The sequence below is a fragment of the Thermobia domestica genome, chromosome 7 (assembly GCF_964235325.1).
Source record: "Thermobia domestica chromosome 7, izTheDome1.hap1.1, whole genome shotgun sequence".
NCBI classification, from domain to species: Eukaryota; Metazoa; Arthropoda; class Insecta; order Zygentoma; family Lepismatidae; genus Thermobia; species Thermobia domestica.
In genome coordinates this window covers 157,591,045-157,879,402 of record NC_137460.1, presented here as the reverse complement: position 1 = coordinate 157,879,402, position 288,358 = coordinate 157,591,045, and the positions used below count along the sequence as shown (strand labels likewise).

At 36.6% G+C, this 288,358-nt stretch overlaps 1 protein-coding gene and 1 pseudogene across 3 annotated transcripts; one reads left to right on the top strand and one right to left on the bottom strand.

Moving 5' to 3' along the window:
- Positions 1 to 117,478: 117,478 nt before the first annotated feature.
- Nbr (exonuclease mut-7 homolog) lies at positions 117,479 to 252,453 on the top strand. 3 transcript variants are annotated; one of them, XM_081765485.1, is made up of 16 exons: positions 117,479 to 117,965; positions 137,890 to 138,044; positions 143,592 to 143,729; positions 148,370 to 148,596; positions 154,036 to 154,238; positions 158,128 to 158,309; positions 170,890 to 171,085; positions 181,085 to 181,189; positions 182,491 to 182,659; positions 185,634 to 185,829; positions 202,561 to 202,704; positions 205,301 to 205,432; positions 209,249 to 209,412; positions 218,919 to 219,152; positions 230,025 to 230,153; positions 251,850 to 252,453. In XM_081765485.1, exons 2-16 carry the CDS (start codon positions 137,948 to 137,950, stop codon positions 252,210 to 252,212), a joined length of 2,679 nt encoding a protein of 892 aa, XP_081621611.1. In that variant the 5' UTR covers positions 117,479 to 117,965; positions 137,890 to 137,947; the 3' UTR covers positions 252,213 to 252,453. The 3 variants fall into 3 exon arrangements, with proteins under 3 accessions (XP_081621611.1, XP_081621609.1, XP_081621610.1); XM_081765483.1 differs by having other exon boundaries at positions 181,082 to 181,189; XM_081765484.1 differs by lacking the exon at positions 117,479 to 117,965 and adding an exon at positions 118,118 to 118,135 and having other exon boundaries at positions 181,082 to 181,189.
- A 9,227-nt stretch (positions 252,454 to 261,680) lies between these two features.
- LOC145689380 (protein GVQW3-like) lies at positions 261,681 to 262,518 on the bottom strand (annotated as a pseudogene).
- Between the last annotated feature and the right edge of the window lie 25,840 nt (positions 262,519 to 288,358).

The following is a 288,358-nucleotide window of genomic DNA, read 5'->3' as shown; positions in this document are numbered from 1 at the left end:
AAAAAAAAAAAAAAGTAGTAGTACATCCGAAGGTATATTACATATAACTTCTAAATGATGATAAGGTTCATTACATAGGCTAATGTATATAAGTTAATACGATGTGCATTGTATTTTTTAATACAATTTGGTGTGTTTTTAGTGCTAATATAGACCAGAAAAAATTGTGATCTTCCCTTCATTTATTCTCTTAAAGAATTCCTTTAAAACAAAGGATCTTTGCAAAGTATTATGTTAAAACACTTCAGTTTTTATGTAAATGACTTCATTAACCTTTTTTCCCTATATAATGGGTATGCACTATGAGTATACTGTACATGTGGCTGTTTCATTTACGATATAAATTATTTTCTCACATTTTTCTGTTTCATTGTATACAATTAATGTATAAATCATATAGGAACGCATTAAATGAACAATTAGTTACCTACTTAATTGTTATTTTATCTTAATATGATTTCCACTTTTAAAGTGTATTTAAATAAATATTTAAGGCATAGAGTTAGAACTGACAGCTTAGTCGTTAGAACTTGTGTTTAGTACATTTCAGTGTTTGGTTTCTACGAATATAGTCATGGGTGTAAGCAGACAAGTGATCGCTCCGGCCACTTTTTTTTTTTTATATATATATATATATATATATACCAAAGTTACAACAAATGCAGAGACATTTTGGCTTGGCTGCTTGGATACACGTCTCTGTTTTCCATATATTGACAAACTAACATGGTTACTGTCCACCTTTTTCTTGTTTACTTTAACCTTTTTTTTTTTTTTTTTTTTTTTTTTGCTTATAGGCTCGGTTTGAATCTCTCCGCCACCACATACCTTTTATTACAGTATTTTTATTTATAATTTTTACTTCATTAATTTTTATTTAAATCTCATTTTCCATTGGGAGTGTGACCCCTGTACTTTAAAAAAATTTAGAAAATCATTGACGTTTAAAATCCTTTTCCAATAGTTGATGGGAAAACGACAACCTAAAAAGACCGTATTTCCGACGGATTGCTGCGGCTTTTTTTTTTTTTTTTTTTTTTTTTTCGAAGAAAGCGTTTGCAACTAGCAAATTTTGATTGCATAGAACAGTGTTGTTCCTAGTGGTCAGCGGCGTGCCGTCAAGGGGACTAGGGGACTAGGCTAGTCCCCTGGAATTTTAATTAAAGTATTTGTGATAAATATATACCAAAGAAAACGAAAACATTTCTCTATTTTTGGAAAATAACACTATTTCAATTGTTCTGACACAACTATAGTCAGCGCCCGTGTGCTGGGTGCGATAGCGAAGTGGAGATCGGAAACGCTCGGGTTTTAATCGGCTTTTCTCGGGGAAGGGAACAGGGTCCAGTCAGCTAGTCCTCATATTATGTTGTCTAAGCTCTAAGCACGGGCGTTCTGCCGTAAGCGAATTTAATGCTTGTTTTCTTTTTACAGTTAATAGTTTTAACGCTATTAAATTTACAGTATTAATCTTGACACTTTAAGAAATCTAGTGAAGTGTGAACTTTTAGATTATCAATATATTTTGAAAATGACTCGAAGAATAAACTATGGAAGGGGACTCGTTTGAGAAACCGAGTCCCTTGCAGCAAAGCGATGGCGCAAGCAGTGATATTACTTCAATTGGTATGGGGGACAGTAGGGGTGGGGATCGGCTGTTTCAGTCTTGTATTCTGGACCATTGGATTCCTTAATTTTCAAGAAATGCAACAAATAATAACCAGTGGTAGAACAACTCCAAGCATTTCCATTTAGACAAAAATGAAAGATTATATACATAATATCAATACGGATTATTTTGCTTCTTCAAAATAGCTAACTGCATGTAAGGCAAGAAACAAACTGTATTGCTGGCCTTGTATTCTGTTCCACATAGAAAAGGACGTGTGGAATAATGATGGCTTTTGTGACATGAACAATTTTCATAAACCCAAGTTCGCCAAGAAAAATGTTATTCACACCTGTCCACAATAACTAAATAGAAAAATTTCGGGAAAACCAGAATTGATTTTGAATTGACCAAGCAATGCAGAAGTTGATTCAAACCGAGAACTAATGAACCGATTGATTTATTCCTCTTGTTTTATGGCTAAACAAGAGCTATCATTTAGAAGTCATAACAAACAGGAAGATTCTGTCAATTAGGGAAATTATATTGAAGTAATTCAGTTACTTTCTAAGTACGACACTAAATGGACTTGCAGGGGCGCCTGAAGAAAATTTTCTAGGGAGGGGCCCATCTTCATGGTTGCTATGTTGCATCTGGTATTTCTTGTATTTAATATACGTGGTTTGCTATATTACGTATACATTTTCGTGAGCCAGAGGAAGGTCCGGGCCCCACCCTGCCCTCTCGTTCGGGCGCCCATGTTGATTTGTCATCTTCACAGCATGGGAGTGTTTAAAGGAACGTCAAACATAATTCAGGATTATATTATTAAATGTGTTGGTGAGTAATTCTGGGTAAAATTAAGTCAGAAATAAACAATACACTTCTTACAGCAATAATGTTGGACAAAACTACGGACATTGCAAAGATCTCTCAACATTCAATCGGTACGTGAAAGACGGTAATTCGTGAAAGATTTATTTGTTTTGCAGATGTTACTACTAAAAAAAAGCAGTGATTGCACTGCGACTGCTCTAAGTGAGCATGCTTTCCAAATTCTCTCTCATTTTAATTGTAAGCAAAAGCTTGTAGCACTAGGCTATGGATGGAGCTGCCACATTTTCTGGACATTTGAACGGTTTACAATCTTTTGTGAAAAGGTGTTTGAGTGCACTCACCATACACTGCTATCATCACAGACTCAATCTCGTTGTTCCACAGTCTGTCAATCACATCAAGGAATGTAAAATATATTTTAGAATAAGTGGCATTCCAAATTTCTTTTCATATTCATCGAAACGCTGTAACGCGCTTGCTGAATCAGAAGTAACTATGTGATTTCCAACGGTTGCCATTATAAGATGAAATTACAATTCCACAATTGTGAATGCAGTAAATGAAAATCAAATAGAACTCTTACGGTGTTCTGAGAACATTGTAGAAGATTCAGATAATTGCGACACCGAAGCTTTCATGACTACAAAAAAGAAAAAAAAAAAAGAAAAACATGTGAGAGTTATCATTGAAGGATTTCGATTTTGCATTTCTCCGCACGGATATACTATTCAACATTCTTTAAAGTAAAACCTTGGATGTGAAATATTGCATCCAAAAAGTACAAAAGATGGTATCTCAACTTAGAAATCCAAGAAACGATTTTGAAGACTTATAGAAAAGTAGAATTGGATGACAACGGGAACCTTCTAATAAAAGACGTAAAGTAGATGACTCAACAGATTCAGAAATTAAATATGTGCGTATCTCCAATGACATTATTGATACTGTGATTTCAAGATCTCAGTGAGTTACAATTTCTTGAGTTGTTAGATTTAAAGAATTTTCAGTGCTTGAAATCTCGATTTCCTGATTGCTTGTTTTTGACCCTTAAATCAATTTACGGGAGTTTTTATTTTTAATTTTAACAATTTGCGGAATGAATTAATATAGGTTTACAGACTCTTAGATTTTTCAAATAAAACTGTGACTGAAATTATCCATTTCTTGAAAGAAAGAGGCTTGGTAGAAGAAGCGTTTACAGAAACATATAAATTGTGTTATTTGGTGTCAACAATACTACTCAGGACCTCCACTCAACAGCACACATTCTCTTCGAACCTAGTCCCCTGTGAGAAAAGTCACGGCACGCCACTGCTAGTGGTCGTGATAGTGAAAGATGTGCTTTCAGGGGGAAAATGTACTGACTGTTATAAGTTTTTCACATTAGGCGCACAGACATGTTAATTGAATTATTCTTAACGTTCATTATTAGCTGCTCAGTTGTTATTTTTAGTTCGCTTTTAAGCATTTGTAAGTCATTCCCAGATACTTTTCCTCTATATAGCACTTAAATCGTACTGAGAATTGTAGAAATGTACTGCGTATGTACCGAGTGCAATATTACTGGTGGGGGGGGGGCGCGGTGGCTCAGTGGTAGAGCGTTCACCTCTGGTGTTAGGGGTCTTGGGTTCAAACCCTACTCCCGCCAAGTGAACCTTGTGGTGGACAAACACCGTATGCGTGGGTTTTCTCGGGGTTCTCCCGTTTCCTCCCACTTTCTTCATTCCACCATTTCATTCATTGTTCATCATCACCGTCTCCTTTAGCCTAACCGGCATAACCGTGGGACGTAAAATTAAAGATTTCATTTCATTTTTATTACTGGTGGGAATCCGCCATGATTTTCATTGCAGTGCTACGCATCTTTTCTGCTGTCTGTCGACTGGTCGGAAAGGCAACTTTCCACCGGCGGCGCTGGCGTATTTTATGCGCCTTTCCGGTTGTTTGCCGACTGCTCGAAAGGACCTCTTTTCGATGTCAGCTTCTCAATTCTCCCACAGGCGGCATTCGACCTCTTGCCGCAGTCGAAAAGTAGCCCTTTGCCGACTGGATATCAACCCTTCAGGAAGGCAAAATTTTCACCACTTTTTAGAGTAGCTTTGCCTAAGTTTGCCTCCGTGCTATGATTTCTCATGAAGGGCACAATTGCTAGTTCTGAAAGTATATAATACTTCCATGTCCCATTCAATTTCTTGTTTTTTGGCTGAAAGTGCTGCAAAAAAGCAAATAGAACAAATTTTGTACTGGGACACACAAAAAAATGCAAGTATTATACTTCAAGAACTTCCAAGGGTGCTCCTTGTCGAGAAATCATAGCATGGAGGAAGACTTAGGCAAGACTAATGTAAAAGCTGATGAAAATTTTGCCTTCCTGAAGCGTTGATTTCCAGTCGGCAAAGGGCCACTTTTCGACGGCGGCAAGAAGTCGGATGCCGCCAGTGGGAGAATCGGGAAGCCGACATCGAAAAGAGGTCCTTTCGAGCAGTCGGCAAACAGCCGGAAAGGCGCATAAAATGCGCCGGCGCCGCCGTCGAACAGTTGACTTGCCGAGCAGTCGGCAAACAGCCGGAAATGAGCATTAAATGCGCCGGCGCCGCCGTCGGAAAGTTGCCTTGCCGAGCAGTCGGCAAACAGCCGGTAATTAGCATTAAATGCGCCGGCGCCGCCGTCGAGAAGTTGACTTGTCGAGCAGTCGGCAAACAGCCGGAAATGAGCATTAAATGCGCCGGCGCCGCCGTCGGAAAGTTGCCTTGCCGAGCAGTCGGCAAACAGCCGGTAATTAGCATTAAATGCGCCGGCGCCGCCGTCGAGAAGTTGACTTGTCGAGCAGTCGGCAAACAGCCGGAAATGAGCATTAAATGCGCCGGCGCCGCCGTCGGAAAGTTGCCTTGCCGAGCAGTCGGCAAACAGCCGTAAAGGTGCAGTAAATGCGCCGGCGCCGCCGTCGAAAAGAGGCCGGCATAAGGAATCGGCAGAGGGTCGGAAAGAGGTCTTTCCGACTGTTTTGCCGACTCTGGCGGTCGGCAACAGTCGGCAAAGGGCATTATTTTTTACGATTTTCAACCGCTTGCCGCCTCGGCAAAAGGTCGGCAATTTTGAACAAGTAGATCGTACGGCGGCCTGCCACCGTCGACGGCGGCAATCCCTCTTGCCGACCGCGGCATCCTGATGGGGTATCCCGGGAGTCGGTCAGTCCCCACCTACGGTAGCCGCCAAAGACGTTGCCTGCTTTCTCCCGCGAGGAGATGTACGTTGGGGATGAGACCCAAAGGCTTTTCTCAAACCTCTCCAGTATTTTTAGAAAGCTTGTGCGATGGCCGGGAATCGAACCCGGATCAATTGCTTGGAAGAATACGCGAAGCGATTCGACATTGTGCCTAATGCAATGTACGCCAGTAGTTTACAAACGAACCTCCTTACCTTTTTGTCACTGCTTTTAGTTCAGAATTGCAAAAGTTTTGTTCGTAGAAGTCATTTGCTAATGGAGGACAGGATTCAAGGTCGTTCACTCCTGCAGAAGGGATGAACACTTCCAGGTTATTGAGGAGGAGAGACATACGAACCCTTTCTGATTGATTCTTTATAGCGAGAGGGAGTCTAGCGGAGTGGTATCAACGAACAAGGCTTTTCCTTTCCCACGCTCGCCTCTGGATAAGATAACAGAAAGCAAAAACCAGTTAAAATTGCATTGCTTTGTTTGCAATCTGTCGAACACTGCAAAATATTCTACTGTAAATACTTCGGATTATCCAAACAGGAGATTCAAAAGTTCCATTTACCCGCGATTTTTTACCATAGTTTACAAGGGGAATAAATTTTCGTTCGAATTAAAGAGTCCGCTGTATTTCATTCATTCTCAACAAATCATCTTTAGCTTAACCGACATAACCATTACATTGACTTCAGTAGCCCTACTTTCTACATGAAATTTGCCTGAAAACTTTTCGTTTAACATTTAGCTAGTTGTAGGAACGTATGCAGAGGGTATGTCCTGGAGATCCGGACACTTATCTCCAATCCCGACTATTTTGCAACTTTTGCCTAATGTTAAAAGCGATTTTACAGATTTTAATACAATCTGCCCTCATACGGAATTTGTCTTCTATATTATTATTATTACTGAAGATTTGAGACCAGTGCAAATAAGCATACTGAAGTTGATAGGAAAAAGGAAATTTATTTGGACTCTGTCTGGGGTGAATTGCCTTAGAAGAGACACTTTGGAAGAATTAGTGTCCGGAAGGAAAAGAGGGCGAAAAAAAAAATGTGTCAACTCCTGGACAATATGAAAATCGAAACATCAGATTCCATAAGGCTAGTTTTAGACGAAAGCATTTATAGTGGCATTTCTCGTAGCAGATGTGCTGCCAAAAATCTCGTATAATATTCTATGGCATCAAAAGTATATTGTGCTTTTACACGGTAGCATTTTGATAAGCATTTTGTCGTGACGTAGCAAACAAATCACTGGAGAAGAGCGCAATTATGGCTCCAAAACTAAAAACAGATATTTTAGTCATTATTTTTTCTAAAGCCCTTTTTCGCATATGCTTATTATGATACAAAGGACTTTTAACGGTGCAGTTATACTATACAGATCCATAGATTTTAAAATTTAGAGAAGAAATTTCTAATATGTTAATAGAGTAGTGTGTAAGTAATGGAAATATAGTGTGCACTTACATCTGAACAGTAGCGTATTTAGGGAGGGGGCTTCCGGGCTTAAGCCCCCCCCGAAATCTTACTTACTATAGTAAAGTATATGAAATATCTTGCAGAATTTTCACATTTTCAGGCAAAGCCCCCCCGAAAGTTAGCAAAGCCCCTCCCGAAACAAAATCGTAAATACGCCACTGCATCTGAAATGCGTATTTACGTGGAAATATAGAAAATAAAGTCGAACCTGAAATGCACGTAATCTTCAATAAGCTGCCATAAAATTTTGGCAAGTCTGTAATTTCTCCATTTTGTATCGAGAACAGAACTCAACCAACCCCTTTTGGGCTTCTAACCCGTTCCCACTACTGGTACTACTACTACTACCACTACTACTCTTACTCCTACTCCAACTACTACTACTACCCGTTCCTACTCCTACTACTATTATTACTACTCTTACTATTACCACACCTACTGCTGCTGTTACTATTACTCAGTACTCCTACTTCTACTCTTACTACTACTTACTCCTCCTATTCCTACTACTACTACTTACTTCTACTCAGTGTTGGGAAGTAACGTAACGCAAGTAACGCGTTACTTGTAACGCGTTACTTTTTAAGTAACATTTCCTAGTAACGCGTTACATTTTTTCCAAAGTAACTGTAACGGTAACGCGTTACAAATTTTTAAGTAACGTACCTAGTTTGCGTTACTTTTTTCGCGTTACATTTCGGATGAGTAACTATATATATATATATATATATTTTTTTTTTTTTCGGAAATAAATGTTTCTTTCCTGTAAGTGAATTTCTCAGAATGAAACAATCGAGCATGAACTATGTATGTCAGTGACCGACAGTCACAGACACACAGAGAAACAGATAAGTTCGTAGTGCCACTTGCTGTTTTTTGAAGATGAGGACAGCCTTAGGGAGATCATGTGTATTGATTGCAAGCATCTGGAAGATTTTGTCGTAGATTTTGATAGCTATATATTCAGTGAGTGAACTAGGAGTACAATGACGCCGGTAGTCTATTTTACTTTGATTGGTGTTGTTTTTATAAAGATGGAGAACGAAAATATTTTACCGTTCGAACATTTGAAAGAATACTTTTTTTCTTAAGAGCTGAGGATGATGGTGGGTAGAATTTAAAAGTAAAGTGTCTGATGTGCCCCGGAGGAAAATATTTATCAACAACTAGGGTGCAAATAATTAATGATTTACAGTAAGGTGTTAATATGAATAAACTGTGTTCTGATGAGCAGGCCTACTTTATTACTAGAAAATAGTTTGCTGATGGTATGCAATATTGGAGTTATTTCAGATCAGTTTGCTTATCCTAGAGTCCCGTTGATTATAGAGTAGTGTAATGTTTCTCTATATTCTTTATTTTTAATTTTACATAACAACATTGTTATTATTATATAATTAGTTTAACAGAATAATAATAAGAAACCATTTTTTCTAACGTATAGGGATGAGCACGAGTCAAGCTAAAACGCGACTCGACTCCAATTCAAGTCGAGGTTCGAGTCAAGTCAAGGGTAATATCCTCGAGTCGAGTTCCGAGCCGATTCAGTTTTTCGCGTTGAGTTTCGAGTCCAGTCGAGTTTGATAAATGGCTCGTTCGTTTTAAGACGTCTTGAAACCATGGCCTGATTACACTGGAAAACGAAAGTCATGAGAAATGTAAGCTAAACAGTAATATGGAATACTTTTAGTGTTGCTCACGAGAGGGGACACGGCTCGCAACTCGTCTCGCCTCGATAGCGAGACCACAAGAGATTTTTTGTAACAAGCTCATCTCGGCTCGGCTCAACTGAGAAGATGGCTCGAGCAGGCTCACTTGGGGTGAACCATCGGCTCGGGCTGGCTTGGTAGGGATGAGCCTTTTGCTCGGCTCGGCTCAACTGAGCCGAGGGTTCTAGCCGAGTCGCTTGGGTGAACTGTTGGCTCGGCTCACTTCTCAGTTCGGGTCGATAGTGAATGAGCTGTGAGCTGAGCTGCTCGTCGTCGTTGACAATTCTAAACCCGGGCCGAGCAGTTTTGAAGATATTTGGCCAGTGCCGTCTACCTTTTAACAGTGTTTGGCTCTAGCCCGAATACTCAACCTAGACCCTCAACCCAAATTCAGAAGCTCGTGAACAATGTCCTTGACTCCTAGACTTCACGACTACCGAGGTTGGCAATCAACTAGTTCTTTAGCATTCAAATACAAACTGCCTATCTTTCACGTTTACATACAGAGTTGTTACAATTAATAATAATAATAATAATAATAATAATAATAATAATAATAAAAGTTGTAGTAGTAGTAGTGTCATTGATAATAATTATACTGTCTATGCAATATACTTAAAGAATATACTCGAAACTACACATCGGATTTGGCTCGAGTCGACTCGAAACTCGACCCGAATTCGAGTCGAGTTGGAGGAAATTTTTCGAATCGAGTTCTCGGGTCGAACTCAAAGATGTCTGTTTCTAGTCGAATCGAGTTTCAAAGAAAACTCGCTCGAACTCGCTCGTGTCCATCCCTATGAGTAACGCACTATGGCATTTTATCAATGTTACATTATATGAAAATGTTCATATATCAAGTAAAAACTTGTCCTTGCATTTACATAAAGCGATTCAGAACGTGCAATAATAACAATAATAATAATAATAATAATAATAATAATAATAATAATAATAATAAAAATAATAATAATAATAATAATAATAATAATAATAATAATAATAATAGCGGTAGTAATAGTACGGAAAATTGAAGTCATATTTTTTTCTCAATTTTAAAGTTTCGGACCTAAAAGTAACGCGTTAGTAACGCGTTACTTTCGAAATAAAGTAACAGTTACTTTTTGGGGGCAAGTAACGCGTTACTAACGCGTTACATTTTAAGAGAAAGTAAAGTAACTTGTAACGCGTTACATTTTTACAAGTAACTTACCCAACACTGCTTCTACTACTATTACTCTTAATACTACTACTACTTCTACTGCTACTCCTACTACTACTACTTACTACTCCTCCTCCTGCTACTACTACTACTACTTATACTATGGATCCGTATAGTAAAACTACATGTTGCCACCTGTTAAAGTGAAACTGCACCGGAGAATGCAAGAGCACACCTCAGAAATGATTGCTGAAGGTACAATAAATGAAAGGAAAAAGTTCTTTTTTTTTAAATGAATTTCTGTGTGGATCCGTATAGTCAAACTGCACGCTTTTAACTTTGCACAAGCAAGGATGTTCCTCATATTTTTTAATCAACATAATAGTGTCCCTACTCCAACCCATTTTTCTTTATTACAATTCAATTTTCCACATAAAACAAAGAGCATGGACATTTGACATTTTAACACACTACAGCGCTGCAATCGGAGCAGAAATGCTGGGGAAAATGCTACGAAATAGAGCAGGTTCTATCGACAAGAAATGCCATAGGATATGCCATGGCATGGGAAATGCTATAGCATCTGCTACTTTACATGGTAGGATATCGATGATACGATTTTTGCTACGAGAAATGCTATGATAAATGCTTCCGTCTAAAACTAGCCTTACAGTACCAAGTACGATTTGTCTTCATCACGATTAACAGTAATGCCCTTTCTTTGGGTAAAAGTGTCCGGAAGGAAAAGAGGGCGACAAAAAGGTGTCAGCTCCTGGTGGTTACGTATGCTTTATGTTGATATTATAACAAAATATACATGCAAATATAAAACTAGTTCCTATTTACAAATTTTGTGTTTAACAGATATGTGGAACGTGTTGGAAATGGCGAACGAAAATATTTCTAGTAATAGTGGAAGAACTTAGAAACAATTTCACGATGAAACAACGTTTCAGACACATTTATGACTCATACTAGGCCCTAAGGATGACCCTTATGTATTCATGAATTATTTGTTAAACACGTTACGTTCTCAGACAGTACGAATCAAGGTTGTAGACTTGTGATGTCATGTTTTAGTATTTTCCTTGTGAAGAAAGTCGTTTTAATTCTAACTTGCAAGACCAAGAGAAATTAAATATTTTTCATGTTATACATCACAAGTATCAACATTGTAAATTATAAAAATTTCCTTAATTACATCAGCGAGAATCAAACCCAGGACCCCTAAATTACGAAACGAATGCTCAAGCCACTATCCTAAGACTCCTCTGTTAAGTAAGAATCAAAAGCACTCGTGTATTTAGCAAATTGCTCACGTTTACGATTCCAATGTTTTATTAACAATGAAACACTGATTTCGGTCATGGTAAATTACTATAGCCCAGAGAATTCAAATTTGAATTTAAAAGAAGACATACAAACACGCAAGAATATGAAGGAGAAAGTAGTCGCAAGAGTAATTCGAACCTAAGCTAGTGCTTCAAACCACTTTTTTCTGATTCACCAAAAGTATCTCCCTAACTTGTCTCTATTATACCCGGTTATACTCGTTTTAGCTATTCCAGTAATCTTGGACGACAGGGATACGAACACAGATACGTCGAGGATATTTAAAGTTTCAAAGGTTCTCCCACAGGGAATCGAACCCGGGAACCCGACCACTGAACTGTCTGACGGATGGGGTACCTGGTTCGTTCCCAAGGCAAGTAAACGAAACGTACAACATCATGCTTTTGGGTATTCTCGAGACACTCCCGTTTGCTCCCACTTTCTCATTCCACCAATTTGTCCATCATAATTCACTTGCTTTAATCATGGTCTTCCTCAAGCTAACAGGCATAATCGTGGGACATAAAACGCGAAGATTTCATTTTCAAGCGGTTATCCCAAACCAATCCGAATCGAAAAACTATTTATTGTATTGGTGGTCCCACAAAAATATATAGTTTTATATGTATCCCCAAACCAGTTAACCGGTTTTGAAACATGACTAGTGATGTGGCTAAAGAAGACATGACTAGTGATTAGATTGTAGTTGATATTTCTATTGTCTTGTAAAATCAACTCCCATTATGTAGTGTAAATTTGGAGATAAATCCTTATTTTCGCTCCCATATATCAGTGGCGACCGGTGGATTGTGGTTTCGGGTGTTGCAGTACGAACGATCGGAGACAGAAAATATAAAGTGGACTCATTGACTAAGCAGCATAACTTTAGATGCAAATGCTATGTTACATATTAAATTAAATAAAATTCTGTTTTTAAAAAATAAAAAAATGCAGAACATTTAATCCGATTAATCAACTTATTTAATTAGTAAATTCATTCTTCTCTCTTTGATTGGAACAAATATGCCTAATACATGCTGGTTGAACTCTAGTATTCTTATTGTCAGGTCTTTTTCGATGGAAAGCATAACCAATGGTGATAACCTTTCTTGGGACATTCAATTTCTTGAAAGTGTCAATTCTTTTTGATGTGAAAAAAAAAACTTTTATTCTTTTACTGACGCCCCATAGGTACAGTTAATATTAATTTCAGAAGCTTTGTAGATTCACTAAATATTTTTTTCTAGATTATTGTGAACAATTTATTCTAGCAAACTCAGTCCCTGACAGTGATCCGAATTCCTCTTCAGTGTAGACTGAAGAGAGTTCGTAGCAGAGATTAATGTTATACAAAAATGTATATTGAACACGCTTTGTTCACAATTTATCTTGGAAAATTTAAAATAAATTGTGGAAATATAGCTAGTGCATACAACATTACTGTCCTAAGATGTCCTGTAAATTTAAACAGTTTTTTTTTTTCGAACACCCTCCTGAATTGCACTCTGCTTGTTTTGTCTAAGCCTTAATTGTAAGTTTCTCCTCAGTTGAAAGCTGGGCATTTTTTTGTAAGTTATTTTACAGAAGTCATGGTATGCGATTCTTCAGAATTTGTAGGTTATGTACAGAATTAAAGCACACACAATAAAATTAAATCTAATAACTAATAACAAAACAGTTGATACAAAAGAGATACTGGTATATGAATTGCGAATATCACTTATTTATACGTAGGGCTGTCAAGTGGCCGGCTTTTCATTGGCCTGGCCGGAAAAATTGCTGTTATTTTGATTAAGGGCGGTGACGGGTACAAACTTCTCACCAGCCCCTTTATACCCCCCCCCTTTTTTTCCAAATTTGTATCAAGTTTGAAGTATAGATATTGAAAAGTAGCTGTCATTCTGTAAACTCAAAACGGTTACCTTTCACCATCTATCAACAATTAATATATTTTGTTCACCTGTTTAGAAAATTTTAGAGAGATGACAGGGACTGTATCAGGGAAAATTTGAAATTTACTTTCAAGGAATTTTATACATTTATTAAGAGTGGAAAAGGACTTCTTAAAGCAATTTCCTATAGTTGAAGTAGAGACTATAGGCCTTATGCAGAGTCGTTTTGACGTATGATTAGCGTCATACTAAAAACCTGACTACTGCAGGTAACATATGTTAGTCGAGCTCCTTACTACTAATCACGTGTCAGAACGACTCTGCATAAGGCCCTATGTGTTTTAAGAGTGAATTTCATTTTCCAAATCCAAAATTGTCACGTAAAGATTATTATACTTTTGTTCATCTGTTTCGATAATTTTAAAGAAATGGTAGTTACTGGTAAATACAATAAATTAGCACAATGTATCTATTAAGCTTATTAGTGAATGTTCTAAGCACATACAGAATATATGTGTTAATGCACTTTTGTTCACGATAGTACGTTTCCTTTCCATGGATAGGTCCGAATAGAGATACTTTACGATGAGACCTATATCATAGAGAATTTCGAGGAAGTGCCGTTTTTTTTTATTTTACAAAGTTGGCAACCCTATTCATACATCAACACACACAAACACACATGTGCGTAAAAGAAAGAAAAACTACATTCCAAATCATCCGTCTTGGTTGTTACGCAATGCACGATGAACACAATATACTTCCACATGAGGCGAAACAATGTTTATCAATGTCATACGTTCTGGAAAGCAACCTTGAAACCCGCCAGATATAGGAACAACATGTTAGCTGGGAGACGTTTGTCAAGTCAAAATCGCCACTTACTAATAATTAAATGAAAAATATACTAATCGTTAGTACTACGTTAGTACTGGTTAGTACTCCAAGCACAACGTTAGTACTCACACCCATATAAAGTTATTAACGAATTAAAGTGGCGATATTCACTTGACGTCAAGCCAGAATCGCCACTTTTGTAAATCTTCTCCAAATTATACAAAAGTAGTGTCAATCGTTAGTACTACGTTAGTACTGGTTAGTACTCCAAGCACAACGTTAGTACTCACACCCATATAAAGTTATTAAAAAAATTAAAGTGGCGATATTCACTTGACGTCAAGCCAGAATCGCCACTTTTGTAAATCTTCTCCAAATTATACAAAAGTAGTGTCAATCGTTAGTACTACGTTAGTACTGGTTAGTACTCCAAGCACAACGTTAGTACTCACACCCATATAAAGTTATTAACGAATTAAAGTGGCGATATTCACTTGACGTCAAGCCAGAATCGCCACTTTTGTAAATCTTCTCCAAATTATACAAAAGTAGTGTCAATCGTTAGTACTACGTTAGTACTGGTTAGTACTCCAAGCACAAAATTAGTACTTACACCCATATAAAGTTATTAACGAATTAAAGTGGCGATATTCACTTGACGTCAAGCCAGAATCGCCACCTTTGTAAATCTTCTCCGAATTATACAAAAGTAGTGTCAATCGTTAGTACTACGTTAGTACTGGTTAGTACTCCAAGCACAACGTTAGTACTCTCACCCATGTAAAGTTATTAACGAATTAAAGTGGCGATATTCACTTGACGTCAAGCCAGAATCGCCACTTTTGTAAATCTTCTCCGAATTATACAAAAGTAGTGTCAATCGTTAGTACTACGTTAGTACTGGTTAGTACTCCAAGCACAACGTTAGTACTCACAACCATATAAAGTTATTAAAAAAATTAAAGTGGCGATATTCACTTGACGTCAAGCCAGAATCGCCACTTTTGTAAATCTTCTCCGAATTATACAAAAGTAGTGTCAATCGTTAGTACTACGTTAGTACTGGTTAGTACTCCAAGCACAACGTTAGTACTCACACCCATATAAAGTTATTAACGAATTAAAGTGGCGATATTCACTTGACGTCAAGCCAGAATCGCCACTTTTGTAAATCTTCTCCGAATTATACAAAAGTAGTGTCAATCGTTAGTACTACGTTAGTACTGGTTAGTACTCCAAGCACAACGTTAGTACTCACACCCATGTAAAGTTATTAACTAATTAAAGTGGCGATATTCACTTGACGTCAAGCCAGAATTGCCATTTTTCTAAATATTGACCAAAGTATACAAAAGTAGTGTCAATCGTTAGTACTACGTTAGTACTGGTTAGTACTCCAAGCACAACGTTAGTACTCACACCCATATAAAGTTATTAACGAATTAAAGTGGCGATATTCACTTGACGTCAAGCCAGAATCGCCATTTTTGTAAATCTTTTCCAAACTATACAAAAGTAGTGTCAATCGTTAGTACTACGTTAGTACTGCTTAGTACTCCAAGCACAACGTTAGTACTGACACCCATATAAAGTTATTAACGAATTAAAGTGGCGATATTCACTTGACGTCAAGCCAGAATCGCCACTTTTGTAAATCTTCTCCAAATTATACAAAAGTAGTGTCAATCGTTAGTACTACGTTAGTACTGGTTAGTACTCCAAGCACAACGTTAGTACTCACACCCATATAAAGTTATTAACGAATTAAAGTGGCGATATTCACTTGACGTCAAGCCAGAATCGCCACCTTTGTAAATCTTCTCCAAATTATACAAAAGTAGTGTAAATCGTTAGTACTACGTTAGTACTGGTTAGTACTCCAAGCACAACGTTAGTACTCACACCCATGTAAAGTTATTAACTAATTAAAGTGGCGATATTCACTTGACGTCAAGCCAGAATTGCCATTTTTCTAAATATTGACCAAAGTATACAAAAGTAGTGTCAATCGTTAGTACTACGTTAGTACTGGTTAGTACTCCAAGCACAACGTTAGTACTCACACCCATATAAAGTTATTAACGAATTAAAGTGGTGATATTCACTTGACGTCAAGCCAGAATCGCCACTTTTGTAAATCTTTTCCAAATTATACAAAAGTAGTGTCAATCGTTAGTACTACGTTAGTACTGCTTAGTACTCCAAGCACAACGTTAGTACTGACACCCATATAAAGTTATTAACGAATTAAAGTGGCGATATTCACTTGACGTCAAGCCAGAATCGCCACTTTTGTAAATCTTCTCCAAATTATACAAAAGTAGTGTCAATCGTTAGTACTGCGTTAGTACTGGTTAGCACTGCAAGCACAGCGATAGTACTCTCATCCATGTAAAGTTATTAACTAATAAAAGTGGTGATATTTACTTGACGTCAAGGGAGAAACGCCATTTTTGTGAATATTGTCCAAATTATACAATGGTGCTGTCAATCGTTAGTGTTTCCTCAGTGCTTGTAAGTGCTACAAATAGACAATTAGGGCTTTCACGTACTTTAAATTGTTCAGGAATTAATGTGACGATATTTAAATAACAATGGCAGAATCGGCACTGGGGACAGTTTCGTAGTGGGATATGGAGATGGTTTTTGGGATATGCTTTAGCTATGTTGGTACAATCTGGAAATTGTTAAACACTTTTAGTCGATAATTTAAAATGTATATTTATTTAAAAAAATATTTATCTTTTTACATTCAATTTCTTTTGCCACTTAACCTTTTTGGTTTGTTTGATAATACTTATTTTCTATAATTTGATATTTTAAGTACGTATTTAGTGATCTGATGTAAACTCATTTATAAACACTACGCAACAATATATAGAATAACACTAACTCGTTCGATATTATTAAGGCATGTAGTATTGGCGAAAACTACCAAATAAGTGAGGACACACATGTGCAATTCACATTTATTTTCTTTCTTTTGGGGTGACTGAGGAAGATTCTTGTATTGGCTTTCAATATGAATGTCAACCATATTAATCAGTACTTGGTGTGGTGTAATTATCGATAATAAACTTCAATTTCATGGAAAACATAAAAAATGAACTCGAAAATTTATATAGAGTAAGAATGACTCATGAAAAAGAAATTTATCATACAAATGTAAATTTGTAGCATTTTTCCTTGTTACTAAATAGTGTTGAATTCTGCTATCTTGAACTTTTCTAACTGAAGTGCGTAAATAATAGACTACTAGACACTGACAAATACTAATTCTTCTAACTAAATGTGGGTGATGAAAGAAAAACACATAATGAATTCAAGAATTTTCTCAAACTTCCAAAATATAATTATAGAAAATCAATAGCACAAATCATGAAGAGAATTATACAAAATTCTACAAACAGTTAAGTAGCTGCAAAATGTACACTCATGTCCAAAATTATCGTTGCATGTCTATAAATATGTTGTTGTAGGAATATAATTTGATAATGAATTCGCCCGGTATTTCTTATAATATTAGTACGTGTTTAATCGGCAAAGACAGGTATGTGACAAATTTCACGTCAAAAGAACAGTAAATAAAAATAAAACGAAAATAAACTTTCTTGTCCATTTAGCAATATTTTGTTTTACTCATTCTAATTTTCATATTTATAATTCTTTTCCTATGAAATTTACCACAAATATACATTTCTCGATTATACACATAGCGTCAATATTAAAAGTACCCTGCAAAATCATTATCAAATTATATTCTTACAAGAAGACAATTATAGATATGCTTCAATCATTTTGGACATGAGTGTACATTTTAAATCTTTAACAGTTGAAGTAAACATTACCCTACCCCCATCAGATATAAATATGTATTCGAAACACCTTAAAGCTCCGTACTTTCTTTGTACGAGATAACAAGTGTAATATTGAAAACAGATGGTTTCAATGAGTGGTAAACTTCTCATTGTATAGGTACAGCGGGGGACACTTCTAAATGGTACAGCCATATGGAGATTTACGGCTAAGGTGTACCATTTAGAAGTGTCCCCCGCTGTACAAAGTATTACATTTTTTTTTTTTTTAGATAATCAGTCGAACCTGGTAAAAAAAAATTCAAATAGGAGAAAATGCTAAGAATTTTACCATTTTTTAAAACATTGATTGACTGTTTTCATACTAATGATGTTACATCAGCTTACTTTATACATTTTCAACGATTTTTCATTTACAAAGCAAAACGATCTCATTATTTGACTAAAACAAACACTAACATGATTCATGCATATATATATATATACATACAAAGTGCACACTACACTTCTATATATACGCAATATATAGTCAAAAATGTCATAATCACTTAAAAACTTTTGGAATTATCTAAAGACAGACACACACATATAAAACCTCGAGCGCATAAAAAAGGAGGGGTGAGAGAGAGAGGAGGGGAGTAGGAGGGCTATATACATCAGGAGTGGATTTTGTTTCGAGAGAGGCTTGAGGAACGGGTAAGAAAAACATCTGTGTTGTACATGCAATGCGAAAAAAAATATCATAAATTTATTTCGGAAGGGGTATGAGCCCGATAGCCAACACCTAAATACGCCACTGTACATTAGTCAATCGTTTCCATATTATCTAACACAGCAACGAAACAAATGTTGACTACACTGACCTAAGTCTCGTTTCGATTAATAGATGTCTATTTCGGTCTCGGTACCAAACCCTAATAATGATTTACCACCTGTTAGCATCCTCCCACAAACTATTGTTTGCTGACAATCTAAAAATCTATCGCAGTATCTCCACGGAATTAGACGCTTTTTTTTTCTTTTTTTGCAAAGCTAGATAAATTCTATTTTTCAATGATGTGAGTCAAACAAGTTGTTAAATATTCAAAAATGCAATGTAGTATCATACACCAGGAAAATGAACTATGTACGCAATGTGTACACTATTAACAAACACCAATTGAGATTATATAACCGACCTTGGAGTCACTCTACAGTCAAACATATCATTCGATATTCATTTCAACAGAGTAAGGAGACTAATTTTTCCGAAAATCATCAGCGTTTTACTGACTCTAAGAATGACGTGTAAATAACCTCAACAACAATTGATTTATGAGTGTGTTAACCCAGTATTTGAAAACTACGTAATTAATTAACATCCTTCGAGAAAATTACTTGAAAGAATTATGTAATAAAGAAAATGATAATCAAATGAAATATTTTAATTTAACGTCGCACTTGTGTACCGGCTAGGCTAAAGGAGACGGTTATAATTAGAAATGAAGGTAATGGTGAAATGTATCGTGGGAGGGAACGAAATAATCCCAAGAAAACCCACACGTACGGTATTTATCCACCTCAAAATCTACTTCACTAGATCTGGGATCGAACAAGTGAGCTAAAGTGCCAGTGGTGAACGCTCTACCACTGAGCCACCGCGGCCCCCTTCTTTAATAAATAAATATCACAGAACATCTTATAATATAGTTTTGAATGTTGAAATACCTGATTTGAGGAGAGAACACTACCTGAATTTTTAGCTCCGTAATAATATTTATAATGAACACAAAATTTGATGCTTTTATGCGATTCTCAGGTGCACTTTTATCATAAAAGAGATCGATGTTACAGAGGTCTTATACCTAGCTTCGGTATCGGTTTTCGATTACGGACACTGACTGCAAGCACCCACCAAAGATAATAATACAAATATAATAATAATAATAATTATTATTATTATTAATAGTATTATTATTATTAATAGTATTATTATTATTATTATTATTATTATTATTATTATTATTATTATTATTATTATTATTATTATTATTATTATTATGTTCACCATCTTTCTTCCTAGCACGATAAAGGACTAAATTAGACACCCTTGTGACACGAATGAGCTATTAAAAAAATAGAACTATGATAAGTGATAGGAGTAAATAGTATTCTTCTCTCTCTTCTTTATGTATATCGTATAGTGCTCTTAATATGTTTACTATTTTATTTTTGGATAGAAAGTACACCTCCGAAATATGTCATACGTATTCTCATGAGAATTTCGTGAAACCAGAATTGCTGAAAACTGAAGACCAGATGGTACAGGCTTGATCACATCTACGTGACATTATCGAAAGATTCGTTCTGCATAATGGTACGAAGCGGTAAACTTTGTGTACTGCAATTTTTGTCCTAATTTGTCCGTCGTTTTGTATTATATGTATAGGATCAGTATGATATTTATTTTTCTGATCATTGAAACAATAGAGTCGCCCGTGTGTGTGAATGTGGGTGTGCTAAAGCGCAAAAGTAACAGATTTGTTTAAGGAACATCAAATTCATGTCACGGTGCGAGCAAAATTGTAGCAAAGCGAAATTACCTGCTGTCTTCTCACCGTCAGTTCGCAGCAGGAATCCGTGGTACTAGACCTTTTGTTTTATTGTGTTTTTGCCGACTTTTATCTCTTCCTTTCCAGCTCAGATGTATGCAAAGTTCGTCAACCTTGAGATGAGTCAGTGAGAGAATTGTGCGTGAGGGAGCCTGATCAATAGGGAAAATGAATGAATTACAACGCATAATACAATATATGAGAATGTCAGAATTTCCTGTTTACAGCCGATTTGAAATAACAATTCCCGCCAACTGTCATCACTGATCTTGAATCAGGAAACCCAGTACATGTAAGTTGTTGGCGGGAGAAGGGTGGAATAAGGATCTATCCTTTCAATGTAATCTCTTGAAAATTACAGATGTTTATTCCTTTTTATGTGAACCGTATACATTGATGTCTATGCTGTCTATTCAAAATCATTTTCTACATTTGCACATTTGGTTGGTAGATTTTGCACATTTGGCTTTTTCCCCTTCTTTATAAAATATCTCTTTCGGAGAATGCTCGATGCTAATCACTTTTGACCACACCCCACTGCACTCAGTTTCTTTGCCGGTCAGTTTTTCCATATTTAAATCAGCAAGCTGTGGGAAAGAGTTGTTTTCTTTCTTCTTTTATTTTGCTTCTTGAGGATGGAACAACATGAGTTTTTGGTGAATTCTCAACACATACCTATATCTATTTTTATTACATGAATGAGAGAAAAGATGTATAAGCAATTCTGCACATTAAATAATAGTTTTGAATGAAACTTAATATTATTCTTCGTGCGTTATACTGTACTGACTGATAACCAGGCCCGCAGCCAGAGGGGGCTAGGGGGCCTGGTCCCCTAGACTTTTCATGGCCCCTCCAGACCTCAATACAAAAAACCCAATTTAGATATTTGTAAGAGAATTTTTAATGACTTGGCACCCCTAACATACTCATGGCCACCCCAGAGCTCTGTGGCTGGTTTCGGGGTTGCTGATAACTCTACCGTAAATTGAAATTATCATGAACGCATTTCATTCTACCATGGACACATGGTTTTACGATTCTATAGTTACCTCCTAGGATTGTTCCGATAATCGAGTAATCGATAACAATTTGATAAAATTTCTAAACCGTTTCGTGGTTAAAAATTTTAATTTTATCTCCTTATCGAACTTTCGAAATTCTCGAAATGTTAAACATTTGAAGTGTTCGAGATTTTAGAAATTTTCAAGTCACTCGGCTCGAGACTCTGGAAATGTTTGAGACACTCGAAGTGTTCGAGACTCTCTAAATATTCGAGACACTGGAAGTGTTCCAGATTCTAGACATTTTCAAGACACTCGAAGTGTTGGATATTCTGGAAATGCTTGAGACACTTGAAGTGTTCGAGACTCGAAATTTTCAATACACTCTAAGTATTCGAGGCTCGAAATGTTCGAGACACTTGAAGTGTTCGAGACTATGGAAATGTATTAAACACTTTAATGGTTCGAGACTCTCGAAATGTTCGAGACATTCTAAGTGTTCAATATTCTCTAAATTTTCAATACACTTCAAGTGTTCGAAACTCTCGAAATGTTCGAGACACTCGAAGTGTTCGAGATTCTCGAAATTTTCAATACACTTGAAGTGTTCGAGATTCGAAATGTTCGAGACACTTGAAGTGTTCGAGAATATGGAAATGTTTTAGACACTCTAAGTGTTCGATACTCTCGACATTTTCAATACACTTGAAGGTTCAAGACTCAAAATATTCGAGACACTTAAAGTGTTCGATACTGGAAATGTTTGAGACACTCTAAGTGTTCGAGACTCTCGAAATGTTTGAGACACTCGAAGTGTTCGAGATTTTCGAAATTTCAATATACTTGAAGTGTTCGAGATTTGAAATCTTCGAGACACTTGAAGTGTTCGAGACCATATAAATGTTTTAGACACTCTAAGAGTTCGAGACTTTCGATATTTTCGAGACAATCGAAGTGTAACAGCTTCTCGAAATTTTCAATACACTTGAAGTGTTCGAGACTCGAACTGTTCGAGGCACTGGAAGTGTTCGTGACTATATAAATGTTTGAGACACTCTAAGTGTGCGATACTCTCGAAATATTCTTGAGTGTCAGATTGTTCGAAACAGGCTCGTAGCCAGGGAGGCACTCGTAGCACTGCCCCACATAAATTACGTTTTTTTCCCTCTAAAAATAACGCAGAAGAGAATTTTCAAAGTGACTCAAAACCACTGAAATTCTTCTGATTATATTTACCAAATTAAATTCAACTTTACGAATTCTACTCATTTCTGTGTAAAATCAAGTGTTTCTTGCTTGATGCACCAAATATCTTTCATTGCCTTTACCAATTTAAAGAATTTCAAACAGTACCCTATTATTGCAACCAAGACAAGCATCCAAGGATACCAGGTGCACCTCCAAACAACAATATCATAGTCCATAATGTTAGTTGTGAATAGTAATAAACAGCAGTGTTCCGCTTATTTTGGAAGGTAGAAAATTGAGTGCAAACGTTGAATAAAACATATATTTCTATTTTGAATTTTTATAACCTAAAATTGATTTAATATAATTTTGTTCTAATGTTAAAAAAATAAATACTTCCATTTTCATTATTAATATGAAACAAAGTATCTCGCAAAGAGCTTGTATTATGCACACAAAAATGAAACAAAAATTTACGTTTGCGATAATTTAAAAATAGAAATAATAAATAAAAATAAACGCACGTTTCAGGTATTCCGGCTAGGTTGACGTCAAGTTGGCCGGGACATAATCTTGAAATTTTAAAATTGAATAATATGACTATGTCAATCGTTCCTGCTTCATTTCTGCTGTAAACTGCTCGAATTTGAACGTTATTGCTAAGTAAATAATGCTGCTATTTCTATAATTACGTATTAATGTTAGGGGAGTCGGGAAATTGAACAAAATTGCTAAATTTGAAAATCTGACTACGGAAATCGTTTCTGGTGTGTTGCTGATGGACACTACTCGTATTTATTTGTTACTGTTAGATAAATAACGCCGTTATTAAAGTTTCTATTATAACGTATTAACTTTAAGTGAGCTGGGACATAGAAGCACAATTACTAAAGCTGGGACATAGAAGCACTCGTATTTGTTTTGCTCTCCACAGAAACTGCTCGAATTTAGACGTTGCTGCTAGATAAACAACGCTGTTGTTGTAGTTTCTATTTTCAGTATTTGTGTTAAGTGAGCCGAAATGTAAGAGCAAATGTACTAAATTTGATAATCTGACTACGTGAAGATTTACTTCTATGTTCCTGTTAAAAAGTGCTCGAATTTGAACGTTACTGTAGGTAAATAACGCCGTTATTCATGTTTCAAATTACCTTGTCAACTTGATGTCAAGTTAACAGGAACATCATCTTAAAAATCATAAAATTGAATAATATAAGTTTGCCTACCGTTCTGCTGAAAACTACTCAAATTTGAATTCTATTGCCAGGTTAATAACGCCATTATTCGTATTTCTATTATCATGTGTAAACGTTAAGTGAGCCGAGATATAGGGGCAAAATTACTAAATTTGGCAATCTAAGCGAATCTTTGCAGTTACGTTCCTGCAGATAACTGCTTGAATGTGAACGTTATTGCTATGTAAATAACGATGTTATTAACATTCCAAATTTCCTGGCCACCAACTTTTGAGGAAACAAGAGGAAGCAAGAAGAAGTAAGAGGACCCAAGTAGCGAATCTCTGATGTTTTTTGGCCATATCGAGTTAGGGGGATAAAGATAGGTAACTTCAGATCCTCTATATTATAAGATCCTTGGATAGCACTAACGCTGGTGCGTAGTACATTTCGCAGTGTCCGTGGGGTGTATAGTACATTAATAATAAGTTTGGATATTTTGTGCTGATAGGAATAGCATTTTCCAGAAGAACAAAATTCTTGGTCACTGCAATAATAATAATAATAATAATAATAATAATAATAATAATAATAATAATAATAATAATAATAATAATAATAATAATAATAATAATAATAATAATATTTCCACTATGGATTTCTTTTCTTATAGGTTAATTCTCATTTTCTTCCTTTTTCTCAAAAATTTGAAATTGTGGGTTAACTTTGTCTTTCAACGCCCCTCAATTTCAAGTGTAGAAATGAAGCACTAACGTTAGGATTTGTAATACTAAGAAAAAGTAAAGAAGTACTGACCATGATATTACCTGTGTATGTGACTGTTAATCCTAATATGCGATGAATCTGATTCCTGGACGTGTTTAAGTAAATAGCTAAAATCTAATGTCTCAATTTTTCCATATTATAACTGTGTCCATACCCCAACTTTACCAGTCTCGATTGTCATTAATTTTTAGTTTCATTCGAGCGTTTTGTACATTTTTAATATTTTTAAAAGGTATAAAAAAAGCCTTTTATTTCTGCGGGTATCAGATAAACAAATAAAAATTCGATATAAAACAAATTGTTAAAGAGAACGCTTTTAATCTACATCCATCTTAGGAAGATTATTACATTGGACACATCTTGCGAAGAAACTGTATGTAAGAAACGCCATAGAGGGAAACATGGAAGGAATGAGAGGACTAGGAAGAAGAAGATTGCAACTGGTCGAAGATTTAAGAAACGGAAGAACGTATTGGGAGTTGAAAGAGGAAGTTGAAGATCAAGAAAGGTGGAGGAAACATTTCGAGACATATTTAGAAAAGTGGCAATTCTGGCTTGACGTCAAGTGAATATCGCCACTTTAATTCGTTAATAACTTTACATGGGTGTGAGTACTAACTTCGTGCTTGTAATACTAACCAGTACTAACGAAGTACTAACGATTGACACCACTTTTCTATATTTTGGACAATATTTAGAAAAGTGGCGATTCTGGCTTGACGTCAAGTGAATATCGCCACTTTAATTCGTTAATAACTTTATATGGATGTAAGTACTAATTTTGTGCTTGGAGTACTAACCAGTACTAACGTAGTACTAACGATTGACACTACTTTTGTATAATTCGGAGAAGATTTACAAAAGTGGCGATTCTGGCTTGACGTCAAGTGAATATCGCCACTTTAATTCGTTAATAACTTTATATGGGCGTGAGTACTAACGTTGTGCTTGGAGTACTAACCAGTACTAACGTAGTACTAACGATTGACACTACTTTTGTATAATTTGGAGAAGATTTACAAAAGTGGCGATTCTGGCTTGACGTCAAGTGAATATCGCCACTTTAATTCGTTAATAACTTTATATGGGTGTGAGTACTAACGTTGTGCTTGGAGTACTAACCAGTACTAACGTAGTACTAACGATTGACACTACTTTTGTATAATTTGGAGAAGATTTACAAAAGTGGCGATTCTGGCTTGACGTCAAGTGAATATCGCCACTTTAATTCGTTAATAACTTTATATGGGTGTGAGTACTAACGTTGTACTTGGAGTACTAACCAGTACTAACGTAGTACTAACGATTGATACTACTTTTGTGTAATTTGGAGAAGATTTACAAAAGTGGCGATTCTGGCTTGACGTCAAGTGAATATCGCCACTTTAATTCGTTAATAACTTTATATGGGTGTGAGTACTAACGTTGTGCTTGAAGTACTAACCAGTACTAACGTAGTACTAACGATTGACACTACTTTTGTATAATTTGGAGAAGGTTTACAAAAGTGGCGATTCTGGCTTGACGTCAAGTGAATATCGCCACTTTAATTCGTTAATAACTTTATATGGGTGTGAGTACTAACGTTGTGCTTGGAGTACTAACCAGTACTATCGTAGTACTAACGATTAGTATATTTTTCATTTAATTATTTGTAAGTGGCGATTTTGACTTGACAAACGTAGCTGGGAGGGGTCAAAAGTATTTGAGAAAGGTCCCTTACGTCTACGTAATAACGAACCTGTCTTATACTGTACCCGAAAAGACAAGTAATTCTTAATTACTGCCACCTATATTTTTAGAAAAACTGATAGAACGATTATTTCTATAAGAAAAGAAAGAGTACATGATGAGGCGTAAAATAAAATATTTAACGTACATCAATCATTTCTCTGTTAAACAAGTATAGTTCGTTAAGAAAGTCTACAAATGTTAGTCAAGTTTCGAAAGTTTTGGGAGGTCCGGACCCGGTGGACCCCCCTCGTGGCTACGCCTCTGAGCATTGCTAACTAGTCCCAAATTCAATATGGCGTTCCCCAATATACAGTTATCAAGAGTATAAAATAAACTTATTTTATAAAAGAAATTGTATATACTAAAATACTATCCACAGAAAGGGAAGGGGGGATTCTGCATATTGACTTATTAATATTTGGTTCACAAATTACTGTATAAGAAACCTTCATTATTTATATAAGCTAACGAGGAAACGGTCCCAAGTGTAAACAACCGATTTGGCTCGGGTCCCGATATGTGTTACGGGAGACCAAAGTAGGAGACACGTACCTTGGCGTTTGGGCCCATACGCAGAAATTTCCGAAATACGGGGCCCCAAAGTGGTCCTACATGCTATAACTAGGAACCGAATGACGTTACTTGTACACAACCGATTTGTCTGGGGTCCGGATATGTGTTACGGGAGTCCAAAGTAGGAGACACGTATCTTGGCGTTTGGGCCCATACGCAGAAATTTCCGAAATACGGGGCCCTAAAGTGACCCTACATGCTATAAGTAGGAAGCGAATGACGTTACTTGTACCGATTTGGCTAGGGTCCGGATATGTGTTAATATTTTTTCTGTTCTTTACTACTATTGCTAATAATATATTTTTTCTTGAAATACTTTGGTCGTTGCGCAACGCTGCAACACTGACATATATATATCTATATATCTATATATATATATATATATATATATATATATATATATATATATATATATATATATATATATATATAGAGAGAGAGAGAGAGAGAGAGAGAGACTATCCCATAATTCGTGTAATTTTCTACAGCACTGGAAGATAATGGACTTTTCACACTATTAATGAGAAATTTGTCATTCTTAATGAAAAATGTCTGAATTTTTCAAATTTTAACAGTAAATGAGAATAAGTCATTCTTTAGCCCCTCTTTTGGGTTCATATTCCTTGTGGGAGATTGAATGTTAAATTTTTGTAGCAGTTTTCTCTAATGATTATTGGAGGATTTCCGCTACATGAGTATTATTGCTACAAAATAAAATAACATTCATCCGCAATATTAGTATAGTCGTCCGGAACATTATTTTTGGTAAGGCTCCTCTTTTGGTTGGCAAGGAGCGTAGAAAGGTGGTGGGTGAAGTGTTACCAAAATACTAAATTGTGACTGCAGTAATCGTTAGCTTAACCACAAATGTCACAAAATTAATGCTCTGATGTTTCTTGCATGAGCGAGTGACTGATATAGGACTACATTCCCCACTCTAAAAATTACATAAAAATCACCATAAATATCCTTAGCAGAGACTACCAGAAAAAGGTATTTTTGGATCAATTAATGTGAAATTTGGTGCTATTGTAGTAGAAAGATATGTGTAGTTTGGTTAGGATGTTATTTTGGTAACGCACCACCTGAGAGAAGCACAGAGGGCGAACAATATGATGGTGAATTATATATGAATTCCAAATTTTATTCTGGAAATGACAGTGAGCGTCAGATTAATCATAAATTTCTCAGAAATAATATTCCGATGTTTATTGCATGTGTCCGTGACTGATATGGAGCTAAAGCTCCCATCCAAAATTCACATAAAACTTTGGCATAAATATCCTTAGTAGGAACATACGGGAAGGATGTTTTTGGTCAATTAATGTGAAAAGTGGCATTCTTGTAGGTATGCGTTTTTGAAATCTGGATTGCTATTTTGGTAAGGCAGCGCTTTAGGGGACGCAGCATGATGGTGAATGTTTATAAAAACCCCAAATTTTATTTTGGAAATGAGAGTGAGCGTGATATTAATCACAAATGTCACAGAATTAATACTCCGATGCTCCTTGCATGTGCTAGTTACTAATATTGGCAATTCGCTCCATCACATTTTGTAACATATCCACCAGACGACTTGAAAGAGAGAATTGTGCAGAGTGTAGAGATGATCACTCCAGATACGTTGGAGGTTTTCACAAATCACATTACTTTTTGTCTTGCTCGTTTACGAGAGCATGCTCAATAAAAGTAAGTTTATACAACTCAAACAATAAAGATTCATTTTAGACTGGATAAATGGCTATCCTTCGTTTTTCATTATTATTTGCCAACGAAACAAATGCCTGAGAGGTATACAATCCCTGTGTACAACTGTGTGGTATTAGAATGTATAACTCGTAGGGTATGATACTTTACTTTTTAAAAATTTCAACACTTCCACTGTACCCCTAAAAATGTAGTAAATAACGGCCAAGTATTTTAAATATTCAATTAAAATTAGACAATCTACACAAAATTTGGAATCGATCAGCGAAAACGGCACGTTTCTAGCACTTCTGGTTTTCGAGATCTCATTGTCGAAAGGGTTGGAGAGAAACATATAAACCTAGCATTTTAATATATAGATCTTACCTTCCAGTTATTTCTGCCCCCTCCCCACTCTCACTCAATGTTTTCATTCCATACCTTGAAGTGTCATTATACAAATATTAAAGGAAGGAAAATAACTTCATTAAAATTTGTCGGCACCTAAAAGGAAAAATATAAGTGCTTATTTACATGTTGTGAATAGCCTCCCGAAACAAAATCCTAAATACGCACTGATTGTAATGTTTTGTATTTTAATACATTCAGAATTTGTAGTACTTAAATATATCTAAGAAGGAAGTATTTTTTTTTTTAAAAAATACCTTATAATATTTTTTTCATCAAATCTTCAAATAAGTTTCTTTACAATCTTAACAGGAATTGCATATGGTTCAGCATAAAGACGGTCCCCTCAGGTAACTCCTGTATTTTTTAATAATAATGTTTAATCACTTTATTTTATCAAGTTTCTGGAAATTACGGTTTCATGTTATTCTTTGGGACCTGTGCTAGGTTCGACAATATGCATAATTATAAATACAAGGAAAAAAGTTTTGACAAAAATGTATAAAATAAAATTGTGCACGAAGTTTTGGTATTTTGTACTTCATGATTTTTTTCTTGAAGATGTTAATTTGGAATTCAATTCATTCGATTTGACTTGCAAGAAGATGTGCTCAAATATTCGCTTTCCTAATGCAAACACTGCAATGAATACGATGTATGGAAAAAGTTGTTTTGAAAAAGAGTGCCGTAATGGAATGCATCTTTTATACTACGTTAAAAGTTCTTAAAAGTTTAACATAACTGCCATATGGACAATACTGAAAATCAGTACTGAGATACAAAGCTACATTAAGAGTAGGGGAGAGGGGGAACATTGGTACACGGGGCACATAGGTACGAGGTAGATATTTTTCCACTGTGAAAAGGTAAATGGGCAACAGTTTGGTGGTGACAACATTGGTTATAGGAATTAATGTTCCTGAAATTCGGTTGGGGCACATTAGTACACATGCATGTGGGGTGGATTGGTACGGACCAATGTGCCCCCACTGCTCTGTACCAATCTACCCCTTCTATTTGTAATTATAAGGGTAGACTACTCCTTATGCATTTCCCATGTATCACAGTTTTCGTTGTGATTAACATCAAGTAGAAAGAGTTACTAATAATATAGGCTATCTCATGTGTGATTGCTTGATTTCCGTAATCAAAGCATAAAAATAAATTAGCCGAAATAATATGGAAAACTTTCCTATTATTATATTTCCGACATTCCGGAACTATAGGTATAGCCGATAGGTACACAAACTTTCGAATGGAAAATTGTTTATCCATTTAGGAGCCTTGATAGAAGAAATGTGAAGATTCTTTCCCCCAGGTCATAACATGCGAGTGATTTTAATAGACACATGTCTAACAAAATCAACCTCAAATATATATTTCTACATGGACGCTAAAAACCAACGTGTAGTAAGCGTCATATTTATTCGTCTTTCAGCAACCTCTTTGAAAGTTATTCGGCGAAGTTCTTGAAACTTTAATATTATAAAGGTAACCAAGAAAGTTCTGTCGCTTTTTGTGGAGGTCTGTGTTCATTTGTCTCTCCCACCGTGAGTTGAATGCGAATGGAGATAAAGCGAAGGTCAGTTGTTGGTGTGGATATACCCAACATATTATCTGATTGTGGTAGTTCAGTTATACAGTGAACTTTCGTAAGGACAGCGTAAACATGGGACCTCCACAGAGAGCACTAAGGACGAGTATATTGTACGAGTTCAAACTAGGGTCAAACGCCACTGTAGCAAGGGAGAAGATATGCCAGGCCTTTTGTGAGAATGTCGTGACTACGCGGACAGTGCGACGGCGGTTTAATAAGTTTAAAAACGGTGACGAAACACTGGAAGATGCACCACGTGCCAGAAGACCAACAAATGTACAAAATGAAGATCTTCAGGCAGCAATTAAGGCGAACAGTGGTCAGACATGTGAGGATCTGAGACTACAATTCAGTGTGAGTGAAGAAACCGTTCGGCAGCACCTCCATCAACTGGGGAAGGACTACAAGTTGGGTCAATGGCTTCCAGATGATTGAATCCGAGCCAGAATGCAACGCGAGCAGATACCTGTCTTTCTTTGCTGTCTTGCATGAGGAAGGAGAAATTTCTGGAAGGGTGTTGACATATGATGAGAAGTGGGTTGTGTACAAAGCTCCACGGCGCCATCATCATTAATTAGCATTCCATGAACCGGTTCAAAAACAGCCAAAACCAGCACTGCACCAAAAGAAGGTCCTCCTGTGTGTTTGGTGGAATGCTCGTGGCATCGTGCATCAGGAACTGCTTCCAGTTTGTCAGAGCATCAATGCAACTGTGTACTGTGAGCAGTTGGTTTGTATTCAAGAACAACTCAAAACTCTAGAGCCAGCACATCTGAATCGCTAAGGGATCCTCCTGTTGCAGGATAACACTAAGCCCCACGTGGCTAGGATAACCCGGGACACTATGCTATGCCCTTTATGGGAAACACTACTGCATCCGCCATACACCCCGGACATTGCACCATCCGATTACCACCTGTTCTACCGCAATGGAATTCATGGTCTTCCAGAGCGTTGGCAGAAGGTCGTCGATGCTGATGGGATTATTTTTTATCTTGCAGGTACGTTTCAGTTGACATATCGATGTTCGAAAGTTGTGGGTGAAAAGCGACAGAACTTTCTTGGTTACCTTTATAATAACAAAGCTCCGCCTCCTTTGGAGACAAGAGGACGCTCGAACCAAAATTATAACATCTTTTCCAGTTAGTAGTTGAGGTATGAAATTTTGTAAAAATTGTGTAAACTGTAGGTTGCACTTGGATTATTTACTTCTATTTTTCCTTATAGAAACAGAACCTTATTTATAGGGTGTTTTTATCTTTGTAAATAGCTTGAGGAACTTTTAAATTTTGATGGGAACACAAGCAAGCATTGGACTTTTATTTTTTATTTTTATATAACAGGTTGAACTAGATCTATTGAATTACTAAAGATTCTAACAACTCTTCACATTCTTTTTATGAAACGTTTTTATTTTGCATTTTTGCTGTTGTAGGTTGCTGTTGTTGCTTAAACCTATTGTTAAAATAGTTGAGTTTGTGGGAGTTTAATAGAATATTATATTTAAAAATATTTCATGGAAAAATGAAACAAAAAATTATGTTATCTCTAATATCAGAAAGTCTGTGTGATATTTCAATTTGCTCGTACCAATCTGCCCCAAGCCAGTACCAACCTGCCCCCACATAAGGAAGATTGGTACAGATTGCAGATCTTTCGTAAAACGTAATTTACTCCAGGTAGGACATTAGTAGAAACAATATTGTACATTGTGAATGTAGCTAAAGAATCACAGTTTAAGTAGGGAAAAAATCATGTTTCTCAAGCTGATGATATGTTCTAAAATCTCGGCTAAGTAAAAATCGTACAAATGTCCCCCCCCCCCTCTCCTATCTGGTAAATCTTTTACTGTCACTTTCAAAATCACAAACTTGCCATTAAGTACTTGCCAATTGTCCCCAATGAAGATTTTCATCCATATGATTTGATTTAGTATCCTTTCAGCTGCGAGGCTATATAAAACATGAACCTACAGCTTAACATGGGGTCTGTACCACAGGAGCTTTAGCCGAGAATTGAACTAGGTATATTCTATTATATTCCAGCACAAGAGAGCTTTATTATGTCTCGAAGGTGTAATATTGACACTTCAAGTAAATATGGGTTTACGTTACTATTGCTTAAACTTTCCAACTTTGTGGAAACAAAGACCGGTTTTCCTCTCTACCTGTTATGCAGAAGATGGATAGGATGAGTCACGTGTTGCCGCAAAACATCAGAATGTTTTCAAGCATTGTACCCTGTTAAGTTTGGTAAGATTTTAATTCGACACACCTTGTTTGGCTCCGAGAGAAGTCATCGAAGAAGGATTTGTCGTGGGAACAGATGAATCGGCAGTGAAACAATAAACAACAATATAAGACAGATTGCTAGAGCCTTTCGATTTCGGAGCCGAGGTGGCTCAGTGGTAGAGCGTTCACTTCTGGTGCGTGGGGCTCTTGGTTCGATCTCAGCTCGCCCAAGTGGACTTTTTGGTGGATAAACACCGTGTCTGTGAGTTTTCCTGGGTTTCTTCCGTTTCTCCCCACTTCCTTCATTTCATTCATTTCTCATTATCTCCGTCTCCTTTAGTCTCCTTTAGTCACACGGCATAACCGTGAGACGTAAAAATATCAGATTTCATTTCATTTTTCCTTTCTATTTCAAAGTGTGCCCCTGCTGGCGCTGCTATTGATATATGTTTTCCCGTATCTCCCTCGAAAGAGGAGGGAAAGTTTATTGTGGCCAAGATCTTTCAATAGTTGGATACGGACAGAGTGCTTTCCCCAAAGCAAAGAAAAGGTTTTCTCCCCAAAACGGCGGCAGGGATGCGGCCGAAGTATGTTTCACCTATTTTTCGAGGGCACACTTGAAATAGAAAGGTTCTAGTTATTGAAGTATGTTTCCAGTTACAATATTACTCTTCCATGTCTCATTTCATTCATTCATTCATTCATTCTTTTATTCATCCACGCCGTACATTATTGGTTAGAGACCAGTACATAGGACTTGTCAAATAATAAGAAGACATTTCAATATAATTGATATTACATTAATTTACAAACTACCACCCAAGTATTCATTAATACCGTAATACATTTTGTTACACAAAAAATTAAATAGTTCATTTTTGAAATTCAGTTTGTTTTTGATGTCCTTCAAATAACTTGGGAGCTTATTAAACAACTTAGCGGACATTGGAAGAACACTTCTTTTGGTGCACGCATAGTTTTGGTATGCTGTGAATATGTTATTCTTTTGTAGTGTGTTGTATGAATGTACATCGTCAACATGAAGAAAACTACTTTCATTTCTCTTTACATATATGATACTTTTGTATATGTACAGACAAAGCACAGTTAAAATTTTATTTGACTGAAAGACCCTTTTGCATGAGGACCTTGGTGATAGATTAAAAATAGATCTTATTGCCTTTTTCTGTAGACGAAAAGTAGTAACACTGAAATAGGAGGCTCCCCAGAAAATTATTCCATAATTTAACAAGGATTGAAACTTACCATAGTACAATAACAGCAAAGTTTCTTTTGACACTGAGCCACGTAGTCTATAAATGACAAAACAGATACGGCTTAATTTGCTGTATAGCTCAGTAATATGTGCATCCCATGTAACCCTATTGCTTATTGTTACACCTAAACATTTAGTGGATTTTGAATAGTCTACATCAGTTGAATTTATCACAATGGGAGGTACTGTTCGAGGTGTACATGAGTAATGAAAATTTAGTCCTTTGTTTACTTTACATTTATCAGAAGTTGATTCTGAGATGTCCATTTTATCAAACGCTCCACAGTTTGTTTTAATTTACTTTCTAGTTCAATTGTATTGTCCGCTGTTACAAGGACATTTCCATCATCAGCGTATAGTACAATATGTTGGGGATACATATATTGAACAAGATCATTTATGTAAAATAAAAAAAAGAATTGGCCCAAGAATTGAGCCTTGAGGAACACCAGCAGAGATAGTAGCAGTTTTGGATGAAAATGTGACTTGCTTATTGTTAATTATTTTTTGTATTTTTACTACTTGTTTTCTGTTTGTCAGGTACGAGCGAAACCATTCATGTACTATACCCCTAATACCATATTTCTGGAGTTTTGCCAGTAGAAGAGAATGTTGAACACTGTCGAATGCCTTGGAGAAATCAACAAATAAACCTACTTAATATTTTCCCTTATCAAGTACTGTAGAAACCTCTTTAATAAAGTTAAATAACGCTGTATCAATTATTATTATTATTATTATTATTATTATTATTATTATTATTATTATTATTATTATTATTATTATTATTATTATTATTATTATTATTATTATTATTTGGAATCCATGTTAAGACGAGATTAGGTTATGGCAGGATATAAAAATTCTCAAGCGCGATAACATTAGTGATTCAAAAATCTTCGAGAAAACAGACAAAATAGAAACAGGCCTATAGTTTTGAACATCATAAGTATTTCCTTTTTTGTGCAAAGATATAACTTTTGCAGTCTTCAATCTGTCGTGGAAAACGCCTGATTCAAATGATACATTTACAAGAAAGCATAGTTGTTTCACTATTAATGCGCACTCTTTTTTATAATTAGGGATGGGACTTCATCTATACCTGCAGAACGGGTCCAGTCCAACAATACTTCTTCAATTACCGGAGTTACATACATACTATGCTTGTTGCATGGAATATTTGGCTCTACAGCGAGATTCGACTTTCGAGGTGGTAAATTTGTATTAAGGAAATACTGATTAAAGACTTCAGTAATGACAGCAGGATCAGCGAAAGAATTACTTCTATAATTAACTTGTGATATTTCGCGCATTGGAACAGTCTTTGACGAATTGTTTATTACGTTCCACGCACCTTTCATTTTGTTTTTGTATCCGTGTATTATAGTGTCATTGTGGATTCTTTTGGCTGTTCGAATAACATTCTGATATATTCTTTTGTATGTTTTTGTATGGGAAATAACTTTAGCATTAACACACACACACACACACACACACACACACACACATATATATATATATATATATATATATATATATATATATATATATATATATATATATATATATATATATATATATATATATATATATAGAGAGAGAGAGAGAGAGAGAGAGAGAGATAGATAGATATAGATATAGATATATACGAGGCGTGTTTTTTTAAGTAAGGTCCGTTTTGTTGTAGACACTAGTAGTTCGCGCGCATATCGCAACGAGCGTGTGCGTCGTGTACCGGCATGCCTCGGGAACAACTGTGCTCAGTTTCAGCTCTGTAGCTGAGCTGTACGGTTGTGTTCTGTGCTTTCACAATGTTTAAGACTATCAAGTCGCCCGCCGCGTGTGAGGTTCGCTCAGTGATACGGTTTTTGTCAGCAAGAAACCTGTCTGCTGCAGAAATTCATCGACAGATTTGCGAAGTGTACGGTGATACTGTTATGAGTGCAAGCAAAGTGCGTAAGTGGGTACGAGAATTCAAAAATGGCCGTGACAACGTCCATGATGAGGACCGCTCCGGTCGCCCTTCTTCGATTACAGACGATTTGGTGGCTTCAGTTGAAGCGAGGGTTCGTGAGAACAGGTCTCTTCACAATAACAGGTCTCTCAAACGAATTTCGTGACGTGTCGAGATCAGTGCCTTACAAAATTGTTTCTGAACACCTAGAGTTTAGAAAACTGTTCCGTTGGGTCCCGAAACTCCTAACAGAGGACCACAAAAACCAAAGATTTGAGTCTGCGATGAAGTTCTTGACTCGTTATCACGAAGAAGGTGACGGCTTCTTGAGTCAGATCGTAACTGGAGACGAAACATGGGTTTCGCATATCACACCCGAATCAAAGCAACAGAGCATGGAATGGAGACACACACACTCCTGTAAAGGTGAAATCCAAACAGACTCTGTCCCAGCGCAAAATTAGGGCGTCGGTGTTTTGGGATAAGCATGGTGTTTTATTGGTCGACTTCATGCAACAAGGAACCACTAGCAATGCAGAAGCATACTGCCAAACCCTGAGAAAGCTACGCAGAGCGATTCAAAACAAAAGACGCGGCATGCTGCCAAAGGGCATTGTCCTTCTCCATGACAATGCAAGACCTCACACTGCAGGTCAGACCAGCGATTTGTTGGACAGTTTTGGCTGGGAAGTTTTAGACCACCCACCCTACAGTCCTGATCTTGCGCCGAGCGATTACCATCTGTTCCTCCACCTCAAACAACACCTCAGTGGCAACCGTTACAATGATGATGACGATGTGAAAACGGTAGTGAACTCTTGGTTATCGGAGCAAGCGACAAGTTTTTATGAAGAGAGTATTTTGAAATTGGTTGAGAGGTATGACAAGTGTTTGAAGAAACTTGGCAACTATGTCGAAAAATAGAGTAAAGTATGTACTTTCCGAAAATACATTTACTTTTTTGAAATAACCTTTCGTTGAGTACTTATGTTCACACGGACCTTACTTAAAAAACACGCCTCGTATATATATATCAGCGAGAGAGAGAGAGAGAGAGAGAGAGAGACTGCCTATACTTAAAATATAAATCACCTATCAAAATTATTGCATTTTCTCGTACGGTAACCGGTGGTGCTATTCAGCCGGTTCGCACCGGTTTGTTAGAACCGGTTGTTAAAATATTTCGAGTTCGCAGAATTGTTTGTTATACCCAGACATAAAAATTCCCACTCGTCTTTCACTCTTAGCACAAACTCACACGCATGACCTAGCCAAGAGTGAAAAAAGAAGCCGTATAAAGAGATGAAGTTTGTGAAAACACTTCTGCACTTTTTCTCGCTCGCTTATATTGTTGTGAAAACGAGTAACTTTGAATTGTTTCAATCCAATGGGCAGACAGAAATTTGAATGGGCATATGGAAATTTGAATTTTTTTTTAGTTTACGTCCCACGATTATGCCGGTTAGGCTAAAGGAGACGTTGATGATGAGAAATGAATGAAATGAAGAAGAAAGCGCTAGGAAATGGGAGAACCCCGAGGAAACCCACGCACACTGTGTTTGTCTACCACAAAGTTAACTTGGCGGGAGAAGGATTTGAACCCGGGATGCCATACACCAGAGGAGAACGCTCTACCACTGAGCCATCTCTTTTCATCAGCTTCTCAAGTGAGTGAAAAGGATCAGCTTCTAAGTGAAAACAATGAAAAGGATATTACTGTACTCAGCTACATGGTGCACACAAATGCCGAATTTAGTGGTGAGGCTTGAATTACCACCTAGGCTGATTAGGTTGGAGCCTAGAGACATATATTTGACTACCTCTCCTTCGCTTTGTATATTAAAAATAAATTGATCTATTGTACTAGAAATTGCCTATGTGGGCGTTTCTGTATTACATAGTATAATACATTGTTATCTTTTAGCAGGGGGCACCGTGGTTCAGTGGTAGAGCGCCACCTCTGGTGCGTGGAGCCCCTGGTTCGATACCCGGCCAAGTAAGTTTGTGGTGGACAATACCATGCGCGGATTTTTAGAGGTACTCCCATTTCCTCCCACTTTCTCGTTACACCAATTATTTAATCATCATTCACTTGCTTTAATCATCGTCTTCCTTAGTCTAAAAGAATATAATCGTGGGACATTAAACTCAAAGATTTTATTTCATTTTGTTACCTTTTAGCTTGATCCGACCTATAAACGTGCATTCAACATTGAGATTTTCTGTACTCGCGACTAAATGCAGAATCCAATGTGACAACACTTTGATCATTGCAATTGACAACACAAGAACTATATTTTCTTTGAGGGAAAAGGGACTGAAGTATAGCCTCGAATGTGAGAATGTGTTAATTTGGCCTTTTGGATGGTCTGTTTTTCGCTTCAAACGCCATATTTCTGACCTTTCAGGCCAATATATGTAATGACTTCTATATATTGCTTTGTTATATATCCTAAGCACGGCACGAAATCAAAAGTCTGAATGTAATAGCCAGATCATAGTTTTGTTGCAAGATCTCGTAAGAAACAATTTATGCACATGCCTATTGCCAAACTGAAATAACCTATTTATTGTCCAATGGCGACCTGGCAATCGAAAATTCCGGCCTGACGAGCAATTTGATAGAGGCGTACACGGTTTAATCTGAAATTAGCTAGGCGCCAGATTCGTATTTCTAGTTGCTATGGTGACCTGGCACACACAATTTTTCAAGCCACACACACACACACACACACACACACACACACACACGTATATATAGATATGATGCTTGTGTGTGTGACCTTCTTGATGAGTTTCTGGTTACGCCCCTGAATGAATATAATATGCATCTAATGCCTATTACGTGTGATACCTACCTGTTTTTGAATTATTCTGATGTCTTCATTAGTTCTGCCTTCGAAGCAACGTGTACGAAATAAAGTAGTCTTTCCATCGATATCTCAATCGATTGCTTGTCATCACCCATACTATTATTCCTCAAAATACTGCACATTCTTGGTGGGATACCTTATATATATAGTGGCGGATCCAGGATATGATCAAGGGAGGGGCTAAACCATAGTTTGCCGCTTTATCCAGTGTAAAGCAGGATTGAAGCCCATTTTATCCAGTGTATATCCTGAGCGTCAAGGGGGGGGGGACTATAGATCTTATATCCGCCCTTGGATCCGCCCCTGTATATATATATAATACAGGACCGATTGTTAAAAGATTACAATAGCATCACTGACAACCACATTTTAACCGAAAACCATACTGGCAACGAACATGAGCATATGAATACAGTAATTACCGTACAATTTCCATCCATTAAACCACAAGTTTTCTAATTTCGAGATTGTAGAGAATAAACTTGGCGATGATGACATATGTGGAGCAATACGTCTTTTAATTTTTGATGATATGGTTGCAGCTCCGGATACCTCTGTATTGAAGACCCTGTTGGAGAAACATCCTGCCCACCCTGGCAATTTCATTGCACCGGATCTTCCTGAAAATCAACACACTTTTCAAGGAGTTTCAACTATGGAGATTCAAAACGCAATTAGCTTCTTTCTGTCAGGCAGCGTGGGAGGCCTAGATGGGCTTCGTCCTTTAATTGTTAAAGACTTTCTTTCTTGTCAAATACTGGAATCGAAGGAAAAACTCCTAAAATCCTTTTGTGATCTATTAAATTTAATCATTTCTGGGAAAGTACCAATGGAAGTTCGCCCGCTGTTTTTCGGTGCCAAACTTACAATGCTGAGAAAAAAGGATGGTAGTATTTGGCCCATAGTGGCTGGGAATGTTTGGCGCAGAATATCGGCAAAATTCGTATGCTTTACCTAGGTAGAATAGGTGAGTCAGTTCAGAACTTTTTATCCCCCCATCAGTTTGATGTTTGTGTTCCTAATGGTGCCGAGGCAGCTGTTCACGCAACTCGAGTTTCTTTCTCTTCTACTCGAGTTATGAACTATAACATTCATACTTCTGATGTGTAATAAAATGAATAATACTCAATTTCTTTCGGTCTTACAAGTTAGAGGGGAGACGGCTTTCTTCACAGGGGAAATACTAGCAAACTGAAGTCACATGTCTGTCTACAACCTTGATTCGTACTGTGGTGAAACACGTAACGTGTTTAGCAAACAATTCATGAATACGACCCCTAAGGGTCATGCTTAGGGCCTGGTATGAGACATAAATGTGTCTGAAACGATATTGTTTCCGAGCAATTATTCCGAACGTCTTCCACTATTACTCATACCGCTAGAAATAATAATATTTTCGTTCGCCATTTCCAACACGTTCCATATGTCCGTTCAACCAAAATTTGTAAATAGAAACAATTCTTTCTTATATTGGTACGTATATTTTGTTAAAATATCAATATAACGCATACATAATCCAAAGTCTTTTAGCCAAAGAAAGCGTGTTACTATGTATCGTGGTGAAGACAAGTCCTACTTAATTTCTGTTTAGGCATCCGGAGTTTCGATATTAAAGTTGACCAGGAGCTGACACCTTCTTTCTCCCCTCTCATTTCCTTTCGGACATTAATAGCTCTTATCCTTTCTCTATCATTATCTCTTATCCTTTCTTTTTCTTTTCCTATCAACTTCAGTACACTTATTTACATCCCAATAGGACGTAATATTGAGGTCTTAAATTTTCACTAATAATAATAATAATAATAATAATAATAATGGTATTAAAATTTTTAAAGTTGCAATATAATTAGGCAAAACTTACAGATAAATCGGGATTTCGGGAGGGTGTCTTGACCTCCAGGACACACCTCTGCAACTACCAAAATTTTAAGCCAAAACGATCCACTGAAGTTTCATGTATAAGGTATTCTACTGTATGTTTTGAGGAAGATAACTGTAATAAAAATAACTTAACATCACTGAACAGTAAGGTATATAATAAACTAACTTTTAGGATATGCAAAAGTAATTATATAAGCTTTGCTACAAAAATACTTATACAGACCATAATAAATTCAATGAGCTCCGAAATACAAAGTAACAAAATAGCGTATAAGATTCAGTCTACAAAGCAATTTTTACTTAAAGAATGGACATACACTATTTCGAGAATCGAGATAAAACGAGATATGTTTACGATACTTTTCGTCTCGTCTCGATCTCCATCTCCAAAGCGAGACGATAATTTGAGTTAGCCTTGTCCCGTCTTAAATGTAAAATGTTAACTCTCGTCTCAATTTTGTTTGTTTTGCATCAGAAACGAGATGATTAATTCTTCTTCTCGTGAGCAACATTAAACAAAACCGAAATATTCTTGCCAAATGTTATATTTCTGGTTGTAATGTTATGTCCTGAGCAATAATAAGCTCCTAACTTTTAATCTTCTATGAGATAATAATTATTATTATTAGTTTATTATTATTCCTGAAGATTTGATAGTTCAAGTATTGAAACATCCGAGTATTCAAATATCGGAAGAAAATAAAACATGTATCATCGCCGATCAATCGCCACCAAAAATTCTAAAGTAAAAAAAATGTACTGGTCGTTCGTGGATCCGATTTGATTCGACTACCTTCATATTACTTTGGTCGAGCGCTTAAGGCTAGTTTTAGACGGAAGCATTTATCGTAGCATTTCTCGTAGCAAAAATCGTATCATCCATATTCTACCGTGTAAAGTAGCAAATGCTATAGCATTTCTCATGCCATGGCATATCCTATGGCATTTCTTGTCGATAGAACCTGCTCTATTTCGTAGCATTTTCCCCAGCATTTCTGGTCCGATTGCAGCGCCGTGATGTGTTAAAAAGAAGCGGAAGATTTTGTGCCAAATATCCATGCTCTTTGTTTTGTGTAGGAAACTGAATTATAGTAAAGAAAAATGAGTTGGAGTAGGGATGCTGTTTGCCCACATACTTCTTTGTGATTTTCGTTTTTTAATATGACCGGCGAGAACTGTTGTTACAATTACTATAGCTTTAGCTACCTCACGCTTAATTTCGGAGTCATAATTGCGCTCTTGTCCAGTGATTTGTTTGCTACGTCACGAAAGATGCTTATCAAAATGCTACCGTTTAAAAGCACCATACACTTTTGATGCCATAGAATATTATATGAAATTTTTGGCAGCACATCTGTTACGAGAAATGCTACGATAAATGCTTCCGTCTAAAACTAGCCTAACCAAGATTACTACGCAGCAATTGATTTGTCTTTAGTTTGTTTACGCACCGTATTTGATTCAAAATAAAGGAGTTTTGTGTTTCGTTTTTAAAAAATCTGTAATGTTGATAATTTAGTGAATACAGTGATGTAATGCCCTCCGAGTCAATTACATTTTCCTGTGTTTTGCCAATCAATCTGACTATTAACACGCTACTGTTTTGAGCGAACAGAAAAGGCTCTTTATTTAGAAAAGCCGAAAGAAGTAACGCTTTAGATGAGTGGTTAAAGTTGTGTTTTTTTAAATATCGCGATCCAGGTTCGATTCCCGCCTTCGCCGTTTACACTTTTTAAAATGTTTCATTTACAAGGCTGAGCTTCATTTGGATGCTGCTAAATGAAAGATAATCTCCAGTAGAGAAATTCAGTGATGATGTAATCCTTAAAATAAAGGAAAGGAAATGAATGGAGAAAACGAGTTACAGAGTTAATTCTGTTAATGGTTCTATTTGACATTATCCGTTAATTTTGCGCATTTTTTAAGTTGTTTATTGACACTATATTCTCCCCTTTTGTCTTTGTGTCTCAATGTGTAAAATTTCGCAAATATTATACAAATCATGAACCTTCAGTTATATTTGCAAGTTAACGGGAAATAGGCCTACTTTAATACGGATAAGTTCTCCAACTCGTTTACCGGTAATTGTTATCGAGGTTTGCATTTTTAATATTTACAAATAAATTACCAATAGTTAACATTTTCAAAAATTATTTAACGAATAATGAAATCAACAATTTCTTCTTTCGAAGTAGTATTACGTATGAGTCAGTAGCGTCGGAACCTAGGAGCTCACGCCCTGTTAAACCCCCAAAATTCTCATTGGGAGGTTTGTTTTTTCCCCCAAATGATCCATCCATACTTTTAATTGATTTGCAGGTAGGACCATAGTTAATAGTTTCAAAACTCAGCGCAAAGCTTTGAGTTAGTTAAAAAAAAAATAACCTACCATATGTACCGCATAATCTATCCGTATATTATTTGATACGCGGATATGTATAGTTATTTGAACTAAGTAAACTTGTTCATCTAATCCTAATTTGAGTTAATTATATTAGATTAACTAAGTCCCCCGACTGTTATCTTCTCATCAGCGCCTCTGATATCCGTGTGTTTTTTCAAGTGGCTGTGTATAGTTTTACGTGTGTATCATACAAACAAGTAGTACTGTTAGTACAAGTATATAAAGACTCTCTTTTTTCATTTCGTCAGCCAGCATTTCGCTCCACTTCTGCACAAAAACACTCTTTACGATTTGTGTTTTTAACAGTTGCGGGCAACTTCACGCTGCTGTGCTTGCTACTACCAGGCGTAATTAAACTTCGAGCAGGCGTTAGTTGGGTTGCCTAACTCACAGACTTTGCACATCAAGAATTTCTGTGGCCCACTGTACAAGAAGTCTTGAATTCATTAGGGAGGTAGGAAAACGCATTTTTTGTGTTTCCGGCGAAGTTCGCTCCACATCTTTCCTAATACAGCGCATATCTGTTTCTATCCAACGCGGTAACGTCTCGTCGGTTCTTGGCACTTTACCACCTGGAAAAGAACTGGATGAGGTGTTTGTACTCTGATAAAAATAGTTTACAGTGCTTAAAGTGACATCAGATGAGGTGACGATATGGAACAGATATGACCACTTAGAGCAGTAATTTTGACAGAAACCTAAATAGCATCTCTACTCCTTGCACCATTTTGACATGAAAAATATATACAAAGAAAGAAAGAAAGAGAAAGAGAGAGAGAGAGAGAGAGAGAGAGAGAGAGAGAGAGTGGACTAATATAGTAAATGTACTCGCCACTATCATCAGCCCAACAGAAATAAATATAAAATGATTTTGCTTTCCTAAGATTTTGCTTCAGCATATCGGTGATCTAAATGTGGAAGAACATGGATGGTACGTTTACTTAAATATTGTATTTACAATAACATAGTGATCCAACGCGACCATTAAATGGATTAAAAAAAGAAAACACATACATGCCTATATGCTTTTGCGTCTCGTTTCTAGGCTTTGTAACTACCATCGTCTCGTGTCTAGTATCTAGTATATTTAATGATTCTTTCCAATCTCATTTCCATTTTGAAAACTTCTTCTGGTCTCGTCTCTTCCCGTGGTCAGCACTAATTTTCTTATAATTGTAAACACAGAAGTCCAGATGATGTGAAAAGAATAATTTTGATTAAAAAAAAAAAAGAGTCCTGTCAATGCTAGGGGCGGATCCAGGTTAAACATTTTACGCGGGCGGTACGGTAATTAGAACTTTTCAGGGGGTAGAATTGCTAGCACAAATGTTAAAAAAATCGAACACAAATTCTGCCATTGAATATTGTGATAGGGAACTGTTATTTCTTTCGAAGCAACAGTAACGAAATCTTTGATAGTACAAACATATTTGTTGACTCAATGCTAACGTCGTACTTATTTCTATGTGTAAAATCTACACGCAAATTACAATTTAAATCAGTTATTTTTACCGGTATACCATACCAGCAGATCTTCTAACTTTCGGATGCATAACTGGCTCATACTGGCTCACTTTAAGCACTGATAGTTTATGTACTAGTCCCTGGACAATAGTTTTTTAACGTTATAAATATATATTTAAATTGTAATTTATATAAATGCAAACTCAGTGTAATTACAAAATGTAGTGTGTTTATATTTGCCCATCATAATGAAATGTAGAAGTATTTCGATTAATATGTATTGTTGAAGTATGTCTATAAAAATTGTAAATGTAAAATAAATCATATTATTTATTTGGTATTTGCAAATAATTTGATTTTTAATAATAATGCTGCTGTTGTGTGAAATGTATGAATTTATTTAATTTTAAAATTGTTGTTATGGAAACAACTGATATTCTCTTCGGTTTTATTTTCCAGCGCTACAGGTAATGCATACGAATTAAATATTTTGAGTATACAGTAAGACTAGAACTAGTAAAAATTCAATTTATAGGCTAAATGATATAATGTGAATAATTTATTCATATTTCTTTAATTTTTTTTTTATGTTACATTTTCGGTTTAGATGCTTTAAACATTATTGTTATTTATTCCATTAGATTTTAACGGCATATGTCGGCTTTTGGGGGTCGGTAAAAATTGTTACTGTTTTGTTAAATATAGGCTAATTTTGGTTAGCTTAGGTAAGTTTAGGTTAATTTATGTTACGTAAGGTTTGGTATTTCACGGTAACTTAAATTCGTATTTACTTTCACAGTTTGTGTAGATCGGCTACGGTCTTCAAAAACTTATGTACTGTACACTCTTACATATTCTTCCGCTAACTGCAAATAGTCCCTGTAACATTTCCCACTTCTCCGTTGCACACACTGCGTTTCCATTCTATTCACTTGACAGACTACTCACATATCAATTAACCTTCCGTAACATTAACTTATTCCTCCTGTAAACATTCTGTTTTTTATACGTAAGTTTTGGTCCCCCAAAAGCCGACACAATCCGATTTTAGCTTATCCTTTATATAAAGAATATGTATATTGTGTAGCTATACCGGAAATCCAAAGCAATATTAACATAGAGGTAAAATTGAAGTTTTTAAAATTCTTTAGTCGCTTTTTGAAAAAGAAAACCATTTCTAGACTTTAATTATCAAAGTATATCTTTATATTTTGAAACAAACTTATGTGAAAGCTCCAATGGTTTAATTGGATAGTTTAAGGTAAACGCGTTTTCTGATCAAGTTACGATTATAGGTTTATCGAGTTTTGAAAAAAAAAATTCTTTTTCCTTTAACATTAAAATTTCTTTTTTAATTTTTGTTAAATTCCTTTCCTGGAAAAAAGAAGCAAAATTAGTTGGATATTACAAGTGTAGTAAGGGCAGATCTGGTTCTTACAAGGCAGTGTACCCAGGTGTAACACACCGATTGTGATAAGATTGCACAGACATAAAGAACATTGAAAAAGAAGCGCCACATATTTTTTTATATCGGCTAACAAGCACATTGAAAGGGTCAAATAGGGGCATAAAATTGGGGTCAAAATGAGATTATGTGGAATATAGTGAGAACGAGAACGATAAGAGATATAGGAAAAGTTTAAATGTACGAAATACTACCCGTTGTCGACGCAATTCAATGAGGTAGAACGCACACATGAGAAGAGAGCAGAACATCCGGAAATGTACCAATCACGTGTACAACATTGTCAGAATGTGTTACGGAAATGAGCGAAAAGGGTGATAAGGAGCAGGAAGAAAGAAGAAACGAAAACAGAAAAAACGTGTTTTCGCTTTGGGTACATACATCACCTATATTAGAAAAAAAAACGCAGATTTATCTCAATGCATGAAGATGGGATAACACGCAGGAAGGATGCAAACGCCGTTCGTATAGGCAGCCAGCGAGACAGTATTGCACAGTGGGTTGCATATACCGGGTAATGGGAACAAAAATTCATAGCACAGTAGAATGTAATAGTAGGTGGTCCACATACGTAAGATAAACAGCAACATTAATATCAGTACCACACATGAGTATCAACATTATATCACTACGAAAATACGCGTACAACATAACAGTAATAGTAACAATGTTGTTTTTGTGTTACTACTGCCTACACACATTTTCGTTTCCAACATCCTTCTCATTGTTGTTCTCATTACGCGATATATGCAACCCACCGCGCAGTGCTGTCTCGCTGGCTGTCTATATGAACGGCGTTTGAATAATTCCTGCGTGTTATCCCATCTTCGGGCATTGAGATAAATCTGCGTCTCTTTCGCATACGGGCAACATATGCACCCAAAGCAAAAACACGTATTTTCTGTTTTCGTTTCTTCTTTCTTCCTGCTCCTTATCACCCTTTTCGCTCATTTCCGTAACATTGTGACAATGTTGTACACGTGATTGGTTCATTTTCGAACGTCCTGCTCTCTTCTCATGGGTGCGTTCTACCTTATTGAATTGCGTCGACTATGGGTAGTATTTCGTACATTTAAACTTTTCCTATATCTCTTATCGTTCTCGCTATATTCCACATAATCTCATTTGACCCCATTTTTATGTCCCTATTTGACCCTTTCAATGTGCTTGTTGGCCGATATAAAAAAATACGTGTTGCTTCTTTTTCAATGTTCTTTATGTCTGTGCAATCTTATCACAATCGGCGTGTTACACCTGGGTACTCTGCCTTGTTAGTATAGGTAAGTGCAGATCTGGTTTCTTAGTGTAGTAAGGGCAGATCTATGAACCTTCTGTTTTATATCGGAGAACTATTGAAGCATGCAAGGATAATATAGTTACTTAGTTCTTATATGGAGTTATTAACCTCAATTTTCACTCCAGCTTCGTATTTTCACTCATCCATATATTTCTCTCAAACATAGGGGATAGGAAACTCATTACTGGCTTAACCCATATATGCCCATAGTTGCGTTTTCGCAACATTTGTAGTGTTATTAAATATTGGCGTTTTATTTCCTTCCATAACGATCTGGTGCTACTAGAAGTCATCAAGCCACACGCGGATAGGTGCTGATCCTAGTGGAGAAGTTCGAAGCTCTTACTCGTACCGTAACGGATTTGTGTGTAGAGTATTCTTTTGAATGCGTGTTATTTTTCTTGCGAAATGGCAGTTCACCTTATGAAAGAATTTATGAATGCAATACACTTTTATTTTTATGTTATTTTTTGTTATAAGTTTAAAATGAAAATTAAATGAAATCTTTCAGTTTAACGTCCCACGTTTATGCCCCTTTTTAGGCTAAGGGAGAAGTTGGTTAAAACAAGTGAGTGATGAAAGAAGCAGTGAAATGAAAGTGTGGGAGAAAATGGAAGTACCCCGAGAAAACCCACGGATACATTGTTGTCCACCACAAACTTGCTTAGCCGAGGATCGAACCAGAGACCTCACAAAGCAAAGGTATGCACTCTTTGAGCCACTGTGGCGTCCTTGTGGCAACTTTATTATTATTATTATTATTATTATTATTATTATTATTATTATTATTATTATTATTATTATTATTATTATTATTATTATTATTATTATTATTATTATTATTTTGGCAAAGGCGAGGTACGAGCTATATAAATTCGCAAATGGGGTGAAATGCGTTTCTCTGTAAACAAGATAACTTTTTTCCTATAACAGCAAGGGGAATCAAATTTGGTATATACGTACCTTAGGTCAATACCGAGATCCAATAACCGAACCAGCCATCTAGGGTCACTCTCAAGGTTAAAAGGTCAAATTGAAGACTTTGGGGCAAAAACCCGTAAAGTGCAGAAAGTGAAAGTGTAAAGGAGATAGCTTCACAATGGTTTTTAGTCATTCGATTTTCTTCAAACTTGGCACATATATACTAGACCAAAAATAAATCGACTCGTATTTTTTTTTTGTTTCTTTCAGAAAATAGGTTAAGGGGGCAAAGGGCCTCTTTTTTAAAAAAAAGGGCCACTTTAAAGAAACGAAACTGCTGATGCAAAGATGACTTCAAAGTAGGAAATACGGGTTTTGTCGCTTTTGCGAGAAATGGGTTGCAGGGGCAATGGCCCGCTTCGAAATGACAAATTACTCCGCACAATCCTTACGGAAATTGGAAATGAAATCTTCCCACAGTTATGCCGGTTAGTCTAAAGGAGACGGTAATGATGAGAGATGAATGAAATGGTGGAATGAAGAAAGTGGGAGGAAACTGGAGAACCCCGGGAAAACCCACGAGCATGGTGTTTGTCCACCACAAAGTCCACACGGCGCGAGCTGGGATCGAACCAGGAACACCAAGCACCGAAGGTGAACTCTCTACCACTGAGCCACCGCGCCCCCAAGAAATTGGATTTCAATAGAATTGCTTCAAACCGTGATATGTCGTAGATATGGTGTTACTAAGAAAAAGTCTTAATGGGCACAATCACAAATTAGTGGCGTTTGGCCACTACAAGGCCAGTTTTTTGAAAGCAACCGAAGATACTGATGTTCTGTATTTCGGTGAAAATGATTGAAACTGTGATATGTTGTAGATATTGTGATCCTGAGAAAAAGTCTTAATGGACTGATCGTTTGGCCACTATGAGGCCACTTTTCTGAAAGCAGCCGAACAAGATAGTGATATTCTGGAACTCGATTAAAATGACTGAAACTGTGATATGTTGTGGATGTTGTGAGCCTAAGAAAAAGTATCAATAGGCATAACCACCAATCACTGACCGTTTGGCCACTACCATGTCGCTTTTCTGGAAAGAGTAGCTAACGATATTCTGGATTTCGGTGGATTTGCTTGAAACCGTGATATGTTGTAAATATTGTGACCTTGAGGAAAATTCTTAATGGGCACAACTACCACTCACTGACCGTTTGGCCACTACGATGCCACTTTTTTGAAAGCAACCGAAGATGGTGATGTTTTGTATTTCGGTGAAAATGACTGAAACTGTGATATTGTAGATATTGTTATCCTGAGAAAAAGTCTCAATGGACACAATCACAAATCATTAATCCTTTGGTCACTACAGGGCTACTTTCTTGAAAACAGCCGAATGTAACAGTGTTCTGGATTTCGGTAAGATTGAGTAAAACTGAGATATGTTGAAGATCTTATCATGAGAAAAGGTCTTAATGGACACAATCATCGAATTATGACCTTTTGGCAATAGGACTGCCAACTCTGGAAAATAATAATAGGGGTCTAATAATAAAAAAACAGCTCCCCTCAAAATTCCCTAGGTCTGAGTGTGAAATATCTCTGTTCGGACCCATTCATGGGAAGGAAATGTACTATCGTGAACAAAAGTCCACTAACATCTGTATTCTGCATATCCTTAGTACAATCACTAATAAGCTTAATAGATATATTATGCTATAAATGAGAAACTGAAATCGGCATTGATCATTTTATTGTATTTAACAGTAACTATCACTTCTTTAAAGTCATTGAAACAGATGAACAAAAGTATATTAATTTTTACGTGACAATTTTGAATTTGAAAAATGAAATTTGTTCTTTAAACTTATACTTCAACTGCAGGAAATTGCTTTAAGAAATTCTTTTTCACTCTCAATAAATATATAAAATTCAAGCAAATTTCAAAATTTCCATGATACAGTCCCTGTCTTCTTTAAAATTATCTAAACACATGAACAAAATATATTGATCGTTGATAGATGGTAGAAGGTGACAGTTTTGAAAGTTACTTTTTAAATCTATACTTCGAACTAGATACAAATTTGAAAAAAAAAAAAAAAGTTGTAAAGGGGTTGGTAAGAAGTTTGTACCAATCACCGGCTTTAATCAAAATCAGCAATATTTCTGGACAGGCCGGTCAAAAACCGGCCAGTTGGCAATCCTATTTGGCCACTACAGGACCATGGTGGAAAGGCTACAAGGTGGATGCAATGCAGCGCTACATTCTTGTCGCTCTGGCCCATGACGTCATCTTGGTCGCAGACATGGTCAACGATCTGCACTTTTCAACTTTCAAAAAGCGCTTGCTCGCTGGTATCTCACACGCAAAATTTTCTTGTATTTGTAGTGATCTTCAACGAAGTGAAAATTTTAGTGCAAACAGTAATTATATAAACGTAATGTAACCAATAATTAAGCTAGGTGAAATCAAAGGAAGATATTTACAATAGCAAAAGCATGGTGGAAAGACTACACCAGTCATTCTTAACTTTGTAATCATGACTACAAGTCATTCTTAACTTTGTAATTTTGGAGGGAACCCCTAAATATGTATATATAATTATCCAAAGTTATGATTAAAATTAACAAAAATTTCAAAATCTGAGTGTAAAAATGTCCTGACAACGTTGTCCTGACATGGTAGGTGGATACTTTATTCTCTTGATCTAATACATTGTTATATATCTTTGAAACCGTTAATCGTTATTACGAACCTTCCATTCGTTAGTTAATTCAAAGTACAAGGTCCCGTTTCAGCACCGAGGCTACAGGGAATGTATACCTCCAGAATGAAATGGGATCTGAACTACATTAACGCGTTCAATGCTCTCCATATGCGTAACTCGAGGAAGGTAATGCCCCCTAAAACATCGTACCTCCCATCTCGAGTTGCATGCCTGCCTCTGTGGGGAAAATTTTGTCTCAATATCTTATGGAAATGATAGAAATGATCACCTCTGCCGCTCGCCCTCCCTCATGATTTCGAATACGGGTCTTACCTGGAAGCTCGTCTTTTTAAATCGTATTATTGGATTTTTGTACGCAGAATCAACACAAGCCACTGTATATACTACTATTACATACTATTAATACTAAACAGAAATTACATTATGAAATCGTGTTTATGGAATTCCATTTAACATTGCATTTATTGATTATTTTCATGTAAAACTTACCATATTTTAGGTTTACTTTGTCCTGTCGACTGGAAGCTAAAATCCATTTCTGGAGACATTCCCCCTGTTCTTGAGGAAATCTAAAGTATTTTATATTAGTTCCTTTACTTTTTCTGTAGTAATTACTACAGCCGTACGCTGTACAGTTAGGCATTCTCCATATCACTTAACAGAATAAAGCAACAAAGAATTTCCAATTGTCACTTCAAGCCGTGACTTTTCCCGTTGTCCCTTGCGACCCAGATGACATCACAGCCACGACAGCGCTTCAGGCGACATGCGCATGCAACCACCTTGTAGTCTTTCCACCATGGCATATACCATATTCACATGCTAATCTTACGGGATAAAGGAAAGAGTATCCTTACCTTCTGCTGTTTAAAAAAAATGTGGCCCCGTAGTTGCCAAATGGTCACTGGTTGATGGTTCTGACCATTGAGACTTTTTCTCAAGATAACAATATCTACAACATACCACGATTTCAAGCAACTCCACCATAATAAGGAATACCGCTACCTTCTGTCCTTTCTTTTTTTAAGTGTCCCTGTAGTGGCAAAACGGTCATTGATTGCTGGCTGCGCCTGTTGAGATTCTTTTTCAGGATTACAATATCTACAGCATATCACGGTTTCAAGCAATTCCATCGAAATCCGGAATACCATTACCTTTAGCATTAAAAAAGAAAAAGAAAAAAGAGAGGTCTAATAGTGGCCAAACGGTCACTGATTGGTGGTTGTGACCATTGAGACTTTTTCTCAAGATCACAATATCTACAACATATCACGATTTCAAGCAATTCCTCCATAACAAAGAATACCGTTACCTTCTGTTCTTTTTTTAAGTGTCCCTGTAGTGGCAAAACGGTCATTGATTGCTGGCTGCGCCTGTTGAGATTTTTTTCAGGATTACAATATCTACAACATATCACGGTTTCAAGTAATTCCACCGAAATCCGGAATACCATTACCTTTAGCACTTAAAAAAAAAAAGTGGTTTAGTAGGGGCCAAACGGTCAGTGATGGATGGTTGTACAAATTAAGACTTTTTCTCAGAATCATAATATCTTCAACATATCACGGTTTCAAGCAATTCCACCGAAACCCAAAATAACGTTACCTTCTGCTGTTTAAAAAAATGGCCCTGCAGTGGCCACACGGTCAGTGATGGGTGGTTGTACAAATTGAGACTTTTTCTCAGGATCACAATTTCTACAACATATCATAGTTTCAAGCAATTCCGCCGAAATCCAGAATAATGTTACCCTCTGCTGTTTTCAAAACTGTGGCCCTGTAGCGGCCAAACGGTCAATGATTGATGGTTGTACTTATTGAAACATTTTCTCAGGTCTCCAGGTCTTGCTCTGTGATACAACTTGTGAATTAGTTGCTTGACTATCTATAATTTTTACGTGTTTCATTTTTGAAAATGTGATTTTTTAAAACTACATTCATACATGCTGCTATGATTTTAATGGGGTTCGAATCTATCATAGTGACCTCACCATCCTCGTTCCACGAATGCCTAGTATTAGTAGGCTTGTATTCGAGTATTTTAGGTCCTAAAAAGTTACTTCTCTCCCCACTCCCCCTTATTTGTGGTACATATGGTTCCGAGTAAGATTCCCGGTGGGAGAGCACAATAATAATAATAATAATAATAATAATAATAATAATAATAATAATAATAATCATTCACTTTCAATAATCATCTGTCTGCTTTAGCTTAAAGGGAATACCAGTGGGATCTTAAACTAAAATGTTATTTAAAGTATTTTTTAAAATTTATTTATTTACTGGAGTATAGTATACATCACTTAAAGAAAGTAATAAGTCTCATATGCACCACAGGAGCACATTGTATCAATGGTAGTTTTCCTTGATGGTTTAGAGGACTTTCATGATTTGAAACCACGAAATGTGAGTTACAACATTCCGCTTACGAGTTTTCTTAGAGATTTTCCATTTATTTCTTCTATTTCCTTCTATTAATTCTCCCATCATCCTTTACTTGCACTTACAAATAATTCCTTGTAGCTTACAGGGCATTCGTAGAAGTTATTACGTATTATTAAAAACCTCATCCTCCCACTCACTCACACATACACACACACACACACACACTCAAATCGCCCACACTCTGCGTTCATATTTAATATACTACTTTTTCAGGTGAGGGAAGGTGGCTAATTAAGCATTTCCAAAAGATGTCTAGTGTTTAGCTAAAAAAAAAATAATATACAACTTGTTCAGTGATTCTTGTGTAAAACGTTCTTTAACATTTTACCTGTGGATTCCCAGTAGATAACTACGTAATTCGTATTAAAAATATCATGGACTGGCAATAGAAGTTCCAAATGGATGTTAGCATAAAAATGTCTCAGTTGTCAGCGGTATCAGCGAACTACGAGCGAACGGCCAGTGGTTCTTTTACTTGTCATCCTTACAAATTTAAGAGCCTGACACTAAAAATAATACAAAATTTACCATTTTCCTTTTGCTTGTTTTTCCTAAGTGAAAGGAGATAATGGAATGCAACTTACCACTATCATAGATAATGTTATTCTACAACAGAAAATATGAACCTGAAGAATTTCAGTGTTGCAATCCATAGAAATTACAGTGTTGTCAGAATAACATTTCCCCAAAAACCTAAGTTAAGGCGACGACTAGAGGAACGAACTCAACCGCATTTGATTATGTATCATGTTGTCTTGGAATCTTGTGAACTACTTTTTAAATAATAGTTGTCTTTAGTTTGTAATAAACAAAATAATTTTAGCATACAGTTATTAAAATTAAATAATGATGTTATTTAAAAAGTAGTTCACAGGATACCAAAACAATATGATACGTAACCAAATGCAGTTGAGTTCGTTCCTCTAGTCGCTGCCTTAACTTAGATCTTTGGGGAAATGTTATTCTGGCAACACTGTAATTTCTATGTATGACAACACTGAAAATCTTTCAGGATCATATTTTCTATTGTAGAATAACGTTATCTATGATTGTGGCAAGTTGCATTTCACTATCTTCTTTCGCTTATGAAAACCCAGCAAAAAGAAAAATAGTAAATTTTGTATAATTTTTAGTTTGTCAGGCTCTTAACCACAAGGGACACGATGAAGTCTGACATATTCTTTCCTTTAAATCTTAAACCAGGGATGCAAATAACAACTCACCCGGGGCGAGTGGTTCATCGGTGCAAGCGAGTCGAGTCACTATTATTTATTTCAAATTGTAAAGACTGGGACGTAGGCTAGTAGTTTTTTTCTTGGGCGAGTAAAATTTTGTTACTTATTTGTATCCCTGTCTTAAACTGATTTAATTTCGTTTCAGGGTCCCTTTCAATACTGAGGCTATGAGACGTGGACCTACTTCTTAACGTGGAATCCGAACCACATGAGCTCTCGCCGGAAATCGATCTCGCGTCTCCCACGCCGAAGGTCAGTACATTGACCACTTAGACACGAGGGAGCTCAATTCTTAATCCGAAACATCTAAAAAACAAAGAAAAAACTACGTAATAAGAAACGTGTTTGACAGAACCCCGTCTGTCAAACCTTCTGTTATATTTCATTAACTAAATGTAAAAATACGTGTATGTAGTCTATCATATTTATGCTTTAAATACTCGTATCCTTATAGCATTAACATAAATACTCACTAGGGAAGTACATGAAGTGGTACGCAGGAATCTGCATGTGTTGTATATCGTTGGAAAGGTCAAACCGAGTATACTTCACATGTGAAATATCTCGCTTGAATGGGGCCTGTAGGGGAAGTGGCCATTTAAAGATCAGAACAAGGCTATTTCCGAAACACCAGAAAACGTGGATAAAATAAGAAGCTATCATGTAATTGTTTTGAGACGTGGTGTATATATTGGTTTGAAAGATAGCTGAATACGAATCTGACATCAAATGTTTACAAATCAAAATGGCGGATCCAACATGGCGGACAAAAATTACAAAGAAACATGCTATGAATCTCAAATCAGTTATATGGAGATATTCGACGTTAGAAATTTGTATTGTGATTCGTATTAGTAGTGACAGTAAAAGTGGATTTTTCTGTTTCTACTGTGCATCATTGGCATCATTATATCAGAAGTATTCCGCCATTACGAGCGGGTCACTTACCGCGGCTGAGAAACTGCCATGCTCCACGATCTTCTCTTAACCTTTCCATCTTCACATACGATTTTTCTGTTTTGATATCGCCAATAGCCTAATTCTGTTTCTATATAGTCTAATTAATCGCCTCTCTCCCTTTCCTGCCACCATGCCCTCTAGCACATCCTCATGATAGTTCCTTCTTAACCAATATCCCAACCAGTTTTTCTTCCTCTTCTTAATAATATTTTTCTCCTTCCATTTCTAACACCTTCTCATTCGTTTTCCTCTCGACCCAGATATTTCTCTCCATTCTTCTCCACGCACATATTTCGAAGGCCTTTAATTGTTTCTCATCATTTTTGCATAATGTCCATGATTCTGCCTTATAAATACAGTAAAATGCAGTACACGAAGCATTTTATGAGTCTTTTTTCAACTTTATTCAAGGTCCCAGAAAATAGTATTTTCTTCATCCTAAAGGCTTCTTTCGCCATTTCTATCCTTGCTTTTATTTCACGTTCGCATATCATATCATCACTAATAATACTACTCAGATATCGAAAACTAATCATTTGTTCTTTTCTCCCGCTCCTACTTCTTTAACACCGATCGCTTCGTTTCAATCACCATGGATTTTTCTTTCTAACATTTATTTTCATCCCATATTCTTCAGAAGCCTTTCTCAAGTTTTCTACATCTTATTAATTTTCTTTTTAGATTCTGCAACAACAACTATATCAACCCCAAACCGTATACCTACACCTCATCATTTCATTTCCTACCGAAATTCCATCTTCATTAGGTAGACTCGTTTTCGCTATCTCTTCTATATAGCTATTAAATAATGTTGGCGAAATACATAATCTCTGTTGAACTCACCTTCCAATTACACTGTCCGTCTCCTGTGCATGCACCATCGAATTTCCATGAAAGATCATGAATAATTCTGATAATTTATATAGTATTTATGGACGAATACGTAATAGAACCTATATAAATAACATATATCGTTCCTCAAAGTAACGAATACGGTAAACATAAAAACATCAATAGACATATTAGATCAGGGCGAAATAGGCATAAATTTTAGACACTTCAAAAGAGGTTTCATTCGTTCTTACCCCTGGTCTAGTGGCTAGCACGTGTGCCTTTGGTGTACGGGGTCCCCTGTTCGATTCCCGGTGGGGGAATTTTGATTGACCTAAATGTTTTAGCATTCGTGTTCCTGTCGTTCAAGCTTAAAGGAAATGATTGTAAAACGTGTATAACCGAGTAGAAAATAAAGACAACTTACTCAGATACGTTCAGTGAATCAGTTAACTTAAAGACAAGAAACAAAGTGTCTAAGGCATTTGTAACTTAAAAGGAACTCTTAAAGGTTAGTTCCAGTCCCACGAAAGTAACATTTTTCTTTTACCTGTTCTCGAAGTTTTTCTTTGTATTTCTATCGGATTCGAATAAATAGAACTTCGAATATAGACCACGTTGAATTTATTTATTGAGTAAGCCTGAAATTCTTATAAGATATGGTTATGATTATTTATTTATTTATTTATTATTATTATTATTATTATTATTATTATTATTATTATTATTATTATTATTATTATTATTATTATTATTATTATTATGTCCATGATTCTGCCTTATAAATACAGTAAAATGCAGTACACGAAGCATTTTATGAGTCTTTTTTCAACTCTATTCAAGGCCCCAGCAGTATTTACGTAAACTAAATGATAATTTATTTGAATATATTCACTAGCCCACTATACATTTGCGAGGTTTTGCTTTGGGAAATGAAGTGTATACGACATTGAATAGTAAAAATATTACAATAAAAATATATTATTAAAAATATTGATTAAGTAATTGGAGTTAAACATGCTTTCCAGTAAGAATTATATAGAGAGAGGATTTACTTTAAAGTGCGATGCAAACGAATATTCTAGTTTTAATCCGATTAGAAACCGATAACACACAATACTATTTACTTCATTAGTTCTATAAATCTTTATGCTTATCGTATTATAATTATCTTTAAAATTATGATTTTGTCATTTCAAAACGTAGAACGAGAAATAAATGTAATATTCTACCTAGGTATTTGTTAAGGAAATTTTTGAAACAGTGATGATTTCAGAGCACGACCTGTGGGAGAATTTGAGACCCTGTCGACATAAATTCGTGGCCATATCTTCGATCATGCTCAAAGTGGACTAATAATGTTCTATCAATTTTCTCTCATTCATATATTGACCATTACCCGGGGAGAATCTTCTGAAATCATCAATGCTTATAATTAGTTTTTCATTACAAATCGAAGGATAATAATGAAATATTGAACATACTTAATATTTTGTTTTCAGTTTTGGATTTTAGATTTGCAATTCATATAATGTTCCCTTATAATCGAATTTGAGAGAAACGTAGTTGCCAAAGATTTATTCAAAGAAATGTTTTCAGTCCTCTGATGAAAATAAGGAACACACTTTTAAGAAGAAAAAAAACGAATACTTCCTACAGGGTTTGAACACATAAACTTATGTTTGATAGATTATTGACCCAAACCGCTAGACCAGTTCGTACGTCTTCACTGAGCTTCTTTAGACTTTTGTGTAAAGTAGTTTCCTGCTAAACACTTTTTTTGTTTATGTCGATACCAGTATAAGTTTGTGGTGAATATTTGGGCGTTACAGGTCTTGCAATGTATAAAGGTCTTTTTCGTATAAACTACATTTAATTTTACGTCCTAATAATTTATATGCAACAGGTTGAATCTGTGAAATGATTGGAATTGGAGTGATCGTAAATGTTTTCATAGTTAGGAGCCTGGATATGCAAACCCGCTTAACATGGGGATTTACTATTGTGAAATTTGGTACATAGTTGCAAATATCAATTAGGTGTAACAAGTACCTAAAACTGTAGGTAGCTGAAGTATATACTTAGCAAATGAATATCATATGTGCCAAGTGCCGAGTACCTAAAAAGTAGGTGGAACACCTAAATGGCACATGCCTAGCACATTCTGTGCTGTTAGGGTTGTAAATGCACGTGTTGTACATCCAGCACTGTTAGGAGATACCAATTGTTGAATTACTGCTTTGAAGCAATGGCGTATTTACGATTTTGTTCCGGGGGGCTTTGCCAACTTTATTCCTGGAAATATGAAAATTCAGGAAATGTGAAAAAATGTGGATATTTCATGTACATTAATATAGAAAATACAATTTCGGGGGGGGCTTAAGCCCGGAAGCGTCCTTTACATACGCCATTAATTTGGTCTCCTCTGGGATTATAAATCTCCAGCTATCTTCTAAGACAGGGTATTATAAATTGTTGTGTCAAGATCTTGATTAACACGATCAGTTTAAATGATTAGATTATCCCCGTAACAGAAGTAGAGAACGAAACACAGCTTGCACAGCTGATTTTACGCCTTACTTAATGTTTTAGCAAACCTACTTGCTGAATGTTCGTCAATGTAGGTCAGTGGTTATCAACCTAATTCCTATCACGACCATTATTTTATCATATCCTCTCGCCAGCGACTCCCTTATAATTTCTGGTCTGTAAATCTTGTGTGGGATTTTTAATATACCTATTGCGGAAATCTCACGATATCCATCTATTTCTATAATAGTAGAATAATTTTCTTGTATGTGGTGGATACAGTAACTTCCCTAAAAGCGAATGGATTAAAACCAAATTTGGTCAGTTCATTCATATTACAAATATCAAATCCGATCCGTCATATACTGTTTAAAAATGGAGCCCGTTTGAAAATTTTAAAACTCCATTACTCCCTGAGTTTTGGGTCATATGATAAAAAAAAGTTATTTCTAATTTTGATTTTAAAAAACTTGGACAGTTGTTTAAAACGTTATCGAGTATTTTAAATTACAGACGAGACGAGACGAAACTTTGTACAGTCTCGATCTCGTTTCGGTTGATAAATAGCGATCTCGGTCTCGGTTGATAAATAATGGTCTTGGACTAGGTCTCGTCTCTCTGAACAGATGCTTGTCTCGATCTCGTCTCGAAAGTCTCTAAATAAATAATGTGAAATTATTATTATCAGTCTGTCGTTTCCGCTTGTTATTTTTGCTTTCATTTCTGACTTAAAATTATGGTATGGTGTACCTCTTTATAGCTAATTTGCTAGCACTAATATCTTTCATACTTGTATTCCAGGTTCAATTATCAGTAGGTATATCATACGTGGGATAAAACCCTAATAGTAAACCATATTTCACTTTCAACAATAGACTTTATCTCATATAGCCTTAGTGCTGCCTAAACAATTAAACTTTATTAAATTAACTCCAGTAATATACAGTAGTTTATTTCCTTCCTTTGAATCAGAATTGTTCAATACCTCCTAACGGATAATGCAACACATAGCAGCACGAGTGTATTTAATCGTACCGAAATTGAAATTTTACAATTTCTTATTTATTATCCAACACAATTTGCTTTGACTGTCATTCTAAAAACAGAATATAACGTTCATTATCTTAACAAATAGGATAAATTATTAGACCTACAATATATTTTGTTTCAAATTGATCAAACGCTTTATTACCGTTTTACATCTCCGTGTTTAATTGACATTTGATAACACGAACTTCCTGAACCTTGTGGTGGCAGCCACGACATTCATCTTTGCTATGTGTGGTCTCGGGTTGGATAACCAAATAAGTTAGATTCAAAGTCCGATGTTTCTCATAGTTCGCGTCTCATTTTAAGTAGGTCTACATTCTGTTCCTTATACAAGTTCATAAGGTCTTAATGCATTACATAAGCATATATCCAGTGTCGTAACATAGATTAAGCTTATTCCTGAGCTCTCAATGGTGCAAATGGATGGAGTTTGAGGTGGTTGGTGGATAAGAACTGTAATAAGAACTTTTAATTAAGCACGGTTTTAATCTAATGTGTACACCAGGCCTTAGGCTTCGGGGGAACAACTAGTGTTACTGAAAATTTATCAGTTACATTTAATTTCATTTTTGCATTTGCATATATTGCTGGAACGAAAACTTCAACAGTAATATTATAAGTAGCCCAAAGACTATCAAAAACGTCGTCTTTTGACAACATTCTTGCACCATAAAAAAATTACGAGCAATTTTAAAATATTTTGCAGTTTAGTTACGTTATTTGCACTAGCTATATTTAGAATAATATTTAGCAATTTATTTAAGTGGGCAACTCTGCTTAAAATAATGTAACTGCGACTTATAATTAAAACCACCAAAAACTATTGTTATTACAGAAGCAAAGGAAAGCAATAATCATTATAAAAATTGAACACAAATACGTCATTTTAAGCAGTATAATAATCACTACCCATGTGTTTGGTATCTCTGAAACGGTTTGAAACCAGGGACGTCATTTCAGACGTCGCTTGAGGGGAACAAGAGTATACCGACGTAGGACTTTCACGCTTTATACTGGTATATTCTGGACAATTAATTAAAGTATATGTGTTCCTCAAACTCTTGGGGGGGGAATTGCCCCATTCTGCCCCCCCCCTAAATGACGCATCTGTTTGAAACAACAATTGTGGTAAATGGCATTTATGATCATTTAAGTCTTTTGGAAGCATCTATGATGAGACGCGATATGTCAGCACGTTTTCGAAGTAAAGGCTTTACAAAAATTTAAATTTTCCATTTCTTGTTCCTTCTTTCATTCGAAATACATTATACCATGATCATAGTATTTGACGCTAAGATATAATTGATGTGCATTGCACCGTTCACATAATTTGAGTTATTGACGACCTCCAAAATGTTGTTGTTAGTGATTTTGTATTGTCATTTGTTACACTGAATAATGTATGTGGTATTGTGGTTTTATTTAACATCTAAATTACAAATATGTAATATTATACGTAGTGCAATTTAAGAAAATGCAATTTTGTTTTGCCATAGCAACACCGCTTGTTTATCTAGCGGTATCGCAGAGTATCTAGGAGAATTTCCCCCTTAATATTTCATACAACTTGGTACAAAATTTCAGGATTTTTAATATATATATTTATAGGGCGTATAGCCCCTCCTTGACGCTCAGGTATAAACTCGAGAAAATGGGCTTCAATCCTACTTTCTTTACACTAGATAGAACGGCAAACTATGGTTTAGCCTGGTTTAGCCCCTCCCTTGATCATATCCGTACGCGCCTTTGGCGTGGGAGACCCGGGTTCGATTCCCGGCGGGAGCTCATGTGGTTCGGATTCCACGTTAATCAGTAGGTCCACGTCTCATATAGCCTCGCTGCTGAAAGGATCGCTAAACTAAAATCAACTCAACTCCCTAACTCCCTTGATCATATCCTGGATCCGCGGATATATATATATATATATATATATATATATATATATATATATATATATATATATATATATATATATATATATATATACAAGGTTTGTCCGGGAAGTAATAGGACTGATTTTATTCCGCCATGACTGTACTTCGGAGCGTGCGCGCACCGACTGGATCCGGTAGAGGGCGTTCCTAGCTAACGAACGAGCGGATGGTCAGTTGTCTCCGAGCACACGGACAGTCAGGACAGGCTTTTTCGCGCGACGTGTTTCTGTGAGTGGTGCAAGCCGAAAATGCAGCGTTCGTTAGAGCAGAGGTACGCGATTAAATTCTGTGTTAAACTCGGTAAATCTGCGACAGAGACGTTTGATATGACCAAGCAGGCTTACCCAGATGATGCTTTAGCAAGAAGTGGTGTGTTTCGGTGGCACAAGGCCTTTTCGGAGGGCCGGGAAGAGGTCGCCGATGAAGACCGTGCTGGAAGACCTTCGACTTCGACAAACACCGACAAAGTGACTCGTGTGCGCGAAGTTTTGAACTCAGACCGTCCACTAAGTATTCGTTTAATTGCCCAGACGTTAAATTTACCAAAAACTGTGGTTCATGAAATTGTGACGGAGCATTTGAACATGCGCAAGGTGTGCGTGAAGATTGTCCCAAAAGTGCTCACTGACGACTAGAAATTGCGGCGAGTGGAATTGTGCCAAGAAAATTTGAACATGTCTGAAAGTGACCCCCAATTTTTGAATAACGTAATCACACGTGACGAATCATGGATCTTTGAGTATGATCCCGAGACAAAGAGGCAATCTTCCGAGTGGCACACGCCGGCGTCTCCTCGCCCAAAAAAGGGAAGAATGAGCGAATCCAAAGTGAAAACGATGCTCATTGTCTTTTTTTGACATCAAAGGCATCGTCCACCATGAATTTGTTCCTCCTGGACAAACCGTCAACGCCAAGTTTTACGTGGAAGTGCTCAAGAGACTCAAACGAAGGGTCAATCGGGTCCAACCAGACATCGGAGCCGACTGGAAGCTGCACCACGACAACGCCCCGGCTCACACCGACTTTCTTGTGAACAGCTACCTGACCAAGGCCGGCATCCCAACTCTTCCGCAGCCGCCCTACAGCCCAGATGTGGCCCCCCGGACTTCTTTTTGTTTCCTCGCCTGAAACGCCCGATGAAAGGCAAGCATTTTGAGACGACAGAGGGGATCCAAGCAGCTTGCACCGCGGCTCTCAAGGCTATTCCGGAGTATGACTTCCGTGACGCCTTCAATGCTTGGAAATCGCGCTGGCAGCGCTGCATCGACGCAGAAGGAGCCTATTTTGAAAGTTTTTAAAGAATTGTAACGATTGGCTCAATATTTTTTTTTTTTAAATCGACTCAGTCCTATTACTTTCCGGACAAAGAGAGCGAGAGAAGGTTATATACATCAGTAGTGGATTTTGCTTCGAAAGAGGCTTGAGGAACGAGTAAGAAACATTTGTGTTGTACGTGCAATGCAAAAAATGATCACAAATTTATTTCGGGAGAGGCTTCAGCCCGATAATCACCTAAATACGCCACTGTATATCAGTCAACCGTTCCCATATCATCTAACATAGCAATGAAACAAATTTTGAGAAAAGACAATTTTAATAGCTATCAATATCAATTTTCGAGACGAGACCGAGACTTTCGAGACTGATCTAAGTCTCGTCTCGATTTATAGAGGTCCCTCTCGGTCTCGATTTCGTCTCGGTATATAAAAGTCCGTCTCGGTCTCGGTACCATCCCTAATTCAAGATTGAAGCGGACATTGCCGCACTAGTGAAATCACACAATGCTTAGCTATCTCATTAGCTTTCAATTTCAATTGAATCGTTGAGTTCGAAAACCGGTCATCTCCATCGAAGCTAATTTGAGAGGAGTGACAAACAAAACTAAATTAATGAATATGGATCTGATATATAGGGTTCTTTTCATTTCTGGAAAGTAGAAAAAGGTCAGTTCTACGGTCTGAAAGTAAAAACAACCCTATATGCCAGATCCATATTAACTAATTTAGTTTTGTTTTCACTCCTCTCAAATTAGCTTCGATGGAGATGACCGGTTTTCGAACTCAACGGTTCAGTTGTATTTCAATATGCAGGTTTTGTTGCATTTATATTTTTCTGGTGTTTCAATATGAAGTTCTCATTAGTTTCATATCGTACACTCTTTCGTTTAAATTGATTTTTAAACAAATCTACACCTGTAGAAAATGTTAGTAGACTTATTTTTGTTGTTATTAATAGTATGTATAAAAATAAAAATATGACTATCAGAACAAAACTCAAAATAATATTTAAAAATATTTTCCGGTATTAGATTCCTATTATATTTATCTCTGGCACTTATCTTCGTGACCCTGATGATACCCTCTCGATATCCCCCTAGGGGTCGTGACCCCAAGTTGAGAAACCCTGATGTAGAATATGGAGTGCAACAACATAATTAATCCGTAATTTCTAACACACGATCTCCTAGACGCGAGGCAAAACTACGTAACTAACAAAACCCGATCCCATAGATTTATTATTTTTAACTTTATGTTTCTCTTAAAACAATCAATTACTGACTGATTAGCACAACACTCAAAATGAAGGGAAAAGTTTGGAACAAAAAAAAAGTGTTGGCACTTACCAAAAAAAAAAGAAAGAAAAGAAAAGAAAAAGAAAAGAAAGAAAGAAAGAAAAGAAAAGAAAACATGTAGTGTTCCCACAGATCAGTGTTTCACTCAAATTGTAAACACTGTTACCCATAGGTGTTAGCCATTGTAAACGGTGTTCGATGTTTAACAGGAAAAGTTGTTTCGTTTGAGTGCAAAATTTTTATACAAATTTCAGCAAATTTTTCTTCTATTCAACAATTAACATGAAAAAGATTTAACTCTCATCAATTACAAAAAGACACATTTTACACTTTTCCTTGTGTAACGATATGGTAATTTTTCAGGTAATGTTATGAAAATCACCAGATAGTACTACACCAAGATAGAAAACATTACTCACTGATTCAACTGATTTACGTAAGAACAGCACTGATGAAAACATGACAACAAAATATTTCATCCAGCACCATTATCATTGGAGAGGCGTGGTAACGGGGAGGGGATGCATGACGCCCCGTCCCCAACAATGAACATTACTTATATTTAAAACTATTTAGCTATAAATAGAAGAAGAGTACTGAAAAGGAGTTGAAATATAATAATAAACTACCACTATTCGACCGAGGACGGCGACAATTGGAGAGGTGTGGTTCCGGGGGAGGGGATGGAGGATGCCCCGGCCCCCCAGAAATGAACATTATTTATATTTAAAACTATTTAGCTATAAATAGAAGAAGAGTAGTGAAAAGGAGTTGAAATATAATAAACTACCACTATTCCACCGAGGACGACGACAATTGGAGAGGTGTGGTTCCGGGGGAGGGGATGGAGGACGCCCCGGGTCCAACAATGAACATTATTTATATTTAAAACTATTTAGCTATAAATAGAAGAAGAGTACTGAAAAGGAGTTGAAATATAATAATAAACTACCACTATTCGAGCGAGGACGGCGACAATTGGAGAGGTGTGGTTCCGGGGGAGGGGATGGAGGACGCCCCGGGTCCAACAATGAACATTATTTATATTTAAAACTATTTAGCTATAAATAGAAGAAGAGTACTGAAAAGGAGTTGAAATATAATAATAAACTACCACTATTCGAGCGAGGACGGCGACAATTGGACAGGTGTGGTTCCGGGGGAGGGGATGGAGGACGCCCCGGCCCCCCAGAAATGAACATTATTTACATTTAAAACTATTTAGCTATAAATAGAAGAAGAGTACTGAAAAGGAGTTGAAATATAATAAACTACCACTATTCGACCGAGGACGACGACAATTGGAGAGGTGTGGTTCCGGGGGAGGGGATGGAGGACGCCCCGGACCCCAGAAATGAACATTATTTATATTTAAAACTATTTAGCTATAAATAGAAGAAGAGTAGTGAAAAGGAGTTGAAATATAATATTTGACTACCACTATTCGACCGAGGACGACGACAATTGGAGAGGTGTGGTTCCGGGGGAGGGGATGGAGGACGCCCCGGGTCCAACAATGAACATTATTTATATTTAAAACTATTTAGCTATAAATAGAAGAAGAGTACTGAAAAGGAGTTGAAATATAATAATAAACTACCACTATTCGACCGAGGACGGCGACAATTGGACAGGTGTGGTTCCGGGGGAGGGGATGGAGGACGCCCCGGCCCCCCAGAAATGAACATTATTTATATTTAAAACTATTTAGCTATAAATAGAAGAAGAGTACTGAAAAGGAGTTGAAATATAATAATAAACTACCACTATTCTACCGAAGACGACGACAATTGGAGAGGTGTGGTTCCGGGGGAGGGGATGGAGGACGCCCCGGCCGCCCAGAAATGAACATTATTTATATTTAAAACTATTTAGCTATAAATAGAAGAAGAGTACTGAAAAGGAGTTGAAATATAAAAACTACCACTATTCGACAGAGGACGACGACAATTGGAGAGGTGTGGTTCCGGGGGAGGGGATGGAGGACGCCCCGGCCCCCCAGAAATGAACATTATTTATATTTAAAACTATTTAGCTATAAGTAGAAGAAGAGTACTGAAAAGGAGTTGAAATATAATAATAAACTACCACTATTCGACCGAGGACGACGACAATTGGAGAGGTGTGGTAACGAGGGAGGGGATGGAGGACGCCCCGGCCTCCCAGAAATGAACATTATTTATATTTAAAACTATTTAGCTATAAATAGAAGAAGAGTACTGAAAAGGAGTTGAAATATAATAATAAACTACCACTATTCGACCGAGGACGGCGACAATTGGAGAGGTGTGGTTCCGGGGGAGGGGATGAAGGACGCCCCGGCTCCCCAGAAATGAACATTATTTATATTTAAAACTATTTAGCTATAAATAGAAGAAGAGTACTGAAAAGGAGTTGAAATATAACAATAAACTACCACTATTCGACCGAGGACGACGACAATTGGAGAGGTGTGGTTCCGGGGGAGGGGATGGAGGACGCCCCGGCCCCCCAGCAATGAACATTATTTATATTTAAAACTATTTAGCTATAAATAGAAGATAAGTACTGAAAAGGAGTTGAAATATAATATTTGACTACCACTATTCGACCGAGGACGACGACAATTGGAGAGGTGTGGTTCCGGGGGAGGGGATAGAGGACGCCCCGGCCGCCCAGAAATGAACATTATTTATATTTAAAACTATTTAGCTATAAATAGAAGAAGAGTACTGAAAAGGAGTTGAAATATAAAAACTACCACTATTCGACAGAGGACGACGACAATTGGAGAGGTGTGGTTCCGGGGGAGGGGATGGAGGACGCCCCGGCCCCCCAGAAATGAACATTATTTATATTTAAAACTATTTAGCTATAAATAGAAGATAAGTACTGAAAAGGAGTTGAAATATAATAATAAACTACCACTATTCGACCGAGGACGGCGACAATTGGAGAGGTGTGTTTCCGGGGGAGGGGATGGAGGACGCCCCGGCCCCCCAGAAATGAACATTATTTATATTTAAAACTATTTAGCTATAAATAGAAGAAGAGTACTGAAAAAGAGTTGAAATATAAAAAACTACCACTATTCGACCGAGGACGACGACAATTGGAGAGGTGTGGTTCCGAGGGAGGGGATGGAGGACGCCCCCCGGCCCCCCAGAAATGAACATTATTTATATTTAAAACTATTTAGCTATAAATAGAAGAAGAGTACTAAAAAGGAGTTGAAATATAACAATAAATTACCACTATTCTACCGAGGACGACGACAATTGGAGAGGTGTGGTTCCGGGGGAGGGGATGGAGGACGCCCCGGCCCCCCAGAAATGAACATTATTTATATTTAAAACTATTTAGCTATAAGTAGAAGAAGAGTACTGAAAAGGAGTTGAAATATAATAATAAACTACCACTATTCGACCGAGGACGACGACAATTGGAGAGGTGTGGTTCTGAGGGAGGGGATGGAGGACGCCCCGGCCTCCCAGAAATGAACATTATTTATATTTAAAACTATTTAGCTATAAATAGAAGAAGAGTACTGAAAAGGAGTTGAAATATAATAATAAACTACCACTATTCGACCGAGGACGGCGACAATTGGAGAGGTGTTTTTCCGGGGGAGGGGATGGAGGACGCCCCGGCTCCCCAGAAATGAACATTATTTATATTTAAAACTATTTAGCTATAAATAGAAGAAGAGTACTGAAAAGGAGGTGAAATATAACAATAAACTACCACTATTCGACCGAGGACGACGACAATTGGAGAGGTGTGGTTCCGGGGGAGCGGATAAAGGACGCCCCGGGTCCAACAATGAACATTATTTACATTTAAAACTATTTAGCTATAAATAGAAGAAGAGTACTAAAAGGAGTTGAAATATAATATTTGACTACCACTATTCGACCGAGGACGACGACAATTGGAGAGGTGTGGTTCCGGGAGAGGGGATGGAGGACGCCCCGGTCCCCCAACAATGAACATTATTTATTAGTAAAACTATATAGCTATAAATAGAAGAAGAGAACTGAAAGGAGTTGAAATATAATAATTGACTACCACTATTCGACGAGGACGACGACATTTGGAAGGTGTGTTTCCGGGGGAGGGGATGGAGGACGCCCCGGCCCCTCAGAAATGAACATTATTTATATTTAAAACAATTTAGCTATAAATAAAAGAAGAGTACTGAAAAGGAGTTGAAATATAATAATAAACTTCCATTATTCGACCGAGGACGGCGACAATTGGAGAGGTGTGGTTCCGGGGAAGGGGATGGAGGACGCCCCGGCTCCCCAGAAATGAACATTATTTATATTTAAAACTATTTAGCTATAAATAGAAGAAGAGTACTGAAAAGGAGGTGAAATATAACAATAAACTACCACTATTCTACCGAAGACGACGACAATTGGAGAGGTGTGGTTCCGGGGGAGGGGATGGAGGACGCCCCGGCCCCCCAGAAATGAACATTATTTATATTTAAAACTATTTAGCTATAAATAGAAGAAGAGTACTGAAAAGGAGTTGAAATATAACAATAAACTACCACTATTCTACCGAAGACGACGACAATTGGAGAGGTGTGGTTCCGGGGGAGGGGATGGAGGACGCCCCGGCCCCCCAGAAATGAATATTATTTATATTTAAAACTTTTTAGCTCTAAATAGAAGAAGAGTACTGAAAAGGAGTTGAAATATAAAAAACTACCACTATTCGACAGAGGACGACGACAATTGGAGAGGTGTGGTTCCGGGGGAGGGGATGGAGGACGCCCCGGCCCCCCAGAAATGAACATTATTTATATTTAAAACTATTTAGCTATAAATAGAAGAGTACTGAAAAGGAGTTGAAATATAAAAAACTACCACTATTCGACCGAGGACGACGACAATTGGAGAGGTGTGGTTCCGGGGGAGGGGATGGAGGACGCCCCGGCCCCCCAGCAATGAACATTATTTATATTTAAAACTATTTAGCTATAAATAGAAGATAAGTACTGAAAAGGAGTTGAAATATAACAAACTACCACTATTCGACCGAGGACGACGACAATTTAAGAGGTGTGGATCTGGTGCAGGAAATTAATGCCCGGTCTTACTAACCCTGACAATGCCAACGTTTAAGAACGTTATAATCTTAAAGAATGATTATTATTAGTATAACCTTTGAAACAAATGGGAAGTGCATGTATTATCTGCATTGGAACTCTTTTTCGTTGGAACTTAACATTGGGTGCTCTGTAGATCTTGGAATATTTTTGTGACTACTTGGATCCCCAGCACTAAACAAAATGTAAAGTTATGATGAGACTCAGAAGCTTGAAAGTAGAACTACTGGAAGATTTTATAAGCATATCATTTAAACTATATATGTCGATGATATTGAAGATCACTTCTGCGTGAGAAAAGGTGGTGCCCTGCATAATCAGTAGAGAACAGTATATTGGGTTATCAGAAAACGTTCATCAGAAGCAACCGACTTAAATATATCTGGGAGTACTGAAGATTTCCAAACACTGTTGAACACTTGTGCACTCAAATTGAATTTTTTTTTTTTCTGTCGTTTCCACTACTGTACATACGTAAACAATATAAAATTTATATTTAACTTTGTGATGGATAATTTTCTTAATTTTATTCGTGATATTGTATTTGTAGTTATTTAAATAAACTTTATTTCTATTAGATGTAACTTTCATTGGTTTTGAAATTGCGAGCTAAAATCTTCAAATATACTTAGTGCTATCATAGAATGCTTTAACAAGAATTTTAGGAATGATCCAAAAAATGCATCAAAAGATTGCGAACTTTGCCAATAATTAGTTTTTGGATCAGGGGCACAAAATTTTTGAACGGCCCCTAAATGGAGTTTTGGATTTTTTTTTTTTTTACGAAATAAGCACGTCATACTGAGTTAAGCGATAGTTTGAGTTTGACTACACTATATGAGTTCTCCAGATATAAGGGGTACAAGAAAATTTTTCCTGAAGTATTTGGATCTTTTGATCCAAAAGTACAACTTGTTTATCGTTCATCCCTATGGCGAAATCATTTTCAGATAAGGAAAGGTGAGTCAACACGCAAGTGGTGAAGTCTTAAACAAGAGAATGTCATTTAATACTGTGATACTACGGTAAGCTTCAAAATTTTGCGAATTGAATGTTAAAACCGAAAGCTGTACACCCATAAGTTTTCTTTGTAATAGAGAGAGATGAGGTTAAAGACTTATTTCTTGGTACATTGAAGTCATACCGTAAGACTTGGTTACTTTGTATTTCAGGGGTAACTTTACACAAAATATGAAAAGAGTTCGCCAGTCCTCTGTCGATATAATCATGAACTTTAAAGAGAAAGTTTCAACTGCCACCGTAAGATAGAACATCTAACTATTTTGGCTATAATGTTGGTGGTTAACATCAATTCTAATTACCCAAAGGTTTTGTTGTTGTAGAGGTATGGAAAGCAGTCATTATAAAGGCCATCAAAATTTGAAAATGTCACCTACAAGAATTTCCGTAAAAGTTAAGTCAGTTTCATAGAATACTACTGTGTATAATAGGACTTTGAAGCAATAGTTGAAATTGAGGTGTGAAACGTTTTAAAGTCTAAAAATAAATAAATAAATAAATAAAACTGAGAGAATGCGGTTTCTACCTCTAATAGGGATTACTTTGCACTGGTCCAAAGTAATCTCTTAAATAGGAAATTACGAGGCACATCCAGAAAGTAAGTTCCCCACGCGTCCCATAGCTAGGAAACGGTTTGTTGCGCGAAGCGACTGCGTGTACGTGAGAGTAAGGTCCTAGTATGGTACATGCACTAGCGGAACTTCCCTAGTGCTCTCAGTAGCGTCGTGGCAGTGGTTGAAGATGGACATTTCTATACCAGCTCCCGCCGCGTGTGAAGTGCGAGCATTGATAAAGTTTTTGAATGCACAGGGCATAGCACCAATCGAAATCCATCGTTAGCTGTGCCAGGTCCATGGGCCTAACGGCATGAGAAAGCAGTTCTCGCAGATTTTCCGCTCCTTATTGCACACCACCGTCACGGAGTGCCTGTTAATCAAGAAGTTTTGTGTTTTAGCAACTGACCCTAGAGCACAAAGCAAGGCGCACAGGGTCAGCATTGACATTTTTGCAACGATATAGCTGACGCTGGATTTCAATCGGTGCTATGCCCTGAGCATTCAAAAACTTTATCACTGCTCGCACTTCGCACGCGGCGGGAGCTGGAATAGGAACGCCAATCTTCAATCACTGCCACGACGCTACTGAGAGAATTAAGGAAGTTCTGCTGGCGCATGCGCCATGTTAGGACCTAACTCTTTCACGTACATACAGTCAGTAGCCTACCCAGGAATTTATTTCGGGGGGGTCCAAACTAAAAATGAAGGTATTTTATATTAAAATTCCTAAAATTGCCCCTAAAATTAGGCTAAAATTTAAAAAAGTCGAAATTTCGGGGGGTACGGACCCCCAGGTCCCCCCTGCGTACGGCCCTGCATACAGTTGCTTCGCGCAACATACGGTTTCCTAGCTATGGGACGCGTGGGAATCTTACTTTCTGGATGCGCCTCGTACTACTGCTGATACCTCCTGCCTCTTAATTTTACTTAAATTTTCTATTTAGGTACATGCCGAAATCGATTTGTTGTTGGAAAATAAACTACGAACAGTGGTGGATCCAGAAAATTAGTTTGAGAGATCCTTCACTCAGAAAAGCTTAGTTTTTTTTAGTAATCTCTAGATTTATCGGGGAGTGGGCGGCTTGAAGCTTATATGCATAAGAATGACGAACATTAGATTTTTTAAAAAATAAATCATGCAATTTGATTGGGCTTTAGCCTGAAAGGTCCAAACCTCATAAATATTCCACTGAATACGTTTGGGATGATATTCCCTGGACATAAAGAGGAACCAAGGTAAATCAGATAACGGAGATTTTTTTCTGTTCCTGAGTTGGCATTTTTGTAGGACATGTGCGAAACTATCAGAGAGTGGTTCCTGTACCGATAACAGAAAATATTTTTTCCTTCTTTTACAAAATATCGATAATTCATACTAAGTACTGATACCGGTATCCTCATTCTAATATAAATATTTATAGACTTTATGCAGTTTTGTGTAGGAAATGAAATGAATAAACACTGAAGAGAACACATTGCACAGCAACATAATGTTCGTACATTGAACATACTTTCTTGTATGTTGTGGAAAGTATCCTCACCTATAAGGTAACTGCACCAAAGCTTATATTTCAATAACTCTGGTCATAATGAATGTTTACTAATGCACTTGCACGAATGTTTTCCTTATATATCTAGCTATTATGTGTTTAAAATTCAGTTCTAAATCATTACGTTTGTAAGTTACATGCGATTTTCTTTAAAATTCCCTCATGTGGTTCGGATTCCACGTTAATCAGTAGGTCCACGTCTCATATAGCCTTGCTGCTGAAAGGGACGCTAAACTAAAATCAACTCAACTCTTTAAAATTCCTTAAATCTTATTCCTTAAAATTCCTTAAATCTTCCGGAATGTCTTACGGTACCAAATAATTTCTAGCTACCTATCACCACAGATGGAGTGGGTCAAGATTTGTGACTGAGTCAGTGGGTCGTGGATCAACACAACATGACCTACTGCGACTCACCAACCACCGTTACCCACTCTGACATACCATGACCTACGACCCCCTCTGCTCACTGCGCTGTAGAATTGAATGGGTCAAGCATGACATTCTTCCTCCAATATTTCCGGAATTATTTGATTCCAGTGAATGCCACAGGAATTAATGTGCCAAGCATGACGTTCTTCCGCCAATACTTCCGGAATCATTTGTTTCCAGTGGGTGCCAAAGAAATGAATGTGTCCCCCCAATACTTCCGGAATAATTTGATTCCAGTGGGTGCCAAAGAAATGAATGTGTCAAGTATGACGTTCTTCCGCCAATACTTCCGGAATTATTTGATTTCAATGGGTGCCAAAGAAATGAATGTGTCAAGCATGACGTTCTTCTGCCACTACTTCCAGAATTATTTGATTTCAATGGGTGCCAATGAAATGAATGTGTCAAGCATAACGTTCTTCTGCCACTACTTCCGGAATTATTTGATTTCAATGGGTGCCAAACAAATGAATGGGTCAAGCATAACGGTCTTCCGCCAGTACTTCCGGAATCATTTGTTTTCAGTGAGTGAAAAAGAAATGAATGTGTCAAGCATGACGTTCTTCCGTCACTACTTCCGAAATCATTTGATTCCAATGGGTGCCAAAGAGATGAATGTGTTAACCATGACGTTCTTCCCTCAGTACTTCCGGTATCATTTATTTCAAGTGGGTGCCAAAGAAATAAATATGTCAAGCAAAACGGTCTTCCGCCACTACTTCCGGGAATCATTTGATTTCAATGGCTCCCAAAGAAATGAATGTGTCAAGCAAAACGGTCTTCCACCAATACTTCCGGAATCATTTGTTTCCAGTGAGTGAAAAAGAAACGAATGTGTGAAGCATAACGTTCTTCCGCCAATACTTCCGGAATCATTTGATTCCAGTGGGTGTCAAAGCGACAGTGTCAAGCATGACATTCTTCCGTCAGTACTTCTGGTATAATTTATTTCCAGTAGGTGTCAAAGAAATGAATGTATCAAGCATGACGTTCTTCCGCCAATACTTCCGGAATCATTTGATTTCAATGGCTCCCAAAGAAATGAATGTGTCAACCATGACGTTCTTCCGCTAGTACTTCCGATATCATTTATTTCCAGTGGGTACCAAAGAAATGAATGGGTCAAGCATAACGGTCTTCCGCCAGTACTTCCGGAATCATTTGTTTCCATTGAGTGAAAAAGAAATGAATGTGTCAAGCATGACGTTCTTCCGTCACTACTTCCGGAATCATTTGATTCCAATGGGCAGAGATGGAGTGGGTCAGTGGGTCGGTGGGTCAGTGGGTCAGTGGGTCATGGGTCAACGGCATGTGACCCACTGTGACCCACGACCCACCATGACCCACTGCGACCCACCACCCACCATGACCCACTGTGATCCACCACCCACCGTGACCCACTGCGACCCACCACCCACCATGACCCACTGTGATCCACCACCTACCGTGACCCACTGCGACCCACCACCCACCATGACCCACTGCGACCCACCGACTCAGTATGATCTACCGACCCTCTCTGCTCACTGCATTGTAGACAGTATCTTCTGAAGACTGGTAAAATTATCTTCGTTTTACTTCCAAGACCTTCATTTCCCTTCCTTTTCCACTTGTTTCTGTCTACTTACTTGAGGTGAGTATATCCAACCAAGTGAAAAAGAACTTCAGGTGCTTTTGGATATTGATATTTTTAATTGTAATAATAACAATAAGACTTATACTACTACTTGGCTTTCGAGATCTGTGAGTTTTTAGAGGAGCTAACTACTGGAAAAAATACATTTTTTAATCACTGTAATATATAAATTATTATATAAAAATTGAATGTAGCTATGTGTGCCTGATCATCACGGCCGAATTGCAAAGTCAAATGAAATTACTTTTGGTATGTAGTTAGGCCTTAATCCAAATTGGGATGTTGTATTGCTTTCATTATAAAAGCTACATATCCTAAGCAGGGTGAGGATCCGAATTTTTGCGAAAAAAAAATAGTATCTCGCAAGCCGTTATACTTACTGAGCTGAAATTCAGTGTATTAACTCTTTATTGCAAATAAACAAAATGTGTCCTAGTATATTTTTAAATTCTCCTTTTTGGAGGGGGGCACTTTCTATATGTGGAAAATTGGTAGTGAGTTGGTTTGTAAAAATGATCGAAAACGATCGATGTTATTTAAAAAAAAAAATCAGAAACAAAAAATTACAGTGCTTGGCTTCATATATCCATTGCTTTTTACTATAATAATTGCTGAAGCTTATGTTTATTATATGGAGCGCTTAAAGCACAGGGCAATGAACCCAAAAACTTGTGACTAAAATAGGCATAAAATTTGTACTGTAAGCTTAATTACACGGAAATTTTAAGTTTGCATTGTACGCATAATTATATGGAAAATTTCACACTTTTTTCCCTTTACGTTGTTCTGCTTACCTTGATTTGGAACTTTCAAATTTCATCCTTTTTTCCACTGAAAAGTATTGATAATTCAACAAGGAAATAATGATATTATGATAATTTACTTAAAATTCATCGTACCTAATTTGGCACATGGCAAACAGCAGTGTGGTAATTGAAGGGGAAGAAGGAGAGAAATTCCCATTCACCTCTGAACACTTTCCAGGAACCACGTTCTCTTTCGCTTTCTGGACGGGAGAGGGAACTTCGTAATGGCATAAAACCTTCATGTGTAATTACAAAAATTAAATTTAATAACAAATAAGAAATCTCCAGTTCATCAGGCTTTAATTGATAATTTATTCACAAGATTCCCTATCGAAGGCGTGGTAGATGAAGTTTCTGTTCTCCATGAGTCGACATTGCCAACTGACATGGTCGATATGTAAAAGATGTTGTATGGTGATAGAGAGATGATACTTCTTGCTGAGTATTTCAAAACTGACCAAGGAAAATCGTTATCAGACTTAAGTCTAACAAGCAGATTGTCGATGAGGAGTTGCAGAAATCGGGTAGAAGTATTATCAATTTCCACGACAGAGTTCGAACGGGGACTTCTCCTTATGAATTTACAGATGACTGATATTAGAAATATACTAAGTACTCAAACATCGTCTCACTTCTTCATCAATGTTAATGGCCCACCGCTAGACAAGCTCAAAGTAGACGAGCTAGTTATTTCTTGGCTGAAGGATGGACACCATTCCGCTGCGGATGATTTACCACGAAAATGTTACCAACAGGAAATAAACCCGATTTCAGGTTTGTTTTAAAGTGGAAAAGTACGAGCTATAGAAAATGTATAGGCCTACTTGTATTACTAATGGCTTATTTGTGCTATTCAACTTTGTACCTATTTTTTAGTAAGTGTCTTCTTTGCTTTAGGTAAACTACTTTGAATAAATATTCATAATAATTGCAATTATGCATATTTGTATCTTAAATTTAACGTGGTGTTCAGTGATTACAGAAATTACAATTATGAGCATACTTTATGGAGATGCTCTCACATAGGGTACCCGAGCACCTTTATACAGTATGAAAAACTGATTTTTCAAGTCTTTTGTGAGAAAATTACTGTGAACTGAGAAACCATAAACTTTTCCATATTGTACAGGAGTATTTTCCTGGGAATAGAAGTTTCTTTTGCAATGCGTTCAGAAATTAACACTTGCAAGAATACTCTCTTAGTGCAAGACGCACACATTAATTTCCCCTCACCTCGAACTGTTTCAATTTCCTCACTGACAAACACTTTACCATTTTATATCATAAAGATCAGATCCACCGTTATTCTGACAGAGTGGTGCTTGAGCGATTGACTAGAAATTCAAACTCCGATTAGTGACAATTTCACAGTCATGTTTTATTACAAGTGTAAACTCTTTAGTCAGAAGAGGCCGAGAATCGTGTTCAGAGTTGATGACGATGGATTTTGGTGAGTGAGAATAGGTCGCAGTGGATGAATGGTTCATGGTGGGTGGTGGGTCACGGTGGGTGGTGGGTCAGAGTGGGTCACTGTGGGTGGTGGGTCAGAGTGGGTCACGGTGGGTGGTGGGTCAGTGGGTCGTGGGTCAAGTTTTCATTGACACACGCCAACTCTGCCAATGGGTGCCAAAGAGATGAATGTGTTAACCATGACGTTCTTCCCTCGGTACTTCCGGTATCATTTATTTCAAGTGGGTGCCAAAGAAATAAATATGTCAAGCATGACGTTCGTCTGCCACTACTTCCGGAATCATTTGATTTCAATGGCTCCCAAAGAAATGAATGTGTCAAGCAAAACGGTCTTCCGCCACTATTTCCGGAATCATTTCATTCCAATGGGTGCCAAAGAAATGATGTGTCAACCATAACGTTCTCCCGTCAGTACTTTCGGTATCATTTATTTCCAGTGGGTGCTAAAGAAATGAATGTGTCAAGCATGACGTTCTTCCGCCAGTACTTCCGGAATAAGTTGATTCCGGTGGGTTTCGAAGAAGTAGATTGGTTAAACATGATGTTCTTCCGCTAGTACTTCCGGCATAACTTGTTTACCGTGGGTTCCAAAGAAATAGATGAGCCAAACGTAACATACTTCCAGCATACCTTATTTCTGCAGGGTTTTGTATAAATGGCCTAAAAATGGAACTTATCTGTACAATGTTTGTGTTTCGTGTTAACCTATAAATAATATGCTGAAGAGGAAATTGTATTTTTTTATTAATTACTTAACATGAAACGTTCAAGGATACATATAGATCAAGGAAATAAGGAAACTTATTACATGAACACAAATGTGAATCACGCACCAGCCTACGCTTGCTTTGACTAGTGGAATTTTCCGACTTGAACCGAAAATGCATCTTTCGTAGCTTTGTATACACAACTCCAAAAGTGCATTACCACCTGCAAATTCTCGTTTTCCTGCAATAGCAGGCAACCCAAAAAGCTCGGCGGTTGGGTTGGTTCCGAATTCGAAAGGCGTTGGACCAAACCTCAATTCTGTTATAAATATATCAGTGTGGCAAACTGAAAAATAAAGAAATAAAATAAATTGTTAAGAATGACAATTTTATTATTGTGACGGAGTTGGATGACATAAAAAGTTACAAAATGATCTTACTTAAGCACCTCAAAAAAGATGAATGGCAAAAGACACATATCAGAAAAAACATTTCTCTCCTTCTCCCCCAAAAAAAGAATTTTAAAAAAGAAAAAGTTACATAAAGTAAAGGTTTAATATAAAAGCCTCACCCAAAATTTTGAAAATTGACACTCGAAAGGCAAGAATAACTGAACCGAAGTGAATAAAATTGTGCACAGATATTGCAGACGTAAAATGTGGGAATTCAGGCTTCATATTTTCCTGAAAAAAAAAACGGTAGGGTGGGGCACGGACTCCTCCAAATCCTTGATCACGAGATATAAAAAATGCTAGTAACAGTATGTGAGATGTGTGTAAAGAACATGAAGAATTGCAACAAAACTTAGTGTATGGATAATATGCAAAAGACATACGAATACTGTTTTTTTATTTTCTGCGTAAAAATGGTTTTACGGGGAAAACCACCCACCCAAAATTTTGAAAGTTGACGAACGAAAAGCAAAGTCAAGTGAATCGAAATGAATGAACTTGTGCACACATATTGTAGGCGTAAAATGAGTGAATACGGGTTTCGTATTTTCCTGAAAAAAACTGTTGGAAAGGGCACGGACCCCTCCAAAGTTTTGATCACGAAATATCAAAAGTACTAATAACAGTATGTGAGGTGTGTGTGTGTAAAGGAAATGAAGAATTGCAACGAAACATTTTGTATGGAAAATAACCATAAAATAAATCAATAGGAGTTTCTTATTTCCTGCGGAAAAACTGTTTTAGGGGTCAAAAGCTCCCACCCAAAATTTTGAAAGTTGACACCCGAAAGACAAGAAGAAATGAGCCGAAGTGAATGAAATTTGCATAAGTACTGCAGACGTAAAATGAGGATAAGGGTTTCGTATTTTCCTAGAGAAAACAGTTGGGTGGGGCGCCTACCCCCCAAACGTTTGATAACGAAAAATCAAAAATACTATTAATAGTATGTGAGATGTGTGTAAAGGAAATGAAGACTTTAAACGAAATTTTTAATGGGAAATGCGCTGAAAACAAAAAATACGGGTTTTTCATTTTTACGGAAAAACGGTTTTATAGGGCAAAAGACCCCATCCCAAAATTTTGAAATTTGTCTCCAAAAGGGAAGAAAAAGTGAACAGAAGTTAATAAAATTTTGCGCAAATATTGTAGACATAAAATGAGGTTATACGGGTTTCGCATTTACCTAAAAAAAAACGGTTAAGTGTGGCACGGACTCCTCCGAATCTTTGATCACGAAATTTCATAAGCGCTAGTAACAGTATGTCAGATGTCTGTAAAGGACATGAAGAATTGCAATGAAACATTGTGTATGGAGAATACGCAAAAAGAAAATGAATACTTGTTTCTCATTTTATGCGGAAAAATTATTTTGCGGGCAAAAGAACCCACCCCAAAATTTTGAAATTTGGCGCCCAAAAGGTAAGAAGAATTGAGCCGAAGTGAACGAAATTGTGCACATATACTGTAGACATAAAATGAGGGAGTACGGGTTTCGTATTTTCCTTGAGAAAACGGAAGCATGAGGCGCCGACCCCTCCAAACGTTTGATCACCAAATATCAAAAGTGCAAGTAACAGTATCTGAGATGTGTGTAAAGGACATGAAGAATTGCAACATATCTTTTTGTATGGACAATACGCAAAAAATAAAGGAATACGGGTTTTTTGTTTCCTGCGGAAAAACTGTTTTATGGGGCAAAAGAACCCACCCCAAAAATTTAAATTTGAAGCTGGAAAGGACAGAACAAGTGAACCGAAGTGAGTGAAATATTGCACAGATATTGAAGGCTTAAAACGAGGGAATACGGGTTACGTATTTTCCTGGAAAAATGGCTTGGGTGAGGCACGGACTCCTTCAAACATTTTGATCACGAAATATCAAAAGTACTAGTAACAGTATTTGAGATGTATGTAAAGGACACGAAGAATTGCAACATAACTTTTTGTATAGACAATACGCAAAAAATAAAGGAATATGAGTTTCAAATGTTCTGCGAAAAAACGGTTTTAGGGGACAAAAGACCCTATCCAAAATTTTGAAAGTTGACGCCCGAAAGGTAAAAAGACATTAGCCGAAGTGAATGAAATTCTGCACAGATATTACAGACGTAAAATGAGGATATGAGTTTCGTATTTTTCTGAAGAAAAAGGTTGAGTGAGGCGCCGACCCCTCCAAACCTTTGATCACGAAATATCAAAAGCGCTAGTAACAGTATGTCAGATGTGTGTAAAGAACATGAAGAATTGCAACGAAACATTGTGTGTGGAAAATAACCAAAAAAATAAATGAATACTGGTTTCTTATTTTCTGCGGAAAACTGTTTTAGGGGTCAAAATCTCCCACCCAAAACTTTGAAGTTGACACCCGAAAGAAAAGAAGAAATGAGCCGAAGTGAATGAAATTTGCACAGATATTGCAGACGTAAAATGAGGATACGTGTTTCGTATTTTCCTAGAGAAAACAGTCGGGTGGGGTGCCGACCCCTCCAAACCTTTGATAACGAAAAATCAAAAGTGCTACTAACAGTATGTCAGATGTGTGTATAGGACATGAAGAACTGCATCGAAACTTTTGTATGGACAATGCGCTGAAAACAAAGGAATACGGTTTTTTTTATTTTTGCGAAAAAACGGTTTTATGGGGCAAAAGACCCCATCCCAAAATTTTGAAATTTGACGCCAAAAAGTAAGAAAAAGTAAACGGAACTGAATGAAATTTTGCACAAATATTGTAGACATAAAACGAGGGAATACGAGTTTCGTATTTACCTTAAAAAAACCGGTTAGTTGGGATCGGACTCTTCTGAACCTTTGATCACGAAATATCAAGAGTTCTATTAACAGATTGTCAGGTGTGTGTGAAGACCAACAAGAATTCCAAAGAAACTTTCTGTATGGACAATACGCAAAAAATAAAGGAATACTTTTTTTTATTTTCTGCGGAGAAACAGTTGTAGGGGGCAAAAGAGCCCACCCAAAGTTTTGAAAGTTGATGCCCGAAAGGCAAGAAGAAGTGAGCCGAAGTGAATTAAATTGTGCACAGATATTGTAGACATAAAATGAGGGAATACGAGTTTCGTATTTTCCTGGGGTAAACGGAAGCGTGGGGCGCCGACCCCTCCAAACCTTTGATCACGAAATATGAAAAGTGCTAGTATGTCAGATGTGTGTAAAGGACATGAAGAATTGCAACACAACTTTTTGTATGAACAATACGCAAAAACTAAAGGAATACGGGTTTTTTATGGTCTGCGGGAAAACGGTTTTAGGCGGCAAGAGACCCACCCAAAATTTTAAAAGTTGACGCCCGAAAGACGGCAAGAAGTGAACCAAATTGAATCAAATATTGCACAGATATTGTAGGTTTAAATTGAGGGCATACAGGTTTCGTATTTTCCTGAGAAAAACGGTTAGGGGGCAGGGACCCCTCCAAACCTTTGATCACGAAATATAAAAAATGCTGGTAACAGTATGTCATATGTGTATAAAGACCACGAAGAATTCCAATGAAACTTTTTGTATGGACAAATACGCAAAAAAAAATAAATAAATAAATAAAGGAATACTTTTTTTATTTTCTGCAGAAAACCAGTTTTAGGGGGCAAAAGAACCCACACCAAAGGTTTGAAAGTTGACGCCCGAAAGGTAAGAAGAAGTGAACCGAAGTGAATCAAATATTGCACAGATATTGTAGGTTTAAATTGAAGGCATACGGGTTTCGTATTTTCCTGAGAAAAACGGTTAGGGGGCAGGGACCCCTCCAAACCTTTGATCACGAAATATAAAAAATGCTGGTAACAGTATGTCATATGTGTGTAAAGGCCACGACGAATTCCAACGAAACTTTTTGTATGGACAAATACACAAAAAATAAAGGAATACTTTTTCTTCTTTTCTGCGGAAAGACGGTTTTATGGGGCAAAAGAACCCACCCCAAATTTTTGGAAGTTGACTCCCGAAAGGTACATGTTGTCTCAAAGGTCGAGGGCATTCTTTATTGCTAATTTGAGGCAAAAATTTTCAAAGTCCAGCTTCGGGTAGCTTCGGAGAAAAGTAAACCAGGTTCGAACCTCGAAGCCAATCTTTGTAATCGGGAGAAATTTTGCAGATGTGTTTTTCTTCTTTTAAATATAATAAGACTTGTTATTAATTGTATAAAAAAGCAACATTGATTAAAATACTTAATAATACAATATTTCGAAACTTTGTATTAATATCAGCACATGCTTGTTTGTCATTTATCTCTCCATACGTAATGAAACATTTAGATACGTAAACGAATATTTCCATATGTGAAAGAATGCAGAAAATTAAGACATAGAACACAATTGTCGCCTGAGTACTAAAATAAAAGTCAAAATAGAACAAAAACAGCGTTTGCAGTGGATATGAATCAGAGGCCTGCACGGGCTGGACGTGTCCTGTTCGGCCCGGACACAAATGCTATAGGGCCGAACCGGGTGCATGTATTTCCGGGCCGAGCCAAGCCGGCCCGGCTCGGCCCGGGCACACAAAGACGGGTTGGAAACTAATGTGGTCATTTTTTCCTTAAATGTCCTGCACTACCCCTGCCTTTGCCGTGTTCGTACGGTCTTACTGTCAGTCTATGTTAATCGTAGTGTGTTTGGGAAACTGACTCTTTATTCAAGACTGCAAAGTACTTTAATACTACTAATATCACTACTTCTATTACTACTACTTCTATTATTACTACTACGACCACAGTTAATACTACTATAACTGCTACGATTTCGCGTCAGAGTTGACATGTCTGGTGGTACAGAATTTACCTTCTAAGTTCAATATTTTATAACAAGACGTTTCAAACAGGGTGAAATATCCCTATTTTCATTTTCCAACCATTTTTGACCATACATCGACTTTTGCGAGGTGAAAAAGGAAGATACGACAGAAGGAAAACAACATTATTGTAAAAGCATTATCACCAATATTTTGCATTCCAAAATACGAAATGTTTCTTTAAAAAACAACTTTAAAAGAAATGTCTTCTAAAATGAAAGAACAAATCATGGCATTTTAGGCGTGTGCGTAACAGTAATATACAAAATAAATAAATAAATATTCCAATACTTTTGAGGGTCTAGATCATTTAGATTATATATTGGTATTCCAAAGGTAAAAAAATAAAATGTTTTTTTTTACTTTTGACTGAAAACGTGATTTGAATTATATATATATATATAGACTGTTCCATAATTCGTGTAATTTTCTACAGCACTGGGAGAAGATGAAGTTTTCACACCATTAATATAAAATTTGGCACTCTTATTGAGAAATATCTGAATTTTTCGAATTTTTAAAGGAAATAGGAGAAAATTGCTGTTTAGCCCTCCTTTTGGGAGTGTAAACACAAAAGTTCATTTTTCCTTATGGGAGATTCAATGTTAAATTTTGGAAGCAGTTTTCTCCAATAATTATTCGTAAAGATTTTGGGGCAAATGAGTTGTATTTGTTACGAAATGCAAAAACACTCATTCACAAAGCTAGTGAAGCCGTCTCAAACATATTTTGGGAAGCCCCCCTTTCGGGGGGCAAGGGGCGTAAAAAGATGGTGGGTGATGTGTTACCAAAATCCCAAAATGTATTTTCGGAGTGCCAGTAAACGTCAGGTTAATCACGAATGTCACAGAATCAATGCTCCAATGCTCCTTACATGTAAGAGTGACTGATAATGGGGCTACAGCCCCCTTTCAAAAGTAAGAAAATCACCATAAATATCCTTAGTAGGGACATACGAGAAGAAGTTATTTTTTGTTAATTAATGTAAAATTTGGCGTTATTGTAGCAAAAGAGTATGCATTTTTGAAATCTGGAATGCTATTTTGGTAACGCACCGCCTTAGGGGGCACAGGGGACGAAGCATTAGATGATGTATCTTTATAAAAATTCAAAATTTTGTTCCGGAAATGCCAGTGAGCGTCAGATTTTTCACAAATGTCACAGAATTAATATTCTAATGCTCATTGCATGTGCCAGTAACTTATGTGGGGCTATAGCCCCCTTTCAAAAATAAAAAAATCACCATTTATATCCCAAGTAGAGATACGAGAAGAAGGTATTTTTAGTCAATTAATGTAAAATTTGGCGTCGTTGTAGCAAAAAAGTATGCATTTTTCATATCTGGAATGTTATTTTAGTAACCACCACCTTATTGGGGCACAGGGGGCGAAGCATCTGATGATTGATCTTTATAAAAAATTCAAAATTTTGTTCCGGAAATGCCAATGAGCGTCAGATTATTCACAAATGTCACAGAATTAATATTCTAATGCTCCTTGCATGTGCCAGTGGCTTATATGGGGCTATAGCCCCTTTCAAAAATAAAAAAAATAATCATAAATATCCTTAGTATTGACATACGGGAAGAATGATTTTTTCTCAATTAATGTGCAACTCGGCGTCGAATTAGCAAAAAGTTATGCGTTTACCAAATCTGGAATATTATTTTGGTAATGTACCGGCTTAAGGGGCACATGGGGTAAAGCATAAGCTATTGGATCTTTTTAAAGTTTCAAATATTATTTTGGAAAATCCAGCGTGTGTCAGATTGATCGTAAATAATGCAAAATTAATATTCCGATGCTCTTTGCATGTGCCAGTGACTGATATTGAGCTACAGCCCCCTTTCAACAATTACATTAAAAATTTATAATAAATATCCTTAGCAGGAACATACGGATGAAGCTATATTTTGTCAATTAATGTGAAATTAGGCGTTGTGCTAGTAAAAATCTGGTATATTATTTTGGGAATAGGAGGCACAGGGCACGGAGGGTAATTTGGTACTTTTGGGGATCATAGGGAGGGGGCTGATAGAAATTCCAAATTTTATTTTGGGAGTGCTCATGAGTGTCAAATTAGTTGCAAGATGCGCAGAATTAATACTCCGTAGTGCTTTTATGTGCCAGTGACTAATATGTTACTACAGCTATCTTTGAAAAGCGTCATAAATTCAATATGATTATTATTACGCAAAGACCTACTGGCAGAAGCATTTTCTTTTTTTGCACTGTGAAATTTGGCATTATTTTTTAGAAAATAAACGTTTGTAACAATAAGATAATACCCATATGTGGATTTCTTTTAGGGGCGTGGACTCAGAATTTCTTTTGCCTAATGGGAGTGTGACATAGGTAAATTTGCATTTTTAGTTAGAAAATACAATACCACTCTTTCGCTTGTATCTATGATGGTGCATGTGTCTGGAATTTTATTACGTCCATTCCTCCTTATTGGGCAACATAAAACAAAGAATTGTCCAGAGCGTAGTCATCCAGATATGTTGGAGAAGGTGTTCACAGTGGTTCTAGTAAATCGCATTAACTCATTCATGTCTTGCTCGTTTACGAGAGCATGCCGAATAAAGTAAGTTCATTTTATCTGTCTTACACTTAGATTAATGAAATATTTAAGCAATTTAGTTAATGACAACGGAGCCAAAGAAAAGTGTTGTTTTTAGAAAGGGACAATATGTTTTCTTGGATTTATGGTATAGCCTGACTCAACCTAATCCTTATCAATCGCGAGACATTTGTTTTTACTATAACCATGTTTCCATAGTATACGATTTCCTGACGTGCTTACATGTGCAGTATACGAGTAGGCTAGTACGTGGAAAGTGGGATCATAAAATTATTGTAGAAGAAGTAAGGAAAAGATACGCTTTTTCTATGAATAAAGAAAACAATATTTTAATTTTTAAAATATTACTTCTCTTTTATTTCGTGGTACCTGCGGCATTTTCCATTGTCATTTTGTGTTCTATTTCGAGCTGGTTTGCTTAAGTGTGCAAAAAATGTGCTGGTAACTTTATGTATGATTTTATGCTATAAGAAGAGACCAATTTAGTTTTTAAAAACGCAAAATTCTTTGATTATATTCCAGTGATGCCAAAAAAACGAAGCTATATCCTCAATCTGTTACACTGAGAGACGATATTCATTAACACTAGATTCGAAATTTAAAAAGAAATTAAAACATTTTTCTACAATAATGACGAATTGCACATTAATTGTAAAGCATATTTACCTCCTTCCCGTACGTTCCTACTAAGGATATTTACCGTAAATTATGTGATTTTTGGAAGAGTGGCTGTAGTCCAATATCAGTCACTGGCACATGCAACGAGCATCGGAATATTAATTTTGTATTATTTGTGATCAATCTGACGCACATTGGATTTTCCAAAATAAAATTTGAAACTTTAAAAAGATCCAATAACTTATGCTTCACCTCCTGTGCCCCCTAAGGCGGTACATTACCAAAACAAATATTACAGATTTGATAAATGCATAACTCTTTGTTAACCCGACGCCGAGTTTCACATTAATTGAGAAAAATCATTCTTCTCGTATGTCTCTACTAGGGATATAAATGGTGATTTTTTTATTTTTGAAAGGGGGCCACATAAGTTACTGGCACATGCAAGGAGCATTAGAATATTAATTCTGTGACATTTGTGAAAAATCTGACGCTCACTGGCATTTCCGGAACAAAATTTTGAATTTTTATAAAGATACATCGTCTAATGCTTCGTCCCCTGTGCCCCCTAAGGCGGTGCGTTACCAAAATAGCATTCCAGATTTCAAAAACGCATACTCTTTTGCTACAATGACGCCAAATTTCACATTAATTAACAAAAAATAACTTCTTCCCTTATGTCTCTACTAAGGATTTTTATGTTGATTTTCTTACTTTTGAAAGGGGGCTGTAGCCCCATTATCAGTCACTCTTACATGTAAGGAGCATTGGAGCATTGATTCTGTGACATTCGTGATTAATCTGACGTTTACTGGCACTCCGAAAATACATTTTGGGATTTTGGTAACACATCACTCACCATCTTTTTACGCCCCTTGCCCCCCGAAAGGGGGGCTTCCCAAAATATGTTTGAGACGGCTTCACTAGCTTTGTGAATGAGTGTTTTTGCATTTCGTAACAAATACAACTCATTTGCCCCAAAATCTTTACGAATAATTATTGGAGAAAACTGCTTCCAAAATTTAACATTGCATCTCCCATAAGGAAAAATGAACTTTTGTGTTTACACCCCCAAAAGGAGGGGTAAACAGCAATTTTCTCCTATTTCCTTTAAAAATTCGAAAAATTCAGATATTTCTCAATAAGAGTGCCAAATTTTATATTAATGGTGTGAAAACTTCATCCTCTCCCAGTGCTGTAGAAAATTACACGAATTATGGAACAGTATGGACTGTATATATATATATATATATATATATATATATATATATATATATATATATGTGTGTGTGTGTGTGTGTGTGTGTGTGTGTTATAGTATTTTGACTCAGTTTTCTGATCAACGTTACGTTACTTCTTAGGAATCTACAATTGCGTCACTTTTGAACAAAGAGACGTTTATTCTTGTTTTCCCTATGTAGTTCATAACACTTCATAATTTTAGAGAAAAATACCTGTAATGTGTATCACTTCTACTCTGCTGATTTACATAAGGAACCAATTATCGGTTGGTCGCAAACTGGGATTATTATTTTCCGCTGAGGAATCTTATCAAACTCTCAATCACATTTGGCCGACACATGAAAAGTAATGGTCTTGTCGCAGAGGAATGATCACAAATTGCATGAAATCAATAAAAATATATCCACAGAAAGCTATATTGGTCCGTATATCCACCCAAATTTGTTGATGATTTGCGAATAAAACATCACAACCAAAATCTCACGGCCCAGAATCTTGCCTGGCGAAAATCTCACATAAAGAAAATCTTGCCAGACGAAATCTAGCCTGGCTAGATCCTCGAGGGATAAAACTTAGCCATGTAAACTCTCGCGGGATCAAACCTTGCAGTAGCGATTTCTTCTGTATAGAATGTTTAAAATATATATTTAAAATATTCACTGTACACTTTGAAAATAATAATAATTATTATAAATAAACTAGAAGACAGAACATAAGTGATTTTATTAATTTTTAAAAGAGGAAAAGAAAGATAGATAAGTAGTTACTTCCCGGTTTATTAACACTTGCGTCGAAAATAGATCTTTACATTTCACGCTCACCAAATAATTTAATTAAATAGAGAGACAGAACAAGAATTCGGTGGCCACTTGTATTGGAAAATTTACGGACAAAACCCGTCAACTCAAAAACGAAGAACTTATTTATGTAGGCGGATAACTTGTAACTCATGTAACTGAGATACAGCACTAGAAAGTTTGTTCCATCACCATGATATTGTTCTATATGAACAATGCAATGAACATACGTATTTAGTAAAATTATGAAATGTAACTTGTATTTATGGACTAAAAATTATGAAAAAATCTTTTGATCAGTGGCGTATTTAGGGGCTATCGGGCTAATACCCACAGAAATAATTTCATTATTACGTTTTCGCATCATACGTACAACACAAATGATGATATAAAAGCAATATGAAGAGCATTTACCTACGTTTAAAATATCCTAGTCATTACACAATTTGCTCCAATAATAAATGTGGTTTAAATGTTCTTATATCACACTATTCGTGGAACAATCGTGACGCGGAACGGTTGTGAAAACTCCTAATTGAAATTAAGAAAAATAAGACATAAATTTTTTAAACATAAATTAACAAAACTCAGCAATAAAATTTCGAGACAAAAGCGAAAAAAGTCTTCAATGATCGAGACTAGTCTAGGCCTATTAAACATAGGAGACGAGACGAGAAAACCTTCCTTCTCGTCTCGTCTCATGAGGAACATTATCTGAACGAAGCATATATCATTCTTGCTTGTAGTGACTAGCTGAGAGATGTTGGTGCATTTTTTTGCATGAATAGTCGATTTTATGGCATATCAATTTCCAAGCATATCATCAATCTGTACGCTATTATTGGTTATTAGCCAAGAATAGAACGCTGTAGAATGCATTAGGTTATTATTTAGAAATGAAATGAAGTCTTTTAGTTTTACATCCCACTCTTATACCGGATACACTAAAGGAGACTCTGATGATGAGAATGAACACGAAATGCTGTAATGAAGAAAGTGAGAGAAACGTGAGGACCCCAAGAAAACCCACACACATGGCGTTTGTCCACCACAAAGCTTACTTGGCGCGAGCTGAAATCGAACCTGGAGCCTCATACACCAGAGGTGAGCACTCTACCACTGAGCCACTATGGTCCCCATTATTATTCAGGGCATAATAACTGATGCAAAAAGAATTCTTGAAATTCCCATATCCTTAATCTGCACGAAAATAGATTTAATGAATAATATTTCTTCTTTCTGTGTTTATTATGCTTCCAAACGATGTTATGCATAAGTATTGGAAGTCTAATAGAACGGCTCTGCCTGTTGACAGGTATCAGACCAAAAGCGGTAAAAAAATATTGAGAAGGATTTTCCGGAATAGATTTAGCGTCATAAGAATAGGTTCTATCTCCTCCGTCAATTTTCTATATAAATCGGAAGTTATAGAGATCGACTACTTGCGGGTCATAATAGCTAGCGTCAAGCAAGTTTAGGGAATTGATTCAATGTCCCTCAAAAATGTGCCATTTCTACCCCTATCTTTCTATCAAAACCGGAACTGGTAGAAATTTACTACTACTTCCAGTTTCAATATTGATTTTCATAGAGCAAAGACGATAAGATATATCGAGAAGCAGTTTTCTGGAATCCATTTAGCACCCCAAGAATAGGTTCCGTGTCCGTCTCCTCCAACAACCTTATATTTAAACCGTAAGTGGTAAAAATCGAATACAACCAGTTTCAACATTAATGGCCATAAATCAAAGACGGAAATAACTAGGGACGAGAGGATTTCAGAAATCGATCAAACGTCAAGAAAATTTACCACCTATACCGTATCTCATTATTAAAACCGGAAGTGGTAGAAATGTACTACTATTTCCGGTCTCAATATTCAGTTTCATAGAGTAAAAACTGTCAGAGAGGCCGAGAAGTGTCCGGGAATTCAAACAACGTCTGAAGAATAAGCCTTCTTTCTTCCGTTAATCCTGCATTGAAATCAGAAGTGGTAGGAATAAACCGTTTTCGTTTTTAACATTGATCGCCATAAAAATAAATTGGTAGTAGATAGCGACAGTTTTCGAAAATCGATTGAGCATCTCAAGAAAAATACCATCTTCACCTATTTCTCTCTACTGAAACCGGAAATCGTAAAACAATTTTACTCTTCCAGTTTCAATATTGATCCCTATAGCTCCATTGAGCTCCCTCAGGCCTATGTGGGTAGCATACGCGTCTTTGGCGCGGGAAACCCGGGTTCGATTTCCGGTGAGTTCGTATTCCCTCGCTGGAGGTCCATGTCTTATATAACCTCCCTGCTGAACGGTACTCGAAGCTGAAATCAAACTAAAATCAAATCCATAGATCCATAGATCCATAAAGCAAAATCAATAAGTAATATCAAGAAGCAATTTTTTTATTATTATTAAAGTTCACCCACAATTTTCTTCTGTCCTACCAGGCGAATATCACCAGGATGATGTAAATGAAATCTTTGAGTTTTACGTCCCACGGATATGCCGATTAGGCTAAAGGAGACGGTGATGATGAGTAATGAATGAAATGGTGAAATGAAGATAGTGGGAGGAAACGGGAGAACCCCGAGAAAACCCACGCACACGGTGTTTGTCCACCACAAAGTTCACTTGGCGGGGGCTGGGATCGAACCCGGGACCCCAAGCACCACAGGTGAACGCTCTACCACTGAGCCACCGCGGCCCCCAGGATGATGTACTCCGCACATATGCTCTGCCTGATTTCTATATTTCTTTGCCTTTGTTATTAATGTTTCGGCATAAAATGGCCTTTCGGCTCCATTTGACATTTCGTTTTCTAAAATAAATATTAATTAATGCATTTAAATTTACTCCCCAGTTGTGTGTGTGTCTAACACAGTAGCGGTCTATTTCTCAAAACTACTCGTCTTGTAATGTTTTTTGAGAATCCATCAAATATCATGACGCAGAAATACTAGAATAATAGTAAAATTCATTTCTAAGTACTATTGCTGACAATTTTAATTTGCCGCTTTTTTACAGTATATACAAGTGTAAAATATTTGATTTTGAGAAGTTTCACTAGCATTACAAGACTAGTAGTTTTGAGGCGTAGGTTCCTGTAGTCTCAAGTTTGATTTTTAAAAAAGGAAAAGAATTGGGTTCTCGATGTCATTCAAAATGCAGATATGTAAATAAAATATATATAGTAAAAGAATCGTACGGACCGTTCTTTATTTTTACTCATTTCTAGATTTATTAGACAATTTTGATATAAATATACCTAACAGACAGTAAGTACCAGCATTTAGTATGTCGTCCGTTTTTCCTAAGACTTCTCTTTCATCTGTATGTAAACTTTTGTCAGTTGATGCAACAAATAAGCGAGTTTGCTCTACGCTCTACAGTTCGAAACTCATTTTATAAGATGAATAGACTTCCCTCACTTGAAAACAACATAGACAGATTTTCTGAAACTGTCGTACCTTGTTAGCTGCAATATTCTTGTACAGGTAATTATTCGCGGAGATGTTTACGTAGTTTTTATAAAATTTTGGAAAGAAATATGCTATGTTATTATATATATAATGTTCCCCTCGCGTTCCCCCTCAGTTTTACCCCTACCAGGCACGTAGCCAAGGGGGGGTCCGGGGGGTCCGGACCCCCCCCTTCGAGACCAGAAATGAAAAAATTAAGGAAGGATAAATGACAAAAAGAAGGATCAGCGTTAAAAATTAAAAAGAAAACTACAGGAATCTTTTGCTTACTCTTTCTTATGAGGACCTTTGTATTACTTGCAATATGGTGGCGAGGTAAGCGAGGTATTCTGGAGGAGTCAGGGAATTTGAAATTTCAAGAAAAGTTATAGAATTCTCAGAATTCCTGCTACTAGTCAGGGAGAGTTCAAGCTTTCGAAAGCATAAGTGCCGTTGTGTAACAGCGTGGACATTTTAAATCATAACTTTTCGTCATCGCATCCTTGCAGTATCAAACATGTTATTTCAAGGACAATTTTCTGTTGATCCTTTAACCTGTCATTTGGAACCGACAGTAGTTGACGGAATAATAAAAACAAAAAATATGTTGAAAGAAAGTTTTGTTAGCATTTGATTCAACAGAGAAAGGAACGCATATATTGTAAAACTAGTTGAATATACACATGCTTCGCACAGGGGCTGTATTTGGAAGTCAACGCCTGTGGGAGTATCACCATTGATCTCAGCGACCGGGAAATTTTTTTGTGATACTAATATCGGTCATTTTGGACTATTTCTTTACATGTGTCGGTATCCACCCCCGCTGACTCCCGGCCCGCACACTTGCAAGTCATTGCTAATGGAAGTGTCACCATTGATTTCAGCGACCGCGAAAACTATGGGTTTGACACTAATATCGGTCATTTTGGATTACTTTTACATGTCTTGGTATCTCACCCCCCTCCGGTGACCCCCGGCCCGGAGCCGCATAGCGTGAATTTAGAAGTTAATGCGACTGGAGTTTCACCATTGATTTCAGCGACCGCGAAAATATGAATTCGACACTAATAGCTCAAGTGGTAGAGCGTTGGCTTCGCATTCGGGAGGTCGTGGCTTCGAATCCCGCTGCCTACCATCCTGACAGGTTTTCCAGAGTTTCCCTCAGTCCTACCAGGCAAATGCCGGGATGGCACCTACTAAACAGGCCCTGGTCGATACCTTCCCAAATCCTTTCCATTGTGATTGTTGTTGGATATTCAATGTAAAATGGCCTCTGAGCTGTATCTGGTGATTGTTAAATAAATTAATAAATAAATATCGGTCATTTTCTACTACTTTTACATGTCCCGGTAAACGTCCCCCTGAGACCCCCTGGTTTGAATTTGGACAAAAACGTTTAACTCTGGTCTGGAGCCTGGACCAAGGTATTCGTGACTAAAATTTGGCAACTCTCGGACAATTTGTCTGGTTCCCAAGCCGGTTCCGGTAAACGCTCCCCCCGATACCCCACTGTTTCGAAATTTTAAAAAAACGCTTCGTCTTGATCTGGGGCCTGGGCCAAGGTACCCCTGACCAAAATTTGGTAACTCTCGGTCCACTCGCCTGGTCCCCAGGTCGAACACAGACAGACAGACAGACAAACACACAAACAAACTCTTTATTTTATTTATATTAGAAGATAGTTTACAAGACAGTATTCAGTGTGTACTTTTTATACTAATTGAGGTCATAACGAAAGGAAAATTGTTAAATTTGAATAAACAGGAGAAGGTCGTAAATATTGCAAAATCTTTTTCAATCCTTTTTTTTTATTATTATTTTGCTCGAAATTTCTTCATAGTTTGTTATTAAAATACTTGCCAACATATCCTCATTTTATTGTCCTAACAAAACAATATATGTTGATAGTAAAGTAGTTGAGATTGATCGAGCTCCTGGGCCTTCAGAATTTCATGCCACTCCCCCTCCCCCCCCGTTACGAAATCCTGGCTAAACGAACCAATATATGTTCCAGTAAAATAGTTTAGAGTGATCGAGCCCCTTTTGTGATGACCACAGTATTTCATATCACGGACCCCCCCGTTACGAAATCCTGGCTATGTGCCTGCCCCTACTATATATGAGAATTAACATTTCCCTTTATACTTATTATGGAAATAACAAAATGGATACTCAGAACAGTTTTGGTTTTCAAACACTTAATGCCAAGAAGCAAGCATATCTCCATGAAACAAGCATATCGATTTGTTTGTTTATTTCTTTCTTGACTCCTCTAGTCGATCGCCTGAAGGCAAAACATCGTACAGCAAACAAGCTGATTCGACACGTGCCAACGACAGAACAAAAGTCTTGATTTTAGTACTTTAGTACACTCAGGCAAAAAAAAGCAAAATGCCCGCAGGCTTCTGTGCCTTGTAACATTGTGCTAAAAAAAACAGACAGAAGGTCAGTTGTGAGTTCCTTACTTCTTTCTAAAACACCTAATAATACTTTTATACAAATCGTTGTTGTTTGAAGCCTCTTTATTCCTCATAAAACAATACATCCAGATTCGCGAAAGCCCACAGGGATTGTATTAGAAAGTTAAAAAAATATATTTATCATTCAGATCATTTATTATTATTATTATTATTATTATTATTATTATTATTATTATTATTATTATTATTATTATTATTAATAGTAGTAGTAGTAGTAGTAGTACCACATAATATTTTTCGTTAGTCCTTACAGCAATTAATACTTAGCAGCAGAGGTAAAAGTGCTTGGGAATGCAGGGGACGCTGTCCCCCACCTCCAAAAAAATGTGTACGGCGTCCCCCCAGTTCCTAAGAAATTACAATGGGCAAAGATAGGCATGGGGGACGGCGTGACGTCATGCCGCTACCTACCGTTAACCTACCTTTTCAGATTCATTTTATCTTTGCTTAGCAGGAAATCGATACAAGAGTTAGTAGGACAGCTACTCTTTATTGATAAAAATCGTAATTTGGAGGTTATTAAAAACAATATTTCTGTGTCTAGAGGTAGAAGAGAGGGGACCATGGAAGTTACTATTGCCACGTACAAAAATGAAACCTGTATTCAACACTGACTACGTATAATTCAAGGATTTTTTTTTAAAAAAAAGCAAAATGCTTACACCTTTTCAAAAGTAAAATTAAAATAATTACTAAGAAATACATTCATTGAAAAACTCAGAGGTGGCAAGTCCACCGTCTCAAATCCGCTTGAGGGGCCGCGGCGGCTCAGTGGTAGAGCGTTCACCTCTGGTGCTCGGGGTCCCGGGTTCGATCTCAGCCCCCGCCAAGTGAACTTTGTGGTGGGCAAACACCGTGTGCGTGGGTTTTCTCGGGGTTCTTCCGTTTCCTCCCACTTTCTTCATTCCAGGAGTCTTTTCTCCAGGAGTAGAGTTAAGCAAACATTAAGTTTAGTTATTTTTTTGTTTTTTGTTCGTTTTATCTTTATTTTTTGTCCAATCCCTTGTTTTGGTTTCACGTCCTTTTCCCCTTCCCTTTCCTTCTTCAAAATTATGAAATAAATAAACCCAAAAGAGAAATCATTCGCAATGATGATACTTCGCCGGTTTTGAATGCTCAAGGCACCGGCTGACAGTAACGCGGCTGAGCGAATGAAAAAAAAAAACTTTCTTCATTCCACCATTTCATTCATTACTCATCATCACCGTCTCCTTTAGCCTAACCGGCATAACCGTGGGACGTAAAACTCAAAGATTTCATTTCATTTTTTCATTTTTTTTCAAATCCGCTTGAGAGCGCTCGAGTCCAAATTCAATAAAGTTAACACATGGAAGACCTAGGTTCGATTCCCGGTGGGAGTTCATGTGATTCGGATTCGACGTTAATTAGTAGGTCCACGTTTCATATAGCTTCGCTGCTGAAAGGGACGTTAAGCTCAAAATCAACTCAAGAAAAGTTATAACAATGAGAATGTTTTCTACTGTTTTGGCGTATGCAATTCTATGTTAAATAAAACTACATACATTATTTGATAATGGAAGCATTGTCAGAAATACAGTATCCAATAAATCAAACTTTTCGAGGAGGGTTTATCTGAAGATACATACAAATATTGAAAATAGTTTAAGAAGGTGCATAATGCAGAAATACTATTTTATCGCGTATGAACTTGAGGCTTCTAGAACAGCAAGTTCTGACCAGATATTAACACCGCAGAACCAGGATATGATCAAGGGATGGACTAAACCATAGTTTCCAACTTTACCCAGTGTAAATAAAGTAGGATTGAAACCCACTCTATCCAGTGTATACCTGAGCGTCATGGGGGGGGGCTGTAGACCCTATAAAATTCCTCTTGGACCCGCGCCTGTTGAAACCAATTCATATTTCATAACTTCATACACGGCACAATCAAGCACTGAATCTATTGAAATCTTACTATGTAAAATAATTATCGAGTGTCTACACTTTTTCTATTAAAGCTCATAGTATATTCTATCATAACATAAATTGTCACTCATGTAGTGTGTGCTAATGTGACTAGGGATGCACACGAGACAAGATTTGTGGCTGTCTCGTCTCGAAAATGTGCTGTAAAAGTGATGTCTCGACTCGAAAAATGTATATTCTCTATTGGAAGTGCCGTGTCTCGACTCGAATTTTGTCAGGAAAATCCTGTCTCAATTCGTCTCGTGCGCATCCCTAAATGTAACTCATGACAAAAATGTTTCGTTTTAAAACAAAATGAAAAGGTTGAGGTGGACTCTGCCGAGTAGAAGACATCCAATTTATTAAATCGCCTCGCAACTCACTAGGCCGCACACTTAGGTTACAGTTTTCACCTTTTTCCCATGCTATCTAAAGTATTGGCTAATCTTAAATTCGCATTGCCGACTCGGGTTTTCTAACAAAAATTATTATGTTCCAACTTAATTTGGATGTGAAATCCTTACTAAATTAGCATTTAAAAACTTCGCAGTGTGCATTAAAATCATGACAGAAATATAGTTAAATCTCTGTTTTAATTTTCATGTCTACCTTGCATCCAAATACTTGTGCTGTCATTTCTTTCAATGTTGGTAAAAGGCGAAAGTTTAAATTGATCCCAATTTTTCGCTTTAATTCCCTCTATTTGTTCATACAATTTTAAAGAAATATTATTATTAACAAGCAACACTTCTGAAATGTAACACTCCGATTTTGGTAAAATTTGGAAGGTAGATACTACACATGAAATAAACGAATACTTGTTTCTTATTTTCTGCGAAAAAACGGTTTTAAAGCGCAAAAGACCCCACCCACAATTTTGAAAGTTGACGCCCCAAAGGCAAAAACCAAGGAAACCGAAGTAAATGAAATTTTACACACATATTGCAGACATAAAATGAGGGAACACGTGTTTCGTATTTTCCTGGAAAAAACGGTTAGGTGGGGATCGGACCCCTCCAAAACTTTCATCACGAAATATTGAAAGTGATAATAACAATATGACAAATGTGTGTAAAGGACACAAAGAAATGCAACGAAACTTTGTGTATGAAGAACATACCAAAAATAAAGGAACACGGGTTTTTTATTTTGTGCTGAAAAACGGTTTCAGGGGGCAAAAGCTATCACCCAAAATTTTGAAAGTTAAGGCCCGAAGGCCAGAGGAAGTGAACAGAAGTGAATGAAATTGTGCACAGATATTGTAGACATAAAATGAGGGAATACGTTTTTCTTATTTTCCAGAAAAAAAGAAAACCATTTAAGTGGGACAGACACACCTCCAGAACTTTGATCGTGAAAAATCAAAACTGCTAATAACAGAAGTGTTTGAAGGACATGACGAATTGGAACGACACATTGTGTACAATACGCAAAAAATAAACGAATACGGTTTTTTTTCTGCGGAAAAAACGGTTTTAGGGGGCAAAAGCCCCCACCCCAAATTTTGAAATTTAAGGCCCAAAATGCAAGAAGGAGTGCACGTAAATGAAATTGTGCGCAGATATTGTAGACGAAAAATGAGATAATTGGGTTTCGTATTTTCTTGGGAAAAGCGGTTGAGTGAGCACGGTCCTTCTAACCGTTGATTACGAAATATCAAAAGTGCAAATAAGCATACGCAAAAGTTCCTAAAGAATATGGAGAATTGCAACGAAACTTCGTAAAGGGACTATTTGCAAAACAGTATATGAAACATGTTTTAATTTTTGCGGAAAAACAGTGTTGGGGCCTAGGTCCCATCCGAAAAAAAGAAAATATTACCATAATAGCTCAGAAAGGAGTGGCCCAAGCAAATAAGGGCTCTCGTGTTTCTCAAGTGTTCCTATCCGTTTTGCTTCAAATTTGGCATATCAATAGCAAACTGAAAATAAATCGACACGTGTTTTTCTTTATGCTGAAAAAACATTGCAAGGATTAAAGGTGCTTCCTGAAATACTATAAAAGACGCTTTACTGTTTGTGTTTGCTGTTACTTGATCTGCCAAATTTGAAAAAATCGGATGGAGACACGACACTTGTGAAACACGGAAGGCCATATTTTACATATCCAATATCTACATACAATTGCTTTCGCTTCGGTCCACTTCTCCCGCAACTCAACGCCTCGGTTCACTCACATTTTTTTTTCTTTCAGGAAAATACGAAACACGTATTCCCTCACCTTACCTCTACAATATTAATGCACATTTCATTCACTTCGGTCCACTCCTTCTTGTCTTTTGGGGTCAAATTCCAAAATTGTAGACGGGGGCTTTTGCCAACCAAAACCGTTTTTAACCAAAATTTAAAAATGTATTCGTTTATTTTTTCCATATTGTCCAAACACGCAGTTTGATGCAATTCCTCATGTCCGTTACACACATCTAATATACTGTTACTAGATATTTTGATATTCAGTGATGAAGAGTTTGGAGGGGTCCGTGCCCCACCTAACCGTTTTTTCCAGGAAAATACGAAAACCATATTCCCTAATTTTGTGTCTACAATATCTGTATAAATTTCATTCACTTCAGTTCACTTCTTCTTACCTTTCGCGCGTCAACTTTCAAAATTTTGGTTTTGGGTTCTTTTGCCCCTAAAACCGTCTTTCCGCAAAAAAGAAAAAACATATTCCTTTATTTTTTGTCCATACAAAAAGTTTTGTTGCAATTCTTCATGTCTTTTACACACATCTGACATTGTTACTAGCATTTTTTATTTTTTGTGATCAGAGGTTTGGAGGGGTAGGTGCCCCACCCAACCGATTTCTCCAGGAAAATACGAAACCCGTATTCACTCACTTTATGTCTACAATATCTGTGCACAATTTCACTCCCTTCGGTTCGCTTCTTTTTGCCTTTCGAGAGTCAACATTCAAAATTTTGTTTGGAAGGTTTGTCCCCCAAAAACCGTTTTCCCGCAGAACATAAAAAAACCCGTATTCATTTACTTTCTGCGTATTGTCCATACACAAAGTTAGGTTGCAATTCTTCATTTCCTTTACACACATCTGACATACTGTTACTATTACTTTTGATTTTTCGTGATAAAAGGTCTGGAGGGGTCTGTGCACCATCTTACTTTTTCCCCCAGGAAAGTACAAAACTCGTATTCTCATTTCACGTCTGCAATATCTGTACACAATTTCATTTACTTCGGCTCACTTCTTCTTGCCTTTCGGACGTCAACTTTCAAAATTTCGGGTGGTGGCCTTTGCCCCTGAAGCCGTTTTTCCGCAGAACAAAAAAAAAGTATTCTTTTTTGTGTATTGTTAATACACAAAGTTATGTTAGAATTCTTCATGTTGTTTGCATACATCTGACACACTGTTGGTAGCACTTTTAATATTTCGTAATCACAGGTTTTGAGGTGTCCATGCAGCACCCAACCCTTTTTTCCAGGAAAATAGGAAACCGTATTCCCTCATTTTACGTAGAAATTCATTCACTTCGGTTCATTTCTTTTTGCTTTTCGGACGTCAATTTTCAAAATTTTGTGTGGGAGCATTTGCCCGCCTAATACCATTTTTCAGCAGAACATAAAAGAACCCGTATTGCTCTATTTCTGGCGTATTATCCATACATAAATTTCATTGCAATTCTTCATGTCCTTTATACACTTTCTACATACTGTTATTAGCATTTTAATTTTTTGTTATCAAAGGTTAGGAGGGTCCGTGCCCCACACGTCCATTTTCTCCAGGAAAATATAAAACTCGTATCCTCATTTTATGTCTACAATATATGTGCACATTTGCACTCACTTCGGTTCACTTCTTTTTGCCTTTCGAGCTCAACTTTCAAACTTTAGGGTGGGAGCTTTTGCCCCTAAAACCGTTTTCCCGCAGAACTTAGAAAAACCTGTATTCGTTTACTTTTTGCGTATTGTCCATACACAAAGTTATGTTGCAATTCTTCATGTCTTTGACACATCTGACATACTAGCACTTTTGATATTTTTTGATCAAACGTTAGGAAGGTTCCGTGCCCCACCCAGGGCCGGATTTCCCAATAGGCCCGGACCTATGGGCGCAAGCTCCCAGGGGGCGCACGGCCGAGAGAAAAAAATTAAAAAATATCTAGAAATAAAAATAAATAGCCATAACTTAACATATTTTTTGAATTGATTTAAAAAATCAGGCTAATAAACCATTCTGAATTTGAAGTTCATTGGAACAAATAATTGTTGGTAAAGTTAAAGATAAAATTGCATCGTGGAGTGGTGTTTAAGCAATTAACATATAGGCCTGATATATTTTTAAATGAAGGTTTTTAAGAAAGTAACTTTAACCAGACTAGGGGGCGGAAAAAATTATTGGGCCTAGGGGCGCCAAAATGCTAAATCCGGCCCTGGCCCCATCACCCCTTTTCTCCAGGAAAATAGCAAACTCATATTCCCTCATTTTATGTCTACAACGTCCGTGCACAATTTGATTCACTTCGGTTCACTTCTTTTTGCCTTTCCGGCGCCAACTTTCATAATTTTGTCAGAGCTTTTGCCCCTAAAACCGTTTTGCCGCAGAAAAAACCCTTCTACATTTTTTGCGTATTGCCCGTACATAAAGTTTCATTGGAATTCTTCATGTCCTTTACACAAATCTGATATACTGTTACTAGCACTTTTGATATTTCCTGTGCAAATGTTTGGAGGGGTCCGTGCCCCACCTAACAGTTTTTCTTTCAGGAAATACGGAACTAGTATTCCCACATTTTATTTTCACAATATGTGTGCAAAATTTCATTCACTTCGGTTCATTTCTTCTTGCTTTCCCGGCGTCAAATTTCAAACTTTTGGGGTGGGTTCTTTTGTCCCCTTAAACCGTTTTCCTGCAGAACATTAAAAAACGTATTCTTTTATTTTTTGCGTATTGTTCATACACAAAGTTTCGTTGCAATTCTTCATGTCCTTTACACACATTTGACATATTGTTACTGGAATTTTTTTTTCGTGGTCAAATGTTTGGAGGGGTCCGTGCCCCGCGCGGCCGTTTTTTCCAAGGAAATACGAAACTCGTATCCTCATTTTACGTATGCAATATCCGTGAAAATTTTTATTCACTTCGGTTTACTTCTGCCTTTCAGGGGCCGCGGTGGCTCAGTGGTAGAGTTCACCTCTGGTGCTTGGGGTCCCGGGTTCGATCCAAGCCCCCGCCAAGTGAACCTTGTGGTGAACAAATACCGTGTGCGTGGGTTTTCTCGGGGTTCTCCGTTTCCTCCCACTTTCTTTATTCCACCATTTCATTCATTACTCATCATCACCGTCTCCTTTATTCTAACCGGCATAACCGTGGGACGTAAAACTCAAAGATTTCATTTTTTTCTTCTGCCTTTCGGGCGTCAACTTCCAAAATTTTGGGTGGGAGCTTTTTCCCTCTAAAACCGTTTTTCCGCGGGAAATAAAAAAACAATATTCATTTATTTTTTTGCCCATACATAAAGTTTCGTTGAAATTCTTCATGTCCTTTACTAGCACTTTTGATATTTCGTGATCAAAGGTTTGGAGGGGTTAGTGCTCCACCTAATCGTTTCTTCCAGAAAAATACTAAACCCGTATTCCTACATTTTATATCTACAATACCTGAGAAAAATTTCTTTCACTTCTGTTCACTTCTTCTTACCTTTCGGGCGTCAAATTTCAAAATTTTGAGGTTGCCACCTAAAACCGTCTTTGCGAAGAACATAGAAAATCCTGTGTTCCTTTATTTTTTGTGTATTATTCATACAAGAAGTTTCGTTTCAATATTTCATGTTTTTTACACACATCTGACTGACATACTGTTACTAGCCTTTTCACTTTTCGTGATCAAATATTTGGAGGGATCGGCGCCCCACTCAACCGTTCTTTCCGGGAAAATACGAAACGCGGATTCCCCGTTTTGTCTACAATATCTGTGCACAATTTCATTCGCTTCGGTTCACTTCCTTTTGCATTTCGGGCGTCAACTTTCAAAATTTTGGGTTTGAGCTTTTTCCCCTTAAAACCGTTTTTTCACAGAAAATTTAAATAAATGTTTTCTTTTATTTTTTGCGTATTGTCCATACACGCAGTTTGATTAAATTCTTCATGTCCTTTACACACATCTGACATGCTGTTACCAGCACATTTGATTTTCCGTGATCAAAGGTTTGGAGGGGTCCGCGCCCCACCCAAGTGTTTTTTCGAGAAAAATACAAAACTCGTATCCTCATGTTACGTTTGCAATATCTGCCTTAATTTCGTTCGCTTCGGTTCACTTCTTGTTGCCTTTCGGACGTTAAGTTTCAAAATTTTGGGTGGGACCTTTTGCCCCTAAATCCGTTTTTCCGCAGAAAATTTAAAAAGCCCGTATTCCTTTAGTTTTTGCGTATTTTCAATACAAAAAGTTCCGTTGCAATTCTTCATGTCTTTTACACACTTCTGACATACTGTTACTAGCAGTTATGATATTTCGTGATCAAAGGTTTGGAGGGGTCCGTGCCCCACCCAGCCGTTTTTTCCAGGAAAATACGAAACTCGTATTCCCTCCTTTTACGTCTACAATATCTGTGCACAATTTCATTGACTTTGGTTCAGTTGTTCTCGCGTTTTGGATGTCAACTTTCACAATATAGAGTGGGGCTTTTATATTAAAACTTATGTAACTTTATGTAACTTTTTCTTTTTTATGAGATTCTTTTTTTGGGAGGTGAGGAGAGAAATGCTTTCCTCTTATATATGTTTCTTGCCATTCATCTTGTTTGAACTGCTTAAGTAAGAGCATTTTGTAACTTTTGATGTCATCCATCTCCGTCACGATAATATTATTGTCATTTTTAACAATTTGTTTTATTCCCTTATTTGCAGTTTGCCACACTGATATATTTATTACAGATTTGAGGTTTGGTCCAGCGCCTTTCGAATTCGGAACCAACCGAACCGCCGAGCTTTTTGGGTTGCCTGCTATTGCAGGAAAACGAGAATTGCAGGTGGTAATGCACTTTTGGAGTCGTGTATACATTTCGTTCTTGCTGGAAGTGACGAAATTTCTTGAATCATTTATTACCTTTCTTATATTCGATTGTTCCATACACCGTTCGGTGATGTGGTTCATCCGAGTTTCCTCGTCAATGGTTGCATCATGCTCATTCCATTGAACGCACTCGAACATATGCATTTCTTGAAATTTGTCAGAAAGAGCCAGTTACCTCTTTATATCTAGTCTATGTTAGATATAAAGTATCGTGGCGAACAGAAGTCTTTGTTCAAGTAATGGCGACTCCTTTGAAACAAATGCAGAATATGATAATTAAGTCTGTCATATCTGTAGTTTGGTGTGGAAAAGAAACAAATTTGTGAACCAAAGGTTTAAGAACAACTCAAGATATTAATAGAGACTATGCCAAAGATCATTGACTTATATCACGATACAAGAAATACGAAAGAAGTTTTGAAACGAAGAAATATAATGTAAAACTTTGTAAGCGGAGGCAAAGAAACCTAACGTAAACACACTAAAGACGAATCACTTACTAGCTAGTGATCATGTTTCAGCTGTCAAGGTGCTCGATCAGTAGTATGGAGGTAATTGGATCGAATCCACGTCGGGCAAGTATTTTTATTCTTTACTTTAGGATTTTTGGTGGTGATTGATCGGCGATGACACACGTTTTATTATTTTTAGATTTTGAATATAAATCTTCAGGAATAATAGTAGTAAGAATGATAAACTAATAATAGTAATAACCGCGTAGAAGATTAAAAGTTAGGAGCTTATTCTCGTTCACGTCATATCATTAGAACAAGAAACCTGACATTTGGCAAAAATATTTCGGTTTCGTTTAATGTTACCCACGAGAAAAGGAATTTCTCATCTAGTTTCTAAAACAAAACAAACAAAATCGGGACGAGAATTAACATTTTACATTCGAGACGAAACAATGTCACATTATCGTCTCGCTTTGGAGATGAGAATCGAGACGAGACGAAAGTATCGTAAACATTCTTCGTCTTATCTCGGTTCTCGAAATAGTGTATGTCCATTCTTTAAGTAGCAATTGCTCTGAAGACTGAATCTTATACGCAATTTTTTTTAGCTTTTATAATTACCTCTGCATATCCTAAAAGTTAGTTTATTATATGACTTACTGTTCAATAATATTCAGTTATTTTTATTACAGTTATTTTCCCTAAAACGTAGAGTAGAATATTTTCGAAATGCAACTTCAGTGGAACACTTTCGTTTAGAATTTGGTAGCTGTAGAGGTGTGTCTTGGAGATACGGACCCCTCCTTCCCGAAATCCCAAATTTTTTGTAACTTTTGCCTAATTTAAGAGCAGCTTTATTATCATTATTATTTTAATACGATTATTGTTATTATTATTATTACTGAAATGTGGTGAATTTATCGGTTCTACCCAGCTCCTGCCCAGTGGGCATTGTGCTGGACAAACGCCGTATGTATGGGTTTTCTCGGGGTTCTGCTTCCTCCCACTTTCTTTATTGCAGTATATTTTCATTCTCATCATCGACGTCTTCTTCAGTTTAGCCGGCATAACCATTAGTTAAGAACAAATTTTCTTAGGGCTCTTGTAAGTTCAATAACCCTACTTTCTACATGAAATTTGCCTGGAAATTTTTCGTTTAACATTTAACTTGTTGTAAGACTTGTTGTAAGGACGTATGTCATGGTCGTTGGGACACTTCTGTTCAATCCCGACTATTTTGTATCTTTTGCTTAATGTTAGGGGCGATTTTACAGATTTTAATTACATCTGTTCTCATACGAAATTTGTCTTCTATATTATTATTATTATTATTATTATTATTATTATTATTATTATTATTATTATTATTATTATTATTATTATTATTATTACTAAGGATTTGAGACGTCAATATTACGTCCTATTCCAATGAAAGTAACCATACTGATACTTTGGAAGAATTAGTGTCCGGAAAGAAAGAGGGGGAGAGGTGTCAGCACCTGGACAATATGAAAATTGAAATATCGAATGCCTTAACAGAAACAAAGTACGATGTTTCTTCATAGCGATGTAGTAACGCCTTTTCTTTCGGTAAATGACTTTGGATTATGTATGCGTTATATTGATATTTTAACAAAATATACGTACAAATATAAAAAAGAATAGTTCCTATTTACAAATTTTTTGTTGAACGGATATATAGAACGTGTTGGAAATTGCGAACGAAAATATTGTTATTACTTCTAGTAATAGTGGAAGAAGTAGAAACAATTCCACAATGAAAAAAAATAAGTTTGAGACACAATTATGACTCGTACTAGGCCGTAAGAATGACCCTTACGTATTCATGAATTATTTGCTAAACACGTTACGTTCTCACACAGTACGAATCAAGGTTGTAGATGTGTTACGTCACGTTCTTAGTATTTCCTTTGTGAAGAAAACCGTTTTAACTCTAACTTGTAAGACCGGGACAAATTGAATATTTTTCATATTATTATACATGAGAAATATCAACATTTTAATTGATAAAAAATCTTTAATTTCCTCAGTGGGAATCGAACCCAATACTCCTAATTTCCAAACGAATACTCAATCCATTACCCTAAGGCTGCTCTATTAAGTAAGAGATAAAAACACCCGTATATGTAGCAAATTGCACACGTTTACAATTACAATATTTTATTAACTAAGAAATACTCTGTTTTCTGTCATGTTAAAAATACTATAGCCCAGACAATTGAAATTTACATTTAAAAAAGACATACAAATACGCAAGAACACAAAGGAGAAAGTGTTCTTAAGAGTAATTTGAGCTCTTAACTCGAACCTGGTTCTTCAGACCACTTTAATTTCTTATTCACCGAAGGTATCTCCGTAACTTGTCTCTATTATACTTAGCAATACTCATTTTAAACTTATTTCTAGTAACCTTGAACGACAGTGACACGAACACAGATACATCAAGGACATATACAATTTCAATGGAACTCCCACCGGGAACCGAACACGGGACCGAGGGCACTGAACTATCTGAGGTTGGGATACCTGGTTCGTTCCCAAGGCAAGTAAGTTTGAGATGGACAACATCGTGCTCATGGGTTTTCTCGGGACACACCAATTTCCTCCCACTTTTTCATTCCACCAATTCGTCCATCATAATTCACTTGCTTTAATCTTGGTCTTCCTCAACCCAACAGGCATAATTGTGGGACATTAAGCGCAAAGATTTAATTTCATTTCATTTCAAACGGTTAACCCAAACCAATCCGAACCGAAAAACTTATGTATTTTATAGTGCTCATTAACGTGTTCTCAGAAAAATATATAAAGAAATAAACGTGGGGAACCGTAATTCCATTCAAAAGTGAAAGCAGATTCATAATATCTTAGCCTAAAACAAAACCATTACACATCTTTCGAAACTTTTCCAATATATGTATGCATATTCTGAAAATTTGCAATATAGTGGCTGTTGTCAAACAAAAGTGAGCCAAATTACGGTTCATTTTCTGAAATAAACGGATACATTTTGTTTCAACCTTAAACCAAACCCAAACTAGTTATTCGCCTTCTGGAACACATCTAGTGCCTAGATTGTATAGACCTGCAAGGGCCAGGCTTGGGAAGGCCGACTCTGTTATTTCTTTGGGCCGGGCCGGGCTTGGGCGGGCCGACACTTATTTCTTTGGGCCGGGCCGGGCTTGGGTTGGCCGACACTGATTTCTCTTCAGGTCGGTCCGGGCTGGGGCCGATCAATTGCAATTCTTTAATAATTATTGACTTTCGTTAAACGATAATTGGAATAAAGCCAAACGTTGAAGAAGTGTGTCCGTGAAAAATATTAAAAAGAATGCAATAGCTATTTACAGTTTGTGTTGCTTAGCGGCTCCACTTTCACTATAGAGGACTGCAGGCATATGCGGTAAATTGAGCTCTGACCTTGACCTTCACTGAACTCAAAATATAAAAAGACGGGGTGAAAATGTTTTGCCTGTCGCTAAACAACATTGCCATCTTCACTTTATGCTAAAAATCAATTAAGTTGGGTTTTTGTTACAGGAAATGGAGTTTTTGTTCTCTCGATGACAGGCAAAGTTCTAGGAGGCAATGGTACCATTCGGGAGGCAAGCGTCAGGTTGTGAACCAGAGTTTAGAAAATGTTTCTGAGGGTTAGGTCAAATTTAGTACTAAATTTTGAGAAAGATTCGGGCTCGAGCAAAAAATTATCGGGCCGAGGTCGGGACAAAAACTTTTAAAATTTATCGGGCCCGGGCCGGGCTTGGGCCAAGAATTTTGAAAAACTTATCTGGCCGGGCCGCATTCGGGCCGAAAATCTCCAAAATTTTCGGGCCCGGGCTGGGCCGGGCCTAGGTACGTTCGGGCTGGATTGGGCTCGGGACGAAAAATTCGGCCCGTGCAGGTCTCTACTAGATTGTAGTTGATGTTACTATTGTCTCGTGAAATCAGCTGCTAATATGTAGTTCAAATTTGGAGATAAAACCCCTATAGTCCCCTATTTCGGCCATATATATATATATATATATATATATATATATATATATATATATATATATATATATATATATATATATATATATATATATATATATATATATAAGTAGTAGAAAAATGATCGATCTGGGCCAACCTAGGCCATATGAGGACAACTCACAAGTCCCTGGGAAAATGACCATCGTACACCGTGAGCCCACGGTCTTTTATGACCTCAAATTTAGGGGTGAATTTAATCCCTTTTATGAGCACTTTTTAGGGGGTGTATTCGTTCTCTTTTATGACCACTTTTAAGGGGGTGAACTCGTTCCCTTTTACGAGCCCCCCCTGGGAATTGACCACCGTACAACGTGAGCCCATGGTCTTTTATGACCTCCATTTTAGGGATGAACTCGTTTCCTTTTATGACCTCCATTTTAGGGGGTGTACTCGTTCTCTTTTACGAGCACATTTTTAGGGTGTATTCATTCTCTTTTATGAGCATATTTTTCAACCCCTATTCTGAACATAGCAGATAACACATAGAAGAGCAGATAACACATAGCACTATTTTAACATAAAAGAGCAGAATACTACATAACATAGCAGGGTGAACTCATTCTCTTTTATGAGCACTTTTTAAAGGTTCTCTACTACTAGTTTAAAGGTACTAGTTCTCTTTTACGACCTCCATTTTAAGGGGTGAACTCGTTCCCTTTTATGAGCATATTTTTTAACCCATATTTTAACATAGCAGATAACACATAAGATTACGAACACATATAAGAGCAGCAGACTACATAACATAGCAGGGGTGAACTCGTTTCGAACCCTATTTTAACATAACAGAAATGACATAAGAATACGTAACATAGCAGATAACTCATTCCAACACTTATTTTAACATAACGAGCAAAGATTACAATCGAACACCCACGGTCTACAGATAATCATTTTAGAGGGTGTATTCATTCATTCTCTTTGATGACCATTTTTTCCACCCCTAATTGAAATTACATAGCAGAGCAGATAATACATAAGATTCGTTCCCTTTTATGAACACTTTTTAGGGGGTGTACTCGTTCCCTTTTATGATTACTTTTTCAACCCCTATTTGAACATTTTAACATAGCAGAAATTTATGAACACATTCTCCACCCTTATTTTAACGTAGCACTGATTTCATTCTCAACCCATAATTTAACATGGCAGAAATGACACAAGCATGTCCCCAAACTACTGACCATCGTGACAAAGGTCAAACTCAAAAAACAAAACAATATATCGAGGTGGTGTTTCCACATTTAGCAATTGGTCATCAACTAGTACATGTTAAGAAAGTACTGACCATCGAAGTCAAAGATCAAAACACGAAAACGGAGCCACATTTAGTAATTGGTCATCAGGTACTACATGTCCCAAAATTAGTGGCCATCGAGGTCAAAGGTCAACATACTTAAAACCTAATAACTCGACAACTGAGACACATATTGAGGTGCTATTTCCAAATCTAGTAACTGGTCATCAACTACTACAAGTTCCAAAATAATGATCATCGAGGTCAAAGGTCAACATACTTAAAACCTAATAACACGAAAACTGAGCCACATATTGAGGTGCTATTTCCACATTTAGTAATCGGCCACCAACTACTACAAGTTTCAAAAATAGTGGCCATCGAGGTCAAAGGTCAAAATACTTAAAACCTAATAACACGAAAACTGAGCCACATATTGAGGTGCTGTTTCCAAATCTAGTAACTGGTCATCAACTAGTACATGTTAAAAAGTACTGATCATCGAGGTCAAAGGTCAAAATACTTAAAACCTAATAACTCGAAAACGGAGCCACATATTGAGGTGCTGTTTCCACATTTAGTAATAGTTCATCAATCACTGCAAGTTTCAAAATAATGACCATCGAGGTCAAAGGTCAAAATACTTAAAACCAAATAACACGAAAACTGAGCCACATAATGAGGTGCTGTTTCCACATTTAGTAATCGACCACCAACTACTACAAGTTCCAAAATAATGATCATCGAGGTCAAAGGTCAACATACTTAAAACCAAATAACACGAAAACTGAGCCACATATTGAGGTGCTGTTTCCACATTTAGTAATCGGCCACCAACTACTACAAGTTCCAAAATAATGATCATCGAGGTCAAAGGTGAACATACTTAAAACCTAATAACTCGACAACTGAGACACATATTGAAGTGGTGTTTCCACATTTAGTAATTGGTCATCAAATACTACAAGTTTCAAAAATAGTGGCCATCGAGGTCAAAGGTCAAAATACTTAAAACCTAATAACTCGACAACTGAGACACATATTGAAGTGGTGTTTCCACATTTAGTAATTGGTCATCAAATAATACAAGTTTCAAAAATAGTGGCCATCGAGGTCAAAGGTCAAAATACTTAAAACCTAATAACTCGACAACTGAGACACATATTGAAGTGGTGTTTCCACATTTAGTAATTGGTCATCAAATACTACAAGTTTCAAAAATAGTGGCCATCGAGGTCAAAGGTCAAAACTCGAAAATGGATCCACATATTGAGGTGCTGTTTCCACATATAGTAATTGGTCATCAACTACTATAAGTTTCCAAAATAATGACCATCGTGGTCAAAGGTCAAAACTCGAAAACGGAGCCAAGTATCGAGGTGCTGTTTCCAAATCTAGTAATTGGTCATCAACTACTACAAGTTTCAAAAATAATGGTCATGGAGGTCAAAGGTCAATCTCGTAAATGAAACCACATATTGAGATAACGTTTCCTCATTTAGTAAATTTATGTGATCTATTCAATTTTGTACAAAGCAGAAAAAAGTGAAGGAGGAATAAATTTGAGTGGCCTATTCAATTTTGTACCAACGAGAAATGCCATTTTAACTAGATGAGAATTATGTCTTCTTGTACTAATTAAATAAACGAAGGAATATTGTACCAATGAGAAATGTCATTTTTTCTAGACCATGTTCTAATATTTAAACAAACGAAGGGGTGAATTTGAGTGACCTATTCAATTTTGCACCAACGAGAAATAATTGTGTATTTTAAACAAACAATCGGATAAATTTAACCGGCTCAAAGCTTGAGTGAGCTTTCCAATTTTGTAGCAAGAAGGACCATTTTTTTAAACTAACTCAGAATTTTGTTTCATTTTTGTAATACTCAAATTTGGATGAAGTGTTTAGCTTTGTATGAACCAGAAAAATTTGATTGGACTATTTTCTTTTGTACCAACTGGAATGTTCTACTTTTGTATCAATCAGAAAAAAAACGAAGAAGAGCCATTTTAACAAGTTCATAATTTCGATGTTCTACTTTTTATACCAACGAGAAAAAAATGAACTAGCTGAATATTTAAATATACGAAAGAATAAATTTAAGTGACCTATTCAATTTTGTACCAATGAGAAATGGCTCAGCAAAAGGCGAAGAAGGACTATTTTATATAATTTTACTACTCAAATAAACAATGGAGTATTTAGTTTTGTACCATTTTGGAGTATTCAAATAAACAAAGGACTTATAATTTGTGTCAACTCTAAAATCAATTAAACGAAGTAATGCATTTGAAAAACCGAAGTTGAGTATTTTATACCATTTTGTATTATTTGAACAAACAAAAGGAAAAAGCAAAAACAAAAAGGATCATTTTATATCATTTTAAACTAGTCTAATAAACGAAGGCATAAATATGAGTGAGCTATTTAATTTTGTAGCAACCAAAGGATTTTCACGAAAGAACAAAATTGTACTAATCAGAAAAAACCGAAGAAGGCCCATTTTAACTAACTGAGAATTTCTGTACCTTTTGTACTATTTAAACAAACGATGGGATAAATTTGAGTGACCTGTTTTTTGTACTAACCAGAAAAATCGAAGAAGGTTCCTTTGTACTAGCCCAATGAACGAAAGAGCAAATTTGGGTGTTCTACTTTTTTATAACAAACAAGGAAGAACCATTTTGTACTACTCAAATAAACGAAAGAAAAAGCGAAAAAAGACCTTTTTAACTAGCGCAGAATTTATATACGTTTTGTTTAGGTGTCCTACTTTTTGTACCAGCGTGAAATGCCATTTTAACCAGCTCAGTAGTATTCAAATAATCAATTTTCTAACTAACTCAGAATTTCATTTCATTTTGTAATACTCAAATTTGGATGGAGTGTTTAGTTTTGTTCGAACCAGAAAAATTTGATTGGATTATTTCCTTATGTACCAACTGGAAAAAGGAATAAATTTTGGTAGAATATTTAGTTTTGTACCTAGCAAAATAAGAAAAAGAAGTGAAGAACGAATAAAATTTGGATGGACTATTTTCTTATGTACCAACAAAAAAAATGGAGCACCAGCGACAAAAAAGAAACCGAAGGAGGAATAAATTTGAGTGACCTATTCAGTTTGCACTAAGCAGAATCAGCATTCTATACTTTTTTCTGCCATTTATTGTGGATGTCCTATTTCTTATTGTGCCAACGAGACCGTTTTTAACCGACTTAGAATTTGTACCAAACAGAAAAGAGCTACACAAATAAACAAAGCAATCAATTTTTAACTAGCTCAGAATTTCTAGACCATGTTGTACTATTTAAACAAACGAAGAGATAAATGTGTGTACCAAGCAAAATAAGAAAAAGAAGTGAAGAGCGAATAAAATTTGGATGGACTATTTTTTCATGTACCAACAAAAAAAAATGGAGCACCAACGACAAAAAAGAAACCGAAGGAGTACCTAATCAGTTTTGTACTAAGCAGAAAAAAAAGCGAAGAAGGTAAAATTTGAATAGCTCACTATTTATGTACATTTTTGTACTACTAAAATAAACTAAGGAATAAATTTGGGTGTTCTACAGAAGAAAACGGGGAAGGGCCATTTTATATAATTTTGTAGTACTCAAAATATACAAAGATATAAATTTGTGTGACCCATTCAGTTTTGTATTCAGATTTTCCGGCTACTTTTTGTGCTCTACAAATAAAAGCAAAGAGAGCATTAGAAACCCGCTAGTAGGGCGTCGATTCAGTAATCCATATTGGAGTATACCTTTTATACAACAAACAAGCTTCTTAGCCCTACTCCAGAAATTAGAAAACAAATTCTTTCTTCTACGGTCTTCTACGGTCTCCTTATCATCTGTTAAAATACTACATACTGAACAAATACGATTTGTAATGTGGTCAAAGTGTACAACAATTGTCGAGCTCTATTTATAGCAGCATCTGGCATATAGTGTCTCCGTCATAGTTAGTGTTTTTTCTGAAGTGATTGGTTCTATTGTGCGTTCTAAAATCTTTCTCGGCTTTATCTTTGATAATATCTCTTTAAAAATAAAGATCCCCATGTTACTAATTTTTTATGTATTATTTATTTATTTATTATATCTCTTCATGATACGAAATTTTACAAATATTCTCCGCCTTATGCAGAGTCGTTTTGATGTCTGATTAGCGTCATACTAAAGGTCTGACTACTGCAGGAAACAAATGTTAGTCGAACTCTTTAGTACTGCTCTAATCACGCCTCAGAACGACTCTGCATAAGGCCCTCTGTGTCCACAATATTTTTAGTCTAAGTTTAACAAAACAATAGGTAAATCTAGCAAATCCTAAAACTTTTACACTGATGAAAGCAGCAAAACAAAATGAAAAACAAACAAATGGAAAATATTTGAATGAACATAAAATGGTAACATTAAATTAAAACATAATGGAATAAATATATTCTTACAATAGGAATACTTCCAGTTCTCTGCCTTATTGGATTGTTCATTGTACATCCAACTGGAGGCATTTTCGCCGATCCCAAGAGGTTCATCCAATACATGCTAAAGTAGCACTCTTATTGACCACGTACCGATGACGTCACAAAGTTTCAAGTTCAACCTGCGAGTATGCTTGTTGCTTTCGTTTCTCTGTTTTGTGTGTGTGCGTATTTAAAAAGAGAGAGGAGATTACCAATATTATTATTTCTGAAATACATTGCATTATTATTCTTGATTTATGTACATTTTTTACACGGTAAAATATATTATCCTTAAATAAGTCTTCGTCCAAATAAAAGTTTTAAAAAAACGCACTACACATAAAAGTTTTTACTATCTTCAATTTTAACATTTTCATTAAATCACATATTAGCTGATGGTGCTCACAATGAATACAGTGGCTTTTGTAAAAAAAAAAAAAAAAAAAAAAAAAAAAAGTGCACTAGCAAAGATTATGTAATGCTACACCTTCTTTTGATTTCAAATCTATATGCAAAAATTGGGTTCCACTCACTTGATGATGCAAAATTAGAAACGTCTTGACCTTGTTACTTTTATCATGTACAAAAATGTTTCTCAAATTAACTTTACATCACATGCTCTAGTATGTCTTCATTTGCACCCAAGAGTAGGCCTGGTATAGAAGTATTTTAGCATTCTAGTGTCGTTATAGATAAGCCATGCTCGGTTCAATTCCACGACAAATGCCCACCAACTTGAGTTAGATGGCCATTGTTACTTAACATTGTTTATGAAGCACATAAGGATACCAACTGGAGCATAGAATGTAAATTGCAATAAATTTTGTTGGAGTTTATTGTACTTTAGAACACCAAGGTTATAATGAGACATGGATATACTGCTTCACGTAGAATCCGAACCACATGATATTATTCCGGGAATCGAATTCGGATCCCCTGGCCAAAGACGTGAACGTTAACGATATACAGTAGCTATGACATAGTTATGGACAATGTGAAGTTAACCCTGTTTTTCTTTAGAATGAATATACTAGGGTTAACTTTACATCGCCTTAAACTTTAAACCAGTAGTTCCCAAGGGACAGCTTCCTGGAAGGGACTTGAAGAAGAAGCGAGGGATCACAAGTTAACGACATAAATAAATTATAAGATTATCAGTAGACTTAACAGATGTTACGTGTTTGATATTTTGTCTTTTTTAGACTTCCATTCGAGATTTTTAAGTAATTAAGCATTTAATAAATATAATCAGATGAAAACATGGGGAGTGATTTCAGATTTGGAGTCCCGTTCAGCAGCAAAGCTACATGAGACGTGAAGCTACATCTTAACTTAAAATCCTAACTACATAAGTTCTCCCCGGGAATCATTTCAAGTCTCCCGCAACGAAGTCGTCTATGCTAATCATATAACCACAAGGGAACTAAAGATGAAAATGTGGTTATTATTGTATTATTATTATTATTATTATTATTATTATTATTATTATTATTATTATTATTATTATTATTATTATTATTATTATTATTATTATTATTATTATTATTGAAGATTTGATATTTTAATGCTGAATCTGAAATCATAGATGGATCAGACAATAAAGCACATATGACCAATGAGCGGAAGGGAGGTTAGCGAAAAGTATACATGGTTCAAGAAGGAGATACCAGGTAAACACGGTTGGGAACAATTGCTTCAAACATTATCACTTAAACTTTATAACCTCCCGCTTGTGCTTCGTACTTTGCCCTGCCCTGGTGTGGATTTGATGCAAAACTAGCTTGTACAGACCACCTATTACAGATTGGTGTGTATTTTACGCACTTGATTATATAATTGCATCGAGAAACTCTTATCAATAAAGACACGACAATCACATCTTTTACAAAATGCTTCTACACGTCGAATACACGTGCGAACTGCATGACTTAATTTTTTAAAAGTACCTTCATACGAAACTCGATAGGCCTTATGCAGAGTCATATTGACGTATAATTAGCGTCATACTAAAAGTATGACTACTGCAGGAAACATGTTAGTCGAACTCTTTAGTATGGCACTAATCACTCGTCAGAACGACTCTGCATAAGGCCCGTAATGTTTAAATGGGCCTATTCCATCAGCGGATTTTCATTCTGCTACGAATGTTTCAAGAAAGGATTGGTTTCATAATCCACTGAGAAGTGTAGGGGACCTAAGAAAACAGACACCTGAATAGCACTGAGAGTAGGATTAAGAAGAAGGATAATACACTAGCCTTAAAACTCCGCAGGCAATTGTACGTTGCATTTGCTGCAGATTTTGAAATCGGGTGCCAAGAGCTGAAAACGTACAGGAAAGATGTAGTAATTTAGATTTGATTTTTGGTTTGAATTCAGCGTGTCTTTCAACAGGAGTCAGTATGAGAGGTAACACTACACTCCCATGGTTCAGTGTATACATAAGCTAGTTCCTTAAAAATGCTCTTCATTTCTAAATGACTACATATAGCCTCTAATGGGTAGGTGGATAGCGTATGCATCTTTGGCGCAGGAGGATTGGGTTCGATTACCGGCAGAAGCTACTGCAGTTCGGTTCTCATGTTAAGTTGTAGCTCCACGTCTCATATAGGTTTGCTGCTGAACGGGACTCCGAACCTCAAATCACTCCCCATGTTTTCATCTGATTATAATTATTAAATGCTTAATTACTTAAAAATCTCGAATGGGAGTCTAAGAAAGACAAAATATCAAACACGTAACATCTGTGAAGTTTATTGAAAATTTTATAGTTTTTTTCTGTCGTCAGCTTGTGATCCTTCGCTTGTTCTTCAAGTGCTTTCCAGGAGGCTGGCTCTCGGGAATCACTGGTTTAAAGTTTAAGGCGATGTAAAGTTAACCCCAGTATATTCATTCTAAAGAAAAACAGGGTTAACTTCACATTGTCCATAACTATGTTGTGGCTATATCGTTAACGTATACGTCTTTGGCCCAGGAGATCTATATTCGATTCCCGGCGTAATCCCATGTGGTTCGGATTCCACGTGAAGCAGTAGGTTCATGTCCAATTATAATCTTGGTATTCAAATGGACAATAAACTTCAACGAAATTTATTGCAATTTACATTGAATACTCCAGTTGGTATTCTTATGAGGTTCATAAATAATGTTAAGTAACAATAGCCATGTAGCTTAAGTTGGTGAGCATTTCTCGTTCAATTGAACCGAACATGACTTATCTATAACGACACTAGAACGCTATTTGCCGTAAAATACTTCTAAACCAGACCTACTCTTAGATGAAATGAGGACGGACTGGGGCGTGTAATGTAAAATTGATTTTAGAAACATTTTTGTACATGGTAAACGCAACAACGTCAAGACATTTTTAATTTTGCATCATCAAGTGAGTGGAACCCAAGCTCTGCATGTAGATTTGAAATCAAAAGAAGGTGTTTCATTCCAAAGTGCACGATTTTTGCAAATGCCAGTGTATTCATTGTGAGCACCATCAGCTAATATCTGATCTAATAAAAATGTTAAAATTGAAGACAGTAATAACTTTTATGTGTAGTGCGTTTTTTCAAACTTTTATTTGGACGAATACTTAAGGGCAATATATTTATACCGCGTAAAAAGTGAAAATAAATCAAGAATTATAATGTAATGTATTTCAGAAGTAATAATATTGATAATCTTCTCCCTCTTTTTTATTTTTTATTTATTTATTTATTTATTTATTTATTTATTTATTTTTTTTGTTACGCACAGAGAAACGAAAGCAACAAGCATACTAGCAGGTTGAACTTGAAACTTCGTGACGTCATCAGCACGTGGCCAATAAGAGTGCTACTTCAGCCATGCATTGGATGAACCTCTTGGGATCGGCGAAAATGCCAACTGGAGCATCAAAACATTAACAGAGATTGCCGAAAGAAGAAGAAGAAGAAGATAAAAAATTCGATACAGTGATGTCAACCTGTGGGAAAAGTCCCATATCGTGGGAGTTTTTGACCTTATTTTCTCGGAAAGGGATAATAAGCCGCATATATGGCATTTTTCGAGATGATCGAAATTTACAGCTTATTCATTTAGATATGGTAAAAAGTGAATAACTCAGAGAAATTTAATTTTTAATATTATAGCATAGTTTTAATTAGTATAACCTGGGGAAATTCACACGTAAAATGGGATTTTTTGCGTCTCGACATGGGATTTCATATTGTTTCAGGTTGGCATCACTGATTCAATAGTGGTGCAAGGGTGCAAGTGGAAACTGGAAACTCGTGTGCAAATTGAGATAGTTGGAATGTAATAATCAAAAGTAAAATAATAATAATAATGAACTTATGCATATAGAATATACAATTTTGACGTGACTAGTATAATGCCATTCAACTCTGAGACAATTGCATTTAACGAATATTTAGTACGGTAAGTATGTTTATGAGCTCTACCGTACGTGACTATTAAATTATTTGTTAAAAAGTATGCTTCTTTTATAATAAACTAAGGATTTACCGCACAGAGAGCAGAGTTGCTCTCTAGTAGAGGGTTCACTTCTGGTGCAAGAGTTTATGTGTATTTCTGATGGACAACATTGTGTAAGTAGGTTTTCTCGTGATTCTTCCGCTTCCTTATTTTAATTCTATCTATCGTTTTGTAATAATTTACGTTCTTTAATCGTCTGTCTCCTTAGCCGTACAGAGTATGATATGGGATGTAACATTAACTATATTATCCATATTATTACGTATCATTTATTTATTTGCTAGTATTTATCATTTAGTTGTTTGTTGAAGTTTAGCGTTTCTTAGCACCGAGGCTATATGAATATGCGTGGGCGAAGGTTCTGCTCTTCCCCCTTCCCTCCTGATTGGAGGAACATAGACCTGTTTTCAAAGTTATTTTCCTTATAACTTATGTTAATATACTTGACCTTAGATGGCATTTAGGATTTCCCTCAACTCGTTTCATGGCTCCAGATCCGAGTGCCTTGTTTTTGTCTAAATTGTGAGGAGTATGTTTAGTACAAGGGGTCCAGAAGCACGTAAAAAACGCAAAATTTACAGGAGAAATGAGTGATGCAAGTACTTAGACGTAACATAACGTAACAAAATCTAACCTAACCTAACATGAACTAACGTAAGCTAACCTGAACTAACCTTAGTAGAAATAAGCGAAATTCTATCATTTTTTGGAAAATTATGCGGGACTCCTACACTAATATAACATAAACTAAACTAACCTAACGTAACCTAAACTAGCCTAACCTAACTTAAACTAACCAACTCTACCCTAAACTAACCGAATGTGAACAGAAATAACCAAAATAGTAACATTTTTTAGAGAAAAGAGCTGGACCCTTTCTGCTAAACATAGGCCGTTGTTTTCTTAACATGCTCTAATAAATAGCCTTCTGAATCTTTTTTTTTTTTTTTTTTTTTTTTTTAATACCATGAACATGATGTTTACATTTAAATGTGTGATTGTTCCCTCATTGCTTTATTTTCAATACCTTCCAAGCCTTTCTAATGCTCCTATATTTCCTACATTGTAACGAAACCTCCTATATTTTTGTGACATGGCTACTTTCACTTGTGAAAATAAGGATTTTCAGCTTCATATGCCGAAGTTGTCATACACAATATCGCATGGACTTGGCCCCTATTTACATGAAAAATTATTGTACGATGTTAAAACTTCTGCTAATTTGTTCAGTGTTCCTGTAGGTGAAACAACAAACGCTGCAACTGATAAACAGGTTGATATTCACATTCGATGTTTTTCTTCTTTAACCAGTTGTGTTGTTACTCATTACGTGAACAGTGCATTTTTGGGGCACGCCACATCTTCAGATCTTTTTCAAGCTATGGCGAAAACTATTAACACAAAATGCCTCATGACAAGTTCCTCATGCTTAGTGACGGACCTAATGTGAACGTGTCTATTCGGCAAATGTTAAATGATTGGTGCCAGGATCAAGAGTTACCAAAGCTTCTGGATATTGGTTCTTGTAGTTTGCACACAGTTTTTAATGCGTTTCATGATAAAGAAAATCATTTTCGTGGGCTTTTGAAGATTTTTTTGTGGATGTATTTCACTGGTTCAGAATGTCTGCGGCTCGATCGACGAGAGGACTATGCTCTTCTCCAATCAGTATTGGATTTAGAAAGCTATTTTTTTCTGCCTCATGTTCCGAGCCGATGGTTAACTTTGTCTCCTGTGTGCAAACGCATAGCAGAGCAACTTCCGGGGAGAATATACCAGCACAAGGTTAGGCATGTCGTGAAAATAATCGTTACAGAATGATTAAACAATTTCTGAGAGACGTATACTTACAGACACTGATTTTCTAATGCATATCCTTTTTACACTTTCCTTATGGTCGTTGCTTAGTATAGGTGTGCTCTGTACGAAAACACTAGGAAACTCGTATAAAATTTGCAACGAGATAATTACCCATTTAGTTATATTTAGAGTAGAATGTATGTTCAGGTAAGAATTAGAGTAAATTTCATGTGATTTTTTTCTTTTTATTTCTACCTATTGGATAATTGAAATGTTCCTTCTTCAGAGCTTCACGCATCATCCTATATTTTTTCGTCGTGATTTCCTATATTTTTTTCATTAGCATTGGAAAGCCTGAAATAATTATTTATTATTTCCCCTCTAGATCCCCTCAATAAAATAACATTGAATATGCTGAGAGAAAGCAGTTAAAGTCTCGACATTAACTTTGTGTTCTTCAACTTATAATACAAAACAGAATAATAATAAAAAATAATAGAGTGTACGAGGTGACTAGGAAAGTTTTGAGAGACACCCATACGGGATACTGCAGAAATAAAATTGTGCTTGCATGAAAGTCACTCCTTCTTTGTAATGGAACTCGCCCAATCTCGCAATAATATGCTATATGACGTGGTGGGCGCTGTTGGTAAGTGGCCAGTCACCATTATTTGCACCGCAGCCGTAGAGTTGGTAAGAAGGGATTTGCGAGCCATGATTCTGTACAACTATAAATGTAGTTTAAATGAATGAGAAGTGCTGGAAAGGGTGTCATGAGCCTTTAGGGAGGGTGTGCACCACCAGCGCGTGCAACAATGTGTCGCTGGTTTTCAAAATTTAAACGGGACCGGATCTCATTAGAAGACGAGGGGAGCAGTGGAAGGCCACCAACAGCGTGGATGGCATTTTGTATCTCCTCCAAGTCCATCGACGGCAGGGTTGGCTGGTTTAAACCAAGGTTTAAACCAGCTGGTTTTTTCAAAAAAACCAACTGGTTTAAACCAAAAAACAAAAAAATGTTCGTAAAAGTGTAAGTGTTTGTAAAATCTTGATGAACACACATTTGTGGGTTATCACGTTTCACTCCCGTATATTATTCGTATTATATTCAGACCTAAATTCCCCATTCATTACTCAAAAAGATTATACTACAAAAGCAACTTTTTTTTTTACAAGTTTATAAATGTTTATTTTGTGATTTTTTTGTAGTTGTTATTATTGATATGTAATTGCAATCGAAGAAAAATTCTAAATATTGTTTCGTTTCAATGTTTACTATTGATAAAATACATCGAAAATGCCGTACTTTTTGTGTGTGTGTGGGGGGGTCATACAGACCCCACGAGAGGCATTTAGTGAAATAAGTATCTTTGGTATCTATTGTGTGTATAAATGAGTCTGAGCCAAAGTGGACTCAAATAATTCGTATCTTTATTCCCTTTTCTTATTGATATGCAGATTAAGTCGGTGTATTTCTTTAATTTGGACGAATAAAAGTCGTTGTTAACTAACTTGAACTAGATTAGTTCTTCTGTACTCCGTCGTACTTTGAAATTGTTCATATGTAATTAATTCTGTGTAATGGTTTCACTTGTGCAACTGTTTATCTTTTTGTCCTTCTGAAATGACTCTTGACAGTTATATTAAGAAGCATGTAAAGATCAGTACAACGTATTTTTTTTATCAGGATTCCTTCGTGAGTGAGTCGGCAGACGTATCGCATTTGTGGCCAATTAGTCCTGGTTCCGAGTTCAAATGGAGGACAATTTCTCTCGGATGTAACTCGAGAAGCGGTTTTTATTCCGCTTTAAGCTTATGTGACCCCTTCCAGCATAACCCGGTTGTTGCATAATAACATCAAGGCGAAACAAACTTATTTCTGTCCATATATGATATGAATATATAGAGCAAATCATTTAAACCATAAAAACCTGGTTTAAACCAAAAAAACCGGTTTTTTTGGGTTTTTTAATAAAAACCATGGTTTTTGCCAACCCTGATCGACGGTACAGTGACTTATACGCTCGTGTGCACCAACGAAGTTGTAGTGTTTAATATTTTGTAAAGATCAGTTGAATTATTTTGTACGCATAAAAAAAGAAAAAAGAGAATTAAATTGGTGGTATTATATTGTAGTTGGATACACTGAGTGTGAAAAGTGAGTTCAATAAGTTAGTTGAAGAGGTACGATCCTAGTGTCAAGATGTCCGTGCGATATTGTAACAATTGTAATAGATAACGCCAAAATATACTTATTCAATATATTAATGAGCAATAATTTAACATACAAACATATTAACCCATCCATGTGAGCTTTTATTATAGTGTGTTATCGAAAGAGATTTATATAAAAGAAGTTTAGTGGAGTCAGATTAGAGAGGACATTATCCTTTCAATAAAGAAAAATAAAGGAACATTGCAAAGTTCGACTGTTGAACGAGGGTCATAACCAAGCTCGGTGAAAATGTCTGTTGCACCAACAATGTTCAAGATTAAGTCTCGGTCATATGGTGGATAAACTTGGTTTAAGCTTGACCGGCCGAATTTGGGGGTTTAAACTTCGTTGATGCAAGTCAGTCCGTTTACATTCAGTAATGTCTTTGTATTTTTCCGCTAATGAAATTACAATACTTTTCTCCTGTTCAGAAAAATTTTTTGCTCGTGGTTTCATTATTTTTTCCTAGATACAATATATGTCATATCAATACAATAAAATACATGTTCTGAAGAGAAAAATAAATGATGTAGATTAGGAATGCAGTTCTTTTTTAATTTTCAGGTAAAGTTTGTTAACTCACAAAAGGAAATGAGAATTTGTAGCTGGAAAACCTGCGAGGCTGTAGCTTTACAATAAAGAACCCACTAGAAATAAACTACATATCCTGTGGGTTTCTTCTAATTATTTATTCTCAGCTCAGCATTTTCGACTATGTACTTTCTAAACATTTTCCAGTAAAAGGGTTAACCTTAGGAGAGCATAAAAGTTATGTCTTAAATACAGTATTTTCTTGTCAAAATTCCAAGCAAACATATTATCCCGTTATTCATCGTAAAGCTTATCTAGTTATCCCTTGAGTGGTATCAACCAATTGCGTATAATTGTAGAAGACACATACAAACTTGGCTACACATAGAGAAAGCCACACGTCTCAAAACCAAGCATCAAACTTTGCAAGCTGCTCATTACAAGCTATTTTTGAACCTATAACGGTTTACGCCAAAGTGAAGCTGGAAGGTTATACTCGAGGTGCGTCCGTAGGAAACAGGCGAATTTGCGATGGTGGGTATATGTGTAAGCAAATTCAGGGTTCACTCGAGCAGGCGGTTCTACCAAATAGAAAATTTATAGGTTACGTACGACGTGAAATTCTTTTCATGAAGGAATCAAGGTGTGAATATAAGTAATTACTATCTATCACAGCATATTGAAATGAATTATTAGTGATAAAGAAATTATTGTATGTGGATGTGTGCTCTTCCGATGTCCTCGTTTATGCATACACCCCGTCGCCGACGCGCTTGCTCCCTATGGATGCAACCATTCGCTATCTCTCGGGCCTCCCTACTTCGCTCCTCCTCTAACTCGGTTAGATAGATAGCATTCATGTTTTTTAGTGGCCACGTAGTTTTTATGCTTTACGTCCACACTTTATTTATACGGTACTGATCCATCCTGAAGTATTAATGGAGCTCTTCATTTAGTGCATGCTCTGCTAAAAGAAAGCTCTAACCTAACCTGAAAATGTAAGATAGTGTCTAAATTTGATAGAACCGTCTGCTCGAGTAATGAACAAATTAGTACAAAAAATACATACCAATCTGTAGTAGGTAATCACTACAAGATAGTTTTGCATTATAATTGCATAATTATGAACCACACATTTTAACGCTGTTTCTATAATCACAGCTTACTTGTATGTGTAACGGATGTATTTTAAGAAATTGCACCACAAAACAGGAGGTTGATATTTTCCACAGTTGTCTTTCCTTATGCACACACCACCATCGCCAATGTGCCTGCTTTCGCGGACAAAATCATGAGCGATCCTTCAAATTGTGCTCTGCTTCGAATCGGAATAGATACAAACTTAGGTCGTGTTGGTCACTTAGCACAGATTCGTGCGAGGTTTGTGGACTTAAACTGTATTTATAAGTTTGCAAGGATATTATAAATGTATACGCAGCTGATGGACAGGTGAGAAAATAAGAATGCAGAAGTCCTTAGATCATAAGTGGAAGGAATGAATTGTAGTGCTCCTCAACTTTACGTATGCTAACTGGGAATTGTAGGCAAACCCCAACAGGGAAAAGGGTGTATAAGACATTAGAATAACATTTTCACGATGAAATATGTATAACTGTTAAATCAATTTTCCCAATCAGTGGATTCCAGATGTTTTTTTTTTTTTTAATTTATTTATTTATTTTCTAATGGTGGCGAATTTCAGTATACTAAGGATGAAATGTATTAGTAACGAAAATACTGGAAATCCACATTGAGCATGACAGGATATATGGTCCCGAGAGAATTTAATGGTTCTCGGGGAGAAGTTCCCATCGGGCAATTCCTGAAATCACCACTGGTGCACATAGATCCACATTAAATTTCATCTTTGTTATAAGTTTAGTGTAATCTTTATGCTTCAGATTGTAAAATATACGGAAAAAATTGCAGAAGTCTTTAATTTGCCCATTTTATGTCGAGAACAGCGTGCAGTTTTACAATACGTATTCATAGTGTAAGTAATAGTAGTAGTAGGAACAAGTTAGAAGGCCTGCAGGGGATTGTTGGGTTCTGTTCTCCACATAAAATGGGAAAATTAAAGACTTGCCCATATTTATCTATACATTTTACAATATGTGTATCCGTATAGTAAATCTGCACCGAGAACAGAACCCAACAAATTCCTGCGAGACTTCTAACGCTCTTTTACTACTACTTATACTATGGATCTGCATAGTAAAACTACACCATACAATCTAATCTAAAATCTACTATTAATATTGCAACACCAGGTATCAAAAACTCGCTTCTTTTATTTCAGGTAAAGTCCAGAAAGTACAACGTCGTTGGCTTCCCGCGCTTGGACCCGCTCGTCACTGGAGGTGTGTGTAAAGAGGATAGCCAATCACCACCCTTCAGATTTGCCTAACTTACTCATCGCAAGGTCACTCAAGCTTAGCCGTCTACTGCGCTCAGCGACCAACTAGTAACAAGCTGGCAAGTCCGTATAAATGTCACTACAACTTTTCGCGGGAAGCCAACGATGTTATACTTTCCGTACTTTAGAATTTATTAGTCCATTCTTTGATGTATTCAGTCGAGATGCACACAATCTCGAAAGTCGAAAACTCTGTCACGCGGTATGCTTTCTTCATTTGTTACTTTGTTAACCGAAGTTTACTTAAACGAGGTGTACTGAACTTCGAATTTCAATGGTGCAACGAAAGTACGGGAACCACGTTTAAACTTGAAAGTTTAATGTTGAACGCGTTTTAAGTGAACGCTCGTTTAAACTTCGTTGATGCACACGGCTAATAGTGTGTCGTTGTGAACGACCTTGTTTATGCGTATACTCACCGTTGCTTACGCGCCTGCTGCGTACTGACACACCTCCTCTCTATTGCTTGGGCTCTCCTGTTGTGCTCCTGCTCTGTTAGATAGCGTTCGTGGTTTTTATGCTATCCGTTCACACTGTATTTATACTCATGGCTACATCACAGTTACAAATAACCGTAATCACTACAAAGTTAGCCAGAGTCGCTACCATTTGATTTTGTGGAGATACTAAAGAATACCTAACATCAGTAGCGGAAGAAAACATCCATGCTGTGAAGCAAATGATTAGGGAGATCCGGGAGTTACATACAGTGACATCGAGTGTGCCAAGTTTTCGAACCATCCTGCATAAACTTGCATATGAGAAAGGTTTAATCTCGGTGGGTGCCACACAAGAACTGAAAATCAAAAGCAGACGAGAGTGGAGTGGAGTCTAGAAATGCTTTAGAAATTTATTAATGTACTGGTATTATAACTAATGAATAAGACTACTATTTCTTGGGAAATGTTGGATACTGCAGCAATCTGTTGCAGTTTGATTGGATAGTTACCGCGAACTATTTTGTCGACACGATTTTGATTCTGCTCATCTGATGCGATGAGGGCTTATCCATTACGAGGTTGATTAAGCACACTAGAAGTAGAGGGATTTGCGACACTATTTTGAACGCGAATTACTCATGACACACACACACATCCGAGCAGACTGCTGTTTTCACTATTTTGTACATTACGCCCTGTGTTATGCGATTACAGACAGTATCAGCTCAAGAGACAGTCAGCGGAAAACTTGCAGCCGTCGAAAGCGGGAATCAATCGAACTCGTGTTCGAGATTTCGTACTGAGGAATGCGGGACTCTCGGACGCTGAAGTCGTGAAGCACTTTCAAAGAGAAGGATTGAGTCATACAACTGTGTACAGAACATTAAAAAGGATCAAAGATGGGATTTCAATGAAAAGAGGAGAATAGGGAGGAAAGAAGAAAAATGATTATGACGAAAACAATCAAAGTCAAAAAGAAGATTGTGTCACTGATTGACGCTAGCGCAGATTTACCATTTCAAGTCCCGCACGTGCATTAAAAGTGAGTCGTGATGTTATGAGGAAGTGGCTAAAGGAACTGGGGAAGACAAAAAAGATGCTCCATGTCAGGTGAAAATGTCATTCTGAACAAAATTGCCAGGGAAGAGTTTCGTGCCTCTAATGATGATACTGACGTAATAGTGGATGATGAAACATATTGATAAGAATGGGTATGATTTTAGTGGAAACATGTCGTACTTTGAATCTGGTCACATTCCTGTTCCTGAATCCGTAAAATTTAAGTTCTAAATTCCAACAGAAACTACTCATCTGGATGGCAATAAGCAGAAAAGGTCATTCTCGGCCATATTTTCATAAGCAATGAATGGGTGCAATTAATCAAAATATATATATAAATGCCGTGTAACGTGGGTTCCTGTCACCACGGCATGGCGCGTCTCTAGATATAGAGGTTAGCTGCGAATATACTGAATAAGCTGTCGCGGACAGCCGACTAGCAGTGGTCCTCCAGCTTGGGAGTTTGGGTAAGGCTAACAACCTCATCCTGTAAAAAAAGGACTTGTTCATAAATATTCACAAAAGCCTCGGACAAGGACTGATAACTTGGCACGACATCAGCAAAAGAAAATGGACATAAGATTTAGAACATGGAATATTAGAAGTCTTTATAGGGCAGGCGCGTTAAAATCCGTAACGAGTGAGTTAGAGAAATACAGGATGGACCTAGTAGGAGTTCAGGAAGTTAGGTGGGAAGGAAATGGATCTGTGAATTCCGGAAATGTTACGTTCTTTTCGGGGAAGGAAATAAAAATCACCAATTAGGAACAGGATTTTTCGTTCACAAACGAGTATTACCAGCAATTAAACGGGTTGAATTTGTTACTGACAGACTTTCTTTTATTACTCTTAAGGGACGGTGGTGTGATATTATTGTTTTAAATGTACATGCCCCAACTGAAGATAAGGATGACGATATAAAAGACAGTTTTTACGAAGAAGTGGAACGGATATTTGACCAATTCCCGCGATACCATATGGAAATTCTATTAGGGGATTTCAGTGCGAAGATAGGACGAGAGGACATTTTCAAACCGATTATGGGGAACAAAAGTCTGCATAAGGAAGGTAATGACAACGGTGTTAGAATCGTGAACTTTGCAACATCCAAAAACTTAATCGTGAAGAGTACAAAATTCCCACATCGCTACTTTCATAAATACACTTGGACATCACCAGACGGAAAAACACATAATTAAATTGACCACGTTTTAGTAGATAGAAGGCGGCAATCTAGCATAATTAATGTCCGGTCGTTTAGAGGGGCTAATTGTGACACTGATCACTACCAGGTAGCAGCGATAATACGAGATAGATTATCGTTGAATAAAGCTAATATTCATTGTCGGAAAACGGAGAGATTCAATTCAAAGAAATTAGAAAAGAGCCAGTTAAGAGAGGAATACCAGATTGAAGTTTCGAATAGATTCTCGGCTTTAGAAGATTCGGAGTGCACTAGTGTTGAGGATTCCTGGATTGAAATTAGAGATAGCGTTAAAATTTTAGCAAAAGAAAAATTGGGACACGCGGAAATACGTAGGAACAAACCATGCTTCAACCAGGAATGCATTAAAATAACAGAGAAGAGAAAACAGGCAAAATTACACTGGCTACAAAATCCGAATGAAATAAGTACACAAAATTTCGCAGATATCACGCGCGAAACTTCTAAATCTTTTAGAACAAAGAAACGCGATTTTTTGAAAGCTAAAATTAAGGAACTTGAAGATTTGAAGATAATAGTAAAAATAAAAACATCCGGGACATGTATAAGGGGATCAGCGAATTTAAGAATGGCTATCAACCTCGTGCTTATATATTAAAGAAATCTGACGGTACAGTTCTCACTGATACGGATAGCATCTTAAATAGATGGAAAGATTTCTTCGACGATTTGCTGAACACGCAACCAAAAACTAGTGTGCGTGGAGAAGAGGAGATACACACCGCAGAACCGTATATTCCAGAACCCAACCGAATAGAAGTAGAAACCGCTATAAAGAAATTAAAGAAACACAAATCTCCGGGTATAGATGAAATTCCGGCTGAGTTAATTTTAGCTGGAGGCGAAAAATTGTGGAACAAGATACACAAACTCATTCTCCTTATCTGGAATAAGGAAGAATTGCCACAAGAGTGGAAAGAATCAATCATTGTTCTAATTCACAAGAAAGGCGACAAAACTGCTTGTAATAATTATCGAGGCATTTCTCTTCTGTCAACATCCTATAAAATCCTTTCAAATATTCTATTACCAAGATTGACCCCATACGCAGATGAAATTATTGGAGATTATCAGTGCGGATTTAGACGAAATCGATCAACTATCGACCAAATATTTACCATTCGCCAAATACTGGAAAAAAAGTGGGAATACAATACCCCGGTACATCAACTATTTATTGATTTTAGAAAGGTGTACGACTCGGTTAGGAGAGAAACATTATACAACGTTCTTACAGAACTTGGAATACCGAGAAAGCTAATTAGATTACTTAACATATGTTTAAATGAATCCCAAAGTAAAGCCTGGGTAGGAAAATTTTTGTCCGCGAGCTTTCACGTCGAAAATGGCCTGAAACAAGGAGATGCGTTATCGCCATTATTATTTAACTTTGTTCTGGAGTACGCTATAAGGAAAATCAAAGATAGCAACCAGGGCCTAGAGTTGAACGGTATTCAGCAGGCTATGGCATATGCTGATGATTTAAATTTAATAGGGGATGATAGGAGAACAATAGAAAGAAATGCAGAGATCTTATTAAACGCTTGCAGGGACATGAGTTCAGAAGTAAATGCAGAGAAAACTACATACATGTAAGTGTCGGGACCGTAATACGGCAAATTATGGATGCGTTAAAATATTTGGTCTAGGAATTAATTCGTGCGGGTAGACAAGAGATGGCGCAACGAACGGAGCGTCCCACAGTTCCGTGTATCCACACATGTGTTGCAAACCCCTGTCATCGCGTATCGTTCGTAGTATAGGGCAGTGGATTAAAGCGTCAACAACACCAGTTTGTAGTTAAGTGAACATGGCGCAATTTGTGCCTGATAAAGTGTTTTTGCGGGGTGTCCTGCTGCATTACTTTAACATGCAGAAAAGTGCGACTGAAAGTCATCGTATTTTGGTGGAAGTGTATGGTGACCATGCTCTAGCTGAGCGAACGTGTCAGAAGTGGTTTGCACGGTTTAGAAGTGGTGATTTCGGCTTGGCAGACCAAGAGTGAGCTGGACAGACAAAAAAAAAAAAAAAATCAAGACGAAGAATTGACAGCATTGCTCGAGCAGGATTCGTGTCAAACGCAGGAACAACTTGCAGCAGCATTAGGCGTTGATCAAACAACAGTCTCCAAACGCTTGAAAGCCATGGGAATGATTCAAAAGATGTCACATTGGGTTCCACATGAATTGAAAGACAGAGACGTTGAAAGACGAAAAACCATTTGCGAATTGCTGCTTCAACGACAGAGCAGAAAAGGGTTTCTGCATCGAATTATTACGGGTGATGAGAAGTGGATCCATTACGAGAACCCTAAACGAAAAAAGGCCTGGGTGAAACCAGGTGTACCAGGTCCATCACAACCAAAACGAGATATTCACTGTGCAAAGGTTATGCTGTGCATATGGTGGGATATGAAAGGTGTGGTGTACTATGAGCTGCTGCAACCGGGTGAAACTATGAATGGAGAACGTTATCGACGACAATTAATGCGTTTGAAGCAAGCTCTGGCCAGAACACGACCAGAATGGGAGAACAGACATGATAAACTTATTGTTCAACATGATAACGCTCGCCCACATGTCGCAAAACCGGTCAAAACCTATTTAGAAAATGTCGGATGGGAAGTTTTACCCCACCCGCCGTATTCACCAGACGTTGCTCCTTCGGACTACCACTTGTTCGATTGCATGAACAACGATTTGATTGGACAGCGGTTTACTTCTTCAGAAGATATCGAAACATGGGTCTCTGACTGGATCGCTTCCAAGGATGAGGACTTCTTTCGCCACGGAATCCGTACATTGCCTGACAGATGGGCGAAAGTGGTGGCTAGCGATGGACAATATTTTTCTTAAGGTGTTTATGCATTTTGCGTTTGTACTACAGCTTCAATGTGTGCGTACCAACCGCACGAATTAATTCCTACACCAAATATTAAATAATACTTTTGATAAAGTAGATACTTTCAAATATCTAGGATCAATATTAACAGGGGAAAATCATATTCTCGAAGAAATTAAATGTCGACTAAAAGCAGGGAATTCGTGTTACTATTCGGTTCAAAATCTCTTGTCGTCGCGAATTCTGTCGAGGAATCTGAAGCTTAAAATATACAAAACGATAATCTTGCCTGTTGTTCTGTATGGTTGCGAAACATGGTCGTTTACTCTGAGGGAAGAACATAGACTGAAAGTATTTGAAAAACAAGATCCTGAGACGAATATTCGGGCCCAAGAGGAACGGGAATGGTGAATGGCGGAAACTTTATAACGAGGAACTACATAATTTATACGGATTACCCAACATTGTTAGGGTCGTCAAGTCTAGGAGGCTTATGTGGGTGAGTCATGTAGCTAGAATGGAAGGAAGTAGAAACGCTTTCAAAGTCTTTACTGGAAGACTTATCGGAAAACGACCATTAGGAAGACCTAGGCGCAGATGGGAGGACAATATTAAGATGGATCTCGCAGAGATAGGATTACAAAGTAGAAACTGGATCCAATTGGCCAAGGATAGAAGTCAGTGGAGAAATTTGATGAACGCGGCATTGAACCTCCGGGTTCCATAGGCCATAGCGTTAGTTAGTTATATATAAAAATGAATGTGTTCGAGAGAGACTTACCCCATTTATCGAAGGAAAATATCCGAATGATAATTGCATGTTTTGGTCTGATTTAGCTTGTTCTCACTATGCAATAGGGACGCAGCAGCTACTGGACCGGGAGGGAATGCAGTTTTTGCACAAAGAGCGCAATCCATCAAATGTGCCACAAATCCGTCCCATTATTCCAGCCACCATATATACCAAAAGATATATAATGTTTGGAAAACCGAGCCCGAAAAATAGTGCGTCAATTCAGTGCAAAGTTCGAACAGCTGATGGGAATGTGGGTCCAAAAGTCAGAGCGGCTGCTAATCAAGGCGTTCTTTCTGTCATTAACTGATTTCATGATTGTGGAATGTCTATTGCGTCATCAATACACAACCTTTGACTTTTCGTGTGCAAATAAACAAAATACGGCAATTCAAAAATGTGTTTCATTTGAATCCACAGCAGGTTATCTACTGCCTAGGGCACTTTCTCACTTTACTGATGTCAACTGTTGGCGTTGATGTCAATAGCTGTCAATCGGCGATGAATTTGGATAGGCTCGCAATCCTCAGCTATCAGGAATTCAGTGACGTCTCGCTGCTTCACCTTCATCTTCTTCAGTTAGCACACCAATTTCGCCTGTGGAGAAGGGGTAGAATGTAACCTGTAGTGCGTGGGGTCCCTGGTTCGATCCCTGGCCAAGATTATGGGGGACAACATGGTGTACGGGAGTTTTCTGTGTCCTCCCACATTCTTATTTCACCAATTATTCCACTATCGTTCACTTGCCTTAATCATTTATCTCCCTTAGTCTAATCATGGGACGTTCAACTGAAAGATTTTATTTAATTTACCAACGATATCTGGAAAAAAATGAAACAAGTGCATTACATAGAGGGCAAATGTAGCTAACAAGTAAAAAAGCTAAGGATAGTTCTATTTTTAATATATATAAATGGTTTGTGTAACCGAGAAATAGAATAAACATATACAGCCTTTCACTGATGATACTTCCCTTACTGTTACTTGCAAGATATAGGATGAAACATTCTTAAAAGTCGAATTAGAACTGAGGATAATATGGTTGTGGCTCAGTAATAATCTGTTAGTACTAAATGCTGATGAAGTTAGGTAGTTGACATTGTTACCTACTTCTGTTGCACAACTAACGAATAAATCACTTAAGTTGCATAATTGTGAAAGTACTACAAGGTGTCAATGTAAAACTCTTGAATAAGAAAATATATACAATATTTAGGAATAAACATTGATGAACATTTAAAGTAGAATTACTATATTCAGTGCATTACTAAAGTTTTAAGAAAACTGTTACACAAATTTGTTCAATTGAGAAATTTTTAATTTGGAATATTGCGTATGGTGTACCATGCTCTTGTGCAGAGCATATTAAATTATAGTATATTAAGTTCAGATGCTCCACACGCTGAAAAGCAATAATTGTGCAACAAAATAAGAATATGAGAATATATTTAGAAGCGACTAGGTGAAAATGTAAATTTAGAAATTCTACATTAAGCAGTTTCAATTTTATCTATTAATAAATTGTATGTCAAGGCTCCATTAATTTACTTGAAAAAGTAATGTGAATGAATGGCAAGCAGTTGATCATGTATATAAAACTAGAAGTGTAACATAAAACCATTTTTTCACAATAAGAACAACTAAATCTATAACACAATATCAGACTCATTATATAGCAACAAAAGTTTACAATAAACTACTGATTTGCATAAGAGGCGAAACGTTTAATTTCACAGTGGGTAGAAAATATGACAGATGAACAAATTCATGCAATGTTACAGAAGTAACGTCCAGTTTAAATTTATGTATTTATCATCTGTTGCTCACACAAGCATCTGCTTGTGTGAGCATTTATCTCATACAGCAATACAAATATTCGAATTAATATTGCAAGTTACACTGCCCGGAACCGGAAGATAGGACCTCTGAAAATCCGAAGCATTCTTCGAGTACCAGGTACGCTAAACAGTATGGGAAATCTGTAACTTCAATTTGCTTTAGACAATCCGAGAAGAACATTGCAAATAAAGGGATTTGGATTTATCCAATTCCCATTGAGTAATTTCATTCTTTTTTCTCCTTCCTTTAATATTTTGTAAAAATATTTTCATATTATTATACTGTTATTTTATAATTTAGTTTCACTCTCTAAATGTGTATGTGTGTATATACTTCTGTGCATCTGGAATTTCCAGTGTACTTTGTAATTTGTAATAGGTTTATTGTAATTTTTCTTTAACTTTCTATAAACTTCCAATAAAAAAGTTTAAAAAGAACTTTGAAAAATCGGTTAACACAAAAAAATTACAGCCATGGAGACATTATTTTTCAATCAAGCGTTGTATTTGGTCACTAAATTGGACCTGATTGTTAGCATCCAGGTGCGATACATTACCATTTAAGGTAGCAACGATGCTTTTTTCTCCGAAACGCTTCTAATCACTATTTCTAGGCAGTTATTTTCTGGAAGAATTTCAAGAAAGAAATTCACTGCATAGTTTTTAGTTTCGAATAGATTCTCGGTTTTAGAAGATCCGGAATGCACTAGTGTTGAGAATATTTGGATTGAAATTAGAGATAGCATCAAAATTTCAGCAAAAGGAAAATTGGGACACGCGGAAATACGCAGAAACAAATCATGGTTCGACCAGGAATGCGTTAAACTAGCGGAGAAAACAGGCAAAATTACGTTGGCTACAAATTCCGAATGAAATAACTACACAAAATTTCGTAGACATCAGACGGGAAACTTCTAAAACTTTTAGAACAAAGAAACGTGATTTTTTGGAAGCTAAAATTAAAGAACTTGAAAATAATAGTAAAAATAAAAACATTCGGGATATGTAAAAGGGGATCAACGAATTTAAGAAAGGCTATCAACCTCGTGTTTATATATTAAAAAAAGCTGACGGAACAGTTCTCACTGATACAGATAGCATCTTTGACGATTTGCTTAACACTCAGCCGAAAACTAACGTGTGTCGAGAAGGGGAAATACACACCGCAGAATTGTATATTCCGGAACCTAACCGAATAGAAGTAGAACTCGCTATAAACAAATTAAAGAAACTCAAATGTCCGGGTGTAGACGAAATTCCGGCTGTTAGTTTTAGCTGGAGGCGAAAAATTGTGGAACAAGATACGCAAACTCATTCTCCTTATCTAGAACAAGGAAGAATTGCCACAAGAGTGGAAAGAATCAATCATTGTTCCAATTCACAAGGAAGGCGACAAAAATTACTGTAATAATTATCAAGGCATTTTTCTTCTGTCAACATCCTATAAAATCTTTTCAAGCATTCTATTACCAAGATTGACCCCATACGCAGATGAAATTATTGGAGGTTTTCAGTACAGATGTAGACGAAATTGATCAACTATCGCCCAAATATTTACCATTCAACAAATACTCATAAACAAGTGGGAATACAATACCCCGATACATCAACTATTTATTGATTTTAAAAAGATTTACGACCTGTTAGGAGAGAAACATTGTACAATATTCTTACAGAATTTGGAATACCGAAAAAGCTAATTAGATTAATTAAGGTATTTTTAAATGAATCCCAAAGTAAAGTCCGGGTGGAGACTTTTTCTCCACAAGCTTTCACGTCGAGAATGGCCTGAAACAAGGAGATATGTTGTCGCCATTATTATTCAACTTGTTCTGGAATACGCTATAAGCAAAATCAAAGATAGCAATCAGGGCCTAGAGTTGAATGGCGTTCACCAGGTAATGGCGTATGCAAATGATGTAAATTTAATAGGGGATGATAGGAGAACATAGAGAAAAATGCAGAGGATTTATTAAACGCTTGCAGGGACATGGGTTTAGAAGTAAATGCAGAGAAAACTAAATACGTGGAAGTTTGTCGGGATCGTAATACGGCAAATTGTGGATGTGTTAACATATCGAATAATACTTTCAAATATCTAGGATCAATATTAACAGACGAAACCCATATTCACGAAAAAATTAAATGTCGACTAAAAACAGAGAATTCGTGTTATTATTCGCTTCAAAATCTCTTGTCGCGAATTCTGTCAAGGAATGTGAAGCTTAAAATGTATAAAACGATAATCATGCCTGTTGTTCTGTATGGTTGCGAAACATAGTCGCTTACTTTGAGGGAAGAACATAGATTGAAAGTATTTGAGAACTAGATCCTCAGACGAATATTCTGACCCAAGAGGAACGAGAATGGGGAATGACGGAAACTTCATAACAAGAAACTACATAATTCATACAGTTTACCAAACATTGTTAGGGTCATCAAATCTAGGATGCTTAGGTGTGCAGGTCATGTAACCAGGATGGAAGAAACAGGGTTCCCACTCATCCTGGAAATATCCTGGAAATGTCCTTGAATTGATTTTGTCCTGGAAACATCCTGGAAATGTCCTTGAATTGATTTTGTCCTGGAAACATCCTGGAAATGTCCTTGAAAATGTATTTCTGTCCTTGAAATTTACAAAAATACTGAATGTCAGATTTTTCATTATTATAATGAAAATTTTAATTGATTGCTATTTCTGTTTGCTATTCCTGTTTTTGTGCTGAATGATAATTTGTCATGATCGTGCATGTGTGGGTGGTTGGTGGACTTTCTTTCTTCCAACAAGGTGGTTGGCTGGGAGAAATTTTCTCCTCTTCTTTCAACCACTACTCTATCGTGTATACATGAGTTAGTTAGTTAGTTTAGTAAGTGCATAATTTGGTTGAGAATCATCGACTTGACTATTAACAGAATAGAGTGAGTTTTCACTTGTTCAGTTAGGATTTTTACTTAATTTTACTTTTTTTAAAAAAATTAACACTGTGTGTAGACTATTACAGGTAGGAAGATAAAGATTATGTCGTGTGCATTTAATTAGTATTGGGTAGTGTATTTATTGGTATTGCGACGGATCTTGAAGTATAGATTGCTTTTTAATATCATTATCATTGTCTCTGATGTCGTCATAAATCCCTGATTACGGCATTTTGCATTCTGATTGTGTACTATGTAGCCTCCAAAGATTTTCTTCTTTCTACCTTCTTCATTCTGCCATCTGTTCGTTAGTCTACCTTGTGGCGCTTTTCCTCTTATTTTCGTGTGTAGGAACAGTAACGAAAGTATTTTTTCTTCCATTCTTTCCACATGTCCATACTTGCGTAACCTAGACAATTCTACTATTGAAGAATGTATTTCTGAGTAATTTATTCTTTATTGTATCTTTTTCTTTCCGAAGAAATTTCTTAAGAATCTTATTTCCGTTATTTATCTCTTTTTCGCTCTATTCTCTTTTCGTTATTCATGTATCGGGGTTTTAGTTTATTATGGGTATCAGGGCCGTTCCGTGGAAAATTAGCGCCCGGGGCGAGAGTATACGGCGGCGCCCCACACATATATTCTAAGCAATTTTTCCTTTTTTCTCCCGACTTTTTCGCCCCCCTCCGTCCCCACGGCCCAGCCCTGATGGGTATGAAGTAGTATGAAGTACATGTTTTAGAGTAGCATTTTAGCTTGTGTAGCTTATTCTTATTCCATATCAGATGCTTGACATTTTAGTGAGATCTTCCTCGTTGCTGTAGTTTCCTAGTAATTTGTCCTGTCGTTCCCCCATTTTCCATTACTGTTAAATCCAGGTACGTGAAAGTTTATGCTATCTTTAACCGCTTCCTTCGTAGGTTTGTTTTCTTGTTCTCTTGGTGTTCGGTTTTCTTGAAATGACCCAAGTTTCAATTTTCTCTTGGATTGTTCTGAGGTCATATATTCTATTTGCCCCAAGCATCCAATTATCGTAGGGCTTCTTCAATTTCTCCTTAAATCATTAAGGCGTCTTCGAATATAATGATAGGGAATAGCACACTACCTTGTTTCAAACCATACTAAATTTTCCATCCATTCGCTTTTTATATGGCTTGTCGAACTCTATTCTGCATTGGTAGTCATTGTAAGGTGGCTGAAGTTCTTTCTATATGTGCTTCCTAGGTACGTGGTAATATCCTGTCTCTAGATTTACGAGTGCTCTAACTAACAGTTTACCGTATTCCCGGTTCTTATCAATTACTGTCTCAAAGTAAAAAGGGGATCTGTTGTTATCTCTTCCTTGAGATAAGGGTTATGTTGTTCTATTGCATATAATAACCTGGAGTATATTTGAAATCTCTAAATCTGATTACAGTTGTCTTACGTTATACGAGTATTATGAAATTAAAATTTTCATTTTAAGAACACTTATTATGATATATTTACCATACGGGAGCAGCAATTCTCGAATTTCTCCAGCACAATATCTGAAATAACTATTCGTTCAAGTATCAGTGTTTTACTAAACTATTATATAGTATCATCCAACGCAAGAAAATTTGTACATGTTCGCGAAAAATATTATGCTGGCATTTTTATGTATCATTTTACAGAAATGCATGAAACTGCTGATTGGAGAGCTTTCGCTTATTAAAAACTTGTCTTAGAGAGTAATGATAAGTATCTTCACAATATCCAGTTATTATAATGATGTTTGTTCTGATCCTTTTGATTTTTGTTTTCTGATACAGGAAGTGAAATTGGGTCTTGTCTTGAAGAGCGCACTGGCTACCAAAGAGCGAAAGCAAGATGGCATATCAAGAAAGAGAAGGAAGTAGCTCATGGAGCGAGTACGGTCCCGTAGATGAAGGTTTTATGAAGACACTTCATCAAGTTTGGGCTTCATGTTAGTATGCTTTAATAATATTCATACCCACTTAGGATTAAATCAAACTATATGTTTTTTTCTACTACAAGGATTCAAAAGAATATAAAATACGTACGATCTTGTAAAATCGCTTAACTGGAGGAGAAAAAACTGTAAAATTAAAACATTTGGCGAATAAAATGCATTTTAACAAATTGTGCTTATGAAGAATGTAATGGTTACCATATTTTAGTATTTTGTGAAAATATATTTAGGGAGTGCAAATTTATCGTAACAGATTGCCGCGTGATTATACATGATTGCTCGTACAAAACTCTGTTCAAAGTAGTAATTTCCAGCTGGCCCTTGTACGACGTGGGAACGCGCTTTTACATCTGAGAAAAGGAGAGAAACACAATGGGCAAGGGATAAGGTAGGAGAATGAAATAAACAAGAACGAGTGGAGCAGTCATCTACTATGCTGTCGATGTTCGTGTTTACCTAACATTATTGGCTTTTATTAAAGTCAGGTTTCCTTCTGTTCTAACTTCTTTCCGCGTGGTTAGCTGACAGGGGAGAAGTAGACTGTAACGTCAAAGAGCATGCAGTTGAAAATAGTTGGTTTAAGGAACAGGAAAGTAGTCATGAATAAACCAATGTGCATATTATTGCAGTTCAATTTGTAGTGATAAAAATACCTGTTTCTAGAACTTAAATACGAACTCAGCAATAGATTTAGGATACCCAAATAAAGTGAAACCTCTGAATAACGAACACCGCTGGGACATGAATTTTTGTCCGTTACAGAGAGGTTACAGAAATTTAATTACCCCACAATGGTAATTGTATGCAGTAATAAACAGTAAATATTTTATGTATGAGCGTAAATACGTAAACTTCAATATGAAAATACTCTATTTAGTACGTATTTAAATTACTGAGAGGGATGCAGGAGAAATTCATTTCTGCAAAAGATAATGCGTGTATGGTAATTTTCTTAAGTACATGTCATCACCCTGGAAAAAAAAAGTAATCCATTAATTCACTTGTTATCTATGAAATTGTCGGGAAAGATGCAAGAGCCAGAGGAGAAAGGACTAAATTTGTTACGGAAGGGAAGATCTTTCGCATAGAATTCTTGGCCTTACGGCTGACCCTGCATGAGTGTTATTGCTTATTAAAGGTTTTCTAGGATTTTCACCAGAAAGCAGTTTATTGCGAGCAGGAAAGAAAACAAACAAACAAACAAACAAACAAAAAAAAAAAACTCAAGTTCATCTTGAAGCTGTTCTGTTTGATGATTCACCACGTCTAAACTCATGATAGATATACCTGTGGGAAAAACACTTTTCTGTCTACTGTAATATATCGCAGGTCCGAGAAAAATTCCTATCCGTTATGAAGAGGTTATTGAACGTTTGGGGGAAAAAAGGACTGTCCGCTTTCGTATCTGAGTGTGTCCGTAAAAGGGAGGGTTTTTCTTCCGTAAGAGAACATATATTTTTCCCGGGACAAAAAAATCTGTCCGTGTTATAGAGGTGTCCGTTAAGGGAGGTTTCACTGTTCATATTTTCGTGCGTAGTTCACGATTTCATTGTAGGTAGGAATTTGTAGTCTCAGTTTAACCTTAAATTAATAAAATAACGTTACACTTAATTTCTAATATGAATTCCTTCAACAGAGCAAAATTATCTTTAAACTTAAGAATGGTTAAACATGAGACTGACATGTACTCTAACAAAAGTGTATTAAAACACTATTGTTTGCTTTTCACGAAATCCTTTTATGCTTTGGAAAACACTGATCGTGTGTGCGAGAAGCACCACTCAAAGATCGTTCCTCTCTTATTATAGGAATATGAAGAAAGTAAATTTGTGGTAATCCTTACAAAATCACGGTACACTCTCACTTATCCGGCAGATATTAGACCAAATTATGCCACATTACTGAGTCGAAAGAGCCCAGTAATAAGCGTCGGATCGTAGAGTCTACTATATTTGGTTCTCAGAGGATTAAAAAAAAAAAAAAAAAATTACCGAAATCTTTATTTCATTTACAAACAAAACAGTAAAATGTATAATTAAATGTAATTAAATAGTAAACTAATCGCTGAGCAAAGTAAGCCGATTGTTATTATAACTAAAATCCTGTTACAGTTTCGGCTTACAGCGAACAAGTTTCGAACAAGTAGAAACGAAATTACATGGAATTGAAGATTTGACTTTCTTCAAAGGACTGTAGAAGGCATCAAGTTGCTGTAAACGGTATTATGATCTATACATCTATCGAAAACCATCTCTGTGATTGGGCGAGGTACTTATTTAAGCAGTTTTTCGAAATAAAGGTTTTTAAAAAAGTCAAATTTTCAATCCCGTGTAACTGTTCATATTCATTACAAATGCATCATTTCATGATCATAGAATTAGACGCCAAGGTACTTTAGATGTGCATTAACCCGTCCGTCTCATTGTGTTACAACTGCTGTAGAGGTCACAAAGAGAGTGTGGATGTTTGTAATGCTTTAGCGACCTTAGGCTAGTTTTAGACGGAAGCATTTCTCGTAGCAAAAATCGTATCATCGATATCCTACCGTGTAAAGTAGCAAATGCTATAGCATTTCCCATGTCATGGCATATCCTATGGCATTTCTTGTCAATAGAACCCTGCTCTATTTCGTAGCATTTTCCCCAGCATTTTTGCTCCGATTGCAGCGCCGTGGTGTGTTAAAAGGAAGCGAAAGATTTTGTGTCAAATATCCATGCTCTTTGTTTTGTGTGGAAAATTGAATTGTAGTAAAGAAAAATGAGTTGGAGTAGGGATACTATTATTATGTTGATTAAAATATATGAAGAACATCCTTGTTTGTACAAAGTTAAAAGCGTGCAGTTTCACTATACGGATCCACACAGAAATTCATTTAAAAAAAACTTTTCGTTTCATTTATTGTACCTTCAGTAATCATTTCTGAGGTGTGCTCTTGCATTCTCCGGTGCAGGTTCACTTTAACAGGTGGCAACGTGTAGTTTTACTATATGGATCCATAGTATAAGTAGTAGTAGTAGGAGAAGGAGTAAGTACTAGTAGATGTAGTAGTAGGAGGAGGAGGAGTAAGTAGTAGTAAGAGTAGAAGTAGGAGCACTTAGTAATAGTAACAGTAGCAGTAGGTGTAGTAGTAGTAGTAGCAGTAGTAGGAATAGGAGTAGAAGTAGGAATGGGTAGTAATAGTAGTTGGAATAGGAGTAGGAGTAGTAGTAGTAGCAGTAGTGGGAACGGGTTAGAAGCTCCGAAGGGGTTGGTTGGGTTCTGTTCTCGATACAAAATGGGGAAATTACAGACTTGCCAAAATTTTATGGCAGCTTATTGAAGATTACGTGCATTTCAGGTTCGACTTTAATTTCTATATTTCCACGTATATACGCATCTCAGATGTAAGTGCACACCATATTTCCATCACTTATACACTACTCTATTAAAATATTAGAAATTTCTTATGTAAATTTTAAAATCTATGGATCTGTATAGTATAACTGCACCGTTGAATGTCCTTTGTATCCAATAAGCATATGTGAAAAAGGGCTTTAGAAGAAATAGTGACTGAAATATCTGTTTTTAGGTTTGGAGCCATAATTGCGCTCTTCTCCAGTGATTTGTTTGCTACGTCACGTTAAAATGCTTATCAAAATGCTACCGTGTAAAAGCACAATATACGTTTGATGCCATAGAATATTATAGGAGATTTTTGGCAGCACATCTGCTACGAGAAATGCTACGATAAATGCTTTCGTCTAAAACTGGCCTTAGTTTGCTACACTCAATAGCAAATGTGATATTGTAAGTTTTCGTTTGACATGTAAATTCGAAATTTTCAATAATTTAACGTAGTGCCATTAATATATATATTGGGTTGGCAGCACTGTTAACCTGTAATATGGAATAGTATGTCCAGCAATATCCGTCTGCCAGTATTTGAATGATATCATTTATATATATATATATATATATATATATATATATATATATATATATATACAGGGTGTTTCAAAACAACACCGACAACGTTTGGGAGGTGATTCCTGACACCAAGATAAGACAAAAAGTATGGACCAACCTGGGTGTGCACAAATGCTTCCTTTCGCAGTTATAGGCTGCCGAAAACATGAAAAAATGATCTTTAAAGGTCCATAGCTCCAAAACTATGGGACCTACGTTATTCGGGTCAAGACTTCACTTAGAAACTAGTATGTGCTGTATCCAAATATCCAAGTTTCAGAATCTTGTAGTAATTCCGCAATAATTTTTATAGAGGTAGTTGGTGAGTACTTCAAATTACATGCCCGTAGCCAAACTCCCTCTATAAAAATTGTTGCGTTAGTATCTCAGGATTCTGAAACATTGATTTTTGGATAGCGCACATATTAGTTCCCAAGTGAAGTTTTGACCCGACTATGGTAGGTCGCATAGTTATGAAGCTATGGACCTTTAAAGTTCATTTTTTTTTTATGTTTTCGGCAGCCTATAACTCCGACAGTAAACATTTGTGCACCCAGGTTGGTCTATACTTTTTGTCTTATCTTGGTGTCACGAATCACCTCCCAAACGTTGTCGGTGTTGTTTTGAAACACCCTGTATATAAATAAAGGGGCCGAGTTGATAACCTCCACCTCCATCTTTTTTTAAGTCTGTTGAAAATAGGTGCCGTATTGATTTTGTGATAAGCTGAATGTATGCATTTGGTGTCTAAAGATAATATCCAAACGTTCTGATAGAAAATTAGCTCTTTATTGAATAGTTAACTTAGCTGTCTTTATCTTAAACGTACAGCATTTTCATTAATCAGATTTACAATTATTCTTCTGATTTAAAATGTGAAGGGACATTTTATGAAGATAAAATAATTTGTTCTTAGTATGTAAAATTAATTAAACAAATTTCTTTTCCTCCTTAGTACAGGGTTTGTCTGAAATATTGTTTTCGTTCATAGGACAACTCAGTGAATATTAGCTACCTCCATCAGATAACAGGGTGCACATCAAGGACGCATATTACATGTCATCCAGTGATAGGGTAATTTCAAAGGGGGTCCGGCGTCACTGGCAGATTTCTCCTTATGGCGGGCGGGAAAAGGCTTGGTTTCCAAGGACTGGCTCAGACACTGGCAGGACTACAATTGCTAACACACATTACATACAGTCTATCGATCAAGTAACTTTACAATGAGTGTTTGCAAATATGTATAAGAAAATAGGCCCGTGTCTTGCTGCACGTGGTCACAATTTTCAACATTCATTGTAGCCCAAGTGAATTTTACCATAAATAACTTTCTACCTGTTGGTGTACATGTGTGCCATATTGTGAGACTATTTGCCGTCCACTGCTGAGACTTTTCGAACACACTATATATATTTAATTTAACCATTTAATTTTTTTTTTCCTATTTTCCCCTTTTTATACACGAAAATTTATTAGTTTCAGTAAATTAGTTTCAAATGTCTGTCTGTTGTAAACAAACTATAGTTGACTTTCTGTCAAAGCATATTAAGCTGCTCTAAGATAACATTTTCATTTTATTTTTTAATTCTTCCTTAGACAAGAAATGTGATCAACTGCGAAGGATTCTCCGTGGATATATATTCTCTTGTAAAAATCCTTATGTCGCAGCACTTCATGTAATGGCTGCATGCAATGATTTCTATCATGGCAAGCAGAATTCTCTTGCATTTACAGGTAAGTGTCTTTTGACATCTTTAATAATTGTGTATCATATCGCATTATTTAACAGAGAAAAAAGATCAAAGAAGTAGAAGACCGTATTTTATGCCTATTTAATTTGGGTAACTAAAAATTAATGTTTCCTTTATGACCTTCGTATCTCCGTCTACAATTATAGCAGTATCTGGTATACACTGGTTATTTAGATATCAAATAGTTGTAAATTTATTGTAATACAGAAAATATGATGCATATCATATCGATTAGTTTCAAATTGCAATAAATCAACATTTCAGTGCTCTGCAATAGTGTTAAAATGTATATTTTATTTCGTCTGCTGATCCAATTAATTTCTGCGTACTTTAGTATCAGCGAAATGCCAGGTTCAATGTACTATTTCGATTGAGGAAACGTGACGTTTCGAAATTAAAATTTATGCAAAACGAAACGAACACATGAAGAAGTAGTTAATATTTTCGCTATACAACCGATTCCAGTGCATCCAAATTAAAAACTGAAAGTTAAGCTCACAATAACACGGAAATAGCGTAAACAAATGTTACTTAACACTGGAAAAAGCAAGATCCCACTTAGATAATCCGAAAACTGTAGTTCTGCTTCATGAATGTGCGATATCAAGGTGTCTATTAGCCACGAAATTAGAAAACGGTCATGAAAGTTAAGAAATGTAGCTTTTGGATCACGATTTTTTTATCTGTACAAATATATGTAGAGGCTGGAAAATTTTGTTCTATAAAACGTCAAAATTCACCGCCATAAATGTGTATGGTCGGCTTTACACACTACCAAATCGCAAGCAAAGCACGCTTCTATCGCATGTATGAAAATTCGGCCTAATTCGCACCCAAATTCGCTCCTGAGATTGTCCTTCAGATGACATCATTGAACAGTAGCGATTCAAATCGCATCGCATCGCCGAAACCTCGTACGCATCTAACCAATTTATTCAACTGCCGCGAAAAGTAGGGTAAAACAATATTAGCCAACTTAAAAGAGAGATAGAATCCATCTGTACAACTTTTTACAATCAGTGTGACATTTTTAAAGGATTGCTAAGGATTTGTCAACATGTACGTACCTATTTGTATTTAGATATGTAATTTTAAAATTAGTAGATTTATGAGTGTTTGCTGTTGGTTAATTACTAAACAAAACAGACTATACAGTGAATATACTGAAAGTGATGTGAGAAGACACTTAAGTTTTTATCCCTCCAGGGAACAGACTTTGCAAATAGAGATAAAGGTAAGTGTTAAAGAATATAGGTACTGTTATTAATTCTTGAATGTTACGAGATTTTATGGTTCAGTAAAGAAAAGGTCACGAAAAAGTCACGAAATTTCATTTTGGAATTTCAGTAGACACCCTGGATATTGAGAATCAAACCCGATATCAGTAATACTAGTGCGATATAGCCGAGGCATTTGACGAGTGTTCCTATTTCGAATACTTCATGTTTCAAGAACGAAACACTTTGTTTGAATGCGGTTTTGATTTCATTTTCTGTTACAAGAAGTAAGAGTTATAGTTACGAATACATTATATACAGAAACTTAACTTTCAAGTCTAGCAGAACCAAAGAGTGAAAAAATACTAGACAGAAGTTTGATCATGTGTCATTGTCAGAATCAATATGAATAAAGTTGCACGTGAGAGGTTTCTCTGTAATATTTATTTTTGTTTTTTGCTGTCATTTCTTTCTACTCTACACTCTAGTGACGAACAGCTGTGGCCTCGAATGTTAAGTTTCCTTATTTAGTCTGTTCAATGCCGTTTTGTTTTTTCTTTATTTTGTTATCTGTTGTAAATTTTAAATAACTTTAAGTACATTTTCTCTGTGTAAGAGTGCTTCTTCTTTTAACTTTAAACAGAGTTTTGCAAAATTCTCTGATTTAACACACGGAACACAAATTAGGATGAACAGTATAATCCATCCTTGCGCAGATTGGTGATTTGGCACAATATAACCTATATTCTTATTGCTTTTTTTTCTCTCTAAAAATTCTAGTTCGTAAAATGGACCCTAGACCTTCTCAAGTAACTCTGGAAGTCATGATTTTGCCAGATGTTATTGCCTCAGAATTTATTAAAACGTAGTATTTTCTCTGCTAGCTTGAGAAATATGCACGTGTACACTTCTCCAAAATATATTTGCACGTCTGAATTTTCGAAGTTCCTTAAACTAGGGACTTTGCAACAGCGCATTCGAAGGAGGGAGTCAGACTAGTGAACCATACTCAACACACTTCGCTGTTTATTTCAGATATTCATCTCTTATTGTGTTACTTCATGTAATGTTACTTTCAGAAGAAAATCGTACCTTAGCAGCAAATGTAGTTAAAAAACATACGCTTTCAAAAAAAAAAAAAAAAAAAAAAAAAAAAACCGTAAAAGACAAGGAGAGTTGCTAAGGAGTTCCTTCGCTATCAGGACAACTGCAAAGTATTTTAACAGTTGATTCAATAGCCGTGCATGTTAAGTTCCTCCTTTGTGTTCGGATTCAAATTTTTTGGAACATGGTTCATATTCCATTGAGTGCTATTGTGTATTTATTTATTTATTTTTAAATTTTGCACCGCTTATTTCCTTTCGATTTAGAAAGTCGTTCATCACTGTTTGTATCGGACGATTTTCCAAACACCAAGAAAACGAGTAAATGAGCACTTTTCTTTTTTTTAAGGGTACATAGATAGTACTAAATTATACTAAAATGAGTTAAAGCGTTTATTCTTGCCAGTGTGCGAATTGACGGGTGATGCCAGAGATGTCTCCCTGGCAAAAAATATTCCCCCTTGAGGAAAAAAATGTTCATCCCTGGCAGGAATAACTTTTCCCTTCTAGAATTTTTCGAATGTTCATAAGAATAAAGACAGAGATCAACTTTTATTTTGTAGATAAGAGTACTACAATTAGAATAATCTTGTTAAGGAGATTGACAAGTTTCAGTAGACACCGTGAATTATTTAATGTTGTAATTACAAATTTATAATTAATATTTTTGATACAAAGTATTTGTGTTTTAAGTAGTATTCATGTACACCTGTTTTCAAAATTTAAACCAAAACCAACCCATACCCTACACTAGGTAGACCTATGTTCTGACTTTTGCGTAGTGGCAAAATCTAAGCACATTTGCCAAGGACGCCGATACACTGCTTTTGGACCCCGCAGGAAATCTAATATACTAACAACTGGTACTACTGAAAATAGGCTACCTATCGTTTCCGAAAAGACTTTAATTCAGATTAGACTTTTGAAATTAATCTCATATCATTGACTCTTACAACAAGTTGTGTACGCCTTCTGTACGTATCACTGTTACCGTTTAGAAATAACACTATCTCTCATGATACTCATTTAGTCAGCACTCTTTTGATAAACTTCCTTACGCCAACTTACGAATGGACCTCTAACGTTCTTTTAGGCACTTTCTATATTTGGTTCTTCCACAATTTTATTCAAATACTATATCAACTAATATCACTTAAGAGCACTTCATTTTTCGTTTTTTTTTTTTTGGGGGGGGGGGAGGGAGAGAAAGAAAATTGTGTGTTTTCTTTAACAAAGTTTTCTGTATTTGCTAAGGTACTACTTACATTAAATTACAAAAGAGAAAGTGAGTATTTTAAACAGCAAACTGTGAACTGTGTTCGGAAGTCTCGTTATTTTTTCCCGTTATCCCCCTCCCCCCTCTTATTACTTCGAATGGATTGTTACCAAACTAACAGTTTTGAGGGACTTGGAAAAATTTCAGTCGCGCAATTGTTTTGGAGAAGTGCAGGAAAAAACTAATGAAATATGAGTTTGTAAAGTTTAGATATGAAAAGCACACCTTATTAGACTTCCGACTCACAAGAGCGATTTGTTCCTTTCTTCTATTAACATAAGAGTTTAGTGTACGGCAAAAAATATTAGACATGCTTGAGTTGTTAATTGAGGAGTATGGGATGAGCAAAATACTGTCACTGTGTCCTTTAGCCTTATGGAATTATATGGAGATCTAACGGTAATTTACGTTCTGTTCGGTGTAATACTACCAAATACTGTATGCACTTAATAATAACATTAAAAAAAAAATCATTTATGAGAAAACAAAGAAATTAATAAGGTGACTGACCCTTTATGGTGGGCAGCAAAAGGCGTGGTTTACAAGGGCGCCTCAAACACTTGCAAAACTACAGTGTACTGTCACACCTTACATAGTCTATCGATTAAATACCTTTACAATGAATATATGCAAATATGTATGAGAAAATAGAACTGTGTTTTGCTGCTGGAGTCACCATTTTCAACATTCATTGTAGCTCCGGTGAATGGTAATATAAATCACTTTCTACCTGTTGGTATACATGTGTACCACACTATAAAACTATTTGCTGTCTGCTGCAGAGAGACTGTTATGGATGGTGCGCAAGTTCCTTGTTTATAAATATATTAGGTGTTACATGAAGTGTCTTAAAATCGTTAAACCATTCTTTTGTCAGTTTTTTATTTGTACATTATACCAGTTTTAAGCATTTCTGTTATTTATTTAGGTGTTACATGAAGTGTCTTAAAATCGTTAAACCATTCTTTTGTCAGTTTTTTATTTGTACATTATACCAGTTTTAAGCATTTCTGTTATTTATTTGTAGTTATGTCCGAATTTTCTTCGTGGATATTCGAGCAGATCTCAACTGGACAAGTAGATACAAGACTTTATCTTACAAAAGATGTGAAGATAGACTCTTATAGGACAGTAATTAAACAGCGGAACACGACTCTATTAAAATTAGTTTGTAAGACTTACGAATTGGAAAAAGACAAGGAAGTGTTTATGGAATCTATCCAATATGAACTACTCATGAAGAAATATAAGGAGGTAAGCAAGTCTGGTTATTATTGGGATGTAAATGTTTTACTGACTTACTAAAAGAAGATAAAAAGTTTATATGTATAACATACAGGGTTGACCTGTGATATTGAAACACCCTTGTAACTTTTAAACTAATGTATAGAAAATTCTCAAATTTCTTTGGATGTAAATATCAGCAGAGGAACATTGTTTTGGCATACTTTGCAATATCAGTAGGTTAATAAGTGTTTTCAACCTACTATAAAGTTGCATTATTTCAGGCGGCACTGTATCAGAATATTACACATTTAAAATTTACATGTTAAACAAAAATGAATAATACCACACAATTATTCAGTGTTACGAACTCGGAGCTCTACAGTATCAAAGCATCCAAACTTTGCAAACTTTTAGAACAGTATTAACGGAAGTGAGACGGATGAGGCGCTGCATATCCGAAGTATCTTAGTGTCGAATAATATGGTCATGACATAGATGTATTTCGAATAAATACAAAAGAAAAATTGGGGGTTTGAAAATTTGAACTTTTCAAAGGGCTTTATTTGAAGAAAGAAAAAAAAAGTGCTTACGTAAGTATCATATCCAATCACATAGGTAGCTTTTAATATTCATATAGATTATAAAGCTATCAACAGCAATTAAGTATCCCAAACTGATCAGGAAATACAAAAATATGGGCAGAAATTGCTTTACTGCTTAAAATGGCCTATTATGGTAACATTTTAGGCTGATCGTTGTTCTCATTTGCTTCTATAACATTACAGCGATGCGATAGTTGATAGTTATATATATATATATATATATATATATATATATATATATATATATATATATATATATATATATATATATATATATATATGTATGTATGTATATATCGGGTGTTGCAAAATAAGTGTTACAACTCTTGGGAGGTGACTCCTGCCACTGAGACAAGAAAAGAAGTTCTCTTCAACTTTCTGCTATCGGACATAGTTTCAGATCTACAAGGTGCCAAAAGCGTGGGAAAATGACTTTCGGACGCCAATAGTTCGGAAACTATCCAACATAAAGAGGGCGGGTAAAAAATTCACTGAAGAAGTCATACCTGCTCTATTGAATTTTGTATGTTTCACAATCCTACCGTGCACGCGCAAGGGATTCCCCAAAGGAACGTAGGGAGTCCCGGATAATCTGCCAAATAAAACTTGGTCTAAATGGATATGAATTGATAAGCTTTCTACCAGGTAACAATAATTCGTTTGTCTTAAGTCGATATCTGGATCAAATACAAAATGACGGACACCTTCATGCCCGTTGTGTGTGGTTGCATAATCGCCAGGTACGGATGCTGGCCAACAGTGACGTTCTGTGTAATAATTGTAGCGAATTTGTACTCAAATGCTCTAGAAAGACATCTGGAGTTTCGGTAGAGCATAACAGATGAAGCAGGGTGATTCACATGTATGGAAACACTTAACGAAAAATGCCCAGAAATGCACTCATAGTCAGTAAACGTGAGTTCAAAGCGTCGGAAATGTAAGGATTAGCGTCAAGAACATGAAAGCCATTGCCAATTCACCAATAATATTCCTTCAAACCGATGCAATATGATGTGCACGGTTGCATACCAATAAGGATGCAACAACTGAGGCCAAGTTGAAATTGTGCAATTGGACTCACATGAATGTCACTAGTGGGATCGCATGATCGATATTGAAATGTGGCCAATGTGTGTGTTGATATCAACATGTAGCTAATGAACAAATGTCAACATGTCGCACTACTGCTGGGACATCGTCCCATGTGCGAAAAATAAGAAAATAACTACTCGGGTCTTGAATTTGAGGCCTTGGGCTCCCAGTAGGATTGGAAACTGCAACCACGCGAGCAAAAGCGAGCGCTTTAGCCCTGAGGTTCGAAGGAGCCTCACTTTCTCTGTATTGAGGAGTACCCACTTTATTTGGCAAGCCCTCTTGTACAGCCTCCCAAAATACTTGTGTGTTTCATTTTGTTACTCCTACTGCACAGTTGTAAACAATCAGAGCTTTAAGATGTTTCTTGCAATTTCTCATGTCGTTTTATTTTCCATATGTATGGTGGTCCAGCTGTAGTGTTAAATGTGCCAAATCGGTTCATTTTCGTCTTTGTCTTGGCATGTGCATTGCGGGTAAGATACGAATTTCTGGAGGTATTTTCCTATATTTCGAGTACGTCATATGTCTCAGAAGACGTGGGACACGATACAAGTTTGTTACTTCCACGCTCTATCAGAATTTGAACCATGCATTAAGAGATTTCTTTTCATATGTGTCGACTGTGGGACAATGTCCCAAACAAAGGGAACATTGATACAATCGTGTTCTAGTTACGTTCTACCAAAAAATGCACCAGATTTAATAGCAGAATGTACAACGTTATTTCCCTAGTTTTCGCACGTGAGACGGTGTCCCAGCAGTAGTGCAGCATGTTGACATTTGTCCATTATCTACATGTTGATATCAACAACCGTGCACATCATATTGCATCGGTTTGAGGGAATATTATTGGTGAATTGGCAATGGCTTTCATGTTCTTGACACTAATCCTTACATTTCCGACGCTTTGAACTCACGTTTACTGAGTATGAGTGCATTTCTGGGCATTTTTCGTTAAGTGTTTCCATACATGTGTATCACCCTGCTTCATCTGTTATGCTCTACCGACACTCCAGATGTCTTTCTAGAGCATTTGAGTACAAATTCGCTACAATTAATACACAGAACGTCACTGTTGGCCAGCATCCGTACCTGGCGATTATGCAACCACACACAACGGGCATGAAGGTGTCTGCCATTTTGTATTTGTTCCAGATATCGACTTAATACAAACGAATTATTGTTACCTGGTAGAAAGCTTATCAATTCATATCCATTTAGACCAAGTTTCATTTGGCAGATTATCCGGGACTCCCTACGTTCCTTTGGGGAATCCCTTGCGCGTGCATGGTAGGATTGTGAAACATGCAAAATTCAATAGAGCAGGTATGACTTCTTTAGTGAATTTTTTACCCGCCCTCTTTATGTTGGATAGTTTCCGAACTATTGGCGTCCGAAAGTCATTTTCCCACGCTTTCGGCACCTTGTAGATCTGAAACTATGTCTGATAGCAGAAAGTTGAAGAGAACTTTTTTTCTTGTCTCAGTGGCAGGAGTCATCTCCCAAGAGTTGTAACACTTATTTTGCAACACCCTATATATATAAATGTAATTACAAGTAATAGCAATTACGTAATTTTATACAGTGTTTTACAATGTTCATCATAGGAACGGTTTGATATACCAAATTATGGCAAACGGCATTATGATCTTTTTTGATCTTTACATTAATTAAAAGCCATGTATATGATTGAACATGCTACCTCAGTAAATAATGTTTCGAAATGGAACCTTTGGAATAAATTGTGTAACTTCAGATTCAAATTCATGTAACTTTGTTTTTATTTATTAGAAATTCGTTGTATGATGGTCATAGTATTCAACAATAAGGCACTTTCGATGTACATTGCCATGTCCGTCTCACTTCCATTGTTACTGTTGTAGATATCTCCAAAATTTGGATGTTTGTGATATTGTAGTGTCCTTAGTGTTTAACACTGGAAAATAAGTATTATTGTAAGTTTTCATTTAATATGTAGATCTGAAAATTCTTCAGGTTCATATTTTTTGTTGTAGAATAACTTTATCTATGATTGTGGTAAGTTACATTTTATTATCTCCTTTCACTTATGAATAAACAAGCAAAAGAAAAATAGTAAATTTTGTATTATTTTTAGTAAGGCAGGCTCTTAATGATTTAGTTTAAATTCAAGTAGTAAGGATGAAACTTTTATTTTTTTTAATCAGTGAAGAGGGAGAAATTAACCCTACTTTAGGGGACGAGATGCATTGTTCGTTGCTGATTGATTTTAATCCTAAGCACTGACGACTGCAGAAAAGCCTCAAAGAAAATATATATAAAATTTTACCAAAATTCAATAATATTTACAAAAGTTATCGCGGAATTTTCATTTTTAAATCCTTGTTGCCCACAGCATAGAAATAAAAGACAAATTCTGACCAAAGTATATACTATCTAATAAATAATAGCGTTACAGTTTCAGCAAAGAATCTTTACCTTCATCAGATAATTTGTCTGATGAAGGCAAAAATTCTTTGCCGAAACTGTAACTCTATTATTTATTAGATAGTATATGCTGTGGTCAGAATTTGTCTTTTATTTCATACAAGAAGTCCCAAAGCTAGAGTAAATGGTACTCAGATATAAACATACAAAATATTTTGTCTTCATTTATAAGGTGCCATTAAGTGAAAAGGTCTATTTCAGTATATCCCGAGACACGTGTTATATGAGAAAGTTACTTTGTGTGCTATGTATACCTACAGGTGTATGTGACATTTTTGTGGCAGGCATCAGCGCATGCGCATTGTCCAGGTGGCGAAGGATTATTGATTAAGCACTTTATCTTTCTTCCCCCAGATACAGTGATGCTATGTGACTGAACAAAGGTGTTACTAAAGAACAGTGACGTATTAAACGTTTTCTTCTTCTCATCTTAAATGAGATTGTCTATAATAATCACTGTCACATCAAGAATGTACGGTAATTTGTCAATTATCCTAACCGCTAATCGTTTTTCAGAATGTTTCGTCCAGCACGAAATCGTGAACACCTGTTTTGTCCGATACACATTTTTCATCGTAATACCTGCATTCTTTTTTAAACGTACGATGGATGAGTACTTTCAGCGTACCATTGTCACATTAGTAAGCTATCTCCATTGTTTAGTCATACATCATGTTGCGTCCAGGGGAAGTAAGCGAAAGTGTTTAGTCAAGTTCTTCGCCACCTGGACAACAATGCGCATGCGCTAATGCCCCGCCACAGGAATGTCACATACACCTGTGGATGTACACAGCGCACAAAGTAACTGTTTCATGTAACATGATGTCAGCATATTTTAAAGTGGACCTTTTATTTGATAGCACATTACTATTCCTTTAGTCTTACCAATATACTCTTGCCATTAGTTTTGTTGTTTCTAGTAAACTTTTATCTGTTTACATCCTGGTAACACTAAACTGCGCGATGACGTAATCCAGCAGCCAACTTGGTGTCCACTTAGACGATTGGACGATTCTCAACTTCTTCTGTTTTTTTTTTTAATTTTTCCCCTTCCCCTTTCCCTCCCTATCTGACAAATTTTAACAAAAGAGCTCATAGTGTAGTTTTTATATAGTATTGTAATTATGTTTTCAGTAACTACACTTGGTGGTAATAGCTAAAAATTATATTGTAAAGTATGTGTTCTTAACTTTTTTTTTTTTTTTTTTTTTTTCAGTATACATGTATCATGTACGTTATTTAAATATCAGTGACTGATGACTGATTACATTTAATTAATTTTTTGACTACCTTACTTTTTCAGGTATGCTATAGTGTTATAGCTCTAAATTTGTATGAACGATTTACGATAGAAGATTTTCTTATTCCATTGTTATTCCAAGATAAAATAGGTATTGTTGAAGATTATCTTAATGAGTATCCGCCAGTGAGAAGAAGCGTAGTGGAATATCTGGACAATCTATTGGGTTTCAGTGATATAATGAATGAAGCAAGTAAGATTGCTAAGTGAGTATCATTGAGTGTATAAGTTATTATTATTGGTGTGCATACATACAAAGAAATCTGTGAAATAATTTTGTTATTTGATCCGTGAATAAAGGTAGTGCGTGCGGTCCCAGGTTCGAGTTCCAGTGGAAACACTCGGTCGAAAAGTGTAAAAGCTTTTTCAGGCCAGCCATCCTGAGTGAGGTTTTCCTGGTTTTTCCTCATTCACGTCAGTCAAATGCTGGGATGGTACCTATAGTAATATATTCCATTGTACAAGCTTTTCTTTTAGTAGACTTAAATCAGATTTAAACTATTCACTGAGCAAAACAATACGTTTATTGTAAAATGAGAGATAGTGTCTGATGAAACCAAGTGGATAGTTGGCGAAACAGTTACACGTTAGTAATTTTACAATAAGCTTATTGTTTTGTTCAGCGAGTATTTTAAATCGAACTAATATATAGATCCCAGGCCGCTTCCTTCCGTTTCCTCAAATAGTGATCACCGAGGACGTCATCCCTCATACAAGACGGGCTAACATGGCCATAGATACCGAAAACACAGAAATCTAAGTCATAATTCCGTGAATAAAGGGTTGCAAAGTTCATAGCGCGTTTTCAACCGTACAATGGATGAACTGGGTCTGTTAGACTCCCGACATGGGGGAAATCGATATTTTTTCGTAGTTTTTAATCTGCGCCAACAGGGGCTCTACATATTAGATAATGTCTGCAGAGGGTAGGAATGCATACGTGGAACTTCAGTTGCTGTTAGTTTGTGCACAACGAAATGTTTAATTTGCATTTGGTCTGTGAGACCCAACTCGTCTGCTTCCGTTATCTTCTTGAGTTTCTTTATGCTTATTCATGTAATCTTGTTTGTATCTTTCGTGGAAACTTTTTAGACATTTCTTGCGTAGGCTATAACCAAAAAGAAATGTACATTTTTGTATTTTCCTGAGTGTACTTGCAGTGGCCGGAGTGCTAGACCTAACGTGAATAGGAATGAAAACATGTACGCTATTTTATAACCACCTGAAAATATAAAATGTCAAGGTAGAACTTATCGTTTGAGAATAGTAATTGTGAAAATTTTAAAAGAAAATAAAATTGGTTTGTTATCGTAAATTGTAAGAAGAAAAGAAACTATGTTTCACATGTTCAGTTAACAAAATATGATCTGGGTTTCCTAGATCTAGCCCGTTCTTTCGTGTAACGTTTTCTAACCCGTCCGTTGTAGGGTTAAAGTAAATATCGTTTCAAAATATTTCCGCGTCACCGCTGAAATTCTGAACATGCGCAGTCACTTCCTTCATCTATAAGGCAATCGAGATGCAGTTGTGAGGACAGTCATATGTTTTCTCCTTGTTGAGAATGTGTGAAAATGTTGAAGACTATCGAACGACCCGCCGACTGTGAAGTGAGGCCTCTATTTCGTTTCTTGGATGCAAGAAACATCACAACAGCAGACATTCATCGTCAACTATGACTTGTATGGGACGAATGGGATGAGTGCGGGAATGGCAAGGCAGTAGGTCAGAAAGTTCAATGAAGGTCATTATAACGTGCATAATGAGCCGCGGAGTGACCGACTGTCTATGATCACGGATGATTTGGTGCGTGTGGTTGACGAAAAAATTCGCGAAGACAGATGGTTCACAGTAACTTCGCACCCTCAGAATAAGACTGTCTAAATCTGAAAGGTCATTCTTTTTTCTGTTTTTGGGAATTGTAACGTTATTTCAATATGTATAGTATTAATTATTGTAGGGAAATCTTTTCTTAAATACATACAAATTACAATTATTATGTAATGAAACTGATAATTTAAAACCTATTTTGAGTTATGACAGTCTAATTTTGGGATGTAACTTTCATGTATCACTATATTGACGATCAGTCCTTTACAGAATTGTGGTAATTAGGATTTCGAAAATTGTGCATGGTTGCCAAAAATATATCTCTGTTGAACTCAGGTACAAACGATTCGGCAGTGCCTTAACTTTATGATATTTTGACGAGACATGGATGTCACAGACAGGGTTGGCTGGTTTAAACCAACTGGTTTTTTCAAAAAAATACAATTGGTTTAAACCAAAAAGGAAAAATGTTCGTAAAAGTGTAAGTGTTCGTAAAATCTTGATGAGCACACATTTGTGGGTTATCGCGTGTCACTCCCGCATTTTATTCCTGTTATATTCAGACCTAGTTCCCCATTTATTACTCAAAGAGATTATACTACAAAAGCAACTTTTTTTTTTTATAAGTTTATGAATGTTTCTTTTGTGATTTTTTTAGTTTGTTATTATTGTTATGCAGTTGCAATCAAAGAAAAATTCTAAATATTATTTCGCTTTAATAATGTTTACTATTGTTAAAATACATCGAAATACCGTACTTTTTTTAAGGGGGGGGGGGGGTCATACAAATCCCACGAGAGGCATTCACTGAAATCAGAAGTATCTTTGGTATCTACGTATTTATGTATAAATGGGTCAGAGCCAAAGTGGACTCAAATAATTATTATCTTTATTCACTTTTCTTACTGATATGCAAATTAAGTCGTTGTATTTCTTTAACTTGGACTAATAAAAGTCGTAGTGAACTAACTTGGACTTAATTAGTTCCTCTTTACTCTGCAATATTTTGAAATTGTCCATATGCAATTCTGTGTAATGGTTTCACTTGTGCAACTGTTTATCTTTTTGTCCTTCTCAAATGACTCTTGACAATTTGACAATTATATTAAAAGTATGTAAAGATCAGTACAACGTATCAGGAGTCCTTCGTGAGTGAATCGGCAGACGTATCACATTTGTGGCCAATTAGTCCCGGTTTCGAGTTCAAATGGAGACAATTGGTTTCGGATGTAAGTCAGAAACGGTTTGGACTCCGCTTTAAGCTTATGTGACCCCTTCCAGCACAACCCGGTTGTTGCATAACAACACCAAATTGAAACAAACATATTTCTGTCCATATGTGATACAAATGCATAGGGCAAATTATTTAAACAAAAAATTTTTTTTTGATTTTTCAATAAAAAACATGGTCTTTACCAACCCTGGTCACAGATCACTCCTGAATCGGAGAAGCAATCCATGGAATGGAGTTACTGAACATCCGCAGTGAAGCAAAAATTCAAGCAGACAATGTGTACCCGCACGATTTCCTGGGACAGACAAGGCGTTTTGCTTATTGATTTTTTGCTTAGGAATGAAACAGTGAACAAGTACACGTATTGTGCAATGCTACGAGAACTACGTTGTACGATACAGAACAAAACACATGAAAAGCTTTCGCGTGTAATTGTCTTGATTCATGACAGCGACCCACACACAAAAACAAAGCCAAGGCCTTATCGCATTATTTGGTTGGGCATAAATTTTGATCATTCTCCGTGTAGCCTTGAGCTGGCGGCCAATACTTAACTTTTACGGTGGATTTAATCATGTATGTCTTGTATGCTTCTCACATCAGGTCTTAATTTGTTTGTCTATACTGTATTTGGGGCTTATTGGGAAACATAGTATCTCAGTAGTGTGTGCTTATCTTGGCGGCCAATAGTTGTAAATTCGGTTCCAAGCCATGCAACTCGAGCATTTGATTTCTTTTTTAACTTCCTACATATTTTTGAATATGAAATATGTATTAAATTCCCAACATTTTCAGCAACTTCACTCATTCATGCATTTACTTATTCTTCAACGTATCTCATAGTAGAAGTAATTCTTCAAAACTCTGCATTAAAATGTCCTATTTTTGAATCGGGATGGAATGTTTAATTACGATGTAAGATTATTATTATTGGAAACAAAATTTATATCTGTTAAATTTTAGGTACGTTGTTCCTGTAGGATTTTACACAATTGCTGTTGTATTAATATATTATATATGTAATTTTCTTTCAGCAAACTTGAGATTCCCAATGTCAAGTTATCGAAGCTGCATTACAAGCCATTCAGTAAATTGATAGCTCGCTTAGCAAAAGTATATGATCTACCTCCTGATTCCTGCAAGAATTTGAATAGAAAAAGAAGCGAAGGAGCCTTGCAATACTTGATTCGCCGACGATACATAGAACAAGATATGGGTACGTTATTATTATTATTATTATTATTATTATTATTATTATTATTATTATTATTCGTATGGACTAATGAAAGTTATATACTTTTGTTGACATATATTAATTAAGAATCCACATTTGGATACATTAATTTTTGTGGAACATAAAATTTCTTTCATTATTTTTGATTTTATAGGCAATGTAAAAGACTGAGGCTAAACTTAATCCATTTCATAATTTTATCTTTTATTACTTCATAATTTACATTGTACCTGTTGAAATATTGTCTTTTGAAGGGGTCGGCGTGCCGAAAGAAACTATTTTTAATTCAAAATATAATAAAATGAGTTCAGTGCAAGTGATGTTAGATTTAATAATTTTCAGTTATTGTTTGTATCATATATTTAGATATGCTTATTTAGTTCTTTTCTCGTTTTTTACCTAGAAGCCGCGATGGCTTAGTGGTAGAGAGTTCACCTCTGGTGCATGGGGTTTTGGTTCGATTCCAACTCGCGCCAAATGAACTTTATGGTGGACAATCACCGTGTGTGGGGTTTTTCTTGGGGTTCTCCCGTTTCCTCCCACTTTCTTCATTCCACCATTTCATTCATTTCTCATCATCACCGTCTTCTTTAGGCTAGCCGATATAACCCTAAGATAAAACTTAAAGGTTTCATTTCATTTTTCATCTTTCAACACCAACTTGTCATGATCCTAGGCCGTCATCAATTTCCGAAACAGTTATCCGTATCGGCTGATTGCCGTTCGTGAGATCACTTTTTTCTTTCTTTCTTTAACATTGTAATAATTCTTTTATCAACATACTTATTAGTATATCTTTTGAATTAATTGCGGTCTATTTAGGAACAAAAGAAACATGCAATAAAAATTAAAAAAAAAAAAAAAAAAACAACTAAAGAATGACAATGACTGACTGACTGATCAGAGAATCTAATCTAAGTAAAGTTTACCGTACCGGTGTTAGGCCCAGCTATATGAAGTATTTAGTGTGCTTTTCCTTTTCCTCAATATATATAAAGTATGTAGCCCAGGGACAAATTCATGAATAGAAGACAAAGCATGTCATTGAAAATATATGATAACCAAGATTTTAACGTACTTTAGAAATGAAGATATTGTACCTTATGTTGCGTAAAATAAAGTGAAATCTTTAACGTTTTATACTTAAGAAGCGTTGGATATGTCTTCCTGTGGTGATTACGAACGTAAAGTCGGTAATCTTGCTCTTATAAGACATGTTATGACAAACATATCAATGTCGATAGTTAACTATAGCCATTGTACTTTTGGCAAAGCTCTGGTAAACCCTGTAGTAAGAAGGAGAGGGATCATGTAAAACGTATGTTTAACATAACCCAGAGGAAGGAGTCACATGGTGACTTACAGGGGTAGGAAATTAGTGTGAATTTTTGTTTCGTACAAATTAGTAAGGCAACGTAGTACCACTCGGAAAATAGAAATAGTGCTTAATAAAGAATGAAATTTATACATGCATAATAATAAAATAATAAACAAGAAAAATAAACTTAAGAAAAAGTATATACTATGAACTATTGTAAAATTGAAAAAGTGATAAATATAAATATGTAAATATATGGTTCGGATTGAGTGTAGGGTGGTGGGATAATTACATAGTTCTAAGACAAATAGAACTGTTCCCACAGAGGAATGACACTGTGAATGTTTTCTTGTCTCTTCATAAGCGATGCGGATGAGTCTGAGAAATGGATTTTTAGAACATGTACGCGGAAAATGTGGTCAAATGTATGCTATAGGACAGTTAGACAGGGAATATTAGCACAGCAAGAGTATCGGTGGATATTGATGCATATCGAAAGGAGAATTAAAGAGGTTTGCTGATATATAGGGCTGAAGCGTGGATTCATTTACGGGTGTAAATGGATCTGGAAGAAACATAAACACTTAAATTGTGGAATGTGTATTCTTTGTAGTGAGAAGTTGGAAAGTTAAATTGGTGTTGGATACAGAATACATTTTACATCTGTGTTTCTAGTATTTCTTGTCTGGTGGTATAGTTCTCATAAGGTGCGAGTGAAAGCTAAAGCACCTTCCGTACACGCTTTTCAGATTAATTCGAAAAGCTTTTTTTCTTTCATGTAAGATGTTCAGTATGGAGTGAACAAAATACATTACTTCTTCTAGGAAATGGAGAATGGAATTGTGAGAAATGCGGAAATTTCCAACTCTGTATTGTGGAAGTGCGAAGAACTTTACACATTATGTCCTCACTAAAATCCACAAATTGGAAACCCTGGGAGACCTAATGTTCTTAGTATTAGGAGCTGAACGCATTTCCACTTCCTTTAGTTGTCACAGCCAAACTTTCCAACTATGCCTAAAAATAAAAGTCGCTTCCAGCTTTAGTTTCTTCTATCCCGATGATGTACTACCTTCTGAGATATCACTTTATTCTACATCAATATTCCGTTCACTTATCACCTCAGCGTCCTTAAAAAATTGCTAAATATGCACACGGAATTTCTAAGTCCAGCGCGAGTTTGAAATCGGCCAGTTTACTCTAACCAGGAATACCTTCACATTTGAAAATAATCACAATCTTCAAATCAAGGGCACTCTCATGAGCACGCGCGTGGCTCATTTACATGATAATCGTTTGTGATGAGACACTTGGAACAACAATTCACCGCCTTATCCACTACTTCAACCTTCAACCTTCAACCTCGTTTCACAGGTGATATTTTTCTAATGTAATCGTACGACCAATCAGCATTAGAACTATTCGTTCAATTCCTAAATAATATGCCTCTCATTCTACTTTGGAACTACATATAACTTAAATAAAAATAAAATGTTTTTGTTTTGATCTGATTTTAATTTTAAGCTAAACATATGTACTCAGTCAGGTTTACTTCAGCTCTGTCGTCGACTTTCCTGGTGTGGACATCAGTCTGAGAATGAATGTTCAAATAATGACGTAAACATTAACCCTACGAACAGTGTGGAATACCTTCAGGTTTCCTCGCTTACTGTATCAAACATTTCCTGCCCTGTGCTGTAGCCATGGTGGAAACCTGTATTTGTTCTACTACCTCGCTTTCAGCAACTATCTCAAGGTTCCGTTGGCAGCATTGTTCAACCGAGGGTCCTTCTTAATCCATATCTTGGGGCCGCGGTGGCTCAGTGGTAGAGCGTTCACCTCTGGTGCATGGGGTCACGAGTTTAAACCCTGCTCCCGCCAAGTGAACTTTGTGGTGGACAAACACCGTGTGCGTGTGTTTCCTCGGGGTTCTCCCGTTTCCTCCCACTTTCTTCATTCCACGATTTCAGTCATTTCTCATCAGCACCGTCTCCTTTAGCCTAGCCGACACAATCGTGGGACGTAAAACTAAAATATTTCATTTCATTTTTCATTTTCAATTCATATCTTCGGAAAATTCAATTCAGTAGAAAAGAAAGTAAGTAAACATACAAATGAAAGAATTTCTATATTCTGCATTTTCTCACTCAATACACTCCCTGGAGAACGATGGCTCAATGGTAGGGCTTCATTTCTAATGCTGAGTGATTTTTGGTTTCGTCCCAGACCGTTTGGGTTCATGGTGTACAACATTATGTTCGCTAGTTTTCTCGGGATTCCTCAATTCTTCCACATTGTCATACCGGGAGATCTTACATGATCATTCACTTTCATTGATCATCCGCCTCCTCTAGCCTAAAAGACATTTTCGTGGGACGTTAAATTAAGGATTTCATTTTCAGTACCATCCCAGACTGCATTCAATTCACAAACTCAGAAATTAGTTTATGTGAAAATATCGAATGTAGAACAAACAAATCGAAAAAACGCGTCCCCTATCTATCTATCTATCTATCTATATATCTATATCTATATATATATATATATATATATATATATATATATATATATATATATATATATATATACCAAATTTGCGCACTTTGCTCAAGAAATTTCTTGAAAATCAGGATCAAATTCAATGATGAATTACTGGATTGAAGGGAGACTTCGGGGCAAAGAGTTCCGGGAATCCTGTGAATTCGGGTTTGAGTCAGTGGGTTTCTCAATCAAAAGATTCAGCTTTGTTAAGTTTTTAAGTTAACAAATTTTTTCCATTAATGTAATCTGTTGGTGAGCAAACTTAGTTCAAAATACAAAAGAACTTGACTTTATGTACGAGTTGTCTTCGTCTCGAATAAAATAAAAGTGTGAATATTGCTAAAGTGTCTTTGCACTTCTGAATGTAATCTTCAGGACAACTTTTGTACTTAACATTAACAAAGTAAATCACTGATAATCAGGGTTGGCTGGTTTAAACCAAAAAACGGAAAATGTTTGTAAAAGTGTAAGTGTTTGTAAAATCTTGATAAACACACATTTGAGGGTTATCACGTTTCACTCCCGTATATTATTCGTATTATATTCAGACCTAAATTCCCCATTCATTACTCAAAAAGATTATGCTACAAAAGCAACTTTTTCTGGTATAAGTTTATAAATGTTTGTTTTGTGATTTTTTGTAGTTGTTATTATTGTTATGTAATTGCAATCAATGAAAAATTCTAAATATTGTTTCGTTTCAGTGTTTACTATTGATAAAAAACATCGAAATGCCGTACTTTTTGTGTGTATGTGGGGGAGGGGGGGGGAGATCATACAGACCCCACGAGAGGCATTTAGTGAAATGAGAAGTATCTTTGGTATCTATTGTATGTATAAATGAGTCTGAGCCAAAGTGGACTCAAATAATTCGTATTTTTATTCACTTTTCTTACTGATATGCAAATTAAGTCGTTGTATTTCTTTAATTTGGACCAGTAAAAATCGTTGTTAACTAACTTGAACTAAATTAGTTCTTCTGTACTCCGTAGTACTTTGAAATTGTCCATATGTAATTCTGTATAATGGTTTCACTTGTGCAACTTTTTATATTTTTGTCCTTCTGAAACGACTCTCGACAGTTACATTAAGAAGCATGTAAAGATCAGTACAACGTATTTTTATTAGGATTCCTTCGTGAGTGAGTCGGCAGACGTATCGCATTTGTGGCCAATTAGTCCTGGTTCCGAGTTCAAATGGAGGACAATTTCTCTCGGATGTAACTCGAGAAGCAGTTTTTATTCCGCTTTAAGCTTATGTGACCCCTTCCAGCATAGCCCGGCTGTTGCATAATAACATCAAGGCGAAACAAACTTATTTCTGTCCATATATGATATGAATATATAGAGCAAATTATATAAACCAAATAAACCTGGTTTAAACCCAAAAAACCTGGTTTAAACAAAAAAAAAAAATATATATATATATATATATATATATATTTGTTTTTTTCAATAAAAACCATGGTTTTTGCCAACCCTGCTGATAACGTTTTGCCTTTTCACACTTTCTATATCAACTAGTACTTCTCAATCTAATTCCTTTCACGACCCCCATTTTATCAAATTCTCTTCTCAGCGACCCCGTTATAATTTCTGGTTTGTAATAAGCTTGTGTGCGATTTTTAATATATCTATTGCGGAGATCTCACGATATCCATCTATTTCTCTAACAGTAGAATCCATTTCTTGTATATAGTGGATACGGTAACTTCCCTAAAAGCAATGGATTAAAACAACATTTGACAGTTCATTCATATTACAAATATCAAATTCGATCCGTCATACTGTTTCAAAATGGAGGCCGTTTGAAAATTTTAAAACTTCATAACTCCCTTAATTTTGGGTCATATGATAAAAAAATAAAGTGATTTCTAATTTTGGGTAAAAAAAAAAACTGGAAAGTTGTTAAAAAAGTTATTGAATAATTTAGTTTTTGAGAAGCCGCCAGTTTGAATTACCTCATATTGTGAATTTTGTACATTGTTGTGTATCTGTTCAGTATCACCAAAAACTGTTAAAGGCAACTTCGTTACATTTAAAATTTAGGAAACAATTAAGATCCTACACCAAAAATCTACCTTCATTGTGGCCAGCTTGCTGGAAAAAAGACTATTCGCTCACACACATACGTGTACCTCTGCAAAGAACAACAAAGGATCCTAAACAAAAGCAGAATCCGTTTTATTGCCGACAGAATAATTTGTCCATTGATTTTTCAAGAAACGTAACGCAAGTATTTGCGACAAATACAACACAGGTATCTCATTAGCTTTCAATTTTAATTGTATTTCAATATGCAAGTTTTATTGCATTTGTATTTTTCTGGTATTTCAATATGCAGTTCTCATTAGTTTCATATCGTACCTCTTTCATTTAAATTGATTTTTAAACAACTCTGCACCTGTTGAAGATGTTTAGTAGACCTATGTTTTTTATTGTCCTTAACAGTATGTGTAAAAATAAAATATGCCTATCGGAACAAAATTCAAAATAATATTTAAATATTTTCCGGTATTAGATTCAAAATATATTTCTCTCTTCTGCTTATCTTCGCGACCCCCAGGTTGAGAAATCCTGACTTAGATAATACATTAAGTTTTTCTCGTTTCTAAAGTGATAGATTTGAAAAAAAAAAAAAAAAAAAAGATATCATCTGACACATTTTGTTAGGACACATACACTAACTAATCATATGTAGTGTACCCTAGGAATCCTATATGGCTTTTATATTCCTAGTATTATTTCGGCAACCAATCCTGTTGCCTTCACCGACTAGCCAGCAGTGAAAAGCTTTGGCTTCACAAGTAATTTTTATTTTATTATTCTTAGTGCTTTCTCCATACAAAGTACTAAAATCATCTATAGCATATTAAAATTTTAGTGATCACTATACACAGGATCTCACAACTTAGCGTTACAGATGTAACCTTTTTAGGATTTCCACTTTGTGGTGCAAATTTTAGAGTTTCAACCCTGCAATCAACTTGTACAAATCAGAAAAATTACGTTACTTATACAATTTGAAATCTCATGATTTCGTTCTTAATGAAACTGTTTATTACTAAATTCCAATACTTGTTGAAGTTTCCGTTGTCCAAATTTAACTTCAGGTGTTTTATTCTAATGTATTATGACTTGAACACATCTTGTACTTTAGAGCGACGATGGGAGAAAAGTATGGTAATTGTGAAGAAAAAAATGAATTTGAGGTTTCAATTGATTTTCACGTTTTTTCATGACCTTGCATACAAAAAAAAAAAAAAAAAAAGTGAGTTTTGAGTGTGTGTTCGTCAGTTCACACGTGCTATGTAAACATGTTCATATGCCTAGAAGCCATACCGTTGAACGTATCCGCTAACTCACTCACTCACTCCATGGCCTTCGAAAACTGAAGGTTCAATGCCGCGTTCACAAAAGTTCTTCATTGACTTAGCCAACTGGATCCAGTTTCTATTTCTGAGATCCATCTTAATATTGTTCTCCCATCTGGGCCTAGGTCTTCCTAACAATCGTTTTCCGATTGAATTTCCAGTTAAAACTTTGAAAGCGTTCTACTTTCTTTTATTCTGGCTACATGACCTGGTCACTTGAGCCTCGTAGACTAGATGACCCTAACAATGTTTGCTAAATGGTATAAATTACGCAGTTCCTCGTTATGGAGTTTCCGTCATTCTTCATTCAAGTTCCTCTTGGGTCCGAATATTCGTCTAAGAATCTTGTTCTCAAATATTTTCAGTCTACGTTCTTCTCTCAAGGTAAGTGACCATATTTCGCAACCACACTGGACAACAGGCATGATTATCGTTTCATATATTTTAAGCTTTAAATTCCTCTACAGAATTCGCGACGACAAAAGATTTTGAACTGAATAATAACACGAATTCCCTGCTTTTAGTCGACATTTAATTTCTTCGTGAATATGGTTTTCGTCTGTTAATATTGATCCTACATACTTGAAAGCATCCATTTCGTCGAAAGCATTATTTGATATTTTAACGCATTCATAATTTGCCGTATTGCGATCCCGACGAACTTCCATGTATTTAGTTTTCTCTACATTTACTTCTAAACCTATGTCTGCAAGAGTTTAATAATAGTGCAGGAGCCATTACTGACGACTGTTGCGCGGAAGTGTATAGAGAATTTCTCTTCAAAACTTGTTTTCTATCTCTCTAAGAGTAGTTTTTAGCTTGGGTACGCATTTCTGGTATGAGGAGATTTCTTACAATATGGTCGACCAGCCAAAGTGCAACGTTGGTGGAAAATAGCCTATATCTCCGAAACTGTTGCTTTTAGCACAAACTTTCAAAGGACCAAAATTGATCAGCAAATTATTTTAAATTAGATACGCCATTTTTTTTTTTTTTTTTTTTTTTTTACATGAATTACATAAAGTTTCATATTGAAATGAATGTAATTTATTTTTTTGAAACCATTAATTAAACTTGGTAAGAAAACTAAGTATGTGAAATTAATTATTTCATTTGTTTTATGTTTTAGGATTTCAGAAAGCTGCATCTGTAAAAAGACAAATAAAGATTATAAAAAAGTACAACATATTCCACCACCAAAGCGACAGAAGAAAATCAGTAGTTTTGAAATATGTGTTACATGTAAGACCCTATTTCATGTCTGTAGTGCACAGGCAATTCATGTAAGATGCAAATCTAAACTTTAATAACATATTTGAACCATGTTGGTTTATGCAGTAGCTATGACACTGTTCAAAGAATGTATCATTCTTTTGTAGCAAGAGTGTGGAACTAACGATGGATCTCTGTGTTCCATTGTCAACATACTTAGCCAGAGGTATTCCGTTTCAAGCACCCATGGATAACTTTACCATCAAGAGAATACAAAATCAGGCATTGGTAGTTCTCATGACACAGTTCTAGTACTATTTCAGAATGTACATCATAATACAGTAATTCAGAGCTTAGATTTGAATAGTTTTACATTTGATAAACACAACAAAAACTGAATGATATTTTAAGCTGTTAAAAGTTTGTGCTATTTAACAACCCTAAAGTAAGAGAGAACATTGATTATAATTTATGTGCAGTAACTGCTCGAGGGACGTAAACATCAGTTTCAACATCAAAACTAGATTTTACATTAGAGATGCAATTAACTACTCGCCCGGGGCGAGTGGTCCATCGGTGCGGGCAAGTATTTAATATCATACTGAAGATAAGTAAATGATTTCTATTCTAAGATGTAGGCTAATAGTTTTCTTCTTGGGCTAGTAAAATTTAGTTGCTTATTTGCATCCCTGTTTTACATGGTCAATGGCACGATTTTTATCTAATTATGACTTATCTACTAGCAGTTTCTGAGATAATTGCTCTACCCTCGTGGAGCATTTTAGCTCCCTTATAACTAAAAGAAGTATTAAAAACTATTCAGCATCTGTTCCCATTCTACCTTTTCCAGCCACTAATCAAGCATCTATATACACAACCATGGTAAACTATCAGGACTTTTTGATGCAAGTAAATCAAGAGTGTAGAACTCTGTGGAGTGACGAAGGATTATAGCATTTAGCCAAAGAACTACAGTTGTAGTTCCCTAATAAGTTTGAAAATATCTTTTTTTTGGACTGGGTTAATTTCATACAACTAAAATGATAATAACCTGTCTTGGGCTATATCTCAAATATAGTGAAATATTTAAAGCATTAGTGGAGACTGAAGTATTTGGTCCTAAAGTGGTCGAAAGTGCAATACAAGGTAATCATTACTATAGAGGAGTTCGTGGCATGAACATAATAGTAGAAGCTGTACAATAAATCCAGTTTCAACAGTTTTTCATGAAATCTGAGAAGAGACCACCAGAGTAAAGAAAAGCCAAAAATTATTGATGTGAAAGTGGAAACATCTAATGCTTAGTGCAAAATTGATATTTCAAGATATCGTGGCTACTCAATTAATAAAGTTTTAACATTTGAGCTAACACCAGCGTTATTCTTTATGGCCAAAAATGATAGTCTGATAAAATCAAACAAATCAGAATTAGTAAAAGAGCTTGAAATAAAAATAAAAACCACACTCCAATGTCATATAAATACATCCAGCATAGTATTTGATTTTATGGTTCATGCTCACTGCATAGCTACTACTACTGTAAATTCAATGAAAAGCTTTGACAATTTCGCTGAGAGTACGCTAAAGAGGATAATTTACCCCTCTAATCATCCAAAAGGGGTGATATTGTCTTTTATATTTACAAAGATGATAGTATAAAAGCTGCAAAAAGATTGAGACGAATTAAAAAGGACCCAATTAACATAACAATTTCAAGCAGTATTACACCATTACGTAAAGACATGGATGCATTTTGTGCTTCAATTTAAACCAAAACACAATTTCAACAGTTCTGTAGAATATTTTATTCAGTAAAAGGACAGACCTTCAAGTAAAATAGCTTATTTCAGTGGTATGGATGGAGAACAAGCTCACAAATTAGAAGAAAACAATGCAATAGAAGACCATTTCAGTGTAGTACCCTTCCAGAAGTCGATGAAAGAATATTTCTTCACATAAATCATATTACAAGTACCGTTAAGATTGTGTTAATAGCATTATTAGACACAGGTGTGTGTGTTTGTGCTGTTTATTATTTTCATAAAGAGTTTCAACCGAATGCGTAAACGCATTTTGGACTTTTTCTGGCAAAGTACAATCTACAAGGTATATCCCAGTATACGATTTATTTCAAACTGTTTCAATACAAGTTATTGAAGTACTTCTTGCGATTCGTTCCAGACTGGTAGCCAGCCCAAAAATGTAGGGGGGAAGGGGGCTTGGTAGAAGTTAGGGGAGCCTGACCCAACCATATTATAGTTCATTTGTAAGCCTACCGTGAAAAGTTTAGGGGGGCGAGCAAAAATTTAGTGGGGCGGCCCCGGCCTCCTAGACCGTGGATACGGGCCAGATTCGTTCTCTGAGTGGATGTGATACTACCAGCAAATTTGGTATAAAACAAGCAGCTTTAAAGCTGGAAGAAGACTACTCATACTTGATTAAAGACTTGGGAAAACATAAACTATTAAGCTCAATAACTGAAAATGCTGAAGAGGTTTTGACAAGGATGTTATCTAAAGACTTTAGGAAAATGGATGACTTAAGAGTCGTAAAATACCAAACCCTTACCCACATACCATTACAATTGACAAGACAGTGTCTGGGGGCGACGGTGGCTTAGTGGTAAAACGTTCACGGGAGGCGCATATGATTTCTACTTTGAACTTATGCCCTGCCGAATGGGCTTCGTGGGAGCAAACACTGTGTGCGTGGGTTTTATCGGGGTTCTCCCGTTTCTTCCCACTTTCGTCATTCCACCATTAGTATCCATCTCATCATAATCATCGTCTTTCTTAGCCTCAGTACATAATCATGGGACGTTAAACTTAAAAAGAAAGTTCTTCCGAAAAAATATTCTTCTTAGCATCTTATAGAAAACTCAATTCCGAATGAAATACAACTTATTATACAACAGGACCTTGATCTTAGGCAGTGACACACTTCTGCAAGCATTTACACCAGCATTCAAAGCACTCCTGCAGTACATATTTGTCATCTCCTTCCCTTGCACACGCCTTGACTTCTTCCCTAAAGCAAACTCCCGCCCTTTGAGCGGTAGTTTGATGTTCGAATAGATATAGTAATCAGCTGGAGTCAGAAATTTAGAGTATATATATATATATATAGTTTGCGGAAGAACAGTTATATTGTGTTTTATGAGGTATTCGTTTATTTTGAGTGACTGGTGTTTGGGATCGTTGTCATGATGGAGAACCCAATTTTTGCTTTACCACAAGTTGTGTGTTTTTCAATTGCACTGCATCAGGGAGACGATTAATGATAACACATACATCATATCAGGAATGAATTCTAAATTCACCAATTCCCAGATATCTAAGAATACTTCCGGCATAATCTTTTCCTCTGACCTGCCGGCACGAAGTCGTTTCTGTCAGAAGGGTGATTTTGTTGTCAGTGACTTCCGTTTGGATAGTAAATTATAAAGAAAACACTATTTTATCAGCTTGTTCAAAATATCTAGAATCCTGATCCATGCCGTCAATTAGTTCTCCTAACTAGTATGCGTTCTTGCTGTTGATCATGAGTTGCTTCGTGAAAACAATTCGCTTACATATGTGGCGTCTTGAAATGATTATGAAAGATCGAGTGTACAGACCCATGAAGATTCCTAATACATTCATCATGTTATCGACCCTCTAGGTCTCGTCTGACTTCTGCATGAATTTTCGTAATCATTTTTTCAGTTCCTGCTTATCTGCATTATCTTCGATGGAAATGTAAACACTTATGAGTCACTTGGTTCCGCGACATTGATGTACTGCCGCACATGTGTCATAGCACAGTTGCGTGTCTTGCCGGTTTAACACAAAATTTTATTTTTATCGGCTGTTCGGGAACCACTTACTACCCCCGACTTTCTTCAGCGTCTTCGACTTGATAGCTGCACTAAGTAGCTGTCTGATCATACCACATCAAAGCAAAGTTCGATTCATTTTTGACTGTGCTAATACGCGAAAAGTTCTCGATTACATGGAAGTCCTACCAAAATAGTCACATATATTATTGTTGTACTTCTATGACTCGTATGAGAATACTGATCATCTTGCACCTAAATTTATGTGCAACGAAAAATGTAGATTGTTTTCATTATCTTCCAGGTGGTGAAAGTTGGAATGAAATGGTTCGAGAAACTATTGGAGATAACGAAGAATTGCAGATGGAACTTGTTGTCTCCATGACACAGTGCGGAGATCTAGACGATGCTCTACAGTGGGCAAAGTACTATAGTCTTCCGCTTCAGAAGTTACCCGTTAATCTCCGAACGTTAGCAGGTGATCGATCTCTGGATGTACGGTGAGTTCTTTTAGACTAGTTTGTCATATTCAATGCAATCAGAATTACAAGCTTCAAAGGAATTACTGTTCATACATTTTCTGAGATGTTTATCTTACTGATTTTTTCTATAGACTTATGAAGCGACTTATTTATTTGCTTAAAGTTTAACGTCCCCTTAAGCACGGAGACTATTTATAGTTTGGGTGATCCTACAATTTTATTGTGGGATCAACCACATGAGCTTCTACCGGTAATCGGATTAGATCTGCATCCACAGCAAGAACGTTACCTCGTTCTTTTAGTCTTTTTTTTTTTTTTAAATAATTTCATAATAGTTGTAGCGGTGTTTATGACAAATAGCAACATTGTTTTGTAGAGTGTATTGTACTAAAATAGGGCTATACATATTCAAGATAGTATCAGAGGCACTATCTTTGGATGAAATTAAGAAGAAAGTGTTGTATGGACATATTCGTAAATTGTAATGCCGTTGTACCTGAGAAAGCAATAAACGGTAAAATTATATAGATAATGAGAAACAATGCACTTTACACTTCTGAGCATTTAATGTATAATATTGCACATCAATGTTTAAAGTGACTTCCGTTTGAATACACGTAAGAATGAATCGATTCAAACACATTGAAATACACCTGAGTTATTCCAGATATGTTTACAGCCCGCCAAAATTTGTAAAGAGCTGCAGCAGTAGTGTTACGTCAGGTTTTGCTTGGGGAAGGAAGGGGCAAAACTTTCCACCAACACAAGTAGGATTTTGCGTTTCTCTTTACCTACCTACCACCAACGACTCTGCACCACAGCCCAAAAAAGCCCTGACCACCACTACCACCAGTCTCAGTTTCTTCTATTTTTCGTTATCCTTCTACTGTTCTTGATCTTCATCTTTTCCAAATCTTTGTTCACATTTTTCCAGCCGTTTGTTTTTAGATCTTCCTTTTCTTCTTACGAATCAGAGCGTTCCTCTCATCTTTTTCGTTGATTTCATCTTGCATTCTTTCCACATCCCAGTCATCGTAATCGTTGTGCTTTTATAAATCTTATAATTTTTCTCTCCAATTATTCCACACAGTTCATGGTTTTATCGGTTTCTCCATGTTCTATCTTCTACTGCTGGTCCATATATTTTTCTCAAGATCAATATCCTCCACCTTGCCCCCTAAATGACACCCCTGGCTACAACTAGGAACGATATCGCCTGAATGGTTATTAAAGAAAGCCTAAAGGTTAAAGAATTGAGTAGTGATTTGCCTACTTGAAGCCAGGGTTTGAGATAACATAAGACGATTCATTGATGTTCGGTTGCTTTAGATAAACATTTCGAAAATTTACAACAACTTAGAATATAATGACACTCTGGAAACTGGAACTTACGGGGATGTAAAACCTATAAATTAGTTGTTATTTAATAGTTTGTTTAACTCTAGAAGTGACTACGTGAGCCTTTAAGGCTCATGTCCACCATATTTCTTATAGCTGTCTTGATTAAAGTGAAAAAAAAAAAAAAAAATCTTTTCTGAATTCTTGCAGTTTTTTTTTTTTTTTTTACATTCCTTCGGGGTATGCTTCTTCAAATTTGAGTGATTTTTTTTTTCTTCGAATCGTTACAAGGTGATCCTGCGAGGCTTAAAGGAAAATTCAATACTTTTCCTTTAAGTTCCTCGTGATTGTAATTATAGAGTCAGTAAATGGCCGATTGATATTATTGTAGTCACTACATTTTTGATATGATTGTTCAGTTATTCGAAATTTAATTAATTTGTTAATAGATTATTACTTACTGTACTCTTTTTGGCAAAAGTTGTATGGTATCCATCAATCCAGTCTTATACTGGAAGTAAAGTCATATGCAGAAATTAACACACATATGTCTCCAAATGTGTAAAATGGTACAACGACAGTTGTTCTATATTTATTGCTGTGTCGGTGTCGTGGCTGATGTCCAGAGAGCCTTGAAAGCAGTGGAGATTGCAGACGAACTAGAAGATACCTGTAGAACAGTGATATGTTTTATAAACTTGTTTGAAGAGAAAGAAAGTGACAGTGATCATGACAGCGTTGCATCTAAAAAAGTCTATGAAATCGGAACTTCTGTTGTCTTTGCATCTGCCACGGGTTCAAGGATTGTCACAAGAAAAACTCTTCAGTTTGTGAGGAAGACGTTCTCCACATTGCAAAGAAGGAAACCCATATTATTTTAAAAAGTGAAGTACATACAATTATTTAGCCACCAAACTCGGATCTGAACTCAACTGTGGATGCATATCAATTACTCTTATTAGATAATGAAATAGGCGAGATTGTAATACACGCGAACAAAGAGGCCAACCGAAAATTTGCCAAGCGCAATCTGAAAGAAAGATGGATGTCTACGGATTTTATAAGGATTAGTCTTTATTGAACCTCTTATAACTGGTGGATATCAAAGATCATTTTTTAATGTAGAAAGATTGAGTTATGTAGTGACTACTTATTTTTAGACCAAGTATGAGACTAAATCTCTTCAAGCAACTTCTGTGTTTTCATTTGTTTTAGCGATTAGGATAGTTGTAGGGTGGAAGAAGAAACAGTTAAAATTGTTCAATTCCGACAATTCTGCGATGCGTAGAAACTAATTGGGACAAAAACAAACAAAAACAAAAAACAAAAAACAAAAAAAACACTATGTACTTGGAAAAAATTTCACCATTGATGAGTAAATTCATGCCATGGAAACCGGAAAAGTTATAATTGTCAGTAAATGATCTATTTTATGTTCCTCTAAACAAACAAACAAAAAATAGTTCATCAAAATAATAATAATCGTTATGATATTTTTTTTTTCACAGTTAAAAGTATTGCTTGCATTATTTGTCATATTTGTAAACACTGTTTCTAGTACTTGTAAACTGAATGTAGGTACTAGCAAGTATGTACACAGATTTGTAATAAAATAGAAACATCCACCTGCAGACAGTAGTGTATATCGTAACTAAAACACACCTGAGCCTCAGAAGCTCACCTTCTCATTATTCGTTATGAAATTGCCTGTCATTTCTTCTGTTAAAAATAGCTGCCGGGAGGTACTGTGCTAGGGATTAATATAACCTAACTACATATTAGTATAAACTAACGAAACAGTAAACCAACATTAAAATCCTCGAAGTTCTGTTATACCTGAAATACAACGTACCGGTATATCCAGGCCCGTATTTGTATATTATGCGCCCCTGTGCTCTAAATAATTTGCCGTCCCCAACGCACAAATTTCTGTCTCAAAAAAGGAAAGAAGCCGTGATTTTACAAACATACCAGCTCTTAAGTATTACAAGTTACAGATATTACAACGTAATTTTAAATGGCCTAATTCTCTAAATGATGAATTCAGAGGTTGTTCAGTCTACATTTGGCCAATTTCGACTTACCTAAAAATTTAGAAGAATTCATGGCGCCAGGTCCGTAAGTGCTCGATGTGTTTCCCTTGTTTCTAATAATAGCCCGACAGCGTAATTTCCACTGTAATAGGCTTCTCTGAAGAACTGGGAGGGAATCTTGTCCCATTCCCTTTGCACAGCTTTCCAAAGTCATTCCACAGTTGTCACACGCCGTTTTCCCAAAGCCCGCTTCAGCAATCCAAGTCCACAATAGTCCATAGGACTTGCATCTGGAGATTTAACAGGTACCTCATTGAAAGGTATCACCTGTATACCACTTGCCTCCTCCATCTCCCTGTGCTTCTTGTGCTATCTGTTTCCTCTGAAGAAATAAAAAGTCCCGGTCAACCTTAAACGACCCTTGTAATTTATTCATGTAGGTTTTAATTTACTTCCCGAAGAAAATGCATTTTATTAATTCTTAATCAATCGTTATGTCATGTTTATATTTCATAATTTCACTTGAATTATGATTGAATTTCTTAAATATTTGCTCTTATCATTGTAATAGTAAAATATGGAATTAAAAAAAAAAACTAGGCGGTTTTTGACATTGTTTATTTTGAACATATCACATAATTAAAGATTATAGTGAGTTTAGTAAAAAGCATTTTATAAAACTTTATATGTAAAAAATTATATTAGTTTACATAATGAGTGTGGATTCTTTCATACGTTTTTAAGCTACTCGAACGAATAAGAGAAACTCTTTCCAAACCCTTGACGTCACTGTCAGACATCAATAATTATTGGTTGATAACTGATAAGAATTGTTTACATTATTCACCGTCAGTAATGGTTCAATGCCTAGGTAGCATCTATATTAATAATACAATAAGCTGTTTGCCTGTAGCAGTTTTCAACTCGATAACCATAATAGATAGAAAAATGAAATTTTAATATATTTTAAAGCTCTCAGAGAAATGATCCAAATGGCCGGTTCCAGGTCCCTAAATCACACCTGAGCTGAGATATGGGTCAGTCCATTTCAAATCATCCAGCTAAAATATCAAATGAAACCCATAGTCTCAGAATGGCATGAAGATTTTTCTGTTTACTCTACTTGCCATCCTTATTGATCACACCAAATTTTAATTTGATATCTTATATACTTTTTTAGTTAAAAATTTTTTTAGTTTGGTAAAATATACGTTTTTGTTGTTGCCGAGGGTTAAAGAGATTACGACATTGATATACTAAAAAGATCATAACTTTGTTAATTCTCATCATATCACAATGATTTTTTCACTAAAATGATCACAATAAGATATAGAATAAGGTAAAAATAAATTCAGTTGCTTGTACTTGAATTGTTGTAGTAAATATTAGCTCAAACCTGGATATTACGATTTTTTTTAAAGAAAAAACATAAAATTTTAAAATACAGTAAAAACTTAAAGGCACTACATAAACCAAAGTATTTTATATGTATTTATAAGCCTAAAGGCATGAGCTAATGTGTTCTGAAAGAAAAACTGTGGGTTTTTAACTGCAAATATTTTTAAACCATTTATCTTTAGAGTACGGCCAGGTATTTCAAGAAAATCGTAGACCTTCACGTTGGCAGCCCTGGCGTTCTCCCTAATTGTCACAGGGACATGAACCATATCTCGTTACAAAGCTTATGGAACACAGATTCCAACAATTCCAACAAGGTAACTTCTGTGCGCCCTTGTTTCCAACCCACAGAAGAAGAAGAAGAAGAAAAATTGCTTTTTTCAAAAAAAATATTTTGTCGGACTCTGGCAACACTGTTCATTGTCATACGCAGGAAAAAAAAAATATCGCATACACACCAGACATTGGGTGGAATCATATAAAAAATAAAGGGCCTAGGTGCAATAGCTTGCGAGATAAAAATTCGAAATCTCGTATATACTATGGTCAACCTGTATATATTTTACGAAGGAACTGTGGTCTACCCTGAGGTTGGCAACCCTGACGACTTCCCTAATTGTCACAGAGACGCGAATGATACCTCGTTGCAAAGCTTACGGAACACTGGTTCCAATGAGGTAACTTTTTTGCCCCCCCCCCCCCCCCCCTGGTTCCCAACCCACAAAAGAAGATGAAAATCATCTTTGACTTTTGTGGGACTTTGGCAACACTGTTCTTTGTCATAAAAGAAAAATCACGTTCTCCTACGGATTCGGCATGAGGAGGCACAGTCTAGGTTCATTAGGAGCCGAGCAACAGAGGTTTGAAGTACTGGCGCTAAGAGAAAGGGATGAGCCAAGCATCTTCTAAGGGTTAAACTAGTGCACATTTTACTTTCTGAAAAACTCATTGAATGATTTACATGTAAGGCGTAATGAAATTATGACATTTTAATCAAGCTGAAGATGTTAAATTATTTAAGCTGCAGTAAATTTATCAATGTTCTAGAACTAATACAACTGCGCATAAGCTTTTACAGTAAACTTTAAAATCAAATAACCAAAATGTAATTTTATTTTTTTTTACTCATAAGCGCTTTCGATAACTGTCTTAGTTTTTAATAAATTTAAAATATATTTAATGTATTTAGAAAGTAAGATTGTTTCACGAAGTATTTCACAAATCAAAACAGTTCGTTGGAATCTTATATCAGTTTAGGTAGCAATTTCGTTCGGTATCTTGAGGAGTGCGAATCCTGCAGCCCTCAGGTTCATGAAAAAGAGTTGAGTTGAGTCAGTTTAGGTAGCAATTTCGTTCGGTATCTTGAGGAGTGCGAATCCTGCAGCCCTCAGGTTCATGAAAAAGAGTTGAGTTGAGTTGATTTCAGTTTAGCGTCCCTTTCAGCAGGGAGGCTATATGAGACGTGGACCTACTGATTAACGTGGAATCCGAACCACATGAGTTCATGAAAAAGACTTTGGATTAAAAGCTACATGGTGTATTTTTGCCACCAGCCATGGGAAGTCTCCTTGTGACGGTATAGGTGGCACTGTCAAGCGCATAGTGACAAAAGCAAGTCTCCAACGCAGTCCTGGTAATGCTATTGATAATTCCGATTTTTTTTTTTTTTTTATTTTTGCAAGGAAAATATAGAAAATATAAAGTTCACAATGATTAGAAAAGAAATCTTGATAGAGGCACGAAAAAACTTAGAAGGGCGTTTCACTCAAGCCAGGACAGTACCTGGAACACGTAGTCTTCATCACTTTGAGCCCAAATCTGAAGACTTCACTGGAACAAAACGAGTAAGTTTAGATGATAACTTTTGCACAATATTCAACTTTTCTGGAGAAAATTATTCGGTGAAAATGCCTGTTGTGGGTGTGCACAATTACATTGCATGCCTTTATGATGACATGTGGTATTTTGGATTAGTTTTGTCAAAGCATGATGATGAAGGAGACGTTAAAATTAAATTTATGCATCCCCATGGGCCTGCTCCATCTTTTCACTGGCCCCCAAACGAAGATGTTTGCTGGATTCCTATGAGTAACATAATTTCATGTGTAACCCCCCCAGTCACAAAAGCATCCGGAAGAATGTATTATTTTTCCGAAAAGGAAATAGGTTCAATCAATCTTCAGTGCAACAAGATGTTGAAACAAATGCAAGCCCAGAAATAAAATGTTGCTAGTGTTTTATTTAAACATTTTCTGTAATTCCACTTCAGGACCTCTATGGTGTAAATAGTAAATGAACCACTTCAGGACTTTAAGATGATTTGGTAAATTCTTTTTTCGTTCACTGATTATATTCAATCTGTTGTATGTGATGAATATGTATAATTCATTAAACTCATAGTGAATAGCTATTTTCTTCTTCTTTTGTGGGTTGGGAACCAGGGGGGGGGAGCAAAAAAAGTTACCTCATTGGAACCAGTGTTCCGTAAGCTTTGCAACGAGGTATCATTCGCGTCTCTGTGACAATTAGGGAAGTCACCAGGGTTGCCAACCTCAGGGTAGACCACAGTTCCTTCGTAAAATATATACAGGTTGACCATAGTATATACGAGATTTCGAATTTTTATCTCGCAAGCTATTGCACCTAGGCCCTTTATTTTTTATATGATTCCATCCAATGTCTGGTGTGTATGTGATATTTTTTTTCCTGCGTATGACAATGAACAGTGTTGCCAGAGTCTGACAAAATATTTTTTTTGAAAAAAGCAATTTTTCTTCTTCTTCTTCTGTGGGTTGGAAACCTTGCTTGTGGGTTGGAAACAAGGGCGCACAGAAGTTACCTTGTTGGAATTGTTGGAATCTGTGTTCCATAAGCTTTGTAACGAGATATGGTTCATGTCCCTGTGACAATTAGGGACAACGCCAGGGCTGCCAACGTGAAGGTCTACGATTTTCTTGAATTACCTGGCCGTACTCTAAAGATAAATGGTTTAAAAATATTTGCAGTTAAAAACCCACAGTTTTTCTTTCAGAACACATTAGCTCATGCCTTTAGGCTTATAAATACATATAAAATACTTTGGTTTATGTAGTGCCTTTAAGTTTTTACTGTATTTTAAAATTTTATGTTTTTTCTTTAAAAAAATCGTAATATCCAGGTTTGAGCTAATATTTACTACAACAATTCAAGTACAAGTAACTGAATTTATTTTTACCTTATTCTGTATCTTATTGTGATCATTTTAGTGAAAAAATCATTGTGATATGATGAGAATTAACAAAGTTATGATCTTTTTAGTATATCAATGTCGTGATCTCTTTAACCCTCGGCAACAACAAAAACGTATATTTTACCAAACTAAAAAAAAAATTAACTAAAAAAGTATATAAGATATCAAATTAAAATTTGGTGTGATCAATAAGATGGCAAGTAGAGTAAACAAAAAAATCCTCATGCCATTCTGAGACTATGGGTTTCACGACCTGGATGAATTGACATGGACTGACCCATATGGGAGTGCAAAGTCCTCATAGCAATAACATGGGAGAATTTTAAAAATAATCGAAAACGACCAATATTAGAGTTGAATTCATTGTTCTTAGGTCGCTGAGATAAATAGTGACAGTTTTAATCCAATTCAACTTCAAGGACATACTCTACTCCCCAGGGAGGGGACGAGATTTTAAAAGTAATCGAAAACTACAAATATTAGTGTTAAATTCATAGTTTTCGAGGTCGCTGAGTTTAACGGTATCAGTTTTCATGATGTTCAAGTTCATCCTTGGGATGGGGTTGGGAGAGGATGACTTTTTAAAAATAATCAGATATACTAGCTAGTTAGTAACTACTGTAATTAGAGCGAATTAAACACATTAACATATTTTCTCGCACTTGCGCGGGACTCTGCGGGTTGCTAGTTTTAAATATTATTTTATTGTGAATCTTTAAAAAATCCAAAATTTTGCTGCCCTGTGCTCGAGCGCAGAATACAGGGTGTCTACCAATCAGGGAATTTGCAGGGTCAGGGAATGTCATTGTGTGTCAGGGAAAAATCTTTCCCAGGCTGTGAGGGGTGAAGGAATGCCACTAAAATAGTCATAAATTACAGGTAAATGAATTGATTCGTTTGTACGTTTGTAGAATATGGTATAAGCATATAAACAATGATGGAAACTTACAGTTCACTTTAAATATAAGTTATTTTTCGTGAGTTATACTAAGAAAAAAGAATGACAGAGTCAGGGAAAATTATAATTTTGTCAGGGAATTTGTTTATGCTTGCTTGGTAGACACCCTAGAATAGCAGTTACCTAAAACGGGCCTGGGTATATCTCTGTTAAGATATAGAATTAGGAACAGCGATTGCCTCCAAATTATAAAATAAGGTAAACTAGTTAAAATAAGTCTTCCAATTAGAATGCAAAGAAAAGAATGTACCAAATCAGCTTCATCGGCCAGTGCTTAGCTGTGAACGAAACTTAAACGTTTTGTGGATTTTTCCGAGATCAATAAGCAATTGCATATTTTATTTTTCAGCGATTTAGGGATTTTTTTCTTGTAAGTATAGCTATCTTTTATTGTTGTTGATAAGTAAGGTATTAATTTGTGGAAGTAACAAACTGCGCTAAAGGAACTTTCAGAATTTCTACGTAAATTTTGTTTTGATTCGCTGAACGTTGTGATAACTATGGATGTATATACCGGTATACAATAAAACATCCAAAAATAGCTTCGTGGAGGATAAAGAGCATGAAACATATAAACTGTTGAAATTTCAAAATATACTCCCCTCCCCCCCCAGCATTCAAGAGATTCTTACTCCTATGAGCACCTGTAAGGAGACTCATTTTTAAATTTTTTCTGTAATACATTTGAATTGATAATTGCAGAAAGGACCTAAGTCACATTTTTCTGAAATTTGGTTTGTGAACTTTTCTATTTCTCTAGGGGTACATACAACTTTGTGTATAGGAGGGCAAGTGTAGAAAGTGTTACAACAGTGTAAACGCAACATTGAACTATAGGTCGAGTGCAAGAAAGGTGTACAGTCCTGGATTTAAAAGTTTTTCTTCAGAATCTCAAAGCTATACAACATGGACTTACACCCTTTCTGCTATCACCAATTCATTTATGTTTTATATAAATCTTGTAATATAAAGCCTGTGCTTACTTGGGTAACTTCCACGATGTCCTTTGTCAGAACACTTCCGATTAAACATTTATATTTTGCCAACTCTCATTCTAGCAGTGCTGATACCTCCGGGAACGCGGGGGAAAGCAGTGAAAATTGGGATAAAGAAACTGAAAATTGGGATGAAGAGACTGAAAACTGGGATACAGATCAAAATTCTAGGTAAATACTTCATACGCTTTTTAATTTGTTTCCTGATCGTCTTGTATTTTAGGTGAATTTGAATTGTTCTTGTTTTTAGTGATTAATTAGTGTAACTCGTATTTTATGTTTCTTGTCACTTCGCACGCATCGGATTATTTGTGTGTATATCAGGGCAGATATCGGTGCCAGTACTTCGAATGTAATAAAACATATTATCATTATTACCTATAACTCAGCGCAACAAATTATTCTTGAAACCTTAAGCACCCATATGATTTTCCCTCATAGGACGGAAAGCTTTACGTTAACCACAAGAAACAATTAAGTACTGAACTTAAGCCATTTATTAATTGTGCAGGAAGTGGAACTCTACAGCACTTAGATTTTTAGGTATTTCTTGTCTTTGGTGCGTAATTATTCTATAATATATATATATATTATTTATTTATTTATTGAGCAGCCTACAGAAGACTCCGGAGACGGTTTCGCTTCGGAAGTCGGAAAAGAGAAAAAATAACATTTTCCGGACAACGTATGGAAATGACTGAAACAGAAACAAAGAGCTTATGAAGAGAATAATTAGTGAACACTATTTGTAAAAGGAAGAGAAGAGTCTTACTTTCCGGTGCATCTATAATGTCAGTTTTCTTAGTGGTGTAAAATAATAATGACCGTGATTGGTAACACTAGCACCAAAGTAAGGGCTGCATTTTCCCTCCGTATGTAGTAAGAAACTTCAGAGACCATCTCCTGATGATTCCTCTATAGTGGCGGTGATTTCAGTGATTTTATAAGTATGTTTGAAATTAATATTCATGAATTTGCCAATAAAATAGTTCTGTTAGGCGATTTGAATGTTCCTGGTACAGTATAAACTAAAACTCGAATAAAATTTGTACCAAATTTGGAATATATAGTTTGTGTGTTAACTATCCAGTCTTAGTAGATAAATAAATGTCACCCACCGTTTAATGTTGAAATTCCTAGTGTATTGACTTGTAATATAATTACAGACAAGATTTTAAACGATGGTTACCCCCCCCCCCAAAAAAAAAAAACTAATTTCAGTCAGTCTTCGGTGATCTAACTAGACATGCAATTGAAAACTCTTGTAATGACGTTAATAATCTAGCTAGCCAAATATGCACAAAAATTTATTATAGTCCGATGCGTCTCGTGAGGGAAATCACGTTGGTATAAATTAGTTTTATCATTTTAAACTTAAGAAAGAATCTACCTAATGTACTAATTGCTCTATAAAACTATTAGTACATTAGATAACGTTATTATTATCTTTATCTTTGTTTGATTTTTACTAGACTAAGTGGTGCAGCAGCAGCTCTCTGTCCTCCAGAAACACTACAGAGAACTCAAGATGTTTTAGTGCCTGATACAACGAAATACCATAAATTTCCCCTGCCACCGTCAAGTATCGTCATGGTGGATAGTATAATGAAATTTCAAGAGCTGTTAGATTTTCAGTTAAAGGCAAGTTTTTGAGTTACCATATATAATAACATGTTATTTCTTATTTTAATTCTTTTCCACTGCTAACTATGACTTAATTTCTACGGTTATTATTAGTAACTTATATTAATCAGTAGGACGTTTTGTACTTTCACTCTTGGAGTTGCTGCTCGTGTAATAAAATTTAGTTCCTTTATTTTTCGAATTAAAAATAAGTTAAGTAAAATACATCTAAATTACGTAATGAAACAATAGGATACATAATATATTGAACTTTCATTACAGTGAAAGTTGGAAAGTTTCTCAAATGTTAACAGAATATCACATAAGCAAGTCACAATTATTTCTTCATTTAGGTCAAGGTTTTGTTCAATTTAGATGAGTGAAATGTATTAACCTAGATTAAAACAAAAACTTGATTTAAATAGAAGAATAATCATGACTTGTCTATGTGATCTGTAACGTTTGAGAAACCCCATAATTTTCACTTCAGAGAGCACTAGGCATCGTAAGGAAAAGAAAGTAGCTGGAAAACGAACAAGTCACACTTAAAGATAAAATGAATTCAGAAATATAACCTAATATACATCATACCATTTCTTTTTTAAAACTTGTAATTCCTGAAAATACTTTGTGTATGATGAATCAATGGTGGAGCGCTTGCCTCTGGTGCGTGGGGTCCCTGGTTCAGTCCTTGGTCAAGTAAGATTGTGGTGAACAACATCGTGTCCGTGGGTTTTCTCGGGATGCTACCATTCACTCCCACATTCTCATTCCACCCCTTCTTCCATCATTCACTTGTCTTAATAATTCTTCTCACTTAAACTAACAGGCATAATTGTGGGACGTTAAACGGAAAGATTCCGATACGAAGTGGTCTGAATGAAAGAACACCGACTTCAGGAGTGATATAAAGTATGCCTGTTCTAGAAGCGGAATGGATAGCGTAATGGTTAACGCATCGGCACGGTACGCTGAAGATTTCGTGTTCGAGTCCCGGTCTAGTCCTGCACTTTTTGTGTATCAATGGAAGATTTCATTTTTTCAGGATTTTCTGAAAATACTTTGCACTTTGTAGCTTTCGGCTCTTCCCTAGAGCCTTGTTCGAGGATGTTAAAACAGGAGGAAAAACTATTAAAACATCAGGAGAAGTAAAGTAGGGCGAAGAATACTTTATCTTAGCATTTAGTTATACGTCGAGTATCAGCATACGACGTGTGACTAGCAGCTAAGACACGGTGTTTTTTCCGTCTGTTCTATCCCGATGAGCCCTTTTCTTTTTTCTATTAGAGAAGAACCGAAAAGCAGAAGGTACAAACTGTTTTCAGGTATCACAAATGTAAATTCTCCATTTCTTACAGAAATGGTACTTTTTTTCGCTTTATGTAAATCAGTAGTTCCGCTCTCAACTGGAAATTTTCATGTATGCAACTACGATGTTAAGACAATTTTTATTCAAGGTTCGGAGTCTGAATTTAACGTTGCTTTTTTTATATTTTTTATTTTTTATTTATTTATTTTAATATTATTATTATTATTATTTATTATTATTATTATTATTATTATTATTATTATTATTATTATTAATAATAATAATAATAATAATAATAATAATAATAATAATAATAATAATAATAATAATTTTTCCAACCATTCTGATTAGAAACGTAATAGAAATGTTGCAACACGAAGCTGTGCATGGAATTAAGTAACCTATACCTGTGATAATTTAATACATGTCTTATACGGCCCCGTAATTTCTCTGTAGCGGTGATAATTTTAAAATGTAATAGTATATAGGTAGCGTTTTGCTACCTATTAAGACTAATGATTTTTATATGCATTGCTTGTTTAGTTAATGTGTTACTTTCTCTAAAACTCTTCTTCAGTTATATGCTATTGTTAGTATCTATGTTGGAAAATTTGACAATTTGTGATGGTAAGTTCTTTCATCATTGAAGTTATTATATAGATTCCTTACGTTAAATTGGTATAGTTTAGACATACAGTATTTGTAATGAGTTTATATCCACAATATTCGTGCAAAATATTTGCATAAATACAAAGTAATACATGTAGCAAATAAAAATGAAATACGAAGTTCCATACTCGCCGCGGAAGTCTACATAATCAGCTTACTTAATCTGAGAAAGGTTATAAAGCCTACATTCAGCAACCAAGGTTACCACGGAGAATTGGATTGGTATTCCTTTGGTTCCGCATATTTCTGCAAAGTCAAAGAATATATTTCAAAAATATATTAATACTGAAGAAATCCACAAAAGCAATTGAGAAATGCCTAAATTTTACTTTACCGATTCTCAACAATCTAGTAGAATTTGCATGTCACTTGTCAGTGTGACAATTATGTATACGTCAAACGAAAAATAATATTTGTACCAGGATAGCTGAACATGTGCGTGCTGCTAGGATTCTCAATCCTCAACAATTATCTGGTGTGTCATTACATCTTAGGGAAAATAAACATTTGTTAATGTACATTTAATTGAAAAAGCAAAAACTATGACTGAACGCACAATTAACGAGTCTTTTTACATTCATAAATTAAATTCTGCTCTTAGTCTTGACAAAGATGAAATTAACCCGATTTAGAGTGGTCTTTTTATTTCTTACTGCCGTGGGTTGGAAAGAAAGAGAAATAACAGCAGTTAAAAATGAAAAGCTTCATAGTGTGTTATGATGGTTCATGTACCATAGTTTAGTTTTGGACTTTTTTTAAAAAACCGTTTCACCTTTCCATTTGTTTTTAGCGGTATAACCTTTTTAGGCCTAAGTAAGCTAATGATGAGGACCGTGTTCCTCGAAAGTAGTACTTAATTTTTGAGGCTTCTGCGGTGATTATGAAGGTTTCTACTTGATTTCTATTTGCTATATTGAGTATTATCACTGGTTGCAATTTGTACCTGAATACAAAGTAATATAGCTTGAGAAGTACTGTAATGGTTGTATAAATCTTTCTTACATTTTATTTCAGAACGTTCCTATTGTTGCTTTAGATTGTGAATGGAAGCCTGCATTTAGTACACAGAAACCGTTCGTAGCATTACTACAGATAGCTACTAAGGATTTTGTATATCTTCTAGACACGATAAGTTTAAGAAATGCGCCTGAGCACATGTGGATTAGATTGAATGGTGAATTATTTAACAATCAAAATGTTATTAAATTGGGTAAGTATGATGTATCTAATACAACTAAAATATTATTCACAAATCTCTTTTAAACTTCTTTTAGGTCCTTAATTAATTACTATTTTCTTCATGATTATTTTGCTATTTTTTGTGTAGTAAAATAAAATATATTTATATTAAATTTTTTTTTTGTAAGTGCATTTAGATTTGTGTGTGTGTGTGTGTGTAAGTGTTTATATTGTATTCATAACAGAGTTTTCAATAATTGGAATCCAGCACATGTTATATATGAAATATTCATAGCAAGTTCCAATTTAGAATCCGTGATGGACTGTATATCAAGAAATTATTGAAAACTTATATATATAAAATCTAAAAATCTAAAACTGTTGGACAAAAAAATCTAAAACGTTTGCAAAAGTGTGAAAATCATACTAGATATGATGTGGGGCCTCCTTTTGCGTCCAAAACAGCTTGGATCTGACGTGGAATGGACGTATACAGCTCCTCAATCGTGGTGTGTGGAATTTTGTACCATTGTTCCTCCAAAACATGCTCCAGTTCCGTAAGGGATGCTGGTGGAGGGTAATGAGACCGAACACGTCTTTCTAACTCTTACTCAGACCACAATGGCTCAATGATGTTCAGATCTGGTGATTGTGGGACCCAGGGGAGGTGTGATAGCTCCTGGTCATGCTCCTCAAACCATGATTTCACCGTTTTTGCAGCGTGACAGGGTGCCAAATCATCTTGATAGATGCCATCACCATCAGGGAACAAACAATATTTGGGCCATGGGTAGAACCTGGTCCCCCAAAATGACCTCATACGCCTTACCATTCATCATTCCATGCAGGGCTATGATGGGACCTGCAGAAAACCACGATATCACTGCTCATACTGTAACAGAACCACCCCCATGCTTTACAGTTGGGAGCAGACAGTGTGTATCATAGGCCTGCGATGGTGTTCTCTATACGTAAACACGACCGGTTGTTGGAAACAAGGTGAAGATCTATTCATCGGACCACATTACGTGTTTCCACTGCTCATGAGTCCACGCCTTGTGGTCCTTGCACCACTGGATACTCCTCTTCGCATTTACTGCTGTGACCAGGGGTTTGGCAATAGCGTCCCTGCCATGAATTTTCATTTTATGAAGTTCCCGTCGCACTGTTTTCGTTGAAATCGGTTCTGTAGGCCGGAATTGAGTTCAGACGTAATTTTCATTGCAGAGGTCTTCTTTTTAGCTGCTACAATCCGTTTTAATGCCCTCCGGTACCTATCTGACCACTGTTGTGCTTTGCAGACGTCGTTTGCTCATGAACTGTGTATGCCCTCGTGACATTGGACACAGTGCCTTTCGATACTCCCACAACGTTCGCCACATTTGCCACTGAAGCTCCAACCAGACGGGCACCAACGATCATGCCTCTTTGGAAGTCTGTCAGGTCGCCCATTTTCCGCACTACTTTCACACCACGACACTCATAGGTGAACTGCCTACTGTTGACGGAAGAGGAAGGTCCACAAGACACATTGAAAACAAAAAAACGATCGGCAGCCGCAACACGTGTTGTACAGTGGAGGGCCAAAAACTTACGTGTCCTGTATGAAGTGTTTTTAGATTTTTTGTCTACTCCCTATATATATATATATATATATATATATATACAGGGTGTTAATGAACTATACCGACAAACTTTAAGAGGTGATTCCTCACATCAAAATAAGAGAAAAAGTTCATTTGGACCTATGGCAAAAAGTGCATAGTTTCAGAGCTAAGGCTATTCAAAATCGCGAGAAAAAAAAAATAAATTTCAAGAGGCCCTATTTCGAATTCGAGAGACTGTGGATGGTGGTCTTTATCAGCATAAAGGAAGTCACACATACACAATCCAAAAAATGCATCTTTCATTAATGTTCAATGGGTGTACAGATTATTCTCTGCAGGGTGAAATTCCCAGACATACCATCAAGCGAATTTTGAGATGCTTTGCCTTTATGATTGGTCCAAAGTAGGCAAACGATAAGCCTTGATAGCAGTGAACACGGAATCCTTTGGCGCGATGTCGGAAGTGTTAAGGATCGTCAGCAGCACGGTTTCTCGTACTCGGGAAAACGCATGGTGCGATGTTTTCTTTCACGCTTATAAGTGAAGAAATCGTGAAATATACCGTGAGGAAATACTTATCATCACACGTTATTACGTTATTCCGAACACACATAAATATGGAACTGGCGGTTCCTAACACTTCCGCCTTCCCTCCGAAGCATTGGATGTCCATTGTTGTCAAGTTTACCTCCTGCCTACTTAAGACCCTTCTTGAAATCAGAGTATATCTGAAGACTCTATTGAAACCATATCTGAGAATTACACCCTGTAGAAAATACCCTCTACATCTATTGACAATTGATGAAATATGCAGTTTTGGATTGTGTATGTGTGGCTTCCTTTACGCTGATAAGAACCACCATTCGAAATAGGGCCTATTAAAATTTAGCTTTTTCGCGATTTTCTAGCTTTGAAACCATGCACTTTTCGCCATAGGTCCATATGAACTTTTTCTCTTATTTTCATGTGAGGAATCACCTCTTGCAGTTTGTTGGTATAGTTCATTAACACCCTGTATATATATACTGTATATATATATATATATATATATATATATATATATATATATATATATATATATATATATATATATATATATATATATATATATATATATATATCCTGAGTAATAAGTACTGAGGGTTTCAAGTTGCGATATTGTTACCTAAATCTATTCGAGTGTAGTAGATTGTTGATGTCCGTAAATATATACAGATGGTGATAAAAAAAAAAAAAAAAAAAAAAAGAAACACCTGAATGAAATTGCAACTTACCAGATTAATATGGTGTCGGGCCACCTTTCGCCTTCAGAACAGCCTTGATGCGACGTGGGATGGAGGCATAGGGGTTGTGAATGGTAGCAAGTGGAATCTTACACCATTCCTCGTGCAGGGCATCGGCCAGTTCTGTGAGAGAGGATGGAGGTGGAAATCGTCGCCGGAGTCGTGTTTCCAAGACGAACCACAGATGTTCAATTATGTTGAGATCTGGGGATTGGGCGGGCCAGGGGAGGTGTTGAACTTCATCCCGATGTTCCTCAAACTACGCTGCAACAACGCCAGCTGTGTGAATGGGTGCATTATCATCCTGGAAGATGGAGTCATTGTCCGGGAACAACATCCGGACCATAGGATGCAAGTGGTCTCCTAAAATTGCGACATAATCGTTGACAGTGATTCGTCCGCTAAGTGTGACCACAGGACCCAATGAAAACCATGATATGGCGGCCCACAGCATCACCGAGCCGCCGCCATGTTTCACAGTTGGGCGGAGCCACTGCAGATCATAAGCTTCTTTGGGCGTTCTCCACACATAACACGGCCCGTGGTTGGGAATAGGGTGAAGGATTACTCATCCGACCGTATCACACGTTTCCAGTCCTCAACGGTCCAAGTTGCATGCTCGCGGCACCATTTGCGGCGTGCGAAAGCGTTATGGTCCCTGATGAGCGGTTTGGCCCGTGCAACACGACCCCGTAAGTTCATGTCATGAAATTCGCAGCGGACTGTGATTGTCAAAACAAGGTGCGGGAGGTGCTGATTGAGTTCCTCCGTCACTTGCTCCGCAGTGGCACGGCGGTTCTGTGTGACAATGCGCTTTAATACCCGGCGTGACCTGTCACTCATGATTTTCTTCCACCCACTGTTCCGCTTCCCCGATGTGGTTTTCCCGTGTTTTGTGTAGGCCGTCATCACCTTCGACACTGTCCCACGCGACACACCTAACACAGTAGCCACTACCGTCACATTCACTCCACATAACCGCGCACCAACAATTTGCCCTCTTTGAAAATCTGAGAGGTCTCCCATGTTACACTACCTCCGTCTGCTGCAGCCACTGGACACTGCTGTTCCACTGCGCCTGACGTAGTATGGAGACCGACCTAACACACCACCACCAGCGGTCCGGCGCTGCGAGCGCCACGACACCACTGCCAACCCATACATCTGACGTGTTGCCAACTACAGGTGTTTCCATTTTTCTGATCACCATCTGTGGCTTGATATGAATAAGAACAACTTTCCCTCAAAGGTCAAGATCTAAAGTTACCCATCCAATCAGATATTCCCCGGGTTTCAACTTCTGGTGAGAGCTTATGTGTTGTAGCTCCTGTGTTGTAAAGAACGTTAAACTCCAAAGCAGCCAACCTACGAAGAAGTGAATTCACCTCATTGCTAAATATAATAGACCCATTGCAATTATCGTAGAATCATACGGCTCTGGTATTAATTTTTTACACTAATATTAATGTAATCATTAGACACTAATTAAACAGTTTGAAATCTCTCTGTATACAGTGCCGGAAATTGGTATAAAGGCAGAGGGACATTTGAAAATAGAAGAAGCAGGGGTGTAGCCAGCAGGTTTGTGTAGGAGGGGCCCGTCGTTTTTTAGGGGGGGGGGGGCAGCTACAATGTACAAAGATAAAAAAAATGTGTTGCTGCTAGTGTTTTTGAGGCCTGAAAGAAAGGAAAATTTTGGTTTCCTTCTGGAAAACTAAAAACACTATTTTAGCTTATTATTATTATTATTATTGTTATTATTATTATTATCCATAAATTATAATCAAGATAGTTTTTATTACGCTTAGTCAAGAACTTCTGCCCGGGACCAAACGCTATACTTTTGTGTATAACTATAAAGGTAACCAAGGAAATTTTGTCCCTTTTCGTGGAGGTCTGTGTTCAATTGGACCTCACACCGTGAGTTGAATGCGAGTGGAGATAGGCGAACGTCAGTTGTTGGTATGGCTATATCCAACATACTACCTGGTTGTGGCAATTCAGATACACCGTGAACTTGCGTAAAGACAGAGGGAACATGGGACATCCACAGTGTGTCATAAGAGCATGTATGCTGAACGAGTTCAAATGGAGGTTAAACGCCGCTGTAGCGGGGGTAAAAGATATGCCAGCCTTTGGTGAAGGTGTCGTGACGACGCGGACAGTGCAGCGATGGTTTAACAAGTTTAAGGACGATGACGAAACTCCTGAAAACACCACGTGCCAAACACCAACACATGTACAAAGAGGAACTGGGACTACAATTCAGTGTGTGGAGAAACCATTCGGCAGCACACCCATCAACTTGGGAAGCACTACAAGTTGGGTCGATGGGTCTCACATGTTTTGACTCTGGGCCAGAAGGAAACTCGGCAGTCGCCTGTGTTTATTTGCTGTTTCGGAGCCATTTCAGGACAGGGCGTTGGCGTGTGGTAAAAAGTGGGTCCTATACGAAGCTCCACGGCGCCGTCATCATTGATTAGCATCCCATGAACCGATTTCAAAACAGCCGAAACCAGCACTGTACTAGAAGAAGGTCCTTCTGTGTGTTTGGTGCATCGTGCATCGGGAACTGCTACCAGCTGGTCAGAGTATCAATGCAATTGTGTAGTGTCAGCAGTTGAGCTTTGCTCAACAAAAACTCAAAACTCAGAAGCCATCACTTCTGAATTGCAAATGGGTCCTCGTTTACGGGACAACGCTAAGTCACACGTGGCTAGGATGACTCAAGACACCATTCTTCGCCTTGGATGGGAAACAATATTGCAACCACTATATTCCCCGGAAATTGCACCGTCCGATTATCACCTGTTCCATTCTTTGGACAATCACCTTAGAGGACGCCATTTCAAATCCCTAGTAAAAGTCCAAAATGCACCTGATACCTTCTTCGTTTCACGGCCCACCAAGTTCTATCGCGATGGATTCCATGGCTTTCCAGAATGTTTTCAGGAGATCGTGGATGCTGATGGGGACTATTTTTGATCTTCCAGGTTAGGCGACATATCGATGTTCGAAGGTTGTGGGTGAAAAAGCAACAAAACATTTCTTGGTTACCTTTATAATCAAATTTAAGACCTTGTATACAGAACCTATCTACACAAGATTGATTTTCTTTGAAATTTCACTTAATTTGTTTACGGTTTCCTGACAAAAATATTTATTTATTATTCGTGACTAAAAAAAAAATATTATTTTGTTACACTGAGTAGAAATAAAAGAGAGAGCGAATGAAATCCAAATTGAATAAAAACATTGTTTCTCTCCAAATTTTCCATCCTCTATGTCTTTTAAAACACTTGTTAAAGCATATAAAAATATACTCTACTTACAAATCAGTTTAGTACCTTTGTTTTATGGCTGTATTTGTAGTACCTTGTTAAAACGTTTGTCTTCAAACAGTCAAATATAAATCGCAGTAAATTGTGTAATCTGCTGTCACAAAAATGTATCTTATTTTTCGATCGGTATATGGAAGAGGTACTATACTATTTTTCGATCGGTATGGAAAAACAATATTTCTCCATACTATTTTACCGTAAATTATTAATTGTCAATAAACTTTGTTACTTTTAAATGAATGAAGCGAGATAATTTTACTATGATGTTTTAAAAACTGGTCATTTAAGGGGGGCCAGGAAACCATTTTGGGGGCCTGGCCCCGATGGGCCCCCCTTGGCTACACCCCTGAGAAGAAGGCAAGAATGTCGAGGATGGCTAAAGATGATACAGATGGTGATCAGAAAAATGGAAACACCTGAACGAAATTGCAACTTACGAGATTAATACGGTGTCGGGCCACCTTTCGCCTTCAGAACAGCCTTGATGCGACGTGGGATGGAGGCATAGAGGTCGTGAATGGTAGCAAGTGGAATTTTACACCATTCCTCGTGCAGGGCATCGGCCAGTTCTGTGAGAGAGGATGGAGATGGAAGTCGTCGCCGGAGTCGTGTTTCAAGACGAACCAGAGATGTTCAATTATGTTGAGATCTGGGGAGTGGGTGGGCCAGGTGAGGTGTTGAACTTCATCCCGATGTTCCTCAAACCACGCTGCAAGAACGCCAGCTGTGTGAATGTGTGCATTATCATCCTGAAAGATGGTGTCATTGTCCGGGAACAACATCCGGACCATAGGATGCAAGTGGTCTCCTAAAATTGCGACATAATCGTTGACAGTGATTCGTCCGCTAAGTGTGACCACAGGACCCAATGAAAACCATGATACTGCGGCCAACAGCATCACCGAGCCGTCGCCATGTTTCACAGTTGGGCGGAGACACTATAGATCATAAGCTTCTTTGGGCGTTCTCCACACATAAACACGGCCCGTGGTTGGGAATAGGGTGAAGGATGACTCATCCGACTATATCACACTTTTCTAGTCCTCAACGGTCCAAGTTGCATGGTGGCAGCACCATTTGCGGCGTGCGAAAGCGTTATGGTCCCTGATAAGCGGTTTGGCCCGTGAAACACGACCTCGTAAGTTCATGTCATGTAATTCGCGGCGGACTATAATTGTCGAAACAGGGTGGGGGAGGTGCTGATTGAGTTCCTCCGTCACTTGCTCCGCAGTGGCACGACGGTTCTGTGTGACAATGCGCTTTAATACCCAGCGTGACCTGTCACTCATGATTTTCTTCCGCCCACTGTTCCGCTTCCCCGATGTGGTTTTCCCGTGTGTTGTTTAGGCCGTCATCATCTTCGACACTGTCCCACGCGACACACCTAACACAGTAGCCACTGCCGTCACACTCACTCCACATAACCGCGCAACAACAATTTGCCCTCTTTGAAAATCTGAGAGGTCTCCCATTTTACAGTATCTCCGTCTGCTGCAGCCACTGGACACTGCTGTTCCACTGCGCCTGACGTAGTATGGAGACCTACCTAACACACCACCACCAGCGGTCCAGCGCTGCGGGCGCCACGACACCACTGCCAACCCATACATCTGACGTGTTGCCAACTACAGGCGTTTCCATTTTTCTGATCACCATCTGTAATTTACAAAGTAACATTGTAGACTGTACAAAATCAAAGGCATATCGTTTGCTAATACGTCACCGACACGCGTAGTTTACACAAAAATAGAAATTAAACCATTTTCGGGTGGAAATTATTATAAAGGCACCCATTGTCTTTGGCAAAAAATAAAAATACAGTGTATGGTACAGAATGGAAAATAGATGTTCAGTACTTGATTGAGCCTCCTTTCTTCTGAATGAGTTGGAATATATGCTTCGGCATTGTGTTTATGAGATATGCTAGTTGTTGCAGTGGAATCGCTGACCACTCTTCTCGTATCGCGTTTTTCAACTCAGCAAACGGCCCAAATTGCCGACCATTGCGATAAACATTGCGCTCAAGGATTCCTTAGAGGTTTTCTATCGGGTTAAGATCCGGGCTTCTCGCTGGCCACTCCATAACTTTGATGCCCTTACCTTCAAACCACAGTCGGGTTGCTGCTGCCCTGTGGATAGCAGCGTTGTCCTGCTGGAAAATCAGGTTCTGATCGTCTAACTCCTCATACATCCGCACCAATTCTATTTCTAACATCTCTCTGTACGTAGATGAATTCATTTTGATGTTGAGCCATGCAATGCTGGATGTACCTTTAACACAAAACGCTGCCCAATTCATAACACTTCCTCCACCAAAATTTCTGCTCATTTGCACTTGTTCCTCTTTCCTAAGGTCATGGCAATAGTATTGAAAACCATTCGGACTATCTAAATTGAACTTCTTCTCATCACTAAACACAACGTGATTCCATTCGAATGTCCACGACATATGTGTTTCCGCAAACTAGAGTCGCGCCTGCTTGTGCGTCGCACTAAGGGGTGGTTTACACTTCAGTTTCTTGAATATAAGATGTGGATCCTGATTCAAAATTTGACGCACTCTTCTAGATGTGACAGGTAAGTTGCAAGCAGCAACAATTTGGGAAGATGACATACTTCCAGCCCTTGCCTTGCGCACAATTAATCGTTTCGCAGCCTCCGAAAGTTTTCTTGTTCTACCATACTTCCCGTTCTTTCCGTATTGTGCACCCAATCGAACGTAATTATTAATTACACAACTTGAACGATTTAGCTATTTTGCAATTTGCCGATTTGACAGGCCCATGTCCTTGTACGCACAGACACGTGCTTGTTCCCCACTCGACAACAATTTTCCACGAGGCATGGCCCACATAAACTCACAGACGTTCGCACCCGCACTTCCCTTATCGCAGTGTGTCAGCTGATTCTCAAAGTGGCAACAGGAGTAATGCTAAACGTGTAGAGGGCGCCAAACAACAAGTAACCGTGAGTGCCTTTACACCAATTTCCACCCGACAATCGTATCATTTCGCTTTTTGTGTAAACTATGCGTGCCAGTGACGTATTAGCAAACGATATGCTTTTGGTTTTGTGCAGTCTACAATGTTACTTTGTAAATATATCATCTTTATCCATCTTCGGCATTCTTGCCTTCTCCTATTATCAAATGTCCTTCTGCCTTTATACCAATTTCCGGCACTGTAACCCTTATGTCCACATTAAAAATTCTTTATTATAGTCAATACAAAGGGTACCCGGGTAACCCGAATTTTCTGAGCTTTAAATATTGATCTTTGTTTAGAAATAGTTTTAGTTTCTGCTCATTCGGAGGATATATGGTAAGTATACACTGCACAATTTCCATGGGCGGATTTATGGAGGGGGCATGGGGAGCATTGCACCACAGAAATTTTGGGATTATTTAAATTTTTCATTCTAAACATTAGCCTTCTTTAGATAACTTCCAACTTTCAAGTCATTGCCCCCACGTTATCTCTCTTGCACCCCCCCCCCCCCCCCCGAAGAGTATCACTTCTAAATCCGCCCATGACCATTGCCTAACAAGCATTGCCGCCCGACAATTATTGCAAGACCGCAGCAATCTTTGATCACACACCACGCTATATTTCTTTCTTTTCAGGTTATATACATTTTGGGTATACTCGTGGTCTCCGAGACAAAAATAAGATTTATAATGTCTGAAATAAATACATTACATGAAAGGAACTATTTTCGCGGTCTTGAGGCACTTGTAGTACAGTACAACGTATTAGAAGAAGAGGCCACTTGTGGACTTACCATTACGATTGATTGCCATGCATTTAATTCCCTACACATGGAATCCAGCCTGGTTAGATCCTATGTGAATTGGAAAAGAATGAAATACAATCTAAAATATATGTAATGTCTTTGGAAAAAAACATTAATTTATTGAAAAGTGTCTTGCTAATATGGAAGATGAAAATAGGTGCACTCAAAGTCATGAAAGGGTAAAGAACATTATTTTGTGTTAATTCAAGTAAGAATTGGCGCCTTTCAACCGGTGTGTACATTGTTGAGCATTTGTTTCTGCCGCTCCGGTGTAGATTTGGAAATTTGGATGCGATTCAACTACTAACTGTGTTTACTGAAATAATAGTGTTAGTCTGAAAGTGAATTATTGTATTGTATGGTAAACTGTTGTAGTTATTCAGTTTGTGTAAAGTATGTCAGGTTTTCGCCAACTCAGTGCTCAAGAATATAATAAACTGACTTATGATGAAAAACAGGAGTAGGTGCAAAAATTATTACAAAATGAGGAATCTGAAGATGAAGCAGTGAACTTCAATTGTGAGGATTTAGAGGATGATTGGGTGCCAGACCTTGTTGATGATTCAGACAGATGTAATATGAGAGCCTCAGAACATTGAAATTGAAGATGATGTGGAGAACGAAGAAATTTATGGTGATGAAGAAGGTGAAAATAGTGACACGGTATGTGCTTCGGGAGACATTTTACGGGCTAAGGATGGTACAGAATGGCATAGATCAAATACCGGTTTGCGGAGAAAACTGAAACACAACATACTTCGAGAAAAATCCGGCCCAGTTCAGAGAACAAAATTGTTGGGTGTAAGAGACACATTCAAATGCATATTCACAGACGAAATGTGTGACATTATTATCCGTGAAACAAATAGAAAGGCTAGCACAGTATTTTCAAATTCCAGTGCAAATGTAATAAATAAGCCAAAGATATGGAGACCTCTTACAGCAGAAGAATTTGATGCGTACCTTGGTGTCCTTATTACTGCAGGTGTGCGACACTCCAATTTTGAACATACTAAGGAGTTGTGGAAAACTGATGCGTATCCACTCTATCGCGCTTCCCTTTCTTTGAACAGGTTTTGGCAAATAAGTAGATTCATTAGATTTGATAATGTCAACACACGAAACGAACGTTTGGAAAAAGATAAATCAGCAGCAATAGCGGACATATTTGCCATGCTCAATGCTAATTTGAGGTCAAATTATATGCCATCCGAATGCCTTACAGTTGACGAACAATTGTTTCCCTACAGAGGTCACACTCGATTTACTCAGTATATGCCATCAAAGCCGGCTAAGTACGGCATAAAAGTGTGGTGGGTATGTGACTCTAGTAACTCTTATCCCCTCACTGGGCAAATATACACGGGGAAAATATCATCAGAAAGGGAGGTCAATCAAGGAGAAAGAGTTGTAAAAGACCTCGTTCAATGCTACAAGAATTCTGGGAGAAATGTTGTTACTGACAATTTTTTCACAAGTTTGCCACTAGCACGATTTCTCATGTCATGGAACCTATCGCTAGTGGGAACGCTAAAGCGTAATAAGCCGTACGTACCGAAAGAAATGTTGCCCTCTCCTTCCCGCCAAGAAATGGGTTCTTTGTTCGGGTTCACTAAAGATAACGTAACAACGTGCTCTTATGTTCCAAAAAAATAATAATAATAATAATAATAATAATAATAATAATAATAATAATAATAAGGCAGTCTTGCTTTTGTCTACAACGCACTACTATTGCAGTGTATCTGGTCCTCTATCGAAACCTGAAATAATACATTTCTACAACAAGACAAAGGGGGACGTAGACAACATGGACAAAATGTTCACACTACACAGTCAAGAGGAAAACACGGAGATTGTCTTTGGCTTTCATCTACAACATTCTAGATGTGGCGTCCCTTGCTGCATACATTATTTACGTAGAAAATAACCCCAACCTAAAAAGAGTGACACATCAGCGGAGAATATTTCGCACAGAACTTGGGAAAGAGATGGCAATGCCTGCTACTGTCACTCGATCAAAGAATCCCGCATGCATTCGCTTATTTTCTGTAAAATCTGGTATTGAATGTATGCTTGGAAGACCGGTGGTACCTACATTGAAAAGGGCTCCTGAAAAGAGGGACTGTACTGGTCGTCTTCCAATCCTTGGAGACTGTTTTGTTTGTAAATGCCAACCGCAAAAGAGAAGAAGAAAGATACGAAAGAACTGTCATGAGTGCGAGAATCCAGTGTGTGATGAACACTCAGTAACAGTATCCAAGTGTATTCAGTGTGGGTGAATAATAACAAGGAAATTGCGTCAGAATAGAAGCTAAAAAACAAATTTTCTCATATGGTACGGTTTGTCTTGCAATTTTCTTGTGATATGAATTATTTCAAATAGATATTTGGTATAATATTCTCTATTCCTGAATACTGTAAAGATCCACAGTGTAATAAAAACTTTGTTAGAGTACCAAAGTGCACTCTGTTTTGATAGGCTATTGCATGTAAATATTACCGGAAAAGAAATAAAAATACAAGATACCTATTCATTAAAATTTAAACTTCAGAAATTACGGAGATTACTGAAAAATTGTTAGCAAATTAGTCGCTTGCATGTATAAAAGTCTCTGGGTTACCCCGGTACCCCAGTGCGGACTATAAGTACTGATAATTTTAGTGGCAAATATATATTTTGTAAAAAAAAATCTTTCCAGGGTTTATTTAGGGCAAAGTGCATAAAAATGTAAAATTAACGAATAAACGAAAGCTGAAAGAAAAACTACTAGCCATTGTGCAGAAATTTATATTCAAAACGCGGTGGGTTACCCGGGTAACCCAGTGTGGACATAAGGGTAAAAGAAGGCATCCTGACTTACTAATCAATACCAAGGCCAAATCCCGTAAACTAGAATTTCGAAATTCGTATAGAATGCCTATAGGAGTGCATAGAATTTGTGACGTAAGATATCACTAAGGAAGGATTTTTGGAAATTCAGCGGGGAAGGAACAGAAATAGGGGTGGCAATTATTACAGTAAAATGTCCATTCTTCGAACCTCTGTAGGGTATTGTCATGTAATTTGATATATGGACTTCCCATTTAAAAATTAGATACGTGTTTCACCATTTTTTTTATAGTTGCCCTAGAAGGGAAGGAAAAAAAGGCGGAAAGACAAAGGATGGAGTTACAATTATTATAAAAGGATGACCATATCTCAAAATCCTTTAAGGTTGGAGACATGAAAATTCGGTATTTAGGCTTTTAATTTAAAATAAAAATATATTTCAACGTTTTTTTTTTTTAATTTTTTTCCCTTAGAAGGGAAGGAAAAGAAAAAAGGTTATGGGTTGTAACTGTTATAAAATGGCCATAACTGAAAATCCCTTAAAATCAGAGACATGTTGGGGATATGAGAGGTGCGAGGGCGAAGGCTGATCAAATTCGGTGATCTGGGAGCGAAGTTCCCCAGTTAGACGATCATGACTATTGAATTATTAAAGTTTGTTTCTTCATGAAAATGAAAAGATGAAATTTAACAGGTTAATTAAGTGAAAAGTTCAAGAATATTTATGAAAGAATGTTTTTAAGGGTAAATGTGAGGATATGTATTTCCCGCCCTTCAAAGTTTACATAGATTCAGTGAGCATGTGTCATAGAAATCCGTGATGCGTTTCTCTTCTGTGACTCGCTTGATGGCGCTGTCTTGTTTATCTTCTATTAGTTCGGGTGCATAGACTAAGTATCCTGTCAGAATGAAAGAACGCTAACAAAGAAGAGGGAGAAATAAGGAAGGCAAAATGGGGAATGGGTAAAAAAGAAGGAAACAAAATACTTGAATAGTGGAAAATGTGTGTAAATACGTATGTAATATAGTGAGCAATAAGGAGTCTTTGGACATCGAAAACCTAAAAGTCCAATCATTGTAACTGGTATTGGGAATCTTTCAGCGTATCAAACATCAACGAATTTAAGTTGGCGACTGATAAGATTGGTGTTTCGACAAGAAACATTACGGCAAACGGTATACGATTTCTTTATGAAAGGCTATCGGGCTAAACATTGAAATCCTATAAGATGATTGAAACTTTCCGAAAACTTCGGAAAGTAGAGCAATGAAATAAAAGACTGCCAGGACAGACATAAATTCCTTTACTGTGATAAAGAACTTTGCGTAAACTTGCGAAATACATGTTTCTGGTATAAACCTGTTTAATGTAAAAGTGCTTGATTTGAATATATAGAAATAGTTGTATGGAGATATGGTACTTGGAAATAATAATAATAATAATAATAATAATAATAATAATAATAATAATAAAATACTGCATCGAGGAGGATACAATAATCATAATTTGTGTCAAATTGTGGTTCGACACTAATGCGCGCAAAATGAAAAACTATACTGACAGCACAAACACCGTGTGCGTGGGTTTTCTCGGGGTTCTCCCGTTTCCTCCCACTTTCTTCATTCCATCATTTCGTTCATTTCTCATAATCACCGTCTCCTTTAACCTAACCGGCATAACCGTGGGACGTAAAACTCAGAGATTTCATTTCATTTATACTGACAGCGTAGACAGTCGCATAGCTGTAGCTCCTGCATGAGAAGAGAAAGAATTATTATTCTGCACTGTGTTGGGTGAAACTGTTTCGTTCGGGACGATTTTGTTGTGAGACACGGAAAGGTATTAAACGTTCAAGCTGATTACTATCTCATGATAATCTAACAGGTTTTAAAGGATGGTTTGAAAACTCTGTGTTGAAGTGACAAGAAGAATCATCGGTTATAGTGATGAACAACGGAAGATACCATTCCCGACGTCTTGATCCAATGTTGAACATGTCGTAGCGAAAAGGAAGTAACTTAATGCCTAGTGAATCATGATATTTATGATAACTTCACGAAAGCTTATTTTATTGAAACTCCTCTAGTCAAATACTTGTTTAACGACAAGATTGACTCATGTTAATAATAATTAGTTAAATTCACCACTTACTGTGTCTTGCTGTAGCTTTCGTAGACAGATTTTCCTGCCATCATCGACAGCTTGGAGTTGTTTACTGGAAAATCATTTCACATTTCAAAATGAAATATAGCCTTGTGTTTGTGTATGTACAGAATTGATGCAAGACGAAATAAATTTTAAATAAGGATTATTGTTCTTCAAAAACTCGGTAGTGGAGCATAGCTTCCTTTTAAAAATTGTAAAGCGAAAACTACTCTTCTTTGAGATTTACGGAATGGAACACACACTTGTTACTGCAAATTTCATTTTAACAGAATTCGTGAACCATTTAATGATAACGCTACGAGTTAAAGTTGAGTTAATATGTTGAAGGCTGTGAATATTAACTTCTTATGCACCAAAAACTCAAACATATATTTGTAGCTCTACTAAAACTGTCTAGGAAGATCACAAGACACAGTGAGTGTGTTTTAACTAGTTATTATTCAGTCAGTCACCTGCCCGACAAGAAATTCAGAATAAATGAATTGCCCTCTCTTAAATCCACATTTTTCTAAGAATACTGCGTCATAATTTTGCTCTCAGTCTATGGAGCAAGTTAAGTTAAGAATACGTAAATGAGTTGCATTTTGCAATTTAAAAGGCAGTCTATCTTTAGATATTGTAATGACTGTGGTAGAGTCAATAATGGACCGAGATTTATCCCCTTCACTAATTTCTTATAAAAAATTGTAAAATACAAAACGTCTTTGATTACAAAGAGTAAATAGTGTTTTCTTTTGTTAATGTCCAAGTAAGAGGAGAATAGGTGTCCCTTCTCTCAAGGCAGTCTCCAAGGCACCTGCCGGTTCCGGTGAGTCTTGAAGGATAGCCCCCTCAGCTCAAGGCAGCTTCGCGAGGCTTGGTTGTAGAAAGGACCCCTAGTCTAGTGCGATCTCGGGAAAGGATGGGTGTACCCCTAGTCCAGTGCGACCTCAGGGCGGTGTAGGTGATTTGATCAGTTGGACGACTGATGCTGGGTCCCTCGGTGGTCCTCCTTTTATTTGTCCTCTTCGGGTCCTTCCGTGAGGTCCGTCTTCTTTCGGCGTTCCTCGGTGTCCCGCGTGTCGGCTTCTTGTCTGCTAGGTTGTTTATAATCAATAGCACGTGTTGAGTTGACACGTGCGTCTGTCGTGACGTGGGGATCCTTGCAATATAATCAACGGCCTCTGCTTATCCTGATAAAATAGGAAAATTACATAAAAATCATGTCGAAAACATCGAAAGAATTATCGTGGCTGGCAGAACATCTTCGACTGTTTTTCATAATAGTTGTCATCGTTGTGGATAAACACTTATCGGAAAGCAAGGAAGGCAAAAGTAAAGACATGCTATAAAATCTGAAACTGATAAGTTGAAATTATATATTTTATCTGTTATGCTATTTACAATCTCATGGTAATGTCCAACCAGTGTGCATTCCGAGGATTGATCTAGTGTTGAATATGAGTTCGATTATAAAGTGTATGAAGAATAACATCAGGGAGAGGGAGAGAGAGGATGATGATGGTATGATTATTATTATTATTATTCAATGAAAGAGCAAGTTTGTCAATCTCTTGTATGTTTCAATACATCTACGAAATCTCAATGGATTTGTCAGTATTACAGTATTTATTTTCATTTATTCAGGTTATAATTTTACATTGCGTAAATATAAGGTAAATCTTCGTGTTACAGGAAAACATAAGCATATGCTGTAGTATCCGATATTTATGTAAATATTTTCTGCTTTTATTCTTTAGGTTTCGGTTTTCATACAGATACGAAGATAATTACTGAATCTTTGCCACAATTAAATTTCAATAGCAAATATGCAGATTTTCTGGATCTCCATTCGTTGTGGAAGAAATTGACAAAAGACTATCCATTTGTTTTCCCTTATGCAGGTAAATATAATTATCAATATCATAAGTAAAAGTTTTGTTGTGTTGTAGTTGACATGCATTTAATTTCGCCTCTTTTTTCTCCGCTGTTTTAGTTTGGTGAAAGTTTTTAACACTCAGCATGTTTTAAAAAGGATAGGTAATTGAGCATGCTAATAATTTAAAGGGATGTTTTTTAGCAGGAAAAGTACTTCATCTGATGTCTTCTTGATCTTGTCGTCAAGTATGTCAATGTTGCCAGTGTATGTTTTTCTTCCTGTTGATGCAATTTTGTTGTGAATTAGAGATCAGTTGTTTGAAAATGCCTCTGTGCAAGGTTATCTGTTTCAGTTATTACGTGTGTATGTATTAAATTGGTTATCCCTTCAAGTTCCCCTAATAAGAAATTGTTCTCCGTCATTTTCCCACACGACTAAATTAAACACTTGTAAATAAACCGATTAGAAAATTGATTCCAGATAATAATAAAATCGTAAGTGAAAAAGAAGTTGTCTTACTAGTGGGTCAGTATTTTTACTGTTGTTTAAAAGGAAACGTATTTCTTTGTTTTATAACGACGATTTCAAGAAACGACGTAATCTGTTTGACTTACTCGGATTTCGCTCAGAGGCGGAGATACACGTTTCCCGTTACTTTTTACTTCTGTTTTGGAATCTATAATTGGGAAGTTATTGATAGCAACTGAAGTCTAACATTAAACGTCAGAGTTAACCTCTTATCTTTTCAGTAAGAGGCACAGGGAGAATCTGTTCTTCTCTTGAATAGAGTTACGCGTAGCCCATGCCCTTCACAGATAAAGTTGAGTTTGTTTGTGTTCAAACTATAGATCGCATTATGTCAGTGCAAGAAAACACGATAATCTTCTGAACATTCTATAGTGAAATCAGTCTTGAAGTCAGAATAGACAAAACTAAATGCATAATGATAAGTTGACACAGAAAAAGTGTTTAAATGTCAACACTTAAGCGTAGTGACAACAAAGAACGTAGTTATGCGAGGGAAGGGGACTAATGTTTTGTCCGACATGTTTATTATGAGCTAGTTTTCCTTTTTTTTATTTTTTTTCTTTCTTTCTTTCTTTATATTATATATTTATTTATTTGTAATTGCGGAAGGCTTGAATCTAGCTAGACTTGAAGTAAATCGAGCTAATTTACAATACTCCTTCTCCTTTATTTAAATTTAATTTTTTGAATTTAAATTTCTTTATAAATATTATTGTTTTATAACTTAATGAATTATAATTGCTAAACAATAAATAAAAGACAACTGTGGACATATTTACATATGTACAGGTTGAATAAGCAATTTTTCTTTGCGAAAAACCTATTTAAGAAAGTGTTTGGTGGCCGTACATTCTATTAAATAAGTGTACAAATGTAAAAATGTCAGGTAGTCTAAAAAGTGGTGAGCGTTTTGCACACATGATGGCGTTAGTATCGTAAATCTTACGGGGTCAGGCCTAACGTTTTAACAGCTGACAGTTGAAGTTAGTAGATGTGCTAAAAGTGTTGGAATTCTTATAATCAGACGTAAGATGTTGCGCCGTGAACATGAGTGAACTTTCCGCAAAATGACGTTACATTTTACAATTTTATTTCGACAAAGGTTCAAATACTGCGCAGGGCTGTGAAGAATTTTGTGGTGACCAATCACAGCAAAAGTGGATGATATTCTGGCTAAAGTTCGGCAAAACAGCAGTCATGATATCACCAATGACCACATCCATCACCAAACATTGTTAAACCATTTGGAGAAAGCTGACTACAAAAAGAAGTTCGATGTGTGAGTGTCACATGATCTGACTTTAAAACATTTACTCCATAGAATCTCTAATGAAACGTAAGGAACTCGAGCCATCTCTGAAGTGGCTCATCACAAGTAATGAAAAGTGGATAATCTACGACAACATTATGCAAAATAGATCGTGGTCGAAGTTAATAAAAACTCCAGTCTGTGGCAAAAACCACACTGACATTCAGAAGAGTTATGCTATGCGTTTGGTGGGATTGGAAGGGCATTGTGCATCACGAGCTGCTGCCACCAAGCAGAACAATAGACTCGGACCTATATTGTAGACAATTAGCGCGATTGTACTGGAATTCAGAAGAAATAACTGGAAATTGTCAACAGAAAAGGTGTCGTATACCACGCTAAGAAGGCTAGATCGGATAAATCGTTAACGATCCATCAGATGTTGAAAGATCTTATCAGGAAGTTTTTAATGAATCCATCGTCCCTGGTATTATAAGACTATCATTTGTTTCTGTCCCTGCAGAATTCCCTGATTATTATTAAGTTAGTTTCGAAAAAAGGGCTGTAAAAACCACTTTTTCATTTCAGCAATTTAGAAATTCAATAGCGACAGAAAATGGTGGACGCTCATCGAACAAAATGGTTCATGTGGTTTCATGATGTTATTTTTAAGTCATTAAATGTATTCTCAGTCTTGACCTCCAAAAAGTCAATAATTTTCAAACAACCTAATATACATAATTTCGTCTTCCAATATACATACGAAAATACTCGTCACTTTTAAGTTCAAGAATTTTTTTATTAAAGTTTTTATTATTATTATTATTATTATTCTTTTCCTCAGACAAGACATCGGCTGTAGGAGAAAAATTAACTAATCTTGTGGAGTTATGTCTGGGAAATCCACTTGACAAAATTGATCAGTTTTCGAACTGGGAGAGAAGACCTTTACGAGACAGTCAAAAACTTTATGCAGGTAAATGCTACTAGATTGTTTATTTGAGTCTGATCTTGTAGTGAGAAAATGCTGTATCGAATACCATACAATTGGATATTTATTTTAGATATGCAATGCCATATTAATTCAGTATTTAAAGTTTTATAAATTACGTGTGTATTGACCGTCAAATTAAGTAAGCTCTATATTATGTAGTAGAAATTCCTATGTTTAAAATAAAGCAGGTAGTAACATATTTTAATTGAAACTAAGGATTTTCCAGAGGTATTTCAGATTTGATTCCATAGCTCCAATAAGACCCCGTGGATCTTATTTCATTTAGTCCTTTACATTCTTGTGTATATTTTGCATCACATGTAATGTTTCTTTTGTAAGAAATTTATTTATATTTAAGGTATATATTCATCTGATTGTTCTATACGAGTAAGAACTTCACATGGTTCAGTAATTGAATACATACAAATAATTAAGTATTTAACAAAATACTCATAATTCTTCTACCTCAATAATTAATTTGTTATACTAAACTAGAAGTATAATGCGCAGCATCACTCTAGTTGTAAACAGTATTAGAACATTTCCTACTTTAAAAAAAAAAAAAAAAAAAAAAAAATCACGAATTACTAATTCTTATGTCATAAAATGAAACGAAATGAAATCTTTGAGTTTTACGTTCCCCGGCTGTGCCGGTTAGGCTAAAGGAGACTGTGATTATGAGAAATGAATGAAATGGTGGAATGAAGAAAGTGGGTGGAAACGGGAGAACCCCGAGAAAACCCACGCACACGGTGTTTGTCCACCACAAGGTTCACTTGGCGCGAGCTGGGATCGAACCAAGAACCCCACGCACCAGAGGTAAACGCTCTACCACTGAGCCACCGTGGCCTCCTTCTTATGTCATAGTTATTCTAGTAATACCTAACGTTGCATCGGCTCCATTGCTGGCCTTCTAGACAGGAGTTTGATACATTTTATTTCAGGTAGCTTCCCAGCTTTCAGTGATACTATGTAAACTCACTCACTTTACCGGGAATTGAATCCCAAAACACATACATTAGCTATTTGAATGCATTAGAAGTCAACTTACGTTAAATTTATCCTAGTACTCGGAATTTTATAACCTCATTACTTTGACTACCATCGATACTTAAATTTCCGACAAGTATCACAGTAAAACAATTATGTAATTGTACAATGAAATATGTGTTTTTTGCGTGCTTACACGGTTTCACATGGCTAATAAGACCGACAATTCTTTGAGATGAGTGGAACACGTTGGTCCTACGCAAAATGGTGGGAAAAAGCCCAAAGGCTAAATAGAATTCTAGTGAGGAATCATATGAGAAGGAAACCTTCGAGTACAAGAATATAACAGGATCTTATGGAGTATAGCAGCGTTTCTGACTTGACTTGGCTAAGAACTGTTTAGGTGCAGTCTTTTGTTTCTATGGCAAAGAACGTTAGTTTCTTGACTCATAGAATAAGTTAGGATATTTTAAAAATTACCAAAGCTCTCTAATATCAGTATTATTACTATCTTCGTATGTTACTGCAACCTATCTTCGTATATTGCGTTTAGTTTTGTCCAGTTATGACGTAGGTTTTGTGTACATGTCAGTTTTTTTAACCCTCACCTGAGCTTCTGTAGGGTTTTAAATAATTTATTTATTATTATTATTATTATTATTATTATTATTATTATTATTATTATTATCATCATCATCATCTTAAGTTCCTTTGAGGCAAAAATGTTAAAATGTAATTTATATATGAAGATAGCATCATTCTTATTAAGCATCATAGCTATAAATTAAGTGTATTTTAAAGTGTAACTCTTATAAATTATAAATGCACAATTTCTAATGCAATAACTACTTGTTATCTGCATATAAGTTTGCATCATATATCAGCTGTCTCGTAGCTATACGGTTAACATACACAGTTTCGGTTCGATTCCTAGTGAGAGCTCATGGGTTCTGATTCAGCGTTAAGTTGCAGGTGAACGTCTCACATAATCTAGGTGTAAAAAGAGATAGTAATCTCTGAATAATCAACCAATTCATATCTCAGGTTTCAGTTCCGAGTATAACAGTTCGAAGTTCACGAAACAGGATTTCGTGAATATTTGTACAATATAGTGTATTGTCTTTAGGACTTCCCGGTCAGTTATTGTTTGTGGTTAAAATTAGTCACGGATAAGCAGTTAAAATGCGACAACTTCCATGAACTTCAAAGTTTCTTTATTTAAATAATATGATTAGAACATTGCTTTCGCCGGTAACTTATGGGAGTAATTATTTTCCAGGGTAAAGTTAGGTATAAACCGATATAGGATTCGTGTTTTCGGAAACTTTCTAGATACAGTCCCACCTTTAATATACATAGTGCATATTTCATCTCAGTCTGTAGTCATTTCTAACTTACAAGAATGTTGTATACTTCTGAATAATCCTATATAGCAGGCGAAGTGAAATAATTTAATGTAAAAATAAAAGTAATACAGCACAGGTTCGAATAAATAACCAATGAATGTACTAAAAGTTCTTTTTTGAAGCAAATTTCAATACTACAGTATATATCATAGCTGAGATTTATTCATTCAAGGCTATTTTAGTATAGAGCAACTTTACACCCTGTTTTTTCGAAGCGAATTAGATTATGGTAGATGAAACTTAGCGATGCATATCGAAATAGGGTGCCAATGTTCGGGTCGTGGATGTTGTATATTAACATCTGCAGAGATACGTTACTACAGCCGTCCATGATAACCGTTCACGCACACTAGTGGCGGTGGTGGTGTGCGTCGCGGCAAATTTTCTCGAAATAAACAAGTTGCTTGAAGACCAGGCAGTAAGGTCGGATAATATGTGTGGCCACTCAATGGAACTACACCGCCCAGTCCAGTGATCGGGAAGTTGCATATCCAGACACTGACGAACTGTAGAGTAGTTGTGCCCGAGGCAGCGATTTGTTCAGATGCGTGTACCTAGGTAATCAGCGAAGCTTATGTTACTACAGGATCATACTGTTCATACTGTTTATCTTTAGATACACATGGAAATAGACCTTCGTTGGAAAATAAATTACCCTATACAAACGAGGGATCTTCTTGTTTTAGTGTGACGCCCATGTGTAAAATTTTACTTGGCTGTCTGGGTTACCCTGCTACTGTTTATATTTTATACGGAATTGTAAAATCCATACACTCGAGTTTGTTAGATACCAACCATTCTCTCTGATAAGGGTCATGTGCTCGTTGGATATTTAGAAAAAGATGCCAGAACCATAGTGGATCTTTCCACGTCTGTAACTGTTTATTTAAAGCTACTGGCTGTTTGCCTGCCACATCACCTTTTCCATTAAACTTTGTTATTAAAGATGCTATGGAAAATTGTAGTGTTCTCGAAGTGTCTGTTGAAGTTGGTAGTTTTGACAAAGCAGGATCACCTCAGTCCTCTTTTGCATTGTCAGTTCCATCTTTCGTAACCTGCAGCAATCGAAGAAAATATAAATAACTTTCGAACCCTTACGGCTATCACGAAACTTATTGCAGCATTACATTCTTGAAGAGTGATAATTAATACTCTCAAATAAATCCTGTATAAAATGTGACGTCGATCCAGTATGACGGATTTTAAGGTGATAACTCGGAAGTATCCTAAACCATAGTTCCCCTAATCGGATTTGTATGGCTGAAATAAAATCTGCTGTGACTTAATCCATTTAGAACAAAGAAGAAAAAGTGTGTTGGGACTTTTAGCTCACTTGTATATGTTCAGGATTATTTCTAAGAAACTTATTTAGTAATATTCCCTTGATTTCTTTTAAAATCAGCTTTAGATGCATATTGCCTTCTGGAGATATATGAAGTGATAGAGAATTGTTGTTATGAACAAGATATTCCGTTCTTGGATGTTTGTCAGGAAGTTATGCATTCAAAATCACAGACATCGAAGAAGCATAAAAAGAATAAACAAATGAAAAAGGAAAAGAAACAGGTACGAACTTTGATTTTTGGGTCAACCCTTAGCAAGTAGCAATGTTTAATCTTTTGTCTGTGATGATTTTGTACATTAAAATACTAAATCACTGTTGTTTCATTTTTATTGCTTTTCATATAGAATTGAGTGCCATGTGTGTGTGTATAAGCGCCTGTTATGTCTTTTGTTCTTCCAGTTTTCCACCCTTAGTTTAGAAGGTTCAAATTTTTCTGTAATTTTGGGTTTAGTAAAATTAAATCTTTCACTTAACGTCTCACGATTATACCCTTTATTCGAAGGGAGACAGGTGATTATAGCAAGTGAATGATGAAGGGAGAATTGGTGGAATGAGAAAGTGGGAGGAAACGGGGTACCCCGAGAAAACCCACGGGCATGATGTTAGGTTTATTATTTAGAGCAACATTTCTCAACATTTTTTGCTTTGGGCACACCAAAGTACGTGACACCTCTGCATGTGATATTTTTCCTAAATGCAAAAAAAGCAAACATAAAAGTACATACAATACATTTTCTTTTATTATTATTATGGAACAATTATGAGATACAAAATGTGAGAGATAAGTATAAAATCAAGTCGATTGGTGATAAATTTTTATTTTCTTCTAAAGATAATTTCTTTACGGAAGATCTTAGAAGACATTAAAAATCTCGCGACTCACCTGACATGTATTGGCAACACAACGGTTGAGAAACGCTGATCTAGAGGAGAAATAATAAATAATTATTTCAGGCTTTCCAATGCTAATGAGAAAATATAGGAAATCACGACGAAAAAATATAGGAAATTTCGTGAAGCTGTGAAAAGGGGATATTTCAATTATCCAATGGGTAGAAATAAAAAAAAAAATCATATGGAAATTACATCAATTGTTATATGAACATACATTTTACTCTAAATATAACTAAATGGGTAATAATCCCGTTGCAAAATTTTATACGAATTTCTTAGTGTTTTCGTACCTAGCTCACCAGTACTAAGCAACGACCATAAGGAAAGTGTAAAAAGGAACTGCATCAGAAAATCAGTGTTTGTAAGTATACGTTTCTCAGAAATTGTTTAATCCTTCTGTAACGACTATTTTCATGACTTGCTTTATCTTGTGCTTGCAGATCCTTCAGAAAGTACTTACGTAGCCCTGAAAGTTGCTCCGTGATGCGTTTGCACACAAGAGACAAAGTTAACCATCGGCTTGGAACATGACACAGAAAGAAATGGATTTCTAAATCCAATACTGACTGGACAAGAGCATAGTTCTCTCGTCGAGCCGCCGACATTCTGAAGTACTAAAATACATCCTCGCAAAAATCTTCAATATCCCACGACAATGATTTTACTCCATCTGAAACGCATTAGAAACTGTGTGCAAAGTAAAAGAACCAATATCCAGAAGCTTTGGTAACCCTTGATCTTGGTATCAATCATTTAACATTCGCCAAAGAGACAATTGAAGTAGTTACCAGAAGTTTTAACATGGTACAATAAATTTTCATGTAAATAGGGGCCAAGTCCCTACGATATTGAGTATAACAACTTAGTCTTATGAAGCTGAAAATCCTCATTTTCACAAGTGGAAATAGCAATGCCACAAAAATATAGGAGGTTTCGTTAAAATGTAGGAAATATAGGAGTTTATAGGAAGAGACGCAAATATATAGGAAAAATAGGAAATATAGGAGCATTGGAAAGCCTGTTATTTTATGTTTCTTTCATATTCCATACATAGAGGAAGTCAGTGGAAATTTATATGCTAGAAAACGATGTGTACCTAGTTATATCATAAATACTATCACAAAGTTTGGAGTGGCGCTGTAGGCATCCGGAGTGGCACAGTGCTGATATCTGTGTATAAAGCGGAAAATGCATGTAGTGTGTGCTGGACTGTTCATGACACACATTGATATTGTACTGAGTTCTGATGGAGTGGGCGATTACGAAAATCGTGTAGCAGTAATTGCACTACACAAGGTCGGGAAGACAGCAGGTGAGATTTTCAACCTTCTGAAACCCCTACAAATCAGCAAGAGATTCGTGTATCGCGCCATACAGCGATACATCGAGACTGGAACGGCAGCTGACCGCGCAGGGAATGGCAGACCACGAACGGTACGAACCCCGCAAGTCCAGAAAGCAGTCGCAGCAAGATTCGAAGAAATCCTGTTCGAACACAAAGTGTGATGGCTGCTGAGATGAACATCAGCAGCAATTCCATATCTCGTGTGCTCAGAGTGACCTACATCTACGGGCGTATAAGAGGCGGCGACCAAACATTAATGTCGCAGAGGGTTCTTAAATCAAAGAGACTCTTGTGGCATTCACCGACAAAACGGTGTTCACTATTGATCAGGCCTACAACGCCCAAAATGACCATGTGTATGCCACGTCATCTACTGCAGCTGCTGAGGCAGCGCCAAGAGTTCAGAGAGCACATCATCCTGCCTCAGTGATGGTTTGGTGGGGAGTGAGCTACTCAGGCACACCCCAGCTGCATTTTTGCGAACAAGGTATTAAAACATCTGCCAAGGTGTACCAGAACACAGTAATAACAGCTATAGTAAAACCACTGTCTGCTACCATGTTCCCTGGAGAAAGGTGGACCTTCCAGCAGGATTCCGCTTCCAGCCCACAAAGCGAAAACAGTCCAGGACTCGGTGGCACGGAACGTCCCCGACTTCATTTCTACCGATGATTGGCCTTCTAGCAGCCCGGATCTTAACCCGTTGGACTACAAACTTTGGGCAGTCCTTCAGGCAAAGGTCTGCCATAAATGGCATCCATCTGTCGACAGTCTGAAACAATCCTTGACCCGAGCAATGAACAATTTTCCCATGGACGTGGTGCGTAATGCCATTGAGCAATGGCTGGATAGACTTCGTACCTGCATCAAGGCCAAGGGGGACATTTCGAAAAATGATTCGTACGTCAGGTGTATAACATATCAATGTAAAACATGACCAAAATAAATTGCCTTGGTGTTAATACTCTCTGTGTTATTCACATTCAAACTTGTGACAGAATTTATGATATAACTTGGTAGGGTGAACTGACCAGTGAATGACCATTTAAGATAACTTTTCCATATAAAAAACTGCGAAACCAGAACAGTAAGTGTAAATCAAGGTTTGCTTATGTTATTAGTTTCTTTAAACTCTTTCCTTTAGAGAGAAATATATATTTATTCTTAATGCTATATTTAAAGAGTGAATAATAATGACAAAAATTAAGCATGCCAAAGTCCTAGTGAATGACCGGCTAAGCTAGTAAATGAACAACACGCATACCAGTAAATGACCAACTAAATCATTTCAAGAAAATAAGTACGCACAATTTAAATTTGCATCAGACCTGGCCTTGAAGCTGTAGCAAGTCTCGCGGCAGAAACTGAGATTCAAAAGGTGTCTATAGTTTCACAGTGCTAGATTCTTATTGTCTGATGTAAATTCTTATTGCACTAGGACTAAATATTATTTGTGATCACATTAGAAAAATTAAGATGATTTTCACACTGAAATCACTACACCACATAGACCCTAGTTTAAAATAATAATAATAATAATAAAGTAAGCATGAACACCTTCACACTAAAATCACCTTGGAACACGGCCTTTTTTTGTTTCTGGGACTTTGTACTTATTTCGAGCAGAAAGCATCTCAGGTGCTGTAATGACTTCTTTTATCTTGTCCATTTTATACCAGATTTTGTCACTTGGTTCTGGCCACTTCCAGCTCTTGCATCACTATTGGTCATTGTACTAACTTCAACATCGTCTCCAGATGTTGCAGTGACAATTCCAGGGAAGTATTCGCCTTCATATTCAACAATTACATACATGTTAGGTTTAATATCAATATATGAAAAGTCATTGGATAACTCGTCATTGGAATCTTCTTTTAATGAACTGCTGGAAGAGTTATGAAGTGAATAAGCAGACTTCTTGTTGATTCAGCCACCGGCTCTGTGTTTCTGTAGGATGTGTAGCAGAATTAAGAGTTACACTCTTCGATGAGTTAGTCTGTTTTTTTTTTAATATATATATATATATATATATATATATATATATATATATATATATATATATATATATATATATATATATATATACAGTATATATAGGTAAAATACTTGTTTTCTTCCAATGTTACGACGTCGCCCACAGTGAGTGAACTTACCTTCTGACATGAAGTCTGTACATCAGCAACTTTTTGTCTATATGTTATTCAGAACCTTTTCATTAATAAAATCTGCAATTTCAGTTTCCCTATTCTCAGAATTTCATCATCTATAAAATCATGCTAGATAACAATGTTCTAGTTCCATCAATTCTAGGAATAATAATCCAGATTCCAATAATTAAAAGGGTTTCATGAAAACTCCCACAGTACTTATAGTACATGCGAATACTTCGGGACACAGGTTGAAAACCACTGCTTTCGACAGTGACAGTAACAAGGCTGTTTAATTGTAAAAGTATTCTGAAATAAACGGTCCTAGTCTTAATGTATTATCGAGAAAGTATAAAATGTTTTTCAGGCCAAACATCCTGAGTGAGGTTTTCCTCATTCACACCTGGCAAACTTTGTGGTGGACAAACACCGTGTGAGTGGGTTTCCTCGGGGTTCTCCCGTTTCCTCCCACTTTCTTCATTTCACCCTTTCATTCATTTCTCATTATCACCGTCTTGTTTAGCTTAGCCGGCAACATCGTGGGACGTAAAACTCAAAGATTTCATTTCATTTTTCACACTAGACGAATGCTGGGATGGTACCTAACATACAGGTCCCAGGTCGCTTTCTTCCCTTTTCTCGGATAGTGTGATCGCCGTGGGACGTCATCCCTCATACATGACGGGCTAACATGGCCAAAGATGCTGAAAGCCCGGAAATCTAATTCCTAATTAATATATGATCAAAGCGTTTTCAGAAGGGCTGAAAGTTGCTCAGGAAAAGCTACCGCTCCGAGCTTCGATGCATGGAAATTCTTCTTCCGAAGCGAACACTTATCATTGGCTCAACTTTTCTTCCATCATTCTCCTTTCTTTTGCACTCATTTCCTTTTATATTTACAATATCAAGACTCATACACAGTTTGAACCAGTTAATGACTGGTCGCAGACTAGTAAATGACCATGGTGGTCATCTACTGGCTAAAAGCATCTGTTGATTATTTTAAGAATACACTATAGCAGTGTTTCTCAAAGTGTGGGTCGCGGGCTATTTTTAGGTGGGTCATGAGAAGTTTTTTTTCTTTTAATTATGAAAACTTTATTTAGATGGAGAAACATATCTTGTGAAGTACTATTCAGAAAATGGAAATTGGAAGCGTTTGTTGATGAGATCAAGGTTTCATGAGGAAACTTATTTTCTGGAAGAGTAACGTTGAAAACCACAATTATGACTGTCACAAAACATTTCAAACTTTCGTGATCGAAAATGAAGTAAACGCAGACGATTCCGTAATTTCTGGAATATCCACATATTTGGAGACATTGAAAGAAAATTTTGAATGTTACTTCCTTGAAGATATGTGTAAGCAACAAAAGTGGATTGCAAACTCGTTTTCAGTGGCATTTCAACTGGAATATCAGTGAAGGTTGATGAGAAACTAATAGACATACCTCAAGGTAGCTCACTTCATATGAATTTCAACCCTAAAAAGCTGGCACTGTTTTGGCTTCCCATTCAACAAACCTATCCACAACTTTCTACTGAAGCTTTGAAGGTGCTACTCCAGTTTAGTTCTTCCTATTTATGTGAAACTGGGTTTTCAGCGATTGTTGGGATCAAGACAAATACAGAAACCGGCTGCAAGTCTCAATTCCTTGCACCTGAACTAGGATCAACGTGGATACCAATGTAGTTATTAATAAATGTCGAAAACAAGGACATGCATCGCATACATCTCTAGCAGTACAAAGATTTTGCTTTTCAATTATTTGTTGTGTATCATGTATTTTTTTTCTTTTTTCTTTTTTAGTTTAGGAAATAATAAATTAGAGATATGGTTTACAAAATGTAATTACTTTGAAATACACCACCATTACCTAGAATGTCAATGTATATTTGAATAGTAATAGGTGGGCCACAAAGTACTTTTCATTATTTAATGAGAGTCGCAGTAACAACAAGTTTGAGAACCACTGCACTATAGTGTAGCATTTAAATTGTACCAAAAACTATCACCTTTATTGTTTTGGCGTGGAAACCAACTTTAACCCACGGTCATTTACTGGTTAATGCTTAACATACTTGACCAGTAAGTTGACCACTTTCCTTGTTCATGCTTAATCAGTGATTGATCGTTTCAACCACAAAAATATAATCTTTGAGGCTTAAATTTTCCAGAAACAGTATTACCAACCATTGCAACAATAAAAGTAATTACTTATTGGTACATTGTATTATGCCAATTATTTTACGTGCCTTAGTAGCAACGTAGTTATAACGGGAGCTAGTGTAAACATCACTATTTGTCCGCCATCTTTCACGCATACACATGTGACTGGTGAAGCCAATAAGAGCCTGCCTTACTTCTAGATGTTCACGCAGCAGGATGCAATGTTGAATGTGATTGGATACATTCATTCAACCTTATTTTTCTGTTATTGTCATGGTTTCGGTCATTCACTGGTACCTGGTCATTTACTGGTCAGTTCACCCTATATATTATTCTAATACTTGTAATTTCTTCATTTATTTTCTACCATTTTGCTGCTAGTTTCAATTCACTTAAATCTTTCAACACGATTGGTGTTCTCTTCAGTCAGATATTAAGATGAAGCTGAAAGTTTTCTTATTTGAGGGAACTTTCTGGTATAGGTAATTGAATATCATAGTAATTTTGTATGTTGCTCATTATAGCGTTGGATATATTCCACATGTATTGATAAAACGCATACACTCACCAAACCACTAAATACTTCTGTAATAGTATAAAAACACTTCTGTAATAGTTTCGGCAATGTTACGTTAGATACGTTAACTGATGAAGGAGACGATATGTTGCCGAAACGGTTATACAAGTGCTTTTAATATATGTAGTGCTTAAGTCAGTATGTTTTATTAATGCTTGCCTAGTATTATTTCTTTCCTTCTTTCTCCCAAACTAGTAGTAACGTGCTCCGAGATACACTATTTAACTTGCGTATCAGACATTCTCGTCTGATTATGGTCTAAATACTAAAAAACAGGAAATTGTTTTGGCTACCGAATGATTTTAGTCGTGTTTTGAGGGATGTGTTGCATTACACTTTGGCGTGTATCTAATTATATTATTCCAGTATTATTTAGATTGCTCTGGATCAGATTTAATGTGAGTTTCTTCCTGAAGAGTGTAATGTTTAAAAAAAAAATCAATTTGTCTTTTAGATTTCATAAAACTGCTTTTTCAATATCATTATAGTTATCTAGTAAATGTCCAGCAAACCTGAAACTGTTTTTATTTATTTATTTACGTATTTATTTTCGTTTTCCTAATATACATCTTTATTTTAATTCAATATTATTCTTTTTTCATTCCTTCTGTATATAATTTCTTGTACAATCATCGTAATCGTATATCCTTTTCTGTGGAACAATTTAGTAATCTGAGAGTGATTTCATGATTTGATAGTGGAAGTAAAGTATATGTAATATCGTTTTTTAAAATTAATTAATTAATTAATTTAGAACTAATTTAGAACTAAAATTTCTACAAAACGAAGGAAATATTCGGATTTCGGGTGCAACAAAGCCATTTATATCAACTTCGATAAGAGTCATTTATATATGCCTCTGAGAAAGTTGATTTCAGTGTGCCGGCATTTACTGAATGTTTCGTCTGATAATTTGCATGAATTGAGGCATATTTACCATTTTAAGGTGTGAGAAAATCGATCTTGACATTGTAATGTGAGAGGTTTACGTAACTTCAGTAAAATCAAACTTGCGTCAACATTAAAATATTTTCCATGCATTTTATTCTTTCTATGTGAAGAACGGGTACCTCTCCTAGTTCTTACGCTTATTTAAATATATAGTTAATGTTTCATAGCTCTCCTTTTCACGGGGGGCGCGGTGGCTCAGTGGTAGAGCGTTCACCTCCGGTGCTTGGAGTCCCTGGTTCGATCCCAGCTCGCGCCGTGTGGACTTTGTGGTGGACAGACACCGTGCTCATGGGTTTTATCGGGGTTCTCCCGTTTCCTCCCTTTCTTCATTCCACCATTTTCATTCATCTCTCATCATCACCTCTCTTTTAGCCTAACCGGCATAATCGTGGGACGTAAAACTAAAGATTTTATTTCATTTTTCTCTCCTCTTCACGTGGAAATTTCTCTTCTTCAAGAAGGCAGAGTTCATGAATAACATGCAAATTAAAATATAAATCAAGTCACTCACCCAGTAATACAGAATCCAGTGGCGTCATTTCTCAAACCTAGAACTATAGCTTTGATATTTACAACATCGTTCTCTTTATAATTTCCTTCTACACTGTATTGAAAAATTTATTGAAACCATGATAGCTTCTATAAAGGTAAAACAAGAAAAATGCAACGTTACTTTACTCTTGTACCTTTTACCGGAGAAACACTTCTAATAATGTTGGTATGCCCTATGACACCATTTTGAGAATGTATTTTTTCTATAGTTTTGAGAATAGGTTTCTGATGTATGCGTTTGACTAACATGATTGTGCATTCTGTTTTAAACTTACGGAAAAGTGTATGCATAGACATGATTCTCTCTCATACTAACCTGGTGTTTATAAATGGATAAGTTGTCCTCTATTTTGAAACCTGGAAACAGTTCTCTTCTGGTCTTCTCAAACTTGATCGAATGTTAAGTCGAAGTTATGCTGTGAGTGACAGCGTAGAATCTTGTATCCTCTTCGACAGGGAATAGAGAGGAAGATACTAACATCTAAAAAAATAGGTGAAAAAGGACTTCGGTAAAGTGAACTTCATATTCAGTGAAATTTAAAGAGTGGAAAGTCCGATTTGATAGGAGATCGAATCCGGACTTCGGCATATTGTGCCTGTAAATATTTTCCATTCTTCGGGTTGGTTCAGCCATTTAGTTTTGTAGCATAACTTATAATTGTTGTACTTGAAAATGTGATCTGATATTCTTCCAAGTTACGTCCTTCTATTTTACTTGTTTCTTAGTTGTTTGATCTTCCCCTTAATTAGCCACCAAAGAGGACAAAAAATTAAAAAAAAAAAAAAAAAAAAATGGAAGTTTCTGCATATGTAAAAGGTGATATAACAATAAATGTAAAATCACCTTTTTAAAAAACTGGAACCTTGTTCTTCAGACCAAAGAACACTTTATTCGTGAAAGATTGTTTTATTATTTTACGTTATTTAATCAGATGATAGTAGTATTTAATATATGATTATAATTTCTTATCGAATATTATAAGGGTAGCATACTTGCCTCGTGACCGAGAGGTCGTAGATTTGATTTTTTATATAAGCCAGCTTATTAGACCGTTCAAACTTGTTTAAGGGTAGATATCTGAAAATTCCAGGAACAGTTATTACCAGTTCTACCTGTACCCAGCTCAGCGCCAAGAGGACCTGCAATACCAGTTGATTCACTGAAATTTGTGTGCGACACAATGGTCCAGGGCCTTGGAAAACAGCTTCGGAAATGTGGCATTGACGCTACTATTTTGCAAAGCCACGACGATCATGATGACTGTGTAAAAATAGCACAACGAGAAAATAGAATTGTTATGACACGAGGAAATATCTACTTAAAGGTTAGTCACGTTGTTTTATGGTCATTATTTTAGTTATGTAAACATGTAAATTATTATCATTTAAACTTTGTATTATTAATCAAATGAGATAATAAATGTCTAGTTCCCAATGTCTATGTAATTGGGATCGTTTCATATACTTTTTCAATTGGCCATATCTAACTGAGTAAAAATTATTTAAGTTACATACATATATACTGTATATATACATAATGAACAGAGATACTTTCATGGTTAATTTTCTTTTATGTTATAAGACCCAGCGGCATAAAGCAGGTATTTTCTGGAGTGGTCACCAATCCTTTTAAAGCGTGGAGCTCCCGTAACATTCAGACTATATTATATAATTATTCATCCCCTCGAGGAAACATTAGCAGGAGAGTAGTTAGTGATTTTCATATGACCAAAATATTCCAAAATAAGACAATGAAGTGTTCAAGAAAAGGTTCAAACTGCACTAAAAAATATGTTAATAGATTGATAAATGTCCGGCGCCAAGGAGTACTTTAGTTCGAAGTTCTTCATGTACGTTGTGTCTATTTCTGGAAATAATGATATTTCAGTAGCATTAATATTATAGCCAGTTGAGTATTTAAAATATTGGAGTGATACATAAAACGTTAAACCAGCACCTCATTATTTTTTAGTGGTTCCTCAGATCCCAACTGTTATTTCTTTACAAAATTCAAGAAACTAGTGAATAATATTTATCTTATGAGAGCTCTTAGACTACAGGTTGAGAACCGCTGGTCTAGTGTACGAATCACAGATCTCTTAAGACGTGCGTGCATATTCAAATATATAAAGGTAATATTGCGATTAAACTCCGTTTCTGGATCTGAGTTGAGTATGTATTACCCTGGTTGGGTCAGAAACTTAAGTAGAAAAAACGGTAAATATCGTATTCATCTAATAGGGTCGCGACCAGAAAGATTTCAAACTACTTGTGCTCGAAATTACTTATAAATTTTCCCAGAATAATCTTTATTCCCATTTATTTTAAGGAAACTGATTCATTTGTTGTTGTAATAATAATAATAATAAGAAGAAGAAGAAGAAAGATTAGAATCCATGGCATCTACAGTAGAATCACTGGCGCAGTGACACTGACCTGGACTTTGTAGTTCGAAGTGTGCACTATAGTACTAATGCAGTTCTTTCGCTGCTGTTAAAAATCATGTAAAGAAAAGAATCATCAAAACAAGATTTTTCTTCTTTAGGGTAATTTGATTAAAATGACTAATGATCTTTCAGTATCTACATGCTAGTTCATTTATACACTAATATTTGAAAATACATGTAATTACGAGTTGTAGTTTCTACCAATAATTAAAATTGAATTGAGCATAAGACTAAAAAATACTAAAAGTAAATATACGAAAACAATTTCCCATTCTCAACCATAAAACCATCGATTTTTTATTTGTCTTAATATTGATAGGATTCACATACAAGTAGTCTTAGATGCTATTCGACAAAATGTACTTCAGTTGGCAGGATTGTCGAATAGACTGAATATACCACTACAAGGGTTTAATCAGCTTGAGATTTCAAAACCTTTTCGCAATTGCACCTTCTCTTCTAAGCAACTGATGTACTTTATCGTCCCTTTTAGCAAATTCACGTGTGACTAAGTCACATAACCCTAGCTTTGGTCCACTTGATTCCTTACAACTCGTCTCTCATTAATGACAGCCAAAGTAATTTCAGTCTCTTTCTCACTTCTGTTGTCTTGATTCAAAGTATGTTGATCTATGTGATTTTCTTCATCTTTCTGCTTTTTCGAGATCCTCTTCCGCATATGACTTTTGCAAACCACCTTGATTTCATTTTCAACCCTTGCCAACAAACTGGTGTAGATTTCAAGACCATATTTAATAAGCCTTCCTGTACCTCTGCAATTTACACTTCATTAGAATGCAATAAACTGTAAAACTGTTTCATTATTACGATCGTTTTTCACAGGCAACACTGCAGAACAAGTATCGTAAAGTGATGCTAATCAAAGCACTTGTAACCAGGAGCGTCATTTCAGACTTTACTTGAGGGGGGCAAGAGCACTGTCGACATAAGATTTTCATGTTTTGTATTAGTATATTAATAGATAATCGATTACAGTATATGTATTCCTCAAACTCTTGGGGAGGGGGGCAATTTCCCCCTCCTCCTCCCTTAAATGACGCCCCTGCTTGTAACATTTCTTACTATATGCTGGACATGATCCAGGTTTGGTATGTATTGGTATCAGACAGCCTTTACATTTCTTTCAATTTCAACTTCTAGTAAGAGACCCTCGTTTTCTGCTTATTTAACTTCTAAAAATGAGTGCGTTCCTATGTTGCAGCTACTGACCTTAAGCCTCTAATACTTGTATCCTGGCACCTCGTTCTACTAATTCTATCAATATGAATGACTTCAACATCAAAGATATTAGCATGTGCATTTTGTGTAAGTCAATGTCATAGATTGCGCCAGTGTAAAACGTAAAGCAATTAAAGCTATTTTAGACGAATAAATAATTTTATAGTAACTACGAGTAATCAATATATATAAATAAAAGACAGTAATTTTATTTGCTTTCACGGGGGGCGCGGTGGCTCACTGGTAGAGCGTTCACCTGCGGTGCTTGGGGTCCCTGGTTCGATCCCAGCTCACACAGTGTGGACTTTGTGGTGGACAGACACCGTGCTCGTGGGTTTTCTCGAGGTTCTCCCGTTTCCTCCCACTTTCTTCATTCTACCATTTCATTCATTTCTCATCACCGTCTCCTTTAGCCTAACCGACATAACCGAGGGACGTAAAACTTAAAGATTTCATTTCATTTATTTTATTTGCTTTCACCTATTCCACACCACAAATAACTTAAACAACAGAGTAGTATAGGCCCCACCCTATCGAACTATTGATTACCCAATTTGGGGCCTCATGGACCATAGTGAATGAATCAGGGATGCTTTGGCCCGGGATTGCGTCACCTATTGAAATTTTGCTTATGCTTATTCAGGGGCCATGCACATTGGTGCGAATGAGTCAGAGGTACCTTGGCGTCGCTGAATTGGGAGTTTTGGATCAGATGTTATGATGATTCTTTAAAATTACTAAAAATATGGTCTTGATGATTCATTACGTTATGAAATAGTACAGGTTTACGAATGCTTTTTATTTTTCTTTCCCTTTTATGGCATAAAATTTGGAGATTGTTATCCCTTTGATGAGATGGACTAACACTGGTGCAAATGAAATCTTTAGTTTTACGTCCCATGTTTATGCCGGTTAGGCTAAAGGAGACGGTGACGATGAGAATGAATGAAAGTGTGGGAGAAAAATTGGAGTATCCCGAGCATAATGTTGCCCACCACAAAACTACTTTCGCGGGCTTTGAACCAGGGACCCCCTACACCAGAGGTGAACGCTTTACCACTGAGCTACCGCGTCCCTTACTGGTGCGAATGAATTAGAGGTATTTGGTTCGAGCTAATGTGTTCGTATGACGTCACTGAACTGGGCTGCCGTGTCGTGACAAAACGCTGTAACTTTGGCGGAGAAGTTTTGCGAAAATGAGCCTTAAAGTTTTCATTCGAAAATGTGTTCTGTATCGTGTAGAACCAGTGTATCTTGACTTTGGAAACACGTGGTTACATGTAATGTTACGTAAATGCATGTTGTGTGATTAAATTTGGTGAAAACTGATTGGTTGACCATTATTGCCTAGTTACACTGGTTCTACACGATACAGATCACATTTTCGAATGAAAACTTTACGGCTCATTTTCGCAAAACTTCTCCGCCAAAGTTACAGCGTTTTGTCACGACACGGCAGTGGGATTTTTAGCTTGGTAGTTATGATGGCTTGTTTCGTTCCCTTTTATGGTTATAAAATTACTAAAACAAGGTTTTATCTCTTTCTTGATGACCTATTACATTATGAATTAGTAGACCCCAGTAATAGTATAAATTAGTATTAGTATTAATATGAAACTCGAAAACTTTGTAGTTCCTCCGTGGCTAACCGGTTAGCGTATGCGCCTTTAACGTGGGAGACCAGGGTTCGATTCCCGGAAGGAGCTTAAGCGGTTTGGATTTCACGTTAATTAGTAGGTTCTATCCTAGCTGCTGAACAGGACGTTAAACTCAAAATCAACTTAACTCGAAAACTTTGGGAGGAATACTTGATTTTTGGTTAAGGTATAGTTTTCATTCACGGGACTTATGGGACTCGAACCACGATATTCAATTGTCAAAAAGTGTGTCCAGGAAAGCATACATTTATTTGAGACGCATAAAAGAGGGGGAGGGGCGATCCCGGACTTGGTTAACAATAATAATTTATATTGTATTCGTTTGTGGATTAAATAAAAACTGTTGGAAAGATTTAAAAAGCTTCTTTGTGTATTGACTTATAATCATATGTTGAAAAGAATCGTCAACTATATCGTGTTACATATGCTTACATATTCGTTGTCACAGTATTGTTGGCATTGGTTGTTTGAACAAGTACGGTGTTTAATTGGCAAACAGTGTGTAATTGTTTACTTTGAAAAGATATATTCATTCTTTGAGAAGGAGAAAAGGGATGAGATGATGTTATTTTGGACCTAGTTAGTATCTTGTTTTCGTCTGTGACGTCACATTTACGTTTTGTTTAAAACTGATTGGTTCATTGTAATAACGATTAATCATACTCATGTAACGAGATAACATTGAGGAGTTATTTCTTATGACAAAACAAGAACATATATGTGTAATGGTTTACTTTGAAAGAATACATTCATTTCTAGAGAAGGTAAAAGAGGAAAGTGATGAGCTGAACCTAGTTACTACCTTTCGTTTCCGTTCGTGATAAATAATAATGACGTCATGAGTATAGGCTTTTATAGGGCATGGGTACATGAACGAACACTAAAATTTCATGTTTGGTGGGTTAATTTGGCAGAACCAAAGTCATGGCCTCCAGAGCTAATTTTAGTATTTGATCACCTAAAATTGCTAAATATATAATTTGGGAAGGTTTCTAACCTCATGTATTCTCTTTATTACGTTATAGGCATGCACAGGCTAGATTTAGTTTCCGAAGGTCATGAGTTTGATTCTTGATGATGGCTTATATGACTGATATTAACAAATTTTTGTGCTGTTTTGGATTTATGCTCTACATGGACGTTGTGTGAGCTCTTCAAAGTAGAGTTTACTATCACTTTATTTACATATAATGAGGATATGCGTACCTTAATGCACTCCTCTTAAGCTTTTTAATAAAGAGAACCACGATACTTTAAGGTTACCTTCTTGGTCTTGGTGTTAGTTCGTGTAATTTATATCTTAAATAACATTGACAGTTTACTTAAAATCATCATCTCAAAATATTTTAGCCAAAATTTTTCAGTGAGTGCAAAGAGGGAATTGTTTCACGGTTAACCGTCAAACCTTATCCGTCAATTTTCAGGTATCTTCACAACTACAATTAGCAAACAATCACATAATTGCATGTTAAATATTGCTTAAACACTTTCTGCCCATTTGCCATTAACTTTAAAACGCAGCAATGAGTCAAGAAATAAGGGTTAGCAATGAAAGAGGAAAATGTTGGGTAGCTTAATGCTTAAAAAAAAAAAAAAAGTAATAGGTGATTTTTAAAATAAAGAATAAACAGATTTGTTATTTATGCTTTGTAATAGAATTTATGCCCATTAAGTATGTGGGCCATAGTATTTCAAGGTAAATTGAATCGAATGTAGCTGAGATTTAAGTAGCATACGTGAAGTTACTTGAACTGTGCCCATATATTTAGCGATTATCATTTCTGGAGATATCAAGAGAATAGCAGAATTTGTGATTTTCTGTTAGGCACAATTTCTCTAATTGTTGATACTTAAAGGAGCAGTTCGAGTTAAAAACAAGCTTGGTGCAATGGAAAGAGTAACAAAAAATAAGAGACCCGTATTTTTTAATATTTTCGTAGGCCGTCTCGTTCAGCTTCTATAGGGTTTTTTGATGAATCGTAAATGCTTACGTCATGCGTGGGCTACACGAGGAACTCAATTGGAGTTAGCAACCACTTCCTTCTATGCAGTGGATTTAATAGATAGTTTTTTTGGGTTTGTTAGCAGTCTTGCTTTGTGTTGAATTCTTGAGGGAAGTTTTTGTTAGTTGTTTTTCCTAGAGCATTAGTATAAAAAAGAATAGAGAGCAGTAATTACGTAGTGTTGTGCGAAGCAGTGTTTCTTCCAGACGTTTTTAGGGGAGCACTGTCTCCCGGAGCTCTGAGAGCGCCCCTCGGAGGAGACTAAAATATTAAGTCTATAATATAATAAATATAATAGTACTGTGTGAAAATAATGTCCCTCTCCGAATACTGTGTCCCCCTGCCCCCCGGAACATTGTTTTTCTGAAAGAAACACTGGTGTGAAGTAAAAAACACGTGTTAATACTGCGCGTGCTGTGTCTGTGAAGTGAAGTAGAAATGCCTAACACGTGTTGTGTTTTCTGTTGTTATTCTCGTGCGATTAAAGCTAAGGACATAAAGTATCTTTTTTTACGTTTCCAAGTCGTGAGAAATCACCAGATTGATATACATTATGGCTGAAGAAAATTAATAAAAAAAAATTGTGCCAAATAAAAACACTCGTGTTCCAAACATTTTGAAGAGTCCGACTTCGAGCAGTCAGGTTTACTGATAGAAAAACTAATGCCAGTGGCGGATCTAGGCTGAGGCCGGGGGGCCCTAGGCACACCCAGTTTTTTGAGTAACAGAAATAATTTAAGCTATTATTTAGATATTTTTAAAAGTTTATAGTAAACGTGATATAAGTTTGGATTCTGACGCCTCCCCCCCCCCTTTCCCCAGTTTTTACCGTCTAGATCCACCTCTGGCTAATGCCAGGAGAATTATTTACACATAAACTGAGAAAGAATGCTGTTTCAAGTATATTATTGAAAGGTTTAGAATCCGAGCCATTGACCGATCTATGTCCAGTTACCAACGTAAAAATATCGTACAAGATGCAATTGACAGTTGTAGTCAAGACGAAGCATTAGAGGGTAATAGCGACGGTGTCACTAATGATTCAGCAGATACTGCTTTAGAAATAAGCTGTACAATGCGAATTAGGGATTGAAATATACCGGCTTGTAGAAGGAATCAGTGACGATGACAGTGTTCCTCAGGACATTGATTCATCGTTTTTCTGTATCAAGTGACAATGATGATGAAACGGGTGATGAGAGTTGTTCCTCGAAGAGCGATGCGAATAAGAGAAATTTAACCGGTAAAGTGTTTTTCGTATTCTGGCAAACTTTACAGGTTATTTCATTTTTGGCTGATAAGTTGCCCTCCTGTACATACCTTGAAGCACAAAATTATAGGGTCATTGTTAAAAATTGCAATAAACCGTGAAAATGAACATACTTATGTTTGGGAATCGGAAGATTTTTTTTTTATTTATTTATTTATTTATTTATTTTTATTAAGGTACTTAGGTGTTGTAGCAATCTCGTCCGTTACATGGTATTGCTTTCGAAATTTTAGTTCCTTCTGTGAAACGCTGAACTTATGCTTTGTAGTAAAAACTATGTTTTATAATATTATTTGGTCTAGGAATTAATTCGTGCGGTTGGTACGCACACATTGAAGCTGTAGTACAAACACAAAATACATAAATACCTTAAGAAAAATATTGTCCATCTCTAGCCACCACTTTCGCCCATCTGTCAGGCAATGTACGGATTCCGTGGCGAAAGAAGTCGTCATCCTTGGAAGCGATCCAGTCAGAGACCCATGTTTCGATATCTTCTGAAGAAGTAAACCGCTGTCCAATCAAATCGTTGTTCATGCAATCGAACAAGTAGTAGTCCGAAGGAGCAACGTCTGGTGAATACGGCGGGTGGGGTAAAACTTCCCATCCGACATTTTCTAAATAGGTTTTGACCGGTTTTGCGACATGTGGGCGAGCGTTATCATGTTGAACAATAAGTTTATCATGTCTGTTCTCCCATTCTGGTCGTGTTCTGGCCAGAGCTTGCTTCAAACGCATTAATTGTCGTCGATAACGTTCTCCATTCATAGTTTCACCCGGTTGCAGCAGCTCATAGTACACCACACCTTTCATATCCCACCATATGCACAGCATAACCTTTGCACAGTGAATATCTCGTTTTGGTTGTGATGGACCTGGTCCACCTGGTTTCACCCAGGCCTTTTTTCGTTTAGGGTTCTCGTGATGGATCCACTTCTCATCACCCGTAATAATTCGATGCAGAAACCCCTTTCTGCTCTGTCGTTGAAGCAGCAATTCGCAAATGGTTTTTCGTCTTTCAACGTCTCTGTCTTTCAATTCATGTGGAACCCAATGTGACATCTTTTGAATCATTCCCATGGCTTTCAAGCGTTTGGAGACTGTTGTTTGATCAACGCCTAATGCTGCTGCAAGTTGTTCCTGCGTTTGACACGAATCCTGCTCGAGCAATGCTGTCAATTCTTCGTCTTGAAATTTTTTTGGCTGTCCAGCTCGCTCTTGGTCTGCCAAGCCGAAATCACCACTTCTAAACCGTGCAAACCACTTCTGACACGTTCGCTCAGCTAGAGCATGGTCACCATACACTTCCACCAAAATACGATGACTTTCAGTCGCACTTTTCTGCATGTTAAAGTAATGCAGCAGGACACCCCGCAAAAACACTTTATCAGGCACAAATTGCGCCATGTTCACTTAACTACAAACTGGTGTTGTTGACGCTTTAATCCACTGCCCTATACTACGAACGATACGCGATGACAGGGGTTTGCAACACATGTGTGGATACACGGAACTGTGGGACGCTCCGTTCGTTGCGCCATCTCTTGTCCACCCGCACGAATTAATTCCTAGACCAAATATAAAAAAACTTCTGTGCAGCCTACCATCACATATTATCATTTTCTACATGCAGATGACATTTCTAAGTCTGCATGCAATCAGTTCTGGGAAAGGAAATCGCACTTTAGACCGTGCCACCGCACCTCTCACAAACGAAATGCTTGGCACTGGTATGGAAGCCTGCTCTCGCTGCTTGACCACGTATTATGTCATCACAAAATCTTTTTTCCTCTGTTACTCGCTAACGACTGAACGTATCGCGATCAAACAAACGCCATTCCTTTTAGAATTTTCAATTCTACAAATGGAAGTAATTTGTAAAGAATGCATTTCTAAGTCGAACTGCTCCATTAATCAAAAAGATTCAATAATAGTTTTGTTGTTTTCCTGCATACTTGTGTATTTTAAGTAACAGAGGTTACTGTAAAGGGAGTCCATATGTCTTCCACCAGGAATTTGCCTTTCACCAGAACTTCAAACCTTTGTGCTTATAGTGAAGGAGTTTCTAGTAACAAACTTGGAGCATACAAAGAAATATTGATACTAGTTTGGAATTTTACAAACAGCTTTAACATTGGTATTGCATTATCAGAACCCTATGATGGGGTTTCGTATAGAATATATAATGTCTATAAAATTATATTACAGTCTTGTAATAAAAGAAAATAATAATAAAGAAGTCCTGACCATTTACCTCTCCATAAGGAACTGTACTCTTATACACGAAAATAAATCAAAGAAATGTGAATCATCTATGGCCATTTAGGATCTTATGACGCCCACCTCATTATATTAATAACAGTGAAATAATTCAAAGAATACATTATGAAGGCAATAGGTGTTCAAGTTACATTAACTAGTTATCAAAATAAATGGAAACATCTTAACGAAATGCAACTTCCCTGATCAATAACGCCGTTCAATCAGTTTTAGCATGTAGTACAGCTTGTATTCGTCGTGGATTTAAGGAATACAAGTTGTCATTCATTTGCTGAGAACAGTAGAGCATTCTCGTGCAATGCAGCATTCGCGTCAACGATTACAATGGACGAGGAACTCCCTGCTTTAAAACTAACCGTAGGTTTTCAACAATGTTCAAGTCAGAAGATTGAGCTAAGAAGGGGAGGTGGTGGGGCTCACTTTGATATTCTTCCAACCACGCCTGAACAAATTGGACCGTTTGTATTAATGTGTTGTTATCTTTGAAAGATTACGTTAGTTTAAAGGTAAACATTTTTAGATAGACTTCACCTTTAGTGTCCACAAGATCACTGGCAGTAATTTGTTCTTTGAGAGTAATAATACAACCAACGGAACACTATGAAGTTGCGGTCTTGTAGAAAGTAGGCAGTCTGGAGCAGACATCTCTTTGTGGATGTCCGTTATACATAAATTCAGCCTATTAGAAACAAAGAGAAAGATGACTAAATAGGGCATATTACTCTCTTTTATCGGCGATCCATATTTTCCGCTCTACCCCTTTGGCTCTACCCAGTTGTTGAGGTTATACAGGTGTCGTCAGGCTGTAATTGTAGAAACATATCATTCCAGGTGCTAATTGAGTTCTGCTGTCAGTTGGGCCATATTAGCTTTACGTTCTTTGTGACACTTATTTCAATATTTGGCGATTCCTCTCACCTAGGCTTGTAATTTCCATCCGCTAGTTTTCTTCCTAATATCATCTTGGTATGAGATTTGTACGCAATCTCACTGTGTACCATTGCTCAATACACTTAACTCACTAGCAGTCTTGGATACAATTGGTCTAACCAACCGCTTATCGAAAATTCACCCTCTTTGAAAATCGGGAAGATCTTTTTCCTTTGCCCACCAACTGCCTAAATCACACACATGAATCCATAGTGCACCGCCCAACATACTTCTTACTGTCACGAAAAATCGACAACATTGTAGCGGAAATTGTAATGTCATTCCGAAAGGCAGGTCTTACTAATTCTTCTTCTTTTTCTTCTTCATCCATTATCATCATTATTATTATTATATTATATTATTTTTGCAGTTATCTCAACATCTTCCTCAAGATCAAATTTATCAAGTTACCAGCGAAACTTCTGAGGAACAGTTAAGGGAAGTCATAAACCACTTCAACATACAAGTCAAAAAGGAAAACATATTCAGCCGATGTTTGGTAAGTTAATTCTTCTTGTTGATTGGTCCTTACTTAAGGGAACGAAAAGAGGGTATAACGAAGTCAATCACAAATTACTACCGTATTTACGCTTATACACTGGTGAGAACGCCCTGTGTACATGGTTCGATTTTAAAAAATCGCCATGAAGGACATGTTGATGTTATGACGTGATAGAATCCGTTATAGGAAGTAAAAAGTAATCTTGCTTAAGTACAATCATTGTCAAAAGTCTGAGCACATTTGACTTTTCAGAGTTTTCCAAATAAGACTCTCTGTCCGTACAAAACCATGTTTATTGGACTTTTTTCTTAAAAAAGTAAACAACGTTGTTCACATAACGATACGAAAATTCATGATCTTGTTAACATCGAAACAAAGTTATTGAGGAAAACTGCTTGGCAATAAACAATTAACTAATGAGCAGACAACAAACGTCACGCTTTGATGATGCATCGTTTCAACGACACTAGTGGTGGTGTGTGTGAACCCTTGTCAGCAGTTCTCTCTTTACTTCAACGAACAATTGTATATGCGCTATTCAGTCTTGTCGTAATATAGGCAAAATTGGACAGAGTGTCTATCGGTCACGAAATCAGAAAACGGTCATGAAAGTCAAGAAAAAGTCACAAAATTTAGGTTTTTTTTCCCCTTCTATCTATACAAATATAAGTAAACACTGGAAACTTTTGTTCCATGAAATGCCAAAATTCACCGCCAAAAATGTCTATGGTCGGCTTTAGACGCTACGAAATTGCAAGCAAAGCATGATTCTGTCGCATGCATGAAAATTCGGCCGAATTCGCTCTTGAGATTGTCCTTCAGCTAGCATCATTGAGCAGTGGTGATGCAAATCGCATCGCATCGCCGAAATCATCTACGCATCTAACCAGTGTATTCAACTGTGAGAAGACATCAAGTTTTTATCGCTCCAGGGAACAGCCTTTGAAAGTAGAGATAACATAAGTAAGTTCTACAGAATACGGGTACTATTATTAGTTCGTGAATGTTTCGAAATTTTATGGTTTGGTAAAGAAAAGGTCACGAGAAATTCACGAAATTTCATTTTAGAATTTTAGTAGACACCCTGTTGGATGCAAATCTGTGATGTGCAATCTTACTGTTTTTATTCGCGTGAACCAGTTGAATACTGTGAAGAACATGCAAATACTGTAAAATACAGAAGAAAAACTGTTAACTAAGAATTTAAGCACGTGTTTAAGCGGTTATTTTGAGAGAAGAGTCATTCTCCCCGAAAAATCGCTCAGTGATCAGACGGAGAACTGCGCCAAACTCGTGAAAGATAGTCACAAAGTGATGTAAACATTACACGGAAACCCACTGATCGTCCAAAAATAATAACTTCTCTTAAGGACAAATTCATTGGAAAAACAAGCAAACGGAATAGATGTTAACCGCTCCGGAAGAACCAACAGAACTATGGAAGAGCCATTTCCATTCGGTATCAGATAGGGCGGTGGCCCAACACCTTCAGATCTATGGTCTTGAAGGTAGGATTGCGGTAAAGAAACCATTCCTTCAAGCAGGAAACATTAGAAAAAGATACTCCTGGGCCAAAAAGTAAAATAAAATCAAAAAACAGGAACGACGAACAATGGAATAAGGCACTATAGACCGACAAATCTAAATTCCAACTTTTCGCCTTCCCATGCTATAGGTTTGTGCGTCGTTGTACCGAAGAGCGCTTTCATCTCGACCGTGCAATACACGGAGGAACGGAAAAGGTAGCCTCACTGTTTGAACATGCTTTACAGACCACCAAGTTGATAATTTAGTTCGAATTAATTGAATAATGGACAAAATCGTGTTTCAGAACGTTTAAGTGAGACATGGAATTCCATCAGGAACGTGTATTGGGGCAGTAAATTTGTACTACCACAGGATTACTATCCCAAACATTCTTGCAAGCTATGCAGTAATTATCTTCAATGCTTAGGTCACTAACATATGGAATAGTCACCACAGTCATTGAATTTGTTACCCATCAAAATCTTGTAAGATGAATTTGACAGGACAGTCCATAAATAGATGCCAACGGATACTGAAGGTCTTTGAAAGGCTCCTAAAGCTACTGGGATCGCATAGCTTCGCAAAAGTTGGATAAATTAATCAAACAAATGCTTAGAATTTGTAAAGCTCTTATCAAAGCTAAAGGTTACCATTTCGTTGAATGCAAACATCTCAATAAATTTGTCTCGGTGGACTATATGTTTTAATTTCTTTATGTGAGCAATGATGTTTATTTTATAGAACAGGTCCAACAAATTGGATTATATATTGTTGAGGGAGTGAAGTTAAATAGATTTTATTTCTAAAAATTTTATAATTAGATTGAATAAAGATAAATGAATGTGTGAAAATTAAAAGATAAAATTAAAGACAAAATTAAAAGTCAAGAATTAGGTTGAGAAAATAAATTACAAAATTATGTTATTCCAGTATTGTTTTGGTTATGTCAGTTGTAAATGCAAACGTGTGAATGTGCAATGTTTTGATTACACACAATAACAAAGATGAAATGCTGTGTCAGGAATGTTGTGAGAGTAAGTTGTAATGTTTATGTTATTATTTGTCAATTGTTAACATCGACACAAATTTTAGGATGTGACAAAATTGTCAGATTACGGAGATAGACGTCTGGAGATTTTGGTTACTTGATGATCATTGCAGAAATGTGAATTTCGGCAATGAGATAGCAAACACATGGAGCAACGTGAAGCAAGGTGGCAGTTTGGAGAGTAACAGGTTTGACATAAATACTCTACGAAGATGAGATCAGGATCATTCGACGGAGAGAGGTCTCAGACGATCACTCAACGGAGAAGAGACTCTCAGTTCAGTCATTTGACATTTTATAATTCAGCGAGAGTTACTTTGAGACTGTTCATTAGTTATGGTGAACTAGTCTGTAATACCAGTTCTACAATCGTTCGACTTTGGAATATCTGAGCAGCATTATTATCGCCAGTAGTTGGAGATTACTCTGCTGCACCTTAGCTTCCTAACGACGTCAACATCTATCCTGAAGGTATGTGTTTGCTATTCGTTTTTCGTCATCAAGTAGAGAAAATAGTCAGACTCCGTAGGTTGTGGTCTGGTAACGTTTGTCCATTCTTCACACAACAAAGTACACTTGAACACTACAATTAATTATTGAAAATACAATGATTTAAACTTTACTCGTCATGTGTTTACTTTTTTAGAAATAGTAATTGTACTTTCCCGGACATTATAGAAAATGTTCGGAGGACAATCTTCCTGTGTCTCTGAGTTACGCAATTGCTAATAAAGGCACATACAGGAGGGTTGACAATATGGATACATGTCATTTTAATTCTGGAAAACCAATAATACGCTCAGACTTTTGACAATGACTGTACGTGCGTACTACTTCATTGTATGCTTAAGTAACTTTCAGTGTCTGAGAAGAATGACTTTCTTTGCATTTCTTCTTTCCTGCAACATTCCCTACTGAACAAACCTTTAGGAATTGCACGATATGATGCAACAAGTCTATTAATAGTTTCTTAATATACTAAATTCACTGTTAATATTACTAAAAGGATAACGTTCTATACAGTAGTTATGCAGTCCTTCTTTAAAATTTTTATGAGCTGATTTTGCAGTATGCGGAACGGTACTTCCCGCTAACATCCCAGTAAGGAGGACATGAGTTGAAAGACGTCAGAGAACCAGGTTGGATACACAAGTAATTTATTTCTGGATTATTATACCTTAGTTATTCACAGATCATATTAGGAACTTTCTTATTGTACATTTAGCCAAAAAACATACTATGTAGCTGGATATTATGAAGTAAAAGAAGAAATAAACAAGCACCAGTACCGTGAAAGAAAACGTTAAAAAAATAAAAATATGTAAACGAAGGGATGCGATAGCTAAGCCCAATATAGAGGAGTCGCTAAAAATTAACTTTCTTTGAACGAGAACGATTTACGAAACATCATCTACTAATCGAAATCATGATTATTCTTCAATAAAGTAACTTCCAATAAACCTTTTGTTATTGTTAATTATTCCATATCGGACTCCCGAAGAAAACTCATCGAAACAACTTATTGACCGTGCCAATAGCGACTACTCTCAATCATGACTCCGTTTTCTTTCATTTAGAAATAGGAAAGAAAGAGAAGAAAGTAGAAGGGTAAAAGAAGGAGGTAGGTAAAGAAGAAAGAAAAGAAATAGGGTATTTTAATAAGAAACAGATTACTGGATAATTCCGGAAATATAGTAAGAGGTCGGGAAAGTCGTTGAAAGATGAATCATTCTAAATGTTATTAACGACTAATCAATTTTGGAATGCTTCGGAATATACACACGTTCCCTCATACCACCCAGACCTAGCTCCAGGCACCACGATCATGGGGTTGCCCAGACCTAGACCTGGAAATGAGAAAAGTGAAATTTAATTCTTTGTAAAGTTATTCCAACCGGTGATTGATAACCATCCAGCATCTGAACTCTGTCCTCTAGGATCGACCATACATATGAATTAGCCAAGGAAAAAAAAAATCAAACTTATAAACTCAATATAAATTTATGTATCGTATCAATAAGAATTTCAACTTCCTGGAAGAAAGATGTCGTATTTAGGCTCATCCTGCTATTTTTGTTTCACTTCTAGAGCCGATTTAAACCATTAGTAGCGGTCCTTCATGACCTAGGTTATTTACCTTAACACATATGTTAAAACATGACACATATATTGCAGATGTTAATATGACAAATGATATCACACAAATTACTTAAATTAAATCCATCATGCATTCACACGCTCACTCACTCAGGACAGTGTATATATGTTTAAAGGAAACCAACTAACTACAAAGATACAAATAGTTTATTACATTCATAGTGAGAAAAAAAAATTAATTACAACGAAAATCTTAAAAGCACAAGTTCTTGGTCATATATTAATAGAGTACATAGTGTTATATTTTAGTAAATTTTATATATTCAATCATCTTGACAAATAAAAATAATTACATATATTGTATCTTAGGCATGCTAAAGCAAAATTATGATTTGCGACATACGCAAAGGAGACACTTATTTCACTTTTTAAAAAAATATGAACAAAGAGGAAAGAAAGAAAAAAAAACTTTTAGGTGTATTAGAACTTATATGAGTCTCTACCTCACATTGGGTAATAAAATATTAATGATTTTGAGCGTTCAAATCACAAATCACGCACTACTCGTAGTGTCCAAAACATTTCGCTCCATTTAACTTAGTTTGTGTTTATTTATATATCTATATATATCTAACTATTGGTTTACAAAAACCATTCATCGTCTATATTTGGTTTGTAACTCATAACAGTTTATGTCTGCAATCGCACACTACGACGCTTTACCCATCTAGGGATTTTCAGAAAATAACTTTCACTAAAGGATGTTTCTCCTCTTAGACGATCCATTTCCAAACTTATTATTTGAATAGTTTTAAGTTATTTATTTAACACTGGGACACGTCATGAGACCTTTCTTTAGGACCACTTTCGTATATATGTATATATGATTCGGATTCGAAATCTTTAAACAAGCAAATTTTTCATTGAATTTCAAGAAATGTAAGTTCTTTGCACGGGAAATCAAATTTTTAGGACATATAATTAGTGGCAGAACAATAAGGGTGACCCTCGACTCAATGAGCCAATTCGTTGTTTTCCAGTACCGAAATCCAAGAAAGTATTACAGAAGTTTTTAGGGCTTATAGGATGGAGGCGAAAATTCATCCCAAACTTTTCTGGTCTCACTGCTAATCTGTATTAACTCCTGAAAGAGGATCAGAAATTCGTACTGAATAACGAAGCCTTGGAAACTTTCAATAAACTGAGAACTCTTCTTAGTAATCCACCTGCATTAAGTCAGCCGGATTTCTCTTTGCCTTTTCACATCCATAGTGATGCGTGCATGGAAAATTTGGCTGGCCTACTTGCACAATATCCTTCAGATAAAGATAATCCTAACGTCATTGGATATGCCAGTCGACGGGTGAAACCCTATGAGTTGTCTCTTTCAATATCTCAGCTGGAACTCCTGTCAGTCCTGTTCCTCTGTGAACATTTTGAGCAGTATATCATGGGTCGTACTACTTATGTCCATACAGATAACGCGGCAGTCACACATGCATTCACCCAAAAGAACCTTGAGCCACGAACCACCCGCATTCTATTGAAACTGCAGAAATTTGATTTAATTTTTCAACACTGTCCAGGCAGAGAAAATTTTGTAGCCGACACAATTAGTAGATACCCACCGGAGGTATTGCTTGAGCCCGAAACACATTATGTTCATTTTTTAACCAAAACGCAGGATGCTGATATTAATCTAGACTTTATTCGAGAAAATCAAATAACAGATGAATTATGTAAGAACCTGTTAAAGCAATATGAAAACAACCGTAATCTGGACAGAGTAACAATGTACTGTGGGTTAATTTATATTAAACCTTTGCGTATTCAGAAATGGCTCTTAGTGATACCGCAGAGTTGTATACCCCAAATTATCAGTGTTGTCCATTCTACCGGTCACTTTGGAGTTCAGAAGTGTTATCGTTTTTGTCGAGCTATATTTTATTGGAAAAACCAAAAAACCACGATTAAAAACTTCATACGAAATTGCATAGAATGTGCCGAAACAAAGTTTACGAACCGTGCTATAGCTAAGCAGGAATATCATATCCAAGCGGCCGTACCCCATGAGACTCTGGGGGTGGACCTTATTGGAAAATTGCCACCCAGTCAGGGATATTATTATATTTTGTCGCTAACAGATATTTATGCTCGTTTCGTTACTTTCCTTCCACTGAAAAAGGCGCATACTAAGGAAATAATCACCGTATTAGAAAGACGATACTTTCATCTATTGCCTTACCCACAGGAATTTTTATCCGATAAAGGACCGCAGTTCCAATCTAAGTTATGGCAGGACTTTTGTAACAAATACAAAATTAAACATAAGAAAACTTCCAGTTATTCCCCGCAGGCTAACGGCGTTACAGAACGTAGCCATAAAGAACTCAATAGGTTAGTTAGATTATGGTGTCATGAGGATCAAACCACTTGGCACAAGTACTTAGTCAAAATTCAGGATCTCCTAAATAATTCATATTGTTCCAGTATTGGCTGTACGCCTGCGGAACGCTTTCTTAGTTATTCTGCCGTTGATAGCTATAGGAAAGTGTTCCCATGGCCCAAAGAGTTAGATTCCGTAGATAACCGTTTCCGATACGCTGAAGTCGAGGTAAAATTAAAAAGTCATGCTAAACAGTCGTCAAACGCTATAAATCTGCAAGAAGGGCAATTAGTGATGTTGAAACTGCATAACTTATCCTCACTTATAAAGCATGAGTCAGCAAAATGGATGAAAGTCTATACCGGCCCGTTTTTAGCAGTTAAATTATTGAAAAATTGCCCTGTATTACACAATCTAAAAGGTGAAAGTATCGGAACTCACAATTTCCAAAATCTTAAGCTTTTCAACTGTACTGAGGACAAAAATTGGGAACTTCTATCTCAATACCCAAAGTGAATGTTACACTGTCTCATTTGAGTGTATGAGAGTATGAGTGAGTAGTTAGTTTATTAGTATTAATACATGTTAATTCTATTCAACAAAATTTTGTTATTCAAACAAAAATTCTTTTTAACGACGCCGGGGAACTGTAATATGCCATTACAGTCTAATGATATTATGTTCTTAATAGGAGGGTGCCCGAAATTTTTTGCACCGACTGTACCTGACGTTTAACAAAAAATTTCTGGCTGTTCATATAATTCGTAATATTGTTCATTATTCTATTTCAAATTAACATGGAAAAACTGTAAAAAATTCATTGGGAATGATAGTTTTGGGAATCAATATCTTTATTTATATTTTAAATTAGTTATAAGTCTTGCATATGTATATGTAAATGGATTATTACAATTCTTACGGTGTCAGTGCTATCCGAAAATATAGGTCCACTATTGGACGGAACTTTCCAGATCAAATAACCAATCTAAAATTCGACAGAATTTTCAGGACCACCCTTCACCTCTCTTTTAGATACCTAGGTCCTTCTAAAATCTAGTTTAATCCAGATTTTACCAAATTTTATTCGTTTCAAAGCCCCACCGCCAAAATGCTTAGTTTTGATTGGCTGATAAACCCACGCTATGATATTAGGGCGCAATTATTCCATTCCATACCGGGAAATTTTACTGACAACAGCCAGATTCGGATCTTCTCGATCATAAAGTTGAAAAAGGAGTAGAAAAGCTGCAAACAAGGTAATATTTGGGAGTTTTTTAACATCTAAAATCTCTGGAAGTCTCGAGGAGCCATGAACTGTTAAATTTCATAGTCAAAACTGGACTAAAAAAGGCTGAAATAGTAAGGGCAATATAGTGACGCCATGTTTTCATCCACCGATCGTTATGGACAGGATTCCGAAGTAGTGTGATTTCTGTTTTCTTTCCTAAAACCGGTTCAGAAGATCAGTGTTTCCCCTTATATTTTCACCTCCAATTTTCCTGATAATTGAGGGTTACAAGACCTGTCCATATATAGATTTGTTTATGTAGGTAGTGAGTGATTTCTTTTTTACATACATGGCGGTATTTAATTTTGTGGTAGTTAGAATAGTAATCACAATGCACGTGTGAATTATCAGTAAGGGCTCCTATCTGACTCCCAAATTGGGAGTACGGCTTCCAGCGGGATGAGTTGAACATGTAGTTTGTTCCGGGTTCCTGCCCCTTCAGGGCAGGGGTCCTATTGTTAGCTAATACTTCGATATGTCCCCTCAGGGCATTGATTAAACAGGTTGAGTAAAGAATGTGATTTAGTAAATATAAGGGCCAGTTGGCCCTGTTCATTTCTTTCCTTTTCCTTTCGAGCCGATTTAACATGGTAAAATATGAATGTTTTCTGTGTATATTTATTAGTATAACATGTATTAATGTAGTGTGTAGTATGAATGTGGCATGTATGTGTTCGTAATGTAGAAACATGTTCTAGTAGTAGTAATTGTGGTAGTTAAGTGATGAAAGAGTGTGTGATATAATTAAATATGGACAGTGTAGTATTTACTATACGATAAATTTTTTATTATTCCGTCATTAAGTGAACTCATACACAATATTTAAAAGTGAACGTAATATAGTATAATAATTCCGTGTACAAGGTCACATTCAGTTGTTCAAGGGTTGATTATATCGTCGCTAGCCCTAGTGTCAAAAGTCAGTACTAACCGCCATTCTTCTGTCGAGGTGCTTAGTGATTTAGTTTTCATGAAAATGACCTTTCTTTCCGAAATAAAACCTAGAAGGTATAATTCACAGCCCATATGAATGTACAGTTAGGTCAAGTGACCCAAAATTAATATATTCTGAAAATTTCAGCATTCTGCCTAGTCTAGAAATCGAGATATTTAAGTAAATAAACAATACGTAAATTTTTAACAGAAGTCGGGCGATATGATGCTAGTTCTTCGCTTTGAAATTATAATAAATGTCCATTTTTCCTTCGTGGCTGCAGAAGTTCATTGTTGCTGCAGAATTTCATAAACATTAAACATTATCGCAGATAATTCTAATTTCAGTGAACATACGTAGGATTTTGTTTTTTTTTCTTTCTTCTTAATAAAGCTACCGAGTATTACATAGTATTGTGTGTGTGGTGAAAGAGTCTTGAGTTCGAGTGAGGTTGTCGTGCGGTGATCGGAATGTGAAATGTTTGTAGTGATTATAGATTTTAAAGTGTTATGATGAAATGTGTATATAGGCTGGGCGTAGATAGAGGAAACAGGGTGTTTGTAGAATATAGCGTCGTAGCAAATGAAAAGAATGATGATATGAATATAATATGAATATTAATATGAATATGAATATAAAGTATATGAATATTGTAATAAATGAATATAGAATATAGGACACCCATATAGTTAAATATATAGTAGCCCAGTGAATATTTCGCCGCGTGTTGATATATAGATATTGAATAGATACGTGTAGCTACAAACATCTCAAGTTCTGACCCCTGCACCATGATATCACGCGGACCGGAGGGCGATATATAGTCGGACTATGGTAATACTTTGTAGTTTAATGTGTTATAATAATAATCAACCATAGTAATACCATCTGATAGAATGGGTAGCATCATATAATCGCAGACTAGACATATTGAATGATAAATTATGAAAGGACAATAGTAGTTATACAACAGAGCTGTAGTGAATCATATCTTCTGGTCGGTTTTAAAAATAAAATGTACCACTCCGTGAGATTTTTTTTTTCCTTCACGTTACCTACTCAGGCTAGCTTACAATGTTCATGGAGGCGACGGTTCTGATAGGGTTACAGAATCAAAACAATTAATTATTGAAATTTATTCCCGTACCCGGGCATCAACCTCTTCCCCCTTGAATATTTTCGTTTTCTTTTCTTAGTTTTTAAACTAGATAGTGATGGAAATTAATCGATGCCTCAGAATTTAGCGCATTCTGCGAAGGGGAGCTATCGGTGAAGTTTGGCAATAGAAATCACCGATCCAAAATCCAGTTTATTTAATATTTTTTTTTATTTTGGCAAATCATTAATTAGGGATATCTTAGCTATTACTTTTACTCTAGTTTCATTACTGTTCTAGAACCACCCTTTTGGCATGTTAAGAATATTTTGGCTATGGATTTTGTTGAGAGCGAAATTCGACTTCTATCTTTGTAGCGTTAGTTATTTCTCACTTAAGTCTTTGGCGCCCCTATTCTTCGTCTTCCTTCTTCTCTATCTATCTCTCTGTTTTTATTACTCCGAGATTTTTTTTTTCAAATTTTCAACCTTCCCCCCCCCCCCCAAGATTTTGAACTTGTTGCTTACAATTTATTTAACGTAAAACTCTGATCTGAAATTACCAGCTGAGACGTTGCAAGACACGATTCATGGATAAAGTAGATAGTGATTGGGTCCTCCATCACATTTTGACCTATCGCTGAAATGAACAAAGACTTAGTATTTGACGACACTTCGATTACGTTCTTTCACCGTCGTTCCTCTTAAGTTTTTTTGTTGTAATCCGTTGGTCACTTTCCTTTCTGTTTTGGTTTTCGATTACTTTGTAGTTAACCTGGGCCCAGAAATTGTACTTTGGTTTATCTAGATATATCTTTAGAAATGCTCTGTGTTACGTGCCTGCCTCACAAAGTTTTTTTTTCATGATTTAAGCACGAATTGATTATATAAAAGTGAAAAATTTATAGATGCGCGGTATCAGGTAGAAAAGCGATTTTCTTTTTCATATGTAATGTCGGAAGTCATTTGTTTTGGGACAATGTTTGCAACCTTGTAAAAAATTTTATTATTGGGGTGATTAATTTAAATGTGTGCGCATTTATTGAATATAAATATATATATATATAGAGAAATGAATACGTCGAAATGTATATGTACTTAGTATGTGAATATGATTTTAAAGTAAAAGTATGATATTAAATGTATTATGAATATATGTAAGAGCGCTCGTGTCTGTCCCCCTAAAAGTGTATTGGTTGCTATAGTTTGCCAGTGAGCTTTCCGACGTATATAAGAATGTAGATTTTGTCAAGAATACCGCCGTCCACTCAAGTAATTTTCCTTTTCTTTTGAAACTTTTAGGTGTATTAGAACTTATATGAGTCTCTACCTCACATTGGGTAATAAAATATTAATGATTTTGAGCGTTCAAATCACAAATCACGCACTACTCATAGTGTCCAAAACATTTCGCTCCATTTAACTTAGTTTGTGTTTATTTATATATCTATATATATCTAACTATTGGTTTACAAAAACCATTCATCGTCTATATTTGGTTTGTAACTCATAACAGTTTATGTCTGCAATCGCACACTACGACGCTTTACCCATCTAGGGATTTTCAGAAAATAACTTTCACTAGAGGATGTTTCTCCTCTTAGACGATCCATTTCCAAACTTATTATTTGAATAGTTTTAAGTTATTTATTTAACACTGGGACACGTCATGAGACCTTTCTTTAGGACCACTTTCGTATATATGTATATATGATTCGGATTTTAAAAAACGATCTCCCGCAGGTGTACGGAGTATGAAGGTTTAAATTGAGGATAAAAAAAACTGGTCAAGTCACAGGATACATATGCAGGTGAGAAGGATTCAAGGTACACTTTCCACAATGGTTTTTGGTTGGTAGTTCAGGGATAATATTCGTTATGATATGGGTTACGTTTAGACCTGCCGTTACTTTCCAATACATGCCATTACAGAATTACATAGGTTATTAATTACATTTATTCAAAAGAAAAGGAAAATTACTTGAGTGGACGGCGGTATTCTTGACAAAATCTACATTCTTATATACGTCGGAAAGCTCACTGGCAAACTATAGCAACCAATACACGTTTAGGGGGACAGACACGAGCTCTCTTACATATATTCATAATACATTTAATATCATACTTTTACTTTAAAATCATATTCACATACTAAGTACATATACATTTCGACGTATTCATTTCTCTCTCTCTATATATATATATATATATATTTATATTCAATAAATGCGCACACATTTAAATTAATCACCCCAATAATAAAATTTTTTACAAGGTTGCAAACATTGTCCCAAAACAAATGACTTCCGACATTACATATGAAAAAGAAAATCGCTTTTCTACCTGATACCGCGCATCTATAAATTTTTCACTTTTATATAATCAATTCGTGCTTAAATCATGAAAAAAAACTTTGTGAGGCAGGCACGTAACACAGAGCATTTCTAAAGATATATCTAGATAAACCAAAGTACAATTTCTGGGCCCAGGTTAACTACAAAGTAATCGAAAACCAAAACAGAAAGGAAAGTGACCAACGGATTACAACAAAAAAACTTAAGAGGAACGACGGTGAAAGAACGTAATCGAAGTGTCGTCAAATACTAAGTCTTTGTTCATTTCAGCGATAGGTCAAAATGTGATGGAGGACCCAATCACTATCTACTTTATCCATGAATCGTGTCTTGCAACGTCTCAGCTGGTAATTTCAGATCAGAGTTGTACGTTAAATAAATTGTAAGCAACAAGTTCAAAATCTTGGGGGGGGGAAGGTTGAAAATTTGAAAAAAAAAATCTCGGAGTAATGAAAACAGAGAGAGAGATAGAGAAGAAGGAAGACGAAGAATAGGGGCGCCAAAGACTTAAGTGAGAAATAACTAACGCTACAAAGATAGAAGTCGAATTTCGCTCTCAACAAAATCCATAGCCAAAATATTCTTAACATGCCAAAAGGGTGGTCTACTCAAATACGTAGACTCAAGGGGCGTCCTGCTGCCAAGGATGCAAGTTCTGTGTCCATCAGATCCCAATCCCACAAGAGTTTGGTTGTAAGATTGAAATCCGAGCCCCGTATCCGGCCCAAACCAGCAGGATAAAAGAAGAGGGGGAAGGGACCAGGTAACTGCGTCCCAAATTTTGAAATCTCTAATTAAGTAAAAAAAAAAACATTCGACCCCTCAGATGAACTAAGGAGGTTCTAGAACAGTAATGAAACTAGAGTAAAAGTAATAGCTAAGATATCCCTAATTAATGATTTGCCAAAATAAAAAAAAATATTAAATAAACTGGATTTTGAATCGGTGATTTCTATTGCCAAACTTCACCGATAGCTCCCCTTCGCAGAATGCGCTAAATTCTGAGGCATCGATTAATTTCCATCACTATCTAGTTTAAAAACTAAGAAAAGAAAACGAAAATATTCAAGGGGGAAGAGGTTGATCGCCCCTGTCACGGTCGCCAAAATTGAAAGAAAACGTTAAAAAAATAAAAATATGTAAACGAAGGGATGCGATAGCTAAGCGCAATATAGAGGAGTCGCTAAAAATTAACTTTCTTTGAACGAGAACGATTTACGAAACATCATCTACTAATCGAAATCATGATTATTCTTCAATAAAGTAACTTCCAATAAACCTTTTGTTATTGTTAATTATTCCATATCGGACTCCCGAAGAAAACTCATCGAAACAACTTATTGACCGTGCCAATAGCGACTACTCTCAATCATGACTCCGTTTTCTTTCATTTAGAAATAGGAAAGAAAGAGAAGAAAGTAGAAGGGTAAAAGAAGGAGGTAGGTAAAGAAGAAAGAAAAGAAATAGGGTATTTTAATAAGAAACAGATTACTGGATAATTCCGGAAATATAGTAAGAGGTCGGGAAAGTCGTTGAAAGATGAATCATTCTAAATGTTATTAACGACTAATCAATTTTGGAATGCTTCGGAATAGACACACGTTCCCTCATACCACCCAGATCTAGCTCCAGGCACCACGATCATGGGGTTGCCCAGACCTAGACCTGGAAATGAGAAAAGTGAAATTTAATTCTTTGTAAAGTTATTCCAACCGGTGATTGATAACCATCCAGCATCTGAACTCTGTCCTCTAGGATCGACCATACATATGAATTAGCCAAGGAAAAAAAATCAAACTTATAAACTCAATATAAATTTATGTATCGTATCAATAAGAATTTCAACTTCCTGGAAGAAAGATGTCGTATTTAGGCTCATCCTGCTATTTTTGTTTCACTTCTAGAGCCGATTTAAACCATTAGTAGCGGCCTTCATGACCTAGGTTATTTACCTTAACACATATGTTAAAACATGATACATATATTGCAGATGTTAATATGACAAATGATATCACACAAATTACTTAAATTAAATCCATCATGCATTCACACGCTCACTCACTCAGGACAGTGTATATATGTTTAAAGGAAACCAACTAACTACAAAGATACAAATAGTTTATTACATTCATAGTGAGAAAAAAAAAATTAATTACAACGAAAATCTTAAAAGCACAAGTTCTTGGTCATATATTAATAGAGTACATAGTGTTATATTTTAGTAAATTTTATATATTCAATCATCTTGACAAATAAAAATAATTACATATATTGTATCTTAGGCATGCTAAAGCAAAATTATGATTTGCGACATACGCAAAGGAGACACTTATTTCACTTTTTAAAAAAATATGAGCAAAGAGGAAAGAAAGAAAAAAAACTTTTAGGTGTATTAGAACTTATAGGAGTCTCTACCTCACATTGGGTAATAAAATATTAATGATTTTGAGCGTTCAAATCACAAATCACGCACTACTCGTAGTGTCCAAAACATTTCGCTCCATTTAACTTAGTTTGTGTTTATTTATATATCTATATATATCTAACTATTGGTTTACAAAAACCATTCATCGTCTATATTTGGTTTGTAACTCATAACAGTTTATGTCTGCAATCGCACACTACGACGCTTTACCCATCTAGGGATTTTCAGAAAATAACTTTCACTAAAGGATGTTTCTCCTCTTAGACGATCCATTTCCAAACTTATTATTTGAATAGTTTTAAGTTATTTATTTAACACTGGGACACGTCATGAGACCTTTCTTTAGGACCACTTTCGTATATATGTATATATGATTCAGATTTTAAAAAACGATCTCCCGCAGGTGTACGGAGTATGAAGGTTTAAATTGAGGATAAAAAAAAAAACTGGTCAAGTCACAGGATACATATGCAGGTGAGAAGGATTCAAGGTACACTTTCCACAATGGTTTTTGGTTGGTAGTTCAGGGATAATATTCGTTATGATGTGGGTTACGTTTAGACCTGCCGTTACTTTCCAATACATGCCATTACAGAATTACATAGGTTATTAATTACATTTATTCAAAAGAAAAGGAAAATTACTTGAGTGGACGGCGGTATTCTTGACAAAATCTACATTCTTATATACGTCGGAAAGCTCACTGGCAAACTATAGCAACCAATACACTTTTAGGGGGACAGACACGAGCGCTCTTACATATATTCATAATACATTTAATATCATACTTTTACTTTAAAATCATATTCACATACTAAGTACATATACATTTCGACGTATTCATTTCTCTCTCTATATATATATATATTTATATTCAATAAATGCGCACACATTTAAATTAATCACCCCAATAATAAAATTTTTTACAAGGTTGCAAACATTGTCCCAAAACAAATGACTTCCGACATTACATATGAAAAAGAAAATCGCTTTTCTACCTGATACCGCGCATCTATAAATTTTTCACTTTTATATAATCAATTCGTGCTTAAATCATGAAAAAAAAACTTTGTGAGGCAGGCACGTAACACAGAGCATTTCTAAAGATATATCTAGATAAACCAAAGTACAATTTCTGGGCCCAGGTTAACTACAAAGTAATCGAAAACCAAAACAGAAAGGAAAGTGACCAACGGATTACAACAAAAAAACTTAAGAGGAACGACGGTGAAAGAACGTAATCGAAGTGTCGTCAAATACTAAGTCTTTGTTCATTTCAGCGATAGGTCAAAATGTGATGGAGGACCCAATCACTATCTACTTTATCCATGAATCATGTCTTGCAACGTCTCAGCTGGTAATTTCAGATCAGAGTTGTACGTTAAATAAATTGTAAGCAACAAGTTCAAAATCTTGGGGGGGGGGAGGTTGAAAATTTGAAAAAAAAATCTCGGAGTAATGAAAACAGAGAGATAGATAGAGAAGAAGGAAGACGAAGAATATGGGCGCCAAAGACTTAAGTGAGAAATAACTAACGCTACAAAGATAGAAGTCGAATTTCGCTCTCAACAAAATCCATAGCCAAAATATTCTTAACATGCCAAAAGGGTGGTCTACTCAAATACGTAGACTCAAGGGGCGTCCTGCTGCCAAGGATGCAAGTTCTGTGTCCATCAGATCCCAATCCCACAAGAGTTTGGTTGTAAGATTGAAATCCGAGCCCCGTATCCGGCCCAAACCAGCAGGATAAAAGAAGAGGGGGAAGGGACCAGGTAACTGCGTCCCAAATTTTGAAATCTCTAATTAAGTAAAAAAAAAAACATTCGACCCCTCAGAAGAACTAAGGAGGTTCTAGAACAGTAATGAAACTAGAGTAAAAGTAATAGCTAAGATATCCCTAATTAATGATTTGCCAAAATAAAAAAAATATTAAATAAACTGGATTTTGGATCGGTGATTTCTATTGCCAAATTTCACCGATAGCTCCCCTTCGCAGAATGCGCTAAATTCTGAGGCATCGATTAATTTCCATCACTATCTAGTTTAAAAACTAAGAAAAGAAAACGAAAATATTCAAGGGGGAAGAGGTTGATGCCCGGGTACGGGAATAAATTTCAATAATTAATTGTTTTGATTCTGTAACCCTATCAGAACCGTCGCCTCCATGAACATTGTAAGCTAGCCTGAGTAGGTAACGTGAAGGAAAAAAAAATCTCACGGAGTGGTACATTTTATTTTTAAAACCGACCAGAAGATATGATTCACTACAGCTCTGTTGTATAACTACTATTGTCCTTTCATAATTTATCATTCAATATGTCTAGTCTGCGATTATATGATGCTACCCATTCTATCAGATGGTATTACTATGGTTGATTATTATTATAACACATTAAACTACAAAGTATTACCATAGTCCGACTATATATCGCCCTCCGGTCCGCGTGATATCATGGTGCAGGGGTCAGAACTTGAGATGTTTGTAGCTACACGTATCTATTCAATATCTATATATCAACACGCGGCGAAATATTCACTGGGCTACTATATATTTAACTATATGGGTGTCCTATATTCTATATTCATTTATTACAATATTCATATACTTTATATTCATATTCACATTAATATTCATATTATATTCATATCATCATTCTTTTCATTTGCTACGACGCTATATTCTACAAACACCCTGTTTCCTCTATCTACGCCCAGCCTATATACACATTTCATCATAACACTTTAAAATCTATAATCACTACAAACATTTCACATTCCGATCACCGCACGACAACCTCACTCGAACTCAAGACTCTTTCACCACACACACAATACTATGTAATACTCGGTAGCTTTATTAAGAAGAAAGAAAAAAAAAACAAAATCCTACGTATGTTCACTGAAATTAGAATTATCTGCGATAATGTTTAATGTTTATGAAATTCTGCAGCAACAGTGAACTTCTGCAGCCACGAAGGAAAAATGGACATTTATTATAATTTCAAAGCGAAGAACTAGCATCATATCGCCCGACTTCTGTTAAAAATTTACGTATTGTTTATTTACTTAAATATCTCGATTTCTAGACTAGGCAGAATGCTGAAATTTTCAGAATATATTAATTTTGGGTCACTTGACCTAACTGTACATTCATATGGGCTGTGAATTATACCTTCTAGGTTTTATTTCGGAAAGAAAGGTCAATTTCATGAAAACTAAATCACTAAGCACCTCGACAGAAGAATGGCGGTTAGTACTGACTTTTGACACTAGGGCTAGCGACGATATAATCAACCCTTGAACAACTGAATGTGACCTTGTACACGGAATTATTATACTATATTACGTTCACTTTTAAATATTGTGTATGAGTTCACTTAATGACGGAATAATAAAAAATTTATCGTATAGTAAATACTACACTGTCCATATTTAATTATATCACACACTCTTTCATCACTTAACTACCACAATTACTACTACTAGAACATGTTTCTACATTACGAACACATACATGCCACATTCATACTACACACTACATTAATACATGTTATACTAATAAATATACACAGAAAACATTCATATTTTACCATGTTAAATCGGCTCGAAAGGAAAAGGAAAGAAATGAACAGGGCCAACTGGCCCTTATATTTACTAAATCACATTCTTTACTCAACCTGTTTAATCAATGCCCTGAGGGGACATATCGAAGTATTAGCTAACAATAGGACCCCTGCCCTGAAGGGGCAGGAACCCGGAACAAACTACATGTTCAACTCATCCCGCTGGAAGCCGTACTCCCAATTTGGGAGTCAGATAGGAGCCCTTACTGATAATTCACACGTGCATTGTGATTACTATTCTAACTACCACAAAATTAAATACCGCCATGTATGTAAAAAAGAAATCACTCACTACCTACATAAACAAATCTATATATGGACAGGTCTTGTAACCCTCAATTATCAGGAAAATTGGAGGTGAAAATATAAGGGGAAACACTGATCTTCTGAACCGGTTTTAGGAAAGAAAACAGAAATCACACTACTTCGGAATCCTGTCCATAACGATCGGTGGATGAAAACATGGCGTCACTATATTGCCCTTACTATTTCAGCCTTTTTTAGTCCAGTTTTGACTATGAAATTTAACAGTTCATGGCTCCTCGAGACTTCCAGAGATTTTAGATGTTAAAAAACTCCCAAATATTACCTTGTTTGCAGCTTTTCTACTCCTTTTTCAACTTTATGATCGAGAAGATCCGAATCTGGCTGTTGTCAGTAAAATTTCCCGGTATGGAATGGAATAATTGCGCCCTAATATCATAGCGTGGGTTTATCAGCCAATCAAAACTAAGCATTTTGGCGGTGGGGCTTTGAAACGAATAAAATTTGGTAAAATCTGGATTAAACTAGATTTTAGAAGGACCTAGGTATCTAAAAGAGAGGTGAAGGGTGGTCCTGAAAATTCTGTCGAATTTTAGATTGGTTATTTGATCTGGAAAGTTCCGTCCAATAGTGGACCTATATTTTCGGATAGCACTGACACCGTAAGAATTGTAATAATCCATTTACATATACATATGCAAGACTTATAACTAATTTAAAATATAAATAAAGATATTGATTCCCAAAACTATCATTCCCAATGAATTTTTTACAGTTTTTCCATGTTAATTTGAAATAGAATAATGAACAATATTACGAATTATATGAACAGCCAGAAATTTTTTGTTAAACGTCAGGTACAGTCGGTGCAAAAAATTTCGGGCACCCTCCTATTAAGAACATAATATCATTAGACTGTAATGGCATATTACAACCGTGTGCTACACTTATATTTTATCGTGTTCTACTGTGATTGTGAAAAAGAAGCTAAATACGAGTATCAGTTTCTATACGAACGGTTGTGTATCCGAACAGGTACTAGTATTAGAATTTCAGGTAGTTATGTAAGTACTGTATGGTATGTTCCAAGAACGTCCTATTGGGATCACTACCATTGATTTCTTATATACCAACTTGGGGCAAGATCCATGAATTCGTACTAGGTGTTCTTAAAAACGTTTCTACCAGTGTATAAAATGACTATGCAGCAATTTCTGTGAAGGTAACTAACAGAATAACTTGAAACGATAAGATAATATATCAAGATACAAAACAAACGAAAAGTTTTTCAACTTTCTTTTTTTAAAACAAAGGAATAAATGCAGTTTAAATATTCACATTCGTTAACAAAAATTGATGTCCTCTCATTGTCCATTTGAAGGTAATGTACGTATGTTTATTTTTCTGGTTCCGGGTTCAATACTTGGTAGTGAACAGAATATTTTGTTGCGATTGTTCCTGCATCTAAAGCATGTGGAGAAGTACGTGTATTAAGAAGTAGCGGACGTTAGTCTAAAAAGCCAGAATTATTTTAGTAATCGGAGTCGTGTATATTACAGTGTTATTATTATTGTGTCATCATCATCAAACAGAATAGAAAAACTAGATTTAAAAAAATTGTGAAGAAAGTTTTAAGTTATTTAATACTCTGAAATATAAAGGAAAATAAAAGCAAGAATAGTAATGGGGAAAATAAGCTTTTAGGAAGAAGAAAAGTACATTTTGTGGGTCATTAAATAAAAGAGAAAACGGGAAAATCGCGACAGAAACCCGGATACTGCGAGAAACCAACGGATGGAAAACAGCTGGAACCATCAAAATGTGTGTGGAGATCTAGAAAATAGATTTGGTTGAATGAAAAGCCAATAAAGAACTGTTAGAGCAGATTTTTTTTTTTTTTTTTTTTATACTAGTGTATAATACAATAGCTGGTGGTAGAAGATTAAAAAAAGAAAAAGAAAAAGTAACTTATGTACAGCATTAGAAAGGCTAATCATTACATCAAAACCAAGAGATTAGTAGAAGACAGTGGTTCATGGAGGAGTGTAAATTTAGGGCAAGTTACGTGTCAGTGATGGGAAAATACCTTAATGACGTTAGTAAAAAATTGTTAAAAACAAAATGATTACAAAATATTGCCTTTAGACACATTTCCTTTATTACTCTACTCTTTTGCTAAGTTGTAAAATAACCCACCTAAAGGTTTAGTATCTTCAAATAAATAAAAATAAATCAAAACTGTGAATTCATTTGGTAACAAACTGCAACGAACATTCAATTCTACAGTACAATTGTGTAAAGTTTTAATGATAGAACGTACAACGTCCTTCCGGCAGGACGTAACGTCCTAAAAGTCCTACCATGTTTATAAATTAAAGTACTTTGTGTACTTCAGCAGGACATAGAGTTCACGTGGTGGAAAGAGCATGAACTCTAGTGTTAGCGCAGAAAAAAAATCATGTTGGTACGACTGGCAAGACGACGGCTCTGTACAAAAGTACTCACGAAAGAGCTTTCCAGAAGGACGTAGGCGTGTACGTTCTATCATTAATGCAGTATTTAATTTGATATTGTATGTTATAGTATAAATTAATACAGGGAGTTAAATGATAAGTAAATTCAGTAATGTAATATTTTTTATTGATTTTGCAGCGTTGTAATGGAAATGATTTCGCAAAAGTCTCAAGGGAAACAATGAAGAAACTTGCCTTAATTTCGCAGAATCGTGTGCAGTGTGTACCAGAGTCATACAGTGATAATGAAGCAACTGGATTTTCTAGTGAAGACGAATTTTCAGATGATGAGCCTCGAGTGTTGTGTGTGGCAAATGGTATTGACATATATAGATGTAGAACAAGCCAAGGTGCTACTATCAAAGTGGACGCTATTCCTGAAAAAAAATTGGACGAAGTAAGTGAATTTTATGTGTGTGACTCATGTGGAAAGTGTTACTGGGATGGTAGCCACTTCGATAAGTTTTTGAAAGGAAAGCAAGATGTACTTGCTGATTGCTAAAATGTATTATTTTATTAATGGAACTGGATTACAGGTATCATTCCCTTTGAACTTATCTTACTATCATTTTATCATAGTGGTTCTGCGCTGCCCTGACTTCACATGCTAAGTGTGAGAATCATCTTTGTGTGATACACAGTTGTTGTTTGTTATTTCATGTAAAAGACATGTATTATTTTTAATGCTTATATTTTTTATATAATAAAAAGAAGGAACTCTTTATTTTCTAAGGTAAACAGAATATATTTGTCTGATTATTAGAACTGATGTATTAAATTTCAAAAACCCATTTATAAAGTTAAACGATATACCAAATATTAGAATATTATCTGCCTCTGTTATATATGAATGCATCAGTATTATCCATGTAATATACAATTATAGAACAGTGGTAGTTATCACAGAACTTTACTTATCACTATTTGATCGTGAACAAGCTACATGTCCGGAAGGATAATCTCTCCAGTGTTTTAGGACTTCCCATGCGTATAACAGTAAGAGTTCCTGAATTCCGAAGAGAAACAACATGCCAACATTGTACACAATCATAGGTATTGGAAAAGTATGAATACCAGACACTCATAGGTATTGGGAAAGTATGAAATACCAGAGACTGACAAGATTTAGTCAACTTTCTAGTCAGCACATTATAATTCGTTTCACTTAACCTATGGCATAACTTGGATATTTCGCGTATTTTTTCTTGTGCTAACCGCGTTTCCTGGAAAGAATAGTTTTCTTTTTTAGGAGAAGAAGGTTGATTTATCTTCTCTTTTTAGCACCAAAATTGTATGTAACAATTACATGCTGCCTAACGTGAGATTTGAACCACATGAGCTGCTGGGAATCGAATCTAGGTCTCCCCCGCCGAAAGAGCGAACGCTAACTATTAGCCACCAGGGAACTTGAGTTGGTTACTACCAATGGGATAAGGCAACTGCATACCATGGCAAAAGTGGGAATACAAAATTTGTTTAATAAACACTGCAAACTTGCAGCTGCTCCATTTGTCCTAGATGTAACTGCATTTTTAGCACATAAGGCCTGCAGACTGTACTAATACCTTGCAGCAACTATAATAAACATAACTCATTGTGTACGATCCTTAATCGTAACTGGAAAGGTATACTAACGTAGCAACTTGCAGTACATCGTAAATCAATGCTAAGCATCTATATTTTGGAATGCAATTTCGTACGTAGTTTCAGGCAAATATAAACGTTGTAGCAGGTAGATCGAGGACCTAGCAATGTACCAAATTTTCCTTTTAATCTAAGAAAATAATATTGTTTACTGATCTGATCTTTTGCTGTTGATCTCAGTAGTGACCACATGACAAATGCATTAACGGGACGTGCTTTTAAAATCTTCAAAGCTTGCCAAAGTGAGAAGGTTGCTAGCGTAGGCTTCTGATTACAAACTTTGACTCAACACAAAAGTGCACCGATGTTTGTTCATTGCTATGAGCATTAAATGGCTAGGGGAGCATTACAGAAGGAAACATCAGACGTAGGGGACTATATATAATAATAATAATAATAATAATAATAATAATAATAATAATCTATCTATTAAAATGCTACAATAGCAATTAAAAGCGACTGAGCTCCAACCTATAACTTTGGCTTTCAAATCTTTCGTTTACGGGTATGTGTGATTTCACGTTTAACAGAGACAAACATAACATTCTGAGTACGTGTACTTTAAATAAATTAGTTAAATACATCATTTTCATACAGTTTATGTTTTAAAATTATTGTTCAAAGCCTTTGTATTTTAATAAGCCTTCTCTAAAATCAATGCACGTGAATTGTGCTGCCATCTTCCGAGTTACAATGTTCCGAGTTTTGGACGTCCACAACGTCCAAACTATACGTTGTGGACGTTTATATGTTTGTGGTCAATCCTTTCGACAATGAGATCTCGGAAACTACAGGCTGTAGAAAGATGACGTTTTCACTGATCGATTGCAAATTTCATGTAGATTGTCCATTTCTAATTGAATATTTAAAAAACATGGCTACTATTTCTTTATTACATTTTTACGGGTACACTGGAAGTGTTGAAATTAAAAAAAAAAAAAAAAAAACCAAGCATCACATCCTACGCATTATACATTCCAATACCACATTGTTGTATATAGAGGTTGTATATGTCTCAAGAGTTTGTTTCATGGCCAAATAATAATGGAAAAGGAAGGATAACTATTTCTCCAGTCTAAGATGAACCTTTATTCTTGGAGTGTTTTGCGCAGTGAACACCATATATAACTGACATTATAATTAATTGTGTATGTAATGTATTTGCTTATTACATTCTGCATACAAGAAGAAAGAAAACACTGGTCATACATGAATTAGAAACTCCAACCGGAAGTAGGCTCAAACAGGCCCGTGCTGGGTCACTAATGAGGGCGGTGGACAGGTCTACCGAAAGGGCGCCCATACAAACGTGAATATATATATACAGGGGAAGGACAAAAATTTAAAATAAACTTCATACAGGACACGTAAGTTTGGCCCTCCACTGTACAACACGTGTTGCGGTTGCCGATCGTTTTTTGTTTTCAATGTGTTATGTGGACTCTCCTCTTCCGTCAGCAGTAACCAGTTCGGTCGTGGTGTGAAAGTGGTACGGTAAAATAGGCGACCTGACAGACTTCCAATGAGGCATGATCGTTGGTGCCCATCTGGTTGGAGCTTCAGTGACAACAGTGGCAAACATTGTGGGGGTATCGAAAGGCACTGAGTCCAATGTCCCGAGGACATACACAATTCATGGGCAAACGACGTCTGCAAAGCACAACAGTGTTCGAAAGACAATCCTGTCAGATAAGGACCGGAGGGCATTAAAACTGATTGTGGCAGCTAGAAAGAAGACCACTGCAATGAAAATTACGTCTGAACTCAATTCCGGCCTACAGAACCTGATTTCATCAAAAACAGTGCGACGGGAATTTTTAAAATGAAAATTCATGGCAGGGCCGCTATCGCCAAACCCATTTTCACAGCAGTAAATGCGAAGAGGCGTATCCAATGGTGCAAAGACCACAAGGTGGGGACTCATGAGCAGTGGAAACACGTAATATGGCCCGATGAATCGACCTTCACCTTGTTTCCAACAACCAGTCGTGTTTACGTATGGAGAACACCGTCGCGGGCCTATGATACAGACTGTCTGCTCCCAACTGTAAAGCATAGGAATGGTTCTGTTACAGTATGGGCAGTGATATCGTGGTTTTCTGCAGGTCCCATCATGGCCCTGCATGGAATGATGAATGCTAAGACGTATGAGGCCATTTTGGGGGACCAGGTTCTACCCATGGCCCAAATATTGTTCCCGGATGGTGATGGCATCTACCAAGATAATTTGGTACCATGTCACGCTGCAAAAATGGTGAAAACATGGTTTGAGGAGCATAACCAAGAGCTATCACACCTCCCCTGGGTCCCACAATCACTAGATCTAAATATTATTGAGCCATTGTGGTCTGAGTTAGAAAGGAGTGTTCGGTCTCATTACCCTCCACCAGAATCCCTTAAGGAACTGGAGCATGTTTTGGAGGAACAATGGTAATACAAAATTCCGCACACCACGATTCAGGAGCTGTATACGTCCATTACACGTCGGATCCAAGCTGTTTTGGACGCAAAAGGAGGCCCCACACTATACTAAGTATGATTTTCACACTTTTGCAAACGTTTTAGATTTTTTGTCCAATCCATATATATATGTGTAACTTAACATACTAAACGTTGGGAAGTGATTCTTGACACCGGAGATAAAACAAAAAGTATAGATCAACCTGGGTGTAGAAATGTCTCTGAGCTATGACCACCCGAAAATTCTCGAGAAAATGCATCAGCAGCCATACTCGAGAACAAAATGTCGGATTGAAATCGTGCAAAAAGGAATGTCAATTATTTTTAATCGTAGATTCCATTAGTGTACAATCGGATGTAGTGCAGTGGCGGTGCAAGGGTGACTCCCAAAGAAACTGGAGTATTACTTCGAGTATTTTATCAAACATTGAATGAGGAAAACGAACAACAATCAAGTATACCTACAAGATTTCAACAATCAAAAGTAATAGTACATCGTTCAAGTTAGAACACCTACAATCCGAAAGAAAAAGAGATACACATGTGTGAATGATCTATTTCGTCTCAACATAGAATAAACTCTCGAAAGAAGAATTTAAATGAAAAGAAGTCTTTAACGTGTCACAGTTATATTTTCTAGGGTATTGATAACAGATGATAAGTGAACGGCTTTCTGTTCAAGTTACTTTGAACCAGATTAGATTTATAATGACAGTCATGCGGCAAAAATCATTTATGATGAACGAGAGTACAAGCGATTCTTGATATGATAACAGTGATTTCCACAAATTATGTGAATACCATTTGGGCAGAAGTAAGCTGCATTAAAAAGTTTCCTCCTCGTAATACGTAATTCCGTGGAAGATTATAATTCCGAGCACAGAAGCAATGAAACTCGACAAAACAAGCTGTTGCGCGTGTTGCACAGTGATACAAAGAAATACAGAATTACCGATTTATTCTGTTTCGTACAAAGGACGATAACTGTGAAACACTCAGAAGTACCTTGCACAGAATTTTTGCAATATAGTATGTGTACACGAAACAGCTGTGAAGAATAATAGTTCACAGTCTGATATTGTCAACCGTTGACCGCATTGCAAAGATGACATTGATGAAGCAAATTTTTCCTCGTGCGGTCAAACACATCTGAAATTTCGGAGGTGATTGCCGCAGCTATGTTAACTCGAGCAACAAGTTCTTCGCCTGTCGTGGCTAGTGTTGCATATAAAAGGCGTTTCATAACCCCCCCAAGTAAGAAATCAAGGGGCGTGAGATAGGGTGAAAGTGATGGTCATAACACAGGTCAATCTCTCCCAACCCAAGTATCTGGGGATATTTTATTTAAGTAGGTCTGCATATTCCTGTCAAAATGTGCAGGTGCACTGTCATGCTGGAATCACATCTGCTGTTTTATGTTCAAGGGCACACGTTCTAACAATTTTGAGAGAACATTACATAAAAATAAATTATACGTACTCCCAAACAAGCAGGCCGGTAATAAATAAGGTCCTACCACAAAATTATCACCATACTACACCGTGCGCTCACACTAAATCTCTCTGCTGATCGTTCACTAGAGTTGCATGTGTATTTTTACGTCCTACACATGGCTACTGCTAATTTCAGGACGATCTTTGATCATTCCCAGTACGCTGTCTTCAAATTCAACTGTTCACATGGTGCGATTTCTTCCGATTTTACGTAGGAGAAATTAAAGAGAACCTATCTCCCGAAGGTGAATACGGAGGCGTGGAAAAAATAGAGGGACAGTTACTCTAATATGAGGGCGACGGTTACGTTAAAAACGTCTTGTCTCTATGATATCTGCCATTTCTTGGACAGTGTAATCTGCCGTTGGGCAGGCACATAAAGATTAACAAAATTCATTTTACTTAAACATTAAAGTCTACAGTTTTACACGACCGTGAATACCTGGACACAACACTCTACCGTTGTACGCAACACTTCCTATCCTGTTATACAGTAATTCCACACGTAACATCAGAGCATCTGCCTTTATATACCACTCACAAGTTGCGTCAGATGCCTACTATAACACAGTCACGCTAATTTATACAATTCCATATCAAAACTGCAATACAGCCTTCCGCGAGCCACTCGCAAGTGGCACACAAGGGACTATAATTCCGTACGTGCTGCTACATTTAAGCAGAAGTGCCATATTCTTTTTTCTTCAGTGTTCGGTATTTCATCCAGTTCCAAAGTGCATAGAGAATGTCGAAAAAATATTTTCCACCATATGTAGTATGTGTGTTCTTCCAGAAACAATTTTCTTCTAAAAAATTGTTCCACCAGTGACAAAATCAAAATATAAGTGGGCTACACAACGACACTATTTTGGTATATTCACAGTAGGAATGTAGTTTTCGTAGCTCAGGATTAAAGGGCGTTTTCCCAACTCCAAGAGAGGGGAAAAGCCCCTCGATAGTATCCCTGGAAGAAGATTTACCTGACGGATAAATTAAGTATACTGTCCCAGCGCATTTCTTTGTATCGTTACGCAACGTGTACAACATCTCGTGTTTCGTCCATTTTTGTTGCTTCTGTGCACAGAAGTATCATATTCCACGGAATTACATATTACGAGGAGGCAATCCTTTACTGCAGCTTCCTATCGCCCAATATGTAGTCTATCTGGAGAATCCGTTGTACACTCGTTGATCACATATGATATTTGCATTTTTGAATACTACATGTTCATGTTTCTTTATATGACGCCTGACGGTCCTATGCACAGCCATTTTAAAATTTAATCTAGGTCAAAGTTATTTTTTTCCATTTTCACGCACTCGTAACTTTGACAGAAAGCCGTTTATTTATCATCCATTATCAATAGCCTAGAAGATATAACTGTGATGCGTTAAAGACTTGTTTTTGTTTATATTATTCTCCCGACAGTCTATTCTGTGTTCAGACGAAATAGATCATTCACACATGTGTATCTCTCTTTCGAATTCTAAGTGTTCTAATTTGAACGATGTACTATTACTTTTGATTGTTGAAATCTTGTACTTGATTGTTGTTCATTGCCGTCATTCAACGTTTGATAAAACACTCGAAGGAATACTCTAGTTTCTTTGGGAGGCACCCTTGCGTCGCCACTGCACAATATCCGATTGTACACTAATGGGATCTACGACTAAAAATAATGGACATTCTCTTGTACTCGACTTCGATCCGATGTTTTATTCTTGAGTCATGGCTGTCCTTACTTTTTTCCGACAAATCTTCGTGTGATCAAGGCGCCAGAGGCAGGCATTTTTACACCCAGGTTGGTGTATATTTTTCGTTTTATATCGTGTCAGGAGTCACCTTCTGAAGTTTATGTTAATTAAGTTACACCCTGTATATATACGGTGCCATTTTATGTATTAATACCCAAAGTTTGTTTAATAACGTAAATAGCTAAACTCAGTGATGTAATGCTCCAATTTTTGGTAGGTATTCGCTCCATCGTTTTCGCAAGTGTAGCGTATACGCAAGACTACTCGACATATAGCACCCGAATATACGCTCATTCTTTCAAAATTTAAGGTGAGTATACGCCGGAGTACTAAAAATTTAGGTGGATATACGCCGTATACTCCCGTATACGCCCCATTACATACCTGGCTAAACTGTGAAAACTTTTTTACTAGAGAAACACTTTTTATTTCTTGTAAGATTTTTTTTGTCAAACAAAATGAAGCTAAATATATACTAGTAAATCAATATAGCTATATTTTAGAAATACAATAGGCACTGATTATTCCAATACGGCTCTAAAACACACAGGAATAATCACATGACAAGGGCGCCTTATGTAAAGGGCACACCGTACCCTTCACGGGTTCTTTACCAATAGTATGTACTCACTGTACAAAATTGTGCCATACGCAAGAATAAAACCGTTTACCTTTGATCGCAAGGGCGCCTTTGCAAAGGGCGCACTGTACCATTCACGGGTTCTTTTCCAACAGTAACAGTATGTATTCATTGTACAGAACTATGGCATGCAGAAGAATAAATGAAACCGTTTATCTTTGTGTTTTCGTAAGGGCGTCTTATGTAAAAGTCGCACTGTGCTTATCATGGTTCTTTACCAATAATAACGGTAAGAATTTATTACTAAAATGTACCTTTATATATAATGTGATGTTTTGGGAGGGCGCACCGGGACATGTCCCGGTGTCCCTGTGGGCCAGCACGGGCCTGGGCTCAAATCTTGCAAACAGTGCGAGATATTGAGAAAAAATAATCGAAAAAAGTCTCCCGTTTATGATACCCTTGGCTTTTTTTAATCAATACGTCTTTCACTTGTGTCTGTAAAGGGAAATGTACAGATGTGAGGAATGAGAAGGAGATTTATGCTCATATGCGAACGATGCACTGTGTAGAGCGCGCAGGTTCAGCTAATAATAATAATAATAATAATAAAGAGATATGATTTTGATACAACTTGGTTACAAATTAAGAAGTTTATTCATAACATTAACCCTCCCACTGCAGTATAGAAATAATTGAACATATCGTTGGAGATATTTTTTAACAAATACTTTTACTATGAAATCGTTTGGTACATATCTAATAAAAATAAATAAGTGTATTGATTTTAGTAAAATTTACGTTGTTGCCCTACTTGAATCGAAACTTTTCCGTCCCCATTTCCTAAACATTATCTGTTTGAAAAGCTTATTTGGGCAATTTTATTAGTTGCTTTGTCTGCGAAGCGAACTTCCTCGTGCGTATTCAGGTGAAGACTTTGCACAGGAAAGTGTCAGAGATACTTAAGTATTTTATTAGTTGGATTTTTGCGACACCCTTCCTCAAATGACTAACCTTTCCCAGTTAATACAATGCATCGTTAGGAATATCATTATCTGTTTTGAAAGGAGTCAAATTGTACCTAGAAAACATCCAGAGTCTACACTTGCAATGCTTTCTATTGAAAATCTTATTTGGAGAATTTTATTATTTGCCTTGTCTGCGAAGTGAACTTTCTACTGCTTATCCGTAAACATCAACTGACCTTCGATGAAAAAGTGAATTCTTCAAATCAGAAGTTGTAAGCAGTAAAATAGATATCAGAAGGATCATTATTTTGGATACTTTTGGTGATCTGTTGAAGTTAGCCTCTCGTTTCAGCATGGATGCTATAAGATTAATAGACCTTATTTTAAGGTGGAATCCGAGCTATTGTACTGCATTCAATGTTCCCTATCAGGAATGGAACCCAGGATCACGTACAGAAAAGACGCGTGCTCTAGCCACTAGACCAGCAGTAAAGGCTGATTCTGTGGGTGCTTTTAGCACATTAACCCATTGCGACCCCTTGGCAACTTAAGGTGGATCACCACCCGGAAGTCAGTACATATTTTAGCTCATTCCCTTAACTACTGCGCAATGAAACATACGAGGGCGGTTTGATAAGTCCGTGCAAAATTCAAAACTACTGCATTTTCAGGGATAACATTATTTTATTTTTCAACGTAGTCTCCTTTGAGGCTGATACACTTCGTCCAACGCTGCTCCAGTTTGTTGATCCCCTCTAAATAATATGATTGGTCCAACTCTGCAAAATAGGTACTAGTTGCTGCAACCACCTCCTCGTTTGACGAAAATCTGCGTCCCGCCAACCATTTATTCAGATCGGGAAACAAGTAGTAATCCGAGGGGACCAAATCTAACGAATAAGGGGGATGCGGAAGGAGTTGGAATTTTAATTCCATCAATTTTGCGGCTACAATGACAGATGAGTGCACTGGGGAATTGTCGTGATGGAAAAGAACTTTTTTGTGGGCCAATCCTGGACGTTTTTTTTTCCATCTCAGTTTTTAAACGGTCCAATAACGATGAATAATATTCACCTGTAATAGTTTTTCCCTTTGCTACATAGTCGATGAAAATTATGCCTTGAGAATCCCAAAAGACAGTCGCCATCACTTTCCCGGCTGAAGGAACGGTCTTCGCCTTTTTTGGTGCAGATTCCCCGCTGACAACCCATTGTTTGGACTGTGCCTTGGTTTCAGGTGTGTAGTGGTGTATCCACGTTTCGTCCACAGTGACGAAACGACACTTAAAGTCCTGTGGATTCCGTTGAAACAGCCGCAAACCGTCCTGGGAACACCTCACACGATTTCGTTTTTGATCCACTGTGAGCAATCGCGGCACCCATCGTGCGGATAGCTTTTTCATGCCCAAGTGTTGATGCAAAATATGTACCCTTTCACTAGAGATGCCCACAGTACTAGCAATCTCACGCACCTTCACTCGTCTATCATCCATGACCATATCATGGATTTTCTCAATGATTTTTGGTGTAGTGATCTCGATAGGGCGTCCAGAACGTTCACCGTCACTTGTGCTCATATGGCCACTCCGAAAATTTTGAAATCACTTATACACTGTTCTAATCGAAGGTGCAGATTCACCATAATGTTTATCTAGCTTCTCCTTCGTCTTCTGAGGCGAAGTACCTTTCATAAAATAATGTTTGATCACCACACGAAGTTTTCTTTCATCCATGTTTGTGAAACTCACTCGACTTACCCAATTTAACCGCACGCCAAACACAGAGCACTAAACAGATCTGGCTGCCACTTGGTGTATGTTCTTCCAAGAGATGTTACTAACTGACAATCACCTCGGTACGCACCAGTGTTGCCCTCTCTCGGACTTTGCACGGACTTATCAAACCGCCCTCGTATATTATAAATAATGTACTATAAGATAGAGTATTGTTTCAGCTACAGCACAAGACACTGATTCATTTGGTTGCGTCTCCTGATATCGAAAAATGTAACAAATAAAAGAAGATATTTGATTCATTTTATAATGAGCACACAAGATGGCACTTGCTGGTAGATCACACAAGATGGCACTTGCTGGTAGATCTTACTAGAAGTGCTCCGTTTTATGAAATGTTTATTTGTATGTGTAAAGTATTTTAAGGTAACAATCTTATCACGAATTAGATGTATTATTTGACGGTTTTTCGTGTTATGTTTCATATTTTATTTAAATATTAATTTACATTGAAGGAAATAGATTTTGAGACGAAATTTGCGCAGAACGCCGTAATGCGTTGTTGCCAAATTTGAACGTTTACTGTAGTAGTCACAATAAGAAAATTCCCGGGTTCTAGCGTTGCAGTTCGAGAAGCGAAATCGCGGTAAGGATCGAAAACTAAGTTCTCCAGTAAGAATCTAAGCAGAATTCCATGATTACTTCCTTTATTATCTGGCATCAGTAAACACTCGACACTATCTGCCAATGCCGCAATATTCAAGCAGCGTTTAGCATAGCACTGAGAACACCTAGTGATCCACCTTAAGTTGCGACGGCAATTTTTCGTCATAGCGCTCAAACTCATGGGTTGGCATTGCTGCTTTTAACCGTGAAGTAACCTTGGAGTCTGTTTCATCTTAGCATTGTTGCATTTTCTTTGTATTATATTTGGACGTTTGGTTAGCACTGTTTTGAGGAGAAACACTCAACTGGATTGATTTGAAAGATATATGTATGCAATCCTTTACAGACAAGTTAGTGATAATTTTTCGTAATTTTGGTGAAGAAAGGTTTAGTTTATTATGTATTTTAGTTTCAGAAATTTATGTTCACTGCTTTTGGTAGGAGGGGCATAGAAACACATGTGGCAAATTTAGTTGCCCAGGGGAAGATGAGAAGTCAAAATCGGGATAATTGTATTTATTTTTTATTTTTATTTATTTATTTATTATTTTTTTAAACTCTTTCATACACAAAGCGATATAGCGAACTCTTCACAGCAGAATATATCAATAATAGTAGCTTTTTCAGTCACTGTCTTCGCTAGTATATGCACAAGGGAAGTAATGGCAAATTAGTTTGTCCGTATAATCTGTGGTCACTCGTTGGGTGGGCGAGGCGCTCCCTCACTTGTTCTTGTAGTTATGCATGTTAACTTTTATAATGTGCGTGTGGAAAAACCTATCTGTGTCAAGAAAAAGATTTGTTTTCCCGCTTCCCTATTGGCCAGCGCGCTTGCCTTTGGTACGCGTGTCCCGGGTTGGATTCCCTGGTGGAGGTAACTTTCAATTAAAAACGTAGTTCAAATTCCACTACTATCAGTAGGTCTACCTCCCATTTAGCCAGCATGGCATAACCGTGAAAACTCCATGGTATACCTGATGCTCTGGAGGAAGATGATGATGCCTTTCCACACAGCGTAGCTGTATGTCCACCAGATAAACAAATAGCAGACAGCGACGATGATTCCCATTTATCTGATGCAAATGCCGAAGGCAATTTTGATCGTCTTCGTGCTCGTCTCCTTCATTCTGAAGTGCTTGTTCGTTACTCAAATGATCACGAATCACAAACACTCGCTGAAGATCAGGGGCCAAGCACTCCGAGATCTAGAAATACATCCAAGCGCAAATGAATGCAGTAGAAATGTAGACAGTTTGGAAACCCAATTCTTCCAATGGAAGGTTCAAAATTGAAGAATGTAACGTAACTTAACATCCTAATGCTGGATCTTATATGGTGAACTCAGCTTTGGTCGCTCTCAAAGTTTTCTTCAATGATAGTCTTATCGAGCACATCGTTTTGGAGACCAATCGTTATGCTACTCAACATCGTGTACATAATTTGAATGCATAGTTTAGTAATGTGTGTGTAGTGCCAGGACTTCTGTTGCTTTCTAATTACCAATCACTTCCTTCAAAAAGGTTGTATTAGAAACTCGAAGCAGATGTCCATGTTTAAATTGTGTCTGAAGCTATACACAGAAATATGTGTTACGAGCTTCTGAGGTACTTTCGCTGTTGACGACAAAATGTAGAAAGTTCGACCATTTTACAACATGCTGAATTCATTTAAATTGTTAGAACCAGATCTTTCCGTCTGTATTGTTGAAAGCATGATTCTCTATTATGAAAAATGGGTATAAGCAATTTATTAGAGTAAAATCAATACAGTTTGGTTTCAAGTTGTGGGTAGTAGCAAATCCTTCTGGATACATTTTCATGTTGAACCTATCCTGGAAAATTCACACGAATTCCAGAGACAGGTTTTGGACTTGGAGAAGATGTTGTACTTGGATAAGTAGATTATGTTAACTTTTAACCAGGTACAAAACTCTATTTTGATAACATTTTTTAACCTCAGTTCGGTTACTCCAAGAACTAAGTTCAAAATGTTTAGGTGAAAACAAGTGTTCTCGAAACATGAATATAGTAGAGAAAAAAGTGTGGGGAAAGAAACCACGTTTTGAATTGGTCTGAAGCTTATCAAGTGATCTGTGTGCGCGTTGGAACAATAACAACATTATAGTTTTGACAAACTGTGATCCAACTGAGCTCGCAAAGACTTCAATATGTGGCGACAAGAACTATATTCCAATATAATTTAAATATGGCTGGGGTGGATTTGTCAGATCAGTTTCTGTCAAATTATCGCTGTACTTTTCGCACAAAGAAATTGTGGTGACGACCATTCTTTGTTTGGGCTGTTGATGTATCATGTGTTCAAGGTTGGTTACTTTACAGAAAGCATGATCACGATATATCATTACTAGATTTTGGACGTTAGTGTGCAGTGTTCTTACTAAAATCATTTGGTACCCTACCATCACCCTCAGATGTTCGGCCCGCTTTTGAAATTTCCTACGCCTTAGAGGACATAAGATTGGATCGAACTGATCGTATGGTAGTTTCGGGAAAATCCAAATACAGACGTTGACGAATTTGTAACAATCGTACAAAGTTCCTATGTGAAGTGTGACCCCCCTATGCACCCAAATGAATGGATCAATGTTTTTCACATAACTCCAGATAGGCCTATTATAGTTGAAAGATGTGTGCTTAAAATTGAAATACGAAGTGCCATTAATGGCATTTAATAGTTATGTTTTTGCAATGTATATTCTCCCTCAAAATTGAATTTTTTAAAAATTTTCCCTTTTTAAATACGCATGTGCCTGTTGGCAACTTAAGTTGCCGGTCTAAAAAACAAGGAAAAAATAAATATCTTTCAAAAATATTCTAATATCTATTTTAGAGTACTATTAGAACCAAATAAGTGAAAAAACTTCAAACTACTAGTGGGGAATTATGGGTACTAATGGGTTAAGATAATCTTTATCAGTAAAATATGTTCGGCATTTTTTGTTAAATAATAAGACATTGTTCTTGATTTAACCTTCATTAGTTTGAATTATTCGCATATTCAGGAAAGCAATTTATAAGTTCAAAATAGTAACATACGGAAAGTAAAGATAATCTTCCACCAGGCCTCATTTCAGGACCGTCAATGCAGCGCATAAGCGGGGATAAAGTCAGTCTACACACTTCTATGACATCGAACATACAGGAAATGATACGATCAGCACTATGCTTTGGTCGTGTTTTGAAGTACCAATTTGACAGCTGGATGAAATCCTGATTCGCATTTTGACGTACTATCACGAGAGAACAAATCTTGTCCCCCAACGGGCCGTCCACTAGATTGATAGACGTCTTATCGAGTAGAGTACCGTGGCTTTAACAAAAGAAAGAAGGTCTAGTTTGATATAAAGAGATTGTGAACTATCAATAATAATTATTATTAACAAAGAATAGATTGAAACTTCAATACATCTAATAAGCATAGGTAAATTAGTTATAGTGTGTTGGAGGTGGGAAGTGAAGAAGGTTATACAAAATCTTACCTTACTGCTTATGTTCGGTGAAGAAGCACGCCTCGGCACTGGAACAGGGTAATGCACATCCGAAGTACTGTAGTGTCTGAAGACTATGATAATGATAAGACGGATTTCGAATGAACAGGAACAAAGTTACAAGGAATAGGAAACTGTACTTTTTTCAAAAGCCTTTACTTCCAAAACTGCTTAGATAAGTACCACATTCAACTGTAAAAATGGATAACTGTAAACACTGTTAAAGTTTGCAACACTGCTTAAAATTACGTAATTTCGAGAACTTGTCGCAATGGCACCTACCAAATGGCATTGTTGTAATGTTGTAGAAGCAAAGTAAATAAAAAAAAATAAAACGTCCTCATTAATACGCCATTTTAAACAATATATCAAATTTTGCATTTTTCTTATCTCCAGAATGGTTTGAGATACTAAATTGCTGTAAACGATATTGACCTTTATGCCTACTAAAAACATCTACGTAATGAGAGGTCAAACTCATCTAAATAATTTATCGAAATAACCTTCTTTGAAAAAAAAAATCAAATTTTAAATTCCTTGTATTATGTTTCTATTGATCGAAATAAGTTATATATGATGACGTAGTACTCGACACTAAGGGACTTCGGATGCGCATTATACTATCCGTCTCATTTGCATTATTGTTTTTATTTGGTCTAGGAATTAATTCGTGCGGGTGGACAAGAGATGGCGCAACGAACGGAGCGTCCCACAGTTCCGTGTATCCACACATGTGTTGCAAACCCCTGTCATCGCGTATCGTTCGTAGTATAGGGCAGTGGATTAAAGCGTCAACAACACCAGTTTGTAGTTAAGTGAACATGGCGCAATTTGTGCCTGATAAAGTGTTTTTGCGGGGTGTCCTGCTGCATTACTTTAACATGCAGAAAAGTGCGACTGAAAGTCATCGTATTTTGGTGGAAGTGTATGGTGACCATGTTCTAGCTGAGCGAACGTGTCAGAAGTGGTTTGCACGGTTTAGAAGTGGTGATTTCGGCTTGGCAGACCAAGAGCGAGCTGGACAGCCAAAAAAATTTCAAGACGAAGAATTGACAGCATTGCTCGAGCAGGATTCGTGTCAAACGCAGGAACAACTTGCAGCAGCATTAGGCGTTGATCAAACAACAGTCTCCAAACGCTTGAAAGCCATGGGAATGATTCAAAAGATGTCACATTGGGTTCCACATGAATTGAAAGACAGAGACGTTGAAAGACGAAAAACCATTTGCGAATTGCTGCTTCAACGACAGAGCAGAAAGGGGTTTCTGCATCGAATTATTACGGGTGATGAGAAGTGGATCCATTACGAGAACCCTAAACGAAAAAAGGCCTGGGTGAAACCAGGTGGACCAGGTCCATCACAACCAAAACGAGATATTCACTGTGCAAAGGTTATGCTGTGCATATGGTGGGATATGAAAGGTGTGGTGTACTATGAGCTGCTGCAACCGGGTGAAACTATGAATGGAGAACGTTATCGACGACAATTAATGCGTTTGAAGCAAGCTCTGGCCAGAACACGACCAGAATGGGAGAACAGACATGATAAACTTATTGTTCAACATGATAACGCTCGCCCACATGTCGCAAAACCGGTCAAAACCTATTTAGAAAATGTCGGATGGGAAGTTTTACCCCACCCGCCGTATTCACCAGACGTTGCTCCTTCGGACTACTACTTGTTCGATTGCATGAACAACGATTTGATTGGACAGCGGTTTACTTCTTCAGAAGATATCGAAACATGGGTCTCTGACTGGATCGCTTCCAAGGATGACTTCTTTCGCCACGGAATCCGTACATTGCCTGACAGATGGGCGAAAGTGGTGGCTAGCGATGGACAATATTTTTCTTAAGGTATTTATGTATTTTGTGTTTGTACTACAGCTTCAATGTGTGCGTACCAACCGCACGAATTAATTCCTAGACCAAATATATGACTCCAAACTCTTCGTTTTACTTGTAGATTTGAAATATATAATAATTTGACGTAGCACCATTTTAAAAATATAACTTTATGTTGGGTTAGCAACACTCAATATAGTTTTATTGCAGAGGGTGTCAAACAATGTGCCACTATCGATAATTGCATGGTACGAAATTTAACCGTTGTATATTTATCAGTTTAAAAGTTACAAAGGGTGTTAAGATAAATGGTCCACCATGTATAACAAGAATTTTAGGAAAACTAAAAATAGATCAAAAGATTATAATCTTGACCAATAATTAGTTTTTGGGTCAAGGACCACAAAATTTTTGGACGGACCCTACATCTAGTTTTCGTATTTTCTATGGAATAAGCACATCATCCGTCTGGACAAGGGACCATTCCGATTTGGTGAATTCAATTGCTGAAAATGATTGCTAGCACTGGATTCAGCATCAAAAAAAACACAAAAGGATGTTTAATGGCAGACCGTATACAAGGTGAGATATAAATGAGGGCAAATTGCGAAGATAGAACGTAGAAAATGTCATGTTAATTTTGAAACGAGTAGAGGGATTCAGGTCAAATATTGGATATGAGGAATGCATGTACAGCTCCACTAAACAGAAGTAATGTCTGTCAATCATGGGGGACATCTAAAAAGCCGACATGGACTTAGCGCAAGAATATACGGGAAAGGGTATGGCTCTTGACGCACAACGTCTATTGAAATCAATAATGACCAATACAGTTTGAGACCTTTGTAACAGAAGGCGTTCCACGCTATGGCAATCTATCAATACTGTCGTAAAGGTAATGTGAATGAGGAACTAGAGACCCTGTAATACGGTCCATGAGCACGATGTATGCACGAGGAGTAGAAAGAGGTAGAATCGAATCCTGGAACACCAAGAAAACTGTTTGCAACGTGTAACGGAATGAGCAGTAGTTCCACTGGATGAATGCTGGTGTAGTATCTTGCACAAACACTTGTCTTATTCAGGGTTCTGATATACTAATGACCCCCTCCCACAAAACCTGCCGGTTGTAACACTGGTGACTCTTCTCACAACCAGTTACATACAATTGGCAGTTAAAACACTCTTCACATTACCCCTACTCAGTGGAGTTCTATACGCGCTCCTCATATTTAACATTTGACCTCAATTCCTCTACTCGATTCAAAATTAACATGGCATATCTAAACATTTTCTACGTTCCATCTTCACACTTTGCCCTCATATCTTCTATCCTGTATACGGTCTGCCACTAAACACTCTCTTTTTCTCTGTTTCTTTTGGTGCTGAATCCAGTGTTAGCAATCATTTACAGCAATTAAATTCACCAAATCGGAATGGTACCTTGAGAGTTAATTGATAGTGTGGGTTTGGCTATACTATATATAGTTCTCGAGATATAAGGCCTACAAGAAAAATTTCGATTGAAATATATTGTATCTTTTGATCCAAAAAGAAGGTGGGAGATCCATCGTGGCTAAGCAGTTAGCGTACGCACCTTTGGTGTGGGAGACACGGGTTTGATTTCTGGCGGGAGCTCATGTGGTTCGGATTCCACGTTAAGCTATAGGTTCACGTCTCGTATAGCGTCCTCGCTGCTGAAAGGGTGCTAAACTCCAAATCAAATAAAAAGAAAGTGATCTTGTATGGGATCATATCACGGAAAATTGGCTGAACCGTTTGAAATTAACTTTGTAACATAGCTACTACGTAGTTCAAGTTGGTTTTTAGTATCTCACTTCGATTAAGGACGTATACAAGGGAACAAGGATGATTTACTCGTTAGAAAAAGAGAATCAGTCATTGGGCTAAGTGATGTCCATTGACAATCGGATCTCGTATATTTACGGACGGAAAGTAGCAGTCAGGCTTTCCTGATAGAGGTAGGCGTCAGATAAAACTGTGAGGGAATGACGGATCGGTGGAGTCTGACTAAGTAAATTGTAGGAGTCTGTTGATCAGTGATGATCATCTGACTTAAGGGATAGGGCTCTGAAGTGAAGGAGTTCCGTATTTTTTTAATTTTGCCTTAAAGAATTTCGTCGAATCACTTCGATTTACTTTATTATCTAAATAAATATTCATCTACCCTGATAATACTAGTAGTCTTCATTTGAGAATATAACAACCCATATATTTGATGGAAGTTTTAATAATTTGATTGTGGTTTACATTGTTAGTGGATACCCTTAGAGAGCCGTAACAGACTGGAAGGAGGCAACCACAAGAAGCTGGATTAAGTGAATGGCACAGACAGAGCTAGGACGACAATGTCGCATGGCCTGGCGTTATTCGATGTCATTGTTTGCAATATTATATCACATCTAACTGGCTATATAAACATAATTAATGCTACTGAAATGTCATTTTTCTCAGTTGTTTCTCGTTTAACGCGCCACAGTAACACCCGGTAGGCTAAAGGAGACGGATGACTAATGAAAATGGAATATTAGAAAGGTGGGAGGAAAGGGGGAAAACAGCAGACACGACGGTTGTCTATTAAAAACTGACATGGCCTGATATCGAACTGGAAACCTATCGTATCAACCTCTATCACTAAATCACCTTGCTCCTCCTATGAAAATGTAATACCGTTCATACTTCTGTACGGTACACTATTACTTCGTTCTTTATTTTGTGGCCTGCGTAGCGTAGCCGCTAACGCTCACCTTTGGTGCGAACGGTCCGGGGTTCGATTCCCGGTGGGAACACTTGTTCGAAAAAGTTTAACATTTTTTAGGTCAGCCATCCTGAGTGGGAATTTCCTCATCTACACAGGTAAATGCTGGGATGATACCTAAATATAGTAGTCCGAAGCAGCTCCCCCTTCCTTTTTTCCTCCCTAATTCCCCTGACAGTGTGATCGCCGAGGCAAGGTCCGTCGACCCTACTGTTCCTTTCCTCTTTTAAGGTCGCGTCATAACTACCCTTCTTTGAAAACCGAAGATGCAGTAAAATTGTGACGTCACGGCGGGAGCAGAAACAGCTTTCGCCCAAGGTTCTTGTCATTCACCCTTGCTTGTTTCTTTGATTTTTGCAGGAAAGTGAGTGATTCTTGCTTTCCTGTATTAAGGAAACATTAATAACTGTAGTGCTCGTGTTAGCCTATAAGCATGTCGAATTGTACACTAAGTACTTGTCACAATTATAGTAGAAGTACTACGGGTTCCAAAGTTATTTATCATGTATTTCCCTCGGATCCTTTACGGAAAGTTTGGCAGAAGAAATGCTGTCGGAAAGCCGTCTTTAAAGTTGAAAACGCCAGCGTTTTTTCCGATCATTTTATTCTCGAAGCTTATGGACATAATTTAAAATGTGAACTTCTAAATATTCTACCCAAGAAAAAGTTTAAACAAGATGTGCCTTCACTAAACTTGCCATTACCATACGGAACCGTGTTGATGTAAATAATGAAATAATTAAATGTACGGAAATTAGGTGTTTAAAGAAAAAACAAATTAGACATTGGGATGCAGCCAGATGAAATAACTATTGTGACTGAAACAAAAAATAACTCTTTGTTTATGTTATTTTCCGTTTGTTCTGTGGAGAGTGAGGGGCATAAACCAAAAGAAGAGCTCTCCTTTTTGCGTAAAGAGAACGAAATACTGAAGTCTAACAGTGTGTACAAAGCCAAAATAATATGTTTACAAACGAAGTTAAAAGAATTGGAAAGCAAATATAATAAAGAATTAATTTCAAAGGCCAGTTCTGAAATATAATATTGTGATCGTTTCAATAAAGTGGTTAATAACCGGGTGATGATATATTACGAAAAAAGTTTTATACTAGGCCAAGTATATATGCTAATAAATGGCAAGAAAAAACTAAGATGGATTGATTAAGATATCATTCGTGCATTAACGCAACACGCCTCATTGATAAATTATACAATCATCTGCGGTTACAAGTTCGAATCCCCGTACCCAATGTGTCAACATTTCGACGTTGTATGCAAAAATTATCGTTTTTCTCCCTGGTATTCTTACCCAGTTTTGAAAATTTTGACTTAGCAAGGGCGCTACTTAAAGAGTGTGGAAAAATTTTCGGTGCTTATATTTGATGAATTGAATGTTAATAGGCGCGTATGCTATGACCAAAAGGTTTATTTATTTTTAGGACCCCACAGAAATGTCCAGGTGGTAATGATTCGAGGCTTAATAGATGTGTGAAAACAGCCAGTACATTATGATTTCGATAAGACTATGAAAAGTAAAAAATTACTCTTCGAAATCATATCAAAAGTTGAAGTCTCAGGATTCAAGATAGTTGCGATTCTTTCGAAGTTCAATGGTGACAATATGAGGCTATGTGGTGGTCTCGTTTCACCTTCTTCCAGGTGGATGGAAGCAATAAAATAGTATAAAGTTATATTTCGAACATTTCACAAAAAACTGTGAATCGAAGAAAAGAAAAAGAATGTGATTGGCCGACAGTTTTATGTCCTAGGAAAGACAATTCGCTCTTGAAACTATTCGACAAGGCTAAGACATACTTCAGAATTCGGTTTTTGAATAGAAAAACACACTAACTCCGCAGGAGGAATATTCTTTTAAGATAGTGGATGCAAAGCTATTCTTCAAGTGCTACTCAATGCTATAGTGAGTACATATTGTATCTGTATGTAGTCTTTATTTTTATTGCATTTAAAAATTTGTTTTCCTCTGCAAATCGCTACGGCGGAACATAGGCTTAGCACACGATATTTGTCCCTGCTTCACCGCGGTGACGTCACACTACAGCTGGAGAAAGTGGCTACGCAGAAACAGGAGTTATGAAGGGACCTGTAAAAGCGCGGAACAGTAGGGTCGACGGACCTTGTTGCCGAGGGACGTTATCCCTGGTATGTGATAGGTCAACATGGCCATAGCTACTGAAAGCCCAGAAATCTGATTCCTAATCCTAAACGTGTTCTTTCTGTTTTCCTTTCCTATTGGAATCTGAAAAGAAAATTAATAAGATGTTAATATACTTGAGGAAGGGTTGTAAAGAATATGGAATGAAAATAAATGTTAAAAAGACAAAAGCTGTGGTGACTGGAACGAAGGGGTCGGTGTCAGATATGAAGGAAGAAAATATAAAACAGGTAGTTAGTCTTCGGTATCTGTGTAGTATTGTTAGTAATGATATGAAATGTGAACGTGAAATTTAAGCAGGGATAAGAATGGCGAAAGAATTTAAGAGGAAAAATCTATTTTGTTCGCCCTTGAATAAAGATTTGAGAAAAGGACTTATAAGACACTTCGTATGGAGTATTGTACTGTATGGGGCAGAAATATGGACATTACGCAAAATCAATGTTAAAAGAATGGAAATACCTTGGTCTAACGGAAAACGAATGAGAGGGTGTTAGGAGTAGTAGAAGAGAAAAGAACAGTTGTAGATGTAATTGAAGAGAGGAAGAGAAGCTGATTGGGGTATTGGTTGAGAAGGAACTGTATCATGAATGACGTGCTAGAGGGTAGAGTGACTGGAAAGAAAGAAAGATAATAAAAAGAGGATGAAAGAGACTACAGTTGATAGACGGTATCAAAATCGCACGTTAAACAGACGAAGCTCGCTGAAGACCTTGGAACATGGAAAGTTTCAGTTGCGATAAATGACCTGCCAATTTATGAAGATGGATATGGACAGTGTTATTTCACGAAGTAGTACATAAATTAAACTTGTACTCAGCTACAGTCAACATGACACTATTTCGCACACATTCTATAAAGAATTGAAAACATATTCAACATTAACAATACTCTGTCATTAACAATTACATATTATATAATAAACGGAGGAAACAACTGCTCACATCATACATCCTGTAGGTGCGATATCAAAAACATCAATACTGAAAAAAATACAGGATTATACTGGAATCAAACCCGAGTCTTCTACTTATCGCTGCGTTTGTGCTACCTACCGCTAACCACTACACTAACCAAGTCGCTTTTTCGCCAGTCTCATTCTTTAAGTTACTGCACAAGTGTCTGGCTGATAATGGACGGGACCCGGTAGTATAGAGGATAACATGCCAGCCTGGAAAGCATTAAACAGAAGACTTTGGATTTGATTCCTGGTCCATCCAAGCAGTTTTCACTTTCAACACCACAGTCATGAAGTTGATTTGTTAAGTTCCGCAACAGTGCATTTGGCGTACCTAGTACGTTTAGAGATCTTGAAAATAGAACTTAATTCCTTATCCATGCTGTATATTATATTTTTCCTGTAAATAACCTCAATATAGTGATTTGCAAAATTCTCGAGCCGTTAAAAAAAGAAATTAAAGTTGCACTTACTTATAAACACTCTCTTATTTCTGAAGTGATGCGTTTCGGCAAGTATTTATTGCCATCATCAACACAGGTTCTTTCAGAAAACTTGGCAAACATCACCGTTGATTATTTTTTTATACCCTTAACTTATGCACTTTCAGTATGCTTTGAACTAAATTGTCTCTGAAAGTCATTATTTTTTTAACTAATTCCCCTTGTGAGGTAGAAAGAGAGTTTAATTGAAAGATTGCTGAAAGTGCATAAGTTGTGGATACAATAGAAAGTAATCAACGGTAATGAATCTCTCCAAGCAATAGCATTCCGACAGGCCATGAACTGAGTATGATAATTATCATTTGCAAAAACATACACTGTTTTTAAGTACGTAATTTTAGTAAGTCTTTAATATGCGTCTTATTGAATCAAGTAGCAATAAGATAAATATACGTTCTTTTCGGTATGAATCATTCACTTTCAGAATAACCCTTCTTTTATCGTGAAACTTTCTGACGCCCATTATTGCACAAACTTACAATGTGGGTGTATAAGGATAATGGTTACTAAGTCACTGCGTTGTTCAAAAAATGTTTTCTTCTGTCTCAATCAAGCATACTTTACTAGCAACTTCACATTCGCAAAACAACTATCGGGTTGTTTCACGGATGTCAGGAAAGAACCACAAAATTTACTGAAAATACTAACAGAAGTACACGAAACATAGGTATGACATATATGTATATATATACGGGCGCGCCCGTTTGGCCCGGCGGATTACCCAGCCCAGCCCGTTTCAAGTATATCAAACTGGACGGGGCCGGACACTAAAAGACGGATCGCAAACTAATGCTATCAGGCTATGTTAATCGTAATGTGTTTGGGAAACTGACTTTTTATTTAAAACTGTAAAGTACTCTACTACTACTACTACTACTACGACCACTGCTACGACTTCGCGTCAGAGTTGACATGTCTGGTGGTACCTTCTAAGTACAGAAAAAATGAGAGGAAGGCTAGTTATTATGGCCGGTCTGCGTAGAATGTGAACTGTGCTTGATCTGAGGGGCAACGGTGGCTCAGTAGGTAAAGCACTCATCTGGTGCTAGAAGTCGTCGGATCGATCCCTGCTCACGCTATGTGGGCTTTGTGGTGGACAAACACCGTGTATGTGTGAGTTCTCGGGGTGGTCCCGTTTCCTCCCAGTTTGCATTCCACCAATTCATCCCATCGTTATCCATACGACCTGAGCCGTAGTTATCTCAGTATGATAAAGTCAAGTTCTTGACCTACTAAGTAGAATTTGGAATGCTACCATTAGACCAAGGAGGACGAAACCGTGAACTGGCGTGTTCATATCAGCGCAATTTGTAGTAATATTCAATTATCAAGGCAGATATTACCAAATGGTGTTACATGTTCCTGTATTGTTTATAGTATGATGCTACAATATGATAAAATATAATGATCAAATAAATCACTAAGACACCAGGGTCGATTAGGTGTTCCTGGAACGTGGCAGATTGTTCACCTCTGGTGCATGGGGTCCCTGGTTCGATCCCAGCTCGTGCCAAGTGAACTTTGTGGTGGACAAACACCATGTGCATGGGTTTCCTCCTTTATTCATTCCACCATGTCATTTATTTCTCATCATCACCGTCTCCTTTAGCCTAATCGTGGGACGTTACACTCGCAAAGATTTCCTTTTTTTGTGTTCGTATTACTAGTAATAGCAGTAGTGGTATTCGCTGTTGTATTAGTATAGTAACGAGTAGTAGTAGTAGTCGTAGCAGTGGCAGCAATAGTGGAATTAGCAGTAGTATTGTTAATCGTAATAGTAGTATTAGCAGTAGTAGTTGTAGTATTACATACGGTGTAGTAGTTTACGCATCTTCTCTGTTACTCGTAGTGCACTAATGAGTGTAGTATAAGGCGTTTAGGTCCATGAGCCATTTTATATAATAAACATAGCTGGACAGATCAAGCACATATACCAAATAGACAGACAGAATAAAGATACAGAAAGCAAACCATGGGTAATCTTTCACACGCTTTTCTCATTCGAGAAGAACAAATAGACATTGCAATGTTATGACGACACATTTCTCATTTTCCATAAGATATAGAAAGCAAACCATGGGTAACCTTTCACACGCTTTTCTCATTCGAGAAGAACAAATAGACATTGCAATGTTATGACGACATATTTCTCATTTTCCATTGCATATTGAAGGATTGACTTGACTTATTCGACATGGTTGTTCTTAGGCCGCTTACACGCGGCCACTTAAGAGTCCGGCCCGTTTGTGTCCGGCTCGAGATTCGGGCCGGGCCGTCGGACCTGGGTTTGCAAGGCTCTAATTTTATATATATATATATATATATATATATATATATATGTTACAAGGGAGAAAAGCAAGGTTTAATATTGAACCATATCGCCTACGAATGACGATCGCTAGGTGAGTCGGAGTTAGGAACTAAATTTACCGTGGGGAACCGTCCTATACGTAATGCAATAGCTGCAAATGGTTCATTCTTGATTAACTGTTGAATGTAGGTGCTAATCAAGTGTTGTATGTTTGCAACTTCCCGTAATTTCAATGTCCCAGATATCAAGTCACTGCTGTCGATACCTATATATAGGCGCACAAAGCCATAGTGAGTGACTCACGTCCGTGAACCTGGCCCCCCCACTTTGAGCACTAACGATAAAATTAGTGTCAATCGTTAGTGCATCGTTAGTGCTTCTTAGTGCACCAACCCCTAACGTTAGTGCTTAATTAGTGTAGGAGCTACAAGCAAAAAACCTTTGGGGGGGCCAAGTTCACGCTGCCCCCCCACTTCAAGCACTAACGAAATAACTAGTGCCATTCGTTAGTGCATCGTTAGTGCTTCCTAATGCACCAACCCGTGACGTTAGTGCTTCATTAGTGTAGACTCTGGAGCCAAAACAATGGAACACACTGGCCCCCCCACTTCAAGCAATAAGGAAAAGAATAGTGCCGTTCGTTAGTGCATCGTTAGTGCTTCTAGAAAATACTAAAAGTTTCGTTAGTGCTTCACTATTAGTGTAGATATAGCCAATTATAAGTCACGAAACTCCCATAAGAAATGCATGGGGAATTTTTCATTGCGTCAAATTACCGCCAAATTCCAAAGCACTATTGACCTCTTCTAGTGCAATCGTTAGTGCATCGTTAGCGCTTCTTACTCCAAAAACCGCTAACGTTAGTGCTTCATTAGTGTAGGAGTTATAAAGAAAAAACATTTGGGGGGGCCAAGTTCACGCTGCCCCCCCACTTCAAGCACTAACGAAATAACTAGTGCCATTCGTTAGTGCATCGTTAGTGCTTCCAGAAAAGACTTATAGTTTCGTTAGTGCTTAAATATTAGTGTGGTTATGACTTATTACATGTCACGAAACTCCCATAAGAAATGCATGGGGAATTTTTCATTGCGTTAAATTACCGCCAAATTCAAAAGCACTAATGATCTCTTTTAGTGCAATCGTTAGTGCATCGTTAGTACTTTTTAGTGCACCAACCCTAACGTTAGTGCTTCATTAGTGTAAGTACTACAAGTGAAAAACCCTTTGGGCCTAGCGTGAACTTGGCCCCCCCACTTTGAGCACTAACGAAAAGATTAGTGCCATTCGTTAGTATATCGTTAGTGCTTCCAGAAAATACTAATAGTTTCGTTAGTGCTTCACTATTAGTGTAGATATAGCCAATTGTAAGTAACGAAACTCCCATAAGAAATGCATGGGGAATTTTTCATTGCGTTAAATTACCGCCAAATTCGAAAGCACTAATGATCTCTTTTAGTGCAATCGTTAGTGCATCGTTAGTACTTCTTAGTGCATCAACCCTAACGTTAGTGCTTCATTAGTGTAGGAACTACAGGTGAAAAACCCTTTGGGCCTAGCGTGAACTTGGCCCCCCCACTTTGAGCACTAACGAAAAGATTAGTGCCATTCGTTAGTATATCGTTAGTGCTTCCAGAAAATACTAATAGTTTCGTTAGTGCTTCACTATTAGTGTAGATATCGCCAATTGTAAGTAACGAAACTCCCATAAGAAATGCATGGGGAATTTTTCATTGCGTTAAATTACCGCCAAATTCGAAAGCACTAATGATCTCTTTTAGTGCAATCGTTAGTGCATCGTTAGTACTTCTTAGTGCATCAACCCTAACGTTAGTGCTTCATTAGTGTAGGAACTACAGGTGAAAAACCCTTTGGGCCTAGCTTAAACTTGGCCCCCCCACTTTGAGCACTAACGAAAAGATTAGTGTCATTCGTTAGTATATCGTTAGTGCCTCCAGAAAATACTAATAGTTTCGTTAGTGCTTCACTATTAGTGTAGATATCGCCAATTGTAAGTAACGAAACTCCCATAAGAAATGCATGGGGAATTTTTCATTGCGTTAAATTACCGCCAAATTCGAAAGCACTAATGATCTCTTTTAGTGCAATCGTTAGTGCACCATTAGTGCTTCTTAGTGCACCAACCATAACGTTAGTGCTTCATTAGTGTAGGAACTACAGGTGAAAAACCCTTTGGGACTAGCGTGAACTTAGCCCCCTCCACTTTGAGGACTAACGAAAAGATTAGTGTCAATCGTTAGTATATCGTTAGTGCTTCCAGAAAATACTAATAGTTTTGTTAGTGCTTCACTATTAGTGTAGATATCGCCAATTGTAAGTCACGAAACTCTCATAAGAAATGCATGGGGTACTTTTCATTGCGTTAAATTCCCGAACGTAATAGTAACCATTACACTAATATATGGTTATTAGTGCTTTTAAATTTGGTTGAAGAATTTTACAAAATGGAAAATGCTACCTGTCTAAATTTAGCCCTGCACGCATCTCAAATACTAAAAAAACGTTAGTACCTATTAGTACACTGTTAGTGCATCGTTAGTACCTATTAGTACACTAAACTCTAACGTTAGTGCTTCGATTCAACTCTATATTAGTGAATATTATTTGCAAGACTAAATTGAAATTTTCTAATTCTACAATTATTGTCCTAGAAAGGTGAGATAGACGTCAAAAGTTAGTGCATCGTTATTGCTTCCCGAAACACGAAGCATTGGTGTCAGCGATATTATAGTTTAAGAGTTATAAGTTTAAGAGTTTAAGAGTTTAACTCACTCTGTGCTAAATTAAATTTTTGAGAATTTTACAATAATTGTCCCACAAAGGTTGAATAAACGTCAATGATTAGAACATCGTTAGTGCTCCGAAAGACACTGAGCATTAATGTTACTGCTATCGTAGTTTAGGGGCTAAATGAATAACTCAGGGGGCTACTTTAGATCTTAAAATTTTGTACAATTTTACGCTAATTGTCTGACAGAGATGGACAAAACCAGCGTTTAGTCCTCCGCTGAAGAAGCACTAATGCTAGTGTTATCATAATTTAAGTGTTGTTAACGAATAACACGCACAAGTCTAAATTCAAATTTGTCGAATTTTACAATAATTGTCAATCAAAAGGTAGGATAATCGCTAAAGGATCGTGCTTTTTTAGTGCTTCAAAAATACTAAGCACTGACGATAGTGCTATGATAGTTTAGGAGTTATCAGTGAATAACTGGACGGAACTCAATTAAAATTTATCGAATTTTATAATAATTGTGTACAAATTGAAAAACCTGAAGTTAGCCCCGCCCAAGTTATTTGGTAAAACTCCTAAACTGTGACGGCACTGACGTTAACTGATTAGTGTTTCATGGAGCACTAACAGTCACTAATCTTCGGTGGTTATCTTATCTTTGTGGGACAATTAGTGTGAAGTTCGAAATTTTAAATTAATCCTATCCGGATTATTCATGAAAGCACTAACGACAATGCTTAATGTTTTATAGCTAGCAATGCAGTAAGCGCTTGTGTTTGTCCCACTTTTGTGTCACAATTAGTTTAAAACTGTTTAAGTTCAAAAACCTAAAGTTAGACTGGGTTGAGTTTTCATTAACAAGTCCAAAAATATGATAGCACTAACGTTAGTACTTATTATTTTTTGAAGCGTTAAGGATGCACTATCCTTTAGCGTTTGTCCTACCTTTGTGAGAAAATTAGTGTTTTTCGATATTTTTAAATCCAGTCTCGTCCGAGTTATTCATTAATAATTCCCAAACTACAATTTCACTCTATTAATGCACTACCCACTGGTGTTAGTCCCACTTTTGTGGCACAATTACTAAAAAATTGTGTAAAAGTTGAAAAATCTAAAGTTAGCCTCGAACGAGATATTCATTAATAACTTCTAAAGTATGGTAGTACTATCGTTAGTGTTTAGTGCACTAATGTGCAATTACTAAGCACTAAACATGTAAGTAGTTTTACTAGCACTTGGGAATCGTGCAGGGCTAAATTTAGACACTTAGCATTTTTCATTTTGTAAACTTCCCACATATTTAAAAGCACTAATAACAACATATAGTGAAATGGTTATAGTATAGTGTAGTGTTAGTAGCTCTTATTGCAGAACTCCAAACATTAGTGCATCAACAATTATGGACGATAGAAAATAAAACTTAGGGGAAGCTAACTATACGCTACTCAATAAAAGCATTCACGATGAGAAGCATTAATGTTCGGTCTTGGTGCACTAGCAAGCAATAACGAAACACTAACGATGCCACTAGAAGAGACTACTACTGCATTCGAATTTCGTGAGAATTTGACCTAATGAAAAAATTTCCATGTGTTTCTTATCGGAGTTTCGTGACTTAAAATTGCCTATATCTACACTAATAGTGAAGCACTAACGAAACTATTAGTATTTTCTGGAAGCACTAACGATACACTAACGAATGACACTAATCTTTTCGTTAGTGCTCAAAGTGGACGGCTAAGTTCACGCTAGGCCCAAAGGGTTTTCCACTTGTAGTTCCTACACTAATGAAGCACTAACGTTATGGTTGGTACACTAAGAAGCACTAACGATGCACTAAAGATTGCACTAAAATAGATCATTAGTGCTTCTGAATTTGGCGTTAATTAACGCAATGAAAAATTCCCCATGCATTTCTTATGGAAGTTTCGTGACATACAATTGCCTATATCTACACTAATAGTGAAGCACTAACGAAACTTTTAGTATTTTCTGAAAGCACTAACGATACACTAACGAATGACACTAATCTTTCCGTTAGTGCTCAAAGTGGGGGGGCCAAGTTCACGCTAGGCCCTAAGGGTTTTTCACCTGTAGTTCCTACACTAATGAAGCACTAACGTTGTGGTTGGTGTACTGAGAAGCACTAACGATGCACTAACGATTGCACTAAAAGAGATCATTAGTGTTTTCGAATTTGGCGGTAATTTAACGCAATGAAAAATTCCCCATGCATTTCTTATGGGAGTTTCGTGACTTACAATTGGCTATATCTACACTAATAGTGAAGCACTAACAAAATCATTAGTATTTTCTGGAAGCACTAACGATATACTAACGAATGGCACTAATCTTTTCGTTAGTGCTCAAAGTGGGGGGGCCAAGTTTAAGCTAGGCCCAAAGGGTTTTTCACCTGTAGTTCCTACACTAATGAAGCACTAACGTTAGGGTTGATGCACTAAGAAGTACTAACGATGCACTAACGATTGCACTAAAAGAGATCATTAGTGCTTTCGAATTTGGCGGTAATTTAACGCAATGAAAAATTCCCCATGCATTTCTTATGGGAGTTTCGTTACTTACAATTGGCGATATCTACACTAATAGTGAAGCACTAACGAAACTATTAGTATTTTCTGGAAGCACTAACGATATACTAACGAATGGCACTAATCTTTTCGTTAGTGCTCAAAGTGGGGGGGCCAAGTTCACGCTAGGCCCAAAGGGTTTTTCACCTGTAGTTCCTACACTAATGAAGCACTAACGTTAGGGTTGATGCACTAAGAAGTACTAACGATGCACTAACGATTGCACTAAAAGAGATCATTAGTGCTTTCGAATTTGGCGGTAATTTAACGCAATGAAAAATTCCCCATGCATTTCTTATGGGAGTTTCGTTACTTACAATTGGCTATATCTACACTAATAGTGAAGCACTAACGAAACTATTAGTATTTTCTGGAAGCACTAACGATATACTAACGAATGGCACTAATCTTTTCGTTAGTGCTCAAAGTGGGGGGGCCAAGTTCACGCTAGGCCCAAAGGGTTTTTCACTTGTAGTACTTACACTAATGAAGCACTAACGTTAGGGTTGATGCACTAAAAAGTACTAACGATGCACTAACGATTGCACTAAAAGAGATCATTAGTGCTTTTGAATTTGGCGGTAATTTAACGCAATGAAAAATTCCCCATGCATTTCTTATGGGAGTTTCGTGACATGTAATAAGTCATAACCACACTAATATTTAAGCACTAACGAAACTATAAGTCTTTTCTGGAAGCACTAACGATGCACTAACGAATGGCACTAGTTATTTCGTTAGTGCTTGAAGTGGGGGGGCAGCGTGAACTTGGCCCCCCCAAATGTTTTTTCTTTATAACTCCTACACTAATGAAGCACTAACGTTAGCGGTTTTTGGAGTAAGAAGCGCTAACGATGCACTAACGATTGCACTAGAAGAGGTCAATAGTGCTTTGGAATTTGGCGGTAATTTGACGCAATGAAAAATTCCCCATGCATTTCTTATGGGAGTTTCGTGACTTATAATTGGCTATATCTACACTAATAGTGAAGCACTAACGAAACTTTTAGTATTTTCTAGAAGCACTAACGATGCACTAACGAACGGCACTATTCTTTTCCTTATTGCTTGAAGTGGGGGGGCCAGTGTGTTCCATTGTTTTGGCTCCAGAGTCTACACTAATGAAGCACTAACGTCACGGGTTGGTGCATTAGGAAGCACTAACGATGCACTAACGAATGGCACTAGTTATTTCGTTAGTGCTTGAAGTGGGGGGGCAGCGTGAACTTGGCCCCCCCAAAGGTTTTTTGCTTGTAGCTCCTACACTAATTAAGCACTAACGTTAGGGGTTGGTGCACTAAGAAGCACTAACGATGCACTAACGATTGACACTAATTTTATCGTTAGTGCTCAAAGTGGGGGGGCCAGGTTCACGGACGTGAGTGACTCCGCGATGCGGCACGATATGACAGAGCTGCAAAATCACTGTTTTACTAACAAGTATGTGTATCATTTAAAAGGGAAGAGAAGTATACGGAAAATATGGAGCGGAAACATGTAAAATCAGTTATACTTGAACCAAGTGTAATTTATATATGTACAAATGTGACGACTATAAATAACGTATTTCTGGAATAAAAATTTGTCTGAGTAGCTTCACGGCCCATCTTAGTTTGACAAATCTAACATATCCCAACTTACGCTAAGCTAATCCAAACTACGCTTATGAAAACTAAGCTTACCTAACCACATCCTTACCTCTAGTGGCTAGTTCGTGTACCTTTGGTGCACGCGATCTTGGGATCGATTCCTGTGGGAAAGCACAAGAAATTTAATTTCAAAATCAATCTCTGTTATTAATCATTCGTTTCCTTTAGCCAAAAGGGCATAATGAAGAGATGTTAAACTAAAAATCTAACTTCATTTCTTATCTACCCACGCTTACAAAAGTTAAATAAATGAAATCCTTCAGTTTACGTTCCACGATTATGCCATGTAGAATAAGGGAAACGGAGATGATGAGAAATGACACATCACACACTTTTAGATCAAACCAGGAACCCCACGCACTAGAGATAAACGCTCTACTACTGGATTATTACGTACTCTTTACAAAAGCTAAACCTAAAATACACTTACCAACATTAGCTGAACCTAACCGAAGCTGCATAACTCATAAAAGGTAAGCTAACGTGAGGTAAATTTAATATAAGCCTAATTTGTATGATATAAATTAAATTAAGACAGAAACTAACTTACGAAAATTACACTTTGTTGACGGGCTGTCCCCCGAACTCTCATATTTCGGATGCTAATAGTAAAGCGTAAGTTATCGTTATAGCAGGATATGTCAGAATTACTAAGTAACCGATAAACCAGTTATAATGCTTCACTAAGGGTCTCACCCTCACCCTTAGAATGTCAAAAAGGAACGAAAGCACCACGTAATAAACAATATCATGCACCTGAGCTTTCTGGTGTCATTAGTTGGAAACTGAGGGAAAAAAATATAGGAAAAGTAATAATGACAATGGTTCCTTCTATTGCTTTATCCCGTCTAACTGTATATGATGTGATACCAGAACCATTCCATGTCAAATCACCTAGAGGAGGGTTGCTCGATCATGACAACTGTCAAACTGTATTTTCACCAAAGGCTAAAAGACTACACTAAGAAACTAACTCAAAATATTGTAACTTTTTGTTTACAGTATCTGCCCCAAATTTGCATTTACTCTCATTTTCATCACAGCGGCAACCGAAAACAAGTTTGTAATGGTATAGAACTGGTTGAGGTATGGAAGGATATGAAGGAGTGACAAATGCTGGTACCTTATATTCGAGGTCCTGGCCTTTCAGAACACACATTCAAAATAACCTTGGTATTGGAATTGTAACGATCAGAAATTTAGTCATTAACACGTTAAAGGGGAGTTATTCTGGCCCCATTTTTTAAACTCTTTTTCCGAAGAAAATTCAGTTTGACTTTTGGAACCAACTACCTCACGGTCAAATTTGAGATTAAAAATGGAAGTCTCCCTTCACATAAAGTGATTTCAGTTATCCGCATCAGATGACAACACTCACTTCATCGACTGCAGACGGTGTAGTATACGGTACTAGGAATTCTCTTTCAACAATAGTTAGTCAAAGAAATGGAAACTAGTGAATATGTCAAAGCTCTCCGAGCTGCTTTCGTACCATGGGTAATCTTTGATCCGCACTATATACAGGGTGGTCCAAAAGTAGGTATACATCCCTGCGTTGATCAAGTATAACATTCTAGTTTATGGGCTTATTTGCTTCGGCTCTTCCGAGCTTAAGCTGTAAGTAAAACAAATTAAGAACAAATGATAATTAAACTAAGTCTACTTGAAAGATAATAATAAGTAATTATATAAAATGCAATGAGCTTATCAGTACGGTACTGTATACATACTTTTGCACACCCTGTATATATAAGCATTGTCACTTCCCAAGGACATTGGAAGATCTGTGTCTTTGCTTCCACAGCGAAAGAATGCCATCCTTACAAATTTCCTGGTCTTATGAGCTCAAAGGACTGTCAAGTTTTAGCAAAGTTTCAATTTCATACACTTCGAACTTTTAAAACTATTCATTCACTTTCTTCAGAAAAAAAAAAAAAACTTTAAAAAAATTAAGTTTATTGTTCATATTTTATTTCTTCCAGCCACTTCATTTTGAACTTACCAAGTTATGTTGAATGTTCATCGTGTACTTGTCTACTTGAGCACTTCTCTATGGTTCTGCACTCGATTCAAGGCGAGAATTTTTTGTCAATTCTCATTTGATCTGAATCCATCGGCTCCAGAGATAAAACGCATTAAGATATACCTTTACTTTCGATAAATGCTCAGAAATAAGGAACCATAGTAATCCCCCTTTAACCCCATCGACATCATGAGGTTAGACGATTTTGAAAGCATGCAAAATCATAACGACTTAACCCAGAAGTTGGTTTGTATTTTTCGCATTCTCGAGAAGACGGTTCTAACAAATTATCACACATTTCTTACACGTTCAAGCTAGGTTAGAGCTTTATATTTCTTTTAGCATAGCGCACTACATGAGGAGTTCCATTATTACTTGCAGATTGAGTTCAGGACTCAGTACAAATGTAGTGTAGACGTATGGCATAAAACACGAACAAACTTGTGCTAGATGGCAACTAAAAAGTACGAACGCTATCTAACCGAGTCAGAATAGAAGCGCACCAGAGGGTCCCAAGCGGTAGCAAGGGGGTGCGTCTGTAGGTTGCGCATATTTTTGGAATATATTTGCTTAAATTTTGTACTTTCTTCCTATATATATATATATATTTATTTCGGCTAATTTAGGTTATGTTATATTACTATCTAGTAGGGTTGGCTGGTTTAAACCAGTCTTTTTTTTCTTTTTTTTTCAAAAAAAACCAACTGGTTTAAACCAAAGAAAGAACGAAAAATACTTTAAATCGTGTTAACTTCATGGCGTCGTTTTCGCATATCAAACCATCTGCATTAGGTTTCTTTTCACCTTTTAATCAAGGCGTCCCATGTTCAATTTTTGGTCGAATCACAACCCTTCTTTCAAGCGTAAACCAAGTAGCGGATGTCAGTTTAAGCAAAAGTCTTCTCCTTAATAACCAAAGTATTACATAAGGATATTACGAGTAATCATACGACACGATACCAAACTGTATAATCCTGCTTACTTGATTGCTTGTTGTTTTATAAAGAAACCAAGGTTACTTAAATATATTGATAGAAATTGGCAAAATTTATCAACTGCCTACGTAGCTTCAAACATTAGCTTGGATTGGACTTTGTTTTAATTTTATTGAATATTAAATACATACTAAACTTGTAATTTAACACCTTAGTTTTAGCGTACTGATTATGATACGTTGACCTTAAAATTTTACATGCAGACATATTTTGAGTAATAACAGTATTTCCCCAATGCCTAAGGCGGAAGTTTCCCGATTTGTATATAATTCTGTATAATGGATTCATTTGTGCAACTGTTTATCTTTTTGTCCTGAAATGACTCTTGACAATTACATTAAAAAGTACGTAAACATCAGTAGAACGTATTTTTATCACAAATCCTTTGTGAGTTAGTCGGCGGACTCATTGCATTTCTGGCCAATTAGCCCCTGTTTCGAGTCCAAATGGAGAACAATTTCTCTCGGATGTGAGCCGAGAAGCGATTGGATTCCGCTTGAAGCTCCTGTGATCCCTTCCAGCATAATCCTATTGTTGCATAACATCAAGGCGAAACAAATCTATTTCTGTCAATATGTAATATAAATACATAGAGCAAATTATTTAAACTAGAAAAACCTGGATTAATCAAAAAAAACTGATTTTTTTTGTTTTTTCAATAAACACTTTTTTTTTTTTGCCAACCCTGGTATCTAGTAAGGTAATAGTATACATGAGAATCCCCTGATCTGCGTTTCTTCTGTGTTCTATTACCACTTCTACATGAAATACCATAAATTTTCTACGTAGTACTATAGTAAGAAGTATCCATGTGCACAAGACATGCGATATGCGTTAAATCCCCCCCCCCCCACACACACACACAGTCATAGATAAAATACAAGGGCACTACACATGCAGATATAAAGTACAGGTACGTTTTTATTTTCGTATCAGTCGATAAGTAAATAAAAGTCTCTTTGTTACCCCCTTTGTAAGTTCGTACATACTCAATGAATAATCCCTAAAAGTAAGAGCGTCCTCCTCCTTCGGGAACTGATGCAGCTTTCATGTATACTATATCCTCTAGTAATTATACTTACGTAATAGCAATACATTTCTCTTGTATACATGGTGAATTACTTGATTCTGGCCCCCGTTCCAAAATTATCCCGATGGGGGTATACGCACAAACTAGGATAGTGGAAGAGCGTACCTACACATACAATACTTTCACTATCAATCAAGATCCATTTTAATATGTTATGCACTGACAGTAAT

Bases quoted from the DNA above. Each gene is read 5' to 3' on its own strand.
- Nbr (XM_081765483.1), top strand. From the start codon at position 137,948: ATGGCATATCAAGAAAGAGAAGGAAGTAGCTCATGGAGCGAGTACGGT. The intron at 154,239-158,127 runs GTGAGTATCATT...ATTTTCTTTCAG, and splicing joins GAAGCAAGTAAGATTGCTAA to CAAACTTGAGATTCCCAATG. The intron at 202,705-205,300 runs GTAAATATAATT...TCTTTTCCTCAG, and splicing joins ATTTGTTTTCCCTTATGCAG to ACAAGACATCGGCTGTAGGA.